This window comes from Talpa occidentalis, unplaced genomic scaffold, assembly GCF_014898055.3.
Source record: "Talpa occidentalis isolate TD23 unplaced genomic scaffold, MPIMG_talOcc4v2.1 talOcc4.14, whole genome shotgun sequence".
NCBI classification, from domain to species: Eukaryota; Metazoa; Chordata; class Mammalia; order Eulipotyphla; family Talpidae; genus Talpa; species Talpa occidentalis.
The window spans coordinates 76,828,182-77,049,641 of record NW_023601433.1 but is presented as its reverse complement, the minus strand read 5'-3'; the positions used below and the strand labels follow the sequence as shown (position 1 = coordinate 77,049,641).

The window sequence follows — 221,460 nt, the reverse complement described above, 5'->3', positions numbered from 1 at the left end:
ACCCAGATTCACCATAAATCTAGCACACTGCTGCTGAGAGCTTCTTGTTCACTTCTGAAGAAAAATTCATTGTGCCCCTACTTTGTGCCATGCACTGTGCTAGGCATTGAGGACAAACAGTACACAAAAGCCCTGTTCTTCTGGAGATGGCATTCTTGTTTGGGAGAAACATAAATGCAATACACACATAAAATAATTTCAGACTCTGATAAGTGTAAATGAAGAAAATAACACAGAGAGAGGGTGGGGATGGCTGAGGGCATGCCTGAGATGGGCTGTGGGGAGGGACATAGGTACTTAAGGACAGTAAGTCACCTATGAAGAGGTGACATTTGAGCTGAGATCTAAAGGAGAAGTAGGAGACAGCCAGAGTGGCTGGGTCATGTGCAAAGGGCTGAAGGTGGCAAAGAGCTTGGTGTGTGCAACTAACCAGGGGAGCCAGGGCAGGGAATGGGAGCAGAGTGATAGAGTCGGTATGCAGAAGCATGTCGGATTAGGTGGGGAATGGTATGGAGTTTGAATTTTATTTTAAGGACAGTGAGAAGTTGCTAGTGCCAGACAAATAATTACCAAACTTACCAAATATTTTCAATTTAATCTTCAGGGGCAGATGGGAAAAGAAGTTATTCCAAGCCAAGGGCATGACCCACATAAAGCCAGGAAGTAAGAGGGCCGGGGGAAGGCAAAGCCATCATCATTCTTGGTCCTAACCCAACACCTGACATGCCCCATCAAGTCAGATCTCCTAGTGATAGGAGTCCACGCCATCAACTCTGGCTTGTTCCCACCGCACCCAACCTCACCACCTCAGGCATCCTAAGATATCATCTTCTTGAAGCCTCACTAGCCCACCCACCACCCTCACCCAGTGCCAGAACCCCACCCACCTTTCAAACACCTCCATCAATTCCACAGAGACATCACAACCCACAAGGAGACCTCCAGCATCAGACGACACCCTGATTTCTCATCTTGCTCCTTTGCAGTCAAACCACCCAGAGACTGTGGCTGAGACAAGAAATTCAAGTCTATAAGAATTGTCTTGGCATAGAACATGGGTTTGATGTGCTGAAAGAGTTCCATGTTCTGGGCTACTAGAGAATCTTGAAAGTTCATGCATCCATCCATCCACTGACAATGCTTTAAGCATCTGCTCTAGGGGAAATTCCCATAGCTGTGATGGGGTGGAGCTGGGACCAGGGGCCATACTTAGCTCCCGTGACCTGGACCTTACTGAGTGAGGAGTGGCTGATGGGAACTGTGGAGAACTGGGTGGGCACAAGACCCATCTCCAGGGCACTGCCCAGGTTGTTCATTTTATGTATTTCTCGAGAGAAGTCAGAAACCTGGAGTTGAGGGCAAAATCTCTTTGATTTTTTTTGATGTGGGCAACGAATTAAAAATAAAAAACCACTATGTAAGCCACACAAAACATTTCATTTTCTTGTGACACAATCTCAAAATTACAGGAAAGTTATGCTATGCTTCAAATAAATTTATTCCTGAACTATTTGAGCCTAAGCTGCTGACAGAATGCCCCATCACCCTAAATATTTTTAATGTGGGTATCCTACGAACGGGATGTTCTCCTACAGATCATAATTTCTCCATCATTGTGGGACATGGACCCAGATACAAAATTTATTACCTAGACCTCATTCAAGATTCAAGATTCACCACTTGTCCAAATAATGTCCTTCATAGATAAAGGGTCTATTTCAGCTTCTCATGTTGCTTGTAGTTGTCCTTTCTCTTGAATCTCCAATCTGGAATGTTCCACAGACTTTCTTTGACTCTCATGATTTTTTATACACTTTTGTACACTTTCAAAGAGTCAGGGCGGTTACTTTGAAGAACATCCCTCAGCTTAGATTTGTTTCATGTTTCCTCATGATTAGATTTAGGTCATCTATCTTAGATTAGATGCAGATTATAGATTCTGAGCATCATGAAATGTCACCGGCGTGATGCAGGATCCTCATTGCTTCATAACAGATATGACTTCAGTTTGTTCCAAAATTGATGATGCTAAATTGGATCACTCAGAGTGATGTAGCCCAGGCTGCTGCTCTGTGAATCTGCTCCTTTCCTTTTTGAATTTAATATTTCATAGAGAGATAAATATTTCATCTTTCATCAAACTCTCCATTTATTTATTTACATCAGGACAAACTCGTGATTCTGTGGGCTACAATTCATTACTGCTATTTATTGGCAACCCAAAGTCATCCTAGATTTGGTCTGTGATAGTCCCTGCCATTTCTGTGTTCTTTTGATTTGTCAGAGAACAGTCCAGGCTTCTCGTATATTTTACCTGACTTAGCCCCCAAATCAGACATTTCTCCAAAAATCCCAGGTTCCCTTTAGTGGAAATGGTATTTAGAAACAAAGATCTAGAGGTGTTATTGTTACTGAGGTGTCACTGCTCCTTGATTGTCTCAGTGGAAAGTGTTACACACACACACGCACACACATTTATATTTGTTTATTTCTAGTGGTTTCTGTAGTCATCTATCTTGAAAACTGTGAGTTCACCCTAAGCAATCCAATCCCCCTCTACATCCATAGAGTTCATTCTAATTTTTCCCCTTTCCATATTGGTGACTCCCTTTTCCCACCTGGTGTTCTCATTATTTCTTTTTTTTTTTTTTTTATAGAGGCATGTTTTCTTTATTTATTTGTTTGCTTGTTTGTTTGTTTTGTTTATACATGCACTGGGTACAGTCAGAAGCGCGGGAGGGTGAGAGAATTCTCCAGAGCCAGAGCGGGGAGCAGAGCAGGCAGAAGGACCGAAGTACACTGCTGAGGGGAGCAGCGGGCGGCAGGAGAGGTCTGCGCGCCATGTGGGACCCTCCTCCGGTGGCCGGGGAGCAGCCGGGGATTGAACCGTCGCCGTAGAGGCCGTGGGCAGCTTCGCAACCCAGCGCTCTACCGCTGCGCCACCGGGGAGGCCCACTCTCATTATTTCTTAACAACAGGTTTGTATTTGACCAACCCTCTGTATATAACATTTTCTTGCTGATGCCACCCTCTCCCCAGATTAATGCCCCACTCAAGCTCTGACACCCCTAATCAGGCTGCCCACTCACATGGGCTCTGGCCACTCATGCTGGGAACTCGCTCCAGGCAGACACTCTTCTCATTTGGATGCTGGCACCCCTCTTTGGACCTCATGTACCCTCCCACCTCCTACATTGATGGTGCTTCCTTTGCTACATCCCACTGAATGACTTTTGGATTGAATTGTTCCAGAAGGGAAGGGAGAAGAAGACAGAGGAGAGAAAGAGAAGGGGGGAGCCACATAAACCTTTGGCAAGCTCATTTTAACTATAGACCATCAGCTCCCTGCTTTAGCTTACTGTGGTGAGCAAACATGTACACATTCAATTCATAATTGTTGAGTGATTCCTTCGGACCACAAAGGGCAGTTGATTAAATCAACAATAAGTACATGTTGTGGGGGGGAAAACCATCAGACACGAGGAGTCCACCTCATCTTTTTGGATTGTTGAGAATCATACTTGCTGCTTTATTTGAAACCCCCCTCCCAAGTCCATTTGCAGGACCAGCTTGGCCAGCAAAGTTAATTCTAGTGGCTGGGACTGACTCAGTGGGAGTGAGGTGTTTAGCCTGCAAAGTTTCATCATTTTCCTCAATCACCTCCACCCAATGTTAATAGCTGCTTCCCAAACTGAGTCATCAAATCCTGAGTACTCAGACTGCCTCTCCCAAACAGGGTTTGTTGGGATGGATAAAGTAGGCCAAGTTTATAGGCTTTTTGATCCAATAACTTCACCTTGTAACTCAGCCTCCCCGCATGCAACATGGCAGTAATAACAAGTAATATTTTTTGAGTCCTCACTGTGTTTACAATCCCACACCTTCACTTTCTAGCTGTGTGTCTGTGACCAAGTCACTTCCCATATGAATTTCCTGTGGCTGCTGCAATAAATGCATTTATTGAAATAAATGCAATCAATTTAGGAGCTTAAAACAACTGTAATATATTCTCTAATAGTTCTGGAGGCCAGAAATCCAAGATCTGTAATCAATGGGGCAAAGTCAAGGTGTTGGGAGCACTTCTTGTCCTGGAAAGTCTCTCCAGGAGAACTGTTCCTCTCCTCTTCTAGCATCTGGCAGCTGCAGGTGTCCTTGGCTTGTGGCTACATCGCTGCAGTCTCTGCCTCCCTCTACCTGGCTGTATTCCCTGTGTGTGGGAAGTCTCCTGCTATCTCTCTCATATAAGGACATTTTGTGATTGCATTTAGGCTCCCCTACCCCCTACCCCAGTCCTCCAGGGTAATCTCTCCACCACAAGATCCTTCAGTTAATTACATCTACAAAGACCCTTTTGCCAAATAAGGTAACACATAGAGGTTCAAGGGACAAGGACCTGTTATCTTCGGGGGGCCATTCCTCAGCCTCCTACAACCTCCCTCTTTTGAGCTTCAGTTGTCTCTTCTGTAAAAAGAGGACAACAGTGACCACCACCTCTAGAGCTCATGTGAATTTTCAGCTGGTTAATACAAAGCAGGCAGTTGGCATGCCAGCAGGCAGGCAGCCCTCAATGAATGGTGTGGTTATTGTGAATTGATTTCTTGAGTTATTTCTACCCAGTAGAAATAATGGGGGTAATTGATTCCAGTGATGTCACCTCTCCAAATGCCCGGTTTTCAGCAGGATTAAATGTGCCAAACGGGCTTTGTTGAGCCAACTCTGCTGGGTGTGAAGCACTGCCATGCCAGCCCGCCTTGCTGTTTCGCGGGGCCGTCTGCTGCTTCTCCCTAATTAACACAAAGGTGCCCCCCGCCAGCAGGCCCACTTGCTGCCATCCCCAGAAAATAGTGCACCATACTGCAGCTAAATATTTGAACATTTCTTCAGCTCCTGGATGAAAATAGTACTGGGACATTTAAATAGCACAGAATAGGGGTCTCCCTGGTGGCCTAGGGGTTAAATGTCAGCGCTATAACCATGACAACCAAGGCGGTTGCCTAAGTTGGATCGGGAGCTGACTCACATATGGTGCAGCAGACCACTCCTATCTCGCTGCTCCCCTCAGCAGTGTATTTCACTAAATCTGCCTGGGGAGGAAACTTTGACACCCATTCCCCAGAGGCTATGAGGGTCTGACCATCACACTTTGGTGTTTTTTTTTTTTTTTTAAGATACATTTATTTATGCATATAAGAACTGGAGTACAGGCCAGAGGTGTGGGGGTTTAGATGATTCACCAGAGTCAGAGTGGGGAACAGAACAGGCAGACTGACTGAAATACACTGCTGAGGGGAGCAGCAGGCAAGACAGGAGAGGTCTGCTGCGCCATGTGGGTAGCTCCCTGGCTGGGGATCGAACTCTTGCTGCAGTGACTGCGAACAGCTTCATAGGTTGCGTCTTAACCCCTTGCGCCACAAGGGAGGCCCTGACCATCATACTTTGATTCAAACAGTGAGGGTCCCACACACTTCTCCCCCCAAAGCCTGCCATTTGTACATGGGCCAGGCAAATCTTCAGAAATCCAGCTGAGGCAAAGGAAACTGAGTGGTGAGAGCTCAGAGTTTAGATCCATCACTCTGGCCTTCACCTCTGCTACACCCGGGGACTGACATTCTGTGAGAATCTTCTCGTGTGAGGGCTCCCCACACTGCCAGTGTGCCTGGAGTGCTGGGCTCATTGTTCTCTTGTGACTTCTCCTGCCAATAATAATCTGGTGATGGAAATATCTATCCCCACAGTACGATGTGGGATGAAGGGTTGTTATTTGATATTATGATAATTTCATGACCTGATTTTTTATGTTAAACTATAGTTGAAACTGAAATAAAAGAACTACACTTCGAGAGGGTTTACAACCTTGTGAGTGTACTCGGTAGCCCTGAACTCTACATTTAACAATGATTAAGTGGTGAATCATGTTATATGCCTTTCACCCCCTGCCCCTAAAGGTCCTATAAAAAGAAAATAATTGGACTTTGAGCAGTGCTGCTCTAGAAGAGTCTAGCAATGGGAATGCTTCCATTGACTGAAAAATGACTTAGGCAACAAGATCTTTTATAAGAAGGAATCAAAGGTGTGTATCTACCATATTTTCATTATCCATTAACAATTCTGTGCTGTACACATAAAAATTTATTCAAAAGGTAGATTTCATGTTTTTGTTTGTTTATTCCATAAATAAGAAGGGGCCTCCTTGGTGGCACAAGGGGTTAAGCACAGCACTGTGAAGCTATCCGCAGGCTCTGTGGCATGAATTTGATCCCTGGCCAGCCAAGGAGCTACCCACATGGCATAGTAGACCTCTCCTGAAGAGGAAAAAAAAAAAAAAAGCCAACAGGGCCTCCCCGGTGGCGCAGCAGTTGAGCGCTGGGTTGCGAAGCTGCCCGCAGCCTCTGTGGCGCCGGTTCGATCCCCGGCTGCTCCCCGGCCACTGGAGGAGGGTCCCACATGGCGCGCAGACCTCTCCTGCCGCCCGCTGCTCCCCTCAGCAGTGTACTTCGGTCCTTCTGCCTGCTCTGCTCCCCGCTCTGGCTCTGGTGAATTCTCTCACCCTCCCGCGCTTCTGACTGTACCCAGTGCATGTATAAACAAAACAAACAAACAAATAAATAAATAAATAAAGCATGCCTCTATTAAAAAAAAAAAAAAAAAAAAAGCCAACAGGGTCCTCCCTGGTGGTGCAAGGGGTTAAGTCCCAGCACTATGAAGCTATCAGCAGCCACTACAGTACGAGTTTGATCCTCAGCCAGGAAGCTACCCACATGACTCAGCAGACCTCTCCTGTCTCGCCCACTGCTCCCCTCAGCAGTGTACTTCAGTTAATATGCCTGTTCTGTTCCCCACTCTGTCTCTGGTGAATCCTCTGGCCTGTACCCCAGTTCTTGTATGCATAAATAAATAAATCTTTGGAAAAAAATAAGAAGAAAAACTTTTAGAGCAAGTAATAATAATAAAGGAAGCTATGGGGATTGGGTGCCTGGGGTAGGTTAACTCCATATTTGACATCACCATCTTTCTACCCTGTGATGGTCACAGTAAGCTTGTCCAGTGGCTTTCCTCCAGTGAGATGGCTTCACTGCAGCAGGGGTCTCCCGAAGATATGACAACACTCAACAACACACCCCTCCCCATGTACACACAACAGACACCCCCTCAAGGGCAGGACTGGGCCCCAAGCTCAACACCCACCCAGTGGTCCACAAAGGTGTGGGTCCACCACAAGGGGCTTAGAGGACTCAGGATTTACCCCTGAACCACCAAGAGAGGGGTGCATATCTCAGCCTGACCAGATAAGGGTGCAGCTCAACAGGAAAGTTGGAATGACTGGGAGTTTACCAACTGGTATTGAGCAAATATGTAACACATTTCCAGCTCCTTCCTCTTGGAGCCAAAGGAAAACAACCCAGAAAGTACTGGGGAAGGTACCATGCAGGAAATTGTCAGTATCAGAGCACATAGTGCCCATAGTTTTCATGTACCAAGTGCCAATCAAGTGTCCCCATTTGCAGACGAGGAAACTGAAGCTTCATATGTGAAATAATTTGGAGCTAGTCCAGACTCCTTCCTTCATATTGGACTGGCCTTGAAAAATAATAAGAATATCAAAAAATGTTAGTGCCAACAGTTGGAAGCAGGCTGAGCTGTCTGAGGGCTCTGAATGGAAGGTTCTGGAATAGAATTCCAATCGCCAGCTTCCTCTGCACCTACGAGCAGGCCTATGAGAATAAGGTCTGTTGTGCTCACCTAATCGACAGATGGGATGACAGGGGAAAGTCCCAGCCACACACCTGAGGAAGGCAGGTTTCTTTCAGAATGGCCAGCTCCACACTAGGAGTGATGAGCAGACCACCATCGGTTAGGAGCGATGTGGCAGCATCCAGGTTAAAACAAACAAAAATACAACTGAGTGACAATAAGTAAAACTGAACACCCAGGAAGGGCATGTCTCCCTTCCCTCCTGGAAAGGTGACCTCCAATGCTGTCTACCTGCTAATCCTAGAACCTGTGAACACATTACTTGGCAAAAGGGACTTTGCAGATGTGATGAAGGTTAAAACCCTTGGGAGGAGGAAGTTATGCTGAATTAGCGGGGTGGGTATGTGAGCCCTTAAAAGTGGGGCAGTGTCCCAGCTGTGGTCCAAGGAGATGAACTACAGGTCAGAGGAACACGCTGCTCTGCTGGCTTTGAAGGTGGAAGAAGGAGCCAACAGCCAAGGCTAGCGGTGGCCTCTAAAATCCGGAAAAGGCAAAGAAACCTTTTCTCCTGAGAGTCTCCTGAAAGGTATGCAGCCTAACTGACACCTTGAACCGAGCTCTGAGCCCCTGAGCCCCGAGTCAGACTCCTGTCCTGCAGAAGTATGTACCATGCTAAGGTGAATGACAGAGACTGAATGTGAAACATAAGGGAGGGAAGTCTCTGCACTACCTTTGCAATTTTTCTGTAAATCTAAAGCTGTTCTATAACAAAAGAGTTCATTAAAAAACACACCCCTGAGCAACTCAGTGGGAACTTCTGTGACAGGGATCATGCATTGGGATTTTTTAAAAAGCTCTCTAGGAGATTTAGGCCAGAGCCAGAGTTGAGAGCCACTGGTGCATTGAAAGAACCTCATAAAGTATAAAGCACTAGGGACATGCAGGCTGTTATGATTAACCAACCCATGTTTTATAGGGAAAAAATGACACAAGTAATAGTCACCAACATAAAATGAAAAACTGTGAGAAATAAATGATAACCAACCCAATCCTGCCTCCTAGTGGTGCCCATTGTTTTGAGTTGCTCTATTACCCCTATTTTCTAAGTTCTAATTCCATGCAGGGAGTCTTTACATATTCAGCTCTGTCACCGGTGGGCTGATCATGGTGGGTCGCTGCCTCCCCTGTCCATTGGGGACACAATATGGAAAATGACTAAAGGGGTAGGGACCAATAGCTAAAGGGGTAGGGACCAATAGCGGGGTAACCCATGGAGAGGGGGTAGGGCAGATCCTGAGTAAACACATGCCAAGTCAAGGTGAAATGGGGGATGTGGAAGGGTGGGAGTAGGAGTAGGAACAGGCCAGGCCAGGCACCAGCCACCCAGCCACGAGGGGGTCTTGAGACCAGTAAGACATGATGGACACAGAGACTGCATTTTTCTATAGTTGCTCTGTTTGTGCTCCCTTTGATCTAACTTTCCCAGTGTTCCACAAGCTTTGTGTGCGCATGAGCAATGACCTGCTTCCAGGCATACGGGACTTTCAGTAGATATTCCAGCAGCCATGGTCACCATGTCACCTCAGAGTTATGGACCATCACACATGCGCAGTCCACGAAGGAGGATCCAGATGGCCTCGAAGAAGGAGACTGCCTACAAGTGGGTCTCAGACTCCCCTGCGGCAGTCAGCCTAGAGTCCTGTCCTCGGCTGCCTTCCTTGTTCTCTTGGGAGTGCAAGCTCTAATAAACCGCCTGGGTTAATGACACCCAACACACTCTGGTGAATTCTTTCTCTAGAGGTCAAGGACCCACTCTTTGGGGTTGGGGCTTTAACAAAGAGAGATGTGAGAGAAAGCTCACACACGGGTCCCTGAGATGTTCAGGTGCCCAGCTCCCCATTTCAACCTTCATTTCTTCTCACAAGGAAAGAAAGCAGCACTGTTGATACTCTTGGTTAAAAGGTAAACTGAGACACATGGAAACTTTTTTTAAAGTTTATCTGAACAAACATCAACTTGAACTGGGCAGTGCTAAACCAAAGGTGGTTAGGAACACTCAGCCTATAGGAGCTAGAGAGAGGTATTTAAAGAGAACAAGGGAAGCAAAGCAAGGAGCTTATTGCATTGGCTAAATCTTAAGCAGTTGCCTTAATTGGGAAAGACTCGTTGGCTGTTTGTGACTTCTTAAGTTTAGTTTTCTCAGATTCTAGTGCATAGACCTTGTTTAGTTTTTGGTTTGTTGTTTAGGTTGCGGAGGCACTGGAGCCACCTGGGTGTAAGGGCCCGCCTTTTGAATGACTTTAAATTCTCACTCAGAGGAGTTTGCTGAACCACAGAGAGATGGAGTGACCTGCCCCAGAGCACACAACTAGCATGGAGGCATTGGAACAGCCAGGAAGTTCAACAGGATACTATACTGCATCCAGGAAAAGCAGAGAAACAACAAAGGAAGGAAGGGGTGAAGAAATGAAGGAAATGATGGGAAAACAAAAGAAAAGGGAATAAATGAAAGTGAACGTTTTTGCTATCTTTCTTTTTAAAAAAAGATTTATTTATTTGGGCACACAAGAGCTGGGGTGCAGGGTGGAGGTGAGAGAACTCACCAGAGACAGAGTGGGGAGCAGAACAGGCAGATCTACTGAAATACACTGCTGAGGGGAGCAGCGGGTGAGACAGGAGAGGTCTGCTGCGCCATGTGGGTCAGCTCCCTGGCTGGGGATCAAACTCTTGCTGAGACTTAACCCCTTATGCCGCCAGGGAGGCCTGTTTTTAATATCTTTTTAACAATAATTTATACATACAATAATAGATGTAACACACGTGAGTTATGAAACATAATAGGGCCTCCCTGGTGGCGCAGGTGGCTGAGCGCCGCACTGTGGAGCTGTCCGCAACCTCTGCAGCGCGGGTTCGATCCCAGCCGGCCGGCGAGGGTCCCACATGGCGAGAAGACCCCTCCTGTCTCGCCCGCTGCTCCCCTCAGCAGTGTGTTTCTTCAGTCTGCCTGTTCTGTTCCCAACTCTGTCTCCGGTGATTCCTCACACCCTCCCGTGCATCTGGCCTGTACCCCGGTTCTTGTATAAAAATAAATAAATCTTTAAAAAAATAAAATATAAATAAAATAAAACATAATAAAATGAACACTTTGAACCCACCACCAATCTCAGACTACAGTAGAAACTTAGCAATAATTTGCACCTACCGACACCAGGGTCTCCGAGTCGGCTGCACAGTGAAGGCTCCTGCGGAGCTCAGACCTCTGTTGCTACCTTCAGCGAGTCTGGAGTTGGGTCTGAGCATCTGGATTTTTTTTTTTTTTTTGAGCACCTGGATTTTTAAAAGCTCTCGCAGAGCAGATGATTCTCACGTGCATGCAGTCGGGTTTGAAAACCCCTGGCGTGTATTTTCCTCCCCCATCACCCCCCCCCATCTAGTTCCCCCACACCCCTGTAACCACTAACCTGAATCCTGTGTAGGGAACAGGTTTCTGCAGTTCATCTTCCCGCCTTCAGGACCAGCACCGTTGGCGCGCGGTCTCACTCCCACCACGAGGGGCGCCAGAGAAAGCCGAGACGCTCCTGGCTTCCTGGGCGGCGCAGCACCGCGAGCGAGGCGGCTTGACCCTCGCGGCGTCCCGTCGCCGGCTCCGTTGCCCGGACAACGAGCGTGGAAACGGCCGGCGCTGCCGTAGCGCGGGCCCGGGAGGGTGGCTGGGCGGCTGGCCGCGCTCGCTCGGGGCGTGCGGAGACGGGGCCGGGAGACTCTTTGGAAACTCCGGACGCTGAGAAACGTGAGTCGCGAGGTGGGGCTGGCGGGGGTCGCAGAGCCGGGCGGCCGCCGGCCCCGCGATGGCGGGAACCCCGGACCCCAGCGCCCTTGGGCGGGGGGAGCCCGCGCCCTGCCGCCACCTCGCCTGGGCCCGAGCCTTTTCCTCTGTGACCCCTTTTGCCTTATGTGGGTGCTGGGGCTGGTGGAGGGGTGCTGCTTGCTCGGGGAGCAGCTCAGCTTGTTGGGGACCGATCCGGGACCGGAGTCTTCAAGTTTCTTTGCATCTGGTGCAAAACTTTGCCCATGGCTGCCTTTACCGGACACGGGGGGCCGCGCGGGGGACCCCGCCACCGTCTCTGGACAGAGATCATGAGCAGCAGCCGCTGGGTGAACGTTTCCCCCCCGGTACTGGAGGATTCAGAGTTTGAGATGCTTGCTGTGGAGCTGGACAGTTTGCCTGTCAGCACAGCCCTTCAGCACAGCACATCAGCCCACGCTGGCGCTGTGTCGACCCCCGCACAGGGGCTCAGCTCGTGGGCCAGGGGTAAAGGTGTGCGGAAGCAGCCTTCAGGCTCTCTGCCTTCAGGTCTTCATTTGTGTCCCCAGGTTCCTCTGTGACCCAGGCATGTCGATTCCTCTTTCTGGGTCCCAGTTTCTCCATCTGTAAGATGAGGGGTCGGCCCTCCATGCTAGTCCAGAACACTTCGGTTGGGACCCTGGGCCGGGCTCCCTCCTGCAGGCTGCCACAGTCAGCGTGTGGTGGTCCCAGCAGGCACCCTCTTGCAGTCTGCGGAGCCTGGAGCCTCGCCTCATGAATTAGGATCCCAGCTCTTTTATTTCTTTTATTTTCTGGCTTTGTGGATTTGGGCAAGATACATGTTAACTTCCAAGTTAAGTTTCCTCAACTGCCATGTAATGAATGGGGTGATTGCCCAATGGAAAATGTCATATGTCAAGAGCTTAGTACATACAAATGTTCTTTTTTTTTTCCATTATTATTTTTTACGATTTATTTATTTATTTATTTATACAAGCACTGGGTACAGTCAGAAGCACGGGACGGTGAGAGAATTCACCAGAGCCAGAGCGGGGAACAGAACAGGCAGACTGACAAAACACACTGCTGAGGGGAGCAGCGGGCAGCAGGAGGGGTCTGCGCGCCATGTGGGACCCTCCCCAGCAGCCGGGGATTGAACCAGCACTGCAGAGGCTGCAGGCAGCTTCGCAACCCAGCGCTTAACCTCTGTGCCACCAGGGGAGGCCCCACAAATGTTCTTTAAATTACTGCATTCAGCTGCTGCTTCTACCAGAACATTCCCTGTGTTCTTTAAATTACTATTCCTGCTGCTTTACGCAGAACATAAAGTCCCTAGGATGCCTTGTTCTGCAGTGCTCTTGTACTATCTGGCCCAGGTCAGCTGCAGTGCAGACTTACTGAAAATCTATGATTTACAATCCTGACGGCAAGTCACTTAAAAAAAGTGCTGATCTTGGAGGCCAAAAGAAAGACATTTTAAATGAAGTTGTGTGCATGGGGGGTCCAGGCTCTATCTAGAGATTCCAATGAGCACCCAAGGCGTGAGACCACTCACCATAGGAATGAGGCCAAGCTTATGAGGGTTCCTGGGCTTTGCAGCTGGTTTATTTTCCACCATTGCTGTTCTCCTCAGATGGCACTCCCCACGCTGCCCTCCTACTGGTGCACCCGAAGGCTCCTGGATCAGCAGGTAGCGCGACAGCGACAGCGAGAGCAGGAGGCCCGACTTCGGCAGCAGTGGGATCAGAACAGCCGCTACTTCCGGATGTCTGACATCCGGACCTCCAAACAGGCAGAATGGAGCTCCAAGACCTCCTACCAACGGAGGTAACTGGGGTGAACTTGATGATGGGGGACACGTACTGTGTGACTTGATTGAGGGTATGTTTTCTTGAGGAATTTGCTGAAAGGTATGGATTACCTGCTTGGTGTTTTTCCAACTAGATGTTGAAAAAAGCAAAAAAGATTAATGAAGACATACTTTTGCACTGAAAAAAAAAAGATAAAAGTGTATGTAGACTCTGGAAGTCTCCTCATAATCCCCAGAGAGAACCACTAATAATAGTGTGATGAATAGCCTCCCATACCTCTGCACATACAAAATATACACACATACAAAACCACTTTCATAGAAATGAATGAAAGAAACGCACAGACTCTGGAATCAGGCAGTGGAAAATCCTGGCTGTGTCACTTGCTTTAGGAATGAAGCTCAATTTCCTCATTAGTAAAGTGAGGTTGCAACAGAACTTTGTAGGATTTATGTGATGATTAATAAAATAACTGGTGTATGGTAACTGCCCAATAATATTAGCTATTACCGGTACCACATGCATACTTAAGTACATTATACATTTTCTCATTGCAAAAACAACATTCCATTATGCATACCATTCTGTGACCTGCTCTCTTCACTTTGGCTGGAGGACACCTTTCCGAGTCACAAGGTGATGTCCATGTCAGTCTTTTTCACCTACACAGCAGAGCGGAGCATTCTGCACAAGGCTGTAGTGTGACTGATTTATGTGGGCTCCTTCTCCCCAGCATGCATGCCTATCAGCGAGAGAAGTTGAAGGAAGAGAAGAGGAGGTGTCTGGAGGCCAGACGGGAGAGACTGAGGCAGCTCCTGATGGAGGAGCAGGACCTGCTGGCCAAAGAATTGGAGGACCTGAGGCTGAGCATGAACTTGCAGGAGAGAAGAATCCGAGAGCGCCATGGGAATCTGAAATCGGCTCGAGAAGAGCAAAGGAAACTGGTAACTTTTCATTGAGCTTTAAGAAGCTATAGAACAGGAGCGTACCCTGCCTGTCAATGAGGTGCATGTGGGGTCACCCCTTCGTGCTCTGGTCTGATGAGAGGGCTGCTAAATCTACAGCATACTGTAGATTGACAGGGCAGAGTGCCTACTTTGAGTTCTTCACCCGTGACTTGCACAAGTCACCTCCTCATAGGCTGCCCCTTAAATTATACCATCCGAGTCCTTTTTCTTTATTCCAGTTCTGTGGTCCCACAAAAGTCTGGGACTGGCAGATTTTATCTTCTGTGGTGGAATGGTGAACCACAATCTGCTTTTAAGCTTGCTGAGTCTTTGGATTCAGATCTGTACTATCTAGGACCCATATGTAGCTTCAGATTTTGGCCTCCTGTTGTCGCCATTGTGAGATTCATTTCCTGTTCTGTGTGGGTGTTTGGCTTCCAGAGCTGTGGGTGCCAGGGGCGCAGGGGGGGCTGAGGGGCCGTGCCAGTGGGGCAGCTGATTTGTTGTAAGTTACCGGAAGTGTGAATGCATTTGAAAAGTGACATCACGCTTCTTCTGTTTTCTTGACAGATTGCTGAACAGCTGTTGTATGAGCACTGGAAGAAGAATAACCCCAAACTTCGAGAGGTGAAAACCTAAGGATCCTTCCACTGATGTGCCTAAATAGATGAAATCATGTTTTGGACTTGTTTTTAAACTTGTGTCTTGTGCTAGGGTCTAATAGAGGAAACACTAGCTTCTAAAAGAGCACCAGGCCATCCATTCATTGGGTTGTTTAGCCACTGTTTCTAGAACAGCTACAGCATGGACTGTCCACATGTGCATGGAGATTAGACCTGGTCCATGTTCCTAAGGGAGAAGAGCTTCTGTTGCTCAGTTCTAGCTCTTGAAATTGGTTTAGAACTGCGTGGTCTTTGATTTTTCTCATCAACGTACCTTCAGACTGTATGTGTCAGGGTCACCATCCACTCCCTTACAAGACACTCTGAGTCCTCACGGGAGGTCACGGTCACGTTTCAGTGTGTGGTGCTGTGCCCTGCTCTGCATATCTGTCAGGTGAACTAATGAGGAAATTAATACTCTCCCCCTTTTCATCCTAGATTGAATTGGACCTTCACAGGAAGCATGTGGTAAACTCTTGGGAAACGCAAAAAGAAGAGAAAAAGCAGGTATGGTGTGAGACTCCGGGAAGAGTCTTCTGTCACGGCAGAAGACTTTCTCCACATTTCTTGTTTTCAGTGTTAATGACTCCAATCCAGGAACAGACTCTCAATTTACTCAACACATGTTAAAACTGAATATTGCTCTTACACATGCTAGAATCCTGGTGATCATTCCTATGACCAGAGCTGGTTGATGAGAGGTGGGAGGTTTGGGGCATTTTGTTGCCGGCAGTCTTTTTGGTGTAATTTGCATCATAAACTGTCAACCTTGGCTTGCAGCAGCTCCTCTGGAGATAAAAGCCCACGCTTCCTTGGACCCATCACTTTGCCTCCAGGTTCATTTTGGAAAATATTTTGTTGACTTATAGGAAAAGGAGTCCCTTCTCACACCTCTCCTCAGTGCCACATGCTTTGTGAGGACTCCCCCATCTTTGTATCTTAGGGAAACAGCCCTTCCAGAGCTCAGGGCCACGTAGCAGAGGAGTGCTGGGGCCCCTCTGGCACAGACACGGGAATGAGGAACTGGGCCCTGTGGCCTGCCGACAGCAGTGGGGAGCTGGGTCTTTGCTGGTTTCATATTATAAATTCTGACCTCTTGGGTTCATTTGCTCCTTGTAGCAAGAAGCCACAAAGGAGAAAGAGAACAAACGATTTGAAAATGAATATGAAAGAGCCCGAAGGGAAGCGCTGGAACGGATAAAGGCAGAGGAGGAGAGGAGGCAAATGGAGGATAAACTCCAGGCTGCAGCGCTGCTGCAGCAGATGGAGGAGCTGAAGTTGAAGGAGATGGAGGTGAGGGAAGCCCCTGGACTGTGGCTCCTCTTGGTGCTGCTTGTTTCTAGAACGTGGACATTTGAAAAGCTGTTCTGAAAAACAGACCCTAGCAGCGAGAGGTGTTCTGAGAGATGCAACCATGTTGGGTTTTCCCTTCTGTCGTGGATGCCCTTCTGTGACTTTTCTGTACTCTGGGTTCTAGAACATTCAGGATGTGGAGATAATTCCTGTTTTCTTAGATGTCTTGTAAGACCTTCTGAGTCAGAGACTGCTTAGAACCTGGACTTTCCTGTGCACTAAGCAGACTTGAAAGGTTTGAATGTTTTGGTACATAGCTTCCCCTAGCTAGTGGGTTTGGGTTTTGGGACACGAATTGTAAGGGTCTTTGCTCCAGGAGGCTGTTTTGAGAATACTGTGTGGTATTGATGGGGTTGGATCTTCCCATTTAGGTGAGGGGATCCCTTCTTTCCCCTGCAGTCCTGGACCACACGGTGGGAGCAGTGTCATGTTGGGGATACAGATGCTAAGTTATAGTAAAGCATGGGCAAGCTCAGGGTTCTAGTGAACAGGGAACATTGCCCCATCCTTACCTGCAGGCAGGAAGGGGCCTACCAGGAAATGGCTCTGCTGAGGGGGGCCAAAAGAATGAGTAGGCTGGGCCAGCAGCTCAGGTGTCCCTGAGGTGGGGGGGATCACGACCACCAGGGGGCCAGGCCACTCTATTCCAATGTCTGTTGAATGAGGAATACAAGAAGCTCCAAGTTTCTTGATTTTAACTGGGTTACTGTTGTCGTGATCAAAGGCCACCAAACTGAAGAAGGAGCAGGAGAATCTGTTGAAGCAGCAATGGGAGCTGGAGAGGCTGGAGGAAGAGAGGAAGCAGATGGCAGCCTTACGGCAGAAGGCAGAGCTGGGGTACGTGTGAGCAAGACCTCCTTCGCCCGCCCATCCCAGGGGCCGGACCTCTCACTTCTCAGACTCCAGGAGACAAACAGGTGCATCCTCAGATGCTCCTGAAAAAAGAGGATGAGACCCAGCATGTATCCCTTCGGCCAGGGAGGAACACCTTAAATAGCTATCTAACGTCTGTTTGATTTTTTTATGAGACACTGAAACGATCTGTATTTTGCTCATTTGTAGACGCTTTTTGAGACACCAGTATAATGTGCAACTCAATAGACGTACCCAGCAGATCCAGGAGGAGCTGGTAAGTCTCAAGAGACGGACTGGCATTCCTTTGATGCTTTTTTGAGAAAATGTTTTCCATTGTTCAGTAATGAAAACTTGCCTGTGAGAATGGAAATACAAAATGAGAGTCCTGTGCCCAGCCCTGCCCTCTCTGACCCTGGCCAGCTGACTGTTTTGGTGTGTGTCCTTCTAGATGCCCTTACTTACGTGCACAGGAAAGTGTTTTCTTTCACAATGTACTTGAAGTGGCTTATTTAATGGTAAATCTTAATAGACTTTAAGATAGTATATTTGGATTGAGCTTGTTTTTTTTTTGTTGTTTGCTGCTCAGTATTCCTGCCAAGTATTTTGATATACCCTCTCATTGAGACAAGGAGAAAGGGGAAGCTGACCTTAGGTTCCTTCCACCCTGTTGCTGCCATCAGGGCACTCCTCAGGGCAGGCTACTGCTTCTCCCACATGCAGGGTCTCTCCTGGGCATATCTGGGAGGCCTTGCAAGGCCTCCCAAGCCCCTGACTGCTCTGCAGCTTCTCCATGTAGGTGCACAGAATGCTTGACCCATTCCCGTGGACACGCATTACTTTCCTGATTTCCCTTTTACATAGCAGCTGCACGCCAGCATTCTGTGTGTACATCTCTGTGTGTGTGTGCTTCTGTGGCCTGTGTTGTGAGAGGTGGGATTATCCAACTTGTGTTCTGAAAAACTGTGCTGCCAGATAAATCCAAGATTAGGGACTTGCAAGTGATGGCAGAAAAGCCCTTGGGTCTCTTCGATGTCTAACCCAGCCCTTTCTGTTCTGGAAACAACCCACCATCTTTCTGTCTCTGTATGGAGAGCATTTGGAAGCATCACGAATGTCAGCGTTCAGTGCCCAGTGCGGAAGGGAGGGAGCTGGAGGGAGCTGGAGGCTGTGGCGCAGAAGGGCTCCCCATGCACCCACTGTGCTTCTTCCTCCCCCCAGGAGGCGGACAAGCGCATCCTGCAGGCACTTCTAGAGAAGGAGGATGAGAACCAGCGCGTGCACTTGGCCAGGCGGGAGCAGGCGCTGGCAGACGTGGCGTGGATGAAGCAGGTCATCGAGGAGCAGCTGCAGCTGGAGAGGGAGCGGGAAGCAGAGCTGCAGATGCTGTTGAGGTGAGGGGCAGCTGTGTGGGCCACCCACTTCTGGCCTCTGTGTGGTACCCGGTCACCTGTTGTGAGTGAAACACTTGTCCTTGTTAATCAGACCATTGCCCTGAGGAGCACATCTTTGCTTACAGACCCGCCCATGGGGTGTTTCTCTTAGGTTATCAATGTGGAAATATTAGGACTTACATTAAGGATCTTTTCCTCTAAACTCTTAGAAACATAAAGGGAAATTGATATAAATTAAGGAGACGTTGATGCTTCTTAGGTCTCTAGATGGTTTTGGATCCTAAGATTTAATCTAGACGGTTGGAATAATTGAATGGCAGTTAGCATTGATTGAGCACTTACTGTGTGCCCAGCGCTGTGCCACGTGCTTCACCGTCCTCACCTTGTTCAGGCTTGACATCAGCCAAGTGGTAGGTAGTAGGGACAGGTACTCAAGCAGGTCACTCTCTTGTCCCAGGCCACCTAGAGTGACCAGGAAGTGGTGACAGCCTGTCATCAGCCGTGCCCCTCTGCGCCCCAGGGTCCTAATGGCTACACCTCGGTGTGGAAGTAGCCTGCGTGTGAGTTGACACAGTACTTGTTGTAAGAATATGTACTAGGAAAAAAGATACCCTACCATACTTACTGGAATAATATTTTCTGGGAATGTTGTCCTAATTGTGACCTGTTAAAAATTAAGTTTATTTCAAGGTAGCCCCACAGAAAATGTTTGCTACTGAGCCCTGTGGGTTCATTATTTCTGTCATCCATGGTAAGGAGTCAGTTTTTGTTTCCTTAGGGAGGAGGCCAAGGAAATGTGGGAAAAGAGAGAGGCCGAGTGGGCCCGAGAGAGGAGTGCGCGAGACAAGCTGATGAGCGAGGTAATCCCACCGGTGAGGGGTGGAGTGGCCCAGGCAGGTTCTGGGAGTTCCTGACATAGAGCCCCTGCCCTGCATTCTGGAGTCAAAGTCCTCTCTGGTTTGTTTAATGGGCTTTTAATATCATAATAAAAGAAATGTAAGTTTACTGGAAAAGAATTCAGGTGTGTAGAATCATAAAACTGTTGCCCAGACCCCTTTCATCTGCATCACTGCCATTTCTGTATTTCCCTCTGCTTTCCTGCAACTGTGAATCACATTTTCCCCACATATTTGTCACTATATTATGCTGTTTGATTTTAAACATACTAATATTTTGTAAATATTTTGATGACTGCATCATATATCACCACTCATATATCCTGTTTAGTTTTTTCTATTTTCAGCTGTTTTAAGAAACACTGCAGTGACCATCCTGGTACATGAGGCCCTTCTATATTTAGCATTTCTTTCTTATACATAAGAAGAAACAGACTAAAGAACATAACTGCCTTATTTGTATACATTTTGTGTATGTTCGTGGCTGGGAATCATGGCTGAAATTGTTTGGATAACCCCCTACTCTGGGTCTATGTTTGACATATTTAAGCTCAAGGCCAAGGCCCGGTCTCAGTGTACCTGTAGCTGCGGCCAGTCCGTGCCTTGTAGAACACGCATCTGTAAGAATTAGACTGAGCCTTCCCTTTTCCTTTCTGCTGAGGATAGGTCCTGATAGGAAGACAACAACAAATACAAGAAAAGATTGAACAAAATCGACAGGCACAAGAAGAATCCTTAAGACACAGGGAAGAACTTATTCGAAATCTTGAGGAGGCAAGAGATTCAGCTCGCCGTGAGAAAGAGGAGAGTGAAGAACTGAAATCAGCCCGGAAGCAGGAACTGGAGGCCCAGGTGGGTCTGGGCCTGGAGCAGGAGGGTCTCAGTGTGAGGGGTGGGGGACAAGAGGCGGAGGCTGTAGACACTGCTGTGGTTCCGCATGGTCACAGCACACGATTCAGAGAGCCTGGGCCAGTCATTGTCCAAGAAGCCCACGTTTGAGAGCTCAGTGGGTCCCATTTTATATCCAGCAGAAGCCTGTACCCTCCTGACTGTGTAGTTCAGGCCCCATGCCCAGCCTCCTCTCACATGGGAGCAAGGCTGTCATTCACGGCCCATCTCTTTTTCTGGCCCGCATCTGCATTTATTTAGCTCACTGGACCACTGATTCTCCAGCTGGGGTAGATCCAGATCTTCCCTTCTGATCAGCGGCAGGTCTCTGTCCCGTGGACTTTGTCTTGAGGTGACTTTGCTCTCGATGCCTAGGTGGCAGAGCGCCAGCTGCAGGAGTGGGAAGCAGACCAGCAGGAGGAGCAGGAGGAATTGGAGACGAGGCAGGCAGAACAGCTCGCCGATGCCCTGCTGCAGCGGGAGGCAAAGATGATGGCTGAGCAGGGCTACCAGCCCAAGGTAAGGGGCCTTCCAGGTGACAGGCCACTGCTGCCCAGCCACTCACCGTGGCTCCTGCTCATCCAGGCCTGTTTGTAGCCCTGGGCTCAGCTGGGCTTTAGGCCAGCTCAGATTATTCCTTGCTCCTCTTGTATTTCTCCTTCTTCTGACTAGTCATGAACCTAACACAGTGCTTCTCTGGGCTCCAAACAGCCCCTAAGGTGATTTTGCTTCAGATTCTGCTGCGGCAGCCCAAGGACAGAGGTCCTGACGGCTATGGCCCTGTTTAGGGACACAGCTGTGAGAGCTGGAGGAGCGGTGGTGCTAGGTCCTCAGGGTCCAGACAGCAAAGCCAGATCAATGGGGCCTGTTGCCCATCCGCTCTTATCACCTCTGGTTGCCCCTTGCTGTTGTCTCACCCTCCCCTCTCCCCCCTTCTTTCTCTGTTCTCCAAGTGCTTGAGTGACCCCTGTACAGGGAGCCATAGGGTGCACAGAGAGGTAGAGGTAGCCACCTTGCTCTGAGGGAGCTGATGACTAAAGCACCCAGGAACTGAGCGAGGGCCCAGCAGTCGCCTCTGACCCTCCTGTGCCGGGGCCACCCTGGCACGTACTGTGAAGTGCTGCAAGAGAAAGAGAAAGATAAGTTGGGACACTGAGACGATTAGAACAGGTGCTGCCCCCGGGCAGAATGTCAGTGTCCTAACCAAGTGGGGTGCTTGAGATGCAGGGAACAGCATTCTCTGAACTCACTTGATTGTGGGTCAGTGCGCGAGTCAGAGCAATGTGAAGCCTCACTTAGCACAGATTCTTAGAAAATAGTCATACAGGGCCTCGCCACAGCTTAGGGTCAGGCTTGTTCAGCTGTAACAATACCAGCCATTTATACTGTGCCTTTACCCCAACCCAGAACGAGCTGATTCCCGGTGCGCCAGACACTGCAGGTCTGATCAGTCTAATGTTTTCTTTCTTTTCTAAGCCGTATGGACATCCCAAAATTGCTTGGAACTGACATCCTTGGGCCTGTGAGCACAGCGAGCAAGGATCTGAGGCCTTCAGTATGCAGCCACCCGCGAGTTTTACAGCATGCGATCCTGGGGCTCAGGTCTCCGTGAAGTCGTTCAGTGAGGCCTGTTACTAAGTGGGTCAAGAGTATGGGCTGTCAGGCCCCAGTAGGATGCCCTTTCCTACCTTTCTTTCCCAAGCAAGGGGCTTGGATAGGCACATGTTTGACAGTTGTCGACGTCTTCCATTGTGTTTCTAAGTAGTATAAGTCCTCCCAGGGCAGGATACACTGCTGGGAGGACTAAGTCACGCTCCAGGGCAGGATACCTGGTTTCCTACTGACTTGCTCATGATTCCCAACCTCCAGTGAAGACTCGAGTGGAGAGATGAGGGGAGTTTTTGTTTTTGTTTTTGTTTTTTTTTTCATTTTTTTAATCGCAATTTAAATTTATTCTTTTGAAAACAAACTTGTAGATCTTGGTGCAGTTTATTTCAGGTTTTATTAACTTAGTGGTCCTAAAAGGGCCACATCTTATTTTTGGGAAGAAAAGACTATGGACTCTGAGGCAGTATGACATGGCCTGTGGATGCTTTCCAGAAAGGTAGTGAAATGAGCCTCTCCTCCTCTGGGAAGCATTTTGGTAGAATTTTCATAGAGCATTGTGGTGGGAGGAGTGATCCCCAACAAGTCTGTTTCTGAGCCTCAAAAGGGGACTTGACCTTCATTCAGCACTCCACTCTGCTTGTCTCGTGTCTGGGAAGGGCTGAACTACATGCAGCTTTCTAGGACCCAGGTGCCCGGAGGAAGGGGCATCAAACCTAAAGAAGTGAAAGCTGACTCAGCCACAGACCCACCAAAATTTTCTCTAGATCAAGGCTAATCTCTGCAAATCGCTACAAGTTCTTTGTAGCAATAATCTTATTTTTATGACTTCTGTTTTTCTCCTACTTTTCTTCTGAGGTTTCAGTTTTAATTATATTGTGTTCAATATTCCACATGTCAGTAAATCACAACTAATTACAGGGCTCTGTGCTGTGGTTATTAAAAACCAGAGTTTATTGGAAAATCCCGTCTGCAAGCTGTATTCCCTTTCATTTCCATGATGGGGGAAAACAAATTGAGCTGCAAACTGCATTCTTAATCTGTTTTTCATTTTCTTGCTTTGAATTTCTTTGCCCTGATCCCCTGAGCACCACTTTCATTATGCATGCTCATATTTATTTTCCCTGTTTCAAATGTTCATTAATTGTGAAATAAAGTTCTGGTTTGACAGTATCATTTCCAGGCTTTGTCACTGTTGCTTTTATTAATCCTCACAAAGTGGATAGTGCAGAATGATAGATTTTTACTGATTTAATCCACATCTACAAGTTTAGCTATTTCCTATGACTGGTAACATTTTCTAAGTATTCTTTTTTCTCAAGTGATGTCATCCACACTTCTGGTTTCCATTGAAGCCTCTTCTTCGTAAACCTCAGAATTATTAGCTATCATGTATTGTCTGAGTTCTGGCATAGAATTGAATATGACAGAATGACTGGTACTAGGTACTCAAATATTTACTAATTTTTTATTTCTTTGAAGTTTTGTTTTTGAAGCCTACCGGTTATTTTCCTTATTAGCATTAAAAACTATATTGCGGTAGTTAACTTCCCTGGTACATTTAAATGTTTCCTCTTTAAACTGGGCCAAAATATTCATTTCTAAATTTAGAGCTTCCACTACTTTACTATTTGTAGAACCTCTATTCCTGTTATATATATATATATATATCTTGATTATGTTATGGTTAATATATGCATATATTCGTTTTATTACTTTTAACTGCTTTTTCCTACTTACTGTAAATTTGATGATGTATAGATTATTCTTCAGTAGCTTCTGCTATGGAGGTCAACTCTTTTAGGATAAAGGCATTGAAGCCATGATAAACATGAAGTGATTCTTGTTGTATATGTGTGTGACGTTTACACGCTCTGCTTGTTCAGCACATGGTGCTCTTGGGGAGGGGGCTGCACTGGGCCCAGCAAAGTGACAGCAGTCGGACCATACACAGGTGAGCTGCTCTCCAGGCTCAAGAATGGTGTGACTTGGGACTGAAGGAACCATTTGTGCAATAAATATTTTTTTATGGCTATAACGAATATTTTTTCCCGATCTGGTTCTTAGGTAGTTTTCAATGTTCATACAACGTAGAGCATCATGGTAATGTCTTCAAAGCCTAGGCATTTGCAGCCTTTTTATTTATAAAATAAATAAATTTTTATTTCATTTGACATTGTAATGTCTTAATTTTTGAGGGGTATTTACTTCATGACTTAATGTCATGATCACTCAAAAGTTCTAAAATGTAAAACAGAACTACTTCAAAGGATATAAGCATGTGATTTTAAATGTTTTCTTATTAAGACTTTTTAGGACAATTTTAGGTTTTCAGTATAATCAAGGGGAAACTACAGAAATTTCCCATCTACCTCATGCCCCCACACATGCATAGCTTCCCCCCAATCTCAGCATCCTCCGCCAGAGTGGAACATTTGTTACAATTCATGATCTGACATTACACATTATAATTACCCAAAGTTGATAGTTTTCCTTAGGGCTCATTCTTGGTACTGTAGATCCTATGGGGTTGCTCAAACACATAAACTGTCCAGGGAGCAGGGAGCAGTGGTGGGGGGTCAGGACTGGGGGTGCGACACAGAGCTGATGGCCAGGCTTGGGACGACAACTCTTCCTCACTCTAACAAGTCTGATGGCTTGTGTGGAGCAGCTTCAATGCATCTGCAGATTTTGAGGAGAAAGGAAAAAGTAACATTAAATTACAGAATTCATCCTAACCACAGATAAAACAAAATAGGAAAATATTTCCTATACTCAGATAAAACAGCGAAGTAACAGTCTAGACTAATCAGTGTGAACATCAGGAGCATATTAATGATTTGACAGCAGTGTTTCCAGAGCAGAAGAAATGAAGAGGATGGAGGGTAGTTGGAGGTGAGGGAATAAAGCAAGAAGGTAATCGCCAGTAATTGGGGAAGATAAGCCCCAAATTGATTTTGATCACATTGCAAAAAAAAAAAAAAAAAAAAAAGGCTTTGCTATCTACTGAGTGGTTAGTAAGTGGTCTGATTAATAAAATGTGCACAGATAGTTTTTCTTTTCTCATCATCTGTGTTTTATGAGGCTCAAGTTATAGCAGACAAAACTATTGCCTTTAAATTTACGCCTGTTAATCAAATGCATCTTTTCTTCAGTGGATAAAGTGTACAATTGTATAAGTATCATATTTAAGGAAGAGGATCTGAAACAAAAAAATAAATCACAGTGTCCCTGAATTGACAATGGTAAAGGTTATTGGTGCTCTGGGGGTGGGCGTGGGCTGGTAATAGGCATTGAAGAGGTATGAACCTATAGCCCTATAATAGGTACATGTTGTCAACTGGCGTTACCTCAATAAAAAAAAATACAAATTTAAAAGTCATTGAAGGCCTCCCTCGTGGCACAGGGGTTAAAAACACAGCGCTATCAAGCTATTGGCAGCCACTGCAGCATGAGTTTGATCCCCGGCCAGGGAGCTGACCTCCATGGCGCAGCAGACCTCTCCTGTCCCCCACCCCCACCTGCCACGCTACTCAGTGTATTTCAGTAGATCTGACTGTTCTGCTCCCCACTGAATCCTCTTACCACCCCCACCTCTGGCCTGTACCCCAGTTCTCATATGCATAAATAAATAAAATAAATCTTTAAAAAATGACATAAATTAGAGAAATCCAGCTAGTAGCAATTATGGTTGTGTGAAAGTGTTCATGGCACGGAAATCAAGAGGAGGTGAGTTGTTCAGCATATAATTAGGAGCAGAATCTACCGGGCTGTAAGCACATGGATCTGGTGGTGAGAAAGAAGAGAAATAAATTAAGTTTGTAGGTAGGTTTAGATGATTGTATCAATAATTTTAAACGAAGGGTGATTTTGGCCCCTATAGGACTTTGGGCAATGATAAGGGACATTTTTTGGTTGTCTCACTGGAATTGGGGGTGGGCGAGGGGAGAGCAAGGGAAGGCTTGCTAGTGCCATCTAGTGGATAGAGACCAGGGGTGCAGCTGAACATCTTGGCGTGCATCGCACAACTTCCCACCACAAAGAATGATCTCGCCCAACTCTCGTTAGTGCTGGGGTTGCAAAATCAACCTCACTGGAAACATCTGAGAGGGCACCAAACATAGCAAAGGAAGTGATGTATCTGGTTTTTGGTTTTTGTTGATTTATAGAACATGTTTGCATCGAATGGAAACAGAAATGGTGAAGTGTTGAAAAAATCAGGGTCGCAGGCGCGCTGTTTACTCCCTCTACAGGAAAAGTATGAAAATGGGTCTTTTTGTAATTCTTAAGTCTTCGTTCTCTAAACGATCATTTAAGGATATGCCGGTGACAGGACTAGTGACACAGACGGTGGTTGTGACTGCAGCAGGAGATAAGGACATAGGATGCAACTTAAACTAATCAAGTCTCACACATCTGCAAAAACATGTCAAAACAACTATTATATATAGATTTCCCAGAGGAACCGGGAGAACTCACACGCTTTTGGAGGACACAAAATTTGCTTTGTCCTGTCAACATCCAGGAACTGTGAACACACAGGTCTCAAAGATGCCCTCCTGTCCAGAATCCCTCCTCTTCCTTCTGCCCCTTGCCCTGAGGTGACAGTACATGCCAGCATGGCTGCAGGAACTACAGAGTCTAAAATCCTGGGGCCTGGAGGAGGAAAAACTTCAGGAAGCAGGAAAGGTACCTTGTGCCTCCACTTGCCCACAGAATGAGGTGGGAACTCAGAAGGTCAAGACCCCAAGGTCATAGGTAGAAGAGAATGTAATGTCCAGCAGAAGCTCCTTACACAGGAAGAGAAATGATCTGAAGGAAGCCTTTTGCTTGGTGGGTTGGTTTGTGTTAATTTATTCAGTAAAGAAAAGTTATAAACAGGTCACCTTTTGTGGGAGTTTACCAAGGCCCCTTCTCCTTGTGGATTTCCTCATGATCAATGAGAGTTTTGGACCCCAGGTTCACAGGGGTCTCTACAAAGTCATATTTTCTTCCTTTATTCTGAGAACAAGTTTAAAACTTGGTTCTTAATGAGAGAGAGCTTGGCAGGACCTTCTTGGATGTTACATTAAGGTGTAGGTAATTTCACTCTATGCCTTTTCTCCTAACTCGGGACTTGTTAGATTTCTCACTTGGTTCCTATTGAGGTTTCTGTTTCATCAGTTTTGCCCTTTGTCCTGAACTTACATGGTCAGAAACGCACACAGATTTTGCTTGTAGCACAAAGAAAAGGGCAGATATGAATGAATGTTTTACCCAGGACATGTTCTCTGAGAGAGCAGGGAGGGTGAACACTGATCATCTAATGAGGTACCTCACTCTCAGGAATTTTATTACAAAAATGAGATAGTACATTAAATGGTGGACTGAGACTCTTCAAGCTTTCATTCTCCCTCCACAGAAATACTGAAAAATCAACCAAGAAGCTCAAGAAAATCAACTATGTGGAAAACAGGTAAAGGTTAACAGCAATCAAGAAAATTTTCTTTCTTGTGCTGGAGCTTTAATCTGGAAAACAGGCTTCAGGTTTACAACACAACTAGAAGCTCTGAGATGCTCTCAGGGTACATAGAGCTATCAACCTTGCACTCTCCTGTGACCTTGCCATAGCTCTTCCAGAAAGAGTTTACACTCGCCTGGAGCCCCAACTCCTGCAACTGTCACTGAAAGGACACTTCCAGATCACCTGGCCTGGAGGGTATCAGGGTATACAATTGTGGCTCCACAGGACTTGTATATTTGCACACATTAAAAACTGCTGCCTAAGAATCTGGCTTTCAATTGACCTAAAACTAGGTGCTAGCTGATATCACTTCCTTTGGGAGAGTGACAGGTCTTGGCACACCTTTAATATCTGGGACCTACTAAGAATAAATAAGGTTGCTTAGACCATCACAAAGGTTGGACAACCAAGAGCAAGGGCAAAGTTAAAGGATAAGGTTTATCTTCTACACAAGGCCACTCCTTCAAGACAGGAGAGGTAGCCGTTTCACTTACTACATAGAAACAATTGCTGAGAGGTGAGGAAACAGAATAATAATAATAATATGTTTCCAACATAACAAGAAAAAACCTCAGAAAAAGACCTTAATGAAGCAGATATAAGTAATATGCCTGATAAAGAGCTCAAAGTAAGGGTCATAAAGATTCTCACTGACCTCAGGAGAAGAATGAATTTACACAGTGAAAATTTCAGCCAAGATAAAATATAAGAAAATATCAAACAGAAGCCACAGAGCTGAAAATACACAGAAGCACTCAACAGCAGGTCAGATGAAGCAGAAGGATGGATGCGTGAACTAGAAGATAGGGATTGGAATTTACACAAACACAACTACGACATTTAAAAAATGATAATAATGTGTGAAAATAGTGTAAAGATCTTATGGAACAACATTGGGTAGAAATATATTTGTATTCTAGGGTTCCAAATTGGAAGGAAGAAGTAAAGTCATCATTTGCAGATGACATGATTTTATGTTTTCAATTGTGTTATTTTTATTGAGGTAACAATAGCTTACAGTATTGCCTATTAATTTGGGGGCATAGGTTCACATCTCTTTCCATGTATATTATAACACATCCACCATAAATGACTTGATTTTATATTTAGAAAACCCTAGACTCAACCCCTAATAAAGGTGGAGAATGCAAAATCAGTATACAAAATTTGTTGTATTTCTATGCACTAGTAATGAGACATCAGAAAGCACAATTAGGAAAACAATCCCATTTACCATTGCATAAAAGGGATTTAAAAAACTGCAAATGACTTTAGCCAGGAGAAAAACAACTTGTTCACTGAAAACTATAAAACAATGATGAAAACTATTAAAGAAGGCAAAACTAAATGGACAGATATTTCATGCCCATGGGTTAGAAGAACTAATATTATTAAAATATCCATATTCCCCAAAGAAATTTATAGATTTAAAGCAAGCTCTATCAAAATTACAATTACATTTTTCACAGAAACAGAACAATCCTAAACTTTGTATGGAAGAATAGAAAACCCTGAATGGTCAACACGATCTTGAGAAAGAACAAAGTTTGAGACATCATGTTCTTAATTTCAAACTATGTTACAAAACTATAGTAATCAAAATAGTATGCAATGGTGTTGCAGGTACATCTTCTTGAAAGGGGGAGGAACACTGAGTGGGTGCCCCACCTGCCTGAGGCTGATCATTAACCCAGAGCTTATATAGAAAGGAAAGGCCAGGCATGGGCTGGGGAAAGCATCACCTGTAGCCATGGCCAGCACGTCAAGCCCTGACCCCACAATGGGGCCCTCAGGTACTTCACAGATATCAGATCTCCTCCGAAACCCTGCTGATATCTCTGTTATTGTCATCTATTTCATTGTGGTGATGATCGTCGGGCTATGGGTATGTAGATTTCCAAGGGGGCTTTTAGGACGGGTGCAAGACTTGGGGGTGAAACATCTCAGGGAGAAGATGATATGGGGTGACAAAGCTAAAGGAACATTAATGGTTGTCACAGGCTTCATAGTCCTCTCAGAATCATTTTCTTGTGTATACAGAAATAATGCTAACATGAAATTAATTTATTTCTAAAAACCCCATTGTTTCAACAGAGCCAGGAGTAGGAACCTCAGAGTTACTCTGTTTTGGCACCTCTAGCACCTGGCATAATAAAGAAAGATGACATTTTTATTATCTCATGTCTTTCATTTTCCTTTGTTGTTTGCTCACTTCCTCACGGAGAGTTGCCTGCCTCCTTCAGTTTCTTTGTTCTTTTTTTGTTTTTACTAATAAGTGTGAGGCTGCAAATTTTCTTCCAAGCACAGCTCTTGTGACACTTCATTTTGCTTTCACATATGAAAATAAACAGAACAGATAAGACAGAAGTTGAGGAAGATGATTTCCAAAGGGTTCCCAGGTTTCTGGGAAACAGTGCTATACCAGAGTTTGCAGGAAAATGGTTCTTTAGGAATGCTGGGAAAGGTCATTTCCATCAGTATCTGAGGTATTTTGGGTATATTTGCTGCGAATTGACACTCACCCACTCACTTGATTTCCTTCTGCGCAGGCGATGGTGAGGACCAACCGAGGCACTGTTGGTGGCTTCTTTCTGGCTGGCCGAGACATGGTCTGGTGGACGGTGAGTAATCAGCATTTCCTGGAGCTATATTTCCTGCATGCGTTTAAGAGTAAATAAAGAAAACGTGGGGAATGAGGACAACTTCTGCTGTTTCGTTTGCCTACTTGCTGGTATCACTTTTTCCTAATCCCTGCCCCCAGGGCTCTGCCTTATCATTCCAGTAAATGACTGAGAACCCTCTAGCCTGGCATTTAAGAAGACCCAGCCCTGTTTCATATTCTTTCTCTCTGGTCCTTATTCAAGAAACTTTGGCTCCTATGCAACTCAGCACATTCCTTTGTTCTCAATCCTCAGCTGATTCTTCCTTTGTTTGGACCAGCTCCCCCTGTCTGTTCTACTTCAGCACCCAGCACATGACCTGCTTCCTCTGACAAGCCTCCCAGAGCACTCCCGCCTTTGACTGAAGGTCTAGTCCTTTGTTCTCAGCAGTTATGATAATGGCTTGAGTGTTCCCCGCCATGCTGTTGATGCTCCTGTCTCGCACTCTTGTCCAAGTGATGTCTTCCTTGCTGGGTGCTGATGTCTGGCCTCACTGGTCAGTCCCACTGCAGCAGAGTTGAGCATCCTCTCTGAATCTAGTGTCAGCACCAGGTGAAGTATACAGTGGGTGCTCAGTATATGCTACCTTCCCAGATTTATGCTGACCAAATAGTATAAAGGGAAGTGGAAACTGGGAAATGGCCTGGGTGGTTGAAGCAGAGCACTGCAAGCTTGAGGTGGGTTGCTATTTGGAATGTCCAATGTGGCACTGCCTTTGTAGGACCATTCTCGTAAACCATCAAGTCTTAACCAATATGACAGCCACACATCAGCTCACTCTCCTGTCCCTGCCTGCCCCAATGTCTGAGGGAAAAGGTGATTTTAGAGAGGACTGAAAAGTTGGGAACAGGAGATTAGGGGACTCCACACCCCAATTCTGTTCTGTTAGAACAAGTGCTGATCATACCTGCTCAAGAGATCTCTCTTGATATCAGTGACTTCAGAGCAGTAGACAACGTGATGGGAAGGGACATGGATGAGAAGAGGGTCCTTAGGGCTAGAAGGATAGAAGGGATCCCTCCTACTGAGTTCTGGTGCCTTGAGGCTGACTGAAGGAGCAGGTGGAGGTCTGGACAGTCTCAACTCAGAGCATGCAGGTAGTGAGCCTGGCGTCCTAAGGCAGGGGTCAGTCTGTTTTTCCAACAAGGATCAAATTATAAGCATTTTAGAGTTTATGGGCCATGCAATTTGTTGCAACACACAATCCCAGCATTGTTTCACAGAAGCAGCCACAGACAATATAGAAAACCAACGAGTGTAGCTGTGTTCCAATGAAACTGCTTGATACTGAAATTTGAATTTCACACAACTTGCATGTCACAAGCTCATTATTCATAAGCTTTTTAACCCTTTCCTAAACAATAAAAATATAAAACCTTCTTAGCTAACAACTATACAAAAACTGGTGACTCGCTAGATTTACTCCATGTGCTACAGTTTGCTAACGGCTGCCTTGAGGAGTGGTGATGGAAACAGCGCAACGTTTACCTCTTTTCAATAAGTGTGACTTGGTTCTACCTCTGATCCTCATGTCTGTTCTTGTGGATTCCAGATGGGCGCCTCGCTCTTTGCCAGTAACATCGGCAGTGGCCACTTCGTGGGCCTGGCTGGGACTGGAGCAGCTACAGGAGTCGCCACTGTAACATTTGAATGGAATGTAAGTGACATCAGAGGCTTCTTCCTTAAAATCAAAACTCTATCCAGACATGTTTTCATGGCAGTCTGTAGGAGATGTTTCCTTCCCTAACCCATCCTTGTTTGACCTTCAGAGTCTTCCCTGTGTGGTCCCATTCGGCCTGGGCTATTCCAGTCACATTATCACTCACCTCTGAGATTTCCTTCAAGCAGCTATTCCCACTAGGAATGTAATTTCTATGTCAGTCAATCCACACTTTCACTTGACCTCTTTGATTATTTTAGCTCTCATTTCTATCTCTCTGCCTTGACCTATGACACAGAGTGTCCAGCCCTGAATTAGATGCAGGGAATAAAAAATATATCTATAAAAGCAAAGGTCTCTAAGAGCCTCCTAGTGGCCTAGGGGCTACGTCTCAGCACTATCACCCCAAAGACCTGAGTTCGATCCCTTGTCAGGGAGTTAACCCACAGATGGCACAGCAGACCTCTCCTGTCTCACCCGCTGCTCCCCTTAGCAGTGTATTTCAGTAGATCCACCTGTTTGTTCTGCTCCCCACTCTGTCTCCAATAAATCCTTTAACCCCCCACACCTCTGACCTATACCCCAGTTCTTCTACAAAAAATAAAAGCAATGGTCTCTCCTTTTTTTTTTTTTTTTTTTTTTTTTAAATATTAAATTTTATTTTTATATTCCCCCATACAATTGCAAACGCCCCATTCTGACCCCAATCCTTCCCCTCCCGCCCCCACCCCCCAAAAGGTGTCTCTGGTTCATAGTTTTTTGTTGATTTTGATTTTCACTTTCTTATATTCATTTTCCTGGTCCCTTATTTAAGTTTTCTAGATTCCTGCTATGAGTGAGACCATCCGGTATTTTTCTTTTTCTTTTTGGCTTATTTCGCTGAGCATGATCCCTTCCAGTGCCATCCATGTTGCTGCAAATTGCATGTGTTTATCTTTTTTGAATGCTGAGTAATATTCCATGGTATATATGTACCACATCTTCTTGATCCAGTCATCTATTTTTGGGCATTTGGGTTGTTTCCAAAGCTTAGCTATTGTAAACAGTGCTGCTATAAACATAGGAGTGCAGGTGCTCTTTGGAATTGATGTTTCTGTGTCCTTTGGGTAAATACCTAGGAGTGGAATTGCTGGATCATATGGAAGCTCTATGTTTAGTAGGTCCAGAAATCTCCACACAGCTCTCCATAGTGGTTGGACCAGTTTGCACTCCCACCAACAGTGCACAAGAGTTCCTTTTTCTCCACATCCTCGCCAACATTTGTTGTTGCTAGTTTTTTTAATATGTGCCATTCTCACTGGTGTGAGATGGTATCTCATGGTAGTTTTGATTTGCATTTCCCTGATTACAAGTGATGTTGAACATTTTTTCATATGTCTGTTGGCCATTTGCATTTCCTCTTCAGAGAAGTTTCTTTTTAGCTCTTCTGCCCATTTTTTGACTGGATTATTTTCTTTGTTGTTGCTGAGTCTCATCAGCTCTTTGCAGATTTTTGTGATCAGTCCTTTATCATTAGTGTTGGGTGCAAAAATGTTCTCCCAGTTGGTGGGGTTTCTCTTTGTTTTTGTTATTGTCTCTTTTGCTGTGCAGAAGCTCTTTAATTTGATGTAGTCCCAGCTGTTTATCTTTCTCTTCACTATCACTGCTTTGGGTGATGTGTCTGTAAAGATGTCTTTGATGTGCAAATCACGTAGTGTTTCGCCTATATTTCCTTCTATGTATTTTATGGTTTCAGGTCTTATGTCTAGTTCTTTAATCCATTTTGAGTTGATTTTTGTGTATGGTGTGAGGTAGTGGTCAAGCTTCATTCTTTTGCATGTAGCGACCCAGTTTTCCCAGCACCATTTATTGAACAAACTTTCTTTGCTCCAATGCATAGTCTTTGCTCCTTTGTCAAAGATTAGTTGACCATAAATCTGTGGGTTTATTTCTGGATTTTCTATTCGATTCCATTGGTCTGTATGTCTGTTCTTGTTCCAATACCATGCAGTTTTGATGATTATGGCTTTGTAGTATAGTTGAAGTCTGGGAGTGTGATGCCTCCATTTCCTTCTTTTTTTTTCAGTAGAGCTTTGGCTATTCGGGGTTTTTGGTGATTCCATATGAATTTCATCAATAATTGTTCTATTTCTTTGAAGAATGCCATTGAGATTTTGATTGGAATAGCATTGAATCTGTATATTGCTTTTGGTAGGATGGCCATTTTAATAATGTTTATTCTTCCAATCCATGAGCAGGGGATGTCTTTCCATTTCTTTGTGTCTTCTTCTATTTCTTTTAACAGTGTTTTATAGTTTTCTTTGTATAGGTCCTTTACCTCTTTTGTTAGATTTATTCCCAAATATTTGATTTTTTTTGTTTCGATAATAAAAGGGGTGGTTTTTTTGATTTCTTCTTCTTCAGATTTATTGTTTGTGTATAGGAAGGCTACTGACTTTTGCGTGTTGATTTTGTATCCTGCCACTTTACTGAATTGATTGATGAGTTGAATTAGTTTTTCTGTGGAGATTTTGGGGTTCTCTATGTATATTATCATATCATCTGCAAATAGTGATAGTTTGACTTCTTCTTTTCCTATTTGGATTCCTTGGATGTCTTTCTCTTGTCTTATTGCTCTGGCTAGGACTTCCAGTATTATATTGAAAAGCAGTGGTGAGAGTGGACATCCTTGTCTTGTTCCAGATCTTAATGGAATTGCTTTCAGCTTTTCACCATTGAGAATGATACTGGCTGTTGGCTTGTCATAGATGGCCTTTATGATGTTGAGGTATGTTCCTTGTATCCCAAGAATTTCAAGGGCTTTTATCATGAATGGGTGTTGCACTTTGTCGAAAGCTTTCTCAGCATCTATTGATATTATCATATGGTTTTTATATTTCTTTTTGTTGATGTGTTGGATAACGTTGATTGATTTTCGGATGTTAAACCATCCTTGTGCCCCTGGAATGAATCCAACTTGGTCGTGGTGAATTATCTTATGGATACATTGTTGGATTCTGATAGCTAAAATTTTATTGAGGATTTTTGCATCAGTGTTCATTAGGGAGATTGGCCTATAGTTTTCCTTTTTTGTGTTGTCCTTATTCGGTTTTGGTATTAGTGTAATATTGGCTTCATAGAACGTGTTTGGTATTGTCCCTTCCTTCTCAATTTTTTGGAAGAGTTTGTGAAGGATAGGCACTAATTCGTCTCTGAATGTTTGGTAGAATTCATTTGTAAATCCATCAGGCCCTGGGCTTTTGTTTTTGGGGAGGTTTTTAATTACCATTTCAATTTCGCTGCTTGTAATTGGTCTGTTTAGGTGTTCTATTTCTTCTTTATCTAGCTTTGGGTGATTGTAGAGTTGTAGGAATTTGTCCATCTCCTCTAGATTGTTGAACTTGTTTCCATATAACTGTTCATAGTAGTTGCTGATTATTCTTTTGATTTCTGCTGTGTCCGTTGTGATTTCTCCTCTTTCATTTATGATTCTGTGTATTTGTGCTTTCTCCCTTTTTTCCTTTGTGAGCCTGGCTAGGGTTTGTCTATTTTATTTATTTTTCAAAGAACCAGCTCTTGGTTTCATTGATCTTTTGGATTGTTTTTTTAGTTTCAATTTCATTTATTTCTGCTTTGGTTTTTATTATTTCTTTTCTTCTACTGGTTCTGGGGTTTTTTTGTTGTTCTTTTTCTAGATCTTTGAGCTTCGAGATTAGGTTGTTTCTTTGAGTTCTTTCTTGTTTTTTGATGTGAGCTTCTATTGCTATATATTTTCCTCTTATTACTGCTTTTGCTGCATCCCATACATTTAGGATATTGGTGTCCTCCTTGTCATTCAATTCAAAGAATTTTTTAATTTCTTCTTTGATCTCCTCGTTAGTCCAGTGGTCTTCCAGTAGTGTGGCTTTTAATCTCCATGAGGTAGGATAGTTCCTTGCCTTCTTTTTGATTTATTTCTAGTTTGATGCCTTCGTGGTCAGAAAAGATGGTTGGTATGATTTCAATCTTGGTGTATCTGTTGATGTTTGTCTTGTGCCCCAGTATGTGATCGATCCTGGAGAATGATCCGTGTGCGCTTGAGAAAAATGTGTACTCCGTTTTTTTTGGGTTTAGTGTTCTATAGATGTCTGTTAAGCCCAAATGCTCTAGGTCCTTATTTAGAGCTTTAGTTTCTTTACTTATTTTTGTCTTGTTGATCTATCCATTGTTGATAGTGGTGTGTTGAAGTCTCCCACTACATATGTGTTTTCTCTGATGTCTGTTTTCAGAGAGGACAACAGTTGTCTGATATATTTTGGTGCTCTTTCGTTTGGTGAGTATATGTTAATGAGTGTTATTTCTTCTTGAAGTATTGTCCCCTTAATCATAATGTAGTGACCATTGGGGTCTCTTTTTATTTTTTTGAGTTTGAAGTCTGTTTTATCTGATATAAGTATAGCTGTTCCTGCTTTCTTTTTTGGCCCATTTGCTTGTAGGATTGTTTTCCATCCTTTGACTTTGAGCCTATTTTTATCTTTTGTAGCTAAATGTGTTTCCTGGAGACAGCAAAAGGTTGGGTTTTGTTTCTTAATCCAGGCTGCAACTCTGTGTCTTTTATTGAAGAGTTTAGTCCATTTACATTTAGAGTTAATATTGATATGTTAGCATCTGTATTTGCCATTATGTTTGTCTTCCTTTATTTATTTATCTTTTAATAACTTTTTTTTTTTCTTTTTTGTCTTCTTTCGTTGTTATTCGTCCCTCTGAGGTTCTGGCTTTAGGATTCCTTGTAGTATTTTTTGGAGTGGGGGTTTAGTCGCAATGAAATTCCGGAGTTTCTCTTTGTCTGGGAAGGTCCATATTCTTTCTTCATGGAGGAAAGAGAGCTTGCGGGATAGAGTATTCTTGGTTGGCATCTGTTTTCTTGGAGTCTGTTGACTATGTCCCTCCACTCTCTCCTTGCCCGTAGTGTTTCTTCAGAGAAGTCTGATGTCAGCCTGATTGGTTTTCCTTTGAATGTTATCTGTTTCTTCCCTCTTGTCAGCTTCATTATTTTTTCCTTGTCCTGGATTCTTGGAGCTTTACTATTATGTGTCTTGCTGTGTTTTTCCTTTCGTCATGGAAGTTTGGTGTTCTTCTTGCTTCTTGTATATCAATTTTCAGCTCCTTCTTCTCATTTGGAAGTTCTCTTCAATTATATCCATGAATATTTTCTCTGTTCCTACATCTCTCTCCTCTCCTTCTGGAATTCCTATAACTCTTATATTTCCTTTCCTCATGGAGTCAGATAGTTCCCGAAGTCTTTCTTCATTCTTTTTCCTTCGTACTTCTCTTTCCTTTTCTGTTTTGGTTCTTTTTATTTCTGTGTCTTCAAGATTACTTATTCGTTCTTCCATTTCATCTATTCTGCTTTCATTGCTTTTCCCAGAGTTCTTTAGTTCCTCCATTAATTCTTTGATCTCCTGCATTTCTCTTACTTCCCTCTTTAGGGACTCAATTTCCTTCTTCTGATCTATCACTTTTTTAATCATGGCAATTTTAAATTCTCTTTCTGGAAGGCTCAGAAGTTCTTCCAAGTTGCTGTCGTTGCAATCTGGGGAGTGGTTTCTTTTTGTGGTGTGCTTCTTTCCTGAGGAGTTTTTAGGTTGCGTGTGGTTCTTCTACTCCCTACTGTCTGTTTTCTAATTTGTCGTATGCGTTGGGACACTGTGTTGCTCGGACTGACTGACATCTTGGGTGAACTTCTCCGCTCCCCTCTGGCTCTTCCAGGAGCCATCTCTGTCTTCTGGGGGAGCTTTCTGCTGGTTTTAGGCAGTTTTTACTGAAGAAATGTCCCTGTTCTCAAATGGCGAAGTGGGATGCAGTCCCTGCGCCTCCGGTTTCAGGCACACTCTTCTGCGCACCCGGTCTGCCCCGGACGTGGGTGCCTGCTCCCTCTGTGGGCTCAGACTGCTGGTCGGAAGGGGCCTGGCGTGGAATAACTTCCCGGCTGGCCACTGGGTCCTCCAGAAACCTTCTGCCCTTTTCAAGCAGTCTTAAGAAATGTCCTGTTTTATAGGGTGTTAGTGACTTTTTTTTTCCTGGTCGCTAGGTGGCGCCAGAGATCTCTCCTATTGTCCTTGGGGGGCTGTTTTTCGCCTCCCCCCACCCCGTGGGACAGAGAACAGAGCGGGAATGGTAGGGTACACCTCAACAGCTTTGGGGTGCTGTGTCTGCCTTGTGCCCCACCGTCGTGGAGAACCCACGCCCCGAATTTTCGTGCCCCGGGTCTCAGTTCAAAGCCCTCAGTTCCAGGACGCGGGCTGTAGCCCAGTTCAGTGGCGCGGGAATGGCGCCTTTTGCACAGCTCCCGTGCCTGGGCGCCTGGTTCCTGCTCACTCAGGGAGGGACCTTCACCTCAGTGAGGACCTCCGTGCGTCTCCCCGCAAGCCTAGGTCGCAGGCGCGGGGACCTGGGCAGCCGCGATCCAGGTCTGCACTTGCTTTTCAAGCTCCCCGAGCGCGCCGCGTTTCCGCGCCAGCTTACGGGCAGCCTGGGCTGTGTGCGCGTCTCCCGGGGTCTTTGTTCTTCTCTAATGGCGCCAGGAGCCGTTCGCTCACCGCCGCGGCGGATCCTGCAGGGTTCGCCTCAGCTCCCGTTCACGGGGTGTGGTGGCTGCAATAGTTCCTTTCCACTCACAGTCCCGCTTGCTGCGTCGTTTGTTCTTGTGGGCCGTTTTGGTTTGTTGTTTCCTCCTCTCTGCCGGTCGGAGAGTGCCGCCTCTGTGGGCGGGGGAGGGGAGCAGGGTTCTGCGCTTCCCTCCCTTCTAGTCCTCTTTTATGGCCACTTTCTTCTTCGGGCAGTTTGCTGGAGTCACCCGTTTATCTTCCGTGTCCCAGTTCTCACTGGGACCTGCCGCTTTTCCTCCCTATTCACTTTTTTTAATGGGAGATCTTACTCGCAGCGTCTCCTCGCCGCCATGTTGCTCCGCCCCCTCCCGGTCTCTCCTTTTGAGAAGCTTATATCCCAGTGGGAGAGACAGATATAAAGATACAGACGCATCCACAGCAGTGTACATGGAGAGAAACGTGCCAGCTCTCACACTACAGGGGCAGCCGTTATAGATGATGGAGGTGGGAGATGGCACAGGTGAGGGACCTTCCTGGTGCTGATACCAGGGAAGAGAGGCCCAGGAAATAATACCAGAGTAAGGAGTGAATTAATTAGTGATAGCAGGTAGGCCCTACACTGCTTTGTGATTGAGCTCCTAGCTGTTCTACTGCCATTTCACCATAGAAGCCAGGTCCCTTAAGGAGACCCTCGGTTCTTAAGACAGGAGCCATCACCTCTCATGCACTCATGCTGCCCCCTCTCCAGCACCTGGCTGGGCATGTGGCGAATGTGCCATAAGTACTTCTGGAGTTGCCAGAGTTTTTCCTGCTCTTTTTTCTTGCTAGTGTTTGCACAAGTATAGGCATGTCTATCAGTCAGCAAGAGATGTACACGTGGAAGAAAGCTGGATTATAGTGAAAGTGTAAATAGACTTGAGATGTGACCTTAGTCATCACAAATGCCCATGCCACTCCCCTGTTGATGATTTTGCCCCTAGTTTTGCTTTTGTAGTGTCAGGGATTCCAGAATGGGGCCAGCCTCCAATGGTATGGACAAAGTGCCCTATGAACCCATGGGTGTGATTGTCAGGCAGCTGAGAGCCTGGCTCTGTTAACCTGTGACCTTGGGCTCCCTTAATCTCTATGATGTTCAAGTTACATGTCTCCTCGCGCCTCCCCCCCATATAAGAGGAATAACTGTGCCTACCATATCTGCCTCACCTGGTTGTTCTGAGAACAGATGAGTGATATGTGTGAAGACTGTTAACACTGCATGTTAGTGCATAATGCTGATTATACTATTATTTGTGGCAAGACTTGGGAAGCACTGGGAATATTCTTCTGTCCCCAAATTTCTTTCTCATTGCTTTGCACTGTATAAATTTCCTGCCATCCAAGAATAATCTCATTGGGTAAAGATTATATGAGCTTCCAGAGACCAAGCTGGGTTCAGATCCCTTATCTCCTCTCCATTTCTCCCCACACATTCTTGTCATATCCCATGCACCTCAAAGACATCTTTACAGACACATCACCCAAAGCAGTGATAGTGAAGGCAAAGATAAACAGCTGGGACTACATCAAATTAAAGAGCTTCTGCACAGCAAAAGAGACAATAACCAAAACAAAGAGACACCCCACCAACTGGGAGAACATTTTTGCACGTAACACTAATGATAAAAGACTGATCACAAAAATCTACAAAGAACTGATGAGACTCAACAAAAACAAAGAAAATAATCCAGTCAAAAAATGGGCAGAAAAGCTAAAAAAGAAACTTCTCCAAAGAGGAAATACAAATGGCCACCAGGCATATGAAAAAATGTTCAACGTCACTTGCAATCAGGGAAATGCAAATCAAAACTACAATGAGATACCATCTTACACCAGTGAGAATGGCACATATTAAAAAAACTAGCAACAACAAATGTTGTCGAGGATGTAGAGAAAAAGGAACTCTCCTGCACTGCTGGTGGGAGTGCAAACTGGTCCAACCACTATGGAGAGCTGTGTGGAGATTCCTCGACCTGCTAAAGATGGAGCTGCCATATGATCCAGCAATCCCACTCCTGGGTATTTACCCAAAGGACACAGAAACATCAATTCCAAAGAGCACCTGCACCCCTATGTTTATAGCAGCACTATTTACAATAGCTAAGCTTTGGAAACAACCTAAATTCCCAAAAATAGATGACTGGATCAAGAAGATGTGGTACATATACACCATGGAATATTACTCAGCGATCAAAAAAGATAAACTCATGCAATTTGTAGCAACATGGATGGCGCTGGAAGGGATCATGCTCAGCGAAATAAGCCAGAAAGAAAAAGAAAAATACCGGATGGTCTCACTCATAGCAGGAATCTAGAAAACCTAAATAAGGGACCAGGAAAAAGAATAACTATAAGAAAGAAAAAATCAAAATCAACAAACAACTATGAACCAGAGACACCCTATGGGGGGTGGGGAAAGGAGGGATTGAGGTCAAAATAAGGGGGTTGCAATTGTACGGGGAATATAAAAATAAAATTAAAAAAAAAGTTCCTTACAGCTGAGCAAGAGGGAGCCCATCAAGACAGTGGAATGGTTATCTTAGAAGGGAAAAAAAGCCCTGGAGCTGGTGTAGACTCCCAGGCTCTCACTGTGAAGCCTGTTGATCCAAGGTGGGAAAGAGGCCCAGCATAGTTAACACCATGTTATTTTTCAATCGAATCTTGTTTTGTATTATTTCTTTTCATTTGCATGTCCTCTCCTGTACCCTACCATGTCCATTATTGTCATATCCTCGGCCCCAGGAAACATTGGCTTCTGAGTTTTGGAAACAGAGAAATCCACAGGTGTCTGGGATTATTACATGACTGAATGGGACAGGATCCATGTAATCTCTTTTTTTTTTTTTCCACACTCAGAATTCATAGATCCACAAGTCAAGCCTCTTTAACTTTGTGCTTTTTTTTTTCTTGATATCTTGCAGTCTCTGTTCCTGTTGCTGATTCTTGGGTGGGTCTTTGTCCCCATATACATCAAGTCAGGGGTGAGTATCCATGAGTGCACTCAGCACATCTGTAAGACATTCATTTATTCACTCCTTTTTAACCTAGATACTGTCACTTGTCCCAGAATTTCCAGGCTTAGACTTACACAGATCCACTAAATGCTTCCAGATAACTGTTGGAAATGGCTGCAGTCAGCTGTCTGCTTGCTGATAACTACAAGGCTTCCCATTTTCCCATGTTCTCCCCAACTTATGGTATTTTTCCTTTGTTCTAATTTTTATCAAGTTTCTTTTTTAAATTAGGAGTAGGACATACCACAGCTATTATGACTCCCTTTCAACCAACCAACCAACCAACCAGGGCACTGCTCAGTTTCTCTGAGCCTGGCTCCTGCATCTTTTCCTTCTATAGTGGGTGCTCGGACCATGTGGTGCTCTAGTGCAGATCATTCCTGGGGTGAGGGTGCCTAGAGAGCAAGCTTCTTGTTAGTACCCCTGCAGGTTGTCATATAACCCCCTTTGTTCACCCTGGGTCCCTTCCAGTTCCAGGCAAGCACAGCTCCCTGGAGGGGCAGGATCCAAGCCACAGAACTCACACATGTGTGGTCACCTGTGGCTTACTATCTTTCAGGAGCCAACAAGAGTTCCCCCTTCTTGTTTTCAATAATAATGTATAAGTATTTATTTAACATTCATCATGAACTCCATCTGCAATGAGAAAACCAGAAAGCCACCCCCTTTATGCTACACATCACATAGCTGATCTCACTTTTCAGTAATGATAGGTTTACTCTAAGTAGGAATCAGTAATGCTGGTCCCTGAAACATAAACTCAAATGTATATTTGCAATTTGCTCAAGTACCAATTTGTTATGCCACCATCATTGTGGTTCATGATTTGCAAGTAAAATTATTTTTGCCAGACTATGATATTATCATTGGTGAACATAGTAACAAAATATCTGTGGAGTGTCTGCTATGCCTTTGGGAGTGCAGGTATTGCACAGCTACCTTCACTTTTGCAGATGAGAAAATGGAGTTTCAGCACAATTGGCATTTGCCACAAGTCACACTTCCAGTAAAGGTGGCATCTGGGAACTGATCTCCAGATTGTGTGATTCCAGCCTTGCCGTCTCACCTGTGTGTCCCCATGGTGCCATGCATGGTGCTTAACTGCCCAGAGGTGCTTAGTGGGATGTGCTGGGATCTGCAGGTGAATCCTGTTGATGTTTGTCTCTGTAGATCATGACCATGCCGGAGTACCTGAAGAAGCGGTTTGGTGGGAAGCGACTCCAGATCTACCTCTCTGTCCTCACCCTCTTCACTTGTGTGGCGTTGAGGATCTCAGTGAGTTCCATGCCTCCTACCTCTTGGTTTCACAAGATGGGCTAGAGTGCTGGGCAGAGAGATAGGGTCAAAATTTGTGGATGTCTTAAATCACTTTGGGTCTTTCTACCAAGTTTCAATGGGGAAAAAAAGGAGCTTCAGAGGCCACATGTTCGTAGAGTAAAACACTCATGTGTCCTGAAAGACACCAGAGTATAAACCTGCCCTGTTGTTAAGAATGTGAAAAAAATAATGTAAAGAAAGACAAAGTGTCTCATTTCAGTAACAGCTTTTTAGTGATGGACCAGAGGATGATTCTCCAGTTGCCTGACACCTCACTGCACAATAGCCCCTTTATTCTCTTTGTCGGGGCCAGTATAGGCTTCTATTTTCATGTTCAGTTTGATTATATGAAATGTGAGCCAGAAGGAAAAGGGCTTTGTATTATTATACTGCCTTTTCTTAAATTGACTCTATTTTATCTAAGACCACCCCCTACAAAAGAGGTCACCAATAAAGTTTAAAAGAAATGTTAAAGCTTTTAAAAAGTTACATTCTTTGAGAATGATGATTGAGGAAAGGAGAAAGGAAGTTGAAGATTCAGCAGCACATGCAGAAAACAAAGAGAAACATCTTTGCTCCCCATGTATCGGTAACTGATGAAATAATCTCTTACAAGTCTATGGTCTAGGCAGCTCATGAAAAAAGTTGACCCTCATTATTGCTCTTCTGTTGAGCTGAGACATTTTGGGAAGGTGCTGCTTAGATTAAATGGCATAAGCCTTCCTGATACAACCTAAGTATTTCCCAGCACTTCTGTCTGTTGTTGAGTTCCGTGTCGGGAGTAATAAAGATTCTTGTGTATGGGCCTCCCTGGTGATGCAACGGGTTAAGTCTCAGCACTGTGAAGCTATCGGCAGCCACTGCAGCATGGGTTCTATCCCTGGCCAGGGAGGTACCCACATGGTCCAACAGACCTATCCTGTCTCATCCCTTGCTCCCCTCAGCAGTGTATTTCAGTCAATCCGCCTGTTCCGTTCCCCACTCTGTCTCTGATGATGAATCCTCTCACTCCCCACACCTCTGGCCTGTACCCCAGTTCTTGTATGCATAAATAAATAAATCTTAGGGCCTCCCCTGGTGGTGCAGGCGGTTGAGTGCTGCGCTGTGAAGCTGTCCACAGCCTCTGCAGCGCGGGTTTGATCCCCACCGGCCGGCTGGTGAGAATCCCACATGACGAAGCAGACCTCTCCTGTCTCACCCGCTGCTTCCCTCAGCAGTGTATTTTGTCAGTCTGTCTGTTCTGTTCTCGCTCTGTCTCTGGTGAATCCTCTCACCGTCCCGCAAATCTGGCCTGTACCCCGGTTCTTGTATAAGTAAATAAATAAATCTTTAATTAAAAAAAATAAATAAATCCTTAAAAAAAGATTCTTGTGCATGAAAGAGTTCACCATATGGTTAAGAACTCTACATCTGAAATACCACTTGATGACAATATGTGCAAATATATTAAAATATGACTGTGAGGACAAGTACAGAAACATAGCATGGATGGACTCCCAGGAAAGAAGGTGATTCCTGGGATCCCTATTGGGTGGAACTGGAAGTTGTCCTCGCTGGAGGGGAGGGGGCATTTAAACAAGCCCCCAGCAGCAGTGAATGGCAGTAGAGCTCTGGTGGTGAGTGGGCGTGGGGTATACACTTATCAAGGTGTGAAGCTGTACTCCAAAACTTACATAGCATAGTAGAACAATGACAAAAAAATAGATATATTTTAAAAAAATAAATGAATAAAATAAGCCCCCAGGACACGACAATTAGAAGCTGAGGGGAGCGGAGGAAGCCTCGGTAATCAGAGCTCTGCATGTGTCTGGGAGAAGGGGACAAAATGAGTTCCCTCCTCTCCCCTGGCTTTGACATCTACAGCTTTATGGTTCTGAAGAGCACACACAGGTGATAGGCCAGAATAGTAGGGCTGCACCCTCATAGAGTAGAAGGTTCCTAGTGGTGGGAAGGGGATGGAATGTTCGGGACCTGAACAGGGAGCAGGAAGGCCAAGAGCATATGCAAATGTGCAGGGTCTGTGGTCAGCTGGAAAGATACAGTGGCAGGAGTCCATTCTTATCCTCAAAGATTATGTTTTAAGTATATTAATAGTGATTAATCTTAGACATGACCTTTTGTGATCTTTTATACTCTGATGGCAGATTCTACCCTGGTTACTTATTAAACAAGTCATGCTCAGGAGCTGGGACAGTTTCATAGTCCTCCCTTGCCCCTCAGATTGAAAAAGATATTCTTACTCATTGGTTCCCTACTTCCAATAATACATATATTGAGAATCATTATAGACACGACACACCTTTCCCCCTTAATATTTTGGTCTGGATGCCTTAAAACCATTGATATTCTTGTAGAAAAAGCACATTTCAAATTTTCAAACAAGGAAATTAACTTTGAAACAAACTGCTTGTAATCTAGGGACTTTGTTCACACTGACGAGAGACTAATGTCCTTCAGTAGCAAAAGAAAATCTGGATCAGGCAATGCCTCTTTTTGTTATCAGTAATATTTTATATTTAATAATTGTTATGAATATAATTATCCTGTTGAATTGTACATTTTAAAATGGCAATTTTTTTGTTAATGTTTTAATGCTATAAAAAAATCATTGCTAATATAAGCGACTTAGATTTCATTTCAAAAATGATCAATTTCATGCCTTAGTTGTACCTAAGAGAAACAAAAGTCAACGAAGTCATAATAAGATAATTTGTTTTAACATGTAAATGATTAGGCGCAGATACACAAATCCTAGTGCTGTGGTTAAATAATTACTATCACAATTCCCCTCCCCCCCCTGTATTGGCAATGAGTATGAATGTGACAACTATAAATGCAGGTATGTTTGATGGCACTCAGATGCAATGACTGACCTCTCAGTAGGTGATATCTTTTCTGGAATGGTAAATCTTTTTTTGGTAAATAACCAATTTTCAAAAAAGTACCATCTCCCTTCAATTCACACAATGGTTGCGTATTTAAAAAACCCAGTAATGACAAAGTACTTTGTTTGTAACACAGGGTTAGCTTCTAGGTTCAGAGAATCAAGAACAGGTTTTTTAACCAACATGAATGTCTGGTCAGATGAATAAAACCTTAGGTTTTATTTCAAATCTTGCGAGGGAGGGGAAACAACCATTTCCTGTTACACCTCTTCTAAATCCAATTTCTACAAAGAAAACTACCTATAATTTTCTGATTCTAAATCCTGTTACCTTATCCCTTCCCTTCACCTCACTCATCCCTTCTTTCCGCTTAGATTCCATGTAAACTGGGAGACTGTAAGGAAATAATATGGATGGTATAATCACGCTTCAGCACACAGCCTCAATTGCTTTGTCTATCCATACCCACCCCTCCCACCCCTTTTTCTGAACTCCCCTGGCAAAGCTTCAACACTGGTTGAACCCAGCTTCCCACTTACTCTATACCTGAACCTAAGGATTTTTTTTTCTGTATTTCTAACATGTTTATATGTTATTTCTCAGGGTTTTGTTCTGTTTGGGATTTTGGTTTTTGAAGCCTGGAGGATCTGAGTTGAAGAAGCAGATCCAAGCAAGGTCTACACAAATTTGAACTGAAGAAATATCAGGGAGGCTGGGAAGCACCCTGTAAGGATACAGGGCTCCAGTAAAGCTGGGTGCATCTTGCATCTTTATATCCCTCTGTGGGATGCCCTACTGAACTCCAAACCTCAACCTATAATCGTTCTGTCTGTGTAGCTTACGATTTTTACCCAGGTCTTTTCAATCCTTATTCTAAGCTGCCCACAACTTTTTTTTTTTTTAGCTCCTAGACCTCCGCCTTTAATCAGTATGGCTCACTTCCTACTTTATTCAAAACATTTAAGCATAAATCACTCATCCTTCTCTCCCCCCATTCAATAATATACTTTACCTCATTCTGTCCATCTCCTCACCACTCTGACAGTGAAGAGTCTCCCTTTTTGTCAAAGGCCCATCCCATCATACTGTGCCTTTTCTTGATCCCATCTCTACATAAGTCTCTGGGATTTTGTTTCATAATTACCCCACCATCATCTTTTATCCTAGTCTCTACTACCCCCAACATGCCCAATCACCTGCCTTCCTAACAACAACCATTGCCTGACTCCATCGCCTCCACCTGCTGCTCAATTTTTTGTTTCTCTGCTGACAATCATGAAAAGAAAATCTATGCAAGCTGCAGTGCAGACTTTCTCACTTTCCATGTATTCACTCATCATTCCCCTTTCTAGTCAACCCAAGAATTAACTCTGAGAAAGAGACCTGGCTTCCAAGGAGTTCATAACTGGATGGCAGAGATGACATGCCATCAGCGAGAAACTGAGGGATACCATTCATGTGCCTTTACCATCCTTTTTAGGCAGACATATTTTCTGGAGCCATATTCATCAAGATGGCCCTGGGACTGGACCTTTACCTGGCAATCTTCATCCTCTTGGGTATCACTGCTGTGTACACGATCACTGGTGAGTCCATTTTTCCGTTCGCAATGCTATCTTCTGATTCTATTCGAACCTGCAATTAATAGCTTTAGTGATAGCTTTGGGACAGCCAAGCTGAGAACATCCCTTAGTCCTAGAAAGTCAGGCATAGGCTCAGAAACACTAGAGGCAAGGAAGCAGAATCCTCAAGATTAAGTGGGGAATAATTATGAGATGGGTGGGGCGGGAAATGATGACCTAGCTCCACTGTGTTCAGTACCCAGGCCGGCATTTAGAATCCAGCAGATCATACCCATGGAAGGTTAGGATGAAATAATAGTTCAGATGTGAGATTGGCAAGTCCAAGACAGGACCCAAATGAACATAAGATGCCAGGTCATGGTGGTAAGCTCTGAATGACAGAATCAGGAGAGGAAAACTGGAGCAATGGGTAGGTTGTGGAAGGAGGTATGTGGCAGAGGTCTTGTAACAGGGTGGTGCCCAGGAAAAAGGGGAGGTTCCAGGTCCTCTGCCCTACCCAAAGGAGAGTGGAATTGAGCAGGGAGGAGAAGAATCTGGAGAGGAGACTAGAGTAGGAAGGAAGCAGGATGGAGAGCAAGAAGGGGACCTGGAAGAGGCACATGGTGCAGAGAGACATGTGAAGAAACTGCGCTTGCCTTTTGGTCCTGGGCTGGGTGAAACAGACATGGGGGAGAGACCTGTGGGCAGGTTAACAATGACAGCTTTTATCTTGATTTTGATTTTGCTCTTTTCCTTCCAGACTTGTCTGGTTGTTTCTGATCCTTTTCTGGGGTACCCCGCTTCCTGCCCTGTAACAAAGAGAAAGAATATAGTTAAAATAGTTTCTCTATGAAACATCCAAAGTTACCCTTCATGGGTAAATGTCCAGCCAAACAGTGTTGGCCCAAACTTGCCAAAAATCTAAGGCACCTTCTGGCAGGGAACCATAGAAATGGGGCTGAAGGGGGCAGGCAAGTCTGGAAGGAAAGGAGCAAAATCAAACCAAGATAAAGGCTGTCATTGTCAACCTCCCCACGGGTCTTTCACTCATGTCTCTGTCTCTTTCAAGTGTCTCCTTCCATGTCTCCTAAGTCCCTGGTATGAGTTCAAGATCAAGAAGCACATGCAGCTTCTTCTACACAAGTCTTTTCGCTCCATGAGCGTCCTCCAAGTTTTCTCTCAAGTCTTCTTTCCCAAAGTCCTTTAGGCTTCCCCTCAGTGCTGAGCTCCCCCATCCTTAGGTGGGGCAGGAAACCTGGAACCTCCCCTTTCTATGGCCATTAAGATGTTACTTTCCTTTCGGGGGGAGGTGTTCATTTCTCTGTGAAATTTTTATCTATTGTTAAATCAGTTACTTCTAAGATCTGATTGGGGAATCTGTAAGGACTGGTGATTCTTTGTAATGCCCCTCAATCTCCGTATCCCCACTCTGATCAGCAGCCCTTTGTAGTGACCCTCAATCTCCATCCCAGCCTAAGGCTTTTTCACATTTCCATGGCTGGTTTCAAGACTATGTTAATCATTTCTACCCCCACCTCTAGTTTCTGACCTTGTGAAACATGCATCCAAAATTTTCTACTCTAAGCCTCCATCATTAACTTGAAAATTAAACTATACCAGCTGAGTTGGAAAAAATATATAGAAAAACAACAGCTTGCACAATCCAGGCAGTTTTGGGTCCATTTTCATACATTGAGCATATATTTTAGATTAAGAAGAGATGAAGGCATCAATCTCCCATTTTCAGGATCAGTCTTTTCAGGCTGCCCCCACCCCCCCCAACACTCTCCTAAATGAAGTATCTTTTTGATTGACAGTCTTGTGGGTCTAGAATAGGAAAAGAAGTTGTTGCTGATTGTTCAACATTGAAGCAAAAGCTCAAGTCATTTGCATCTAGTATTCAATTGACAAAACAATGTTATATCCTAATACAAGGACAAAACTGGTTTTGTCCAGTTTTGGAGAGCACATATTGTATTGTGCTAAAGGGATGAACTGAGGGATTGTTGAGGGAAACTTTCAAGATATTAAAACTTGCCTTTTCCCTTATTTAACATTCAAAAACTCACACAAATACAGAATCCACTACAATTCAACAGAAAGTTTGAGTCAAGGCAAGGCAAGGAGATAGAAAGATGAATGACAGACAATAATAATAATGAGATAGTAGTGCCAAGAGGAGCTTGTTCTCCCCTGGTTTTTGATATGATTTTTTGTTTGTTTTACTGAGCACTTCCTGGGCTTGGGTGGAGGGGAATAGCTGAGATAAATGTCTTGGTTTTTTCTTTCTCTCCACAGGGGGCTTGGCCTCAGTTATTTATACAGACACCCTCCAGACCATTATCATGCTGATCGGTTCTGTCATTCTCACGGGGTATGGTAAGTGATAACTGTGGAGCATGGGGTTTCTGTCTTTACCACATACCTTCTCTTCACCACTACTTTCCAGTTCTATATAATCACGTTTTCCATTTAGATAATTCACATCATTGCAATGAATGTCTGACTTCTTTCTTGCTACACTATCTCAGCCTGAGGAAATGAGAGAAAAGAACTTCACTTACTTTTAAAAATTATTGCTCAAGTAAATTATCTTGTTTAATCTTAATATCTGTGCTCAGAATGGACAAAATCGGTATCCATGGGATGATAATTTTACAAAAATATTGGTGCATTTGATTAAGTGGCAGAAAGCCTTCGTTATATAGAATCTTCCTAAAATGAAGGATTAAATATGCTGAAAAATTTTAGATGACTGAATGTTCCCTTTATTATAACCATTTCTAATAGAAATTATTAAAATACATTACTCACACTACTGTTCTAATATACAAACACAGACTGGATTTTCCTTTATGGCTCTCTCTTATTAGTATCATCAGTCTGCTCACATTTTGTAAGTCATACCAGCTAGCACCGCTGATAAATCTAATTTTCAGCTTGCTAAATTTTGTTATCTTTTATTATGGTGGTTGTTTGTGTAGGAAGTCCATGCACACAATAAAAAGTATAGGATGAAAACAAATGTCTTTTTATCCAAGCCCTGACCTGCAGCCACCATGCTTACCCACTCAAGCTGCACTGAATACATTTCTGTACATACATGCACTTAATCACAGAGCATGAAGATACTGATAGAACTGCAAAGACAAAAAGAAAAAACTACATTAATAATTGATGATTTCGATACAAAATGGATACCAGTAGGCACATACGACTATTTTAATTTAAAATGATTAACTGAATCAAAAATTTAGTTTCTCATTGGCCTCGCCATATTTATTTTTTTTTAATTTAATTATTTATATATTTTTACATCATTGTTCATTTTTGTACAATGTTTGATTTCTCCTCTCAGGTGTTGTCCCCATAAAATTACCACCATCAAGACACCTATGAACCACCACTATAGACTCTTGTGATCTTCCCTCCCATTTTGATCCCTTTCCCTCATCATCCCCTGAAGAATGTCTCCAATTTATAGTTTGCCTTTTAGTTTTGTCTTTTTATCCCCCATCCCTTGTATGGTTTCCCTATATTCCTCCTATTAGTGAAACCATCCGATATTTTTCTTTTTCCTTCTGACTTATTTTGCTGACCATGATCCCTTCAAGCTCCATCCATGTTGCTGCAAATGGCATGAGTTTATCTTTTTTGATCGCTGGGTAATATTCCATGGTGTATATGTACCACATCTTCTTGATCCAGTCATCAGTTTTTGGGCCTTTAGTTTGTTTCCATGTTTTAGCTACTGTAAATAGTGCTACAATGAATATAGGAGCACGAGTGTCCTACTGAATTACTGTTTTTGTATCCTTTGGGTAGATTCCTAAGAGTGGAATTGCTGGGTCATATGGTAGATCCATTTTTAGTAATTTGAGGGTCCTTCAAATGGCTTTCCAGTTTGCATTCTCACCAGCAATATAAGAGGGTTCATTTTTCTCCATATCTTTGCCAGCATTTGCTGTTGTTAGTTTTTTGTTTTTTGTTTTTTGTTTTTAAAATCTGGGCTATTCTTAGTGGTGTGAGGTGATATTTCATTGTGGTTTTGATTTACATTTCCCTGATTATAAATGATGTTGAATATTTTTTCATGTGCTTGTTGGCCATCAGCATTTCCTCTTTGGAGAAGTGTGGACAGCTCTTCTGTCCACTTTTTGACTGGATTCTTTCTTCTTTTTTTTTTTTAAAGATTTATTCATCTATGCATACAAGAACTGGGGTACAGGCCAGAGATGCGGGGAGTAAGAGGATTCACGAGAGACAGAGAGGGAAACAGAACAAGCAGACTGACCAAAACACACTGCTGAGGGGAGCAGCAGGTGAGACAGGAGAGGTCTGCCTCACCATGTGTGTTTCTCTCTGGCCAGCTGGGGATTGAAATCATGCTGCAGAGGCTGCAGAGTGCCTCATAGTGTGGTGCTTAATCCCTTGTGCCACCAGAGAGGCCCTTGACTGGATTCTTTATTTTGTTTTTGTTGAGTTGTGTAAGTTCTTTGTAGATCTTTGATAACCCTTACCAGTTTTGTGGAGTATACAAATATTTTCTCCCAATCTTTTCCTCTTGGTTATTGTCTTTTTTGCTGTACAGAGCTTTTTAGTTTGATGTAGTCCCAGCTATTTATCTTTTCCCTCATTTTTCTGTGCTTTAGGGCATGAGTCTTTAAAGATGTCTTGGAGATGTATGTCATGGAGTATTTTGCCTATGTTTTCTTCTATGTATTATATGCTTTCAGGTTTTACAGGTTTGAGTTGATCTTTGTGTATGATGTGAGGTAGTAATCTAGTTTCATTCTTTTGTATGTAGCAGTCCAGTTTTCCCAGCACCGTTTATTAAAAAGACTATCCTTGTTCCAGTGCATATTCTTTGCTCCTTTGTCATGGATTAGTTGTCCACAAATGTGTGGCTTTATGTCTGTGTTTTCAACTCATTTCCATTGGTCTGTGTGTCTATTTTTGTTCCAGTACCATGCTGTTTAAGTTATTATGGCTTTATAGTATAGTTTGAAGCCCAGGAGTGTAATGCCTCCATTCTTCGTTTTTCTAGTCAGGAACACTTTTGCCTAGCCATATTTCAAGTATTCAATATATGACTAGTGACTATCATTCTGGATAGCACAGATATAGAACAGTTCCATCACTGCAGAAAGTTCTATTTCACTGCTCCAAGACAACTAACTACTAGTACCAATTCCTTGCTGACTTTCTATTTAGTGAGTCAGAAAATTGTTGCTATTCTTGTTCATGGTTCTTTGGTTTTCTTCAGTGATGCACTTCCCAGATCAGCCTCTTTAAGCCTCACTTTTCCCATTCTGAGGATGAGATGGGGAAACACTCATCTCCTAGGAGTCTTTGTATTTTTTTAAAGATTTATTTATTTATGCATACAAGAACTGGTGTGTAGGGCAGAGTTGTGGGGGGTGAGAGGATTCACTAGAGACAGAGTGGGGAGCAGAACAGGCAGATCTACTGAAATACGCTGCTGAGGGGAGCAGCAAGCAAGACAGGAGAGGTCCACCGGGCACTATATGGGCTAGCTCCCTGGCCTGCTGGGGATGGAACTCGTGCTGCCATGACTGTCAATAGCTTGATGTGCTGTGCCTTTAACCCTGTGCCACCAGGAAGGCCCCTCCTTTGTATTTTTGTTACAAACCACGGTCCCTTTATCACAACAATTTCCTACTATTTCTGTACCCTCCACTAGGTTGTGTTCTTGCCTTGCAAATTCATTTTGCACATAATCCCAGCTCAGTGTTTGGTACATACAAACATGTTGGTGCCCAGTTGAATGACTAAGGAAAAAGTCAACTAATGTCAGCCTCAACTCTACACATTGTATGATGCTCTGATGAATGTTGCATCATTTGAACCTATACTAAGTGGCCCTAGAAGCCTGGGCTTCTCTTTCTAGGGTTTTCATCCATTATGGCTCTTTTCTATGCCTAACTAGCCTTTCCAGATCTCAAGTGGACTGAGTTGCAATATATCCCCTCACCACAGATAAACAGTGCCTCCAATTTCTGTTCCTTGTCTCCCCAATTTTTTACTATAATGTAGTTAGTACAGTACCGCAAACAACAGACTGTGTATAAGTCAGACCAGCCAAGCTCTGTGTCAAGAAGAGAGGCCGATACCTCCTGGCTCTTTCAGTGGAGCCAGGTTTTTTGATGACTAGTTCTGTTATTCTTACTGTTAATTCATGTTCAACAGATTTGTGTCTGCTCTGGTTTGATATAAGACATCAGCCTCTTAGATAACAGTATTATTTTTACTGCAAAGCTAAATACTAAATCCAAATTTTTCAGTAGCACCTTAAGAAAACAGTTAAAGAGTGATTTGTGTTATGTGATTTGTGAAAGTAAATCTGACAGCCTGGGCAATGCTAGTGGAGGGACTCCCGGAAGACATGGATCCTGGAAAGACAATGAGAATTTCATCTGACTGATTGCACATGCTTGGGTATCTCCATCACAAAGAAATAATTACAAATGCCAATTGTCTTAGATTTCTGTGAAACATTTCATTTTTGAAATGCCCTTTCAGCATTTGCCGAAGTTGGAGGGTATGAGAGTTTTACAGAGAAGTACATGAATGCCATCCCGAGTGTGGTGGAGGGAGACAACCTGACCATCAGTTCCAAGTGCTACACCCCTCAAGAGGACTCCTTCCACATTTTCCGAGATCCTGTCACTGGAGATATCCCATGGCCAGGAATAATATTTGGAAATACCCTCGTTGCTATGTGGTACTGGTGCACAGATCAGGTGAAGTGCCTTTGTGTGTGTATGTGCATATGTGGTATGTGAATATGTTAATGTTGTTTTTCTTATAGAAAAGCATCTCATTTCTATTTTACACACACATACACATTATCATCATCATCATCATCATCATCATCATCATCATCATAATTTAAGAGTCAAACACTTCTATAAGACTTGTTATAAAAAATAGCTGTCTGGTGTCCCACTCTCTACTGTCTTTCTTACCCATTCAAGGCAAACCCTCTCTGTTCTTCAAATTAAGTAATTTGGTATGTATTTCTGTTCTCTAAATTCTTGTACTTAATGTGTGGTCTGTGAAACACTGGCATATGGATGGCCTTTTGGAGGTCATTAGAAATGAACATTTTCAGGGCCTCCCCTGGTGGCACAGCGGTTGAGTGCTGGGCTGCAAAGCTGCCCTCAGCCTCTGCAGCACCAGTTCAATCCCCTGCGGCTGGCAAGGGTCCTGCCGTGTCCGCTGCTCCCCTCAGCAGTGTATTTAGTCAGTCTGCCTATTGTGTTCCCTGCTCTGGCCCTGGTGAATTCGCTCACCCTCCCATGCTTCTGACTGTACCCAGTGCTTGTATAAATAAATAAATCTTAAAAAAAAAAAAGAAATAAACATTTTCAGATATCTTCCAGACTCACTAAATCAGAATTTACTTGGAAACCTTGTCCACAGATGATTCAAATAAATGCTTCCATTGTTCACTCTTCTTTATCTAGTTTTAGGATTTTTTTTAAAAGAAAGCCCGTTTATTTTATTTATTTATTTATTTATTTATTTATTTATTTATTAAGCATTTATTTATTTATTTATACAAGCACTGGGTACAGTCAGAAGCACGGGGGGATGAAAGAACTCACCAGAGCCAGAGCGGGGAGCAGAGCAGGCAGAAGGACCGAAGCACACTGCTGAGGGGAGCAGCAGGCACAGCAGGAGAGGTCTGTGCGCCATGTGGGACCCTCCTCCGGTGGCCGGGAAGCAGCCAGGGATCGAACCGGCGCTGCAGAGGCCGTGGGCAGCTTCGCAACCCAGCGCTCAACCGCTGCGCCACAGGGAGGCCCTAGTTTTAGGATTTTTCTATTGGCTTTCCATAATGAGAGATGAGGATTTAGCTCTTTCCATCCTCATTCCCACACCTCCTCTTCTGTCATCCTCTCAATACATCTAATTCACAATTTTTGTGACTACATAAACACAATTATAGCTGAGTCCATTATATCCTCCGATTTTTCTTTAGCTTTCTCTATAAAAATACCTAGAAAGTGGGCCTCCCCGGTGGCTCAGCAGTTGAGCGCTGGGTTGTAAAGCTGCCCACAGCCTCTGCAGTGCCGGTTCGATCCCCAGCCGCCAGGCAAGGGTTCCACATGGCGAGACAGACCTCTCCTGCTGCCCGCTGCTCCCCTCAGCAGTGTATTTCATCAATCTGCCTGTTCTGTTCTCCACTCTGGCTCTAGTGAATTCTCTCACCCTCCCGCATTTCTGACTGTACCCAGTGCTTGTATAAATAATAAATAAATCTTAAAAAAAAAAAGATTTTTAAAAAACCTAGAAAGCAAAAAATAAGATCTTGCAAGTTATAAACTCAAAGGCAGGAAAACTAGAGGACAAGGCTGAAGAAATCTCCTACCTTTCTTTACCTTTTTTCTAGAATACGTAATTGTTAATTTTTTTGTTTGTTTTAAATTTCCTTGGTTGTTATTAGTCATTACACACCAAACCCTGTGGATATTTGCCTAAATCTCCTCTCAATACTTGCAAATACATCAAGCATTCCATCAACTCTTTTCTCTCAGGCCCTCTCATTATCTGTAAGTTTTCTCTCTGTGCTTGGTGCCCATTTTAATCCAGGACCACCATATTTGGGACATCCTTTGCCTCATTCTTAGGTTATACCTCCTATTCCATATTCCACATCACTTTCTTTCTTGGTTTACTGTTTCCTTGAGGGCAAATAAATTCTTCAGTAAGTTCTCGAGAAAGATGGGAGATGAATTTATTGTGAATTTGCATGTTCGGGAACATTTCACTACAAATTTCTTAAATTGATCCTTTGGCTATGAACACATTTCTGGGTTGGAAATAATATTCCCAAAGTTATAGATTAATTTTCTTCTGACTTTCACCATCATTGTTGAGAAGTCTAAAGTTATTCTTTCTTTTTTTAAAGATTTATTTATTTGTGCATAGAAGAACTGGGGTGCAGGCCAGAGGTGGGGTGTGTGAGAGGATTCACCAGACATAGAGTTGGGAATAGAACAGGAGGCTCTATTGAAATACACTGCTGAGGGGAGCAGGGGGTGAGCCAGGAGAGGTCTGCTGCGCCATGTGTGTAGCTCCCTGGCCGGAGACCAAACTCATGCTGTAGTGGCTGCCGATATCTTCATAGTCTTAACCCCTTGCACCACCAGGGAGGCCCTAAAGTTATTCTTAATTCTGCAGATGTGGCCTATCTTTTTTCTCTGGAAGAAGCTTGTCTTTCCTTTGTTCTCGGTGTTCTGAGACTTCACTACAATGTACCATTGTGTGTAGATCCATTGTTGGCCATTGTGATGGGACATTATGAGGCTGTTTAATCTGATAATTGATAGCTCAGGTAATTTGGGGAGGGAGGACCCTTTCTTTTATTTATTCTACTTTGTTTTCATTTGGGGATGTTCTAATTTTGAGGTTGGTCATCTTTAGCTGGCTCCTCGTATTTTCTCCCCATCTTCCATCTCTTGGCCTTTGTTCTACTTTCTAGGTAGGAGATTTCCTCAGCCTGATCTTTTAGTTTTTCTGCCTTTGCGTTTATAATTTGCAAGATCTTATTTTTTGCTTTCTGGGTATTTTTGGTTTCATTTTTGTTTTTTATAGATTTTGTGTTTGTGTTTGTTTTGGGGAGTTTTCATTACCCTAAACAGTATCTGTCAACTTCAAACTTAAAATTACATAATTTTAAACCTATCTTGAATCAATGGTCCTTTGTGATGGTGGTGCTTTTCTTTTGTCCAAGTTTTCTTTTTCTCTATGTTATAAACTTATTGTTTTCAACATATCTACCAATATGCATCCTTTCACCACTGATTTCTGGAAACATCTTTAATATGTATATTTTGTCTCTGGCCACTTGCCTTGCTTCCTATAAGTTACTTGGCCTCACATTCATCCTTCCATCTGATGCTTAATCCCCCTGTCTGCAGGAGCAGACTCAACTTCTCACCCATTGTTTGTGTTGTCCCTCCATTGTCTGCTTTTAACCCTCTGTCTAAAAATGTCATCTGCTTCCCCAGCACTAAATGACATTGCTGCTATCCCTAATATATTTCTCTCCAAAGAGAACTAAGCAGACAAAGGTATCCTTATTTTCTGATAGCCCTTGAGAAGAAAACTCACAAGAAATTATTTCACTATCAGTAGAAATACTGCTTTGCCAGAAAATTCTTAGTCAAAAGGTTATACAACTTAAGTAGAAATTATACAATCACACACACTCCTTTTCATAGGAGAATCATATTTGACTCATGACTCAACAAGGTCCTCTGAATATTCTGTAGAAATCTGGAGATAAATGATTCAAGTTCTATTTCAAAGGCTGCTTGGCTCCAGTATCTCTGGTGATGGGCTTGATTAGTAAGGGGACAATTGTCCTGTAACTATAGAGAAATGCTGATGAGTATATGGCTTATTTAGTGGCTCCAGTATTAAAGGCACAACTTAAACACACAACTTGTAGCAACGATCAGCTGGCACAGCTGTACACCCGGAAGAGCACATGGCCATTGCTGCACAACCCCAGAGCTATAAACATATATTAGTAGAAGTGATTATGTTGACTTCTATGCACCAAGATTCTTACACAGTATTCCAAACACCCAGAATACCCTACATGAGATGACCCTGTTTAGAGACGAGAAAGCTGAGACTCACAAACGGGATACCCTCTTGAAAGAGCAGGAATTCAAAATCTGATTTTACTCCAAAGTCCATTATTTTTCACTAGCCATGACACATTTTCTTACATAACACTAATCCCTGAAAAGTGTACTCCACTTCTTGGAAGTCATCTTTTGTGTGCTTTACCACTCTGCTGTGTTTCCCTGGCAGGTGATTGTGCAGCGCTGCCTCTCAGGTAAGAACATGTCTCATGTGAAGGCCGCCTGTGTCATGTGTGGGTACCTGAAGCTGCTGCCCATGTTCTTTATGGTGATGCCTGGGATGATCAGCCGCATCCTGTACACAGGCAAGTCCTGAATCCATAAATCCTCTTGTGTTTAATCGTTTAATTCTGGAAAGCAACTTTACGATTCTATTAAAACCTGATAATTTTGTGCCTCCCTGGTGGCCTAGGGGTTAAGTCTCAGCACTATCACTGCTATGGCCTGAGTTCCATCCCTGGCCAGGAAGCTAACCCACATGATGCAGCAGACCTCTCCCAACTCGCCCACTGCTCCCCTTAGCAGTGTATTTCAGTAGATATTCCTGATATGCTCCCCACTCTGACTCTGGTGAATCCTCTCACCTCTGCCGCCACACCTCTGGCCTATGCCCCAGTTCTTCTATATACACAAAAAAGAACAAAACAAAAAATACCCAATAAACTAGAAAATCCATTATGTTTGAAGGTAAATGTAAAATTTCAGGCAGAGAGAACAGCTTGTACAGAGGGTGAGAAGTGTGGCGTTCTGACACTGTTCTTTTACTATTTCCTGCTTCATGCCTGTCTCCTTGTAGGTATTTGAGTCTGTGAGTCCTATTTGGATTTAAGTAAGTCTAGAAGTTGTTATGTAAGTCTAGAGGCATTGGAGGATGAGGACAACTGGGAAATGTGAATTTGGTGAGCCATGGTGGTTGAATCCAGGACATTTCTTTTTTTTTTTTTTAAAGATTTATTTATTTATTCATACAAGCACTGGGTACAGTCAGAAGCATGGGAGGGTGAGAGAATTCACCAGAGCCAGAGCAGGGAACAGAACAGGCAGACTGATGAAATACAGTGCTGAGGGGAGCAGCGGGCATGGCAGGAGAGGTCTGTCATGCCATGTGGGACCCTCGCCAGTGGCCAGGGATCCACCCGGAGCTGCAGAGGCTGCAGGTAGCTTCGCAGCCCAGCTCTCAAGCGCTGCGGCACCAGGGGAGTCCAAATTCAGGACATTTCTGAATGAGGTCTTTGAGATGCAAAAGGTCTTGGGCCTTCAGAGAACTGTACCAAATCTCACTGTTTTGGAATTGGATTGTTTGGGGTACTTCAATTTCTGAGTCAGCTGAAAGGAACTACTACCATTGAAAATTAACATTCTTTCTTTATTATAAAGAATGGAGGAAATATAACTGAATATTTTTTGGCTAATGGGGGCCTCTGGTTTTTATTGTGGCAATCCATAGATAACATGAGCCACTTCATGTTTTCCCAACTTGGCATCAGATTATTTGACTGAAATTCTGTTAAAATGAACATCAAGTGACCAACATCACTTCTTTTTTTTTTTTTTTAAATATTAAATTTTATTTTTATATTCCCCCATACAATTGCAAACGCCCCATTCTGACCCCAATCCTTCCCCTCCCGCCCCCCACCCCCAAAAAGTGTCTCTGGTTCATAGTTTTTTGTTGATTTTGATTTTCACTTTCTTATATTCATTTTCCTGGTCCCTTATTTAAGTTTTCTAGATTCCTGCTATGAGTGAGACCATCCGGTATTTTTCTTTTTCTTTTTGGCTTATTTCGCTGAGCATGATCCCTTCCAGTGCCATCCATGTTGCTGCAAATTGCATGTGTTTATCTTTTTTGAATGCTGAGTAATATTCCATGGTATATATGTACCACATCTTCTTGATCCAGTCATCTATTTTTGGGCATTTGGGTTGTTTCCAAAGCTTAGCTATTGTAAACAGTGCTGCTATAAACATAGGAGTGCAGGTGCTCTTTGGAATTGCTGTTTCTGTGTCCTTTGGGTAAATACCTAGGAGTGGAATTGCTGGATCATATGGAAGCTCTATGTTTAGTAGGTCCAGAAATCTCCACACAGCTCTCCATAGTGGTTGGACCAGTTTGCACTCCCACCAACAGTGCACAAGAGTTCCTTTTTCTCCACATCCTCGCCAACATTTGTTGTTGCTAGTTTTTTTAATATGTGCCATTCTCACTGGTGTGAGATGGTATCTCATGGTAGTTTTGATTTGCATTTCCCTGATTACAAGTGACAACATCACTTCTTATTGCAACATTGCATTGTGGTTTATAGTTCTAAAGGATGTATAGATATCCAACAAGTAGAAAATGGCTAAAGAAATTATTGTATATCCTATTTATGGAAAATTGTACATAAGAGACTGAAGACTCTCAAGACTTGGGGGAAATGCTAAAAAGTTATTATGATAAATGTAAAAATATCATTGCCACAGTGATACAAAAGATGCATTTCTCTGTGGAAAGGATTAAAAAGAAACTTTAAAAACTAAAAAAAAATTGACATGCTAAGGTGTTAGTATTCTGAGTGATTTTTTAAAAATCAATTGTTGCTATATTGTTGTTATGATATTTTTAACCTCTCCCCCCCAGTCACCAAAGTATTGTGTAATTGCCCCAATGAAGTGAGATATCGTGTCACATGGGGCAGTCACCATGTGATCACTCTTCTCAGAAGTAGGTAAAAAACTGTGTTAAATGCAGCTGGACATTGGACTAACTTTCTGAGTGCTTTTGTTGTGGTTGTTTTATCTCTGGAAATCTGTGCTCCAGGGGAGACCTGGACTCTTACAGGTTTCCCGGGGTAGTATTAGCTCCCTCCATTTGCTCTAATGCTGCAGCTGGGCCACATCCCAAAGAGTAACCCTGCCTTAGGTCAATTAATGGGGAGCTACAGGTGTAAGGCACTTAGGACCTTATTTCCTGGGCAAAGAGGGACAAATCAATGGTCCAAAGTTCAAAGTGGAATCTCTAACTTCCAGGCAAATGTCTCTTCCTACCCATGACTTGTTAACTTGTCTCAATGCCCAGTGGTTATAGAGTTTACCTATTTGGGTCCAACTTACTGAAGTCACTTTTCTGAATCCCTCCTTAGATGAGATAGCCTGCGTTGTTCCTTCTGAATGTGTGAAACACTGTGGCACTGAAGTTGGCTGCACAAACTATGCCTACCCAATGCTGGTGATGAGACTGATGCCGAATGGTAAGAAATGTCCATGCTCAGCTCAATGGAAAGAGAATGATGGTGGAATATTATTCATATTCATTATTCCTATAAAAAAGGAAATCCTTATTTTTTTAAGGATGCTACAGTAGGTAAAATAAGTCAGACACAGAAAGACAAATACTGCATGATATCACTTATATGTGGAATCTAAATAAGTCAAACTCATAGAGGCAGAGAGTAAAACGATGGTTGCCAGGAGCTGGAGTGTTGGGGGAAAATGAGAGATAAGTTATAAGATGAATACATTCTGTAGACCTGATGTAGAACTATAGTCAATACTATTGAACTGTATAGTTGAAATTTGCTGAGAACAAATCGCAAGTGTTCTCACCACAAAACAAGAAAATGTTAGCTACGTGAGATGAGGATATGATAATTAACTTGAAGGTGGGAATAATTTCACAGTGCATACATATATCAAGACATCATATTGTATACCCTATATACATACATGTTTTATTTGTCAATCATACCTCAGTAAAGCTGGCGGGAAGTATTCATGCCAGAACTGCCTCCAAGGTCTAGTCATGAGGAAGGGTTATGATACAGTCAATTCAATTATATTCATCAGACATTTCTTGAGTACATCCCCTAAGTTACCAGCTCTCTTATGGACCTGGGGAATATAGAGATGAACCAGACATAATTTCTATTAGAATAATCCTCACTGCTTTGGATTCAAGACTTTCTTCCAAAGCAAATGAAAAACATTTCAGTAATCTATTTGTCAATAAAAGAGTTGTATAACCATCATCATAAACCCACTAGAGATTAACCATTTGTCTTACTTATTCTTTAGACCACTGATGCCCAAATAATAGAATTTCATATACTTAACTAAAATTTGTTTATTGAGTGTCTTCCACATGGCAGACACTGCTCTGGTGCTTGGCAAACATCTGTGAAGTAAGCACAAAATCCCCTATCCTTTAGAAGTCACCTTCTAGTTTCATGACTTAGCAAAGAAACCATATAAATGAAATAATTAATTACTAGACTGAGAAAAGGTGATGTGTGACGAACAGAAATAGAGGAGGTACTGGGGCTCAAGGGTAACTTTTGACTATCAAATGTTACCTATCACCACTGTAACCATTTTCCTCCTTTACCCACATTGTCAGGAGGAAGGGAGCATGACCACAAGTGATATCATCCACCCATCCCTTGCATACTTTGTCCTAGAAGGTATAGGGGCTTTATTAATGACAGAGGGAACTGCAGAATGAACTTGCTACAGTATCTCAAAACTCTTGACTTTGCCCACCAGTCTTACTGGGCAGTGCCACCTACAAGTCTTCTTTCTCTCCACTTCTCTAAGTCAACAGGAAGCCAAGAATTCCTCCCCAAAGATAAACAGTACAACACTGTTTCCTCTCCTCCCAATTTAAGTTCCAAAAAATCATCTCCAGGTTTACATTTAGAACTAAAATCCTATCCTGCTTCATTCTAAAATCACAAGGACATATACAGGAAATGCCACATGATGTGTGATGATAGGTACAAAAGTTAGTTTATATTCCAGATGACACTTATCTTTGAATGACCCTCAAGTTTGTCACGGTTCTCAGCAGGTCATGGCACCCAGTTGATAACCAATGCTTGCCCTTTCTTCTGGCCCCAGGACTTCGAGGTCTGATGATGTCGGTCATGTTGGCCTCTCTCATGAGCTCCCTGACCTCCATCTTCAACAGTGCCAGCACCCTCTTCACCATAGATCTCTACACCAAGGTGCGGAAGCAGGCATCTGAAAAAGAGCTCCTTATAGCTGGACGGTGAGAGAATCCTGGTTTCTGTCTAAAATTTCTCTTAAAAAGTGCAGGTATAGATATGAATGAGAGTCTGTCACCTTTGAATTAAGTGAAACTAGTCATAAGGTTCTAGACTGGTGGGAGGAAATTTAGAGGACATTTAATCCAACTTTATCTCTTTCCAGATACAAAACTTGGCACCATTACAATAAAATGAAATAGTTGTTTTTTTCAGTTTTCTCTCATGTCTCCAAATGCCTCTAGTTTTCTCTTAGTTATTCCTCTCCTTATACTCTCTCCCAATTGTATTTTCATAAAATCTCATTAGTTTTTTTCATGGGATATAAAGTTCCCACCTGCTCTGATAAGTAAATGCATTGTTTCCAGAAGTTTCCATGTATATCATATGTACTACTACAGAGGAATTTTTAATTTTAATTTTGGTATTTATAGTTTTGCTCTTCCATATATGCACATGTTCTACTCACCCTCCACATAATCCACCTGTACCAATACGCCATCTGGCTTCCTCCCCCACTCTCTCCTCCCTCCCTACTAGAGAGAATATATCAGCTGTATTCATCAAGGAAGCTCAAGAGAAACTGACCACCTGTTTAAGATTGTGTTTCGTTTATGACAGTAACCAGTTGCATTAATAAATTAAGCATTTGGCAGGGAATTTCCAAGAATCCCTTGGTCAAGATCTTGACACTGGATATATATTAAAGGAGAGGAATAACAATATGGCATCTGTGTTTCTGTGATGGAGAAAGTATTGAAGTGGGATTTAGGAGGCCCAAGATATAATAATCCACTAATAGATATGATAAACTAATGATCATTTATCTCAATGATAAACTAATGAATTCTTCTTCTTTCTTTTATTAAATGCCTACTTTCTCCAAAACTACAAATATTAAAAAGATATATGTGAAAATACATATTTGTTTTCTGATTCATGGAATTTATGAGTTTATGGAGAAGAAAATCAATTAATTAATATATCATGTATCAGATGACTAAAAGTGATAGAATGAAAATTAAACCAGGATAAGAGAATGGGGGATACTTAAGACAGGTATCCAAGAAATCCTCTCTGAGGAAGGGCCATTTCAGCAGAGCCTTGCGGGAGTGTGGGGGTGTACTCCATGGCTGTGTGGGGCAGGAACAGTAAGTACTGCATTCCTACAGCAGTCACATGTGTGGTGTGTTTGAGGACAAGAGGTGAGGCTTGTACATGAAGAGCAGTGGAAAAGTGAGGGGAAACAAGTTCAGACAGGTGACCAGAGGCAAGGTGATGCAAGGTCATTTGAGCAAAAACAAGACTGTGGATTTTATTTCATGTGAGATAGAAAACAAGTAAAGATAAGAGAGCAAGGGTGGTCCAGATTTGCTTTCCAGTGATGATAACAAGGAGAAAGGGTGTTAGTTATTGAATCCTGACTGTGTTCTAGGCATCATACTCAGACTAGTTGTAGACAATTTATCGACATTGTACTACAGATAACCATGATGCATGGCATGACTTCATGTAAGGCCCAGGAACTTGATTTTATTTGGAAAACCAATGAATGGCCTCAAGAATGATTCAAGAACTAAAGGAACAATAGAGGTACCATTAATACTTTTGTTTGATCTTTAAATCATTTTGTTTTCTTCCCAGGATATTTACCGTTATATTAATTGTCATCAGCATTCTGTGGGTCCCATTAGTAGAGGTATCTAATAATGGACAACTGATCCACTATGTAGAATCAATTTCTAGCTACCTTGGACCTCCAATTGCAGTTGTCTTCCTGCTTGCTATCTTCTGTAAAAGAGTCAATGAACAGGTGAGTTAAAATTGGGAAATATTTTCCCTCTGGAGTAAGAAAAAAATTCTTTCACTGATAGCAAAAAGCATCTTTTCAACTCTACTTGTACCATTCTTCAGTTGCGGTCAAGCACAATTCTTGATTCTCACTAGTGTATGACCCTTTTAAATATTGTTGAATTCAGTTTGCTAAGATTTTGTTGAGGATTTTTACATCTATAAACACAAATTTTAATCAGGGGAGCAAGGGACACATGTTTCCACACCCACCAACTTCTCAGGAAAAAAAATGCTTTTAATTGTCAAAAACTTAACAAGGCTGGGGCCTCCCTGGTCATGCAAGGGGTTAAGTCTTAGTACTATAAAGCTATCTTCAGCCTCTGAAGCACGAGTTCGATCCTCGGCCAGGGAGGTGACCCACATGGCACAGCAGACCTCTCCTGTCTCGCCCCCTGCTCCCCTCAGTAGTGTGTTTCTGTCAATCTGCCTGTTCTGCTCCCTGTTCTGTTTCTGGTGAGTCCTCTCACCCCACCCCTGCACTTCTGGCCTACACCCCAGCTCTTTATGCATAAATAAAATAAATCTTAAAAAAAACCTAACAAGGCTGTCAAAATCATCTAGTATCAATTCTGCAATTGTGTAACATAAGTCAGTTATGTTCATTCTACAAAATAAATCACAAGTTTAATATATATGTACATATATATGTGTGTGTGTATACATGTATATATAAAATCAAAAGCAAGGTAAATTTCAGCTTGGGTCAGGGTAGTAGCACTGTCCTAGAGTTGGAGAACCAACAATGCAATGATGTTTCAGAACCACAGAGAGCAACCATCCATTAATAAACACATAAATGTGCAACTTTTCCTTGTTTTGGTCAAGGTTTGTCATTCGTTTGTCCTTACTGGAGAAAGCAGGTAAGATGATAATTATGACTTAATTGAATGAACTTGTCATCATTTTTATTTTGTTCTTGTTTCTTTTGCAGGGAGCCTTCTGGGGTCTAATGATCGGACTTGTGATTGGCCTTATTCGTATGATTGCTGAATTTGCCTATGGAACAGGAAGTTGCTTAGCTGCCAGTAACTGTCCCAAGATCATCTGTGGAGTGCACTATCTGTACTTTGCTATCATTCTCTCTGCTATTTCTGCACTAGTTGTCCTGGGAATTTCCCTGTTAACAAAACCCATTCCTGATATACATGTAAGTACTGAGTAATAGATTTTTTTTTAAATTTTTTTAAAGACTTACTTATTTATGCATGCAAGAGCTGGGGTGTAGGCCAGAGGTTTGGGGGGGGGGGTGAACAGATTCACCAGAGACAGAGTGGGGAGCAGAACAGGCAGATCAACTGAGATACACTGCTGAGGGGAGCAGCGGGCAAGACAGGAGAGGTCTGCTGCACCATGTGGGTCACCTCCTTGGCTGGAGATGGAACACATGCTGCAGTGGCTGCCAAAAGCTGCATAGTGCTGAGACTCAACTCCTTGTGCCACCAGGGGGACCCATGAGTAATAGATTTGTACTCATTTTAAAATAAGGATTCTTTGCCTTCTAAAGCTTTTGGTATACAAGTCCCAAGCAATGGCATCATAGTATCACAAGAGTTAGAAGGAACTTAAGATATTGTCATCCATTCATTCACCTGTCAAATTTCTCCTAATATGTACAAAGCACCAATGAATAAAGCAAAAGATTAGGAAATGGATTTCACCATTAAAAAAAAAAAAACTTCACAACACCACTGGAAGGTAAATCCATAACTTTGCTATAGGATACCTGGTTGGCATATTTTCATGAATGAGTGTGGTAGAGACATTTTCTTGGTTACCTATACTCTCCCGTGCTGTTTCTTCCTCTCTTTTTTAACTATACAATAAACAAATGTACAATTCTATCATGTGCACATCTGCCTATCACTAATATTCTGGTCTGTGGTCTCTGGCTAGCTGTATCGCCTTTGCTGGGCTCTCCGGAACAGTACAGAAGAACGAATTGATTTAGATGCAGATGAGAAAAGACAAGAAGAAGATGATGATGGTGATGAAGGTAATATATACATTTGATTTTCATGTAGAACCTCTCTCCCTGAATTGGTTTTTAAAATACTACTAAACTCAATTTCTTAAAAATCAGACTTTAAAGTCTTACCTTCCCAACAAATAACACAATTTGTTACATATGAAATCTACCCATTCGGCCTGTCCATCAATCTGGACTCGGCCTGATTGGACTCGGCCTACACTCGGCCTGTCCATCAATCTGTCTGTCCATCTAGCCACCACCCCTCTATGGATCTGTGTTCCAGTCCTGAGGTGAAAATTGGTATCAATCTCATCTGCTCATTCTCACTTATTAAATGTTCAACACGTCAGTCTTGATTGGTTACAATTAAACATCAGTCCCTTCTTCTACAAACCTATTTCTTACCTTCTCTCCAGTACAACAGCCTCCATTCCAGCCAGGGTAGATTTCTTCCCTTTCCTCTCACATATATTAAACTCCCTAGAAAAGTTCTACCTGCTCTTCAAGGGAGAGGGAAAAAGCCTATTCTTCAAAACTAATTGGAATCTCATTTCCTGCATGAACATTTATTTCTTCAGCATCAGTCCCGATGGTTCTTTATTTACCTGATATTTTTAAAACCACTGATGTTTAGCACTTCCGTATATGTTGTCCTGAATGGTGCACTGATTATTTGGTTTCAGTTGGGGTTGGGTTTGCGTTAGTTTTGTCAGTTCCTTTGTTCTGTTTCTCTATATTCCACACATGCGTGAAATCATCTAATATTTGTCTTTCTCCTTTTGGTTTATTTCACTTAACATAATCCACTCCAGTTTCATCCATATTGTCACAAATGACAAGAGTACATCCTTTTTTTTAAATAACTGAACAATATTCCATCGATTATATACTGTATCTTCTTAATCTACTGCCCTGTCATTGGGCACTTATACATTATTTCTACAATTTAGCTATTGTCAATAATGATGAATGAATATATCATAGGAGTGTATATATACCTTTGAATGAGTGATTTTGTATTCTTCAGTATTACCCTTTTCTTTTTAACCTCATTACTTTCTGTTCTTACTTGTGTACCTTTCCTTTTACAATATTTTGGTTTATTCTGTTTTTTTCCTAACTTCAATTGAGGATTACTTCATTCAGATTTAAGGGGTTTCTATGCATAATATCATGTCATCTGCAAATAGTGACAGTTTTATTTCTTCCTTGCCTATTTAGATATATTTTATTTCATTCTCTTGCCTAATTACTCTGACTAGGACTTCCAATACTATGTTGATTACTTATAGTGAGAGTGAACATCCTTGTTTTGTTCCTCATGTTGATAGAAAAGCTTTTAGTTTTTCATGGTGTTAACTATGGATTTGTCATATAAGACTTCCTTGTAATGTTTAAGTGTATTCCTTTCATACACACTTATTGAGAGCTTTTATTATAACTGGATACTGAAGCTTGTGATATGCTTTTTCTGCATTTATTGAGATGAACATATGATTTTTATCCTTATTTTTATTCACATGATATATTACATAGATTGATCTGTGTATACTGGCCCATCCTTATATCCCTGGAACAAATCCCAGTTGTTCATGGTGTGTGATCCTTTTTATATATGTTTAATTCTGTTTTTTGATATTTTGTTGATGATTTTTATAGCTATGTTCATCAGATATTGGTTTCTAGCTTTTTTTTTTTTTTTGGTTTCTAGCTTTCTTATCTGCCTTTCTTCCTTTCTCCCTCCTTCTCTTTCTCCCTCCCTCCCTCCTTGTGAAATCTTTGTCTAGTTTTGGTATTAAGGTAGTGCTGGCCTCATAAATTAAGTTGGAGAGTGTTCTCTCCTTTTCAATTTTTGGAGGAGTTTGAGAACATTATGTATTATATCTTCCTTGAATACCAGGTAGAATTCACCAATGAAGCTGTCTATCCCAAACTTGTGTTTCTTGGGAGGTTTTTATTACTATTTTAATTTCCTTAATAATGACCAGTCTATTCAGATTTTTTTCTTCATGGTTCTAACAACATATGCATTTCTTCCAACTGTCCAGTCCGTTGGCATATAGATATTCCTAGTATCTTTTATACATCTTTATCTTTTTCTGTGTTATCCTTGTAATTTCTTCTCTCATTTCTGATTTGAGTTTTTTTCTCAGTGAGTCTAGCTAAAGGTTTGTCAATTTTGTTTATTTTCTCAAAGAACCAGTAATTGGTGTCATCACTCTTTAGTATTATCTTTTTGATCTCTATTTCATTGCTTTCCATTCAGATTTTTATTTTCCTTTTCTTGGCTTTGTTGATACTTTTCTAGTTTTTTTAGAGGTAATGTTGGATTGTTATTTGTGCTGTTTCTTGGTTCTTTGAGATACAACTGTGAAATAAAATTGTATTACTACCAATTTTTCTCTTAATACCACTTGCAATGCATCCCAAAGACTTTATTACATAGTATTTTTATTTTCATTTGTATCCATGGATTTTTTTAATTTCTACTTTAATTTTTTCATTGGCCCAATAGTTCTTCAACAGCATGTTGCTTAACCCCCACATACTTGTGATTTTTTTTCAGCTTTCTGGAGGCTCTTGTGTATGGTTGGTATGGTCTTGCAGGAGTGGATGGAGCTCTCAGTGGGGACCACCCACAGGCTCAGATAGCCTGTGGGGGAGTGTTCCAAATGGTGTTCACCAGCATTGGTATTAGCAAGGTTGCCAAGGTGCCTGCCAGTGACTCCAACCCAGGGATTGTCCCTGAAGCTTCCTGCCTCTCAGCAGATGCTGTATCTTCACCTATGATTCATGCATTTTTCATGCATTTTTTTGTTACTGCTCTGGTTCTCAGGACAACTGAGTTTGTGCAAGCACCTTTTAAGAGAGGGTTCTCCATTCCCTATAAGGTTTTGATTTCCCTGGGCAAATTTCCTGCCGGAATTCAGTACTGGGGCTCCAGGCACATGTCTCTGGTGAGCTGGGTAACAGGGTTGGGGTACCCAATGTAGGACACAACCCTTCTCTTATTCCCCAAGGAAAAGTTCCACATCTTTGAGGTCCTTTCCTACCTTTGCTATAGAAGCTCTATTTACCTGGCTTTCAAGTTTTCTCTCCAGTAAATGATTTCATTGATAAAGTTGTAGATTTCTTTTGTCTGTAGGCAGAATTCAGGTTCTTTCTATGCTGCCGCTCTGGAACTAGAACTTTCCTCTCTTCTAACATGGATAATGAAACTACATATCCTTCAAGGTAATGCTTTTGCCTCATCTCATTTTTTAATTTATAGAATTTTCATGATTCTTTCTAATAAATAGAAATTGTGTTTTTTCACAGACTTACATTAGAAGTGTTTTGTTTAGAAATATATGTGGGGGGCCTCCCTGGTGGCGCAGCAGGTTGAGCACAGCACTGTGAAGCTTTCTGCAGCCTCTGCAGCGCAGGTTCAATTCCCAGCCGGCCAGGGAGATACCCACATGGCATGGCAGGCCTCTCCTCTCTCACCCGCTGCTCCCCTCAGCAGCGTATTTCAGTAGATCCTCCTGTTCTGCTCCCCACTCTGTCTCTGGTAAATCCTCTCACCCTCCTGTGCCTCTGGCCTGTACCCCAGCTCTTGTATAAATAAATAAATCTTTTTTTAATAAGAGAGAAATATATGTGTGTATTATTACACAGTTTAGAAATATGTTCTAAATTTTCTTTATTTTTAGATTTATTTTCTTAGATCATTGATCTTTTTTGTACAGTATTTGATTTCTCCCCTCAGGTGTTGTCCCCATAGTTCTCCCACCGCCATAGCATCCATGGGCCATCTCTTCTGTCCTTCCCTTCCCTGTTTTGACTCTTCCTACCCTCCTCTGCTGTGTGTCTCAGATCTATGGTCAGCTTGCTATGTTTGGTTGTGCTATTTTCTTTTTTTTTTATTAAGTTTTTTATTTATTTTTTTTATAGAGGCATGTTATTTATTTGTTTGTTTGTTTGTTTGTTTTGTTTATACAAGCACTGGGTACAGTCAGAAGCGCGGGGGGGTGAGAGAATTCACCAGAGCCAGAGCGGGGAGCAGAGCAGGCAGAAGGACTGAAGTACACTGCTGAGGGGAGCAGCGGGCGGCAGGAGAGGTCTGCGCGCCATGTGGGACCCTCCTCTGGTGGCTGGGGAGCAGCCGGGGATCGAACAGGCGCCGCAGAGGCTGCGGGCAGCTTCGCAACCCAGCGCTCAACCACTGCGCCACCGGGGAGGCCCTGGTTGTGCTATTTTCTAATGCAGCAACAAAGAGCCTTGTGTTCAGTACTTCTGTTGTTTTGCCAGTGTACTTTTGGGGGAGATTTTGAGAAGCTTGACCTGGTGGTCGATGGGTGAATGCCTCTGCAATACTACTGTATTCTGCCAAAATTCTCTTCATGCTTCCTAGAAGCAATATGTAAGAGTAACTGCTTCTACACAGACCCATGAATATAGCATGAAACTGGAATTTCTGGGCCTCCTCGGTGGCACAGCGGTTGAGCGCTGGGTTGCGAAGCTGCCCGCGGCCTCTGCGGCGTCAGTTCGATCCCCGGCTGCTCCCCAGCCACCAGAGGAGGGTCCCACATGGCGTGCAGACCTCTCCTGCCGCCCGCTGCTCCCCTCAGCAGTGTACTTCGGTCCCTCTGCCTGCTCTGCTCCCTGCTCTGGCTCTGGTGAATTCTCTCACCCTCCCATGCTTCTGACTGTACCCAGTGCTTGTATAAACAAAAACAAAAACAAAACAAACAAATAAATAAAACATGGCTCTAAAAAAAAAAAAGCTGGAATTTCTGTCATGATAGATGACTATCTCAGGGTACTTTCAATTTAAATTTCTTTTTTTGCATTAAAAAAATAATTATTATATATATTTTACATCATTGTTCATTTTTGTACAATGTTTGCTTTCTTTTCTCAGTTGTAGTTCCCGGAATTTCCACCACCAATTCCACCACTTGTGCATCATCACCATAGAAATTTCTCTTCTTTTTTTTTTTTTTTGAGTGAGCTTAAGGGCTGTCTGTCTTTGAACTCTTGATTCATCTCTTAAGTATGTTTTCATGGGCTGTTTATAGTTTGGTGTTCTTTATTTTTAGAAACCCATTACATATGAAGGATATTAAACTCTTTGGCATAAGATGCAAATGTTTTCTCCCAGTTTGTCACTGTCTTTGTTTATTGGGCTTTATACAAAAGTTTTCTACAAAAGTTTTCTATCTTTATATAATCAAGCTAATCTACATTTTCCTGGGGATGCCTCTAACACTGAAGTGTTGCAGCCATTCTTCAGTCATCTGTGCTGCACTGACAGGAGCTTCTTTCCCAGGTTTTATGAACATGTTTTATCTTTGTTTCAGGTGAGCCTGAGGAAACTCGTGGATGTCTGAGGAAGACATATGACTTATTCTGTGGTCTGCCAAAGAAAGCCCCCAAGCTGACTGAAGAGGAAAAAGAAGCCCAGAGAAAGAAGCTGACAGACACATCTGAGAAGCCCCTATGGAGGACTGTTGTGAACCTCAATGCCATCGTACTCCTGGCAGTGGCAGTTTTCATCCACGCCTATTATGCCTGAACTCTGTCTGAGCCATTAGACTATCAGGCAATTCAATATTTTTATTGATTTTTCATTTTTATAATTTCTTGTGCTGCAAAAGGGAGAAAAGCAGTTGGTGATTTTATTGAATGATATGGCTCTAGATCTCAATTTTTGCTTTTCTTGTTCCTTTGGGTCAAGAAAGAAAGAGCTGGTCATTTAGAAGTCAGTGAGATGATTCTATGTGTGTAAACTAGGATTACCAGGGCTAAATACTTCTTTTTTTAGTAGCTCACCAAGCAGATTACTTTACCTTGTATATGCTTTCAGCAGCTTCCAGAGACTACCACTTAGAAGGAATGCGTTTCCCAATTCTGCCTCACATTGTGACCTCCTTTTGCCTTCAGTGACCTCAAAGACCTGGAAGATAGAAATATCTCTAATAGTTTAGGGAAGATGAGCTGGAAATGCCTGTGTAAATACTTTTATGAATTTTCTGGAAATCATTATCTTATGCTTTAATAAAGCCATCCCCCACTAACTGTTACAATAGCAAGCAATTGGATTTTTAAAAACATGTTATTAAGCTCCAATTTACATATCATAAAATGTACCTTTCAAAAGTGTATTACTCAGTATATTTTAGGATATTCAAAGATGTACTAAAATGATCACAATCTAATTTTAGATGTTAACATTAATTTATTGATTGACATTGTTAATTATATATATTTCTCTGTCTTTATTTCTGATTTCTTTTGACTTACTAAATAAAAACCATCTCTATGGTTATCTAGCCCTAAGACTATACATAGGTTTATTTTTTTTTATATAACTTAGAATTATTTATTTATTTTTGGGGGTCTTTTTCATTTTTTGTTTTAACATTTATCATTTTTTTACATTTTTTAGACAATATTTGCTTCCCCCCACCCCCCTCAGATTGAGTCCCCATAGAATCTCCTTCCCCAAGTCACCCATGTACCATCACCACAGTCCCCTGTGCTCCTCTCTCCATCCCTCTCACCCCACTCTCTCCTCCTCCCCTACAGAAGACTATACGTAGGTTTAAAAGACACCTTTGTATCTCTCTGAAGAACACAAAAACTTTATATTGAAGTGGTACACACATTCCTATCTTCATGGCAGCACTATTTACAATAGCCAAGGTATGGAAATAACATAAGTGCCCAATGACAGATGAGTGGATTAAAAAGATGTGTGTTATATGAGAAAGGGAATACTCAATTAAAAAAAAAAAGATGAAATTTTGCCATCCCTGACAACAAGGATGGAACTGGAAGGGATTATACTAAGCAAAAGAAGACCAACAAGAAAGACAAATAACAAATTATTTCTCTCATCTAAAATGTGAAGGGACAAAACTAAATCAAAACAAACCCCAGAAATCTGACTGCAAAACTGAAGCTATCTTGAATTACTGCTAAGACTATAAAAGTAAGCTGGGGTAGGGACGTGAGATGGAGTTCTGGGGCTGAGCAACACTCACCTGAATTCTTCAGAGCTATTCAAATAGAGCTGGCCGGATGAAACTCACCTGCCAAATTCCAGTCCCACAAACTCATTGAGGCAACGACACCTTCATTTACTAAAGTCTGATTTAGAGATTAGAAGGGAAGGAGCTGTAAGAAACCTCTCTTCTCCAACTAAGCACGTGTGTTTTTCTCCCAAGGTTTGCTTTTATGAAGCAGATAAGCTATAGAACATCTTTTAGGAGATGGTGACTTTAGCACTAGCAAAGAGTATATTCTAGTTGGATTTCAGAGGTAGAAATTTCTCTAAGTGGGCACCAATGCTTGGCTCAGCTACATAGACATAAGCCCAGGTAGGTCAAATGTTCAGGACCATCTTAATGCTGAAGGGAAGAAGACTTGTCCTCTGATTTTGAGAGATTCCTTTTGAAAAATCTTTCATTTATAAAGACATTTTTGGCCTGATGGGCATGATTTTTTAATTCTAAAAACTGAACATTAATAAGTAACCATTCTGTACCACAATACCACCTTCAATTTTATGTAAAGAATAACTCTTTCTTGTACCCTGAAATTATTTTAGCACACTTCATCACTTATTGGTCCTGGTTACAATGTGGCTGGTCTGTTCTAACAGGACATGATGCATCTAACAGGACTTAAGTGAGTAGAGTTACTCACCTCATATTTACTAGAAGTTTTGAGGTTGGAGTCATCTCCAAACTTTGGTGTATATATTTTTTAATTGTTCAAGTTGCTAGGTTCTATTCTCAACTGTCCTGGCTCCTACTTCCTACTCCAGATTTTGTGCCAACTAAAGTTCACCCAGGTTTGATATTTGTTCAGAATCTCTAGAGAATAGAATATCAGGATGTTATGGTTTCTTAACATTTTTATTTTATCAAAGTTACATTTCAATTTTCAAGACTAATTTCAGTTTAAAATAACATCTGTATGGTACCTTTCATGGAAGTATCTCCCACCCACTTTTCGAAGTAACATTGTCACAACCAGAGGAGGTGGGTTGATACTATAAGCACCAAGGTTCCCATTTTTTCAAAGAGAAAAATACACAGTTAAGACAAAATAATTTACCACAATATACAGTAAGTCATTGGCAAAGCCAGAAACAGAGCTTGGACAATCCAGATATGCTGCACCCACTCTATCCACCAGTTTTCAGTCCTCTCCTTTTGTCCTGTCAAAGCTCAAGAAAACCACAAACTCCCCCCAAACTAAACACTCTGAGTAATGCTGGCCTTCTGAAATTCCCTGCTCTCCCCTCGTTTCCACCGAGCTGAAGGAGGCTATGAGGGCACAAACAGCATTCTCTGTTCTCTGTTCCCCTTCCTTCCATAAGATCAAACCATTCCTTCACCTGCTGAACCATTTTAACACCCAGGAACCAATCTCAATTCCATGGGACCTTAGAACCCAGCTCTTTTCTCAGCTAGCCTGAAATCAGTTGATTCTAACATCATGACTTTTTCTTAACTTCAACGGGATTATAATATAATTGAGATTTCATAGGTGGAATGAGAGGAATCAAATTTAATCAACTAAATTTAAATTATTTTTAAAAATATTCACCTAGAAAACAGACACAACAAGAAATGCACTCCTCTCAGTTAAAATTATGGAGAGGTTCCACCGACCACTTACCCTAAGCATGATCACCTACTAAGACACCTAAAAAAAGGAGGGGCTGTGGTTCCATGAACTCACTGGGAGGAGGAATTGTCCCCATGTTTCAGGAGAGGGTGGCTGCTTTAAGAAGAGAGATGCCTCCCGAGAGGGGCATTTGCTCTACTGCATGACACAGAGCCAACTTCTAAGTCTGATGGTCAACATCCACACCATGGGGAAGAGCAGCCTCTGGAAAGCACACTCCAATTCTTTAAGATGCCAGATTGCCTACTCTGTGCAGCCACAATGAAAGGTTAGCCAAGGATCGGGCCTTCGTAAAGATAAAACAGTTGTTTATAAATGAACGCCCATGTAATTCATTAAATCCACAAATACTGTTGAATGTCTAAGACATCCCAGGCACAGTAAATGTCAAAATGAATAAAACCCCAAACTCTAGGCATCTACAAAGGACATTTATAAGACCAGAAAATCTTAACTCAAGATTATCTGCTTTCCATACTGATCTTAGGCTGATGCCTTGGTCCTTCCCAAGAAAGTACTGCTCTTCCCAAGTCTCTCCTTGAGCAAACACCCAGAACATCTCCAAGTGTGCACCAATGCTTGGCTCAGCTTGGCATTAAGCTCCCACCCTCAGCTTCAATGCATTCATCAGCTTCTCAGATTGATTTTATGAGTGTGGTAGGAAAAACCTGACAGGGATGCAATGAGACTTTTTTTCCTTTAAAAAATGATGATGAGGATGATGTCAGATAGAGCAAGAGACAGTAACCAGGGAGACCACAACTTTTGAAACAATATTCAAAGACCTCAGACAAAATTGACATGTTGAACCTGGCATCAGACGTCATGGAGATTTCGTTTTCTCAGCCTGCCTTTTCTTAAATGTACTTTCCTTCTGCAGCTTTAGTATATACAGTTGACTATATCACACTGGCCTCAAATAAGTTAACAGCAAAATTAATATTCCTTTCTCCAGTTATCATGTAATTACACATGTACACATTTATCAACTAGGGCAAAATTTTCAACTAGTTGGTTTCCCTAGAACATCACAGAATAGGACTAAAGGGAGACAGAGTAAGGAGTCCAGCCCTTGAGAGCACAGCCTGCAGGGGAAGGCAGGGCTCAGGCAAAATATGCATGGCAGAAGACGGCCACAGCCAGCAGGATGATGCCATTGATGTTCACTATCATTCGCCACAAAGGCTTCTCAGAGGTGTCTGTCATCTTCAACTTCATGGCTTCCTCCTCTTCTTTTGTCATCTTAGGCCCCTTCTGTTGGTCCAGGCCACAAAACATGTCATAGACCTTCCTGCAGCATCCTCTGTTCTCAGGAGCTTCTGCATTAGGGGAAAGGGATAAAAGAGTTGCTTGATACAGAAGTAGAAAGCACTACATAAGGTTTCCAGGGGAGATGCCACACATGGAACAGTTGCCATCCTGAGGACACTTCCCAATTTTCTTGTTTGCAGTAATGGAAATGGTACCAAGTGTTTGCATGAACTTAATTATTTTAAGATGATGTTAACAGATGGACCCTACATCCTTAAGATTATCTAGACTATATTTTATCTCTATCAGGCCCAATGCAAATGTATTTGGATTTAGATCAATCAGACTCAAACAAAAATAATCATTTTTTGGGGGGAGATAAATGTTAATAATGGACTGGGGAACACTGACATATGAAGGACATGAAAAATTCACTTCAGAAACATAGACACACATCTGTTCTCTACTTCATTGGAAAGAAATGAAACTGGCATGACTCAGAATTTCATTGTGCACACCTGGAAATTACAAATCTTCATACCAGTACCAACCATGTGACAGGGATTGGGTTGAATAATACCTGATACAGCGATGTGCTCATTAACATTTACAGGGCTTAAAATCTGATATTGTATATCAATGCTGCTGAATCAACCATCCAACTAGTGCCGCCATTCAAAGTAGATGCCCTCCAAGGGATGTGATTTTCTCCCCTGAGCCCAAATGTGGCACTGGAGGCAGATACATCTATCTTAGAATCTCATGTCTGGAGAGGGAACACAAATGACCATGGGGATGGACTGTGGGTGCTTTGGTGGTGGGGCGGTGTAGTAATAACACCTGAAGTGGGAGATCCTACATCTCCAAAACACAAAAAAATTATGTAATCCAAATGCTACATAAATTCAAAAACAAAACGAGAGAGAGAGAGAGAGAGAGAGAGAGAGAGAGAGAGAGAGGATCTCAGATTAAGAACAACTAGTCTCCACTCTATCATTTTTAAGAGTCAGATGCTTTCAGAATTGGAAAGAACCTTCATGAGCTAGCATATAAATATAGCAGAACTGGGAACAAAATCCAACTTACAATCTTGGTAATTCACCTCTTTCTCCCTATATATATGTGTACATATATATATACATACACACACACACACACACACACACACATATGAACCTAGGTAAATAATACTTTCTTCATTACAAGGTTTCATGGGAGAAAGCCAGTAATAGGCTTGAGAAGTGTTAGTCTCCTTCCATTCTTTTTTTTTCTAACATACATAAGAAAAAAAGGCAAGCATCCTTGCTCCCCTCAATTTTGTCTCATTCCACCCAAATGGGAGAATGAGAAAAGAGTAGCAAGGCATTGGGTTCTCTGACCAGCCCAATAAGAAATATTCCTCATCCATGCTCTTTCAAATCTACAATATCCTTACTCAAGGTGGAGATATTTTTGGAGGTGGAAGAAGTAGGGGTTATGTTCACAACTGCCTGCTCCAGGGATGCAGGAGGGGGGTGGGAGGGAAATGCTGTCTTTTCAGCACCATGGTCAGCTGCCAGGGTGCTCAGCTTTCAGGACTTGGAGTCACAGGTTTAAGAACTAAAAGGTCTTTAGAGACCAAGAGCAATAGCAAAACCTCTCCCTGTTGGGCCTCAATTTACAAGTCTGTAAAAGGAGGTGATAAGATCAGATGATCTTGAAACCCTTTCCAGAACTAGGACTCTATGATATTCCTTGTGGCCAGACTCAGAACTTGTTCTGTTGCAACTGTGCTCCCGATTTGAAGGAGTGATGAGACCTCCAGCCCAGCATATGCTAGGACACACATGACCTTGAGTTCTGCATGCCACACATCTCCACAACTGTCTGCAAGGTAGGGAAGAAAAGTTGCAACACAGAAGTTGAGGAAAGCATTTTTCTGTGATCAGGATAAACCTCTAAGCATGGACTAAGCATTATCTCATTGGACTTCCAGAGAAATCTGATATTTAAAATCTGATGTAGTCAGCCAGTAAGACATAAGATCCCCCAAACCTCTATATCACCCTCTGATGTCACTAGAACTGACCATAGCTTTCATTCCATCTGCATTCAGTTCATAGGCTATGTCAGAAGAGCTCTGACCCTTTCTTTGGCCCTGACCATGCTCCAAGTCAGGTCAGGTGACAGATTCTTCACCCATACCTATTCAGCGAGTTCTTTAAACTCTGAGGGGTGAGGGAGCTATGGTGGCCCCGCATCTCCCTCCTTCTCTTGACCAGACCTCAGGGTGAACTTTACCCAAATCCATTTATTCATTTCACTCTCCACTGAGCTCCTCATTCCCCTCTAGAATAGAGGTCTGAGCTTTAATGAAGGCATTTAGTGAAGGCTTCGGTGGTCTTGCTGCTGTGGGAATAAATTTTTAGGGTTTGAGAATAGGTTTTGAGTCATAAATCACCTATTTCATCAGTCTCCTCTGGGGTTTCTTGGAAGTTCTCCTCTTCTGCATCCAGGTCAACACGTTCCTCTTTGCTGTTGCGCAGACTCCAACACAGGCGGTAGAGCTGTGGGGAAAACAGAACAGATTTATCAAAAAGATCCAGACAGTGTCTTGGACCAACAAATTTGGAGAATAAAGAGACATGCGTCAAGAAAGGAAAAGCAATTTGGCCTAATGGTACAAAGAGGAATATAGCTAACAGTTACCATCCAAAGCATCACCAAAAGTGCTGGAAACTTAGATGCAAACCATACACATGTACACATGAGCCCCTATGATACAGCCATATTTGGAGACTAACAGATTATTCTGAATATAGAGATGTTCCAAATGAATGAATTCTTGTTACCTATGATAAATGAAATTGTTCTTTTTAGCACTGATGCTGGCAAACAAGACTATACACCCATTTCTCCAGGCCAGTCATGTAAGACCAGATTTTTATATAATGTGTTTGCCATCTTATTGGGAGAGAATCTGAAGAATCATGAGCCATTTAATGGAGCTGGAGGCACAGTTTCGATTGACATGAAACCAGAAACTTGAAGTCTGAAAATCAATGCAGGTGTTCATCCCAACTTCATCCTCTTTGGTGACAATCTTGCTTCCTCTGCTTCAAGGGGAAGCATGGAGCTAAGATGTGTTTAGGGCTGCAGTACTTTTAAAGACTGAAACAGCAGGAAGCAATTAATATAACACAAATTTGAGCCAGATTTGGCAAATAAACACGATGGAATTTCTGCTGCTGTACAAGTAATCTTTGTGTGACCTTATGGTTGATAGCTTTGAAATGTTTTTTACTTTTTTTAAGCAATTTTACACTTAACAAAAATTTTCAAAAATAGTAGAGAGGGTTCCTATATACCTCTTACTAAGTCTCCCCTAATGTTAACATGCTATATAACCATAGTATATAAATGCACATAAAGAATAACATGGCTACAATATTATTAATTAAACTGCAGACTTTATTCAAGGTTCATGAGTTTTTCTACTCATGTTATTTTTCTGTTCTGGGATCTAATCTTGAATCTTGTATCAGGTTTAGTTGTCATGTCTCCTTAGTTTTCTCTAATCTGTGACAGTTCTCTACTCTTTCCTTATTTTTCATGACATCACCTTGAAAACTTGTCAGTGAGGTTAAAAATTTTTAGGGATTCTATATATGTGAGTAAAAGATTAACAAAACCACTTTTTCCTTCTTTATGGAGAAATACGATCTTGGATTAACTCTTCAGTTCTGTTTTAGAAACCAAGAAAGAAGATATCCACTGTGTCGAGTTACCGGACTATATTGGTCATGGTAAAAATGGCCTGTACTTAGTAATCTTCATCTACATTAGGAGGGCTGTGAATAAGCCCTAAACCAAGATGACATCTCAAGCTAACGAAGAGTACTGCCATTTTTTAAAGTTTTGAACTAACCAAACTTTGATAATTCTTGAAGTATTTTTCATTCTTTGGGTAACTGTTTGGCATCTTATTTGGAAAATTAAACTTCACATGGTGACTTTTTTAAAAAAGATTTATTTATTTATACAAGAACTGGGGTATAGGCCAGAGGCACGAGAGGGTAAGAGAACTCACCAGAGACAGAGCGGGGAGCAGAACAGGCAGACAAACTGAAAACACTGCTGAGGGGAGCAGCAGGCGAGACAGGAAAGGTCTGCTGTGCCACATGGGTCTCTCCCCCGCTGGCAGGGAATCTAACCAGCGCTGCAGAGGCTGTGGACAGCGCCGCACCCAACCCACTGGCCACTGGGGAGGCCCCATGTGGTGATTTTTGTAACTAAATATGTATCCTTGCTGGCCCCCCTGGAAGCTATGATCACACACTGTTATATGAAATATAAGTTCCTATTTGGGACATGAGCATCCAAACCAGAACCAACCCTGTGCTCACCCAGGTGATCTTATGCCCTTGTACCTGAGCTGTCATTTAGGGAGCAGGATTCAAAGACTCCTGGGCTGAAATGTGAACTCCCATTGAAGATACACACTTGATACCACCCTGCTGGGACAGAACCTTACTTCCTATCCTATGTCCTTCTACATGAAGCCAATGGCAAATGTGGACTGCTTTAGTCACATGAGTGTGAAATATTTAACTGAGCCAAGGCCAAGTAAGATGGGTATTGCAGCATGAACATGAAGCAAGGGGTGGACATGTCTCCCAACTGGATACTCACATGTACATCTGGAATGGGCTTGGTCAAGAGCGAGACGGTCAAAATGATGATGACAGAAATGACAAAGAGGATGATGGCAAAGTACAGGTAGTGCACACCGCAGATAATCGTGGGGCAGTTGCTGGGCTCCATGCAGCTCCCGGTTCCATAGGCAAACTCAGCAATCATACGGGACACTCCAATCAGGAATCCTATGATCAGCCCCCAAAAAGCTCCCTGTGAAAGGAAACTTTAGCTTCATAAAGGCTGAACACACAAAAACAACTGTGCATTCTTGAGGGGCCGGAGGCAGGAATAAAGGTGAGAGAAGTGATAGTTCTAGGTCACCTGAAGCCAGAACAGTGGATGTTCAGAATATGGTTAGGAGTATTAGGTCAGGTCTTCAGTGGGTGTGTTTCAGTGATAAGCTTTTACCTGGATCATAAAACAATGATTTATGATATAATGGGATGATGCATCTAAGATCTGGTGAGAATGTCAACTCAAAGCTCGAATTATAAATTCCCTTTAACTTTAAAAGTAACTTGAACCTCCCAGCCTACATATACCATCATCACCAGCCTCCAAATTTAGGCACACTGAGACGCAATTACTTATGAAGTATCAATAATTTGGTACTCCTCAAAGAAACAAGAAAAAACTAAATTGGGTTTTGTCAGGCTGGATCTAGATAGCTCCTTTGCAGGCCACTGGTAGCCCTACATTTTTATGTTCCAGAGACACTAAATCACCAGTTATTCTTAAAACATGTCAGGTATATTCATCCCAGGTTTTTGCACAAGTCATTCTCTCTACCTGGGAGAGCACCGCTCTTCCCTTCCTGGAAACCTTGTTCTAACTTGAATGCCCCTTCTCTACCTCCCCAGACAGAAATGGATGAACACTGCCTCCTTATTGTGGCTGCAGCACTGTGGGCACAGCTTCATGCTGGCATTGACCACACCACTGTGAAATATATTCATTTCTATGTGTCCCCATTTGAACCCGGAGTTTGCCCAGGGAAGGAACCTTTTTGTTAACAGCACTTAGCCCCACATTTGGGATATGAAAGCATCAGCTAGATAAATAAATGAATAAGGGAAGAAATGTTCTCTATTCATTACCCATACACTTACTTAGTTAAAAAATTATTTCCTCACTTTAGTTTGTGTGAACAGAGTTGATTTAACTTGCAAGAATTTCCTTCTCATTTTTGGCAATTAGCCTTTTAGTTTTTATTCTCAAGAGGCTCTCAAAAAATCTGGAAACTTTTGACATTTTCCTCAAGCTTTGGATTCACCTTTCCATAGAGTGCTGGACCAGTTCTGAGACGCATCCTGCAGGTGCAGTCTCTGCACCCTCCTCTCTGGAGACTCTCAGCCAGTTTCTCATTGTCAGCACAATGAACTTTGGGCTGAATACTTCTTTTTTGGGAATGGGGAGGCTGTCTTGTGCATTGTAGAATGTTTAGCAGCATTCAACAGTAGCATTTCCCAATTCATAACAATGAAAAATATTCCCAAACATGTCCAAATGTCCCCTGGAGAAGGGCAACGTCGCCCTCCCCCCAGTTGAGAACCTCTATGTCTATCCCAGTTCTTAGCTCTGTTGAAAGCCCTGGTCCAGTACAGAACTGAATATGCACATGTCCACTGCAATAGCCAGCTGAGATTTTAGCCACATATTTTTTTAAAAAGATTTATTTATTTATACAAGCACTGGGTACAGTCAGAAGCGCGGGAGGGTGAGAGAATTCACCAGAGCCAGAGCAGGGAGCAGAGCAGGCAGAAGGACCGAAGTACACTGCTGAGGGGAGCAGCAGGTGGCAGGAGAGGTCTGCGTGCCATGTGGGACCCTCCTCCAGTGGCCTGGAAGCAGCCGGGGATCGAACTGGCATTGCAGAGGCTGCGGGCAGCTTTGCAAGCCAGCGCTCAACCGCTACGCCACCGGGGAGGCACAGCCACATATTTCTAACTTGCATTTTAGAAATCGCCTAGTGAACCAGCTTCAGCCAATTTCTTTTGAAACTTAGCCCAAAAATGTATTCCCATTTCTCTAACCTGTCAAGATCCATTTCAAATTGAATTCTGATCTTTCAAGGTGTTTTTCTGTGCACCCAATATTGTGTCAACAGCAAATATGGAATTGTTTCCTAGTTGGCAAGGGTTGACAAAAGAAAGACACAGGTAGTGACTTATACATCTAAAATTGGGTCACTCTAGGAAGGTCTTTCCCTTGTATGTATTTGTATATATTTTTGTATATATTTCCCTGGCATATATTCTCCTGGGAGAAAGTGGTGGTCTCCAGCCAAAAATTTGTCATCTTTATATTGTTTCCAATATAGTCAGCACCCCGACTCCTTCCCAAACCTCCCCCGGTATGCAGGTGATTGGATACAAAGACAGCTGAGATACCCCAGTCAGAAGACATACTCATTCTTTTCATGATGCTTCAAAATCTGCAAGGACACTCCACTAATGACCCAAACTCTTTAGTGTGGTTTTCAAAGGGGCCATTCCTAACTTAATGATAAACTGCCTCTCGAGCTGTGTCTTCCATTACACACACACACACACACACACACACACACACACACACACACACACACACACATTGAGTGAGGTGAGAAGCCAGGTAAGTCTGTCACCTTTATCCCTAACCTACTTGCCCCTCTAAGTTCTGGGCAGTGCTGTTGTCTCTGCCTTGAATGCCCTCTTGTCCCCCTCAATATCAACCCATGTTGATGTAGCCTTTCTGAGAATAACTTCCCACTTATATTTTGAGCCGTATATGTCATCTACCTTACATTGTTTTAAATATAAGCTTCTGAGCACTAGAACTTCATCCTACACTGGGCCCTAAAAAATACAGCTGGAAAGTTCACTGTGGAATCCCTGGAGGGTATCCCGTGCTAGGTCTTCTGCTGGGACTGCTCCCCAGGGGCCACAGACTTCTCAGGGAGTGCCAGGCAGTCAGGTCAAAATCACCAAGATTGGATAGAAAATGTGTATCATTCTTTGGGAACTAGTTTGAAATCTGCAGCAAGGAAAAAAGGGGGTCTAAAAGAATGGGAACCCAGGAGAGGCCCTGAAGGTTTTCCCTGTACAAACACTCAGCAGCACATCCATTCCTGCTTTAGATCTCTCAAAATAGAATTCCCTCCCACAGAGAATATATAAGTCCAGTTGGGAGTTTCTGGGCCAGAAAGGCTTTTCTGGGCATGCATGGATGATACCCACCTGCTCGTTGACTCTCTTACAGAAAATAGCCAGCAAGAAGACAGCTGCGATGGGAGGTCCCAAGTAACTGGTGATGGACTGGATGTAATCAAAGAGCTGCCCGCTTTGTGCTGACTGCACAATGGGCACCCAGGCGATGCTGATGCCAATCAGCACCACGATGAACACTCTGAAATCAAAGCCCCCATAACCAAGTGTTAATAAATGGCTCCAGGCCTCCCTGATGGCCTAGCGCTATCTCCTCTACGGTCTGATTTGGACCCCCGACCAGGGAGCTAACCCACATATGGCACAGCAGACTTATCCTGACTCACCCGCTGCTCCCCTCAGCAGTGTATTTCAGTCAATCCACCTGTTCTGCTCTCCACTTTGTCTCTGGTGAGTCCTCTCACCACCCCCACACATACCCCTGGCCTACACCCCAGTTCTCCTATGCAAAAAAAAAAAAAAGTCTTCACATGAATAAATAGATCACTGGGTATCAAAGATATCTATAACTAGTAAATATGTACACATAACAAATAAGCATATGTAAAATATGTAAAACAAGTCTTATATATTTTATATAGGTAATATATTATTATAGCTCTAATATATGTTTGTAATACCACAGCAAGGAAAAATAATTAGCAAATTAATTCTTGAGGAATTTTTCTTCTGCCTCTTCAAGAATTCATCTGTGCCTCTGAGTAAGTGAAATGCACTTGACTTTCAGTAGGGACCTAGACCCAGTCCCCACCATTTGGGACCTAATTTAGGGTTTCCCTCCTGCCAGTAGCCATCCACAGCTAGTACACATCATTTTCACCTCTCCCTTTTCTGAGCCCTGATTGCTCTTACTGGCAATTCCAACATTTGGAATTGTTCCATCTGAGTGTAAGTGTATCAAGGGCAGGGATGAGCCTCAGAGCAGCAGTCATTGGCTGCACAAAAAATTATGAATCCCAACATTATCTCAGGGTGAAGGGGTCCTGCCTTGAGCAAAGAAACAAAATACTTCTCTTCCCTGGTTGTATCTTGAGTCTTATAAATAACAGAAAGTCAGAAAACTCTTCTTAAGGAAAAGTCATCCAGGAAATGGTACTGCTTCCTTGAAGTATAGTAATAGGTATTGACCTAGTCTGACCTCTAGATGTCTGGTATTTCATCACCTGGGACTGGCTTACCATTTTCCTTACTTTCATTTGCCCTAATCTTGCCCATGAGGCTTATCAGGTGGCAGCCCATATCCCCCCTGTACTCCTGTACCCTTGACTGATAGCTCAGGGACTTGTTCCCCTGCCTTGAGGAGCTTGCCCTGCCTCAGCCCATGGAGAGACATGGAGGAGCTTCTGTTAGTCCTCTATCCAGGGCAACTTCTCCATGGATAATGATGATAATAAGTACATCCAATCCATGAATTGTTTTCAATATACTGCTGTGTCCATTAGCCTCTTTGACATTAACAAATGTGCTCATAGCCTGGTATTTAAATCTTACAGAGTAAGCCTCAAAGATGTTCAGTGAGGAGAGCGTCAGTGTGGAGGGCTGAGGAAGATGGTGTGGGTGGTCTAAAGAGTCTTGGATAACTCTCGGTTAGCCATGGATTCCAGACCTGGGTCTGCCATTGCCTCAGGTGTCTAGATTTAGGCAGGACAAGTCTCTTTTTGCTCATTGGTAGACAGGAGTTTAGATTAGACGATCTCTGATGTGGCTTTTCACTCCAGAGGGGCATCGCTTGATGATCTCCAATTCAAAGTTAAGTGCCACTGAAGGGCAAATATTACTCTCCACAGAGGTTACTCCCATTCTACCCAAGTATCTGCTTATCTTCCCAACTTGAGGGGAATTCCAGGGGTGCATTCTAGGGAACAGCCGGATTTACCTTCCTGCAATCATGAGCTCCTTTTCAGATGCTCTCTTCCGGATCTTGGTGTAGATGTCCATGGTGAAGAGGGTGCTGGCACTGTTGAAAATGGACGTCAGGGAGCTCATGAGAGAGGCCAACATGACTGACAACATGAGGCCTCGCAGTCCTGGAAGAAAAGGAGGTTCTGAGTGGCACAAAGCACCTGAGCTCTTTTATGCTTAGCAAGTGAGGACTCAAGGTTTGTTTGCCTGCCAAAAACATACACTGTTCTCTGATTTGTCTCTCCAAAAGAACCAGAAGTTTTAAGAAATGGACTCTAGCTTTAAATTACATTGTAAACTCACAGCAGTCAACAAAGAGCTAAGAACAAAAATTATATATGAGGTAAATACTTGTCAATTGAACAATGATGGTGGTGGTGGTGATGGTATGTGTGTGTGTGCGTGTAAAGAAGTTGATGCATATGAGATAGTTAGGAGGCAAAATGAACAGAATCTCATGATGGATTTGTGTGGGGACCTTTACTGGCTGACTGGAGGAGGCTGAATCTGCAAATGAGACAATAAGGAGCTGCTGAAAAAGGAGAGGCAGTAGTCGAAATAAACAGAAGAGAATAACACTATGGAATCCAAGAGAGTAACTCAAGAAAGACAAGTGATCATAATGCTGAATGCTACTGAGGGTCAAGTAAGATGGAAAATATCTTTTTTTTTAAAGTTTTTTTTATATTCCCCATACAATTGCACCCCCCTTATTTTGACCCAAATCCCTCCTCTCCCCACCCCCTCCATAGTTGTGTCTCTGGTTTATAGTTGCTTATTGATTTTGATTTTTTCTTTATTATAGTTATTCTTTTTCCTGGTCCCTTATTTAGGTTTTCTAGATTCCTGCTATGAGTGAGACCATCTGGTATTTTTCTTTTTCTTTTTTTTTAATATTTTATTTTATATAATTTTTCCATCATTTTTCATTTTTGCACAATGTATGCATTTTCATTTTGGTTATATTCCCCATACAATTGCACCCCCCCTTATTTTGACCCTAATCCTTCCTCTCCCCACCCCTTCCCCCTCCTCACCGCCCCCCCCAGTGTGTCTCTGGTCCATGGTTGCTTGTTGATTTTGATTTTTACTTTGTATTAATTAGTCTTTTCCTGGTCCCTTATTTAGGTTTTCTAAATTCCTGCTATGAGGGAGGTCATCCGTTCTTTTTCTTTTTCTTTCTGACTTATTTCGCTGATGATCCCTTCCAGCTCCATCCATCTTGCTGCAAACTGCATGTGTTTATCTTTTTGATTGCTGAGTAATATTCCATGGTGTGTATGTACCACATCTTCTTGATCCAGTCATCTATTTTTGGGCATTTGAGTTGTTTCCAAAGATTAGCTATTGTAAATACTTCTGCTGTTAACATAGGGGTGCAGGTATCTTTTGAATTAATGTTTTTGTGTCATTTGGTTAAATACCTAGGATAGAATTGCTGGATCATATGGAAGCTCTATCTTTAGTAGGTTGAGGAATCTCCATACAGCTTCCCTTAGTGGTTGGACCAGTTTGCACACCCACCAGCAGTGCAGGAGAGTTCCTTTTTCTCCACATCCTCACCAACATTTTTGTTGCTAGTTTTTTTAATATGTGCCATTCTCACTGGTATAAGATGGTATCTCATTTTAGTGTTTTTTTTTTTATATTCCCCATGCAATTGCAATCCCCTTATTTTGACCCCAATCCCTCCCTGCCCCGCCCCCCACCACCCATAGAGTGTCTCTGGTTCATAGTTGTTTGTTGATTTTGATTTTCACTTTCTTATAGTTATTCATTTTCCTGGTCCCTTATTTAAGTTTTCTAGATTCCTGCTATGAGTGAGACCATCCGGTATTTTTCTTTTTCTTTCTGGCTTATTTCGCTGAGCATGATCCCTTCCAGCTCCATCCATGTTGCTGAAAATTGCATGTGTTTATCTTTTTTGAATGCTGAGTAGTATTCCATGGTGTATATGTACCACATCTTCTTGATCCAGTCATCTATTTTTGGGCATTTGGGTTGTTTCCAAAGCTTAGCTATTGTAAATAGTGCTGCTATAAACATAGGGATGCAGGTGCTCTTTGGAATTGATGTTTCTGTGTCCTTTGGGTAAATACCTAGGAGTGGAATTGCTGGATCATATGGAAGCTCTATGTTTAGTAGGTCCAGAAATCTCCAGACAGCTCTCCATAGTGGTTGGACCAGTTTGCACTCCCACCAACAGTGCAGGAGAGTTCCTTTTTCTCCACATCCTCGCCAACATTTGTTGTTGCTAGTTTTTTGAATATGTGCCATTCTCACTGGTGTAAGATGGTATCTCATGGTAGTTTTAATTTGTATTTCCCTGATTACAAGTGATGTTGAACATTTTTTCATATGCCTGTTGGCCATTTGCATTTCCTCTTTGGAAAAGTTTCTTTTTAGCTCTTCTGCCCATTTTTTGACAGGATTATTTTCTTTGTTTTTGTTGAGTCTCATCAGTTCTTTGTAGATTTTTGTGATCAGTCCTTTATCATTAGTGTTGTGCGCAAAAATTTTCTCCCAGTCGGTGGGGTTTCTCTTTGTTTTGGTTATTGTCTCTTTTGCTGTGCAGAAGCTCTTTAATTTTATGTAGTCTCAGCTGTTTATCTTTGCCTTCACTATCATTGCTTTGGGTGATGTGTCTGTAAAGATGTCTTTGAGGTGCATGTTGTGTAGTGTTTTGCCTATATGGAAAACATCTTTTTGATCTAGCACAGGAAGGTCAGAAACCAGATTTCAACTGAAAGTGAGGGAATGGCAGTGATATACATAAAGACAGCATTCCTTGTCCTTGATCTTTCTGTTATGCACAGTCCATTCTAGCACAGTAGTTAGAGCTACTGCTCTCACCTGGTATCTGCCAATCTAAAGAAAATAAGATAAACACCCCATAGAGTCCAGTGTAATCCCAGCCAGAAACTTAAATGAGCCATGTGACTCTTCCTAATTGCAACCTTAATTAACAAGCAGCCTGGCTCAGTGGAAAAGTTACCTATTACACCCATTTTTATGGAATTTGAATTCAAATGGTTTGCCCAAGGTCATACATCCAGTCTGTAGTTAGAAAAAATCCCAAATTCCTCATCTCCCTCCATGAGCAAAGTTAAGTGAACCAGATACTCAGTTGCTATGTGCCCTTTACTCCTGCTCCTCTCAGTTTCCCCAACTGTAAAATGAAGAGGTTTGACTAGATGGTCTCTATGTTTCCTTTCAGCGATAAAATTTTTTAAGTTCATTCTAAATTTTCCTGGTTAATAGTTTCAAATTTATGATCTCTTGAGACCCACTAATCTAACAAAAATTGCATCTCCTGATCCAGAATTAGATTTTTCTTCTGTATGAAACATGAACAATGAATAGACTTGCAGGCCTACCCAAAAACTGTTCTGGATTCTAAGTATCCATTCTCTTACGATAACAAGTTCTTCAGAGTAAGAAGGCCCATTGTAAACTACCCATATACTTCCTTATACTTGTTCATTCTAAAGCTAAATGCCCTGAATGCCCCAAAACAGATGAATGTATCAAGAAGGTGTGGCATATTTTTGATTTGCATTTCCCTGATTACAAGTGATGCTGAACATTTTTTCATATGCCTGTTGGCCATTTGCATTTCCTCTTTGGAGACGTTCCTTTTTAGCTCTGCTGCCCATTTTTTGACTGGATTATTTACTTGTTTTTTGTTGAGTCTCTTCAGCTCTTTGTAGATTTTTGTGATCAGCCCTTTATCATTAGTGTTGTGTGCAAAATTTTTCTCCCAGTCGGTGGGGTGTCTCTTTATTTTGGTTAAAGTAAAAATCAAAATCAACAAGCAACTATAATCCAGAGACATATTACAGGGGAACAGGTAGGAGGAGAGGGGGGATTAGGGTCAAAATAAGGGGGGGTGGGAATTGTATGGGGAATATAACCAAGATGAAAATGCATACATTGCGCAAAAATGAAAAATGATGTAAAAATATATAAAATAAAAAAGAAGATGTGGTGTATATACACAATGGAATACTACTCAGTAATTAAAAAAGATAAACTCATGCAATTCACAGCAACATGGATGGAGCTAGAAGGGATTATGCTCAGTGAAATAAATCAGAAGGAAAAAAAAAACATTGGATTGTTTCATTTATAGGAGGAACATCAGGAAACCAAACAAGGAGTCAGAAAAAAAAAAGACAAAACTAGCAGGCAAATTACAGAACTGAGACACATCACAGGTATGAGGCAAAGAGATGGGTCAAAAAAGGGAAGGGAAGAACACAAGAGACTATGGTGACAATTCCCAGGTGATGTGGTGGTGGGAGTTTTATAGGGATTACACCTGAGGAGAGAAAAATCAAATGATGTAAAAAAAAAATACATATAAAATAAAAAATAAAAGACAGTCAAGCTGAGCATCAAAAAAAAAAAAAAAAAAAAAAAGGAAAAACAAACAAACAACTTGAAACAGCCCAGAAGACAATTCATTCTTCAGGTAAAACTCCACTTATTCAAGCCTTCATGTTAATGTCTGTTGGAGAGCTTCAAAAGACCTTTTAGATGAACATGGAAAAGTCATGTTTTTCCCTCAGATGTTTTCAGATCATTTCTTTTCCAAATTTGATGGATGGGAGAGCCCAACTAAGTCATATATCTAAGTCATATCTTCTGCTGAGAGAAGACATGTCCAAAACTGAAGACACCGAGAATAAGTCTTTCTCTACTGGCCCCCCAGCACAGATGAGGCTTTCCCCCAGAGGGCCACAGAAATCTCTTTAAACCATAAGCCCAATCAACCTCCTAAGCAAGCCCCTGCCAACGGGGATGACTCTCACCATTGGGCATGAGCTCCATCACCAAGGTGGGGTAGGCAATGTTGGTACAGCCAACTTTGGTGTTACAGTACTTCTCACATTCCGAGGGGGTGACACAGGCAATTTTATCTGGAGAGAGATGAATAACCAAGTCAGCAAGCAGACACTGGGTGGGGGGGGGGCGAAATTCCAAGATTCACTTTCTTAAAACAAGCTTTTGAACAGGATAATCCTGCCTAAGACCCTGAAATGGCTCTATGGAGGGCAGCTCCTGGCTGAGCCCTTCCATGCTGTGCCCTGTCCTGGTCCTGACCACCCCCAAGCTCTGCCTGGGAAGAAAAGGCAGTTTCTAGGCAGAGGAGGGGAGAGGCAAAGAAATGATCAAGGTGGGAAGGGAGGGGATGTGGTCCGCAGACTTTAGCCAGCTGTGCAGCAGCTCAGCAGTACTGTCTTGTTTCTACTGAAGACTACAGGGACTGGCAGCTCCTTATTTTGAGGATCCTTTAAGGTACTTTAGCAAGTAAGGTTAAACACTCAGACAATGGAGGAAATTCCCCCAGGAGGAGGTCTACTGGGTAGTACTTCCAAAATGTGGAATGTCTGGAGTAAGATAGAAAAGAAGTAGCTGTGGCAAGTGGGGTGGGGAATAGAGAGAAGGAACATAATCTAGACCCTGGAGAAAATTCTAGAGATGTCTATAGAATTCAAATCAACGAACATTTAACAGGTAGCTATTACAGGTATATCATCTAGTGCTGCTTCATTATAGCACTGATTGGAAATTTTTTTTTTTTTTAAGATTTATTTATTTATTTATACAAGCACTGCATACAGTCAGAAGCGCGGGAGGGTGAGAGAATTCACCAGAGCCAGAGCGGGGAGCAGTGCAGGCAGAAGGACCGAAGTACACTGCTGAGGGGAGCAGCGGGCGGCAGGAGAGGTCTGCGCGCCATGCGGGACCCTCCTCCGGTGGCCAGGGAGCAGCCGGGGATCGAACTGGCGTTGCAGAGGCTGAGGGCAGCTTCGCAACCCAGCGCTCAACCACTGCACCACCAGGGAGGCCTTGGTTGGAAAATTTTTATATGTGTTATATCCATTATAATATAAACTATTCAATTAGGAATATTTTTTCTCATAACAGGCAAGCCAATACAGGAATGTGAGACCACCATTAAGAGCACTCTTAACAGCCAATGGCAGCAAATGCACTTTGACTGTTCTGTCTTCATTTTGAAAAGTGCTCACAATAATTTCACTCCACAGTGCTCTCTTTTTTTTTTTTTTTTGTATTATCTCATATTCCAGGAAACAGTATTGATTTATGATGGTTGACCAAAATAATAAATAAATAAATAAATAAATAAGTGCAAATGGCAATGCCAGCGAGGCCATAGAAGGGGCAAGGAAAAATCTTTCACCCTGGAGAGCCAAGTGCAAGGGCCTCCTTCAAGGAAATGGAAAAGGAAACAGGTCTCAGAAGCAAGCTGGGGTCCTTTGGAATCAAGGACATTAAGGTTCTTTGTCATTAAGAAGAGCCTGGGGACACTGAGTAAGAAGTAAGCAAATATCAGCTGGAAAACACCTCAGCTCCAAAGAATGGGAAAAAGAGAGAAGCAATTTCCAGTGGAAGAAACCAGGGAAGACAATGCCACAGGTTCTGTGACCTCAAATTATTCACTCTCTAGATGGGGAACATGCTTGGTAATTGTGGCAAGAAAAAAAAGGGCAGAAAAGGAGGACTTGTGAGTGAAGGGATTTTAGAAATGACTCAGAGCCAGGAAAATGGTAGAAAGTACCCAGTGAGTCCAGCGGAAGCCATCACCTGTGTACAGGATGCGGCTGATCATCCCAGGCATCACCATGAGGAACATGGGCAGCAGCTTCAGGTACCCACACATGATGCAGCCGGCCTTCACGTGAGACATGTTCTTGGCAGAGAGGCAGCGCTGCACAATGACCTGCCAGGGGAAGCACAGTGAGGGAGGAATGGAAGCCAGAGGACCCATGACGGCTTTCCGCCACCCAGACCATCCTGTGTCCTTGACCAGGTAGTCTCATGCCAGTGAGGTGCACTGACCCCCAGGCCACATGAGCCCTGTCTTATCTTTCCCAACCCCCAAGCCACAGACAGACAGGAGCTCTGGGTCTCCTGTCCAGCGTGTACCTGATCTGTGCACCAGTACCACAGAGCAATGATGGACATTCCAAAGATGAGCCCAGGCCATGGGAGGTCTCCCTTGAGTGGATCTCGGAAGATGTGGAATGAGTCGGGCCTTGGGGTGTAGCATTCTTCCTTGATGGTGAGGTTCCCCTCAGAAACCACAGATGGAATGGCTTGCATGTACTTTTTCATGAAGGCGTCATACCCTCCCACTTCATTAAAAGCTGGAAAACATTTGTTACAAAAATTAACATCCTGAAACTCTCAACTCTTCATAGCAGTTTCCTCCTGGGGGGTGCCTGAAAAACTGAGAGGACTACAACCCAGCCCTCACTGTGTGGTCACTTTCCCATTCTGGACCTCAGCTTCCTCATCCATAGAATGGAATTTTTAACCCTGTCTTGTCTCGTTCCCTTTGAGGGAGCTACTGTGAGGGCCCAAAGCAATGGCCTGTGAAAAAACTCCAAGCATAAACCACTTTACAAAGGGAAGACATTTGAATTATTAAAAGACAGACTTTGGTTATTTTTTTTTTTAATGAGAAAAATTTTTTAAAGATTTATTTATTTATGCATACAAGAACTAGGGTGTAGAACAGAGGTGCTGGGTGGGGGCAGTGGTGAGAGGACTCACCAGAGAGAGCAGGGAGCAGAACAGGCAGATCTACTGAAATATACTGCTGAGGGGAGGCAGGAAAGGTCTGCTGTGCCATGTGGGACACCTCCCTGGCTGGGGACCAAACTCAGGCCACAGCAGTGATAGTACTGAGACTTAACCCTTAGGCCATCAGGGAGGTCCCAGACTTTGGTTTTGAACCAGGCCCAAAGACTCTGTTTTTCCCCTCACCCCCTGTGGTGGCTGGCAGGGATGCCAGACGTAGAGCTGGAGACACAGGCTAGGTCATACCAGTAAACCCCTGTTTCCAGCAGTCTGGTAGCAAGGACAGAGAATGGATGAGGGGTCTGGAACCCTGCCTTCTCTTGGTTGTGTGCCCATGAAAAAGACATTCCGGCCCCTGCAGAGCCCTGGAGATTGATAGGGAAAACTGAATGGAAGCTCTTGGAAAACAGCATAGAGAATGGACAAGGCTTTGCAGAACACACAGACAGCATGAGCCCCCATAAAAATAAACTACATTTTACAGCCCTCCATCTTAAATACCTAGAGATCTAAGGTCTTGTCTTTAGAATTTCATAGACAAATTTTTTTTAAAAAATCAGGGTGTGCAAATTGCATGTGTTTATCTTTTTGGTTGCTGAGTAATATTCCATTGTGTAGATGCACCACATCTTCTTGATCCAGTCATTTATTTTTGGACATATGGGTTGTTTCCATAGCTTAGCTATTGTAAACAGTGCTGCTATAAACATAGGGGTGCAGGTGCCCTTTTGAATTAATGATTCTGTGTCCTTTAGGTAAATACCTAGCACCATGGATAGAGCTGGAAGGGCTCATGCTCAGCAAAATAAGCCAGAAAGAAAAAGAAAAATACCGAATGGTCTCACTCATAGCAGGAATTTAGAAAATGTATATAAGGGACCAGGGGCCTCCCTGGTGGCACAGGCAGTTGAGCACTGCATTGTGAAGCTGTCTGCAACCTCTGCAGTGCAGGTTTGATCCAGGCTGGCCAGCAAGAATCCCACATGGCGCAGCAGACCTCTCCTGTCTCGCCTGCTGCTCCCCTCAGCAGTGTATTTCTTCAGTCTGCCTGTTCTGTTCCCAGCTCTGTCTTTGGTGAATCCTCTCACCCTCCCGCACATCTGGCTTGTTCCCCAGTTCTTGTATAAATAAATAAATCTTTAAATAAATAAATAAATAAATAAATAAATAAATAAGTAAAGGACCAGGAAAAAGACTAATTATAATAAAGTAAAAATCAAAATCAACAAGCCACTATAAACCAGAGATACTCTATGGGGGGGGGGAGGAGGGAGGAGGGATTAGGGTCAAAATAAGGGAGGTGGGAATTTTATGGGGAATATAACCAAGATGAAAATGCATACATTGTGCAAAAATGAAAAATGATGTAAAAAATATATAAAATAAAATAATCAGGGTGTGGGGGGAGAGCACCACAGAATGGTTGGTTGGTTGTTAATTTTGTCAAATAAAGATGCAAACAAAAAAGTAGTCACTTTCATCAATTCATACAAGAAAGAACATTTAACATCAAAATGTGGACAAGATATAATCAGATTTAAGATGCAACATTTGAATGTATTTAGTCTACAGTGTAGCTGTAGACTTTTTTGTCCAGTTTCTCTATAGATAGAAGACTATATTGTCACAGGCTGACATTGGGAACCACTGTCTAGAGAGGGCAGCAGGCACTCCAAATGTTACTGGTCCAGGCCACCTGAGACCTCCAGGGCTGGTGAAGGTGCCCTCTGCACACCCACAGTGGTGGCGAATCACTCCCAGGCCATTCCCTGGGGAGGGCAGAATTAGTCCTGCTTCCTGCCTGTGATAGGACACAGGCTCCTATCTCTGCCTCCCCACCTCCTCAGCCTGCCCTAGCACCACTTACCAAACCCGGTTAGGATAAAAGACCCCACCAGCATGATCCCCGTCTGCAAGGTGTCCGTGTAAATCACAGCCGCCAAGCCCCCTACACAGGCGGGAGACAAAACATCCTATGTCAGGTACGATGGCACAAGTAGCCTGTCCCCTTTTCCCACCCTCCACTTCTAACCCTGCACCCCATTCAGTCACCCACTGGCCTTTCCTTCCTTCCCTCCCCTGACCTGCCCTTCCTGTTCAGTAGCCTGCTGCCCAGCATGTTCCAACAGCTCTGCTTTCATAGAAATGCTAGGTAGGCCTTGGGGAAAGGAAAATGTTGCTCCCTATTTGGGGAGAAAGAACTTTAAGTGAACCTTTTAAATAGGAAGATGGCTTCTCTATGGTAGAGAAGCATCTTTCATAAATGAAGGCAGGGAAGTCAGAGTGCAGACATCTCTACAAGGTGTCTGGGGACACAGCTAAATTGGCACATTTTATAGAGTTACTTGTATTTCCACTTTCTCTTTTCTCAGACCATCTAAGTAATAGCTTGTCACCAAAACTATGGAGCTCTAGCTGAACAGCAAGTTGCATCATTGACCATGGCTCTGCCTAATCAACACAGAGTAACACCTCTGCAAAGGTGCCCCCAGCTGTTCTCTGTGTCAGCAACCTCTCCAGTCAGCTCTTGAGTATTCCTCTAAAATCTTTTTGTGTCATTCTATCCCTTACACAATGCCTCCCAGCCCCTGTCAGAGCAAATCCAAGACACTGCACTATGACCTCAGGACTATCAGGCCTTATGAACCACACACACCCCAGCTCCCTCCCATGGGCCACCCTCCTTCAGTCAAGCACATTTGCTTGCTCACCCTGCCTCCCTCCACCCCATGTTCTTGCCTCCATTATTTTGCTCTCACCTACCCCTGTACCTGACACTTCTCTGACTCTTTCAACTCAGCCAAGTCCTCTCTACAACCTACAGGCCCACATCCCTCCATATTCCAGCCAACACTGGAGTTTTCTGGAGCCAACTCTATAACCCGTTAGAATCCATGAATTGGAGCCAAGCAAACACCCCCTCCTCCTTCCTGGGTTTATCTCTCTTCCTTGAGAGAAGCTATGTCTTTTACTTCCTCACTCTTCACAAGTTACAGATCCTAAACTGGGATTGAGCTGCTGGATCATTTGAATGACTCACCAGTGATTGTATAAATGGCAGTGATGGCCAGTAAGAGAAAGATGGCCAGGTACAGATCCAGGCCCAGTGCCAAGTTGATGAATATGGCCCCAGAGAAGATATCCGCCTGGAAGAAGAGGGGTGGAGTTAGGAGTGAGAGAGGCCAGGGTGTACCTGGGTCTGACTGAGGTACTTCAGGGGCTGGGACAGGGAGGCATATTTGGAGGGGTTAAACAAAAATAAAACAGCCTGATTAAAAGATGAGCAGAAGATCCGAATAGACACTTTTTTTAAAGAAGACATACAGATGGCCAACAGGCACATGAAAAAATGTACAACATCTCTTATTATTAAGGAAATAGAAGACGATAATGAGATATCAAGTCAGGCCAGTTGGAATGGCCATTTATCCAAAAAACAGAAATATTGTATTAGTGAGAATGTAGAAAAAATGGTGGTGGTAGTGAAAAATGGTACAGTTATTATGGTAAACAATATGAAGATTCCTCAAAAAATAAAAAACAGAAACTATATGATCCAGTTATTCTATTTTTGGGTATTTACCCAAAGGATTGATTGAAGAGATAATACATACCCCATGTTCATCACAGCATTATTTATAATAACCAGGAGTTGGAAATAACCCTGGTATCTATCAACAGAAGACTGGATGAAAAAAGATGTGGTACATGTACACAACTAACTACTAGTCAACTATAAAAAGATGAAGTCCTACCATCTGCTACAGCATGGATGGACTTTGGGGGCATTATGTTTAGTGAAATAAGTCAGATGGAAAAAGACAAACAGGGCCTCCCTGGTGGCACAAGTCTCAGCACTATGAAGCTATCAGCAGCCACTTCAGGACAAGTTCAATGCCTGGCCAGGGAGCTAACCCACATGGTGCAGCAGACCTCTCCTGTCACCAGCTGCTCCCCTCAGCAGTATATTTCAGTAAATCTGCCTGTTCTGTTCCCCATTCTATCACCGGTGTATCTGCTAACCTCCCACACCTCTGGCCTACACCCCAGCTCTTGTATGCATAAATAAATAAAATAAATCTTTTAAAAAAAAGAGTCAAACTCACAGAAACAAGGAATAGAAAAGTTGTTGTCAGAGGTTGGGAGGGCAGGGTGGAGGAAATAGGAAGAGGTTGGCAAAAGGATATAAACTTTTAGTTGTATGAGGAAAGAGGTCTGAGAATCTAATGTAAAACATGGTGACTGTATTGTACTACTGAAATGTGCTAAGGAAGTAGAAATTCAATAGTTTCAAACACACAAAAAAAGATAAATATGATGGATGAGTTCATTAGCTAGATGGGGTTGGGTGGGATCCTTTCACTATAAACACATATATCAAACCACCATGATATATAAGTGAAATAACTTATAATGCTTAGTGCCAATTATACCTCAACAAAGCTGTACTTTAAAGAAAGAGCGCAGGGCCCCCCTGCTGGTGCACGCTGGGTTGCGATGCTGCCTGCAGCCTCTGCAGTGCCGGTTTGATCCCTGGCCACTGGGTGAGGGTCCCACATGGCGCGCAGACCTCCCCTGCTGCCCGCTGCTCCCCTCAGCAGTGTACTTCATCAGTCTGCCTGCTCTGCTCTCCCCTCTGACTCTGATGAATTCTCTCACCCTCCCACGCTTCTGTACCCAGTGCTTGTATGAATAAATAAATAAATCTTAAAAAAAAAAAGAATGCAATTACTTAAAAAAAAAAAAAAAAAGAAAAGACAAGAAAGAGAGCAGCAAGTGACCTGGTTTTCTAAAGGAAAAGGTAGTATTGTGTTCACAAGGTAGTATTGTGTTTACCTAAAGGAAAAGGTAGTATTGTGTTTACAAAAGGAAAAATTAATGCAATAATGTAGTAATTCTGAAAAAAAGTCAACTGATTTTTTTTTCAAGCTGAAGTAGTTTATTTTCCACACACCTGCACACATCTTCTCTTCCAGTGACCTTCCCACAACATTGAAAGATCCTGTTGCCTAGTAGAGCTCCTGATTGTCTTAATTCTTACCCCTGAATTCACCAATTGTGTTCTTGATACAGTTCTTTTTCTCCTCCCCTCCTCATTTAGCTCCATAGAGAAACTTCTATCTGGCTGGAAAGAGCAGTTGCTAATTTAAATCAGCAGAGAGCCCTGGAGCCACCTGGAAGTGTAGTATTAAGGAATTATCATGGAGAATCTTTTATTTTCAAATCTCTAGTTGTAAAGGGAACTAGATTTCCCCTAGATGGAAGGCATAGACTGTTTTACTGTATAAACCTGAAACATTTCAGTTCATGTAAAGGACCTCCCTGTCAGAGTCTTAGGGAATGGTGCCCCTAAATTTTTTCTTTATTTTATCTTCCCCACTCCCTTACAGCTACTCAAGACCCTCCAGTGGCTCTGGTTCCTGCCAACTAAATCTCCTGTTCCCTGACTCTACTGGTTGACAGACAGCTTGTTCTACACCAACTCCAAACCTGTATACTAAGGCATAACACCCTCTTCCCCAAGATGGGCCCCTTGAGGATCTGTGCCTTAGCTCCCCTGCAGGTTCTCTATTCCCAGGGGACCTACAGCATGGCCTTTCCCAGTGGGGGATAATAGGCAGAACCAAGGGTAGGGACAGATATAGTGACTTTGACCCCATCCCCACTCCCCAGGACCAGTGGTCAGAGGACCTAGGTTTTAACCCCAGCACTGCCACTGTAGGCCTGAGTGACCAAATAATAAAACCCTTTCCTCTTTACATCTCAATGTTTTCATCTTTAAAGTGGGAGGCTCTGATTCTTGAGGCTTGTGATTCTCAGTGACTAGAATGGGAAAGCTTTTCAGGCAAGAAAATCATTCTCCTCCCAGTCTGGTCCTTCTGCAGGGAGAGGAAAAAAGAGTCCCCCGCAGCATGTTAACCTTGCTAAGGGTGAAATGGCCATTCCTGGGTTTCACTGAGCATGGCAGCAACTCAGCAGACTGCTGTTTTCTTTGCAAGCCAAGCCAGGCCTATACACAGTAACCCTGTTTAAGAGAACTGCAGGTGGCACTGATCTTGGCACCCCCTATTCTTGTGTAGGCATCTTCCATCAGGTAAATTGTAAATAATTGCCAATGATCAGGGAAACCAAACTATCCCAAACTATATCACCTTTATGACTTCTGAGCAAATGATTGGTGATGCTACAAAGAATCAAGTTGCCATGAAGCCCACCAGCCCAGTTTTGATGTCAAATGCCTTTCTGAGTGTAGATTTGATGGTGTTGTTTTCCAATCTGAAACAAATCATTAGCTTTCTTTATATGCATACAAGAACTGGGGTGGAGGGGGTGAGTAGATTCAGAACAGGTGGATCTACTGAAATACACTGCTGAAGGGAGCAGCAGGCGAGACAGGAGAGGTCTGCTGTGCCATGTGGGTTAGCCCCCTGACCGGGGGTTAAACTCATGCCACAGTGGCTGGGGATAGCTTGACAGTTCTGAGACTTAACCTCTGCACCACCAGGGAGGCCCCTGAAATGTAGCATTAGCTTTTTATGGTGATGAATAATGCAGGCGGGCCCAAGTGCCAAGAAACTTCAAGGCAAGATCAGTATGAGGACAAACAGAAAATTCTTGACAAGCGTAATGAAATCTGGTTTGATGAGAACCAGAAAGCAGAGAAGAAATTTTGAACAGCAACAGAAAGACCTGGAAAAGGTCTGCGATCCATTCATTGCCAAGCTGTGCCAGAATGCAGGTGTCATAGGAAGAGGAACACCTGGGGGTTTCCCTGGTGATGGAGCTACATCATCTGCTGGGACCTCCACTGGGCCCACAACTAAGGAGGGTAATTAAACCAATGTGGGCACAGAATATAGCATTGTCCCACACAAACACTAAGGGATGCAAATTTGTAGCTAATTCCATGGCAGTGAAAGTTGAGTTGCTATAGTCATAACTGGGCCTTCTTGATACTTGACTATGGAACATGTGCATGGAGAAAGGAAGTAATGTTTCCTCTTACAAGCACTGTATTGTAAGTGGAAAATGCAATGTCCTAAATAAAGCTATTTAAAAGCTATGACCCCCCCCCCCCAAAAAAAAAGGGCCATTCTACCCTGCAGCCACTGCAGCACGAGTTCAATCCCTGGCCAGGGAGCTGACCCATATGGCGCAGCAGACCTCTCCTGACTTGCCCGCTGCTCCCTTCAGCTGTGTAGTTCACTCAATCTGCTTATTCAGCTCCCCCTCTGCCTCTGGTGGTATTGTAAGTGGAAAATGCAATGTCCTAAATAAAGCTATTTAAAAGCTATGACCCCCCTCCAAAAAAAAGGGCCATTCTATCCTGATGCTGCACAATGATCACTTGATGAGCTTTCGCAATTGCTGCTCCCTGCCCTCCTTGGCCTCTAATTTGTCACATAAAGTTATTACAATTGAAAGGGATCAATCACTGATAACAACGGAATGTGGTTAAGTGCGCACGCTTGATTTGGTGTATTAGCTTATAAATGTGAGTGAGCTATAAAAAGATTCCAAGGCTGCTCCCTCCTTAAAAATGCCCTTAGTTGGCTTATTTTCCAGAGTAGTTCATTTGTAATGCTTGATGACAACACATCGCATGTGATATCCTTATTAATATTTGCCAGCTGTATTTAACCACAAATAAATAAGGCATTACTCTTATATAGAGTTTTGTTCAAAGTCTATAGAGATTTACAAGATGGGTTGGGCTAATAAAAATCTTATTTTTATAATACTCTACTTCCAGCTAGTAAGGGAAATGAAGATTTCTAAGAAAACTCTCCTTCTTAACCAAAGAAAACTCTCTTAACCAAGAAAACACTCTTTCTTAACCAAAGAAACCTAGGAGAAATTCTTCTTCCCATGAGTCACTCCTAACTTCAAGGTGAAAGTCTTTCTCTGCACTTAGAACCCCAAAAGGAGTGCCTGGGAAACTATAGCTAAGCTCATGTTAACGCAAGTATTCTGACATTAGTCTTTGGATCTCATAGGAGCCCCAACTTCCTCCTGCTTCACTAGAGTATTTTTTTTCTCCCTACTCAGGGATTTTACAGTGTGTTAAGGGCTCTCAGATTACATTCATTCTTTGATCCTCAAAACTGGTAAACTGCCTTTACATAAAAACAAAGTCAGTGACTTGTTAGAGATCTAAAATCCAGGGTTTCTGCCTCCAAGCCCAGTGACCTCCCCAAAACTCTGAAAGATAAGGGTTCTCCTTCCTGGAATATTTTCTACAGGAAGCAAGTTGTTTTTCAATCAAAAAAGTTTTTTTCACTTTTAAAATTAGAGAGTTTATGCGTGATTTAGGAACAACATCACAGAAAGTTATACATCGAAAAGTAAGTGTTCCCACTTCCATCACTTGGCCCAAAGGTCATCATATTTTCATCCACCAGAGGATTTTTAATGGTTTGTCAAATATTATATCAACAATTATGATCCACAGACCCCAAAAATAATACTTACAAAGATGGAATAATGGGGGAATGTGTACAGTGTGATGTTAAATAGGAGGGAAAGACAACAAAATAATATGTATACTCTGATTGAAATTTGGTAAATGAACGTAATATGGTCAAGGTCAAAATACGAAAACTTCTGTACTAGAACTGTAAGGTTATAGGTGCCTTTCCTCTCCAGATTTTCTTAAATACCATCGTCGTATTTTTCTCACAGTTTCAAAGGTGGGAGTGGAAAGCAGACACTTTACAACACAATATATTCTTTATGGAGACATAAATATGTATAGTAAAAATATAAAAACATAGACCAGAAAAATATATTCCAAGTTCAAGACTGTATTTACCTTTTAAGGAGGAAGTACATGGGGTCAAGAAGGTTCTGATAAGCCTTCAGTTATAGCTGTAATGTTTTACTTCTTTTTTAAAAAAAATGATAAAACTGTTGACATCCTTAGAATCTAGTTGGTGGTATTTGCTATATTATTCTTTGTACTTTTCTGTGTGCTTGCAGTATTTCATTACTTTTTAGTTTATAAATGTATTTATTGTATACCAGGAACTGTATAGGAAATATATCAAAGCCTTGATATAAAAAAATTGTCCTGTTAGGCCTTCCTGGTGGCGCAAGGGGTTAAGACGCAACCTATGAAGCTATCCATAGCCACTGCAGCATGAGTTCAATCCCTGGCCAGGGAGCTGACCCATATGGCGCAGCAGACCTCTCCTGACTCGCCCGCTGCTCCCCTCAGCAGTGTATTTCACTCAATCTGCTTATTCTGCTCCCCACTCTGCCTCTGGTGAATCCTCTCACCCCCTACACCTCTGGCCTTTACCCCAGTTCTTGTATAAATAAATAAATAAATCTTTTTTAAAAATTGTCCTGTAATCCTGTGAGACCATTAGTTTCACCGTTCATCCCAAATTGCAGCTTCTCTAAACTATTCTTAGTTTTTTTTTTTTTTTTTAAAGATTTATTTATTTATTTATACAAGCACTGGGTATAGTCAGAAGTGCGGGAGGGTGCGAGAATTCACCAGAGCCAGAGCAGAGAGCAGAACAGGCAGAAGGACCGAAGTACACTGCTGAGGGGAGCAGCGGGTGGCAGGAGAGGTCTGCGCGCCATGTGGGGCCCTCACTGGCAGCTGGGGATGGAACCAGCGCTCAACCACTGCGCCACCAGGGGAGGCCCTATTCTTAGTTCTTAATTTAAAAAAGAAAAGAAGTTTAAAAGTAAGCAAATTTCTCCAATGACATTGAGCAAAAACAACTTAAAATGAAATGAAAAATGAATCCCCTTCTATACTAGGGATCAGCAAACTTTCTGTTAAAAAAAAAAAACGAAAACAGAAATAAGGCAATAACAGGACATACAGTCTCTGTTCAACCTACTGTATGTTGAAGCAGCCAAGGACAATACAATAGAAATGGGCATGGCTGTGTTCTGATAAAACTTTATTTTACAAAAAGAGAGTGGAAATTGGATTCAGTCCAAGAGACTGAAGAACAACAACCACCAAACAGGACCACCTGGAAAATGTCTAAAGGTGACTGACTCTGACTGTGAATCTTGGGCAGGTAGTTTTGTATCAGCTCTAATAGTTCCATGTCCTCTGTATGTTTGCTGCCCATTCTGGTCCTATTTGAATACCCAATAAATCATGCCTGGCAATGGCATATGAGATGGAGAGCCCCATTACTCAAATTTCTCCTTTCATTCGTGAAAGGGAATGGACCAAGTGATGAGCATTCAAACCTTAAGCAAAACATCAAAGCTCTTATTCCCACTCAAGGATTCAAAATAGATAGTGGAGTAATAAAAGTTTATTGCAGTCATAATCTACCACCACAGCACCAGGAAACATGAACAGGGTCATTTGGCCATTATGTGTAATTCATAGAGTCTGAGGCTTAATCTCAAGTGATTGGCACATTTGAATAAGCTAGGCCAGGAAATTTTACAGAACAGAATGTTTCTCAGAAGTTGACAAGACAGGGTCCTGAGTAGGGGGAAGCCCACAAAATACAGAGGAATGCAGAGGAATAATCAAGTCTGGTTCCCAGAGGCCAAACATGACCACAAGATGGCAACCAAAGTCAAGACTCCACACCATCGCTGGCCAGTGGCCTGGCTTATATCCCGGCCCTGCACCTGAAATGCATTTTATTTTCTTTCTCTCCTATCAATTACATATCCGCTGGATCTCCACATCCTTCCTGGTTGTTCCCTGTCTGAACATAGATCTTACAAAGTCACTCCTCTTCTTATCCACCAAAAACTATCCATACCTACATATCCAAACACAATTAACATTAATTCTTTGTGTACAAGATAAATACCTGACTGCCTTACTGTGCTAACCAATCATTCTTTTATTTTTTTGCAAGAACCCCAAATTCATGTGTATTTTAATATAAGTTTCTAGAGAGTAACTTTGACATCAGTGCAATTGTTTTAAAGATTTTATGCTCTGTGACCCATGGTAAAACCTGAAGTTAGACACATTTACAAAGGCAAAGCACTGACTGTCTGACTCTTTCTTGGCCCTCCCCTCTGCCTTGATGTACCTCCTTCCAATCCTTCATCCCAGGATGCAGCTGATGTTCTCACAGTCTCCTCAAATCCTATTCCTTTATCTTGTAAGAGCATTTGCCAGCCTATCTTAATTTTTTCCGAAGGTCTTGAATTTTATTCTACACTTTAATGGAAGAATGAAAGACTTAAGAGGCAAAGGGGACAAAATGCCAAAAAGTTTGGATTCAGTATCAGGGATGCTGCTTTTCACCCTAGTTCTTTCCCCTCTATACCTCAATGTCCCCATATGTAAAATGAGAGCATAGAAACCAGGACTAGATGATCTTCCCATCCTGTCACCCTATGCCTTCCTCCCCTCAAAATGCAAAGCAGAATTGTGAGAACACAAAATTTGGGACTAAACTGACCTGAGTTCCAACCCTGGCTTTGCCATATACTAACTGTGAGGTTTGTGGCAAATTACCCAAATTCAGAAAGTCAGTTTTCTCTTCCAAGAAGTGGGAAATAAAATAAAAACCCCTGACACGGAGTATTCTTATGAGAAATAGAGATGGCTTAAGTAAAGGCCCTACTAGGGAGTCAACAAAGAGACTGGCACTAAATGAAAAGCAGTTATCTTCCTTCTTGTGCATTAACCAAGGGAGCAGTGGCTCTGGGCAGTAGGTTTAGTAAGTAGGACATTGGCCAAGGCTTCCAGTAAGAAGTCCCAGAAGTCACACAGAGAGGGAGAAGCCTACACTAAGTATTCGGAAGCAAAATTCAGAAATAGCTGAATGCAGGATCTGAGCTGAAGAAGGCTTTCCCTCAGTTACCTGGGTGCTCTGAGTCCAAGGAGGTTTAATCAGTAACTTGAACAATAGATGAGGTGATTGGGAAGGCAGGGATAGAGGTTGGGCACTTACTTATATGACTATTCCTATACCAGCTCTAAGGGCAAAGACTGTCCTTTCCATGGCAACTCTAGTCACAGACTTTCACCCAACTGTACTATGGACTTTGAAAAGGCTTGTTTCTGAGAAGGGAAATCCTAGTGTCACTCTCTACGCGCTCATTTGGCAGGTGCCACCTCACAAGCTGAAGTAAGGAGCAGTCCCCTCAACAACCTTTCAACAGTTCCACAGTGACTTCCCCACCCTCTTAGCTTACATCACTGTTTCTCCTCTCACATCTTCCCTTCACTTTCTCAAGAAACTTCTCCACCCTCTCAGCACTTCCCAACCAGTTCCTGCATACCTGTCTCTAATGAAATAGGACTAAAAAGCCCAAGATTTTCATCTCGTTCCTAAAAACTAAGCCTGAAGGAAAGGAGGAGAAAATGAAGGCAGTAGAATCATCAAATTGGCAGGGGAGGCACAAAAGCACCAATCAAGGGCAGTAGGAATTTAAGTCAGGAATCTGGGCAATGAGGAAGCAGTACTATTGGAAGTCAGTCCCAAGTCTAAGACAAGTCCTATAGGTCCTATTAAAAAAAAATGTTTTCAGTGAATTGTGGTAAAACATATGTACAAGACCATTTGACAGGGAAATGGTAGTCTCTTCAATAAATGGTGCTGGGAAAGTTACAAAAATTACTTCAAAATAGATCAAAGACCTAAATAAGAACTAAGACTATAAAAACATAAAAATAAATATGGGGAAATCTTTAAAAGTTTAGATTTGGCTATGAATTCTTAAGAATGACAGCAAAAGCATAAGCAACAACAACAGCAAAAAAAAAAAAAAAAAAACAAATAAGCCGAACTTCAGTAAGATTTAAAACTTGTGTGCCTCAAAGGACACTATCAAGAAATGAAAAGACAATCTACACAATGGGAGAAAATATTTGCAAATACAAATTTGAATCTGATACGGGTCCAATATCTAGAACATAAAACAATTCTTTTAACTCAACAACAACAAAACAATAAAAAATTTAACAAGAAGAGTATGTGCATGTAGGTTGTACCTTACCCCATACATACCCTGTACAATAATTGTGGTAGGCTGAAGACACATATACATATTTCCTTGCAAGAAAGTATTTTTTTAATTTTTTTTAATTTTTTAATAATAAATTTTATTTTTATATTCCCCATACAATTGCAACCCCCCCATTCTGACCTCAATCCCTCCCCTCCTGCCCCCCACCCCCCAGAAAGTGTCTCTGGTTCATAGTTTTTGTTGATTTTGATTTTCACTTGCAAGAAAGTATTTCTATTGAAAGAATTAACATTATTAAAATGTCCATCCTACCAAAAGCAATATACAGATTCAACACTATTCCAATAAAAATCTCAATGACATTCTTCAAAGAAATAGAACAAATACTGATGAAATTCATATGGAACCACAAAAAACCATGAATAGCCACAGCCTTACTGATGAAAACAAAGGAGAAAGGAGGTATCACACTTCCAAACTTCAAGTTATACTACAAAGCCATAATAATTAAAACAGTTTGGTAGTGGAACAAAAACAGACACACAGACCAATGGAACTGAATAGAGAGCCCAGAAACAAAACCACACTTATATGGACAACTGATCTTTGACAAAGGAGCAAAGAATATGCAATGGAACATGGACAGTTTGTTCAATAAATGGTGCTGGGAAAACAGGACCACCACATGCAAAAAAAAAATGAAACTAGACCACTACCTCTCACCATGCACAAAAATCAACTCAAAATGGATAAAAGAACAGGACATAAGACCTGAAACCATAAAATATACAGAAGAAAATATAGGTAAAACACTACAAGACATACATTGCAATAATATCTTTAAAGACTCATCACCCAAAGCAAAGAAAGTCAAGGAAAAGATAAATACCTGGATTACATCAAACTGAAAAGCTTCTGCACAGCAAAAGAGACATTAACCAAAACAGAGAGACACACCACTGATTGGGAAAAAATCTTTGCACTCCAGTCAACTGATAAGGGACTGATCACAAATATATACAAAGAACTCACATGACTCAACAAAAACAAAATAAACAATCCGGTCAAGAAATAGGTAGAAGAACTTAAAAGACATTTCTCCAAAGAGGAAATGCAAATGGACAACAGGCATATGAAAAAATGTTCAATATCCCTTATAATCAGGGAAATGAAAATTAAAACCACATTGAGATATCACCTTACACCAGTAAGAATGGCACATATCAAAAAAACAAGCAACAACAAATGTTGGCAAGGATGTGGTGAAAAAGGAACTCTCCTACATTGCTGGTGGGAGTGCAAACTGGTCCAACCACTACGAAAAGCTGTCTGGAGATTCCTCAGTCTACTAGAAATGGAGCTACTATATGACCTGGCAATTCCACTACTAGGGATCTACTCAAAGGACACAAAAACATTGATTCAGAAGAACACCTGTATAACTATGTTTATGCAGCACTATTTTCAACAGGTAAAACCTGGAAACAACCCAAATGCCCAAAAATAGACGACTGAGTCAAGAAGATGTGGCATATATATACAATGGAATATTATTCAGCAATCAAAAAAGATAAACTCATGAAATTCGCAGCAACATGGATGGAACTAGAAGGAATTATGCTCAGTGAAATAAAACAGAAGGAAAAAGGAAAATATCAGATGGTTTCACTTATAGCAGGAATATAGGGGAACCCAATAAGACATCATTGTAAAAAATTAATAACAGGGCCTCCCCGGTGGTGCAGCGGTTGAGCGCTGGGTTGTGAAGCTGCCCGCGGCCTCTGCGGCACCGGTTCGATCCCTGGCTGCTCCCCAGCCACCGGAGGATCCCACATGGCACGCAGACCTCTCCTGCCGCCCGCTGCTCCCCTCAGCAGTGTACTTCAGTCCTTCTGCCTGCTCTGCTCCCCACTCTGGCTCTGGTGAATTCTCTCACCCTCCCGCACTTCTGACTGTACCCAGTGCATGTATAAACAAAACAAACAAACAAATAAAATAAATAAATAAAGCATGCCTCTATTTAAAAAAAATCAATAACAGTACAAAACACAACAAAGCAAAATGGACAATTATAAATCAGAGACAATGCAGGAAAGGAGGAGGGAGAGGGATCAGAGGGAGGGAGGGTGGAGCACAGGGGACTGAGGTGATGGTGCACAGGTACATTGGTGAAGGAAACTTTATGGGACCACACCTGCGGAGGTGGGGGGAAGCAAATATTGTTTAAAAATGAACAATGATATAAAAAATTTTAAAAATTAATATAAAAAATAAATAAAAATAAAAAAGCAAAAAAAAAAGAGAAAGAATTTCCACATGTAATATGTAGATCTCAATTAAGTCTTGATTCAAACAAACTAACTGTAAGAAGATATTCCTTTTTTTCCCCCACCCCAGATATTCTTTAGATAATCAGGAAAATTTAGATATGGACCATACTGTACTTAAATCCTTAAATTAAGAAATTAAGAACCTCCCTGGTAGTGCAGGGGCTAAAGTGTCAGTGCTATCAAGCTACTGCCAGCCACTGCAACATGAGTTCAATCCCCAGTCAGGGAGTTGACCCACATGGCGCAGCAGACCTCTCCTGTCTCACCCGCTGCTCCTTAGCAGTGTATTTTAGTAGATCCACTTGTTCTGCTCCCTACTCTGTCTCTAATGAATCCTATTTTCCTTTTCTTATTCCCTATAATTCACATTTTCTTTCTTCCCTTTTTTTCTCCCAGTGTTGCTTTAACCTTTATCAAACAATCACTTTGGGGGGTAGGAAAATGCCAAGTAAAACTTCCAGCAAACTTTGCTCTTCTCACATCTTTTGGATTTTCAGAAAATATCACCACTTCAGTGGTTTCCTGGGTCTTTTGCTTTGCTTTTTTTTTTTTTTGTACCATCAAAAGAAGTTGATTTGCACACTTTTAAGAAAAAGTGAAGAAGAAATATAATACTTGCTTTTGTGGATCAAGCAAGAGCTCTCATACATACCCCCAAATATGATCTATCCTAGAGAAATCTCATCTTGACAAATTGGGACCTGAAGCACCAAGCTGCCAGGGAAAAAGCTTAAATAGTAGGGTAACAGCCCCTGTGATTAGGTTTAGAGGGAGTTAAAATCCCCCAGAGCGTTAGCAACTAAAAACCCAGGGAACTAATTCCAGGTTAACACAAGAACCTTATAAAAAGGACAAGGAGCTAGAACTGGTGCTCTGGGTTCTGCTCCTGATTTAGGAAACAGAGCAAGTATCTTCTGTCTCCTGGATTTTCATTTTCCTGCCTGTTGTAGAAGAGAAAGAATCTCTCTGTTTCCTTCAAGTGTTAATACCAACTTCCCATGTTTAAGTACAGCAGAAATGTCCCCTGCAGGCAAATTCTGACCCTGAGAGGACACAAGTTCTATAACTATGTCTAAATCTGGGTCAATCCGTCAATATCTTTAACTGAATAGAAAATTTTTAACTTTCTGTTAAGAACAGCTTTCACTTACTGAATAACCATTGGGTCAACATGGATATCAGAAAGTATCTTGATACCAATGAAATCCAGGACCAGATAGCTTCAACTGATAAATTCTACCAAACCTTCAGAGAAGAATTAATGCCAATCATTCTCAAACTCTTCCATTAAAAAAAGAGAATCAATTCATTTTATCAAGACAGCATTACCCTGATATCAAAACCAGATAAGAAAAAAATTACAATACAATATGAACATAGAGGGAAACATCCCCAATAAAATATAAGCAAACCAGTTTCAATAGCACATCAAAGCGTTCAAACACCAGGATCAAATGAGAGTTATTCCAGGTACAAGAATGGTTCAACATCTACAAGTCAATCAATGTGATACACCACATTAACAAAATGAACAAAAATCATATGAGCATTTCAGTAGATGCAGAAAAAGCATTTGACAAAATTCAACATCCATTTATGATAAAAATCCCAAACAAAGTGGTTATCAAGGAAAATATCTCAATATAATAAAGGTCATATATTACAAACCCACAGCTAACATTATACTCAATAGTAAAAAACTGAAAATTTTTCCTTTAAAATCAGAAATAATACAAGGATGCTCATTGCCACCATTTTCACCAAATATAGTATTGGAAGTCCTAGTCAGAGAAATCAGGCAAGAAAAAGAAATAAAGTCATCCAAACTGGAGAGGAAAAAGTAGCAGTCACTATTTAAAGACAACGTACTATATGCAGAAAACCCTGAAGATGCCATAAAAAAAAAACTGTTAGAACTAATAAGTTCAGTAAAGTTGCAGGATACAAAATCGATATACAAAATGATAAACTATGAGGAAAAGAATTTTAAAAACAATTCCAATTGCATAAAAAATTCTAAAATAGGGCCTCCCTGGTGGCGCAGCAGTTGAGCGCTGGGCTGCAAAGCTGCCCGCAGCCTCTGAAGCTCCAGTTCAATCCCCGGCTGCTGGCGAGGGTCCCACATGGCACACAGACCTCTCCTGCCATGCCCGCTGCTCCCTTCAGCAGTGTACTTCATCAGTCTGCCTGTTCTGCTCCCCGCTCTGGCTCTGGTGAATTCTCTCACCCTCCTGAGCTTCTGACTGTACCCAGTGCTTGTATAAATAAACAAACAAACAAATAAATAAACAAATAAATAAATAAATAAATAAATAAATAAATAAATAAATCGATCTTTTTTTAAAAAGTCTAAAATAGTATGAATAAATTTAATGAAGTAGGTGAAAGACCTGAACAATGAATAACTATAAGACATAATGAAAGACAAAGTAAAATTGAAGAAGACAGAAAGAAATGAAAAGATATTCCAAGTTTATAGCTTGGAAGAACTAACATTGTTAAAATGATAATTTTACCTCAAGTGATATATAGATTCAGTGCAATCCCTATCAATGACATTTATCATAGAAATAAAACAAACAATCCCAAAATGTGTATGGAACCACAGAAGACCCCAAATAGCCTAAACAATCTTGACAAAGAAGAACATAGCAGGAGGCCTCATGCTTTCTGATTTCAAATCATATTACAAAGAAATAGCAATCAAAACAGATTGGTGTTTTCATGAAAGTAGATCAATGGGACAGAAAAGAGACCCCAGAAATAAGCCCAGGTACATATGGCCAATTACTTTACAAGAAAGGAGCCAAAAAGATATAAAGAGGAGAGGAGTTTCTTCAATAAATGGTGTTGAGAAAACTCAGCTCTCACCTGCAAAAAATGAAACTGAACCACCATCCACAAATATTAGTGGATTAAAGACAGAACATAAGACCTGTAACCATAAAACTCCTAGAATAAAACACAGGTGGAAAACTCCTTAGCATTGGTTTTGGCTATGATTTTTTCTTGTATCTCACTCAAAAAGCAAAAATAAACAAATGAGACTACATCAAACTAAAAAGCTCTAAACAACAAAGGAAATTACTATAAAAATGAAACGTTCCTACCAAGTGGGAGAAAATATTTGTAAATCATATATCTAGAAGGGATTAATATTCAAAAGAACTCTTATAACTAAATAGCAAAAAACAGACAGAACATCTGATTTGACCTTTTTCCAAAGGAGACACCAGGTGGCCAACAGGTACATGAAGAGTTGCTCAACATCACTAATCACCAGGGAAATGCAAATCAAAACCACCATGAGATATCACCTCACAACTGCTAGAATGGCTATTATCCAAAGGATAAGAAACAACAAATGTTTGCAAGGATGTGGAAAAAGGGAAACCCTTGTGCACTAATGGTGGGAATGTGAGTTGGGACAGCCACTATGGAGACTAGTATAGTGATTCCTCAATAAATGAAAACAGAACTCCCATCTGGCCAGCAATTCCACTTCTGATTGTTCATTTATTTATTTTAAAAGATTTATTTTATTTATGTATGCATACAAGAACTGGGGTGTAGGCCAGAGGTGTGGAGCATGAGAAGATTCACCAGAGACAGAGTCAGGAGCAGAACAGGCAGATCTACTGAAATACTCTGCTGAGAGGAGCAGTGTGCCAGACAGGAGAGGTCTGCTGTCCCATGTGGGTCAGCTCCCTGGCTGGGGATCGAACTCATGCTGCAGTGGCTGGTGATAGCTTGATACCACTGAGGCTTTCACCCCTGTACCACCAGGGAGGCCCCCACTTCTGATTATTTATTTGACAAAAACTAAAACACGAATTCAAAAATACATCTACAACCCCATGTTCACTGTAGCAATATGTGTAATAACCAAGATATGGAAGAAATTAAAATGTCCCATGATGGGTGAATGGATAAGAGAATGTGGTGTGTGTATGTGTGTGTACAATGGAATATTATTCAGTGATAAAACAGAAGAAAATCCTGCCATTTGAGACATTAAAGGATGAACCTTGAAGCATTATGTTAAGGGAAGTAAGCAGACAGGTGAAGCCAAATACCATGTAATAGCAATCACATGTGGAATCTAAAAACAAGAAAGCTCATAGATACAGACACTGGAGGTTGTCAGATGCAGAAGGTAGGAGAGAGCTGAAATGGGAGAAAGGGGTCAAAAGGTACAAACTACCACTTATAAAATAAGTCATGGAGGTGAAATGCACAACATGGTGACTATATTTAATGATATTTTAATGCACATTTGAAAGTTTCCAAGAGTAGATCTTAAAAATTCGCATCACAGAAAAAGAAAAATTTGTGTCTATCTATAGTGATGGATGTTATCTAGATTTATTGTAGTAATTTCCAAATGTCTAATTATTTTACTGTACACCTGAAACTAATACATTGTTATGTATCAATGATGCCTCAGTTTAAAAAAATAAAACAGCTTTCCCTGAACCACCATGAACTTGTTTATGTTTTTAGCCTTCCCCATGGGAAGCAAGAAGGCCTAAGGACCCAGTTAGTAACATATACTACTGTCTCTTTGGCAGGCAGCATATGCAAAGGTGCAATAGTGGGCAGGTTTGGAGTTAGCCAGTGCCCAGGGCCTTGGACTCACCGAGATCTTGGTGAGAATGTACAGCAACAAGGAGAGAACGGAGAGATAGCACTGGATCCGCTTGCCTCCAAATCGCTTCCGTAGGTACTCAGGCATTGTCACCACCTGCATTGGATGCAAGGGAGGTTATCACCTGCAAGAGTGACCAGAAGGTCCAGAGCAAGCAGAGCAGGGGCAGCGCCTCCCTTGTGTCAGGGGTAGGAACAAGGGTTAACCCAGGTTGGCCTTAGAAGTCTGCAAGGTAGCCATATGTTCCCCCATCCTTCAGCCATTTGCTTAGCTCAATCCCTCATGCCCTACCACCACAGAGTTAGAGAGAATCCCAGGACTCAGAAGGTACCTATAAAGACTTTTAAAAGAATGCATGACTGTATGGAACCATGAAGGTTTGCCCCTTTAACGCCTATATAACCCTTTAATTTCTATACAAAGCCCCTTCTATGAAGAAGACATCATCAAAATGGTGCGTCTTTTCAGAGCACAAATCAAGATGGCCAGGCTGGATGTGTGCTTCAACCTGCTCCATGCCCAGGCCTCGCGAAGAATTGTGGTTTCAGGCCTGCTGAGCTGTTGTCCCAGTTCCTTTCTGCAAATTTCAACCACATTTCTCCTACCCTCACCCCCGAGCCTGCTGATTCCTGGGGTCAGATACGTGTCACCAATAGTCTGTGAACCTCCAGAAAATGCATTTTTCCCCATGTTTCTTCCATATTGCTTTCAGCAACTAATGGGTAGATTTACATGTGGTAGGTGCTCATTATATTTCACTGAACAAATGATACGAAAGCTGTTTTAAGTAAAATGTCAGAGATTCAGTCCAGAAACCAAGCATGCATCTCATAGTGGAATACCAGCTTTATGCTCAGCAACAATAGCTATTTGTGTATGTAAATAAAGGGAAAATATAATTCTTTTTCTCATGCTTTTTCCCTTCCAGAGGCAGAGACAATTAGGTATAGATGATGAATAAATACATGGCATGTCCTTGCATGAACACACCCAAGTAAGGGGACTTGATGCTTCAGAGGGCAGTGAAGAGAGTGAGGTCACTTAGGAGGGCTTCCCAGAGGCACAAGTTATGACTGAGTGGATCTGTTTAATGCCCCAGAGAGCAGTCAGGAACTTTATAACCTGGAACAGGAAGTCAAGACACAGACTTTCTCTGCTATTTGTGCCAAAATGTCTCCTCTGCTTTCCAGGATTAAGTTTACATTTATATCTGCCATCAGGAAATGAAATAAGAGCAGCTACTTACCCCAGCCTTAATGTAAATAGGAACAAATAACCAACCAAGCACAACCACCATAATCAGGGCCTGAAACCAAAGAAAAGATAGAATCAAATTAGGAAGAAACTTAGCCCACTCTACTACCTATAGGACCCAGCACTACAAAACAATCACCTAGACTTTTATCTTTGGGCTCTGAGGACTTCTCGCTTGTGGCCCTCAGAGACTGGATGAGGCTATTGCTGCTTTGGCCCAAAGGAACAGCAGTTGGGCAGCAGTGAAAGGAAGCCCAGGCTGCCCACTGACATTATAGCTCCTTTTGCCTCTTCCCTGATTTATGAGGAGTAAAATACCATTTAGACACCTTTTGTTAAACAATAACAATTGAAATCTGGTGGTAAGCATTTTCAAATCTCCAACTGGCTAAACGGGTACAGAGAACTTTTTTTTTTTTCTCATTTAAACAGGTACAGAGAACTTATTTTTTTAAGATCAGAAGTAAACACTATTGCCATTATATCCGTGGTTTTCTTCTGTTATTCTCATGAAAAGGGAGCAGAGCCTGGGGCTCCTGAAGGAGTCTCCATCCTCTATCTTCATCTCAGGGTGGTCCTGAGAGGTTCCCTAACACTTGGAGCATCTCTGAGCATAGATTGAACTGACTGATGCTAAGGTTCCTTCCAGCTCCATGACTCAGTGTCTCTGATGTTACTCACGTTCCATTCAAACCCCCCAGTGGCGATGCCTGCAGCTGCTCCAGTCCCTGCCAGTCCCACAAAGTGGCCACTTCCGATGTTACTGGCAAAGAGGGAGGCTCCAATCTGGAAAAGATAAAGTCAGATGATAGAATACTACTCAGCTATAAAAAAGATGAACGCTTGCCATTTGAGACAACGTGGATGGAAATGGATTGGTATTATACTAAGCAAATTATTTTAGGAGAAAGACACATATCAGATAATTTCACTCATAAGTGAATATAGAGAAACAAAACAAAGGAACTGATAAAACAAACCCTAGAGATATGACTGCAGAAATGAGGCTACTAGAGGGAAAGGGAGGATGGGGATCAGAACAAAGGGGGGAGTGGCCTGAAGGTGTATGGTAAAGGACTGTGGGTGTGGTGGTGGTGAGTGTTTGTTTGTTTTTTTAAAGATTAAAGTCAGATGAGGATTCTGCACTTCATCAGGACACTCAGGGTGGGTCAAAGAAAGGAGAGACAGGTCAGCCAAGAGTATGACAAAAAAGAGCAAGCTGGGAACTTGACTGCTGGAGTCTATCAAGAGCACAGATTCAGAAGTAGGAACTTGGTAAGAGTGAACATGAAAAGGAGAGCATGGGAAGGGGTGCTGGGACAAATCTGCAAATCAGGTTATGTATGAGTCCTTTGTGAGCCCAATGCCCAATAGTGATGAAGACCTGAGAAGCCCCACAGCTCTCAGTCCTTCTTCAGAGGCCTCTCAAGAGCTTATCGGCTCAAGAGCAAGGTCTGGAACATCCATCTCTGTGTCCTCCAGCACTCCAGGCTTAGGACCTTGACCAATGCAGGTTCTCAGTAAGTGTGGACAGATGTGTTGAAAGCAATCACTTAAAAGGAAGCTTCTGGATCTCAGTTCCCACACTTGCAAAGGAGGCAGAGGTGGAGCTGATGATTTCCAAGTAACTCCTAGTTATTAAATTTTATGATTCCATGTGCTCCCAAGTAACAAGAAATACTATTAATTAATAAATCATAACTCTATTAATCAACATGGTATTTTTATTTTTTTTACAAAGGTCTTAGAGACCCCATAGACACATGCAAAAAACACTAATATTTCAAGGATATACATATGCCTAACTACAGGTTGAAAAGACATCTATTAAATGCCCAAGAGCGGAAATCTGGGAGGGGAAAGGCAAATGGGAATGTGGATGAGAGGTGAAGGGGAAAATAACAGGAGAAATAAGAGAGGGATCTTTCACTAACCAATCATGATATTCTCCCATCAACTCAATTGCATCTGAAGTCCAAGAGCACTCCAGAAAGTTCTAGAGTCCTATACCCAGGAGAAGAAGGCATAGCAGCATTTGATAAGTACCAAACTAGTATAATTAATTCTCTCCATTATTGCTGAGCAGATAAGAGGAAGTTTGTTGTTATTTGTCTAATGTCTCTAAGGTGGTCCAAATCTGGAACAAAACACATATTTCCCCAAAAACAAACTACTCCAAGAAATTGTCATAATTATGTCAGTTCCCACTCCTGAGAAGTCCGAGGGGAGATTCCTGAAGGCCAGAAAGAGGTCTTCAGAATGATGAGGTGTCAATGGTATAAGTGCACACTTTCATTTGCTCAACAAATATTAACTTAGCATCTACTCACTGTGTCAAGCACTATTCTATATACGAGGGATTCCACTGTGAATAGCACAGGCAAAAGCCCTACTCCCCAAGAAGTTTATATTCTAACTGAGGAAAGCAGATATACCTGAGAGAGACAGACAGAGATAGAGATAGAGACAGAGACAGCGAGAATAGAGTGTTAAGTACTGCAAAGAGAATAGAACAACTACTTTAGATTGGAGAGTCAAGGAAGGTCCTTCTGTGGGTATAACCACTAATTTGAGACCAGAATGAGAAAAGAAACCCACCATGCTGAAATCAAATGGAAAGCCTTTCAGCAAAGCAATATCCTTCACATGAGAAGGTCATCATGGATGATAAAAAGCAGGAAAATGGCCAGAGTTCTGGCTAGAGTGTCGTGGGCAAAGAGGAAGGTGGTGTAAGATGAGGCCAGAAAGTTGGGAGGAGGTACATCCTGTAGATTCTAGCAAGACCAGATAGGAAATGTGGATTTTCTCTGGTGTTGGTACACTACTGAAGGGTTTCAAAAAGGGGAAGGACAGGATCTAGTTTGCTTCCAAAGATTGCTCTCAAGTGTGTGGTGAGTGCAGTTTGGGGGGACAAAGGAGAAAAAAGAGAAACCGCGTGGGTGCATCCAGGTAAGACAGAACAACAGTTTGGTCTCAAGTGGCAACAGTTAAGACAACGATAATCATAGAGATTGGGGAATACTACAGAAACAAAGCTGATGGGCCTTGTTGATGGGTCAGATGTGGGCAATGAGGGAAAGAGTAATGAAGAGTAAGTCCTAGATTTAGGACTTGAGTAGCTGGGTGAACTGTCATTCATTAAGAAGGAGAAATGAAATACTTTGATTAATCTTTAGTTCTCTGTATTTCAAAGGATGTTGTGCAGCACAGCACACTTGCCTTTGTTAGAAGTATAGGACCCATTAAACTCTGCCTAAAGAAATGAATTGCCCCTGCCTCTGACTCTCTGTGGAATTCCCAAGGCTTGAAAGCTCTATTGATCCAGACTGTCTCATTCTCATGGTAGCATAAACATGAAAATACTTTGTGAGTTAAAAGAAAAAAAGGAGGAGGAAAAGAGGGACATTCCGGAGGAGGAGGTGGAAGAGTAAGAGAAAGGCAGGTATTTGGAGAAACCCACTTCCTTCTCCTCAAAGCTAGGTGGGCCTAACAGTCCAATTTTAATCAAAATTCCCTTTTGTATGTGGCCTACCTGTCCTGACCCATTATCTTTCCATTTATATCTTTCTCTTCATCAATTATTAAGCCTAATGTTGTACTATTACCGGCATAATTATCAGTAATGATTAATTGCATTAGATTATTCTTAAGTTCAAGAAGTTCTCTCCAACATCTCTCCCTAAGGGGGACATTGGACTTAAAGCAGTCTCGCACTGTCTCAAGTTCCTGCCTCGCCTTCTGAGAAGGGATAAAACGGGGTCCAGGAAAGTTTTGAGGATACGAGAATTTCTGGGCCCAAGTTCTGCTCATTCTGTCAAGGGTACTAATATTTTTCCCAGTCGCTCACCTTGGCCTCATCCTGAACTCCCTCCCTTTGCCCCATGACCTGCTCTCATTTACCAAAACCCTGACTCTGCCTTCATAGCATCATGGGTATCTCATACTTTTTATATCACCCTGATGTAGGCTGTCTTTTTCTCGCAGCACCACCATAGCAACAGGCTTCTAATGATCTCCAGTCACTCTCCAGCCAGGTGGACAGTTACCTATCTAAAGCACAACCCTGATCACATCATATCACTTCCTTATTCAAGGACCCTCCAGGGTTTAAAGGTGTAGTCCTAGGAATTTAGCAAGATTCTCAGTTAAATTCCCTCTATTGAGAAAATAACAAGAGTTTAAAAATTAAGAGTTTGAGGGGAGGGAAGAGCACAAGGGACTGTGGTGATGGATCATGGATGCAATGGCTGTGGGAGCACTATCGGGACTACACCTGAGGGGAGAAACAAAATACTATCCAAAAATCAACAAAGATGTAAGAAAACAAATTAATTAAATTAAGAGTTGGAATGCTTTCCTAACCTCTCATTATCTGGGCGATCCTGATTCTAAGATCTACAAGTTTCAATTTTCTCTTGTGACAGGGTTTTGCAGAAATCAAATGAGATTATGGGTCAGTAATGATTGGCAATCAGCTGGCCCTCAGAGCCCTTTTTCACCCTTTCTTTCTTCCAAGAGGACACCATTGAAGACAATTCACAAGAGCTATGTTGGTCACTGAATTGTGTCTCCTCATCCCCCAAATTTTATATGCTGATTGTATTTGGAGAACAGATACCTTTAGGGAGGTAATTAAGGGTAAATGAGGTCATAGGGATGGTGCCCTAATCTTTTAGTACTGGTCCTTACAAGAAAATACACTCTTTATCTCTCTTTCTCTCTCACTCTCCCCAACCTCCGCACCCCTTCCCCACATCCCCAAGCACGCAGAGAAGAGGCCAAGTGTCTACACAGTGAAAAGGCAACCATCCACAAACCAGGTAGAAAAGTCTCACTGGAAAAGAACCCTGACACCTTGATCATGGGTTTCCAACCTCTAGAACTGTGAGAAATTAAATCTCTGTTGTTTAACTCCCGAGTCTGAGGTGTTTGTGATGGCAGCCCAAGTGGACTCATAACAGACACTGGTGCATTATTCCCTCCACTCCCTGCCAGGCCTGCACACCACACTTGCTCTCACGAGCTCACTAGCAATGCTTTCATTACTCTGCTTCCCCAAACACTCCGTCAGCCTACTCCTCCCCCACCTTCACACATACATTCATCTGGGAATCATGCCCCATGTGGGGAGTGACCCAGTGACACAAATTAGCATGTCCTTCCCTGTCATTTCCCCCCAAGTTCCTTCAGTGTTCAGAATTTTAGACCTCATCTAAAATTTCCCCAGTTTTATCTTGCTTCCTGGTAATTTCTTTCCAAGTCATTCTCATCCCCTGATGAGGGGGTTCAAACTTACTTAGATGGTTTCACTGTGACTGTGCAAGATGAGCTTGGTCTGACCAAGACCTACAGTTTTGATAGCAAGGTAATTAAGGAATAACATGTTGTACCACAAAAGACAAAAAGACTGTTTTCCTTTGACTTTAGGGTATTCACAATCACATTTTATTGCCTAATTTCCTATCCTAGAATGTTGACAGGAGGAGAAATACATGGAGAATTTATAGAATCTGCCAGAGATATTCGGACCCACTGATGTCTCAGCTGAATGCCCTCCGTAACAACTCACAAGAGAAGGCCAGCTTCTGGATACATGGGAAGATCTAGAGACCTTCCCACCTCACAGACACATAAATTCATAATGGAATTACGCTAATGATGAAAAAGTCCTTCTTTAACTTGAGCTGAAATATCCCCATTGACCCTACTTCTGGCCTCTGGAACGATACAGAAAAAGCCAAGTCTCTCCCCCAACAGTTAGTCTCCCAGTCTAAAGACAAGAATTACACCCACCCTCGAATCTCCAGGCTAAGCTTCTTTTTTATGTGTCTGACCCTCAGTGCCCATGAATTTGAATCTCACCAGGGCCATTGCTTTCTGCTGCTCACAGCCCCAGCTGTGTCCCCAAGTGGGTCTCAGACCAGAAGGAACCACTGCAGACACTGGCTGTCAGAGTCAAGAAGTCTACCTTGTGGGCCTCCCCTCTGGATTTAACTTCATGTGCCTTCAAATCCTCCTTCAAACCTGCCACTCATGGGCTGTGGCAGAGGTGAGGACTAAGCAAGTCCCTTTAATTTTGTCACTGTCAGAAAACCTGCCTCTAAATTATCTGGACCATTTAACATGAACAGATTTCCTCTTGTTGCAGTTTAGAGTCCTGGTAAAACCAGTTTGGTTTGCTTCAACAATATAGTGGTTCTATCATTTAAATTTTTTTTTGCCTCAATTCCTCCAGGGTTTGACTTTTGAATGCTGACCTGGGTAACACACTTTGAGAGTCCCATCCTGGGAGGATAAGAAAGGGAGAGAGAACGAGTAACATTACAGTGCCTCCTCTAGGTCAAGAGTGAGGGCAGGCACCTCATTTACTTTCTCTTATTTAATGCTCACAGCTGTCTGTGATTGTCATCTTCTAGATGGGGCTAGAGAGGTTTAGAGACCTTCCCATGTCTGAGAAGACTGAGGACCAGTGACATGATTTGCCGGAGGTCCCACAATCCAATGTGACTGATGGCCGAGGGGCAGAGGGGCTGCTCACAGCACTGTGCTGACTTTCTCCTTCTTCCCTGGGCATTCCTTTCTGAGCATCCCCGAAGGGCAGGTTTCCTACCTATCTCACTAGTAATTCAAAAACAGCATTTGAACATCTGTATCCTCCCTTACCCCTAGGGACTGGTCTTTAATCCCAATTGGCATCTTGATTGATTCCCTAGTAAGGTATATTTTCATAGGGGAAATTTGGAAAGGCTTAATCTTCAGTTGTTGCATCTTTCAGGGATCATACTTCCTAGTTTGGGAAAGAAGACAAGATGAGATTCAGATATTCACAATATTTTATTTCTGAGACTCTGGTAAATATGTGGACACAGGACTTGCTCCAGAATCTTCATAATCTCTGTTGAGTCTACATGAGCTCGCTTTCCTCATGAACAATGGTTGCTTTTCACTCATTATCTTCCTTTCACACAAATCTCTCTCCTTGACCCAAGAACCAAAAGGGTAGGAAATCAGAAAACCATATCCAAAGCTGGCATTTTCCCATATGCTCCTGGCTCAAAAGACGAGTGAGGTCTTCTGTTGGCATCAACAGGTCAAGAAGGTTGGTGATCAGCCCTCCCAAGGTGGGTTCATCCTTGGGATCATCAAAATCTCAGGGTCCCTCACCCAAAGGACTTGATGGAATGATTCTCCCCTACATTGGCTCCTGTTCAGTCCCCCAAGTATCCCAAACTCCCCTCCACATCTGACTTTTGAATATTCTGTTCCTTCTGCTTGGACTACATTTTCCCCAATCTTTAAGTAGTTGGCTCCTTCTAGATACTCAGGTCTCAGCCTAAAAGCCCGATCCTTAGCAAGGCTTTCCCTGACCCTATTATGTAGGTTGAGAAAGACCGCTCTACTTTCCTACCACACTTGACTCAAATACATTTTCTTCCTAATACGTACCACTATTTATAACTTTAGATATATTTTGTAAGAATGTCTGTCACATACACATCCATATAAACACTAATATATGCCAGCACCTTCCATACAAATCTGAATGTATGAACAGATATGATTTGTGTGAACACACAATATGATTACCATATTAGGTAATCAACATGTAGATATAGAATGAAAGATTAACAGTGGATAAATGATTGAATTCACAATATATGGAGGATCTAGAGATGAGAGGCAATAATAATGATAAAAATAGCTTGTGTGACACTCACTATATACTGTTCTAAGAGGTTGACACGTATTAAGTAATTTAATCCTCACAACCACTATAAGGTAGGTCCTATGAACTCAAGTTTGTACTTAAGGAAATTGAGACACAAAGAGTTTAGTAATTTTCCCAAGACCACAAAGGTAGGAATGGGTGGCTCTGGAATTAACACCAAGACTGCCTGGCTCCAGAACCAAATGCTCTTAACATCCCAACTCTAATACCACCTCTATAGTAATTTTACTCCAGAAGAAACATACAGCTGTATCCAACTTGAAGTGTACCATGTCAGTGGTAGACAGGGAAAACCCAGATGTTTCTCACATGAATGATTCAAAGACTTCATCTTAGTTGATATTTTCGGCACTCTTCTGAGCCTGACCAGCTAGAAATATTCATTCTAATTTACTTTTTCCTTTACCTTTGGAAGTGCCGATGTGTTAGAAAAATGCTGGGTAGGTAGCCAAAGGGAAAGGAGAAGGCAGGAGCTTAGTTATGAACTCAATGGCAGGAACTTGGCTGCACACCAGTCAACACAGGCCAAGGAACACAGAGAGCACATGGAGAGGTGCGCAGCTGTGCATTAATGAGAGAAACTCCTCGGAGGAGACAAATCATGAAGAATGGAAGGAAATGGCCATTCTTTATAAGAGGTAGAGACAGGGAGAGCAGAGGAAGTGAAAGAGAAGTAGGCGGAAGAGAAGAGGAAAAGGAAGCAGTGGTGGTGGAGGAGGAAGAGGAGAAGAGAGAACAGGTCTTTCAAGTGCAAGGTAACAGCTGGCACGCTAAGAAGAAAACTGTCACCTCAAAGGAGATACATATCTGTGGGAACTGCCAAGTTTGCAAATATTTGACTCAAGTTCAAGAAAACCAAATGTTTAAGAGTGTGAGGAAGCATGGCCACACAATTTCACCTACCGCTCCCATGTGGGCTAAAAGTGGGCACTCTGACCAGGAATAGGCTTGCTTTCCTAGTTTTACTACCATGAACCTCTCAAAAATGCCCAAAGGGAAAAAATATTTTCTGTAGCTGGGAATAGAAATTTGGAATACTTCCGGATGCAGGGTTTGCCTCAGCCCCAGCACCCTGCTCACCTCCTCAATTCTCAGCCCTGCCTGTGTGTGGTCACTACAGAATGCAGACAAGATCTCAGGAGACATCAACCAAAGGAACCAACATGAGGTTCAGGGGCATGTCACCTTCTTCCCTTCTATTTCTTTAATTTGGCAAATATTTGTCCAGTACTAGATACAAGACTTTGGACTAGTTATTGGCAGAGATTTTTTTTTCAAAGATTACAAAAAATGTAGGCTCAATCCTTAGAATAAATGAAAGCACACAGAGAAGACCACCTGGTCTTGAGGCCACTTCTACTCAGACTTTTGAAGGCCAATTTTACTTGTCTGTCCTCTGTCTCACTTCTTTCTGGACCTTGCTGTCTTGGTGAGCTCTCAGCCTCTCCTGTGTCCACTCACCTGGTTCCCTTTTTTCCTCTCTCACTCATGAGTTCCCACATAGGTCTTAGGCCTGCCAGATCTCCCAGGACTCCCACTGGCCACTCTGGTAGCATCCTAAGTGACTGAACTTTGATCTGATTGATCATTAGTTATTAGAGACTTAAAGATAAAATCAGGTATATTTTACTCAAGAAAGTTTTTCCTCAAGGAAAATGTCCATTGGGGTCTCTGCTCATCCCTAAATGAAATGGAAGTCAGATAACCTTTAGACCATACCTATCAACCTCATAAATTTCCATCTCAAAGGATAAAGAGAAAGAGAGCTACATAACCAGTAAAGAAAGTCCTATCTTCTATGAGCTCGGGCAACTCAACAGATTAATCACCATTCTTGCTAAATCACTAAGGATCCAATCAGATAGGTGACATGAAAACCCTTCAAACATTTCCCATTGAAAATAGAAGACTAAGAGCTAACCCTGAGAGTTTACTGTGTGTCAGGCACTGTTCTGAGACTGTCCATGTTCTCACAACTACCTTGAGTAGGTGTTGTTATCCCCACTATAGAGATAATAAGTGCAAGGCACAGTGATGCTTAGTAACTCATTCAGGGTCATACAGCTAGTAAGGGACAGAGGTTGACTTCAAACCCAAGCTGCCTGACTCCAGAGACAGACCTGAAAAAGATGGATCAAGAAATTTGAGCCTAAAGGTCAAATCTGGTCCTCCATGTGTTTGTGAAAATAAAGTTTTATTGGAACATGGCCATGCCCACCCATTTATATACTGTCCATGGTATGTCCATGTAGCTTTTATGCTACAATAACAGAAATGAGTAGTTTTAACAGAGACCATATAGCTTCCAAAAATATTTACTATCTGGTTCTTTACTGAGTTTTTCAACCGCTGCCCTAAACCACTGTGATATACTTCTCTCTGGTGGTGCTCTAGTAAAAAGAAAGGAAAGAAACTGTGACTATGGAGAGACACACAGTGATTCCTTTCACTGATAATTAACTGGCTAGCATGTCCCCCAATTTCCTCCTTGCTTGTTCACTCTTCTATGGAATGAAATCTGAGAATTTTTGTCCTGGAAGGGCCTTTGAGAGCCTCAATCTAATTGTCTCTCTCTACAGAGGAGACTCTGAGACTCAGAGATGTTAATGATTTTCCCAAAGTCACAAAGCTAGGACAGGCCAAATTCTTTGGCTTCTGGTGAGAACCCCGCCCCCTTTGGAATGCTTACTTCTGAGTTGAAGAGGGTTACTGAAGAGTTGGCTCAGACCATTTATTGTACCCTGCAACCCTATGGAGCAGGTGCTCATACCTGGGGCAAACTCCTCAAACATTATGCAAGGAGTGAAGAATTCCCCCTTCAGAGTTCACTTTCCTGCTTTCATACCTTCTACATCTTCAAATAATAATTACAACAGAGCAAACAGACAATTATTGATAAAGACACTAAACCACAGGGCCACAGCAAAAGGAAGTCCTGGGTTACCACACAGGTAAGTATATATAGTTTCATGTTATTCAGCTGGCTTGGCTTGCCTCATCCATGACGCAGGTTCCTGGAGATGTTCCTGCCTGGTTCCTTGTATACACTGGTGTCTCTAATCCATCTCTGCAGACCTGGCCCCTCGTCTCCAGCTGTCCCTCACTTCTTTCCCCGAGCCAAGGCTCAAATTATTTCTTTCCGCCTCATTAACTTTTTAGAAACAGGCTTTTTCCAGAGCTTCTGAATCTTCACCTGTTACAATTCACGGTCATTCATTTCCAAGTCCCCTAAGTTCACAGGAATGCCGCCCTCCCCCACCCTTAGCATGCCTCTGTCCAATGTCCTTTCACACTTTACAAGGTCTAATTTCCTCCTCCTCTCCTGGATAACTACCCAAGCTCTTCAGACCTCAGGTGTATCAATCCAACATCAATTCAAGTAATCTCATCCTGAGGTCCCCTAGAACTCTAAATCATCTCTGGCTGTACTGGCCTCCTGTGGCACAGAGCAACAGAGCTAAAGAAGGATGGAGGGGACAAGGGGTTCCCCTGAAGGATATCTGCCACTGCCAGCAGGTTGAGAGAGATGTCAGCCCCGTAGAGACCCTGCGATGCTCTTGAGCCAGCACCTTTGAGAACTGATATTCAGGTTATGAACTTACAGACTGATGACAAGCTCAAACTAACTTTTTGTTTCATTACAAAAAGAAATTGAAAGGAATAGTTTCAATGTCTTTTAAACCAATTTGAATTTGGGAGAGAGATTTGCTATTTCTTGCATACTGTTGCTCCTTCAACTCCTTCTTTCAACTGGCCCTTTAGTGGTTTTAAACTATTTTAAATTTCAGAATGGAAATCACCACGCTCATTTTTCTTCTAAATTAGACGTTTTTAACTTTGTAAGTTAGCAAAACCTTGTTCTCGAACAAAATCATAGCAGTGTCCCCTTACATAAAATATTTTTAAAGTTGTATAGCTGGGAAGGAAGAGAAGGGAAGCTCCTGGGGAATTTCTGCAGAGCCTTGTAGGGAAAATAATTTTAAAAAATCACGATTTTAGAATATAATACTCATACTTGGTCACATCTAAGATGCCAATGATCGTAAGACATACCAGGTAGCATACGGTGCTATACCAAAGAAAGAAAAGCATTGCCACCATCTCATTTAGTCCTGTCAGGAATCCTCCGAAGTAGATAACCTTTTTTTATAGAGGTAGGAATTGAAGCTAAGGGAAGTTCATTGCCTTTCCTGAGGTCACACACCTAGAAGATGTGGCAGGTGAGATGTGCTGATTTTATAATTCATGCTTGTTCTACCACAGAATTTTCCCTCAGAGATGGGAATGCCACTGTTTCCCTATTCAAGACTCCCTAACAAATGGGGATATTTTCAGTAAGTCTGACCAGATCGGTAAGAGTCTAGATAAATTAGTGTCATCAGACTGGCCTCATCATTTTAAGAGGAACAACTTCTGAGTCAGAGATGATGCCATAGCCAAATCAGAGGACTCCACCTCTGACTTCCTGAAAGGGGCTTCTGGGAACTAGGGGCAGCAGCTGAGTTGCCATGTGGATTTTAAAAGACAGGACGCAGGCTGGCCGGCTCTCTCTCACATTTTGGCTGGCTTCTGGTTTGCACTGTTCTCTATTCAGCTGATGTCATCTGCAGATAGGACAGATAACATACAGCCACATGCCCGCCAGTAAATTTTCTTCTTTTTCTCTCCCTCTACTTACCCCATATGTAAATAGTTTGGAAGTATTTTAAAAATTTCTCTCTGTATGTCTACTTTGAGTTTTGCCTGTATTCTTATGTGTGTGGTAAGGACTCACAAACTGAGTGAGCCCCATCCCACCCCCCACTTCAAGGACCTGCCCTGCAACATTATCAACAGCATCTGGGAAGCTTTTTTTCAAATGCAGTTTCCTGGGGCCCCCTCGAAAAATTTTTTGGGTGTTTTTTTTTTTGTTTATTTGTTTTAATTTAGTAGGTCTGCAATGTGGCCAAGAAATCTGGATTTTTAGAAAGCGCACCCAGGCTCATCCAGCCTCATCCACGCAGTTTGCGTCTAGTTTCCTCTCCCCCAAATCCTCACTACAATGGCAAACTCATATTCCCTCATGTAAAATTTCTAGGGTACATCTACCAGGGTTAAGATCTCAGCTTCCATCCTTAGGAGATCCTGATTGCTGGACAGGTTTAGAAACTATTCATGAAAGCACATGAAACCTTAGATAGAAATTTGTTGCAGGAAGTAAAGTCAGTTGCATGAAGGAAGCAGTGAATTCTGCACAAAAGAACAACCATACCATGTCTTTGGAGGAAGCAGTGAATTCTGCACAAAAGAAGAATGATGCCATGTTTCTCTGTTGTTTAGCTTAATCCAATGCCGAGAGATGAGTAAGGAAAACAACACACCCACAGGAAATTCCACATGAACCACTGAACCCTACCTGCTTTGGGTGGGGCTGACTTCTCCTTCTACCCTTGCTCAGCCCAGACCCACATCTGAGTGCTATCAGGAAGAAAGACATCATCACTAGTTAAGATGTGAGGTGTTCCGGAGCCTAACCCAAAATACCTATCTCCTAAGTATGGAAACTGAGGTCTTAACCCTATTAAAACTACCCTAGAAATTTTACATGAGGAAATATGAGTTTCTCATCATAATGAGGATTTGGGGGACAGGGAACCAGCTGCAAAATACATGGATGAGGCTGGATAAGCACTTGACAGCCACATCTTTAACCAGTCAGTCTTGTTTGTATCTTAAGGCCACGGAGATATGCAATTTGGTCACTTTGGTCAACTACTTGTTTCCTTACGAGAGAACTCTGGGTTGAGAGGGTCACTGGGTTGAACTCATGTATCAGCCAAGCCCTGTGCTGATATAATAAAGGGACCTCCAATTGCCCTTCCACCCAAGCACATGTTCTTTGATTGGGATTGCTCTGCCCATGAATAAGTGTCAGGGGATATCAGTCTTAAACAAAAGACACAATTCCGCAAGAGATGAAGAAAACTAATTGGAAATGGAAGGGGGACCTTCCTCTATCCACGCAATGAGTTTTTATTGAGGGCCTCCTTTCTATCAGGCACTGTGTTAGGCTTTCAAGGTAGGTCAGATAAACTCTCTCCCCCATGGGACTTGGGGAAGAAAAAAGGTAGCAAAAGAACTACCGTGTATTGAGTTTCCACCCCATAAGAACTTTGGTAAATATTACCATCCCCATTCCATAGATACAGAAGCGGAAGTTCAGGTGATCAGCTAAGATCACCTCAGACTGTGTGTTCTTTTTGTTTCTCCACATTGCCCACCTTGTGCAGTCTTCCTCTATTAATCCCTTGAAGGATTTCAAGCATTGCTTCCTTAAAGACTACTCCCATCCCACAGAGATTAAGGATGCCCGAGAGCTCTAGTGAACAGGAGATCCGTTATCAGGGATCTAAGAGAGAAAGGAAGAATCACAGCCACACAAAGCCAAAAAGAAAATGTGCTCCTACAGGGAATACTGTAGCTAAGAAAACAGTATTTCAGAGAAAACTTACCGGCCACCACACCATACTTCGGCCTGCCAGGAAGAAGCCTCCAACTGTCCCACGATTCGTGGAAAACATAGCCTGGGGAGGAAATAATAAAAAATTTAATGGAAAATAAGAGGAAAGTGACGTTGCCAGCCAAATGGACACGTTCCCATATACTCATGTTTTCTTCTACCCTCTTCACTTTAGGAAACACTTCCACATTCCTTAGCCCCTGGAGCTCTGGTTTACTCATGAAGGAGGCAGGGGAGCTGCATCTGACAGACAAGGAACTGAGGCTCAGGAGGTGTAAAGAGGGTGCCCGAGTACTAGCTCTTTAATTAACCGAAGGCCTGGTTTCAAGAGTCATTCCACCTGGTGTGTTTATCTGTCAAACAGGAGGAGCTTGAACTTTTAGGCCTTTTTTATAAGCATAATCAGGGTAAAATGAAATATCACCTTGAGTGAAATATATAGTTTAGATGCACCATACTAATGCTGTTACCGAAACAAAAAGAAAAGAAGAAAAATTCTGTGAAAATGCACAGCCTTCATACTAAGTATTATGTAAATGACTAGACACTCAAACTTAATTCACAACTTTCCTCTTGGGGGGGTGGGTAGAAAGGAGCTTGTTAGAAACGTTACTTTTTTTTAATATTTTATTTTATATAATTCTTACATCATTTTTCATTTTTGCACAATGTATGCATTTTCATTTTGGTTATATTCCCCATACAATTGCACCCCCCCCCTTATTTTGACCCTAGTCCTTCCTCTCTCCACCCCTCTTCCTCCCATAGTGTGTCTCTGGTTTATAGTTGCTTGTTGATTTTGATTTTTACTTTATTATAATTAGTCTTTTTCCTGATCCCTTATTTGAGTTTTCTAAATTCCTGCTATGAGTGAGACCATCTGGTATTTTTCTTTTTCTTTCTGATTTATTTCGCTGAGCATGATCCCTTTTAGCTCCATCCATGTTGCTGCAAAATGCATGTGTTTATCTTTTTTGATTGCTGAGTAATATTCCATGGTGTATATGTACCACATCTTCTTGATCCAGTCATCTATTTTTGGGCATTTGGGTTGTTTCCAAAGCTTAGCTATTGTAAATAGTGCTGCTATAAACATAGGGATGCAGGTGCCCTTTGGAATTAATGAGAAATGTTACTTTTCATTACGTGATGATACCTCGGTGAACACAACAAAGGGGAGATTCCTGCCCACCGGGGTGTCAGCAAAGGCTTCACAGAGCCTTCCAGCAAGTCCTGAAGAAGTTGTCGAGTTTTATTGGAGAAAAAAAGGAAAGGCTATTTGAGACTGAAGAAACAACAATAGTGATGTGCCAGGGTGGAGCTGCACCGAGGGCAGGAATGGTGAACGGTGTTGCCTGGGGAACCTGGCTGAGTTGGAGGCAGAGCACAGGCCCTATAAAAGCAAAAAGAGGCTAAAAAGTACAGGCCTTACTTTGTAGGCAGCAGGGAAGCACAGCAGGTTGGTGAGAATGACATGTATTTTCCATGCAGGATTCCCAGTCCTTCTCATGGCCCCCTTGGAATGTTGCCTCTGAACCTCCATCTTATTCCTGGTCTGGCCAGGTCAGTGTCCATTCTACCAACACAGAATGGGGTGGTGTTTCTGCCCTTCATCTCCTGCCCCCTTCCCCTTTCCATGTCAAGGCCTTCCCTTGGCTGATGCTTGCTGATCTCCCTGAAAAATGCTAGTGGCTGATAATGATTTTGCACTGTCAGAAGTATCTGGGTTTTCACAGATGAGTCCTGAGGCTGAAGAACATCACTGGTTAAAGGACTTAACCTCTGATGATGACATTAGCAGACATGTTGGTTACAGATGGCACATGGATGGGTGCTCAGCCTGCAGAGATATACTGGACATAGTCCTTTAGGGATTAGGGCCTGAGTATATCCAAACAATCAAGAGAAACTTGGTGACCACCCTTGTGTGCTAGGCAGGGACAGCATAGCTCAGATCTTTCTGTACTTCTGGCAGCATGCTCTGTCCCATGGGGCATACTCCTGAGGACTCTGTAGTGGTTTTTCTGGATATTGCAAGAGAACTAACAGACCTAAGGAGCAGAGAAGGCAGTGAGGGATAAAACAGAATTAACTCCTAAAGACTCTGGCCCCAACAGTTGGCTCAGAAAAGGCCATTCTGAAGGTCATTTTGAAGTAGAAGAAGGTTGATATACCCACCCCCAGAAGGATTGGGGAGACAGGAAAAGTGGGTTTGCAGCCCAGACATAAACATTTCCAAGTTGGCCTCAGAAATGAAGCACATAGCAGAAGAATATTAGGGCAGAGGCTAGAGTGGGGAGCTGGAATAACTCAGGAAGGGTGTCAGTGATGGATAAAAGGTATGAAGAGGTGTATCTACCCAGGGCTTTTTCTCTCTGGTATACTCACCCCTCAAGGTCCCTCAAACACCACCTTCCCCACAAAGCCTTACCTAGCACTTCCCTACAGAAGCTTCCTCCTCCCCACCCCCTAACAAAATTCTCTCTCTGTCCTGAGAACATCTACAGTACATCACCTACACCTCCGCATGACTGTCATAATGGTTTTACTTTGTGTTACTATATTGAATACATTCAAGAGATCTAGTATACAGTGTGGTGAATATAGTTCACAATACTGTTTTGAAAATTTGTTGAGACAGTTGCACTTTAGTGTTCTCACCACAATTTAAAAAAAAAAACAGTCATGTGAAAATGGTGTGGACATGATCATTAGCTTGATTGTGGTAGTCATTTTATATATTTTTAATCCCTCCTAGTATAATATCTTGTTCCTGATTAACAGACAACCAAAAGTTAAACAAATGGGTTTCTCAGCACCCTCTGCCTCCACTCCTCTGCCCATATCCCACTCTGAACACTCCTTCTGGAAATGAGTATTCGGAGAGGTAAGCATTCTGTAGTCTGCCAGCCACATTCAGTAGGTACTTCCGGGGGCATGCACTGCAGCTCATGTACCCTGCCTCCGTTCTTCCCACTGATCACTCCCTACACATGGGAAGGTCTCAGGTGATGCTCAAAGGAAAGCTGTAAGGTCCCTGAACCCACCAGTAAACCATGGCATCAGACTTGCTTATCCAGCCTGCATACATAAGAGATCAGTTTTACAGTTGGAAGCACACTGGCAAAAGAAGCAACAGTTATTAACCCACAATTTTTTCCCCATGGATAAGAACTCCAGAACTTAAGAAACTGGGAGCATTGGGTCAGGAGAAGAGATGACTTAAGTGTGGCCTATCATCTTTCTGACACCTAAAGTGGGACAGACTCACTCTGCGTAGCCTGCATGAGGCACAACCAGATACAATGGGAAAGCTCCAGGACATCAGATCTGAGCTCAGTTCTAGAAAGAATTTTCTTGTTAAACTATAAACCAGAGACACACTGGGGAGGGGGGAAAAGAGAGGAGGGATTAGAGTCAAAATAAGGGGGGTGGGAATTTTATGGGGAATATAACCAAAATGAAAATGCATACATTGTGCAAAAATGAAAAATGATATAAGAATTATATAAAATAAAATCAATTTTAAAAAAAGAATTTTCTTGTTATCCAAGCTGTCTGGATTTGTAAATGGGAGCACCAGGGAGAGAGTCTACTGAAAGCACTTCAGTCAAGACTCTTGACAACTTGTCAACCCCTTTGTCCAACAGGTTAAAGTAGAGATTTGAGCATAGAATGAAGAGCATTAAACTTCTTAAACTTCAGGCCTACACTTTATGAGAGTATGAGGAAAGAAAGAATTCAACACCACAGAACACTGTCAAAGCAATGCCAGTGGTGGTAAGGACCATGGAGAGGGTATTCCCAGAAAGGATGGTGTCTAAGGGGGGGTGGGGTGTGAGGCGGTGGAAATAACATTGTCTTTGGCATCATAAGACATGGATTCTAGCCCCAGCTCTGCTGCTGCTTCATCTAAGTGACTAATGGTCACTCATTCTATCCTTGTCTGTATAATGGGAAGGTTGAGCTCCCCCAAAGGGCCATTCCTCTTCAGGCATCCAATGATTCTATTAGAGCAAATGATTGCATAAGAGAGGGGTCAGAATCTTTTTCTGTTAAAAGACCAGATATGGATGTTTTGATGGCGGGTGTGTTGTGGTGACCTGTATCTGAGGAGGTATGAACTTAATCCCCTAAATCATACACAGTTGTAAACCAATGTCCCCTCAACAAAAAAGGGGGGACCAGAGATAGTAAATATTTTAGGATTTGTGAAACACATGTGATCTTTGCCTCAGAGTGTTGGATTTTTTTGTCTTTTACAACCCCTTAGAAGTGTAAAAGCCATTTTTAACTCGTGGGTCATACAAAAACAAGCTATGGGCCAGAATTGGCATACAAGTCATACTTATCAATACCTGGAATAAGGGATTGAGGACTCCACAGTGGTTTAATGCTTAATGAAATCTTCCAGAAAAAATAAGTCCCATAGATTCAGCTTATAAAGATACAACATAGCTTCCTGTAGCTAGCACAGCCATAACTCATGGTCCCAAGGAGCTTATGAAGCAAGTTGAGGTTCCAAAGCATTGGATGCTGGATAAACTGATGGGGATGTTTGCTCTTCATCCATCCACTGGTCCCCACAGGCTGAGAGAATGTCTCCCTTGAATCATTTCCTTAAGGAACAGATTCAAGTATGCTCTAACAGGAGATGAGGTGAAGATCTATATGCAGTGGATCACTAAGGTCGATGGCAAGGACCACAATGATAGAACCTACACTGCTGGTGTTAACCTGGAAAGAGTGGGTGTGATCACCAACAGAAAGAGACACCCTGGTTCTTTTGATATGGCCCACGTGATAGATGCCAGTGATAACAGCTTTGCCACCCATCTTTCCAACTTTTTTTTATTGGCAAAGGCAACTGGATTTCTCTTCTCCGAGGAAAAGGTACCCACCTCACTATTGCCAAAGAGAGAAATAAGGGTTGGGCAGCCAAACAGAGCAGTGGGTGAAATGCTTACTAGGTGACATAGTTGGATGGAAGGGTCTTGATGCTTAAATAAAGATAATACAGCATGATTTAAAAATAAATGAATAAATAAATAAAGATACAATATAAAATTCTCCAAGAAACAAACTGGGAGATGATGAATGAAACTGGAACTAAACACTGAAGAAATAATAAGCTCAAGCCCATTGAGCTAATGGGATGAGGGAGCATTAAAAGAAGATAAAACACAACAAAATAATTTTGGAAGAGATGAGGATAGTGAGAGAGGGATGTTTGCTATGGGTGTCTTTTCTAAGTTGAAGCACAAGGGGCCTGGACTGGACCACAGAGATGGTGAAGGGATAGGGATTCCTGTCCCTAAACCAAAAGTCTCTAGAAAAAAAAAAAAAAAAGAGGAAGGTAAACTGGAAGAAATCCAGCATGTTAAACAATCAGGGTCCAGAGGCACTGACTAATGGGGAAAGATTAAATGTAAACAAATACCAGCAGGCTCATTAAGTAGCATTTAATAGGACAAGTGATACAGATTCACGAATGTTTAAAAAGTGTAAACACCATCATCAGCAGGACTAGCAGGGTTACAATGAGACTGGTTAAGGGAAAGGAGATTATCAGTGATTGTCTGGGAAACAGGTAGTACAGCACAGCTAGTGAATGATGGGTTCACATCTTGACTCCAATACTTATAGGCTTGAATGGAGTTCCAGAGGGGGGGAAAGACAGGCTAGGTGGCAAAGCTCCTGGCATCACAGAAAAACCAAGGGACAAGAGACCTGAGTTCAAGAAACAATTTCAGATATTGCAGCCTTAGGTGAATCACAACCACATGCAGCTTCCATTTTCTCTTCTGTAAAATGGGGATTAGATCTCTCTCTTCCCCCTACCCACCACCACCCTTCCTGGATTTTGTGAAGATGTCCTATCCAGCTGACCACTTTGCCCATTTTACTTAAAAATACAAAATTATTCCAAATCTGACTTAAACACTGAAAGGCAAATAAGTGTGCTATGTTTAAAAAAAAAATCCTTTGTTCTGCAAAGGACTTTCGGATTCACCTCTGCAGATCTTCATAACAACCCTGGGGAGTCTTATGAATAGGAAAGACTGTTTCACACTTGAGTAAACTGAGTGTGAGGCGGGTTACCCAAGGTTGCATGGCTGAAACTACGTCAAAGTCACAACTAAACCCGAGACTCTTGGGTCCCAGTTGGACATTTGCCACTATTTTCTGGAAAGCTGAGAGTATTGAGGGAGAGTCAATCACAGTAATCCCTTGTGACCCTTGAGGAGGCTTTCAGTCACACCTGGCATCTACAATTCCCTTTCAAAAAGTAAAACACTTCCTCTTATCTTTGCAAAAGAACTCAGTGGTCATGAAAGAGTTAAAATGTCCACAGTCCTCTCAGTCAGAAGCCTTTAACCCAACTACCTGCTGGCACCGCATTCTCCCAGCCTGTCACCCTTCTTGACAGCCTTTGAGAATGGCTGGAATATTTGCACATCTAAAACACCTCCTCTTCTAGTTGTTAGGTGTGCCAGAGTCTGTCATAAGTGAAATTTCCAAGTTCTAAGCTGCTAAGAACAAGTTTCTCTGGTTTGGTGTATTCCCAGAGTCCCAAAGTGGAACCACACACATTTCCCTCTCCCCAAACCAAGGCACCTGCCATCTTTCTCCTGCTCCTTTTCACCCAGTTTTCCCAACTCTGACTCACTGGGGCCCCTGGGATCCCAGGACACCAGGGGCCAGTCTTTCCCAGCAAGAGGACAGTTCAGCCCCCTGCACTTGGGCTGCCCAGGAACCTGCAGCTGGCTGGGGCTCCTGTCCTTCAAGCGCCACACTTTCTTTTCCATGTGAAACTGGATGACTAAGAAGCAAGACCGTAGTCACCTCTTAGTGGTTCATCTCCCAAGACCCCAACCCTCCCTGCAAATCCAAGCATCACCCCCAAACCCCTCCTCCCACCTACCCCCACCACACACACACACACAAGTCTCTCCTATCTCCCACCTTCCTCTTCTGCTCACAGACTTGCCTGGGCTTTCCTGACCGGCTCCCTGTCACTTCTGCTTAACCCCGTCCCCTCACACTGTATCCCCTGAACTCCTCTCAAATGCTCCCAAGTTATTTCCACGCTACTCCACAGATCCTGGAGCCCACTGTCCCCTCTTCAAAAGCTCACCACTCTCGCTCCTCCATGTGCCCCCTCATCCCTCCCAGTGACCCTCGCTCCCCCAGTCGACCCCTCTGGACCTCCACGTACCCACAGACCGACAGCCATCACCACCACAAAGTAGACAACGATGACAGAGATGTCAGCTGCATTTCGGATGAGCATGTAGACCGGCTGTCCGGTGGTGTTGGTCACCGGGCTCAAGGTGGTAACGTCCATGGCGGCGGCGCGGCAGCGATGCGTCCCTCCCGCCCGAGTCTCTCACTCTTGTATGGCCTCAGGGTTAATGATCAACCAGAGGAGGGAGCCAAGAAGCCATCGCAATCGGGCAGTAGTGCGGGCTCTGCGCTCCCGCGCCGCCGCCGTCCGTCGGAAGCAGCTCCCGGGGAAGAGCATGCAATGAAAAGTCAGTGGAGCTGTCAGCGGGGGTGGAGGCTGCCGGCAGGTAAGGCTGCCCTGTGAGCAGGAAGGGGCTGGCCCGGGGGTGGTGCCCGCCTGGCACAAAGGCCCGCTGTCTTCCCGCAGCTGGCACCAAGCAGGGCTGCCTCCTTACCCCGGGGCGGAACAGCAGCGGCTCCACTGAGAAACCAGGCTGCCTGGGGTGTAGAGGCTTTATGTCACCTGCCATCTGACCTGGGACCGGTTCCATGCCCTCTCTGGACCCGATTCTCTAAGTGTAAATGGGTGCAGAACTGGTCCTAAAAATCATCCAAGATCTTGGTCTTGGAACATTCTAGGGAAAACCTGAAGAACATTCTAGGGAAAACCTGAAGTTGTTTGGCTATCGGCTGTTAAAATTCTGCCCAATCTGGTATAGGGATACATCCATCTGGAAAATCACACTCACACAAGTAGTATTATTCAGCCATAAAAAAGATGAAATCTTACATTTCAATAACATGGATGGATCATGAATGCTAAGTGAAATAAGTCAAAAGGTGAAAGACAAATGTCATATGATTTCACTTATTTGTGGACTATAAAGAAAAGCAAAAGCAATCAAACAAAAACAAACCCTTAGACTCTGACAACAAAATGATGGTTGCTGGAGGAGGAGGGAGTGGTTAGGTTGGATGGATGACTGGACATTTGGGGGTGGGAGTGGTGTGGAATACACCGTTGCCAAGGGGAGAAACTACGTATCTGAAACCTATACATTGTTGTAAACTGACTGGATCAAGAAGATGTGGTACATATACACCATGGAATATTACTCAGCAATCAAAAAAGATAAACACATGCAATTTGCAGCAACATGGATGGCGCTGGAAGGGATCATGCTCAGCGAAATAAGCCAGAAAGAAAAAGAAAAATACCAGATGGTCTCACTCACAGCAGGAATCTAGAAAACTTAAATAAGGGACAAGGAAAATGAATAACTATAAGAAAGTGAAAATCATAATCAACAAACAACTATGAACCAGAGACACTCTATGAGGGGTGGGGGCGGGGGGGGATTGGGGTCAAAATAAGGGGGTTGCAATTGTATGGGGAATATAAAAATAAAATTAAAAAAATAAATAAAACATCCATGTAGTCCAAAAAAAATAAAAATAAAAATAAATGACAACATGTGTTTCCAGAAATAAATAAATAATGATACACTAGATTGAAAAAAAAAAAGAAAGAAATTCAGTGCAGTCACAATCTCTTGACCACAGAGATGATCATCCACCAACCCACCTGTCTGAGCCCCCCTCCATAGCCTGTAGCCCTCGGGGGCACTGACACCCCTACTGTAGGGAGGAAGAAACTCAGACTGGGAGAGGGGATCCCATTGGGATCTATTTCCTAGCTCTGTGCCTCACCCAGTTATGTGACTTGGGCTCCAAGTGAGGTGGGTGGAAAGGTAGTAGCAAATCCTTTACAAGGTCAGCAAACCCTGACCCTTCCTGGGAACTCCAGCCTGGGCATCTGGAAGCCCATCTAAGGAGAAAGTCCAGCTCCAAATAAAGAAAGCTCAGAGGCATGACTCAAACAAGGTCACGTGATGAACCAATGATGTCAGGATAGTTCAGAGAGAGGGCTGAAGGGTGCTCTCAGGGGCTAGCGCAGGAGACCACAGAGCAGGAGAGGGGAGCTTTACTCCCTCATGAGGTACAAGGAAGAGGAGAGACCACACAAACACTGCCAGGATTAATGCCTCAAGTACCGCCTGCCCATACCAACCACTAGCCACTGCCCAAATGCCAGCAAGCTGCTCCTTTGCACCTTGATGTCTCTGAGATCTACTCACCTCCTACTTCTTCATGATTGTTCATCTCACTGAGGCTGCAGTCTTCTCCATTTTCCCCCATCTATCCCCTAGGATTGGAAACCATAGGAGGTCATGTCCAGAGTCCATCAAAAAGCCTCCCACAGGGATCAGGAATTCTTCCTCTGTGGAAACTGGTAGCAGGGCTCTTCACCCTGCTTAGAGCTCAACCACGGCTCACCCATGTCCATTCATTCCTGCATTCAGCAAAGTTTTTTCATCTGGATCTATGGCAAGCACAGTCCCTGCCTTCAGGGAACTTCTGGTCTAGTCTGGAAGTGAACCTACCCGCAGAAAAAGTCTAGTCCTAAACCCCCGCTGTAGGTAGCCAGTCCGGGACAAGTTCCAAAAAAGAAATGTGTGGAAATGAGCACATCCAAAAGGTGACCAGGAGGGAGGCCTGAAAGTGCTAAAGGACTTCAAAGGAGAGAGAGAGCATCCTTTGACTTCTCCAGGTCAGCACAACAAGGATGGTCAGAGAAGGAAAGGTATGGTGACCAGAGAGGGCCAGAAAAATGCATGCACTCATTCATTCATTCTTGCAACAGAAGAGAAGCTTCTGTGTGCCACACCATGTGTGCCCACCCTGGGGATACAGTTGTGAACACCATTCATAGGGTTCTTGGCCTCTCAGGACTTCCAGCCCAGTGGGGGAGATAGACCGTCATCAAAAATGAGACAAACTTCTATAAAATTAGCACTGTAACATGTGCTTTGAAAGAGAAGCACTAATGTGCTCCAAATTCCTAGCAAAGACTTTGGCCTGGGAATAAGAGAGGAAAGCCTGGGAATGGTCTATTTTGAGGAGGGCCCTGTAAGAGAACAGGTGAGCCAGGTAAGGTAGGTGTGAGGGACATACCAGAAGACGGCAAGTGAGGGGGCAGACAGGCTGTCTATAATGTGTAGGGAGGGACCAGCTGGGGCTACAAATACAAATAAAAATCAATAAATAAAAAGCAACCCCCCACATGGCCACCCTCACTTTGTCTGAGACCTTTTTATAATTTCGCTTCCTCATTGGTATCTTCTAAAAGAAGACCTTAAACCCAAAAAAAATTATGGGAATTCCTCCAAAAATTAAAAATAAAACTAGCATAGGATCCAGCAATTCCACCTCTGGGAATATATCCAAGGAAAAGAGCACCTACACTCCCACATTCATAGCAGCATTTTAAATAATAGCCAAGACATGGAAGTAACCTAAGTGTCCATCAATGAGTGAGTGGATAAAAATGTGTGAGAGATAGCTACATAGATATATAATGGAAGATTAATCAGTCACAAAGAGAAGGCAATCTTGTCATTTGTGAGACTGTGAGGCTGGACCATGAAGACATTATGATCAATGATATAAGTCAAGGAAAGACAAATATTGTATAAACTCACTTATACATGAACTCTAAAAAGGTGAAAAGAGAGTAGAATGATTGTTGCCAGAGGTGAGAAGTGCAGGAAATGACAGATGGTAGGAGAGGGACCCAGGATTTGAAAGGTAATGGCTCGTTGCTATGTAGGAATTGTCCTATCTTCTCCTCTCTACCTTTCTCCACACTATCTATATATTCAGGAGTCCCACATGCTCCTGCAGGAGTCTAGAACTCCTCTCCAGAAGGCTCTCCAAGGACAGGATCCAATGCTCACTGGCCAAACTGTGTTTTGGGGCAAGGGACTCCATGGTGGGATGGCCAGCTCCCCAACACTTGTCACACAGTGAAACCAGCAGCCTAAGTGCTCACATGCTAAATTTGGGATACTGTGTGGGGAGGGGACACACATTACTAGTTTGAATCTCAACTCAGTCACCAACCAACAGCAACAGTGGACAGCTCACTTAGCATCCATCACCCTCCATTTGAACATCTGAAAAATGCATAGACAAGGACTGTCTCAATTTCCTATGGTCCATCTGAAATGACAGTGTGAAGGGGTCTGAATGACAGTGAGAAGGCACAGATAGGGAGTACTACGATTTTATCTCCTTTTCCTTTTTCTTGTTGCAAGTTCGGGCGTAGAAAACCCAGGGAAGCAGCAGTACAACAAACATACTGTTGTAACAAATCACCACAAATATGGAGCTTAAAACAATAGAAATCTGTTGTCTGACAGATCTGGAAAACCAAAGTCCAAAAATATGCTTCACAGGACTGAAATCAAGGTGTCAGCAGAGCCACACTATTGAGATTCAGGGAAATGAGACTTCTTTGTCTCTTATAGCTTCTTTTTTTAAAAAAAGATTTATTTTTATTTATTTTATTTATTTATACAAGCACTGGGTACAGTCAGAAGCGCGGGAGGGTGAGAGAACTCACCAGAGCAAGAGCGGGGAGCAGAGCAGGCAGAAGGACCGAAGTACACTGCTGAGGGGAGCAGCGGGCGGCAGGAGAGGTCTGCGCACCATGTGGGACTCTCCTCCAGTGGCCGGGGAGCAGCCAGGGATCAAACCGGCGCTGCAGAGGCTGCGGGCAGCTTCGCAACCCAGCACTCAATTGCTGTGCCACCGGCGAGGCCCTGTTATAGCTTCTGATAACTGTCAGCATTCCTGGGCTTGTGGCTGCATCACTCCAATTTCTGCCTCTGTGTGTGTGTGTGTGTGCATGTGTGTGTGTGTTGCATACATGCATGCACAGTAAGATATGTGTAACATAAAATAAACCATTACAATCATTTTTAAGTGTACAATTCAGTGGAATTAAGCACATTCATATTGTTGTAGATCAACACCATTGTCCCGCTCTAGAATTTTTTCATCTTCCCAAACTTAAAGTGTCGCTATTAAACAACTCCTCATTCTCCCCTTCTCCCAGCCACTGGCAATGACCTTTCAACTCTCTGTCTTGATGATTTGACTATTCTAGGTACCTGATATATGTGGAATCAATCTCTCTGCCTCCATCTTCACATCCCCTTCTCTTAAGTGTCTGTCAAACTTCCCTCTGCTTCTCCTTTATAAGGACTACTGTGGTGTCATTTAGGGCCCACCAGAATAACCCAAAATTATCTATCTTCATCTCAAGATCACTTAAGTTGCTTATGCAAACAGTCTGCTTAAGACCCTTCTTTCAAATAAGGTAGCATTATTAGGTTCCAATAAATTAGGACCTGGTATCTTTAGGTAGTTGTTATTCTGGCTGATGTAATCAGTGGTGGTAAAGGGGTTGAATGTGGAATGATTTGGTGGAAGAAGTAGAAAGTAGCCAAAGGCCTACAGGAGTTGGTTGATGTATGCTTCAGAACTCTCACCTGTGAACCTTATCCCTCTTCCCTCACCCCCTCCAGCTCCCGCACAACTAATCACCACCCATCAATTAACCTGCCATGAGGCTGGGATTCCAGAAACACAAAAATTTGGCTCAAAAATTCTTGGACAACTGAAAGACCTATGATAGTAGCAGGAGGGATGGTAAATCATTCATGTATTTAACAAATATTGGTTAAGCATTTGTCTAGGTATCAGGGGTACAAAGTGAATAAGACAAAAGTAGTCTCTGCTTTCAGGCACTTAAAACCCATGTACATGTTGAATGGGTATGGAGTTTATTTTAGGATAAAGAAAATATGTGGGGACTAGGTAGATACGGCAATTATACAATATTGTGAATGTACTCAATGGCACTGAATTGTTTACTCTAAACTGACTAATTTTATATATTTTATGATGCCAATATTACCCTGATACTGAAACCAGATGAAAACAGCACAAGAAAGTTACAGATGAATATCCCAAATGAACATCAATGTAAAAATTTTCAACAAAATGCTAGAAATCAAATTCAACAGTATACCACAAGGATTAAAGCACCATGATCAAGCAGGATTTACCCCAGGGCTACAAGGATGGCTTAATATATGTAAATCAATTAATATAATACATCATATCAACAGAGTGATGGTGGTGAGAAAAAATATATGTCTTAACAATACTAGGTTTCAAAATTAATGTAAATATTGATAACTTTATCAATCATAAAAATGTTATTAATTTTAATATTAGCAACAAAAATTAGGAAGTGGGTGGGGAGCAATATGATATATGCATCCAGAGAAATAAGTATTTTGCAGATGTGAAAAAAATTTTAATAAATAAGATTGGGCTTTGAGAATCAGAAACCCTGGGGAAAAAACTATTCTTTGTAAACCCTGACTTGCCCACTGCTCCCCTCAGCAGTGTATTTCAATAAATCCGCCTGTTCTATTACCCACTCTGCCTCTGGTGAATACTGTCACCCCCCCCACACACACACACACCCCTCTGGCCTGTACCCCAGTTCTTTTATGCATAAATAAATAAATCTTTAAAAAAAAAACCCTAACTCAAAGGGATATATGCACTCCTATGTTCATTGCACCACTATGGAAACTTACAGAAAAAAACTTAAGTGCTCAATGATAAATGAGTGGATTAAGAAGATGTGGTATAGTTTGCAACAAGAGTGGACCTGGAGGGTATTATGCCAACATGAAATAATTCAGAAGGAGAAAGACAAATACTAGATGATTTCACTCAGATGTGATATATAAAGAAACAAAACAAAAGAATAGACAAAACTAAAACAAAACAAACCCTAGAAATCTGGCTGTAGAATTGGGGCTACCAGACGGTTGGAGGGTAGAGAGGAGAGGCGGTCCACTGGACTGTGGTGGAGGATTATCGGTGCTTTAGTGGTGGGGTGTGGTGTGGTAACATAAACCTGAAGAGGCATGAACTTACACCCCTAAATTATACACAGTGCTGTAAACCAATAAAAATTACAATTTTAAATATAAAATAAAACTATGTAACTAGGAAGAAAAAAGAAATATACGGCACTACAGAGAAATTTCAACCTTGATTATGAATGTCCTTGCTGTTTAGATATTAGATGATTCCCTTCAATTTGAAGCCAAAAATGTTTTTGTTATAAAAATTTTCTTGAAACTAAAATGTGCAATACCTCTGCTTCGATCAAATATATTTTACTACATTTTTTAAAAGCACAATAAAATAAAATGGTTAATTTCATGTTATGTGAATGTCACCTCAATTTTTTTCTAAATGCACAAGGCACCAGACCTGGAGAAAATAAAAATTTAATTCTCCTCTGAGACTGTTTCTCCCCAACCTGTTGGTTGCTCCTAAAAGTTTCATTCATCTGTTCAAGTAAATTCACTTTGCAATCAAAATACTCTCTCCCATCTACTGACTGACAAATTGTATGCTAAGGAACTTCCTCTATTCATTAAGCGTGTCCACTCTGCACCAGGTACTAGGGTTGCAAACCTGAGTAGGACACAATCTCTGCAGTGAACGTGGGCATGCAGTTATCTCTTCAAGACACTGATTTCATTTCCTTGGGATAAATACCCAGAAGTTGGATTGCTAAATCATATAGTAGCTCAATTTGCATTTTTTTGAAGATGCTCCAGTTTTCCATAGTGGCTGTACCAATTCTCATTCCCAGCTAGAGTACATGGGGTCCGCTTTTCTCCACATCCTCACCAACACTTGTTATCTCATCTTTTTTGATGATAGTCATTTTAACATTCCATTGTGGTTAATATTTCATGGTGGTTTTGATTTGCTTCCCTGATGAGTAGTGATGTTGGAATAACTCTTCATGTGCCTGTTGGTTCCTTATATATTGTATGAGGAACTTATAATTTTTGCATATTAAAAAATGGTAACTATGTGAGGTTATGGATATGCTGCTTAACTTGATTGTGGTAATCGTTTTACTATATATGTATAATTATTACATTGCTCACCTTAAATAAATACAGTTTTATCAACTATACTTCAATAAGGTGAGTGCAGGAAAAGAAAATACACTCTGGGGCCTCCCTGGTGGCGCAGGCGGTTGAGTGCCACACTGTGAAGCTATCCGCAGCCTCTGCAGCATGGGTTCGGGTTCGATCCCAGCTGGCCAGCAAGAATCCCACATGGTGCGGCAGACCTCTCCTGTCTCGCCTGCTGCTCCCCTCAGCAGTGTATTTCGTCAGTCTGCCTGTTCTATTCCCTGCTCTGTCTCTGGTGAATCCTCTCACCCTCCTGCGCATCTGGCCTGTACCCTGGTTCTTGTATAAATAAATAAATCTTAAAAAAAAAATACACTCTAGCAAAAAAAAAAAAGAAGAAGAAAATACAATCTCCACCTTTGACCCCTCCTAACCCACCAAGGAAAATTTACATATAAATGCACATGTTGTTCCCTTTGCAAGGACATAATCTCCCCTGATCTTCACTGGCTAACTCTCATAATCCTTTAATTTCAGCTTAAATTTCTCTCAAGAAACTTTTTGACCTGCATCTTATCCCATAATCCCTATAATGTAGAGGAGTCTAGACTAGAGGCTCTCTCTCTGAAAACCCTGTTCTTTTTCTTTTTATTTATTTTTGCATACAAGAGCTGGGGTGCAGGCCAGAGATGTGGGGGGTGGGTAAGAGGATTCAACAGAGACAAAGCGGGGAGCAGAACTGGCAGACGGACTGAAATACACTACTGAGAGGAGCAGCGGGTGAGACATGAGAGGTCTGCTTCGCCATGTGGGTCTCTCTTTGGCCGGTCAGGGATCAAACTCATGCTGCAGAAGTTGCACATTGCTTCATAGTGCAGTGCTTAACCCCTTGCGCCTCCAGGGAGGCACGATAACCCTGTTCTTAAACTCTATTCTCATCTTGCCTACTCTTGCCTTAATTTTCAATTCACATTTAGTTGTATAGCTATGCATTTAATGACTCTAGTTCCCTCCAGATTATAGACTCCACAAGGGTAGCACTGGTGTCTCTTGGCCATCATTATGCCTAGGACCAGGGTTAGTATATAATAGATGCTCAATAAAAATTAGCTGGGTAAATAAAAAAATTAAAATAATGAATATAAGCAATCACAATGTGACAGATGCTTTAATGATAAGGCAGAACGTGCCTAATTGTGTCTCACAGAATAATGTAGAGAGGCAAGAGAAGTAATTATTAAGAGGGGATATTTGCATTGAGTCTTAAGAGATAAGTAGGAGTTCTGGCAACAACACAGCTGGGGAGAGATGTGAAATGTAAGCGCATACCATATGCATATTCAGGGAGCAGTAAGTGCTTGTGGTCTGCGTAACTGGGTAGACCAGCGAGAGATAAGTTCAGAGATGTGGTCAGAAATTGGACCACAGGGAACCACACATTGTACTAAACATCCTGGAATTCATCCCATACAACCCAGGGGCCTGATAAAACAGAGGCTCCCAACCTTATGCTGATAGCCCCTCACTGGTAGGTTTTGAACACTATGTGCTTTCTTGGACAGTCCATAACTTTAATCAGATTCTCAGAAAGATTGGGGACTCAAAGAAGGGAGAAAAACAACACCCTCCCTCACCATAATAACTAAAACAGTTCCACTTGCATCCCAATTTGTGAATTTCATAGTACTCATAATTAATTATAAATATCTTGATTTCTCTACTTGTCTATTTCCTGTTTTTTATAAGAGTTGGGGCCTTATCTTTCTTGTTTAAGGATCTATCTCTAGTGCCTAGCACATATGACCTGGAGCATACAAAGCTCAATAAACATCTGTTGACTAAATAAATCTTACTATAGGTGATTTTTTTAATTCTAGTAAAAAAAAACACATAACTTAAAAGTGACACCCTTAACCATTTTTAAGTTCATGGTTCGGTGGCATTATCTCATGTCACTGAGCTACCTTCACCATATCTATCCACAGAACTCCCTTCATCTTGCAAAACTGAAACTCTGACGCCACCAAACAATAATCCCTCATCCTCCCCCTCTGCACAGTTCCCGGCAACTACCATTCTACTTTCTGTCTCTATGAGTTTGACACTCAGTACCTCATATAAGTAGAATCATAGTATTTGTCCTTTTGTGATTGACTTAATTCAGCATAATGTCTGCACGTTTCATCTATATTGTAGCATGTTTCATTATTTCCTTCCCTTTTAAGGCTGAATAATTTCATTGTATATTTATTCTGCACTTTGCTTATCCATATATTTATGGATGGACACTTGGGTTGCTTTTACCTTTTAGATATTATGAACAATGCTGCTATGAACATGAATGTGAAGGTATTTTAGTCTTTTTAAAATTAGGCTAGACACAGTATGGGTGGAAGGATGGAGGGAGGGATGGACAGACAGATATAGGATGGTTGGTGGGTGGGTGGATGGATGGATGGATGGATGGATGATCGAGAATAAATGGGTGGAAGAATGGATAGATGAAAGAGCTCTGAACTGAGAATTAGATCTTCTTCCTCTTCCGGCTTTGACATTTTTCATCCTCATGACACATCAGACATCAGATACTGTGACATAATAGCGAGCACATTGTAACAATGACAACAGTGATGAGTTAAAGGGAATTTCAAAGTACTTATGAAGATGAGTAATTCTGTTTCATGACCACAATTGGCAAGCACCCAGTAAAAGGACTGTACTGGACCTTAATGTATTGGTGACTAAGAAGAATGGGTCTTCCTAGTGCGGTAACCCTGGGAAGGAAGAGAGTGATTCAATTTGTATGCAAATATGAAACAACCAAATATCAGTCACAACAGCAAAAACAGAGTCGCTGAAATTTCAGGACCTATAGCAACTGTAAGAACCAACCCCACAGGAAAGATGGACAAATATATACAAATGTATAATGAAAATACACATGGTTAGCATAAAAGGAAATATAAGTGGAATATAAACATATTAAGAGATATCCAATCTGTTTAATAAGATAAATGCATGTTAAAACTACAGTGAGATGCTTTTTTTATCAACTAGACAGGAAAAGATCACAAACAAACTGATAACACATTGTATTGAAAGGGGAAACATGCACCCTTTCACCTCCTGGTGGAAGCCCAACTCAGTACCATCTCTAAGAGAAAAATTTGAAAACATATATCAAAATTACATCAACAGAATGTGGAGACAAGTCACATGTTGGAAAAAAAATATTTGCAAGAGATATATTTGATAAAGGCTAGTTAACCAACATATACAAAGAACTCATAAAATACAAGGATTTAAGTGATGATTTAAGTGACAATTAAAATATGGACAAAGGATCTGAACAGGCCCCACACCAAAGAAGATATACAGGTGGCAGATAAGCAATGAAAAAATGCTGACCATATACGTCATTAGGGAATTACAAATTAAAACAATAATGAGATGCCACTACACATCTATCAGAATGGTCAAAATCTAAAACACTGACAGCACCAAATCCCAACAAAGATGTGGAACAGCAATTCACTCATTGTTAGTGGGAAAGTAAATATACAGCCACTCCAGAACACAGCTTAGTGGTCTCCTACAAAACTAGACATAATTCTACTTGCAATCACATCCTCTGGTAATTACCCAAAGGTTGAAAATTTATATTTACCCAAAAACTTACACAGAGATGTTTTTATTTATTATTATTTATTATTATGCTTTATTTATTATTGCCAAAACTTAGACGCAACCAAGATTCCCTTTGGCAACTGAATGGGTGAATAAATTATGGTACATACAGACAATGGAATGTTATTTAGCACTGAAAATAAGCTATCAAGAGAAGAAAAGACATAAAGGAACATTAAATATATTAACAAGTGAAATAAGTCCATCTGAAAAATGATGCACATGGCATGAATCCAATTATATAAAATTCTGGAAAAGGTGAAACTATGAAAATAGTTAAAAAGATCAGTGGTTGCCAGGGGTTAGGGAGAAGAGGACAAATAGGTGAGCACAGAGAATGTTCAGGGCAGTGATTATTCTGTGTGATACTATAATAGTGTAATAGTATAATACTATAACATGTCTATACATTTGTCAAAACTCATACAACGCACAATGTCAAGAGTGAATCCTGGGCCTCCCTGGTAGCATCAGGGGTTAAGTCTCAGTGCTATTGCCACACCACCTGAGGTTAGATCCCTGGTCAGGGAGCTAACCCACATGGCATAATATGGGAACTCCCTGTACTATCTTTTCAATTTTGCTGTGAAGCTAAAATCACTTTCAGAAGATAATAGAGCCTATTTAAAAAATTATACATGTCCTGGGCCTCCCTGGTGGCACAGACGGTTGAGCGCCACACTGTGAAGCTGCCCACAGCCTCTGCAGTGTGGGTTTGATCCCAGCCGGCCGGCAAGAATCCCACCTGGCGAAGCAGACCTCTCTTGTCTCACTCACTGCTCCCCTCAGCAGTGTATTTCTTCAGTCTGCCTGTTCTGTTCCCCGCTCTGTCTCTGGTAAATCCTCTTACCCTCCCATGCATCTGGCCTGTACCCAGGTTCTTGTATAAAAAATAAATAAATCTTTAAAAAAATTATACATGTCTATATCCTTTGACCCAACATTTTTACTACAGATAGGCTTACCTAAGGGCAAAATGACCTTTGTTCAAAGTTATTTATTGCAGCACTATTTGCAATGAAAAGAAGATTAGAAGCAACCTAAATACTCATCCATATAGGAATGGTTAATATATTATGGTTTATTTGTTTAGTGGAATAATATCATGCAGTCAATTTTCATTGATGAGAATTAATCCCAAAGAGATTTTGTTAGGTTATAAAAAAGAAAAAAAGCATTGTGTGTGGACTACATAGAGCATGCTAAAATTCCTATGAAATATCAGGAGGTGAGGGGTAGAAAATAGGCATATATTTGCTCACATGTAGATTTTTAAAATATCTGGATACACAAGAAAAAAGGGCAAAACTGATTGCCATCAAGGAGAAAATATGGATGACTGGGAGGTTTTCTCTAAATATGCTTGTGTAATTTATGAACTACAACAATGTATTACTTACTAACTAGTAGGAGGAAGGGAGAGATAGGGTAAGGCAAAAGAAAAGGGGTCTGGATTACTCAGAGCTCTTCAAACTTAACTCCATAATGTATTCATTGACTCAATAAATATATCTTGAGGAACTAAAATATCTCTGGTTTTGTTCCAGCTGCAACAGATAGCAAGAGGTTAAGATATAGGGTACACAGTCTAAGACCTGACAGGTCTTAGAAAGACCTGACAGTTTATTGAGGAGAAACTGAGAGTCAAGGAATGGATGAACCTTGGTCAAGGTCACCCAGATTGTTGGTAGGAGAGCTAGGACTGCAACTCTGGCATACAGACTTCTGTTTGGTTTTGTTATCTAGCTGAGCTTAAAGTTCAATAAGGGATATGTACTTGATTATGCCGGCAATGTTTACAACTATAAAGATAGCTGAACTCCAAAAATGAATTGCCAGAAATGACTTTTCTCGCCTACACACCCTAATAGTCATAGTCACTACTGGCATCAGTGGAAAGATCTCCCAATGTTATTTCATAATATCTTCATCTTCCATTTACACAAACCATTATTTAGGAGACACTAACTAAATAAATACTATTAAAACACCTACACAATCACCCCCATTCTAAACTAGGGTTTATCTGTCCCTTCTAAGCACCAAAAATGCTAAGACAAGCAGGAAGGGAGAGTCTCAGCTAAGAATAATCTTCTGTCTGAACAAGAAGAAAAAAACTAATCTGTGGTCAAGTGTCCCTGATCTCTTGGATTTTCTGAGTCTTAGGCAAACCTCTCAACAGGGTTTTTCCAAGTTTGGGAAATCCTACCAGGAAATTAGAAGAGTAGTAGATTCTAACTACATTGGATGACAATGTGCAACAGTCAATAGCCTGAGACTTAGTCTAATGTTTTAGGTTGACTTTGATTAAAGTATTATACAATACATACAAAAATGGAACCATATATACACAAATACATACACAGACTAATAACCACATAGACACATACACAAATGTCAACCCCAAAGCACAAAACAAGTCTTAGGTGAAGAACCATCAATTCTAAACTGGCTACATTTAGAGAAAGAACCACCATAATGAACCAAAAAGCAAAATCCTAAAATCTTCATCTTTGGAGTGCTCCTGTAATCACTGGTTGAACTTCCAGCTTCAATTTGGCTCTGACAGGAAGCCACAGCAAAGGATTGAGCTTTTCTTAGACTACAAGTGCTGATGGGAGAGAGGAGATGGTTCAAGGTCGTGCTTGAAAAAAGTACAGAAGCCAAACTAAGAATTTTTAAATATGGGCTTTGGCAATCAATCCAAACACAGGGCCTCTTTTTCAATAGCAGTTCACTGCTAAGTCTATTTCTCTGCAGCCAGTTGTCATCCCATGTCCCAATTTAATCTCTCATTTTGATTCATCCGAAAACACACCTTACTGGTTTCCCATCTTTACTCATTAAGAAAACACTTCAACTGAGAGCTTCCTTCAGTATTCTTCAAAGTCATTCTACGTGAAAGAGCTATGAATTCTTTGAGTCCAAAGTCTCTATAAAATACAAGTGGTATTAAGGTTGCAATTACATTCACGTAGCGCTGATGTGGGAGGGTTGCTTGTGCCTTCTTGAACACAGGGAACGGCTGGTGATTGACCTTGGGAATAGTTTTTTTTTTTGAATCCTAAGTTAGGCATGTTTTTATTTCTACAACCTCCAAGAATTATACTCTCTGATAAAGGCCACAAATGACAAAACCACAGCTAACATAATACTCAACAAAAGCTTTCAGCTTTTCTTCTAAGGTCAGCAGCAAGACAAGGATGCTCACTGTAACCACTTTTACTTAACAGACTATTGGAAACCCTAGACAGAGCAACCATGCAAGAAAAAAGAAATAAAAGGCATCCAAATTGAAATAGAAGAAATAAAATTGCTGTTATTTGCAGATGATATATAGAGAAAACACTAAAAATCCCACAGAAAAACTTGGAGAACTAATATCAAATTTAGTAAAGTTTTGGGATGTAAAATCAATATACAAAATTCAGTTATATTTCTGTATATTAGTGAGAAACAATCAGAAAATGAAAGAAAACAATTCCATTTAAAAGTGCACCAAAAAGACTAAAATACCTAGGAATAAATTTAATTAATGAGGTGAAAGACTTGTACACTGAAAAAAATTTTAAAGATTTTATTTCAATTTATTTATTTAGCATAGAAGAACTGGGGTATAGGCCAGAGGTATGGGGGGTAAGAGGATTCACCAGAGACAGAGGGGGAGCAGAATAAGTGGATTTACTGAAATCTACTGCTGAGGGGAGCAGCAGGCGAGACAGGAGAGGTCTGCAGTGCCATATGTGAGTTAGTTCCCTGGCTAGGGATGAAACTCAGGCCATAGCAGTGATAGTGCTGAGACTTAACCCCTAGGCCACCAGGGAGGCCTTTGTACACTGAAAATGTTAAGACATAATGAAAGAAATTGAAGAAGACACACAAGAAAGGTATTTTATGCTAACATTGGTTGAAAAAATATTGTTAAAATGTTCGTAGTTTCCAAAGCAATTTGCATTCAGTGCAAACCCTATTAAAATTCCAATGGCATTTTTCACAGAAATAATTTCTCAGAAACAAAATTTGTATACAGAACCACAAAAGATCCCAAATAGCCAGGGGAATCACAATAAAGAAAAACAAAGTTGGGGCATGTGGTGAATTAATTTAGGACAAAGAAGTCAAGCATACACAAGGCTTAAAAGGCAATCTCTTCAATAAATAATGTTGGGAAAACTGGACAGCCACATGCAAAAGAAAGAAACTGGACCCCTATCTTACACCACACACACACACACACACACACACACACACGAAATGAATTCAAAATACATTGAAGACTTGAACATAAGACCTAAAACCATGAAACTCCAGAATAAAACATAGGCAGCAAGTTCCTTGAAATTGATCCTGGTGGTAATTTTTTTGAATCTGACAACAAAAGGAAAAATAAACTAGTGGGACTACAACAAGCTAAAAAGCTTGGCACAGCAAAAGAAGTCTTCAATGAAATTAGAAAGCAAACTATCAAATGAGAGAAAACATTTGCAAAGCATCTATCTTAGAAAGGTTAACATCCAAAATACATAAAGGACTCATACAATGCAGTAGCAAAAACCAAACAATCCCAATTTTAAAATAAGCAGAGTCACAGGCTTAATGTAGACACAGCCAGTCCAAGAACCACACCACGCACAACCAATCATGAAAATGGCACATAAATGGCATCAAGAAACCCTGATCGCAAAGAGATGAATCTCTTAAGGTGTGGATCCCATGTTCCTAAGAAACATGCATTTTGCCAAGAAGCACAATAAAAAGGGCCTGAAGAAAATGCAGGCCAACAATGCCAAGGCCATGAGCGCACGTACTGAGGCTTCTAAAGCCCAAGACTGCGACCGGCTAACATGGCAGAGGGCAGCAGCCATAAGCTCAGTCGACTTGCCCACACTGCTCACCACAAGCTTGGGAAACATGCTCATGACCACCGCTCCCAGGGTCTCAGGTCATCCTGGCCAAAGACCAAGGCTTAAACCCAGGCCAAGCATGTAGCTACAACCCAAGTTCCCAACAATATGCAGGCTGACAAAGGTGTCCAGCCCTGATAAGACTCCAGAAAAGAGATCCCTGTCTGTGCATGGGAGGACAGGGGACTGTCCTGGTGACCCCTGGGCTGCTGTCTGCAGGGCCCTGGTGTCTTCCTGTGCTATTTGTACAAATAAACCAGAAGCAGAACCTGTGAACAACAATAATAATAGTAATAAGCAGAAGATCTGAATAGACATTTTTCCAAAGAAGACATACAAATGGACAACAGGTACCTGAAAAAACGTTCAACATCTCTAATTGTAAGGGAAAAGCAAATTGAAATCACAGTGAGATATCACTCTCAGCTGTTAGAATGAAGATCATCAGACAAGAAATAACAAGTGTTGGTAAAAATGTTGAGTAAAGGGAACTCTTGGTGGAATGTGAACTGGTGCCGTCACTACAGAAAACAGCACAGATTGCCTAAAAACTTTTTTAAAAACTACATATGACCCAGCAATTCCACTTCTGGGTATTTGTTCCAAAAAAGTGAAATCACTAACTCAAGGAAGCTATCTGCACCCCCATGTGCATTGCAGCATGACTTATAACAGCCAAGACATGACTTGTATAACCCAAGTGTCCATCAATGAATGAACAGACAATGAAAATGTGGTGTACACATGCACACACACACACACGCACACTGAAATGTTATTTAGTCATAAAAAGATGAAAATTCTGCCATGTGCGACATCATGGACGTTATGTAAGTGAAATAAGTCAGAGAAAGATAAATACCAGCTGATATCACAATAGATAGAATCACCACAAGCTTGGGAAACATGCTCATGACCACCTCTCCCAGGGTCTCAGGTTGTCCTGGCCAAAGACCAAGGCTTAAACCCAGGCCAAGCATGTAGCTACAACCCAAGTTCCCAACAATATTCAGGCTGCCAAAGGTGTCCAGCCCTGATAAGACTCCAGAAAAGAGATCCCTGTCTGTGCATGGGAGGACAGGGGACTGTCCTGGTGCTATTTGTTATTGGTTTATTCCCCCTATAAACTCATAGCATAGAGAACAGATTGGCGGTTTTCAAAGGTGTGGAGTGGAGGGTGGGCGAAATGGTCATGAAGTTGGTCAAAAGATACAAATGTTCAGTTATAAAATTAAGGTCAGGCCTCCCTGGTGGCACAAGGGGTTGAGTCTCAGAACTATGAAGATATTTCTGCAGCACGAAGTCAATCCCCGGCCAGCGATCTGACCCACATGGTGCAGGCACCTCTCCTGTCTCCCCTGCTGCTCCCCACAGCAGGGTATTTCAGTAGATCTGCCTGTTCTGCTCCCTACTCTGTCTCTGGTGAATCCTCTCACCCCCTGCACCTCTGGCCTACACCCCAGATCTTATATGCATAAATAAATAAAATAAATAATTTTTAAAAAATTTTAAATAAAGATCCTGGGGAGATACAGTCACAGCTTGCTGGCTATAGTTAATCCACCGTCCCCTTCCTGCCTCTATACCTTCTTGCCTGCTAGGAACCACCATAGTTTTCAGAGTATAAGAGTTACTTTTGTTGTGTTTTGCCAGTTTGTCTTTTTTTGATATTTATGTTCCATATCTGAAAGAAATCATCAGTAATTGTCTTTCACTTTCTATCTTAATTGATTTAGCAAAGTCACCTCATAGTCCATCCATATTATACCAAAAGTCAGTTCAATCTAGATTTTAAATGCAGAAAGTATATCTACACCAAATGTTAACAGTGCAATTTCTGGACTTAAAAACAAGGTCTTTTTTTTGTCCATATATGTTACTCATTTTTTCAAATAAAATAATGCATTACAGCTACAATTAGAAGAAAAGTGAATTTAGGCAAGACTCTCATCTAAACTTCCTCATACTGCTGGAATGTCTAAGAGGTTATCTGTGAACAGAAAATAACTCTGCCGGCACTTTGGCTTTGATTTCCTTTTCTGCTATTAACAAAATGTAACCTGATATTTGGGCTCATGAGTCCAAGGCTGCAAAGGTGTACATGAGCATACACCTATGTAAATACAGTTATAGGCAGGAGGCAATCCCAGCAGGTGATTTTCTATTTTGAGTTTAACACACTTATATTAATATCTCTGGAGGAACAAGTAAAGCTTTCCAGAGGAAGCAAATTAACATACCTATTTCATGTATAAAACTTTTCTATCATGATGGGTAGAGTGAGCTCCATCGGCAAAGATGGGGGAAACAGGAATAGCCCAGTTTGGATGAAGAGTTCTTATCTCTTCATATAATTCCATAAATAGTTATTGAGCACTTTCTAAATGCCACACACACTGCTGTAGGCATCAGAGGTATGGTAGTGAAGAAGACACACTCATTCACATTCTAGTCGTGGAGGATAAGTTATGAAAAAAGAAAACAGTATATATTATATATCAGGCAATAATAATAAGTGCAAGGAAGGGAAAAAAAGCAGAATTAAAAAAATGAAACGGGCCAGGAAGCAAGGAGGGCCCCTCCTGAATGATAGGGAAGGAAAGCAGGATAAGTCATGTCAGGGGAAGGATCTCTCAGGGAGAGAGAAGCACAATTGCAAAGGTCCCCAAGCGGCCTAGGGTGAGCTTGAAGAGAATAGGAAGGTCAGAGTGACAGACTCAGGACTATGTCATAAAAGACGTTGGGTGCCACTTGGTCCAGCAGCAGGAATCCTCCTGCAAATTTAGCATAAAGGCAAGAACACTGGACTAGGACTCAAGATTCCTGGATTCGAGGGCCTCCCCGGTGGCGCAGTGGTTGAGCGCTGTGTTGCGAAGCTGCCTGCGGCCTCTGCGGCACCGGTTCGATCCCCGGCTGCTCCCCGGCCACCGGAGGAGGGTCCCACATGGCGCGCAGACCTCTCCTGCCGCCCGCTGCTCCCCTCAGCAGTGTACCTCGGTCCTTCTGCCTGCTCTGCTCCCCGCTCTGGCTCTGGTGAATCCTCTCACCCTCCCGCGCTTCTGACTGTACCCAGTGCATGTATAAATTAAATAAATAAATAAATAAATAAATAAATAAATAAAAACATGCCTCTATTAAAAAAAAAAAAAACTTCCTGGATTCGAGTCCTGTGTCAGCTACTAACTTGCTTTTTGACCTTGGGGGTGCTGCTCACTTCAACTCTGTGGGACTCAGTTTCCCCATGTAACAAATGTAAGCCACTATCCATCTTAAGGTGAGACTCACAGGAAAGTGAAAGGTGTGAAAGTGCTTAGAATAGAAACAGATCTCAAAGGAAAAAGGGGTGTGACTGCTAAGGCCATAAAAGAGTGGGGAGATTTCTGATTGTGTGTGTATGCCTGTGTGTGCGTGTGTTTAAGAAAGTATCATACAGTGGACAAGGGAATAGCAAGGAGAATAAACCTCAGAGTCTATCACCAAAATCCAAAATCGCAGTATATCCACTCAGTTAGATCCAGCAAAGAGTTCCTGGGGGGACCGTTGTTAAAATAATAACTAAAGAGCTATCATTAAGCAGTAGCCTGCTACCAATTATTGAGCACTAGTAAATGCTTTACAAACATGTCCTTTAATCCTCACAACAACCCTATGGTGTAGGTGCTACCAAAGCAGGAAACTGAGACAGACTAAGTAACTGAGGAAGGACGGAACTAGAATTTGAATGCATTGCTCCTAATTAAAATATGTGCCCACAAATAACTGCATTGTACACTTAAAATATATACCATTTTTTTCGTCAATGATACCTATAAATAAAGCTGGGGGTAAAGGGAGGAAATGCCCAGAGAAGGTGTTCTAGGAAGAAAAATTAAAAAACAAGCCTGGAAAGGAACTGAGACTGTGACTTCCAGTTCCTGCTGCATCACTGACCCACTGAGTCACCCTGACAAACCCCTTCCCCATGCATGTCTGACCTATAGCTTCTCTGTGAAACCATGGGGTTCTCAGCAGCCCACCTCCAGCAGGATCTACTGGATTCCTGGGCCACTGAACTCCCTTTTTTCAGGTATCCAGGCATCAGGCTACTGCCCCCTCTTCTCACTTTTCCAGCTGTACTAGAATTGGTTCCAACTGGGGCCCAAAGTCCTGAAGACCTGGGGGGCAGAGGGACAAAGTGGAGATTCCAGGGATCCCAGCTTGACTCGCCTGCTTGCCTCTCTCTTTGACCTTTAGCAAAGTCCATAACTTAAGCCTTATCGTGTAACGTGTTTGGTACTTTCAAATGCCAATAAGCCATACTCCCCTCTCAGAAGCTACACAATTTGGGTGATAACCTAAGTCATGCCAACATAACCTCACTGTGTAAACGTTATGAAAGAGCAATGATCTAATACTGCTATCCAGCTCTCTGATTACACACAGGTAGCAAAGCTCCCTCACCCAGGAGCCCAGTGATGAATGAAGTGTTGCCAAAGTCAGCCATGCACCCCCAGGGTGGCAACTGATGTGCATTTCCACATCCTCCCATATCAGTCACAATATATCCAGCTTCCTTTTTTTTAAGATTTTTATTTTTATTTATTTATGCATACAAGATCTGGAGTGTAGGCTAGAGGTATTGAGGTGAGAGGATTCACCAGAGACAGAGTGGGGAGAAGAACAGGCAATCAACTGAAATACACTGCTGGGGGGAGCAGCAGGTGAGACAGGAGAGATCTGCTGCACCGTGTGGGTCAACTCTCTGGCCAGAATTGAAGTCAGGCCACAGTGGCTGGAGATAGCTTGATAGAGCTGAGACTTAACCCCTGCACCACCATGGAGGCCCCATATCCAGCTTCTTTCAAAGACCTGGACATTACATAGCTTGAACGTGAATCCTGGAAAAACCAAGATGGCATAATCTGCTCCAGTCTTGCAAATGGGACACTGAGAGGCCCAGTGAGTCCATGTAGCTCAGCCGGAACCAGAACTCAGGCCTTCTGCCCCATGCTGTTTCAATGACACTTGCTCCCACTCCTTCTCCCAGCCAGTTTCTGGACCCCATGGAATCAGCCTTTGAAATACTCCTTCTAGTGTTTTCCTTACCCCATCCCCTGGCAGTCTTCCAACCTAGGCCATACCATCTCATGGGCTTCCTCCTCCTAGTCTCCTCTTCCTCCCATCCATAATGGGCAATGGGCCATGTCACTCACTCTCTGATGTAAAAATTGTTAGGAGCTGCCCATATGGCCCAAGGAAAACCCCAGATCCCCTGTATTCAAGGCCTTCCACCATCTGGTGCTAACTTATTAACAGCTTTCCATCCCCCTCTCCCTTCTGTCCTCACAGACCCTAACTCAAGCCCATTTCAACTAATTACTGTTCCCAGTATTTCCCTTCTGCTGTGGTGTTTGGTCAGTGCTGATTTCTCCACCTACTTTGCAGGACTGACTTGCTCTCAGCCCCGCCTGTCACCTTCACCTTCACCTCCAAGACTTGGCTCACATGTGTTTTCATCCCATGAAACCTTCCCATACTCCACTCCCACTAGAAGTAATTGCCCTCTCTCTGAACCTTATGATGGGTGGATTTACCTTAGCACTTGCAGGATTCAAACCTCAAAAGAATACCTTTAAATATTTCTGTATGTTTCCCACAGGCCCAGCTTGCTGCCTTTTATTCATTGACTAATTCTTTCTTTCATTCATTAATAATTTAACAGAATTTTACCAAAACAAATGCTTGAAATCTGACCGCAAAATTGAGGCTACCAGAAGGGGAGGTTGGAGTGAGGAGTAACTAGGTATGAGGCCTGTCAGACCATGGTGAAAGATCATGGGTACTTAGGTGAGGGTAGTCTGGTAACACACATCTGAAGATGTATCAACCTATACTCCTGAATCACATGCAGTGATGTAAACTAATTACCTCAATAAAAATGTGATACAATTTTGTTAAGGTTTTGAGTCCAATAGACCCAAATGTGAGTCCAAGTGCTATTACTTACTAGTGGTGTGACCCAGAACAAAGTACTTAACCATTCCGAGCCTCAGTTTTTTCCTCTGCAGCTTGGTGATAATAATTCCCAAAGTTACTGTAATAATTAATATTATTGTTATTAATATTACTATATTATTATAATAATTATGATAATTGACATATGATATATGCTTAGCCCAATGCATCGCACATAGTCAGTGTTGAATTAATAAGGCAATACTACTTGATAATAAAAAAACATAGTTTCTGCTATGGCCTGCAACTGTGAAGAATGCTGGGGATACATAGATAAATAAAACTAAGCCCATACCTTTGAAGACTCAGAGATTGACAGGGAGGCAGACAACATGGAAACAGCTAACCTCCATATCACACAGGGTGATAACTTCAATGACAAAGACACCCCTCAAGGTTCTCCAGAGCTTCCAAAAAAAGTACCAAATTGGGGGGGAAGGGGAGGGAAGGAGTGTCCCGGAGGCAGGGACTCAGGGAAAGCTCCCTAAAAGAGTGATATGAACATTATCTGGAAAAACCAGTGATAATGATGCAGGGAAAGGAAAAAACTTGGGAAAATGGCTAGAAAGTACAGCACAAGGAGGCAATACCTCTATTAAATATTAAGCCAAATAATATGAAACTCTAATATGAAAAGATTTATTTATACCTATGTTTATAGCAGCACTGTCCATAATTGCCATGTCATAGAACCAACCTAAGTGCCCTTCAACAGACAAATAGAATAAGAAATTGTGAAGTATATATCCAATGGAATATTACACAGCTGTGAAAAAGATTAAATAGTGGCATTTGGGACAAAGTGGATGGACCTCAAGGTAATTATGTTAAGTGAAATAATTCATAAAGTGAAAGACAGATATATCAGTTGGTTTCACTCATATGTGGAATATAAATACAAAAATGTATACACAGGCAAAATATAGTAGAAATAAACCTCAAACTGAGTGAAAGAATATAATAGTTACAGTGGAAACAAAGGGGAGAGAAGAGGGGAAATGGGAGGGAAGCATATGGGGTATTGGCACAGGTGATTTGATGGAGGGTGAGTGGAACATGTGCACAGATAGAACAATAAAAATGTGCCCCCCAAAATAAAAAAAATTTTTAAAGTACAGCACAAGAGCACAGAGGCAAGTTGGAGGTCCACATCACCTTGCACACAACAGAGTTTAATAAGTATTTGCCAGATGAGGGCCATCTTAGGTGCAGAACAGAGCCCTGGGATTCTCTGCCAGTCATGACATGTGACCTTGGTTAAGTCTCACCCCTGCTCTAAGCTCACTGTCTTCAGATGACCCATGAGTTGGCCCCAGTTTCATGATGTGGAGATGTAGAAAGGAACAGGGATCTTTGGATGGTACTCCTGTGTTCCTGACTCAGGCAGGGACATGTTTTTACCTGCTAAATTCAGGAGTAGGTTGATCTAAGAAACTGGCACCACCCATCAGGTCACACCTATCTGAAGCAAGAAACATTAATCATCTTAGAAGCATTTGCACACCCTCTTCCTGGGAAATTTTCCTTTGGACAGCTGGGGTGGAGAGCCCAGAGACTTCAGGGAACTCCCTGGCCTCCAATTCTACCCACAGAACATGCAAGAGGGAAGCAGGGGCAATCACTGAATTCAGAGCAAAATTAAGCAACTTCAGTGAATATAAATTTAATTAATCTGGTGAGAAAAAATTACATTTAAAAACAATCATTTTGAAGGTAAAAAGTACTGATTTCTGGGCCTCCCTGGTGGCTCAAAGGGTTAAGATGCAACGTATGAAGCTGTCCACAGCCACTGGCCAGGGAGCTACCCACATGGCTCAGCAGACCTCTCCTGTCTCGTCTGCTGCTCCCCTCAGCAGTGTATTTCAGTTGATCTGCCAGTTCTGTTCCCCACTCTGTCTCTGGTGAATCCTCTCACCCCCCACAACTCTGGCCTGTACCCCAGTTCTTGTGTGTATGAATAAATAAATCTTTTTTTAAAAAAGTACTGATTTTTATAAAATATATTAATTCTGTGTTTTTTCCAGTTTTATTAAAATATAATTGTGATAACACTGTGTTTAAACATTGAGTTTGAGGTGCATATATTGATTTAATAGCTGTCCTCCATCACCTCACATAATTAACTTTTTGTGTAGTGAAAACATTTAAGATCTACTTTCTTATCATCATTCGAGTGCATAACACAGTATTATGAACTATAGTTCAAGTTAATATTAAATTAGTTGCTCGGTTTAAAAATAAATCATTGCACTTGAGCTGCCATCTCAGGTCTCTTGGCCTCGCCAAGGCTCACCAGAGAGAGCAGATGCCCGGTTCCTATAATCCTTATGGGGGACCAACCTTGTCCCTCTGGGAGATCCATGCTCCCACTTGGAAACACTCAAGAAGTTAAGCCTCCCAAAAAGTGCTGCCTCTTAGCTCCACGGTGGGATTATCCTGAAGGAACCCCCAACAGAGGTAGTAACACTCTCCCCTTAGCACTTCCTCCTGCATCACCCAGCCTGAAATTGCATCTTCCTCCTCCGGAGAAGTGGTAGAATATACTTCTCCCAACCCAAATCAGCTTTTGAAAGATAACAGTATGACTCCATTTCCTTGGTGCATTCATAAAATAGTTCATCCAGAGAAGACAATGAAAACTGCTGACAATTCCACCCTGCTGCTTCTGATGCCTGGCACCTGGAAGTTGTGATTTTTAAGTCTTATGATATAATCAGCATAAGTTCAACTCTTAAATTTGGATGAATTCTGGAATATGACCAAGATCAGGCTGTAGACCTCTAATATTGAAAGCCATGGCCTGGATCATTGTGAACTCATCAAATCAAATGCTGTCTTTGAAATGGTTCTTCAGCAGTCAAACAGTGCTTTCTTTTCATGACACCCAGTCCTTGTTGTATAACTTTGAAATCCTATAAATCCATTAAAGTCCCAATAAATTTTTTCTCTCATTGCTGTTAAAAAAATAAAAATAAAAAAATAAATCATTGCACATGATGAAAACATCCATCTGGATTATTTGCATCATATAATCCAACTGATCTGGTTTACTCTTTCCATTTCTTTAATTGTGTACTGTTTTGCATATAATCCTAAGAGAGATGCTGCTAAACCAGGTCTCAAACACTGCCCACATTGTGATTGACAAAGGCATGAGCAACATATTGAACATCCAGTTACTCCAAGAAGGTAGAAGGTTGGGGGTGGGGAAAGGCAGGTGTATTGGTTTGCTATGCCTGCTGTAAAAAATTACACAAACTTGGTGGTTTGAAACAATATACAGACCACCACCATCCCCAGCCTCAGGGAGCTCTGAGGCAGACAGGAGGAAGAGGGGTGCAGTGTGCTTCCTGTGGCCTCACGCCCAGGGAAAAAAACCTAGAAGTTAAGAGTTGGAATGGACATCACTGTGAATTCTCTCACAGCACTAGGAGCTCAGCCTCAGCTTTCCCTCTAGCTCTAAGCCAGGTTCAGAGGTTTGAACTAAAGCTCCAGAGCCTCTCTGATAAAGTTTTCTTTAAGATAGATAGACTGGGCCTCCCCGGTGGCACAGCGGTTGAGCGCTGGGTTACGAACCTGCCCGCAGCCTCTGCAGCACCGGTTCGATCCCCGGCTGCTCCCCGGCCACCAGAGGAGGGTCCCACATGGCGCGCAGACCTCTCCTGCCGCCCGCTGCTCCCCTCAGCAGTGTACTTCGGTCCTTCTGCCTGCTCTGCTCCCCGCTCTGGCTCTGGTGAATTCTCTCACCCTCCCGCGCTTCTGACTGTACCCAGTGCTTGTATAAATAAATAAATAAAAATAAAATCTTTAAAAAAAAAAGATAGACTGATAGTTGGTGGATGGATGGATGGATGGATGGATGGATGGATGGATGGATGGATGGATCAATGGATGGATCGATAGATAGGACACAAATTTGATGTGACAGAAACCCAGTTTAACTCTTCATTACTCTATATAAATTCAACTTTACATACAGGAAAACAAAAAGTGAGTAACAAATTTATATATTCAACAAAATTGTGGAAAGGACAATAGAGACCAAGACTTATGCATGACTCATCCAGGAACCTAATAGATATCAGAATTCCCTGATTCTAATTTTGCAGTTTATCTCTGCTTTTTCTATGTTAGGCTTCTCACTGTAGCTGAGCATTCCTATGTGTATAGAACATGACTACTATTGGAAAGTATTTTGAAGTCTTCCAGCATCCAGTGATAAGAGCTACTAACAGCTTCCTTCCAGGCTTTACATGTTACTGTATGCACATGTAACACCCCCCAACATGTGCATGTATGCACACATACACAAAGATACTAAGAAGACTGAATCTGTTTCACTGGGCTGAAATCAAGATGTCAGCAGAGCTGTGCTTCCTCCAGAGAATCTTCTTGCCTCTTCCAGTATCTGTAACCATATTCCTTGCTGCTCAAGGCTTCTTTTCCCATCTTCAAAGGCAACTGTTTTGAAGTATTCTCTTGTATCAAATCTCCCTGTGTCTCTCCCTTGTAACAACATGGGTCCACTTGGATAATCTAGAATAATCTCTCCATCCCAAGAATCTTAATTCAATTCCATTGCAAAGTCCAGTATAAAATAACATCTACAGGGCCTCCCTGGTGGCACAAGGGGGTGAGTCTGAGGACTATGAATCACTCCTCAGCCACTGCAGCATGAGTTTGATCCCAGCCAGGGAGCTAACTCACATGGGGCAGCAGACCTCTCCTGGCTCACCCATTACTCCCCTCAGCAGTGTATTTCAGTAGATCTGCCTGTTCTGCTCCCCACTCTGTCTCTGGTGAATCCTCTCACCCCCCACAACTCTGGCCTGCACCCCAGCTCTTGTATGCATAAATAAATAAATCTTTAAAAAATAATAAATTAAATAACATCTACAGGTTGTGGGGATTCATATGTAAATGTGTCTGGGGGCCATGACAGCTTCCTGTGGCAGGGAAGCCACCAGCAATGGACATAACCCTTGATTTTAGGAAATACTCATGAGGTAGAGCCCTCTTCCTCTACCCAACCTGCCATGAACAGCTCTGTGCATATTTGAGCACTGAGAAGGGCAAGGATGAACTAGATACCGTCCTCAGCCTCTCTGGAGCAATGTCACTTTACATAACTCATTTGTACTTCCTTAATAACTTTACTTCACTTCTGCCCTGCCCTTTAATAATATGAATGACAATTCTCACATTGCCACACTAATGCTATGACAGCCAGGCACAGGGCTAGGTATTTTTCAATATATTGGTTAGTTTACTTTTTTTAAAAGATTGATTTATTTATGCATAGAATGGGGTATAGGCAGAGGTGTGGGGGGTGAGAAGATTCACCAGAGACAGAGTGGAGAACAGAACAAGCGGATTGACTGAAATACACTGCTGAGGGGAGCAGAGGGCAAGTCAGGAGAGGCCTGCTATGCCATGTGGGTAGCTACCTGGCTGGCCAGGGATCTAACTATGGCTGCAGTGGCTGCAGATACCTTCATTGGTTGCATCTTACCCCCTTGCGCCACCAGGGAAACCCTGGTTAGTTTACTTTTCACAAGAATCCTATGAGCTTTATTACCAGCTTTCACAGTTGATGAAGTAGATGGCCCCAAATCACAGACAATAAAAAGCAAAACTGACTATCTGAATTCATATCTGAGTCAGGCCCTTTGTCCTAACCAACCCTCCTTCAAGTTTTGTCTATTTAGCCTCACTCAGCAAGGACTGCACTCCTATTCTAAAGTCCCAAACCAGGCCTCTTTCCCTCTCCCTTCCCTCTCCACCCATCCTTGATGGTTCAGAACTGCTCCAGCTTCCTGGTCAAGAGAAACAAGCAAACCAGAAGCCAATAATCTAAGGCCCACGGCAACTCTTTAAGCTACAGTGAGCTGATTCACAGCAAAAATGTGGGCGTAGAGCTGCCAGCCAACCGCAAAGGTGTGGTGGTGTTCACGAAAAGGAGATTCTGCCAACCGAAGCTGGCCTCCTGCTAAGCGACAAGTACGTCTTGGGCCCCCTCAGCAGTACACAATCTGCAAGAACAAGTACCGCCCAGCTGGCAGGAGGCCACCATCCACAGACCCAGAGCCATCCTGCACAGCCAGGATGTTGGTAGAGGAAGAGGACCCCCCACCAGGAGCTCCTAAGTCACCCCCAAGTAATAAAGGTGACAGCAGACTTCCCAAAAAGAAAGAAAAAAAAGAAAGTCCAAAAGCCAGGAGTTTCTCAACCCTGGCTGCTCATTATAATCAACTGGAAAGTTTTTGTAATATTTGCTGTAGTTTTTAACGCATCAGTGTGCAGGTTTCACCTCTAACCAATGAAAAAGAATATCATGGAGTGAATCCCCAGGTGTAATTTTTTTAAATGCTCCCAGTTCAAACAATTGGCCTGTATTCTTCAAAATCATCAAGTCACATAATAATAAGGAAGGCAGAGGAACTGCTCAAGAGGAAAAGAAATTAAAGAGAAAAGACAACTGAATGCAGTACATGATCTTTTCATTGTGACACTTGGCAAAATCTGAACAAGACCTGTAGATTAGATAACAATATTGTATTGATGGTAACCCCCAATCTGTTGTGGGTTTGTAAGAAAATGTGCTTGTGTTTAGAAAATCACACTGAGGCTGGGAGTGGTGTAGACCTGCAAAGCAAAGTCTCTCCAGGCATGCGATTGACGCATGATGACAACAAGAAGGAAATGAAGCTCAAAGGGAAACCACCTCTTGAAAAATGGAGTTTGGCCTCTCATCTCAGTGAATAGATCCCTCCTAAAAGGAAACAAGAACAAGGCTTATCTGTCTAAAAACGAGTCGTTGAGCTGTACTGAAGATAAGGTTCTCTCTACCATTGCAACTCTTACCCTTGGCTAAATATCAATTGCTTTGTTTAAATGTCTCTAGACCAGCCAGTTATACAGACCGGAAGCATATTTTTCTTTATTAAAGTCATTAATGCAGAGGGGGGAAAAGAAAAAGAAAATCACACTGAAATATTTAGGGGTACATAGATGTCATATCTACAGCTGACCCTCAAATAATTCAGCAAAAAATAAACATACACACACACACACACACACATAAACATATATATAGAAAAAGAGAGAAAGTTAAAAACTAGTGTAAAAATTTACATTTGGGAAATCTGGTGAAGGATATATGAAAATTCTATAGATTTTTCTTGTAAATTTTCTGTAGGTTTTAAATTATGTCAAAATTAATAGTTCAAAGAAAGTGCACCTTGAAAACATAGCTAAGTGAAATAACCCAGACACATAAAGACAAATATTGTATGATTCTACTATTTGTATGAGATAATCATATAAATCATATGAGGTATGAGAGAGACAGAGACAGGAGAGAGAGAGAGAGACTTTTGGAAGTTATATGTGTATTACCTAGACTTTGGCGATGGTTACAGTGTGTATGTTCAAATTCATATTAATTATATGATTGAGAGAAATCACAGGAGAAAGAAAAGCTATAAATGTAAGGAACATAGGGCCATTTTCAATTGTTCCAAATTCACTTTGAAAATGTGAAAGAGGGGGCCTCCCTGGTGATGCAGCCGGTTGAGCGCACGCAGCGCTATGAAGCTGTCCGCAGCCTCCGAAGCGCCAGTTCAATTACCGGCCGGCCAGGGAGATTCCCACATGGCGTGGCAGACCTCTCCTGTCTTGCCCACTGCTCTCCTCAACAGTGTTTTCGGTTGTTCTGCCTGTTCTGCTCCCTGCTCTGTCTCTGATGGATTCTCTCACACTCCCGCACCTCTGGCCTGTACCCCAGTGCTTGTATAAATAAATAAAGTCTTTTTTAAAAAACGTGAAAGAGCCCACACTGAAGAGAAATCCCGTCAATGTAAAAACTGTGGAAAAGACAATAGATATCATCAAACTTGACACAAACAATAGAATTCACACAGGAGAAAAACCCTAAACAATGTGGTCAAACTCTCATCAGTTCTCACCTAGTTTCCAAACACATGAAAGAAATCACACTGGGGAGAAAATGAATGTTACAAATGTAGTAAAGCATTCAGTTGTCCAATGATCTTGGAAGACAAAAAAGAACTCACTCCCACTGGGAAGAAAACCTAGGAATGCAAGGAATGTGGGAAAAACTTCAGTTGTCAACAAACATCAGGAGATGTGTGAGAACACACTGGTGAGAAGCTATGTAAATGGGAAGAATGTGGGAAAACCCTCTGTGTTCCCAGTACTTTATGAAGGTATAAAATGACTCACTAAATTAAATCTCTGGAATGTGAATAGCATGGGAAAGAATACAATTTCCCACACTCTTAAATGTAAAAACTCCCACCAAAAAGAAATAGAAATGTAAGTAACATAAGAAAGCTTGCTGGAAATGAATCCAGCTATAATGTCTAGAAAACTTCCAGTAGGAAAGAGTTATTATAAAAGTTGTAAATATATAGTGTTTCCTTCACCTCTTTCCTAAAGTTCAGCACTGGCCTGTGGATTCTACTTCAGAAATGAATATTGAGATGAGGTAATTCTGCACGTTGTCTTTCAACAACAATACATAAGATGGATAGTAGTGATTTTTCTTTAAATTAGTTAATGATATTTTCTCTTCTCATTTTGAAACTTGTTGGGTCCATGCATGAACTGCAGTGTATTTCTTCGCAACACAGCGCTCAACCGCTGCGCCACCTGGGAGGCCCCTAGCAGTGTATTTCTAATAGGCAGTTAGGTGTTGCAATTTTCCCACTATTTTTGTGTGACAGTTCCTGGAGATCCCTACTCCCTTGTATATATTGTGCCTTCTTACTGAAAAAGTTCTTTTTTTTTTTTCTTGCTGTGCTGGGTATAGGAGGAGTCTTTATCCATTTTTCATATGGATAAACAATTGAAATAAATTTTTATTTATGTGATTTTTTGTTGTTGTTATTAAAGATTTATTCATTTTTGTGTACAAGAGCTGGGGTGTAGACCAGAGGTGTGGGGTGGTGAGAGGATTCACCAGAGACATAGTGGGGAGCAGAACAGGTGGATCTACTGAAATACACTGCTGAGGGGAGCAACAGGCAAGACAGGAGAGGTCTGCTGCGCCATGTGGGTTAGCTCCCTGGCTGGGGATCAAACTTGTGCTGCAGTGGCTGCCAATAGCTTCATAGTGCTGAGACTTAACCCCTTCTGCCACCAGAGAGGCCCCTGTACGTAAAGTTTTTTAAATAAATATGTAGTGAAGCCATGCGTGTCACAGTTCTATTTGTTGAGTAGCTGCAAATTTAAACATTTTTCATTGCTACAAACGGTAAGCGAGGGAAACTACAGCACCACCCCGTGGTGAGACCCAGCATTGCACTGAGATGATTCTCCACTCAGGCCTTTGTGGTAGCACTGTGCAATGTGTGGTTCTGGAAGCAGTCAATGGGAGCTGCAATCAGCCAAAGCCAAGAACTTGAGTAAACAACAGGAAACCCTGTTCTGGGTCTCCCTTGAAGTACTATAGGTCTCCCTTCTTTCTAACATACTTTAAGCAAGATCAGGAAAGCCAAAATTAGAAGCAAGCCTGAAAGGTAAATTCCGTGGCGGGGAGGAAGAGTAGTCTACCACCACTGATGTTCCAGGTGCTGAGTGAGCTGGTATTGCTTATCTATGAGCCTCAGACTTTCTTGCAAAATAAATTAATTTACCTGGGCCTCCCAGGTGGCGCAGCAGGTTGAGCACAGCACTGTGAAGCTGGCTGCAGCCTCAGCAGTGCGAGTTTGATTCCTGGCCCGGGCAACCAGAGAGGTTCCCACATGGAGCAGCAGAACTCTCTTAACTCTCCTGCTGCTCCCCTCAGCAGTGCTTTAGGTCTGTCTGTCTGTTCTGTTCCCTACTCTGTCTCTGGTGAATCCTCTCACCCTCCCGTGCCTCTGGCCTGTACCCCAGCTCTTGTATAAATAAAAAAAAAAATTCATTAATTAACCTTTTTTTCTATAAAATTGCCTGATAGCAGATGCAGGGATCACCAGGCACAGATGGCAAATCTTCATCTCGTGTCAATTTCCACTAATCAGTGGGCACTAATTAGAACATTGTGTTAAGTAGGATTTGGAATAAGCATTTGAGCTCAGTTGAAAGGCCATTAATGATTGACATCTGTCTCAGATATGAGAGAAAGGCATAACAATACACATACCCTAAGTTAGATCTCTATGTAGCTTTGACTTCACTGAGTCTAAGTTTTTCTCATTATAAAATGAGGATAATTTTTTTTAAAGATTTATTTATTTATGTATACAAGCACTGGGTACAGTCAGAAGCGCGGGAGGGTGAGAGAATTCACCAGAGGCAGAGCAGAGAGCAGAGAGCAGAGCAGAGCAGGCAGACTGACGAAGTACACTGCTGAGGGGAGCAGCGGGCGGCAGGAGAGGTCTGCGCGCCATGTTGGACCCTCACTCAGCGGCCAGGGATGAAACCAGCGCTGCAGAAGCTATGAGCAGCTTCGCAACCCAGCGCTCAACCGCTGCGCCACCAGGGAGGCCCAAAATGAGGATAATTATGCCTTCTGAACCTACCACCACACACACACACACACACACACACACAGACTTTGGATTTGAAAGGTCCCAAAATTTTTAAGAATATACATGTGTGAGGCATTTCTGTCGACTCCTGGATGAACAAGAGATCTGATGATTCTAGAGTTGTTAGTTGCTTTTCCCAACCTATATATCACTGAAAGGCATTGTTTAAAATATCCTAGGGAGGGGCCTCCATGGTGGCACAAGGGGTTAAGTACAGCACTGTGAAGCTATCCACAGCCTCTGCAGCACAACTTCAACTCCCAGCCAGCCAGTGAGCTACCGACATGGTGCAGCAGACCTCTCCTGTCTTGCCCACTGCTCCCCTCAGCAGCGTATTTCAATTAGTCTGCCTGTTCTGTTCCCCACTCTGCCTCTGGTGAATCCTCTCAGCCCCCGCACCTCTGGCCTGTACCCCAGTTCTTGTATGCATAAATAAATCTTTAAAAAATAATAAGGGCCTCCCCGCAGCGGGTTGCGCACAGCAATGTGGAGCTGTCAGCAGCCTCTGCAGTGTGGGTTTGATTCCTAGCTGGCCAGGGAGATACCCACATGGGACGGCAGACCTCTCCTGTCTTGCCTGCTGCTCCACTCAGCAGTGTTTTTGGTCATCTGCCTATTCTGCTCCCCACTCTATCTCTGGTGAATTCTCTCACCCTCCCGTGCCTCTGGCCTGTACCCCAGTTCTTATATAAATAAATATACCAGAGGCTTGACCAGCTCATAGTACTGAGTCAAAGAAATTGTGTAAGCTGGGTTTTAAAGCTTCAATTTTTTTCAGGGCCAGAGAATAGAATAAAATTGAATTAGATAGCATTATTGAAGGACCCTTAGATTAATTCACTCAATAATTACTTATTAAGCATCCACTCATATGCTGATTTTACAAATATTATTGAGCACCTATTATGTGCCAGTTATGTAATAAGGCTGTCATAGAAATACAGGCATATAATATCTTAGTGGTCAAAAACAAAGGTTTTAAACTCAGAACACAGCTGTGTTCAATTTTTTGTTTGCTTTTGTGATTTACTAGTTGTGTAACCTCAGGCAATCTTCCAAACTTTGACATGTATACAAATCCCAAGGGCATGCAAGCCTCAGTCTCCCCATAAAAAACAAGGGACAAAGGAATGCTAATATTTGTCTGATACAGCTGTTATAACAGTTAAGTGAGATAGAATATGTAACGTGCATAACACAATACCCATCACTCAGTGAGCAATCAATGAACAGAAATTAATACCCTTACTATTTTTTTTACTTAGTCTCTGTCCTTCCAAATCTAAGTCATCTGAAGATGTACGTGTGTGTGTGTGTGTGTGTGTGTGTGTTGCTATATGTATACATTGGATATATATTTGAGGCATGCAGAATATACCTTGCAAGTTTGTCCTCCCAGAAGTATGTGGGTTGGGTTGGACACTCATGCCCTGGTACCTTGGGGAGCTATATGTTTGTGTGTTTGCAGCTAAACAGTGTGTGTGTGTTTATCTGTGTATATCTCAAACACTGTTTCCTCTGAAGACTCTGTTGTCAATGAACCAGTTCAAAAGTCATTTCTTTTTACTTATCATTGACCAAGGTTTGTGAGTGGCAAGATAAAGATTGATTGGGCAAAGGGGAATATCGTGCTTCAACTGAAGTGTTATATTACCCAAGGATTCTAGATATTGGAAAGAAATGTGTTGACTGGCTATCAACATTCTGGTTTATAGGTTGGTGTGGGTCACTAGGCTATAAATGCCACATAGTTAGTCTCCTCGGTCCCCTGCCCAGTCTTCCTAGTCAGAAGTAGGAAGACTGATGTTGAGGTGCCCCTTGTCTCAGTAGACCCTATCTACTGCCCTTCCTAAGAGGTTCTCTGCAGGCAGAAGAAGCCTAAAGTGCAGGAGGCAGGACCCCGGGGTTTTGATCTGACTCTATGGCCAGCTCCCTTGACCAAGCCAGGACTGCAGGATCACCCTGCAGAGAGGTTGCAGCATAGTACAGTGACATGGGGGCACAGGCATTTCAGTCAGACAAACTTGGGCTTACCTCCCACTGCTTCTACCTCCCAGGGAGATGTGTGACTCAGTTCCTATTTCTAAGGAACTGTTTGCTCAATGATGAAACATAAATTTTAAAAGATAAAATTCCTATCTCACGGTTATTAGGAAATACAATTAACAACTTATATTGAGGGCCTCCCTGGTGGCGCAGGGGTTAAAGTCTCAGCACAACCAAGCTATCACCAGGCACTGCCACATCAGTTCGATCCCTGGACAGGGAGCTAACATACATGGCTCAGCAGACCTCTCCTGTCTCGCCCGTTGCTCCCCTCAGCAGTGTATTTCAGTATATCCGCCTGTTCTGCTCCCTACTCTGTCTCTGGTGAATCCTCTCACCCTCCCGTACCTCTGGCCTACACCCCAGCTCTTGTGTATATGCTCTTTATTTTTTTATATATTTTTTATTTTTATATTCCCCATACAATTGCAACCCCCTTATTTTGACCCCAATCCCTCCCCTCCCCGCACCCCATCTCCCATAGAGTGTCATTCCATGCTTGTCTACCAAGCATCATTTCATTTAATCTTGAGAGTAACCCAGAATGATAAATGCCATTATTGTCCCAATTTTGCAGATGAAGAGACTGAAGTACTTGCCCAAGTTCACATAGCTAGTAAGGAGGAAATTTGAACCAGGTACTCTGACTCAAATTGTTATTTTAATATTACTGTTATCAACACATATAATAACATAGAAAGGATTCTAGTGCCTCCCTTCCAACTGTGGAGGGAAATGTTCTGCCCTCAGATTCCCCCCAAATCCCTTTAATATTAATACACATGCAGTTCTCCCTGGTGGCGCAGCAGTTGAGCGCTGGGTTGCCAAGCTGCCCACAGCCTCTGCAGCGCCGGTTCGATCCCTGGCGATGGTCCCACATGGCACGCAGACCTCTCCTGCCGCCCACTGCTCCTCTCAGCAGTGTACTTCGGTCCTTCTGCCTGCTCTGCTCCCCGCTCTGGCTCTGGTGAATTCTCTCACCCTCCTGCGCTTCTGACTGTACCCAGTGCTTGTATAAGTAAATAAATAAATCTTAAAAAAAAAAATTAATACACCTGCTTTCCCTGCTTCATTCCTTGACTTTAGCTACCATCCACTTATTCATTCAACAGACATTCATTAAGCAACTCTTATGTGAACAAATAACTTCCTCAGTGTAAAAATCATCAAGGTTCCTTTTGCATTTCAGGATGAAGTCTAAACTCATTGATCTGGCAAATAATATCCTGCATAGAGACATGGGAAGTCACATTCCCAGCCTTACTTCCACTAGTAATCCACATATCTCAGAGTATCAGCCATATCAAAGTACTTTCATGGACAAGGACAGTACAAGTTGTTCCCTCCAATTAGAATTCCTTTTCTGTAGAACTACTACTCAACCTTTAAGATACAGCTCATCTCCTCACTAAAGCCTTCCCTTACACCCCTGGGCCAAATCAACCACTTTACTCTCCCAGTTTCCTTGTACATGTTGTCTACAACAGGTAACAAGTTGACACAGCTACAACACATCAAGTGCTTCTGATTATTTGGCTCTGTGTTTATCCCCTAAGTTCAAAAGGGCCCACTGAGCACAATGCCTAGCACACAATAGATGTTCACTAAGTGTTGAATGAATGAAATAAAGAAAACTTGGCAGAGCATAGAAAAAAAATCAAATCAGTGAGTCCCTCAAGAACCAAATTCCCAGTCTTGGTCTCAGCACAAATCAAAGATCTATAAGACATTATGAGGCTGAGAATTAACCAAAACTAACCTTGTCTTGCCATCTGGCAATCATAAATTGTCAGAACTAACCAAAGACAAGAGACACCAAGGTCTAGCGACAAGTGATGTGTCCAAGGTCCCTAGTCAGGTGTCAAGAAAACAGAACTGAAAGCCAAGACTCCTGCCTCAGACTCTTGGAAGTGCCCACCTCAGCCAGTTTCCATCCACAGTTCAAAGACAAAGTCTTCTTGTGCCTCTAAAAAGGAACCCATTAGCTCAGGATGCTGGCTGCACAGACAAGCTTAGATATGGGTTGTGTCCCCCAAAATTCATATATTAAAATCCTAGCCTCCAGTAACTCAGAATTCACCTTATTTGGAGGTAGGCTCTCACAGTTAATCAAGTTACACTGAGATCCTTAGGCTAGGCCCTAATCTGATAGGACTGGTATACTCATAAAAGGGGAAAGTTTGGGACGCACATACAGACCTGAAGCTGGTTATCTTCAAGCCAAAGGGAGAAGCCTAAAATAGATCCTTCCTTTGCAGACTTTGGAAGACATTGTTTCTTCTTTGTACAGGTGGAGTGACTGACATCTTGATTTCAAATTTCTAGCTTTCCAGAACTGTTAAGATTTTTAACTTCGGGTTTTTAAACTACTGTAGGGTAAAGAAAATGTCAGGCTTTTCTGCCCTCCCGCCATCAGGATAGATGATGGATCCTTGTGGTCCTGAATGCATGCCTGATGGCGGGCACCTGGAGTAGGGTGTGGGCCTAGGTAGATGGGATTCACTTGGGCTAAGACTGTGCTTTTTAAGGGCGGTGTCATGGGGACGCCCGTAGCAGCAGAAGCCAAGAAGCCGAGAGAGAAGTAGCAGAAGCCGAGAGAGAAGTAGCAGAAGCCGAGAGAGAAGCAGAGAACGCCAGAGAGCCCAGATAGAGTGAAGACTTGCTGGGGGCTGGGAGGCCTGCCAGCCTCCCGGCCACCCAGCACCCCTGCCTGCTGTGTACCTGGTAATCACAATAAAAGTCCTGCAAAAAAAACACTGAGGACTCTGACTCCTCCTTTACCCGGTCTGCTTGGGATCAGAAAACCTGCACTGTGTCCGTTCCTGACCCTACAACTACCCATTTGTGTTGGGGCCTCCCTGGTGGCGCAGGGTTAACGACAATGCTATCAAGCTATCACCAGCCACTGCAGCACGAATTCAATCCCCAGCCAGCCAGGGAACAACACACATGTGCAGCAGATCTCTCCTGCCTCACCCACTGCTCCCCTCAGCAGTGTATTTCAGTAGATCTGCCTGTTCTGCTCCCCACTCTCATTGGTGAATCCTCTCAACCCACACACACCTCTGGCTTACACCCCGGTTCTTATATGCATAAATAAATCTTTAAAAAATAAAATAAACTACCCATTTGTGGCACTTTGTATGGCAGCCCATAATGAACTAACAGAAGCCCTCTAGAGCAATGGTTCTCAAAGTGTGGTGCTTAGACTGGCAGAGTCAGTATCACCTGGGACTCATTAGCCAGGTCAGACCTACCAATAAGAAACTCTAGGGATAGGGCCCAGCTATCTATATTGCAGCAAGCCTCCAGCTGATTCTGATGTATTCTACTTTTGAGAACCACTGCTTTGGAGCTACTCTATTTATACTGGGCTGATTAGTGTCCCCCAAAACTTCATGACCACTGAAACCTCAAAACATGGCCTTATTAGAAAGATTCTTCACAGATTAGTTAAAATGAGGTTAGAATAGATCCTAAATCCAATGACCAGTGGCCCTATAAACAGAGAAGCAGAAACAAAGACATACTGTCATATGACAGAAGAGGCAGAGATTAGAATGATGTCAAGGGGCCTCCCCGGTGGTGCAGCGGTTGAGCGCTGGGTTGCGAAGCTGCCCACAGCCTCTGCGGCGCCGGTTCAATCCCCGGCTGCTCCCCGGTCACTGGTGGAGGGTCCCACATGGCGCGCAGACCTCTCCTGCCGCCCGCTGCTCCCCTCAGCAGTGTACTTCGGTCCTTCTGCCTGCTCTGCTCCCCGCTCTGGCTCTGGTGAATTCTCTCACCCTCCCGCACTTCTGACTGTACCCCGGTGCTTGTATAAATAAATAAATAAATAAATAAATCTTTAAAAAAAAAAAAAAAGAATGATGTCAAGAGACATAAGGAAGGATTCTTTCTTGGAGCCTTCAAAAGCAGGATGTGCCTTCTAACACCCTGATTTCAAACTTCTAACCCCTAGAACTATAAGAAAATTAAGCCCTGCTGTTTTAAACCATGCTCTGTGTGCAAACTTGCTATAGCAGTCTTAAAAAATAATACCCTCTCCAGTACATGATTCATGGGCCACTGTTTAAGTTACTTGACGTGATCCTGAAAACTCAGTTCCTCAGGTACACTGGCCACATTCCATGTGTTCAATAGCCACATGTGGCTCATGCTATGGTATTTTTAAAATATGGGATACTCCCATCAGACCAGAAAGTCTTATTACATCCCACTGCTCCAGAGGCCCATGGGCTAAACCCAGTCCACCACCTATTTTGGTATGACCCACAAGTTAAGAATGATTTTTATATTTTTAAGTGGTTGAAAATTAACAGAAGAATATTTTGTGATGTGGAAAGTATGTGAAATTCAGTGTCTAAATATAGTGTTATTGGATCACAGCCACATCCATCATTTACATACTGTCTGTGACTGTTATAGTGCTTCAATGGCCAAGTTGAGTTGCTGTGACAGAGACCAGATGGCCCACAAAACAAGATATTCATTCTCTGACCCTTTACAGAAACAGTTTGCCAACCCCTGCCCTAGAGGGTATTGAAAAGTGACGAGGACAGCGTGTGAGAACAAATTAGCATGACAAGTAAGCACAGGGGAAACGGCTTAGAGATGTCCTGCAGCAAGAGTGAAGTCAAGATTACATTTTCTGTCTTCTTGTTATTTTATTTATTGTTACTGAAGTGCCATGGTTCCACATCCTTGCCAGAGCTTTGATAGTATAGGATGCCCCCCTCAGTGTAGTCCCAACACCCAAGCACCCAGTCTTTCACCACAGTCCACTGGGCTCACCACCCCATCCCCCCATTCTCATCCCAACCCCCCTCCAAAGCCATAGATCTAGAGTCAGCTTTCAAGGGTTGGTTTGACCCTTTGTTTGGTTTGGTTTTTCATATTCCACATATAACCAAAAGATGAATTAAAACATATCAAATATTTTTAAGTGGATAATTATAATGAAAAAACAAAAAGAAGAAAACAAATTCCTTTACAGAGATCCAACTGTCACATTGCCACAGAGAGGTATGGAACACAAATAAATCGGATTGTTCATTCAGAGAAAAGATTACATACTACTTTCATTACAGACGCATATGCTTGTAGTATATCTATAAATAATGGCCACTTATATACACTCACACATACATTATACACAGTTCTATATACACACAATATGCTTAAAGAAGGAACTAGAAGGACATATCCCTAGATATCAATGATGAGAGTGGAAAGGTGTAATTTACTTATGATTCTTCTGTGATGAGAGGATACAGATTTTTTAATAATTGAAAAATATTTACCTGATTCTAAAACTCTGGACCAGATGTATAGCCTGGGTCTCCCAAGCCGCCCTTATCTTTCTGGAGTGTACCTTCATTCTTTTCTTTCCCTATCATTTCTGGCTCTCAGGAAAGGATCTGCTTGTTCCATTTGCACTGAGCTATTGGCAACTGATGCACAGCCTACTATGTATAGTCCTCCTCCCAAAGAAAATCATTTTCAAAAAAGATCAAAGCCTAGCATTGTGGGCATGAAGCTCTACTACTGGAAGTTTATCTCAGTTAGCCAGGCAGGCACATGGAGAGCCTTCTGGTCACCCCTGAAATCCCTGGACATAGGGAACTGCTTATCTCAGTTACTTGCAGGAGCCAAGCCAGTTTCCACACTCAGAAACAATAAATAACTATCAATATATACACAGCAACATTTACAAGGCAGGCTTCAAACTTTCAGCCTACCCATCACTTGGCAAAAAGCCTCTGAAACCAGCCCACTTTAAAGACTCAGGTGATGCTAACCTAGTCTTGGGAGACCTGCCATTAATTCCCTATGAAACCTCAGTCCTTCCAACTTGTCTCCTACTACCCTCAGTTTTGCCTCTAGAAAACTGGTGTGGGGTGACTTACAAGTTCCCCCCTCAGCTCTGTTGTGAGCCATGCTGAATCTTTGTGTGTAGGTATGCCTGGGCCAGGGTCCAAGCGATTGCTGAAGGGTCAAACAGATTAACCATTGGGCTGGTTGTGTTCCAGGAACGACTCAAAAATTAACCTGGTTGCTCCAGTTTCCCTTTTAATTTTTACCATTCGTAACTCTGGTGAAGCATTGTTCCTCTCCTGCCTCCACAGTGCAGGTGCCATCCCTCCACACCCTCTATAGAACTCGGTCCCCTCCCTCACCCCCACAAAATTCGGTGGCTCCTCACTTCCTCCTTGAAATCTTTTCTGACTCCCAGTTCCTGTGACCACAGCCTCCTCTGGCAACCTCAACTACTCTACTTTTTTTTTTTTTTTAAGATTTATTTATTTATTATTTATACAAGCACTGGGTACAGTCAGAAGCACGGGAGGGTGAGAGAATTCACCAGAGCCAGAGCGGGGAGCAGAGCAGGCAGAAGGACTGAAGTACACTGCTGAGGGCAGCAGCGGGTGGCAGGAGAGGTCTGCGCGCCATGTGGGACCCTCCTTCGGTGGCCTGGGAGCAGCCAGGGATTGAACCGGTGCTGCAGAGGTTGCGGACAGCTTCGCAACCCAGCGCTCAACCGCTGCGCCACCGGGGAGGCCCTCAACTACACTACTTATCCCAGTACACGGAATTAGCCCTGACTGGCTGAGGTGGGAGTGACCTCTCCCACAGTGCTGCTTGGCTGTGCCCCTCAGGAGTAGAGACTGAGCTGTGTTCAACCTTTTTGCCCTATGCACAGTTGAGGAGGCTGGGGATGCCAGCATTCCTGTCTTCCATCCCTGGGCTGCCACTCCTGCAGCACACAGTGAAATCATAGCTTCATCCTCATTTTAAAAACTTCGGCCTGTTGCCTCCTCCATATCAACATATGAACACACACATACACACACACACACACACACACACACACACTCTGACGCCATCCTGCTCAAGGTTTCACCCCTTTGTAATCTAGGGCTGTTTTCTTCTCCTTTTTCTTCTTCTTTTTCTTCTCCTTCTTCATCAACATTCTCCAAGGAAACAACAGCCCAGCCAGTGTCCTGATCAATATTTTGGGTTGTCAGAAAAGTCATGACACATTTCTGTTTGAAACAACCCAATATTTTCTCCAAAGGTGACAAGAAGCCAGGAGATGCTGGCCTTGTTTCTTCTCATTCTGTTATGCTCCCCTTAGCTCCTCCCCATCTTCCTGTCACCTTACTTAGCAAGAAGAGAGAGGTAAGCACTTTGGAGTATGGGCAAACATGGCAGCACAGCACACAACTGGAAAATGGGCATCTCAGCCAAAATATCTTTGCCCTGTCCAGTGCCCATGGGAACCACAGTTTCATCATAACCACCCCCATGGTTGTCCAGCAGGGTCATCCAGAAATCTGTAAATACATGAAAATGTCCATATGCGTATTGACATTCAGATGCAGATGTGTATGCATAGGCACACTGATGTTATCACATCTACACTTAGTGTGTGTGTAGTGTAGGTATAATGTTTAATACCTACACATTAATCCATGTGTAGCTGCGAGTACCCTCCTGAAAACACATACATATGTGGATGAAAATGTGGATGGGTATAAATATTTGTTCACTCCCATGTGCCCATCAGCTCAACAAGGATCTACTGATATTGCAGGCACTGCGCAGGGTTCTGGGGATGATTAAGGACACAGTAGAAGGATGGGGATATGCCAGGGTACATGAGTGAGAGGTGTGTTTTCAGTATAAATGTCCATGTAATCTGCACATAAGTGTGTACATGAAACTGGGGAAGCTCCCGATCACATACGTGAAGGAACATCTCTTGTTGATGCTAAAAAATGTCACCATGCTCTCTCCCCAAACCCCAAGATTCAGATCCCAACAGCCCCCACCTGAGCCTCAGGCAACGGAGGCATCCTCTGCCCACTGCTCTGCCACATGGGTTGGTTCTCTTCGTCATCCCAGTCACTCCATCCTCCCCACCTACAGGGTGGAGAGGCGGCATTTCTTGATAACAGGTCACCAAGAGTCCAGGACACCAGGAGCCACCTGAGCTTCACGTGGTTTTATGGTTTCATGGTTAATGTTTGGCCCTGGGTAATTTCTATTGTAGGAGGTTAGCTGGCAAAAGGCAGAGGAGAGATGGGGGCAGGGAGATAAGGTGCCAGGTCACCTGCCCGGGAAGTCCACTGGCACCACAATGCCAGCACAGCCCCTCCCAAAAGAGGGAGCCCAAACAGAGAGGACAGGGCTTCTGGAAATAGGGATGGAAAAGAGAGGCCCTGCAAAAGAGCCCTCAAAAGCCCAGCATCCCCTCTGCAGCCTTCTATAGTATCCAAGAAGCCCTTCTATCAACAGATCAGCCTGACTCTGCTTGATCCTCTCCCAGTTCACGAGGAAATCACTACTTCCAAGATGCTCTCTAAAAAATTCTTATACTAAGGCAAAAACCTACCTCCTAGCAGCTTCCACTCAGTGGTCCCACTTCCTCTCTCAAAAAAATTAATCTTCCCAGGAACAACTGTCCTTTGGTCAATGTCTCCAGAAGGGTCCTATTTCAAATGCTAATACATCATCTAGGATAATACAATTCTACTTTATTGTTTACTTAAGTACTGTTCTTTCCCATTTGAAGTTTTTACCTCCTTAAAAGTAGAGAGATTATCGATATGTGTAGATACGATGTATGTGTGTAAACATAGATATCTTTGCATGTATCTTTGTATAGACTGTGTATACCACCATTTAGTTGAGATTCACTCTATCAGGCACCATGTTCAGAGTTCATACATCTTAGTTAATCCTCACAACACTATAAAGCAGTATTATTCCTATTTCATCAGGTTAAACCAAGAGGTTTAATATCTTGAGAGAGGTCTCCCAGCTATGAGTAGAATTCAAACCCAGGTCAACCTGATTTTAGGACTGTGCTATTAAGCGCCACATTCTAATCTATCATATGCCTTGCATATAGTAAACTGAAATAAATATCAGGTGAGTGAACTGTTTATCTAATTAATTAACTAGCCCATTGCGCCATTAATACTTAGCATGGACAAGTTTGTCAATGGTGACTTGAGCTATATCTGGAGTAGGAGGGGCAGAGGACTCATGGGAAGAGAAGAAAGAGTATGCGCTATGGGCCACTTACCTGGAACACAGCGTGACTTCACTTCAAGCTTTCCCCAGTGCAGTGAATTACCATAGATCCAAGAGAAATGAAAACTTTGAACAGAAGACTTTGTACAGAAACATTCATAGCAACACTATTCACAATTGCCAAAAGGTAAAAATAAACCCAAGTGTCCATCACTTGATGAAAGGATAGACTTAATGTGGCCTATCCATGCAATGGAATATTTTTCAACTGTAAAAAGAAATTAACTATTGATATAGACTATAATACAACATGGGCGCACCGAGTAAAAGAAACTGGGCACAACAGACCACACATAATATGATTCCCTTTATATGGATTGTTTAGAATAAGTAAATCCATTGAGACAGAAAGTAGATTAGTGGCTGCCAGGGATTAAGTGGAGGGACAAATAGGATATGACTGCTATGGATAAACATTTCTCTTTGGGCTGATAAATATGTTTAGGAACTAGACAGAGGTGATAACTGCACAACAGCATAAATGAAGTATATACTTTAAAATAGTCATTTTTATGTTTTGTGAATTTCACCTCAATTTTAAAAAATGACAGGCTATCAGGATTATTTAAATCACTCTGAGTAGGGCCTCTCCTGTGGCGCAGCTGTTGAGCGCTGGGCTGTGAAGCTACCTGCAGCCTCTGCAGCTCCAGTTCAATCCCCGGCTGCGGGCGAGGGTCCCACATGGCACGCAGACCTCTCCTGCCATGCCCGCTGCTTCCCTCAGCAGTGTATTTCGTCAGTCTGTCTGTTCTGTTCCCCACTCTGGCTCTTATAAATTCTCTCACCCTCTCGCTCATCTGGCCTGTACCCTGGTTCTTGTGTAAAATAAATAAATAAATCTTTAAAAAAAAAAAATCACTCTGAGTAAATTGTAAAGCTAAAGAGATGCAGAGCTAGATGAGGATATTGGCTCTCATCATCCCAGCCCTTCAATCCTCCCCTAAAGTCCCTCAATAAAATGGTTTGATCCAAAAAATAAAATAGGGCCTTCCTGGTGGCCTAGGGGTTAAGTCTCAGCACTATCACCACTGTGGCCTGAGTTCAATCCCAGGCCAGGTTGCTGACCCACATACAGCACAGCAGACCTCTCCTGTCTCATCTCAGCAGCGTATTTCAATAGATCTGCCTGTTCTGCTCCCCATGCTGTCTCTGGTGAAACCTGTCACCCCCCCAAACCTTTGGCCTAAACCCCATTTCTTCTATGCATAAATAAATAAATAAATAAACCTCGAACATAAATAAAATAAATCACTCTACACATGCCTCAACCCAACAAAGTCAGGGAGTCACAGCAAGTGGCCTTTATCAACCCTGCCAGCCACTGGGGCACAGTGTCCTTTATGACACCACTCCTCTCTACCTCAGCAACTCTCTCTCTACATAGTGAGGCCACAGGTGCCCCCAGAGCCTTCCAAGGTGTCAGAGCAGGAAATAGGGGCAGAGGGGCAGCTCTTTAGCCCTGACCTTCCTTTGAACTCACTGAGAGGCTCCTTCATGGGTTTGTACAGTCAATAATTCACCAGCCTGTCAAGGCACTAGTCCTGTTAATGAAGCCCAAGATGGTGAGGCAGACTCTCTCTCCACCCCCTAAAATAATGACCATTTCCTGACAACCTACTATGGTCCAGCACAGCACATGGTATTTGACTTGTCATATTTAATCCTCACAGTAATCCAATGAGGTAGATATTATCCAGGCCACAGTAGGACTTACGTGGGTCATAGGCACTGTTGCCTTTATAGGTCCCTGCCTCAACAAAATTGTTTAAAATCATATTTCATGACTGCACTGATATTAAGATATTAACATTATCTTAATATTGTATATTAAGACATTTTCTTTGATCTAAAAGTTTATTTTTCTCCTAATTTGCAAAAAAACTAAAACATTTTTATGAGTCTCTAGAAGTATCATGGGCCTTAGATGTTTTACCTTTTGTGCCTGATGGATAGATCCATTATGGATATTATTGTTACCATTCCACAGATGAGAAAACTGCAGCTTAAATTACAGACCTAAAAAGAGGTAGGAAAAGATGTACGGCTGATTTATCTGAGACAAAGGTGGCAAGACAAATCACTGGGGAAAGAACTGAGTCTTCAGGGACAGCCCTGGTGACCTGAGTCTCAGTGCTATCACCACTATAGCTAGAGTTTGATCCCGGACCAAGGAGCTACCCACATGGCGCAGCAGACCTCTCCTGTCTCACCCACTGCTCCCCTCAGCAGTGTATTTCAGTAGCTCTGCCTGTTCTGCCCCCCACTCTGCCTCTGGTGAATCCTCTCACCCCCCGCACCTCTGGCCTACACCTCAGTTCTTGTATGCAAAAATAAATAAATCTTTAAAAAAAGAGAGAGACCCATGAGACACCAGAAAAGGCAAAATTAATGCCTTTGTGAGTGTGTACCCATGAGCTACGGGGTGCCAGGTGGCATCAGAGCAGAGGAGCAGGATTTGGCCATGCACTGAGGGACTGAGAGAGGATTTCCTAGGCACATGGGAAGGCAGGGGTGGGCATGATACAGGGATTCACAGGGGGATATGTTTGGCTAGAATGGTGGGCATGTGAGGTAGAGTCCCCGGAAAAGAAAGTTGGTGCCAGATCTTCAGAGGCCTTGGTTTTTAGGTTAAGGAGATTTGTACACGCTTCAGATTGTAGGCACTTGGGAGCCATTGATGAGGGGACACATCTGGATAACACATGCTTAGAAAGGAGAAGCCACTTGCCTGGAGCTTCTGGTGCTCAGAGGGCAGGAAAGTACAGGGTAAGGAAAAGGAGCTTGTGTGAGATAAGGGAGGCCCAAATACCTGTAAGTCATTTTTGAGTTAATGTCAGTGTACGGTATGAGTCAGGGGTTCACTTCATTTTTCTGTATGTGGATAGCCAGTTGTCACAGCAACATATATCAAAAATACAGTTGTTGTTTGTTTTTTTGCAAGGAAGAACTGGGGTGTAGGCCAGAGGTGCAGGGGGTGAGAGGATTCACCAGAGACAGAGTGGGGAACAGACCGGACGTAGTGACTAAAATACACTGCTGAGGGGAGCCGCGGGCGAGACAGGAGAGGTCTGATGCACCATGTGGGTCAGCTCCCTGGCATTTCATGCTGTAGTGGCCAGCAGTAGCTTGTAGTAGCTGATAGCGCTGTCTTTAAGCCCTGCGCCACCAGGGAGGCCCAGGTCTCTCTATTTACCCCCACACATTTGTCCCTTGAGGCACATGTATTCCTTGAGGACAGATCAATAAACAACTCAAGGCACTCCAAACAGTATCTGGCACCCCATGCTACTCACAAACATCACACCAAACCACCTGAAGAGAATCAGTCTCACCCATAATCATCTCACTGCCCTTTTACCCCTAATGGCAGTTTTCCTGCCAACTAGAAACACCACAGGCAGTTTGAACAAGTGGTTAGAATGTTAATGGGTGAAAATGGGCTACAGCCACATCTCTTTCGTAGAAATTAATCACTATGAGCTTTATGACCTTGGTTGCCTTAACTACCCAGCTGCTGGTTGGCAGACACTGCTCAGCCCAAGGGGTGGAAATGTTCTCCTGGAAGGGTGATGTCAGCCAGGGGTGAGATGAAGGGGATAAGAAATCAGCATTTGAGGTACTAGCACCTCTTAAATCTTATGCGTCACTCATTGGAACCTCTCCTTCCTCTTCTTCAACTCCAACTGAGACAGCCAAGACATTTAGAAGTTCAAAGGGTATCCTGCAGTTCTCCTCTGACAAGGTCCCAGGAAAGGGAGCAAAAGAAAGCCAGGCTAACGCCCCCAAGCCTGGGTTTAAAGCAGGACTGCCCGCATCAGAGGTGCCCTTCAAGCTCCTAACCACTACTGCCACCTGGTGCCCTGCGGGTACATCCTATAGGGTCTGACCAGCCCTACCCTCTAGTGTAGCACTACCCAAGAGAAATACAATGCAAGCCACAAATGTAATTTTAAATTTCCTAATAGCTACATTTACAAAGGTAAAAAGAAACAGATGAGGGGTCTCCCAAAAGCAAGGGATTAAGTCTCAACACTATCAAGCTATCTCCAGCCACTGTGGCCTGAGTTTGATCCCTGTCTCACAGGCTGCTCCCCTCAGCAGTGTATTTCAGCCATTCCACCTGTTCTGCTCCCCACTCTGTCTCTGGTGAATCTTCTCACCCCCACACTTTTGGTCTATGTATGCATAAATAATTAAAATAAATCTTAAAAAAATAAATTACTTTTTAAAAAGATGAAATAATATATCACATTTAACACAACATAGCTGAAATAGCACTTCAATATGCAATCAATATTTTAAAAATTATTGAGGTATTCTATATTCTTTTCCCAGTGCTAAATCTTTGCATTGAGGGACTGAGAGAGGATTTCCTAGGCACATGGGATGGCAGGGGTGGACATGATACAGGGATTCACAGGGGGAAATGTTTGGCTAGACTGTTGGGCATGTGAGGCAGAGTCCTAAGAAAAGAAAGTTGGTGCCAGATCTTCAGAGGCCTTGGTTTTTAGGTTAAGGAGATTTGTACACGCTTCAGATTGTAGGCACTTGGGAGCCATTGATGAGGGGACACATCTGGATAACACATGCTTAGAAAAGAGAGGCCACTTGCCTGAAGTGTAATAAAAGGGTTGGGGCCCAATGGACTGTGCTGGAGGATTTTCAAAGCTTTGGAGTAATGTGGTGTGGTAACACACATCTGAAGAGATGTGAACCCGTACTCCTGAATCATACAGTTTTGTAAACCAATGTCACCCAATAGCAATGTACAATTTTTTTAAATATTAGAAAAACAATAAAATCCAAGCTCCTTGCCTGGCCTTGCCGTAGCCTTCATTACAGGCTCACTAAACCTCACTGCTCATCGTTCCCAACACTCATGATACAAACCTGCTAAACTCTCCCACTTTCTGCTCCCTCTGTCTAGAATGTTCTTCCTCTCATCTTTGCATGATCATCATTCAAGTCAGAGTGCTTTTCCTTCACAACCTTATCTGCCACTGTCTCCTCATCTTTAACCATTCTCTATGCTATAATCTTACTTTTTTTTTTTCTTCATAGCATTCCTCACTCCCTGACATTGTTTTCTGGTCTCCTTCCACTAGAACATAGTGCTGTAAGAAAAAAAAAGATTTCCCTTCTATTGTTCAAAAATGTTCTAGCAAATGGAACAGTAAAATATGAGTGAGTGAACAAGTTAGCGCTTCTCCCTCAGTCTAGAAATTCTCTCTACTCCATGGGTGACTCCATTTCCTTCCTGCTTTCTTTTCTATTGCAGCATCTGTTTTGCTACCCTCATAGCACAATTTTAACTATAGTCAGTTGGTTTACTTGTCTTTTTTTTTTCTTCCTTTGCTCCTTCCACAACTCTGTACGCTGCCCACCATAAACAAGGGCAATGTCTGTATGGTTCACCTCTGTCACCTCCTGCCTAGCACAAAGCCTGACATGTGGTAGATTCTGGTAAATGCTTGTTGAATGAATAACCAACTCTTCCCAGTACTTCTGGCCCTGCCCAGATATCTGATTCCAGGCACGTACCAGGCACCACCAAAAAGCCGGCCTTGTCCTGGTCTCCTCTGACTTCCAGAAGTGGCTGTCACCATGTCACTGGACCTCTGAGGGAGCCTGTGCAGGATGGGGACCCAGCCTGGAAAAAAGGAAAGGGACTGGATGGAAAGAGACAAGACCATTCCTTGCCCCCAGGGTATGCCCCAGACTAGCCCACACCCTGCCCTGCCCTCCCTCCCCCAGGGTCAGCAGAGCTCTCACCCAAGTTGGGTTGAAGGAGCATTTCTGACTCCTGAGACACGGCTACCACCTTCCCAGTACCAACCCCCCAACCCCATCCCTGCTGGGCTGGGCACATGGCCAGGCCCTTCCATCTTCCGCTGACCAGCAGCAGGTCAAAATACCTGTTGCCGACCCCCACATGTGGTGGGGCAGAGTTCCACAATTCCGTGGGGGTTCTCCCCTCTGGAATTTTACTTCCAATCAAGTGTCAGGCCTTAGAGATCAAGGAATTCAAGTTCCTCACTGTTACAAAAGCCCAGAGAGAAGCAGGGACTTGCCAGGATCTCAGATCTAGGGCCCCAACCCCGAATTCCTGTGGGTAGAGGTAACAGCCCACGCTCTCCTGGAGCCCTGGGGATCACCCCACCCCTGCTTTTTCTTTCCTCCATTCCCCCTCCTTCACCTCCAGAAAACCACAAGTCTGGTTATAACCTCCCCTCACCTGGCTCGCCCCTCTGTGGTCTCATATGGAGCCCACAGTGTGGGGCAGAGTAGGGGTGCAGATGGCAAGTTGTGAAGACTGTTTCCCCTCTTGAGAGAGATGCAGGGTAACGCTGAGGCCCAGAAGGGGTAAGTGGCTCCCACCGGACACACCACCAGGAAAAAGCAATGCTAATGCTTGATCGATAATGATTCGATCTTCAGCTCAGGGCCCAGTTCCACTATCGCTGGGACCCCGTGGCAGGGGTGCATGTGCTCATTGACCGGCAAGAAACTGAACAACTGACTAAGGGACTAATGAAAAATGTGGCCTTGTGACTGACTGACTGACTGACTGACTGTCTGGCTGACTGGCTGACTGACTGGCTGGCTGACTGACTGGCTGGCTGGCTGACTGGCTGGCTGACTGGCTGACTGACTGGCTGGCTGACTGACTGGCTGGCTGGCTGACTGGCTGGCTGGCTGACTGGCTGGCTGACTGACTGACTGACTGACTGACTAGCTGGCTGGCTGGCTGGCTGGCTGGCTGGCTGACTGACTGACTGACTGGCTGACTGGCTGACTGGCTGACTGGCTGACTGGCTGACTGGCTGGCTGGCTGGCTGACTGACTGACTGACTGTCTGGCTGACTGGCTGACTGACTGACTGGCTGACTGACTGGCTGACTGGCTGACTGACTGACTGATTGTCTGGCTGACTGGCTGGCTGCTGCGGGTGTTGCCGGTGACGCCGAGGCTCTCAGCCTAGGTCTCCGCCTCCCGCTCACCTTAGCCAACTCAACTCTTGGGCTCCCGCACACCAAGAGGTTCCAGCACCGACCTGCACCGAGCTGGGTGAGCGGCCGCGACTCCTTTCAAGGGCCAGGTTGGCGCCCCTGCGCGACCCACGACGCCCCCTGGTGGCGGCACCCGGAAGGGAGGGGAGGGGAGGGGAGGGGAAGGGAGGGGACGGCGGACGGGTTGGGGGGCGGGGCTAAGGGTGGACCGCCGGCGCGGACGCGGCGCGCTGTCCTCTGCCTTCCTAAACTCATCCCTCTTTCCTGCCTCCTTAGTTCGCCTTCCCCCTCCCCCGGGGCCACCGCTCTACCCCTCCCCAGTCAGAGGGCGGGCCCCCTCGGGAGTCTGAGTCCCAGTGCGGACCTGTCGAGTGACCCGATAAAGGACAAGGAGTTCCCGGCTTCCCTCGCAATCCTCTGGCAGCCGGGGCAGCCCGCCGGCTCCGGAACCCCATTGGAGTGGGGGACAAGGAAACCCTCTGGGCCCGGAGCAGAGACTGATCCCAGCGGGCGTGGAAACCCCACCACCCCGCCGGGCTCCCAGAAATCCTTGAGGACTCTTCAAGGATCTGGGGCGCTTGAGTGGGCAACAGCGGGTGATAACGCTTTGTATCTGTTTCTGGGCCCAGAATCACCCCTCAATCCCCACTTGCTCCCTCGCTCCATCCCTCGGTGCCCCCGCCCTCCCGAGTGCCTGTCTGGAGCGTGGCGAACACGAGCGAGCTCCCTAGGTGGCAGCAAAGGCCAAAGAAAGTGTCCCCAAAAAGGTCCCTCCCTTCGGCCCTAATCCCAGAAAGACCGGGAAAGATTTAACAGAGAACTGGAGTCTAGAGTGACAGGAAATATGATCACAGAGGATTTGAACTCTGACTTCCTGCCCTGGGCAAAGAGGAGACAAGGCAGAAAGGAGAGGCTGACAAGGGTAGTCCATAGAGAGTGATGGTTCCAAGCACAGATGCACCCAGCCCTGCCCTCAAGCGTGTCTGGGAATCTCCTTACCTCTCTGAGGTTTGGTTTCCTTACCTGTAGAATTAGGGACAAGAAGGACACCTACTTCATAACATGTTCTCAGGGTTAACTGAGATACTGCCTGGAAATCAGTTAACACAGTACCTGACACTCATGAGTGCTCAGTAAATAGTACATGATTAAACCGAAAGGAGCATCCCGCAAGCCACCAAGACCATGTCTGGATGGGACCTGTGTGTGATGGCCTTTTTTAATGTGTCAATCCAACACTAAATACACATGTTGTGATAATGGTATTTTGCAGATGCAAATACAGTCCGTTATCAATTGACTGTAAGGAAGATTATCCTATATATCTGGGTGAGCCTGATTCAATCAGTTGAAAGTCCTTAAGGTCAGAACTAAAACTTCTCTGAGGAAGAAGAAATTCTGCCTATATACAGCAGCTTCCACCACGGACAAGTGTTCCAACCTGCACCTGTCAATTCCAGACTTGTCTAGCAAGCCCCAAACACATAAATCAACTCACCGTGGGCCTCTCCTGGTGGTGCAGCGGTTGAGTGCTGGGCTGCGAAGCTGCCCACAGCCTCTGCAGCACCGGTTCCATCCCCAGCCGCTGGCAAGGGTCCCACAGGGCGCGTCAGACCTCTCCTGCCGTGCCCGCTGCTCCCCTCAGCAGTGTATTTCTTCGTCAGTCTGCCGGTTCTGTTCCCCGCTCTGGCTCTGGTGAATTCTCTCACCCTCCCATGCTTCTGACTATACCCACTGCTTGTATAAATAAATAAATTTCAATAAATAAATAAATCAACTCCCTGCAATAAATCTCTTGCTATGCATCTCCTACTAGTGCCATTTCTCTGGCTGAACCCTGACAAATATAATACATGGAGGAAGTGTGATCCCACACACTGGCATACTGGGGCCCAATCCTCATGTTTATTCACTCCTTTTTAAGCTCAGGGTGATTTGTGGTTTTCAGGAGCATGTAGTTGATGTTATGTTTAGAAAACCATAGTTGTTTGATGTTGGGGTTGAGGGTAGGGCTAGGAAGTGGGTGAGGGTGGAGGGCCCAGGTGCAGGCTGCTTACTCCCTTCCATCACCCCTGCCCCCAGACTTTCAGCCTCATGAATGTGACCCACTTATTTCTAGGCTTTTTCTACCGTCCCTTTTTCCCAAGGGAGGCCAGGCTCATCATCCTCCTCCCCCTGTGGCAGGTGTAGGATTAGGAATGAGGGGTACAGACTCTGCTATCTCCCCAGGAGCCAGCTGGTGAGGAGGAGGCCTCTCCCTCAGCAACCAGTCAGTCCACATGTTGCTGTACTGCTTCTCCCGCCTCCATCCCACGGGCCATGTGTCATTGTACACCCACATCCCTGCAGTCCCGCCCTAATGCTAACAGCTGCTAACATTCATCGATTACAGTCTACATTGTATGTGACAAGTCCTTCACTCATCTCATTTGCCACAAACCTATGGGGCAGGAATTAATACTATTGTGCCCATTTGACAGAGGAGGACGCCAAGGCACAGAACCATGTCCTCAGTCAACCACCTGTTTCTCCTCCTGTAGAGATCTTCTCAGGTAGCTTAAAAATTAGCCAAAAACATCTGTGGGAGTGGGGCATAGCAAGGAAGTAGCTCTGACATTGAAGCTCCCCCAAGTTGAGAGGTCTTGTCACTTCTAAGACTCTCTGCTTGTTCCCCAGCACAAAGGATGGTGATGAAGATAAGAGGTTGGCTTGAAAACACTTGGCTTCCCTTCCGTCCTTTCACCAGGGATGAGGGAGGCTGGTAAAATGCGGTCTGGAGGGTGAGAGTGGGCTTAGGAGACCTGGTGCAGCCACATGTAAACTGTGAGGCCTTCAGCAAGTTCTGGAGCTTCTCTTAGTCTCAGTTTCCTCATCTTGGAGGTGGGCCAATGCAGAACCCCTTCCTGGGGCTCCTGTGGGGATAGTAAAGCACTGACACACACTGGCACTCAGGCTTAGTACACCCCTCAAAATAAAACAAAAACAAAATCTGCTTTTCCCAGGGACAGAATTTAAAGAGACACTCCTTTAAAGTCTGACCCTGAGACAACAAATCTTAAATGTTACACCCTGGCACCTCCCCTACTTCCCTCCATCTGGACCTGTCCCCTTTCCTCATCTGAGACAGCAGCATAGTCACTTCCCTCCCCCAAGTCACTCACACATCCCAAATGTCACCCTTCCTTACCCTCATATCCCCTTCCATACCCTCATATCTAGTCCCTAGCAAATCCCCTTGGCTCTGCCAACCAAATATATCCACTATGCCTCTCCATCTCATCCCCACCACCCAGGGCCCTGCCACCCAATCTCCCTTCTGGGCAAACTGCTCTTCCACTCTGCCCAGTACAACAGAGAGGGTGAATTTTTTTTATTAAGATTTATTTATTTATGCATAGAAGAACTGGGGTGTAGGGCAGGGGTGTGGGGGTAAGAGAATTCACCAGAGACAGAGTGAGGAGTAGAATAGGTGGATCCATTGAAATACACTGCTGAGGGGAGAAGCAGGCGAGACAGGACAGGACTGCTGCGCCATGTGGGTCAGCTCCCTGGCTGGTATAGAACTCAGGCAGCGGTGATAGTGCTGAGACTTAACCCCTAGGCCACTGGGAGCCCCCCAGCCAGCGTGAGGTTTTAACAATGCCACCAGGATGCTGTCTTCACTTTCAGGTGCTGTACTTGCTGTGTGCTGCAGCATTCATCTGTTGCTACAGGACCACTCCCGGCCCCACCACACACACAACTGGACAGGGACCCTGGCTGGTTTTGCTCACTTTCCTATCCCCAGTACCCACACACAGGAAGGCCTGAATCAAGACTTGTTGGATGAGCCATGGGCGAGGAATGGAACCAGGCACCTGCCTGCTTAGGGGTGGCGTTTGCGTGTTATCCCTGCTTATCATGGTGCACTGGTTCTCTCGCAATGGTTCCAATGCAGTGATATAGTATATGGTCTGCCTCATTATTGGGGAAAAGTAGTTCACCTCAGAGCTTCTGCTCTTTCCACGTTTCCCCTTCAAGTCCAGAGGTTTTTCTTCTTGTTCCTGAGATATTCTTTTATATTCTCCCTACCCCCAGAAATATATAAAAATTGTTTGCCCATTCATTGCAGAACCGTCCTCCTGGAGGGTTGCCATGGTGATTGAATGATGTCACCACCTAGGAAACAGTTGCCTAGGAGATGGGTGAGGTCACTTCCAGGAGATGATTACTATGGTAACCATTTCGATGGAACTAGGGGGTGGCCAGGAAAGTGAAGGGGGTGGAGGGCGGATGCATAAGGGACAAACGTGAAGGGCGGAAGGAAAGGGGGGGAGGGGAGTTTCCGGGATTGCAGGAAAAAAGGCCAGGAAGAGGATGGGAACCATCCCAGAGCGGTTGAAAATAATACAGAATTTCAGAAATGGAAAGACACCCAAAGACCACAAAAAACACCCACCCCATTTTTAGAGATTGCAAGGCCAGGACTTACCTAAGATCACACAGTCAGTTAACCAGCGACATTGGAAGCAAGAGTGAGGCCTCCTGACCCTCGATTTCTTATGACTCATCAGTAGATTGAGTGGGGAAATGAATTCTTTTTGGTCATTTTTCTTTTTGAAAATTGTGGCCTCTATCAATTATTCATTTAATTAATCAATTATTCTGTGAGCTATGTGCTAAGCCCAGGAGAAGAACCTGACTACCATTTTCAATGTTAGTTTGTTTTGATTTGTTTGGGTTTTTTTTTAAGATTGTACTCATTTTTGCATAGAACAACTGGGGTACAGGCCAGAGGTCGGGGGGGTGAGGGTGAGAGGATTCACCAGAGACAGAGTGGGGAGCAGAACAGATAGATCTACTGAAATACACTGCTAAGGGAAGCAGGAGGCGAGACATGAGAGGTCTGTTGCACCATGTAGGTTAGCTTCCTGGCCAGGAATCGAACTCAGACAGTCACAGTGGGCATTCATAGTGGTAGCACTGAGATTTAACCCCTAGGACACCAAGGAGGCCTCTTCAATCTAACTTCATTATTTTGTATGTTGATTATATTCCCCACCCGAGTGTCCCCCACCCTTGGTGACATAAAATTCACTAAGGTATCTCCAGCACCCTGCCCAACATCCACCATATAGTAGGAGCTGAACTTGTTTGTTGAATGAAGACAGCACAGTAAATGCTATTGTGTGGCACGCGCACACTGTATACCCACAGCACAGGAGTACAGAGAGGTTCACAGTAGCTGACAGAGGGGTGGGCATTCATACATAGGATTTGGTTTTGTTTTTGTTTTTTCAAGATTTATTTATGCATACAAGAACTGGGGTGTAAGCCAGAGGTACAGGGGGTGAGAGGATTCACCAGAGACAGAGTGGGGAACAGAACAGGCAGACTGACTAAAGTACACTGCTAAGGGGAGCAGCGGGCGAGGCAGGTCTGCTGCGCCATGTGGGTTGCTCCCTGGCCAGTTGGGGATCAAACTCGTGCTGCAGTGGCTGGTGATAGCTTGGTAGTGCTGTATTTAGCCCCTGCGCCACCACAGAGGCCCACATACATAGGATTTGAATAAGCCAAGAGACAAAAGCCATTCCCAAAGCAGGGTGATGAGCCATAGTGAGAGGGGCTAAATAAGTCAGGTCCAGCTAGGGAGAGATTTTTAACTAGTGGTGTGTGGGTCACCTCTTCAATCACACATTAGTTGGAGCACTACAGATGCCCACTTTTCCAGTAGAAGGAGCCCCCAGGATTAGGTTGGGAGAACACATTAAAGTCCAGGTTGCTGGATTGTTCCTGGGAGTAGGGATGGGGCAGCAAAAAATAGGCTGAAGAGGCAAATGTAAAGACGGTAACTAAGAAAGGTACATCAGGGAAGGGAGATCTTCCAGGTCTGACCTGGCGTGTCAGACGTCCAGCCTCTACCTGGAGGCAACATGTTCATGAACGTCACAGGCCCTCAGAGCTCTGCCTCTTCCCAGGAAAATCACTTTTTTTCTCAGAGCCTCTGGATTGGAGTTACAGCCTAGCTCCCAAGAGTGTTAGCTTTGCAGTTTAAAACACACATTAAAGCCCCACTTGGCAGGGTGAGAAAGTTATCAACAGAAGGTATTTTGTTATTTTCCTTCTCCTCCCTGTCCTGCAGAATGACATGGGAGTTAGACTTTGGGAAAATGTATTTGACAGCGGATTCCTTTATTCTTTAGTTCACCCAACCTCCTGGAGCCCTTGATTTGCTAGGTGCCACAGGTCCAGTGGAGGGGAAGACCTGCTCAGTAACTTAGAAAAATGCAGACTGACCAGGGCCTCCCCTGGTGGCGCAGCGGTTGAGCGCTGGGCTGTGAAGGTGCCCGCAGCCTCTGAAGCACCGGTTCGATCCCTGGCCACCGGCGAGGGTCCCACATGGCACGCAGATCTCTCCTGCCATGCCCACTGCTCCCTTCAGCAGTGTATTTCGTTGGTCTGCCTGTTCTATTCCCTGTTCTGGCTCTGGTGAATTCTCTCACCCTCCCGAGCTTCTGACTATACCCAGTGCTTGTATAAATAAATAAATCTTTAAAAAAAAAATGCAGACTGACCAGAAGTCACCCACAGGAAGCTTCCAGTCAGATCAGAGGTTTCCTAAGAGATGGCATTTCATTAGCTTTGAAGGAAAGATCTGGTTCGGGCAGGCTGTCAGAGAGATTGTAGTAGTAAGGATAGCGACAGGAGGGGCTAGCTATTGTTGACTTTTCAAGGACTCCTTTTCTTCAGATGGGGATCAAAACAGCCAGAGTAAAGAGTCTTTCAGTAGTAACACTGCCCCAGTTCTGATGTTGGCTTTACCTCTTACTAGCTGTGGACTTCATTCCATCTGATACCTGACTTCTTCATCTGTCAAAAAGAGTATCATTCCTAACTTCCAGGGTCAATGTAAATATTCAAAGACCATGCATGCAAAATGCCCAAAACACAGTTGGGATCTGAAATAGTTTTCATCAGCATAATGACTGGGCTTTATAATGGAAGATGATCTGTTAGTCCCACCCAGCTGGGAATCTGTGTTTACAGGGCTGCCTGATAGCAGGTCTCCCGTGGACTCTGCATGGGAGCCAAGTGTGCAAGGCCAACAGTCAGAAAGCAGTTGAGTTTACTTTGTAGAGCCAAGAAGGGTCCTGGGCTTCCCAACCCCAAGTGACTTAGATGGCCAATTATTTACTCAATTGCTCCATTATCAAGAATCCTACACTTTTCCCCATTTCAAACAAATGGAGTTTTGAGCAGTAGCAGTTTTGAAAATCTAAGCAATATCACCAATAAATATAAATATCCTGGTATTATTCCTTCTAAGTGAAAACATTAAGAACATTATCACCAGAATACAATCACATCCTTTTTTTGGAGTAGGGCACAATGAAAAGAAACATGAACAAGAATTTAGGGGACCCAAATGCAAGTTTAGGTTCTGTCATTAATTTTGCAGGGTGACCCTGGAAAAGCCAATTCATTTCTCTGGACTTCAGCTTTCCCCACTGTCACTCTGAGATGACTCCTTCATAAAGTTATCTTAACAGAAGTCTCAAAACTTAAGTGTACAGAACTGGAAAGAAAGCTTATACAGCAGAGATTATAGAGTAGAGAAGCCCTCCAGGTTTGGGCCACATATAATTTATAGTGTCCTCATAAATCCTCTCAAAGAACCCCACTTATTGCTTATGGGGTTAATTAATGGCAATTATGTGTCCATACATCTCCCCCAGACCAAAGGATACCTTATACACACAGCACTTGGAATAAGAACATATCCAAAATCCTGCATGTAAAAATAAGGGACTTGAGCCTCAGAGCATGTCTTCTCAGGGCTGCTGGAAGCCTTGACAGCACAACCCTGCCAGAACCCACCAGAGGGCAGTGAGAACTCTGAATTAGAAGTCTGGGCACAGGTCTGTGACTTACCAGCTATGTGACTCCCAGGAGTCCATCTTTGTAGCTCAGCTTCCTCATCTGCAAAATGGGGACAAAACCACTCACAAGAGAGTTGTAAAATGAAAATGTGAATCCTCTAGGTGCTGGAAGTTTTTATATCTGTATGTTTATTAGAGACAAGCGTTCTGGCCATATAAGCTTGTGGCTTTAAAATACCTGACCTATTAATTGAAGTGAAACTCAAAAACCATTTTAACTTACAATTAGGTCAACCTGAAACAGGTTTCCCAAGGGATACCTCATTGGTCATGCCTCTACTTCTGAAAGAGAAAATAGGTTAAACTTGTGTTTAAAAGTTCTATGCTCTCCACAATATAAGTTCAAGGACAGAGACCATTTTCAACAGTTCAGTGTTAAGCTTTATTTATCCACTAGTTAAGGATAAGGTGTTAAAGACCTTTGTGTAACTGAACCAATCCACTTGAACAAGCACATTCAGTCCTGGGCACCACATTGCAGCTGATAAAATTTGTGAGGGGCCAGAGTCCACATTACCCAAGAAAGAGTTTGATTGGTAACGCTAAACCTCAAAAAATCTTGGGGTGGAGACAGAGTTCTTAAAGGATTAGGTCTTTTTTATTTTGAAATTCAGATGGATATTTTGTTCTTCTAGTTTAAAGAACATGCAAAGCTTTCTTAGTTAATAACCACTAAAGACTATTTCAGGGATCCAGGTTGTGGCCTATCACATGTAATGCAGGAAAGAATAGTTAAGAAAACAAAGGACGTGTATAGGTTCACTATCTACCATGAGTATTAAACATCAATTAACACCCCAGTAGCGTGGTCGAGCAACCCCCTCCCAAATTAAGCACAGACCTGACCATTCATGGAGGTGCCAGACGTGGACAGCAGCATCCTGGCCTGCACAGCTGCCTGTACACAGGCTCCAGTTATGAGAAGAATGGGTCATAGATGCTGTTAGCCGAGTTCACAAAGAACAATTTAAAATTCATGAGTCCTATGTGTGCACTATGACATATGTACTGGAATCAGAGAATGGGAAAACTAACTGAACTGAAAAATGTTTACTGCTTCGGGATTCAAAATGGTGACCAGTTAAATAACTCTTTGAGAGGGGGAAATCAAGACCATAAACATAGAGATTATATCCCCAAAGCAGCATTTATTTACCCATTGAATTCCAAAACATTTAGAAGTCCAGCATTTCATAATTATCCATCTTTACTGACATGAGCAGAAACACATGGCGCTGTCAGGATACACAAGGACAATAGCCGAAGTTACAAAAAATAAATCCGTGATTCTTAAAACAACCGCAAAAAAAAAAAAAAAAAAAAAAAAGGTTACAGGTATCAAAACTTCAGGTGCGTTGCATTGAAAAGGTTTGTGCACATCATAATTTAAAGAGGCAAAACAAGGCTGAAACCTCACTGTGAAAGTTTATTATAAAGCTGATGGACAGGAGAAAGAGGTTTCTTCTGGATCAGCTTCCCTTAACGATTTTCCATTAGCTGAAGAAAGAGGTGGGAGGGGTGAATTCATTTTTGCATGCACAAGATGTACTGCTTAACAAAACACTATCAGCTTGTTTTAAATGGATCATTTAAATATCAATTGTAGCCTGTGTTGGCTATTTCTCCTTCTAAACTTCCCCAAGGCCCTCACCTGGATTTCACACAGATCAGTAGGCATAGCAAAATGCCTCATTCTGAACGCACTTGTCTGCACAATTCAAAAAGGGAGCTCCTGTGGGCTCAAAGCAACCATCATTCCAGCAATGCCCATGAAGACTTATCTGAAACTGCTTCCCAAGGGGTAGGAGAGCAGATCTGAGTAGCTGTGCTGCCAATACAGATAGGTTTAGCACTAGATATTTAGTGATTGTGGCAAGGAAGAATCGGTGATGATGGGGGTAGTGGGTGAAAGAAGAGCCAGGGACCCGAAGGCTCTTCAGTTGCCTTCTCCTGCTTCTTCATCTTGCTGGTCGCTCGTCCAGAGGGTGAGGTTGTCTCGCAGCAACTGCATGATGAGCGTGGAGTCCTTATAGGAATCCTCATTTAGTGTGTCCAGCTCAGCTATGGCATCATCGAAGGCTTGTTTGGCTAAGAGGCAGGCCTGCTCAGGTGCATTCTGGATCTCATAGTAGAAGACAGAGAAGTTGAGGGCCAGGCCCAGCCGGATGGGGTGCGTTGGCTGCATGTGCTCTTTGCTGATTTCAAAGGCTTCCTTGTAGGCAGCCTCAGAAGCTTCGACCACACTGTTTTTCTTCTCCCCGGAGGCTACTTCTGCCAAGTAGCGATAGTAATCGCCTTTCATTTTCAGGTAAAATACCTTGCTCTCATACTGGAAATCATTGCAGTTCTTGATGAGGAACTTGTCAAGCAGCGCCAGGACATCATTGCAAACTGTTTCCAGCTCCTTCTCAATCTTCTCCCGGTAAGCTTTAACTTTCTCCAATTTCTTTTCATTTCCATCAGCCATGGTTTTCTGCTCAATGCTGCTGATGACTCTCCAAGAGGATCGCCTAGCACCAACCACATTCTTGTAGGCCACAGAGAGGAGATTTCGATCTTCATTGGAAAGAGGTTCATTAAGTTCCGTCACCTGCAAGGCCCCAAACAGATAAACACTGAGAGCCAAGTCTGAAAATCTTGGAAAGACACATTCCCTTCAACCTTAATCAAACAACTCTTCTCAAAAGCAAGATTATGGACAAGCCACTATGGAGAAAAACCAGTCAGATATAGACACTATCTGTTTGGAAGAGATAAATACTGAAGCTTAAAATAATCGTGATAAGGGCCTCAAGAAATCTGTAATTCAGAACTTCCTGTTGTCTTCATCTTGGCTGAGGTATAGGCATAAGGATACTCAGAAGTTTTAAGGTGGTGACACATAATGCTGGGTGAAAGAAAACCTGAGATTCTGCTATTCCACAAAAAAAATAGTCAACTTTAATAAGTTCATATAACTCCCCTGTCAAATGTTCAAAGACTGACTGGAACTGTTACAGGGCACCCTGGGTATGAAATGGGTTGCCTGATTGTGGGTCCTCACCCATGCGCTTAAAAGGGACTTACAATAATACTCAGCTGCAGGCACACACAAAAAGGTGAATAAAGGGTTTATTTACAAAAGCAGGGGAAATAACTCAGGGAGAAAAAGAGGGAAAAATTCGTGAATGCGCCCTACCAGTTCTGCTGACCTGGAATCCCAATGGCACACTGAGAGCTGGTGAAAATCCAAGAGTCAAGCCAGGAGCCAAGAGGCCAAAGGGACCTCCAAGGCCCACAAGCCTGGCTGCTCAGCTCCACCCTCAGGTCCCAGCAACCCTTCCTTCAGTGCTGATGGGATTTATAGAATGGAGAACTTTTGTTTTTCACAATGGACAATACCTGGAGAGACTGACTGTGGTTTTTCTTTTCAACTGGAACCCTGAAAAATTTTCATCTGAGACTGCACCCCAGCATCTATACATTTGACCTTCATCACCATAGAAATGGTGCCAAAAAGTGAAAGAGGGGAATTGTTAGGCGGAAAGGATGTCCTGAGCAAACTCTATCATATAGGTTTTGTGGACTCCACTCCAGACCAAAGCCATCAAGACACCAGGAACTACAAATCCCATCATCACTGAGTGAGGGTTGCTGGGACCTGAGGGTGGAGTTAAGCAGCCAGGTCTGGTATAAAACTAGACATGTGGGCCTTAGGGGTCCCCTTGGCCTCTCGGCTCCTGGCTTGACTCTTGGCTTTTCGCCAGCTCTCAGTGTGCCATTGGGATTCCAGGTCAGCGGAACTGGTAGGGCGCATTCAGAAATTATCTCCCTCTCTTTCTCCCTGAGTTATTTCCCCTGCTTTTGTAAATAAACCCTTTATAACCTTTTTGCGTGTGCCTGCAGTTGAGTATTATTGTAAGTCCCTTTTAAGGACGCAAGTGAGGACCAAGTCAGGCAACCCATTTCATATCGGGGTTGCCCTGTAACAGAACTTGTTCCAGATTCTACTTCCAGCTTCATATTCTAGGGGAAAAAAACAATCACACATCTCAAATATTAATAGATAAGAATTTCACAGATGAGCTCAAACACCATAGGGATCTAGCAGCCAGAGCTTCACCCTATTTGGTTAAGCAGGGAATCCCACTGGCAGACGCAGTGCCCACATACCCCTCCAAAGCCAAAAAAAATGCATCAACGATAGTAAAGTACCCTCAATCTCTGCTGAAAAGGGAGCATAGCTATTCAGCTGCAAGTTTTATTCTGACCTACTTAACAAGAAACCCTGTCTGACCAACAAAGATAGAAGCACCAATTACCTTAAGTGGGAATGTTAAATTTCAAACAAATCATAACTTCCTTTATGTCAATACCAGGCAAATCAGCTAGGTAATCAATAGAAAAAGAGTAGCAGACCTTGTTATGTTGTTGAATTGTATACCCCCAAAAGATATGCTAAATCCTAACCCCTGGTACCTGTAAATATGATCTTCCTTGGAAAGAGGACCCTTGTAGATCAAGTTAAGATGAAGTCACACAACATTAGCGAGGGCCCTAAATCCAATGACTTGGTGTCCTTAAAAGGAAAGGGATATCCAGAGTCTCACAAACACAGTGAAAGAGCACACCATGTGATGATGGGGCCAGAGATCAGACTGCTGTGTCTTTAGCTAAGGAATATCAAGGATTACCAGAAGCCACCAGAAGCTAGAAGAGGGGCAAGAGGGTTTTCCCTAGTGCCTTCAAAGAGCAAAGTTCTGCCCACACCTTGATCTTGGATGTTTAGCTTTCTGAACTGTGCTAAGTTTGTTTTAAGTCACCCAGTTTGTGGTATTTTTGGCTGTCCTAGGAAACTAATACAGACATAGAATCAGCAAACTTTGGCCTGGGTCCCAGAAAAGCCTCAAACTTGCAAAATCAACCTGTATCTTCTATAAAGTAGAGGAATTCCTTAATTAAATGACCTACTGGTAGAAGTGTTTAAATAAAAAGTATTTAGGAAGCCATAACACTAAACAAAAAAAGTCTTACTTAAACTATAAGGACAGAACCCCCTCTAACAGAAGGGAAAAGTCAAGTTCAATGGATAAAATGATTCACAGCATATTAACATAGACATGTTAACATGGACTGAGAAGATTGAGGAGTGGAGAATCATTTTTCAAATGAACATAAAGATGTTCATTTTATTTGAAAAATTAGGAGTTCCTGGGCCTCCCCTGGTGGTGCAGCGGTTGAGCGCTGGGCTGCGAAGCTGCCCGCAGCCTCTGAAGGCCGGTTTGATGCCCGGCCACCGGCGAGGGGCGAGGGTCCCACATGGCACGCAGACCTTTCCTGCCGCACCTGCTGCTCCCCTCAGCAGTGCATTTCATCAGTCTGCCTGTTCTGTTGCCCGCTCTGGCTCTGGTGAATTCTGTCACCCTCCCACACGTCTGACTGTACCCAGTGCTTGTATAAATAAAAAAATAAATCTTTAAAAAAAAAATTAGGAGTTCCTGAAATAAGCAAAATGTAATCATAATAGGTGAAATGAAAAACTTTGTGCCAAGTTTTTAAAAAGTAAAACAAGCAAATGTGTACCACCACCTCCAGCTCCCTCCTCTACTTCCCTCATTCCCCTGTCCCCAGGACCCCTATTCTTTTTGCTGCAAATCCTTAACCCAGGAGCAACTCTCCTCCTTTGCCCATTTGACTAATCCAACCTTACCGCTTTAGCGTGGCAAGCATTCTTAGAATCTAGGCAAACTAGGAAGTAGCTAAGCTTATAAGCAGCTCCTGCCATTCCTAGCAGGGCTGCCCACAAGTCAGGTTCCTTAAGCTTCCTCACACCAACATGCACGGTCCCCACTTCTCCCTGTGAGCTGCTTCAGTCCAGGTCAATCTTCCACGAATCCAAAATCCTTGCCCTTCAATTCCAGCTGAAAACCTGTAACCCCACTAGTCTTCTCTAGTGAGAGCCTTTAAAACTTCCATCTCAAATATTCTGACAAATCTCAGAATCTGCTGGAATCTTCTAGAATGACTCACTTTCCTAAGGCAATATTCAATAAAATAAAACATGATACAAAAACAGAATTCAGAGAGTTCCTCAGGATTTTGGAAAAAGAAGTCCAACTTAGGTTGCTTGACATTAAATTGCAATTAATATCCATGGTGTCACTAGATACTTCATCCTGACAAAGCTGAGAAACAGATAGTCTCAAAGATCCACAAAGTAAATCCCAGAGTGTATCATTAAAATTGACCGCACATGGGGCATCCCTGCTGGAACAAGGGGTTTAAGGTCTCAGCACTATCACGCTATCTCCAGCCACTGCAACATGAGTTCAATCCCCAGCCAGGGAGCTACCCATATGGCTCAGCAGACCTCTCCTGTCTTGCCCGCTGCTCCCCTCAGCAGTGTATTTCAGTAGACCCACCTGTTCTGCTCCTTGCTCTGTCTCTGGTGAATCCTCCTACCATCCTCACTCCTACCCTCACCGCCTCCCCTCGCACCACTGGCCTACATCCCAGTTCTTCTATGCATAAATAAATCTTTAAAAAAGAACATAAAATTGACTGCACATCTGAAATACACTTACATATCATGTAGTATATCTGTACAAAGCACAGTATCATTACTTTAGGGGAAAAAAAAAAAAAAGACATCTGGAGTTTAGCCTGAGTTAGTTGTAAGACCTTGAACAAATCACTACTTTTCTGAGCAACAAAAACAAAACAAGGGGAATCAGCCCAACAATTTTCAAGAACTTCAGTTACAAATTTTTGAGCAACAAAAAAGGTTGGTAAGACATGAGGTTGACACCATTATGATAAGTAAATCTAGGGTCCATCTGTTGGTTTCAGCAATTCATGTAGCATATTCCTTCTCCAGCAGGACATAAACTGCCTCCAAAAGGCTACTAGGCAATATTTATAATGATACCTTCACAAGAAAAATCATTTACTAGGAGTATTAGTGTTTATGTAACAATCATCTGGTTGCCTGCCAGTCTGAATGAATCACTATAGGCATCAGCTGAGGGTGACTAACATAACTAAGAAAGTATTGTTCTTAGAATCTCAGCTAAAGCCTAACTAGGAAACAACTGGATGTGTTTAAATATAGTATATTTTAATACTCCCGATTTACAACTCGCTTAACAAAAAGGAACTTATGGAATAAAGATAGTTTTATTACTTGATCAGATAACTACAGAAAAACAAGTTGTCTCCAAATTGGAAAATTAAAGACCAAAGTGAAATCAGTGGACTATTAAGACAAACAAGATTTACAGACAGTCTTGACTGGTGATACTTACTGTGAATAACCTTTGTTAAAGTTAGCACCCATTCCCAACACTTCAAATTCCAAAATACTGGAGCCAGAAGATCTAAACAAAAGTTCATTTCCTAAGAAGCAGACTCTGGTAGGCAATGAGCACAATGGGAAGGAAAGCAATACACTACTAGTCCCAACCACTCGGATACAAAACCAGCAAGATGATCATCTGCAGGGTCCATGGAGATGACTTACTGCACCTCCATGATCATAGGTATCTTTGGTTATAATTGGGACATGAAAAAAGAATTTTTGAGTTGTCCTAGACAGCCTTTCTATGTCAATGAATTTCAAAACTCTCATTTCCTCCACTTACCAGCTGCCCTGAACACATCCACTCCAAACACTAAGCCTTCACATGGCTACACCATGTCTATCTAAGAGGCTCCCCAATCTCTGCTCACACAGCCTCTCTGGCATCCTGTTCTCCTGCCCCCTCACCCCACCCACATTTAATCCCACTTACACTCTTCCTCTCAAATTGATGGATCCTTCCCATCTACAAAGGCAGGCCTCTCTACTTCAAGAACTGGTCTTCCGGTCATTCTACTAGTATCCTAACGGCAGTCTTTGGCAAGGGTGACTCCCAACCTAGGGGTACTCATTTTCTCAGCTCCAGGACTAAACAGCAGTGCCAAGAGTCAGGACTAATCTGATCTGCTACTAATTCTTTTATCTTCCTATGACACCATTCTCTCACTCAATAATCCCGAAGGGCCTCCTCCCACTAACTCACAAGGCAATAAACTATATATCTGGGAGTAAAAATAGACTCACCACCAAAAATAGCACAGGGACTGCTCAGAAAAACTTAAAATTCTTAATCTGGGAAACATCCAACCTCAAAAATAATACTAACAAACAAAAATGCCACCCCTGAACTGCTAAAGTCAGGATTAATACTACTTAATGGTTCTCTCATCCTTCATAACCACATGCACTCACTAGTCTTACCTTTTAGCTTACCACAAGCTACCAACAAACCAGCTTTGGATGTTACAGAAGAAAATAATTCTCATGAACAATTAGACAAACATAACCACATCGTAAAATCATCTTTGACAGGACCCTGTATAATTCTTTTTAAGTGAGCAAGAGGAATGAAAGTTTTTTTGGCTGACTCTTTCCCAAGGTAATGACCTGAAAGGGAGGGTTCGGCCTGGTCCCAAGCTGGCTAGTCACCCACAATCAATCACCATTAGCTCAGATCTAGAGAGACATCTAGACACCTCTTCCCTTCCTGTCCTCAGCAGGGGAAGGTTGCAGTTCTAGAAGGTCCAAGAAGCCAAACTGCAATTCAGAACAGTTACGTTGAAAGCAATTATTATTCACTCTAACCTTAACCTTAGTCAAAATGCCTACCCTTGTATCATTAAGAGACTGCCTCTTTTTGCTCCTGGCATAACCAAATATTTCTGTAGGGACCAGATAGCATTACTGTCCCTGAACGCATGTACTGTCCCTGGAAGCACCAGGACTGAAGGTTTCAGGTGTGCCAGGTTCTGATCAGAAGTGGTGCCACACCCAGCACCAAAGGGGGTAATGCACTTCAGCAAGGAGTGGAAGGAGAACCAAAATGTTGAGACAGAAGCCAGGTGGCCTCAACTTGGACAGCAAGAGAAATTTTACCAACAACCTACAGACTGAAATTTGGGGGCCTATAGTCTTGTAAAGTATACTAAAGGCAATATGGAGAGACTGATATCCAGAATGAAAACAATTTCTTAAAATACTAATACAATTTAACATAGTCCCATATTTAATTCAAAGCTCAAATTCAATGAATACTTTGCTTCTTAAGCTAAAAAAATCTCCTGGTCTTCAAAACAAGCAAAGTAAGATGTGTGAATTTGCCCTTTATTCTCCTACTATAGCTAAAATTTATAAATGGCAGATTCTGTTTTTAACCCAACAGCAAAAATGACTTACATCTAATAGGTAAAATTTGCTTAGCAAGTCCACTATGTAAAAGGCTTGAAATTTAGTCACCAGTGATGACAACAGTATATTAAAAATACTGTTTAGTCTCACGGGGTTTTATATAGCTCGTTAAAACGAGCACTAAATTAAAGAATTGAAATGTGGATTTTACAACTTGACGATCAGAAAATTAATTTGCATTCTCATTTGTAAAAAAGTGATGAATTATAATATGGGAAATACATTTGGGGTAACCCCCCTCCCAAATCATATTGATGGAAAAATGTGACACTGCAGCCTACCACTAATATAAAAATCCACACAAAGGTGAGCAAACAGGATTTTGGTTTAAGAAAGCAGTAGGGTGTCCTTCACTATGGAAGTTATTCTTGTGATAATTCAGTAACCCAAGTCCAGATGGAAGTAACTCCCACTTTACGGCAGCAAAGTTATGTGACTTGCTCACCATCTAACAAGCCTTTTAGACTACTACAAGTGTTCTTCCCCACCAATAAATGACGAAGCAACAATTACATTCCGGATGACCAGTCCTGTAAAACAGGGCTCACTAATGTACATATGTATTTCAAACTATCTTACCAATGTGGCTTTAAGATTTCACCCTAACCAGAGTCTCCCTGGTTGCACAGGAGTTAAGGACAGCACTATCCAGCTATCGCTAGCCACTGCAGCTGAGCCTAGTGAGTTCAATTCCCAGCCAGAGGTGACCCAAATGGCAGAGCAGACCTCTCCGCCTCACTCGCTGCTCCCCTCAGCAGTGTATTTCAATCAATCCGCCGGTTCTGTTCCCTACTCTGTCTCTCTTCTTACCCCTTGCACCTCTAGCTTGTACCCGTTTTTGTATGCATAAACAATTTAAAAAAAAAAAAGTTACGTCTTGCCCAGACTACTCAGCCATGCTCTCCCCTTACACACCACCTGCTCACTGCCCACTTCCCTTAATCTCACAGCTGTTGGAATAAGAGCCTTTTACCACAGGTTGGACCTAGTGCCTCTTCCTCTTGACTCCTTTTTCCTTAAGCTGCAACTGTTTCCTGCACTTATGATTTTTTTTTTTTCAATTCTTCAGACCTACTTCTCCCTGTCCTTGTCAAACATTGTAATCAATCATGTATCAGTGCTGAAACACTGTGCAATCTCAATTTTTTAAATAACTCACAATTATTTATGTATTTGAATATAAAATAGATGACTCAGGGCTATAACAGGCATGACTACATTAGGTCTACCATGAATATTCATCAGAAATCTGGTTATTTGCCCTCTTTCCCTAAATCATGTCTTTTTTGCTCCAGTTACAGGTTTAAAGTTCTTATAAAATGGTATGCTACCTATTTTACAGAAGTTATGAATTGTGTAAGACCAATGGCAAGTCTGATCAAGAAAGGACTTGCTTCTTCACACTACTACATTCTGTAAACCAGCTACCAGGCAGGAGAGGTGGACATCTTAAGATACTCCTTTATCTCATTCAAAAATATTTCTGGCCTCTTCAAATTATAGGGTAAGGCAGGGAATTGCAGTTCTCAATTGACTCGAAGCAAACACCGTTGTTTCCAATCTGCACGATTTTTCTTGACGCTTACCCACACCATCCTCCAGGTGACGCTGGTAGCAAGAGGAACATTAATCATTATAGGCAGGCAATATTATGTGACCATTTAAATTATCAAGGGAACAAAAAAGAAGTTAAAAGAACAAAGGCTAAAAATCGACTTGATAGTAATACCAACATTCCTAGTTTTACACTTCAGAGGACCCAAAGGCAAGAGATGTAGGTTTCAAGGTCACAGAGTGGCATCAGAACATTCTCAGGTGCGCTGCTCCCTCCAAGCCTACTTACCTGTCTTTCCACCCACCCACAAAGAAAAATCTACTTAAATCCAGAATTCCTAGAATCACGACTCTGCAGAAGCTCAGCTTAAGGCCTATGATATTAATGAAACAGGGACTGAGTATCCCTATAGCATTAAGAATTTTAAGTACAAACATCAACTTGACAGATAAACTGTTTTCCACTGACCTTTGCCAAGTCCTTTCCAATAAATGCATACCACTGATTTAGATAACAAAATTTTTGAATACTGACAAAAAGGTTTTTTTCCCGACCCTTCCCCCAACCCCCAGTTCTTATTTTTCAACAGGAGTTATCATGAGAAATGGTTTATCACGACTCTGAAATGAGCGAGTTTGGATTGAATTTTCAATGCTGGTTGGCTTATCTAACCCAGCGATTATTTTGGATAAAGACATTAGATTCCCAACACAGAGAAGGGCCCAGAAATTTGCAAAGTGCTACATGAAAGTCTCCAGAGAAAGGCTGTAGGTTAAGATTTTGTGTCCTCTAGTTAGCTTCAGGAAAGCATTTTTCAAATCTGTTTATGGAGACTAAAAAGCAAATGTTTTCCTGTCCCCAAACCATATTCACTCTAGTGCATCTCTTCATTCTTATTGCCCATTTCATATTGCCTCAGGTTGTCTCTAGCTCCAGAGCATAACCTTCTCCTAAACCTCAATTCACCTTCCTTCAAGCCCCATCCCTTCTGTATTCCCCAAAGGGCTCCAAACACTGCAACCTTCGAAGACCTACTCACAGAGAGAGCAAGGACCTCACTAAAATGTCCACAGAGGCCTCAGTGTACATAAATCCCAGTATTACTGTTATCAGAAGGAAGAGGCTCAATTAAGTGTGAAAGAAGTGGCTTTACCCAAAGAATTAAATTAAGCCCAGGGCCTCCTCCAAAAAAATGCATTTGCAGTCATTCCTGTTTCTGCACAACTTGCAAAAATTAATATACTATGTATTCATTGCCTTTAAAGAGGATCCCCAGATTTTACATAGACTTCAGGTCCTAAACCTAGATTGTCCCTGACTTGGATGAAAAGCTATTAGCCCCAAGAGCATGCCACAGGGCTCAAGCTGGATCACCAACGAATCACCAAACGGGCTGTGTCCGTCGTTTCCAAACACACCTAGTGCAGTGTGTAACAAGGGCACCACAGGAAAGATAACCCTTCCAAGTATCTTTCTTGGATAATCCTAAACATTGACCATAACAACACATTTCATATGCTGTTAATACCAAAAGCTTTAAAAGGCACTTTTCAGATGACTCTGATATTTTGGCATTTGATATTCTGGATATTCTGGATTTGCCTTTTTTTTTTTTCCCCTCTAAGAGATCCCCTCACAAGGCCAGCATAAGGGCAAATGACCTATAATCCAGGTCGGCATTCTCGAACTTAAGTCTGCTAACACTTGCCAAAGAGCCAGTTAAAGTACACATTTCTGAGTCCCACCTCCCCACCCAAATTTCATAATCTTTAGGTCTCAGCTGGGGGGGAGGGGAGACGAATCCTCCTCCTCCCAGGTCTCGGGAGGTTGTGCACTGGAAGAACAGAGCAGGTTGGTGGCCGCAGCTGAAGCTCTACCACGGATGACCTTGATAGACAGAAAAGTGATGTTCACTTAGAGAAAACGTGAAAGGAAAAAAAAAACAAAAACGTGGAGAGACACAGGGACAGCAGAGGATAACCGGAACTCTCAAGTCTCAGAAACGCAGGTGGTGTCTACTGCACGGTACCGGCTAGGGTGTGGCCGGCCACGACTCCTTCCGCGGAAATCAAGCTGCAGAATCGATCTATGAGGGAGAGCTGGGGGCTGCAAAGGCACACAAGTTCGTCTCCCCTGGAAGCCACGTCTCGCATTAAGGCCGGGGAGGTGGGCGCAGCAGCAGACCCGGAGGGGGGCCCCGCGCCCGGAGCGCAGGGCCAGGGTCTCCTCACACAAAGCCAGACCCCGGCGTGGGCGCGAACCTGAACAATCCCCGCGAGGGAACCCCACAGACCCGAGCCCCACAGACCTCAGGGGGTGGCAGAGAAAACCAGGAGACAGGACGCCACTCGCTAGGTGATTCTTTATTACAAGTTGGGATGTGGAGGAAGGCAGAGGGGGTGAGCCCCCGAGTCTGGCAGAACCGTCTAGAAGGAGGAACGTGGCTCCCTCACGCCTCCACGGGCATCCCCTCCCCCCACCAGGGCTCGGAGCTAGAAAGGGGCGCCCCCCGCCCGCCCGCCCACGGGGGTCACCGTCGCCCGCCCGTCCCGTCTGGCGACCAGGAGCGGCGCCCTCCCCGGGGACCCCGCCCGCGCCCGGGCGCAGGAAATGGCGGGGCGCCGGGCGAGCCGGGCCAGCGCGGGAGGCCGCGCCCGGCGGGGTCGCGGGGTCGCCCGGGGCCGCGGGGAAGCTGCCGCCCAGCCGCCCGTCCCGCCCCTCCGCCGGGTCCCCGGCCGGCCGCCCGCCTCCCGGCGCGCTCACCGCCTTCATGGCGGAGGCCATGTCGTCGTAGCGCTCCGCCTGCTCGGCCAGCCGCGCCCGCTGCAGCAGCTGCTCGCGGTCCCCCATGTCGCCGGTGGCTCAGCCTAGCCTCGCGCCCCGCACCGCTCGCCGCTCGCCCGCGCGTCTGTGGGCTCCGAGACGCCGCCGCCGCGCACGCGCACCAGCTCGCCGCCGGCCCGAGGCTCCAGGCTGCAGGCAGCGCCGCGGCTCGCGCCCTCTCGCTGGCTCGCCCTGCGCGCAGTGGCTCGCGCCGCGGACGCCGCCGAGGGAGGAGAGGCGACCGCGCGGGGGGGGGCGGGGGGGGGGAGCGGGCAGGCGGCAGGACGCCTGCGCAGTGGGAGCGGCCGGGCCGGGCGGCGGGGAGCGGCGGGAGTGGGAGGGGGCGGGGCGGGCCGGCGCTAACGGTCTATTTCAAGGTGACGTCACCTACTATAAATAGCCGCGCCGCCGCCCAGTCTGCGAGGCGCGCAGGCGCCCTGAGAGTGCTGCAGTTTACCGCCGCAGAGGTGGAGGTGGCGAGGGGAGAGCCCTGAGGAGACGGCGGGCGGGCGGGGGTGGGGGCGAGCGATGGCGGCTCCGCCCCGAGGAGCGCCTGCGAGTCTAGGTTAGAGGTCTGGCTAGAGAACGGCCCAGAAAACAAATAGCCCCACTTCAGGGAGAAGCCCGGAGGCCGCGCGCCCCGAGGGGCGGGTCGGCCCGCCCGGCAGTCTCGCCCGCCGGACCCCGCCGGGCGGTGGACGCGGCCGGGCCACACCCTCGACGGCGCGGCCTTGGGGACACCCCGCGCGCGCTCGCGCCGTCGGCCTGCAGGGCGGTGCCCCCGCCCTGTGAAGAGACCGCGCCTTCTCCCGGAGGAGCGCCCGGCGCCCCCCGGGGACAGTGAGGTTCACCTTGTAGCAGGCGCTGGCTTCATCCTGCCGAGCCCTCGCAACCCGTTCTGCGGTTGGGCATAGCCGGGCTCCCCGTTGCTCGCTCGCTTAACTAAGGCCACAGAGCCTGGAAGTGGTGGCGGCAGCCTCTGTTCAAACCTAGGCCAGGCTTTTCTCCACCTTTGGTGAAGAGAGGGCTGCACCGGCCGGTGGTCACTCAGCCTGTCCTCGCCCTGGCATTGTTGCTGAGTCCCTGCCAGGTTCTGGGCTGTCCCTGGGGCCAGCTAGGAAATTCCCGGTGACTAAAGCACACCTGACATGCCAAGGAAAGCACGGGAGGAGGGCTCTTAGGAGAGATGAGGATTTTATTGAGCACCTACTGCAGGGCTCAGCACTGGGGGAGGATGGCTGGTAAGTTAACAGCCTTTGGCTCTGAGAACCTAAGATGTAAATACTCAAGCACAGATAAGTGGACCTTGAAGGAGATGAGTCAGGGAAAAGGTATTATTAGGTTGTGGGGTCCAGCATGGGCAATGGCTTGGCAGTGAGGGCAGAAACAAAATGTGGGAGGTGGTGAGAGACCCGGCAGTGGGAAATGAGGTTGGGGAAGACAAACTGATGAAGAGTTTTTGGCACCAGGCTGAAGATTTGAGGCATTACCCAAGGTAATTGGGAAGAGCTGGAGGTTGGAGGCTGTATTTCAGACCAAGCATCTTGCTCTGAGAGAAGGGGCATTAGCAGGGAGAAGAGAGTGACTGGAGAGGATGTCTTTTCTGGAACTCTGTTTTACCATCTGGAAAATTAGGCTTGGAGGACTATTAAAAGCACTGCAGAATAGAAATCCTAGAATGTCAGAGCTGGCAGGACACTTGGAGTCACGACTGCCCAACCTCTTACTCTGCAAAAGGGAAAAATGAGGTCTGAGGAGGAAGAATAGCTGGCCCCTGTTTGCACATCAGTCAAACAGTTTCCCGCTTCCTGAGCCTTCTGCTCCCCACCCAGATATTAAAATGAGGCCCTCAGTGCCCCTGAAACAGGATTTGAGTCTGGGCCTGGGAGGAGGCCCCCACCCTGGGTTTCACCACGTTTTGAAGAGTCACCTTTGCTAACTACAAATGGAATTGAGGTTAACAAACCAGGCTAATCTTTTCCCTAGTGAGTATCTTAAGAGTGTAATAGATAATAGTTACTTGTCCACCCTGCCCTGCACAAGATGGGGTTCCAGTGAGAGGTGGGAAGAAGGCCAGTGCTGGGGGGTGGAGGGGCGCTCCACTGGTCCTTCCAGCTCTGACTGGGATTAGAGCCCTTCTAGCTTTTCTGATCATGAGATTGATTTCAAAACAGTGAAAATTAGGCAGACTGGAGCATTCTAATCACATTCAATTCTAATTGATTGTGACATTTGTAAATGTCACATAGGGGACACTTTGGTTCTCCCACACAGCTTTTCTTTCCTTCTCACCAAACCTGACTGTCTCCACTTCCTTCCTTCCTATCCACCCCCCCGCCGGTGCACTCTGGCTCTGCCCCCCTCCTCCACTTCAAGGGCCCTTGCTGTGGCCACCAGTGGTCTATTGTCAAATCGAAAGTCACATCACCTTCCGGACCCTCTTGGCTGCACCAGGCACAACCTGGCTGCACCGGGCTCTCCTCTCAACCTTCATGACCCTGCCCTCTCCTGACCTTCCCTCTGCGCCTTTGCCACTTCTTCTGTCTTCTGTTTGGGGTACCCTGAAATCCAGGGATTTCTCAGGGCTCTGTGCCAGACCCTCTCCTCCGCCCCTCTGCCTTGGCCTGGGTGGCCTAGTTCTCACCTATTCTAGAGGAGAAGGGAGTATCGCCCATGTTCCTGTAAGATGCTTTGCAGTGCTAGGCGTGTTTTCTTTTTCAAGATACCCTCTAAGATAGGTTCAATTCCCATTCCCATTTTACAGACAAGGAGACTAACTTGAAGATATTCTGTGACTTAAATAGCATAGCACAGCTGGTAATCAGCAGAACCAAGATTCAAACTCAGCTCTGTCCACCTCCCAAGCCTGATGGCTCCACTCTGCCCTGTAATGTGAGCTGCAAAGGGGTCAAGGTGTGACTCCTGTTAGGGGAACATTCAGATTGCAATAACCACACATACACACAAGCCTCCCCTCTTGTAGCCTACACATGCTTCCCAGCATGCATCTTCTTTACTCTGGCAAGAGAGCTGCCCACTCTCCCAAAGCTTCATAAATATAGACCAGGCCAAACACCTTAGGCAGGGGCACCAGCTTCCAGGATTCTAAGTCCCATCAAGAAATATGGCCCTTGAACAACTCCAAACAAAAGCCCCTAAGTTGGGAAGAGGCCTGATGACTAAGGTCAAGAATGCTGTGTTGCCCCCAGAGCTCAGAGCAGGTGCCCAGCGCATGAGCAAGGCCTGCTGTGTCTCTGCCTAGTACAGGGTCTCACTCAGGAAACAGCAAATCTGTGAAGCTACCAGAGGACGTGTGTGTGTGTGTGTGTGTGTGTGTGTGTGTGTGTGTTGTCATGGAACAGAAGGATGTAGACTTAGATTCCTATTCTTATAGTTACTAAGTTACTTTGTCCAGTTGCTTGTAAAACAGGACTAACCACATCAGTCAGGTTCCTATTCTTATAGTTACTAAGTTACTTTGTCCAGTGGTTTGTAAAACAGGAGTAACCACATCAGTTCTGTGTGCAGGCACCTGCTTAGGACCCTGAGCCAGTAGTAACGACTACTCCTCTGGTAGGACTAGATTTCCAAAGCATTGCCAGAACCCTCCTCCGGAGCCCAGTGAATAGGTGACCCAGAAAAGGCACATCCTGTTTTTTTCTAGGGTACTCTGGGACACTCTGAGTTCCCGGAGAAGTCTGGACACCCAGGGACATATTACAAAGAAGACCTAGTGTTGTTCTAAAGAGATGGTGTTCACACTGTTGGCATGGTTACCATCTTGAGCAGGAGGGGCCACCTACCCACAGATTAGTGTCTCCCAGGTAGGATTTTAATTTTCCCCCAAATGCAGGCCTCTTGCTGCCAGGATGACCCTGCTGATCCTTAGCCATTGATAATCACACCACCAACAGCAGCATCAAGCAGCTCTTATTTATCAGTCACTGGCTTGCTGTCTTCCCAAATCCCCACAACCCTTACAAGAAAGTTGTTATCTCCATTATATGGGTGAGGAAAATGAGATCTAGAAGAATCAGACACTTGCTTAGCAGTCAAGGCAGACACCTGCACCCTCCCCACTCACCCACTTTTCGCCACTTGCTTTGGTCCCCATGTCCTTTTGCTGATACCAGATTCTATCCCCACTGTGTCTAAGATCAACCCGATCACATAGATTTCAGGATCATCCAGAACCTGCCATAACTCTCACTTTAGAAGCAGATCGGGCCCCCAACCCCAAGGCAGCTTTTGGCATTAAGAAGTGCAAAAGTGTCCTGGTAGCTGCAATCTGTGAGCTGGTGGAGCTCATAGCCCCGATGTCCTTTAATGCCCAGCTCTCCACAAACAACCCCTCTATACTTGTTCAGAGGATTTCAGCTCCGGTGTTCAAGGCAAAGCTCTTAACTGTGGAACCCCAGTTAAAAAACGAAAAGGCTTTAGTTTCAGTTCTGCATATGACTGAGGAGCTTGGGTTTCTTAGCCAGAATTTTCTAGATCCTTTAACTGGAACCATCTGAATAATTGCCTTAAGCTTCTGTGTGGTTCCCACTAGGTGGGCCCAGGTGGGAGGGGCTATGGTGTTTCCAGAAGAGTAGGAGACAGGGCCAGAGAGTGCCGCAACTTCCCTTCTCTTAGTCTTGGATTTCTTGCCTGTGAAATGGGAGACTGCACTGCTAGACAGTCGAGTTCTTTCTTTTTTCCTGCTCTGAAGGCCTAGGGTATTTCACCGCTGGAAGTTCAGCAAACGACATGGTAGCTCAAGAGGATGAAACAGGGATACTTCAAAGGGACCTGTGTTTGCAGTAGAAGAAGGTGATAGCAGGCCAGATTAGTGTCACCCAGCTAGTATCACCCAACACTTTGCCAGTGTGTGCCCACTTGGTTTCTTAAGATAAGGTCACTTATACTGTTCCAGTTGTACAGATGGGGGATCAGAGGCCCAGGGAGTTGCTTGCACAACAGCAGCATAGAGAGCTAAGAGCAGGATCCTGCACCCAGCCAAACTCTACCTTCACAATTCTTTTCTCTGCTGCCCCCAGCCCTTCTGAGAGCCTGAGAATATTCTTTTAATTGAGCTATGAGCATAACTCATCAATTGCTGCTTATACCCTACCCTGGGAAGTAAGGGAAAAGGTTGCCGAGTTTTCACCAAGGTTCCCTGCCAGGCAACTGTGCTAAAAAGTATCTTTTCCTCCCCAGTCTGTTGGTAGGAGGCAAGCAGATTGCAGCAACCTTCTCTCTTCTAGACAGCCGTGGCAGGCTGACCCCAACTCAGGAAACAGAGCCAGAGGACCAAAGCCACAGGAGAAAGCTGCCTCCAGGGGACTGGTCTTTGTTGACACAGCCCTGAATTGTCATGGAGTCCTAGGTAAGACCCTACACCCTTAAAAGACATGAGCTCCTCCATATGGCCCTTTGGAATCTGACCCTAGTCCACTTTCCCAAGCTCACCATCCATCCCCTGGACATACTAGACCTGCCAGGCCCTGCCCATGAATGCCTACCAAGGAAAACACCCCTTTTCATTCCATTACCTTGTTCTCTGCTTCTTTCTGTCCTTTAATGCCCAGCTGAAATCTTACCTCCTCAAAGGAGCCTCCCGAGTTCTCCTTCAAGAAACACTTTCTTCTGCCAGGCCCCCACTGTGACTCTGGTATCCACCATCTGCAGGAGTTATTTTGGTAGAATTGATGTTCATTGGCCAGTTGCAAGGCACCCATAACTACACTATGCAATTTTAGCTAATGTTTGATCTCCTTTAATCCTCCTGACAACTATCAAGTGGGAATTCATCTAAGGCCCATTGACTAGATGGTGGAATGGAAGATCATTTACCCAAGGTCATGTTGCTTCCAGGGACAGAGTCTGAATCTGGACCCAGGTCTTTCTGACTATAAAGTTCATGTTCTTAGTCACTTAGACCATCTGTTCTCCCCTTCCTTGGGAAGTTGCCCATGCCTTTATAGAATGTAGGCACCAAAGATAAGGCCTATATTTCACTCATTATCTGAGCCCCCAGCATGCCAGGCTGAGTGTCCTAAACCCAGGCACCTCTCCATGAGTGTGGAATTAAATGCCATCGCACTTCATGCAGATTGCAGAAATGCCCACCATTTTATAAGTGGCCATGATCTTTCTGAAGGGAGAGCACTTTAAATCTGCTGACAGCTCTGATTAATTGATAACTGAGTGAAAATAAGAAAAGGGAGGGGGTCTGGAGAAGAGGGCAAGACTGCACAAGCTAGGGGGTACTGAAAGGAGGAGGTGGTCTCCTGGCTTGCAGCTACTCAGACCCTCCTTAATCCCAGCTGTTCCATGGTAGCCGGGGAAGCCTGGGTCAGTCAGTGTACCTCTCTGGCTTTGGCTTTCCCTCCCATAAAATGGGCATGTAACAGGAGTACTTGCTGTTCACATCAGCCCCCTGCCCCTGCCCAGGCTGTTACCAGGAGGAATGAGGGTGTGGCTTACCCGCCCCCTTTAGATGGGGCCATTGGAGGATCAACCCAACTGAAATGCCCTCCCCATGAAATCACCGGACCCTGAAGGCATGAGGGGCAGCAGTGATCTCACATGGAATCACAGACTCAGCATTAGCATCTTGCAGAGCGTTTGGCTGTGGACTTAGAGCATAGCATGGTGGACCAATAGCCAGCTCTCCAGTAGATGCGCCTGGCTGCTGTGTGACCTCATGCATGTCACTTTGCCCCTCTCATCTTAAACAGGGTATTAAAATAATTCCTTTGCCACAACTCTGTTAGGAAGATCAGACACCCTGTTAGCGACAGCTGGTATTGATTTTAACTATGGGAAACTGAGGCTCAGAGAGCCTTGCTTGGTCACATAGCAGGTTGGCAGCAGGACCAGTTCTATGGTCAGGCCTCCTGAAGCCCTGTCCTGAGTGTGTCCTCAGAGAGCTGTAGTCTCACCTTGAAGAAAGCTGAGGTGACCTTGGAAATGTAGCGAGGAACCCACATAGGATCGCTGGTAAGATTCTGTGTCTCACTGAAATGAGAACTGCTTGGGGTAAGTGTGGCAGGAGAATGGCAAAAACCCCAAGTCATAGCTTGGGGGTCTCATCCACCATAGAACCCTGGGCATGGCAGGTTGCCTCACCAAGCCTCAGTTTCTCTGGTCACCAAATTGCGGAGGGTAGGGGGATAATTCTATAAAAGTGAAGAAATTCTAAAAAAGCACAAAGCTCTCAATCTACATTGAGCCCTGTGCTGGCAGCAGCTTCATTTAGCATTCAAGCAATCCTTCAAGTTTATAATAAATGGCTTGGAAGGAGTAGAACAAGGGTCTGCTCTCTGATCCTACTCCCTCTGCCCAGAACACTTACCCTCCTCTTTCCATACCTAGCTCAGTTCCTTCTTCAGGTCTTAGTATTACCCGAGCTTCCTCTGGAAGGACCCCTCAGCCTCAGGCTAGGGTGGGCACCTATTCTGGCCCACCATGCTGGGTTTACCCGTCTGTGTTAGACTGTTTCTCCCCCTCCTCCATCAGGTGGGGAGTCCCACAACATGGGGACTGTGTCATGCTCACAGCTGCATCCCCAGAGACTAGTGCTGCTTGGCATACAGCAGGTGCTCAATAATTACTTGCCAAGGAACTGGATGTACACTTGCTAAATGACTGTGTGCCGGCATTAGGATGCCACCTGGGCCCCAAGGGAGCTGGGGAGATGGGAGGAAAGCTCTTGGACTTCTGCCACACCTTACATTAGCAGCATCTTCTCCAAGACCCGACAGTCATCCCCTGGGATGCCATTTGAGCCAGCTGAATTCCGGTCACTGCTTCACCTTGGAAAGGCTGCCGCAGCCCTCACCAAGCAGCCCAGTAATTGACGTCACAGTGGTGCCAGGAGCTGCCCCATTAATATTTAATGTGGCTTTCACTGCGGCAGAGCTGCAGGCTGGAAGAGCTGGAGGGGGTTGTGCAGAGACCCCATGGGTTTGTGAGGAGGGCACAGATGGGAAAGGGCTTCATCAACTGTACAACCCAGCAGATGAGCATTATACAGGCCCATTTTAGTCCCTGGCTTAACTCCGAAAGAGCCAGGGAAGCATGTGCCTACAGCGAAACAAGGCAAATGCTGACAAGCCCAAGCGATAAATATGTAGGCAATTAGGGGCTCCCAGGACTTTCCCTGGGACAGTGGGAGGGCAGAGCACTGGTGCCAGCCAGACCTAGACTCCATTCCAGGACAGCACTGTGCTGCTGTGTGGCCTGGGAAACTATAGAGCTGAGCCTCAGTTCTCTAATCTGTGAAATGGGCATAAAAATACCATCCTGGAAGGGCTATTGTGAGCACTAAATGAGTCAAGTGATGTGGAGGACCTAACTCAGTTCATAGGACCCCTCTACCAAACCCCTCTTCCAAAGCCTGAGTTTGGAGAGAGATGTGGGCCCTTTGCACATTCACTGGCCAGATCTATGGTGAAAAGGAAGAAGTAGCGATGAGGTATAGGAAAGGAGACCTTAGAGCCAGCTGTCTCAGGTTTGGCCTTGTCATTATGGGGGCAAGGGGAAACCCCCAGGAAAGATGTCAGAGGCTCCCCAGAGCCCCAGGATGGCATAAACAGAGGGGCCCTGGTGGAGCATCTCTGCTCTTGCCTGACCGATGAGGATGCCAAGGACCCAGGAGAGAGCAGATCTGCTGAGTGGCTGGCCTGGTCAAGCTGGGATCTCACCTGGTGTGCAGTCACCTGCCCAAGACTGCATCACCTGAGACATTTACCCAGTGGGGGAGGCAGGTCGAATGACGAGATGCCCACATTCCCTGCTAGACCTCTGATGCTCCAGCCTGGGCAAAGCAGGATTCCTGCATCCCATTCTGGTCTCCCTCCAACGTGTTTGCCGGCAACTCCTGGGAGCTTCCCAAAATGTAAATGTGACCACATCATCCTCCTGCTTACAACCCTTCTGTGGACCCACACTTAGGGTTGCCAGAGAAAATACAGGCAGCCCAGTTGAAACTGAATTTCAGATAAACAACAAATGACTTTTTAGCATAAGGCTATTCCAAATACTGCATGCACATAATTATACTAAAAAACTTACTTGTTTATCGTTTATCATCTGAAATGCAAAGTTAACAGTCTGTATTTTTTTTTCTAAGTAGGCCTCGTATCTATTAGGACTTGTTTCCCCTAGAGGAAGTGATGTGATGATGCCCTCGACTTCACACAGGCAGTGACAGTTCCTAAATACAAGTCTAAATATACAACTTGAACTTGAACTCAGAGACACTTTTGGAGTAAATAGCTCCTGGCAGGTTTGTGCTGTCTAAACAGCCGGCCTCCAAAAGGCACATGCAGGTCGGCAGGCAGGCACACTGATTTCAGGCTTAAGCTCTAGGTGGTAGCGAGTTCATCTGTCCCTTGGTCCACAGCATATGACAGCAAATTCTGTTTCTAAAAGTTTTCTTTGTTTCTTTCTTGCCTCCTTCTCCTTTCCCCTGCCCATTCAGTGGGGAAAAGAAATGAAACATACATGGTGAAATCTCCCATCGGCAGCATCATCTTCACCGTATGCCATCCTGCATTTATTTTATTTTATTTTTTTTAAAGTGGCATATATTGGGTCTCCCCGGTGGCGCAGCTGTTGAGCGCTGGGTTGCGAAGCTGCCCGCAGCCGCTGCAGTGCCGGTTCGATCCCCGGCTGCTCCCCAGCCACTGGAGGAGGGTCCCACATGGCACGCAGACCTCTCCTGCCGCCCGCTGCTCCCCTCAGCAGTGTACTTCGGTCCTTCTGCCTGCTCTGCTCCCCGCTCTGGCTCTGGTGAATTCTCTCACCCTCCCGCGCTTCTGACTGTACCCAGTGCTTGTATAAATAAATAAATAAATCTTAAAAAAAAAAAAATAAAGTGGCATATATTTATTTATTTGTTTGCTTGTTTGTTTGTTTTTTGTGTGTGTGTTTATACATGCACTGGGTACAGTCAGAAGCGCGGGAGGGTGAGAGAATTCACCAGAGCCAGAGCGGGATGCAGAGCAGGCAGAAGGACTGAAGTACACTGCTGAGGGGAGCAGCGGGCGAGTGGAGGGGTCTGCTGTGCCATGTGGGTTGCTCCCTGGCCGGGGATCGAACTGTGCTGCAGAAGCTGCCAATAGCTTCATAGGTTGTGTCTTTTTTTTTTTTTTTAAAGATTTATTTATTTGTTTGTTTGTTTGTTTATACAAGCACTGGGCACAGTCAGAAGCATGGGAGGGTGAGAGAATTCACCAGAGCCAGAGAGGGGAGCAGAGCAGGCAGAAGGACCCAAGTACACTACTGAGGGGAGCAGCGGGTGGCAGGAGAGGTCTACACGCCATGTGGGACCCTCCTCCAGTGGCTGGGGAGCAGCTGGGGATCGAACCGGCACTGCAGAGGCTGCGGGCAGCTTCGCAACCCAGCGCTCAACCGCTACGTCACCAGGGAGGCCCCATAGGTTGTGTCTTAACCCCTTGCACCACCAGGGAAGCCCTTGCTTTTTAATTTTTTTTTTAAAGATTTATTTATTTATTTATACAAGCACTGGGTACAGTCAGACGCGCGGGAGGGTGAGAGAATTCACCAGAGCCAGAGCGGGGAGCAGAGCAGGCAGAAGGACCGAAGTACACTGCTGAGGGGAGCAGCGGGTGGCAGGAGAGGTCTGCGCGCCATGCAGGACCCTCCGCCGGTGGCCGGGGAGCAGCCGGGGATTGAACCAGCGCTGAAGAGGCTGCGGGCAGCTTCGCAACCCAGCGCTCAACCCCTGCGCCACCGGGGAGGCCCCCTTGCTTTTTAATTTTTAAGGATACTTATATTTCTCATTAGGTCAGTCTGATGAACTGACCAAAAAAAAAAAAAATTACTCCTTTATTTGTGAGTTTTACAATACTATAATACATAGAAAAACACAAACGCGTGCAGATTGCCCGGGCAAAACTGACAAGTGACAGACATGTATTCTAATTTGCTCAATCTGGCAATCCTGTGCAAACCCTTTCAGGAAAAAGGTTGGAGACTTTAACTGACCCACAAGGCCCATTGGGCCCCAAGCTCATCCCTTCCCTCTCTTCCACATGAACTCCGCTTCAGGTACAACTCAGCTTATACTTGAGACTCCCAAACTCTCCGTCCCTGCTCTGGGCTTTGCAAATGCCATTCCTTCCGCTGGGACCGTCTCAGTACCCCTCCCGCAGCTCACTGCGCTTGACCTGACTTGTCCATCCTCCAGGCCTCTGAAGCATTGCCGCTTCCTCTTGGAAGCCTACTGGCTCTGCAGGCCTGGATGGTGCCTTCTCCAGGTTTCTACTATACCTTGGGCAGGTCTTCTGTCTACCCTGGTCACTGAGTGCAGTTTCTGAGTTTAGCAAATATTTGTTGCATTGAATTGCTAAATTCACAGCCTATCAACATTTTCCACTACTTTGGTTAAACTCTCTGTCCTGAAAGGCCTCCTTAGGATCCTATATCCTCCAGGGCTTCCCTGGGACCCACAATCCTTCCAGCTTGGTTGCCATCCTGCAGTGAGCACTCTTCCCAGTGAGATCAGCACCCCTCAAGCTCCCCTATGGGGGCCTCCCTGGTGGCACAGGGGTTAAAGCGCTATCAGGCTATCGCCAGCCACTGCAGCATGAGTTAGATCCCTAGCTGGCCAGGGAGGTGACCCACATGGCACAGCAGACCTCTCCTGCCTCACCCGCTGCTCCCCTCAGCAGTGTATTTCAGTAGATCTGCCTGTTCTGTTCCCCACTCTGTCTCTGGTGAATCCTCTCACCCCCCATACCTCAGGTCTACACCCCAGTTCTTGTATGCATAAATAAACAAACAAACAAATAAATAAATAATTTTTTTTTAAGCTCCCCTGTGACTTGTGGTGCCCAGAACTGCTCCTTCTAGCCAGATGGTGATGAAAAAGGCTAGTGAACTTAGAGATGCTCTGAGGGTTAATCCGAGCTCCTGTGTTTATCCTCCCACTCAGTGGCCAATAACCAAAATCCTACCCCTGCCCTCCACCAAAATCCTATATCCTATGTGCCCATAAGGAGGTTGGGAAGCAGCCTTCATTCCCACTTTACAGCAGAGGAAACCAGGAAGTGGAGGAACCCAGTGTCTGGCATTTTGGTCTCTGGACCCCAGTCCACCCCAGGATTTTTTTAACCTGCTTCCTCCTTCTCTAGTCACACATCATTCTTGGAAGAGTGTTCCAGGGAGAGGAGGAAGCTCT

The 221,460-nt window shown here is 43.4% G+C and overlaps 5 protein-coding genes and 1 long non-coding RNA gene across 11 annotated transcripts; 4 read left to right on the top strand and 2 right to left on the bottom strand.

Annotated features, from left to right (window-relative positions):
• The first annotated feature begins 11,389 nt into the window (after window positions 1–11,389).
• On the top strand, window positions 11,390–24,034 carry TCHP (trichoplein keratin filament binding). Its single transcript, XM_037510975.2, has 13 exons — window positions 11,390–11,482; window positions 13,131–13,324; window positions 14,042–14,252; window positions 14,826–14,882; window positions 15,356–15,424; window positions 16,037–16,210; window positions 16,995–17,107; window positions 17,333–17,399; window positions 18,344–18,516; window positions 19,295–19,376; window positions 20,079–20,264; window positions 20,676–20,819; window positions 21,777–24,034. The coding sequence occupies exons 2-13, from the start codon at window positions 13,131–13,133 to the stop codon at window positions 21,807–21,809; spliced, it is 1,503 nt and encodes a 500-aa protein (XP_037366872.1). The 5' UTR covers window positions 11,390–11,482; the 3' UTR covers window positions 21,810–24,034.
• Window positions 24,035–29,260: 5,226 nt separating this feature from the next.
• Window positions 29,261–72,197, top strand: LOC119244872 (solute carrier family 5 member 4). 2 transcript variants are annotated; one of them, XM_037510974.1, is made up of 16 exons: window positions 29,261–29,293; window positions 29,958–30,029; window positions 31,621–31,725; window positions 41,252–41,311; window positions 42,515–42,619; window positions 47,027–47,132; window positions 49,407–49,487; window positions 53,652–53,872; window positions 57,963–58,098; window positions 60,919–61,026; window positions 62,672–62,822; window positions 64,462–64,630; window positions 65,603–65,818; window positions 66,565–66,664; window positions 68,508–68,515; window positions 71,988–72,197. In XM_037510974.1, exons 1-16 carry the CDS (start codon window positions 29,276–29,278, stop codon window positions 72,195–72,197), a joined length of 1,866 nt encoding a protein of 621 aa, XP_037366871.1. In that variant the 5' UTR covers window positions 29,261–29,275. The 2 variants fall into 2 exon arrangements, with proteins under 2 accessions (XP_037366871.1, XP_037366870.1); XM_037510973.1 differs by lacking the exon at window positions 68,508–68,515 and having other exon boundaries at window positions 71,983–72,197.
• A 2,337-nt stretch (window positions 72,198–74,534) lies between these two features.
• Window positions 74,535–187,835, bottom strand: SLC5A1 (solute carrier family 5 member 1). Of its 3 annotated transcripts, none has more exons than XM_037510972.2 (16): window positions 187,718–187,835; window positions 186,258–186,366; window positions 129,343–129,414; window positions 115,804–115,908; window positions 115,115–115,174; window positions 113,860–113,964; window positions 97,010–97,115; window positions 95,837–95,917; window positions 93,313–93,533; window positions 92,971–93,106; window positions 91,170–91,277; window positions 86,330–86,480; window positions 84,466–84,634; window positions 81,245–81,460; window positions 79,014–79,119; window positions 74,535–76,641 (listed from the first exon to the last, which is right to left on the bottom strand). In XM_037510972.2, exons 3-16 carry the CDS (start codon window positions 129,409–129,411, stop codon window positions 76,427–76,429), a joined length of 1,848 nt encoding a protein of 615 aa, XP_037366869.1. In that variant the 5' UTR covers window positions 129,412–129,414; window positions 186,258–186,366; window positions 187,718–187,835; the 3' UTR covers window positions 74,535–76,426. The 3 variants fall into 3 exon arrangements, with proteins under 3 accessions (XP_037366869.1, XP_054551252.1, XP_037366868.1); XM_054695277.1 differs by having other exon boundaries at window positions 187,771–187,785; XM_037510971.2 differs by lacking the exons at window positions 186,258–186,366; window positions 187,718–187,835 and adding an exon at window positions 136,570–136,698.
• On the top strand, window positions 161,358–161,584 carry LOC119244198 (negative regulator of P-body association-like). The gene has a single exon (XM_037509859.2). It carries the CDS (start codon window positions 161,358–161,360, stop codon window positions 161,565–161,567), a length of 210 nt encoding a protein of 69 aa, XP_037365756.1. The 3' UTR covers window positions 161,568–161,584.
• Window positions 187,836–196,775: 8,940 nt separating the features above from the next.
• Window positions 196,776–209,479, bottom strand: YWHAH (tyrosine 3-monooxygenase/tryptophan 5-monooxygenase activation protein eta). The gene is made up of 2 exons (XM_037510970.1): window positions 209,208–209,479; window positions 196,776–198,235 (listed from the first exon to the last, which is right to left on the bottom strand). The coding sequence occupies exons 1-2, from the start codon at window positions 209,292–209,294 to the stop codon at window positions 197,582–197,584; spliced, it is 741 nt and encodes a 246-aa protein (XP_037366867.1). The 5' UTR covers window positions 209,295–209,479; the 3' UTR covers window positions 196,776–197,581.
• Window positions 209,480–209,717: 238 nt separating this feature from the next.
• LOC129145799 (uncharacterized) lies at window positions 209,718–218,873 on the top strand. 3 transcript variants are annotated; one of them, XR_008551872.1, is made up of 3 exons: window positions 209,718–209,740; window positions 214,467–214,635; window positions 218,837–218,873. It is a non-coding gene; the product is annotated as an uncharacterized LOC129145799 (long non-coding RNA). The 3 variants fall into 3 exon arrangements; XR_008551870.1 differs by lacking the exon at window positions 209,718–209,740 and adding an exon at window positions 210,161–210,762; XR_008551871.1 differs by lacking the exons at window positions 209,718–209,740; window positions 218,837–218,873 and adding exons at window positions 210,161–210,762; window positions 218,737–218,750.
• The last annotated feature ends 2,587 nt before the right edge of the window (window positions 218,874–221,460 follow it).

Coding starts and splice junctions, on each gene's coding strand:
- TCHP (XM_037510975.2), top strand. CDS start 13,131: ATGGCACTCCCCACGCTGCCCTCCTACTGGTGCACCCGAAGGCTCCTG. Junction 16,211..16,994: donor TGAAGTTGAAGGAGATGGAG/GTGAGGGAAGCC, acceptor TCGTGATCAAAG/GCCACCAAACTGAAGAAGGA. Junction 18,517..19,294: donor GAGCTGCAGATGCTGTTGAG/GTGAGGGGCAGC, acceptor TTGTTTCCTTAG/GGAGGAGGCCAAGGAAATGT.
- LOC119244872 (XM_037510974.1), top strand. Junction 61,027..62,671: donor GATGAGACTGATGCCGAATG/GTAAGAAATGTC, acceptor TTCTGGCCCCAG/GACTTCGAGGTCTGATGATG. Junction 65,819..66,564: donor AACCCATTCCTGATATACAT/GTAAGTACTGAG, acceptor GTCTCTGGCTAG/CTGTATCGCCTTTGCTGGGC.
- SLC5A1 (XM_037510971.2), bottom strand. CDS start 136,698: ATGGACGTTACCACCTTGAGCCCGGTGACCAACACCACCGGACAGCCG. Junction 93,534..95,836: donor TTTTATCCTAACCGGGTTTG/GTAAGTGGTGCT, acceptor AATGTTTTCCAG/CTTTTAATGAAGTGGGAGGG. Junction 91,278..92,970: donor CAGCCGCATCCTGTACACAG/GTGATGGCTTCC, acceptor ATCTCTCTCCAG/ATAAAATTGCCTGTGTCACC.
- LOC119244198 (XM_037509859.2), top strand. CDS start 161,358: ATGGGGGACCAACCTTGTCCCTCTGGGAGATCCATGCTCCCACTTGGA.
- YWHAH (XM_037510970.1), bottom strand. CDS start 209,294: ATGGGGGACCGCGAGCAGCTGCTGCAGCGGGCGCGGCTGGCCGAGCAG. Junction 198,236..209,207: donor TGGCCTCCGCCATGAAGGCG/GTGAGCGCGCCG, acceptor GGGGCCTTGCAG/GTGACGGAACTTAATGAACC.